The following is a 220,702-nucleotide window of genomic DNA, read 5'->3' as shown; positions in this document are numbered from 1 at the left end:
TATATGCTACACACATAGTATTTATTCTCTCTCTGTCTCACACACCTGTTCACCCGCGTGCTGTGATAGAGATTACAGACACGGTTTACAAATAAACGATGCATTAGTTACTCAAACATACACATACACATACATGCTCACAGTCGTACAAAAGCACACTGTATGTGCATACACTCACCCTGCACAGACTGGTAGAACAAGATTTCTCTGAATAAACAGTTTAATAATCCTTAAAGTGCCAGTCAGTAGATTCCAATCGAAGTGATTGTTGATTCTTTCTGAATAACTTTAAGCATGTGCATGTAACGGGTACTAAACTGAAAATCAAAATATATTTTTCGATGCATTAGACGCCCTTATGTTGACATCCATGGAAAAACGAGAGATCAACAAGTTATGGACTCGTCTAACCAGCTGGACTGCACACCAAGCCACCCCATTAAAATATGTCAACAGAGTTTAATTTTGTCTCACTTAATCAAACAATCTCAATTAATCAAGCAATCAAGAAAAGTGACTGTATTATCCTGTGAATAATTTGCTTAACTTACCAGATAAGCAACGTGATGAAGTTCAGAAATGAGTCTTTTCGATATTTTAATGGTCAAGTATGTGATCTTTAAAGTACAACGAAGATTTAAAATGTTACATTACCTTCGTGTCTGTTCAAAAATTAGTACATTTTAACAACATTCGAAAGTGTTTTCTCACTTGTTAAAGTGTTCTAACGCTCGCTAAAGTCTCAGGTGTCTCACGATTGAGCAAAACTAAGGTCTCGTCAACTCATAAAAAATAAACTTATTTCTTACTCCGGGAAAAACATTCTATAAATCATTAAGGTACTAACAACAATACAGAAAGGCGCCGCATGATGACAGCTCTGTCAACGACGAACATCACTGTACAGCAGAAAAAAAAACAAGCTAGATAAATATTGACATATAAATAAGCACTCAGGGAATGTTTTAGCAGAATATAGCAGTCAACAGCCACATGTGTCGAAGTTGATGTAACAGTAAGAATTAGAAGAAAACCCGATTTTTAAGGCAATTTTTATCACAGGATTTCGTCCGCTCCGGTTGGACAGCAAGGCTAAACTTTGCAGGCACAGAACAACTCTCTGCTTGTAAGGCTACAAGACATTACAACAATCTTTGGTGTCTTTAGAGTTTAACGAACAGTAACCTCTGTTTCTGACTACGGTCTGAGTTATCTCCACAAAAAAATTATCTCAAATTTTTTCAAGATGGCATATATCTAAACAGTTCTTGAGCACTGAAGACGGTATAGCCTATAGCTACAGGCAGTTTGACTCACTGGTACGCATGATGTTTACCGTTTTTCAAATAATTATAAAAAAAAATAACTAAAAGAGGTAGAAGAATAACTCAAACTCATAATGATAGATCAAACTGTGTAAAATAGGAATAATCTACCTGAAACTTGCTTGAGAGCTCACTTTTACTATTGTAATCCATACAGAATCGGGTAGATGAAGTGGAGGGTTTTTTTTTTTCTAGCACGTGTTTACGCAGGTTGTCATCTAACAGAAGTTAGACTTTAGGAACAGAGTTTGATGTTTGAAAACCAAAAAGAAATGCACACACATTGTTCTTGTCCATAGAAATTCACAAATGATGCCAGAATTCTGAAAATCCGAGGAACTAGCCGCACATTTCTAGTTTATCGTCTCGTCATTTTTTCCTAGTGGAAAAGAACGGCTACTCTGGGATATTGACAATATTTCGGTCAAATCAGAGTACCCTCCCTTCGAAAGGGAAGTAGCTGTGTTCACAAATGCGCAAACTATCGTAACTAATCAATTTCTTTACTAAAAAAAAAGCGCTGTAAACGTCTAAAAAAAAAAAAAAACAAACAAACAAACAAACAAAAAACAAAAAAAAAAACACGACGGTTATGTACACCCCACGTGAAAGTTGTTTGTGAGCGCGGGCGGGTTTAAACAGCCGTCACGTGGCTGAATTAAACGGATGTGGCTGGTCTCTCTGGCAACTGCACTTGGATTTGCTGGTCAGCAGTCCATTAACACTGCACTTCGTGGCGCCAGCCATCTGCCATTAAATTAGCAACGTGAGATGAACCTGACCTCAGTCACGTGATATCCTTACCATGATTATTCATCCTTAGCTAGCCTCATTATCTGGGATAAATCTTATTTATTCTTTTCCTATTCGTTGTCCCCGTCGACCGTAGACCGCGGACTGTAGCTTTTGCAGTTGCAGGAGTGGAAACTTTCTTGACACTCTTAACACTCGGAGAAGAGTTTACAACAGAAGCATCAGAATTATGAGAAGTACATGGAGTGCTGTTAGAGAGACTGGATTCTTCTTCGCTGGTTGCCAGTGGCGACAAAGTTTCGAACGGCGTGATCGGCGTCGGGAAAGATGGCGGCGCAGCACACGGGGGAGTGGAGATGTGACGAAGCTGGTGAGGCGGGGAAATGGCGTCTACACTTCGATCATGGCTGGAAGTCGCCTCCCTTCTGGTGGAGGGGAGCCGTCAGGAAGCTGCGATGACTGACCAAACGAGATCTCATGCTGGTGAGAGTTCAAGAGATGTAGGGAGCTATTCTCGTTCGACCTGTTTGGGCGAAGATCGTTGTCCAGAGACGCTGCAGAGGAGGGAGAAGGAGCAGGAGGAGGAAGAGAGGAAAGTGGAAGAGAAAAAGCTCGTGCTGAATGCTGGGATTGGCCAGAAAACTGAGTCGGTGTTGAGTCTTGGCTGGACCGCAGATAAGTAAACTGATACTCCTGCACAACCTTCGAATCGTGATCCACGGGGTAATCGGAGTTAGGAGAATGTGAATCGGGCAGGATATGTCCTGGGAGGCCACGGCTCTGGGCTCCTGTTGATCGTGCTCAGACGAAGACTGGTACGAGGCTGGTTGTGTCTGGAAGTTTTCTTTGGACACCATGGCTGAAGGTTGAAGGTGCTGTCCCTCATGAGGTTGCTTGTAACGAGGACTAAGGTCGATTACATGTTGCTGGCTTGTTGCTTGTTGTTGCGTTTCGTTGTACTCAAGTTGTTGTTGTGGCGTTTCGTTGTTTTCTCGTTGCCGTTGCTGATTTTGCTGTGTAAACAACACAGGACTGTGGTCTAATGTTGAAGAACATTTCTTTCTCACCTGTTCCACGTTTCGAGACTTTGTAGCTCGTGGGAGGAAGAGACCGAGGGTTGGTGGGCTTCTTCTTCCTCTCTAATGTCACTAAGGAGTCGCTGCTGTCGCTGATGAGTAGGAGCCACTGGTGGTCGGACATCTTGGTTTGACTATTATGGGATGCGTGCCGCTCGCGTGAAGCCCACCGACTTGTCTGCTGCAAAGTTACAGATTCACTTTCCTCTGTGAAGATCGCAAACGTTGGATCTGCGTCACCATTCTCAGAGCCACGAGAATCAGGACGAGAATTTTCGAGACTAACTCCTGAGTCTGTAGAATGGTCCGAAGGAGCTGAAATGGCAGTTTTGGCGACACGAGGTTTTAACCAGTAGGATTCAATTTCCATTCCCTGAAAAGAGATGAAAAATTAAATTAATGTAGAAAAAAATATTTTATTTCATTATTAAATAAATTTATCAAAATTTGACAAAGCACCTCCTGACTTTACTCTCGGAAAGTACATTTAGTCTGCGATGTAAGTCACGTTTGTGGTCTGGTCTTTACTAAAGATAAATATTCTTCATAGCAACTATATTAAGAAAGTTTGTTCTGACCTTTATCTTCGACGAGAAGTGTTTAATAGGTTAAATTAAGAAGCGAAAGTTTTTGCTTTTAAAGCAGCAAGCGGAGGATTAAAACAAGGAAGGGGCTCAGCTAAGTGCTTCTTTATAAGTGTGCATTGCAAATAATATTGGAATAAGTGTGAGGTCTAAACAATAAAATTTTAGAAGATAAACGTTCCTCACCGCGCAGATGACCCAGCCGGCCTCCTCAGACACAAAATCTAGATTCTTTCGAGGTGCGAGAAGACATTTTTGGACACTCTGACCCTGCCAGGTTCCGAGCACGTGACCAATGCCTTGGCGACCTCCACGCCTTCTCCAAGGAACACGAACTTGGGGAAGTGCCCCCTATCATCCCTGTCACCACCTGCCCAACGTGTGCCCCAACTCGAACACTGAGGATGGTCTCGGCGGTTCGGAACGCACAGGTTTGGCCTTAAAGGCAGCATCCACCATTTCAAAGGCAAGGCCGGCCACTCCAGCGCAGCGCTGGTCCATGAAAGTAATCTCCCCTTCCAGACCTAGCAGCGCGGCGTGGAGATCAGATCTTATGACAGTCTGAAAGGCGCCGCGCTTCTTGACGACGGCCTCCAGGTAGCGGCACACGTCGTGGAGAACCGCGAGGACATCCTTTGGAGGCGCATGCGCGAGAGCGGAAGACAGGCCCACGATCTCGGTCACCACGATGCCCAGGCTGGAGTAAGGTCTGAGGCTGCAGGCTTCCGCCAGAGGCCAAGCGTGACACCAGGTGGCGGGGTACGAGGTCGGCGAGGAGGGTCTCCAGGTTGTGCTTGGCTACCCCCGCCTCCGCTGACCGCTCGGCCACCCGCTCTTCCAGGTGAAGGGTGTACTCCTCCATGGCTTCCATCATGCTGTCCAGCACCGACTTGCGGGTGGAGCGGCTCTGGCGCAGCATCTTGACGATCTGGACAGCATCCCAACCGATTAGAAACACATCGCAAGATCCTTTACATTCGTGAAATAAAATATAAAGTAGATGGAAAGTGGTAATCTCACTTTCATGAGCGGTACTCACCTGGTCGAAGTTGGGTCTGGCGGCGGGGTTTTCTGTCCACGCGATCTCCATGATCTGCCGGACACGGACGGGGGTGTCATCAGTAGGCGCGGGGCGGAGGTGGTTGAAGCACACGGCACGGATGACCTCCTCTGAGGTCATGGTGTCGGCCAGCTCTGCATACGGGTCCTCGCGCGTGTAGACCTCCTGTAGGATGATGCTGAAGCTGTACACGTCGGATGCGAAGGTCGGGTCCTAGAGACGCAGATGTCACATGACAGCAAACTTGTGATGATTGATGACCAGTAAGACGTCTGTGCACACACGCACCCAGGCACATTTTTCATTCTTCATTCTTTTGTTTTTCTTTCTTTCCTTTCTTGTATGCATCTTACCAGGTAGCAGTACAAAGGGATATGAAAAAAACGACATAAAAATATGAAATGACAGACAGACAGACAGATAGACGGACGGACGATGTAAAACCAACACAACTCACCCAAAATCATGTAAACAAAAGCCGAGCACAACAAATAACGACAAAATATAACCCATGTGCTGCTGAAGCAGGGGAGGGAACTCACCGTCATGAAGTCCGCACGCAGCAGTTCCGGCGCCACCCAGAAGTCGCGGAGGGGATTGGCGTGGTTGTCGTCGTCCTTGCTGCGCAGCAGTTGCAGCGTGCGCTTGGTGGGCACCGCGGCCGTCAGCATCTTGACGAACTCCCAGTCACCAACCTTGACCGTCCAGCGCGCGTCGATCATGCAGCAGGCCGAGCACAGCAGCCCGTGCACCACGCCGCTAGCGTGCAGGAAGGCCATGCCACTGGCGATGTCCGTCGACAGCGACAACTTGAAGTCGTTGTTGAAGTTGTACCTGAAGAAAGAAAAATATTCTGTTATTTTTTTTTTTATTATGTTCTTTCTTTTTTACATTCTTTCTGTCTTTTGTTTTGGGGCTTTTTTGTTCTTAATTTTTGTTGTTTTTTTGTTTTGGTTTGGTTTTTTTTCGTTGTTTTATTAAATATTTAATTAGAATTTTTTATTGTGTTTTGGGTTTTTTTGTAATTGGTTATTTTTTTTTATTTATTATTATTTATTTATTTGCTTTACATTTCATCGTTAGGTTTGTTTTTATTTGTCTTGCATACTTTCTCATTTTTTTTTCTTTCTTTCACACATGCATGCTGCACACGGCTCTTGCCTTCCCTACTTATCGCTGTGCAGGATGTCCACCATGGAGCCCTTGGCGCAGTACTCGCCGATGACGTAGCGGTCCAGCTCCACCTCCGTCAGGCCGTAGAAGCGCACGACGTTGGGGTGCAGCACGGTGTCGCGCAGCCACAGCATGCACTTCTTCAGCTCGCGGTTGACCGAGCGCAGCTCACTCACCTCCAGCAGCCGCACGCCCACCTGGTGGGCCTTCCACTTGCCGGGCCACTGGAGGATCTGCAGCAGCAGCTGCACAGACAAGATGCAAGTCAAGGGGAGATCATCACAGTCTCTTCGCACCATACTGAACATACGTAAAACATACACATTCAAATGCAGAAACATTTACTCATGAGAGGTCATAGAAACTTTATTGGAAGAATTGAGCCGGTGTGTCTGTTTGCCTGTGTGTCTGTCCGCCTGTCTTTGTACCTCGTCTCCGTCCTCGATTTCGTTGATGGAGACAAAACTCTTGAGGGACCTGAAAGCTGTGCATCTGGGACTTGCCGCTGGACGTGCCCTGTCTGTCCTCGTAGAAGACGATCTCCTCGATGGGAATGTCCCATTCGTCGTTCTCGATCATTCTTCAGCCACGACAACAAACAGGCAGACACTTGAATACTAAATACGAGAAGCAGACATTCTCAATCATTGTTTCTACCTGTGTTTATGGCCGTCTGTCTTTCTCTCTCTCTCTCACACACACACACACGCCGCGTGTACTCCTGTAAAGAGAGAGGGAAGCAAAAGGAGTGCCAGAGAGGCAAGCCAGACATGAAGACAATTGTGACCGGTCCATGCTCCACTAAAGTCATGTTTGATGTGTCTCTGTATGCCGACAGCATTGTGATAGTTACATAAAGCAAAACAATATTCAGCTTGGTCAGGAATTCTGTACAATGGCGGCTGCACGGACTGCACCTGACAAATCAATCCGATCTGTTGACTCAGGTGTTTAATCTGTGATATCCGGCAACGAGTGACCATTACTCAGGTTGAAAGGGAACTTGAGTGCATTAGTTATGGTCTGTGGAAACTGCACTCCGCAACACAAACTGACAAGTACATATCTTTCAAAATTAACTTACTATTTACAGTAAGGCAAATGAGCAGATGTAAAATCATGGAATTCATCGAAAAATAAAACAAGAAAAAGAAAGCAATAGATTATTATATTACAATGGGTTTTGCCATTCCTGCTGTGTCGTGTTATCACTGCAGTTTTAGATGACTCGCACACGCACATACACACACCCATAGCATGTAGAAAACTGAAGTAACTATAATAAACCACCGACAGTCAGCCCTGTAAAAGGATTTTACAGAGAGAGAGAGAGATGGGGGGTATGTCGGAGCCGAGATACGAACCTACAACAACCGATTCTTACAAGTCGTGGTTAAAGACGCTTCTGTCATTGCGCCACCAATCTCCCCAATAAAGACAATGAATAGATGGTAACAAATGTTTATAATTGGTTAATGTCATTAGAAACACAAATAACTGAAATTTGATGTAAATACTGGTGAAGAGGGGAGTGAGCTGTATGAGAATCATGTTGATGGCAGACAAAAGCGATTTTTCAGAAAAGGTCGCAACTAATGGAAAATCTCGTAGCTGTTCCAGGGTTCATGCGGACAACAATAAGCTGGATGAGAAATTCTACAAAACGTATTGACGAAGGAGTATGGCTGAACACAACAATCAATAAAACATCGCTTGTACATAAGAAAGCTTCATAACAATCCAGGAATAAACAGTCGCTGTCTGGGATGTCTCTCCTCCTTCCCACAGCATCGCCAGTGTCAACAGATGAATCATTTCTGATGATCTCTCATTTCTAACTTGATGCACGCGCGGGTTCTCAGAAAATATAAGTTGTTTGTTCCTTTGAATCTTTGTCCGATACACAAAACATAATACTTGGAAAATTCCTTTTATGCGCCGAAGAAACTTGGTCTTAGACAAATATTTTGTTAGTGTTATTCCGTAGACATGAAAAGGAGATGAGGAAGACATTAGTGTGCCGAGCGGAGGAAGACAAAATGATTTACTCTCCACGTGTAATGTCTATTATTATGTTTCCACTTGTGCATCCAAAGTTTTTGTTTATTTGAATGAGTGTAATATGAGTTCTTCTCACTTTCCACCTAAATGTCTCATTTCTTTGTTTCCACTTAAATAAACTAATTTCTTCATTGCTTCCAGGTGTGACCTTAATCTTGTAATATTGTTCTGACATATAATCGCAATAACTCTGTGTGAGCACACAAGTAACATCGTCTTCAGATGAGACTATTCCAGTCGCTGATGACACCAGGGGAGTAAACAGGAGTGTCAAGAACGGGAGTGAAAATAGTTCGCTGTAATCTCTGTTGGCACACACGTCATCCCAATTTTCTTTTCCCATAATAGTCTCTGTTATTCTAATAGCACTTCAATCTCAAACCACCAAAATCCCGGCTTTGCAGTGACATCATGAAAGTCGGCTAGAACCAGAAACAGGATGGCAAGACAAACAAGACACCCGGGACTAATTTGGAGTAATTATCCTGGGATCAAATCCTAATATTAGGAAATTGTGTCTGGCAGATTCTGCAGAGCAGGGAATCCAAGAGGTTTATGGGAAGGTATTTTGGAGAGCACTCGATGTGTAATAAGACAGAAGCAAACAGTGAAACAGAGACAAGATTGAACAAATCTGTCTCAGCTGAGCACAAATGACCAGCCAATACCATAGATGGAATGAAAGTGAAAATTGATGGAAAGTTAAAAAACGGAGAATGATGATGATGATGATTGATGATTGATGATGATGAGAAACAAAATATATGATTTATAAAGCGCATGATCACGCTCACTAGATAAAGCTCCAGGTACAAAGTTCGAGAACATGGTTTACCGTGTCTAGGGTTAGGTGTGTCTAGGTGTGTGCTTGGAAGATAGGAAGATAGGAATTGTCATTAGAAGATGAATGGGTAGATGAAAATGGTCTCAGCACTTTTGCGTCACCCATATTGATTTTTCTTGTAACGAAGTACACCCAGTCATGCGAAAAATATGTTTACACCCGGGGCTAAGATGGTAGTACGAGAGATAGTGAACAGTGCTCACCTGACGAGCTTGTACCTCTGCCACGCGATGTAGCCCAGGAGGGTCAGCACGATGGCGGCGAAGATGGGGAGGGAGATGGCGACTGGGAGGATCCAGGTTTTCTTGGCGGCGTTCTCCGCCTCCATGTCGGCCTGCATCTCGTTCCACGTGCTGCGGCCCTGGCAGCGCACCGTCTGCAGCACCTCCTGCTGCACCCGCTGAGCCACTTTGTCCGACAGCGGCACCATCTCCTTGGCCTCGCAGTCGCGCTGGGCGGACGGAGTCGTCAGAACCACAGCACGTACCTGAAAGCAGGATCCCGACACGTAGACGATAGAGACACGCAAAGGTTGGACCCACATCTCGTGTGGATCTCGTCCCACCCCACTCTAATAGTTGCTAGTCCACACACCCGATAATAATACTACATCCGACAACAATGTTACATGTCTGCCAGCAATGCTACACATCCGACAACAATGACAGACACCTGACAAGCTCTTTGGCTGAATCACATTGCGTCATCTTTGTCCGGTACATGATGAGGTAGCTGTAGCTGGCGATGGGGTAGGCTCCTGGCAGGTGTCCATCTGCTAGTCGCCGAGTTAGGTTCGAGTCTGTGGCCCAAGAGTCCATGGCGGCCTGTAAAACAAAACGTGGACAACAAACTAATGTACACAAGAGCACGCGAGCCTTGTGTGATTTTGTAAATAGCATTTTTGGTGCATAATTGTTATTTTCTGTATATCTGTTGTGCTAGGGTCAGACTGTTCCAGGATGCACCATGACATTGACGTCCCAGACGGCATGCCACGTCACTTTAAAGTAGCTGGGCCTCGAACCAGGAACCCTCAGGACACAAAGCCCCCCAAACACGCATGCCGGCTCATACGCCGTTTTCTAGACACAGTGAACCACTTACAACGTTGTTTGTATGAGATTCCTAGTTACCTGTACAGACTCCTTGGTCGGCTGGGTGAACTCGCCGTGTTGGTTCTGGATGTAGGCGAAGGAGAGTGAGTGGTCTCTGGCCGTGCTGGTCGACATGTAGCCGATGGAATAGCGCACAGACTTGACTAGTCCCAGCATCCCAAAGTTGCCGTCTGCCAGCATGTGGATGATGCTGCTGTCCCACACCTGGGGGCTGAACACCAATGGAGACTGTGTGACTGGAGACCGAGGCATGTAGACCGAGGCATGTAGACTGTGTGTTTGTATGTGTGAGATTACAAGAACCTTTGAATTATGTTCACACCACAACAGATTGCGTTGTTCTTAAGATCTTCATAAGGTTCGATAACCGTGTTTGGTTTCCCCACAGGTTTACTCAGGGTGTGCACGTGCAGCGGATACCCGGTTGCTTTGACGTTTCAGCGTCTTTGTCTGTTCTATTTTTTTAAAAGCTTAATAGGTGTTAGATGAAAAGTTTCTGCATTCACTTCAGTCGACTTTGCTCTACCATTATGGGACTGCCAAGATGGGGTTTAATCTCAAAACTGTTTGCACAGCCAAGAAACCAGTCGAAAGTGATCCATAAATAGCACTCTTTGTCGTGCAAAATAAACAGATTTTTTTTTTTTTTTGTCTGTGACAAAATCAAACATTTAATATAGCGACATTTGCCAAAATCAGAGCCGATCACGTGCTACTCAAATTATCTTTAGTTGAAGGACCGGATGTAGAACCTGTTGTGAATGTTCATGTGGTTCGTGTTAGTTCCGTCGACTGCGGAGTTGAGGGCCATTAAAACTGTTGACATTTGTAAAGGATGCTTCATAATGTCTGCTAGAAGTTTCCATCCAATTAGCGGGACTGGGCGCACGGTGCTTAGCAACAAGGTTCATCTGACAGCGAGAAGAGGGCTGACAGAAATAAAACAGCATCTCTGACATCGGACTAGAAGATATTTTCGTCCCCTGGCACCCTACTGTCGATTTGTCGATGACTGCCAGCAACCATAAAACTTCTGAACTGTCGCATTTTAAAATCCTTACCTGTCTTACCTTAAAAGCCTTACCTGTCTGTGACAACTTACGTAGTCAGCAAGAACTTGTAGTAAGAAATAATCACGAAAACAAAACAACTGAGACTGAACTTTACCTAAATAATATAAATTATTTACTTCTTCCCTAAAACAGTTTTGACTTAATAAGGCATAAATATTCAGAATGTAGACACCAATGTCAGGTAGATAACATTTGAGTAGACAGGTGAGAATCCACAGTGCTGCTTACCTGTCGGTGGTCCTGTTGACGCCGGCAGAAAACACGCCGAAGGTGACATTCCACTCGTAGCTAAAGGAACTGAGCGCCTCGGTGAACATGCTGGTGGTTCCAGAATCGTCGCTGCGGGCGATGACAAGAATTTCATGACTGGGCAGCTTGCAGTTGGGGTTGATGGCTTGCATCGTACTTTCGTTCCAGTACCTGTTGTTTACAGGAAATAGGAAGAGTCCGCCATTATACAAGAAATAAATCTTGTGTGTGTGTTTGTGATGATGATGAAATGTTAACGTGGATAGGGTTATAAACTTGTCTTCAAACACCTGTACGAGTTCGTAATTGAAGTTTCACGCACCTGTAAGTGCCGTTATAAATACCGACGACGTGGTGTCTGGTGAGGTTGAGGCTGTCACTGCTGCTACATTCTCGTAGATTATAGGCGAGTACTGTGCCCCTGAAAAACACGCCTCTCACATATAATGAACAGTAATCGTAAGACAAAGCTTTGAAATAAGACAGGACTCAACAACAACAACAACAACAACAACAACAACAACAGCAGCATCACGACAAGAACGGTAGCTACAGGTCCTCCTACCCTGCCATCGTTGGCATCATGACCAGATCCGGGCTTCTGGCCATTTCCTCGTCAGTCAAGGGAAAGTCGGAGCCTGCGTACTCGATGTTCCGGTTGTTCTCTAGGATCTGTTTGATGCCCTCGCCACTGCCGTCGGCGCTGTAGGACATGTCCAGCTCCACAACATGTTGTCTGGAAGCCTTGTAAGAAGGGATCCACGTCTGGTAGACGTCGTTCGGGAAGCTGGCGCCGACCCCACGCACTCTCACCGGATCTGATGCTTCCGCTTCCGGTAAGGAAGACAACCCAGTGATGCTGTACACTACGTAGAGGTACGCAAGAGAGATTCTCATGTTTGGGTCGTCTTCAATGAGAAGATTTTGCAGCAGCGGGCTGATGAAGATATCTGGAACATGCCTGGTCTTTTAGAAACATATTTTAAAATGAGATTGAGGAGTAAAACAGGCTAGACAACATCTTGGGAGCTTCTACATGATATGTCCACAGAATATCTTGACAAGATAGTTTACGTGCGCCCGTCCATGTCTGCTGTCGTGTCTCTAGTCACCATGTGATGCTTTGCACGCCTACAGTCCACCCCACCGTCTGCTTACCTCCCTTCTGCTAGAAGTCACTCGCAAGCTTCATCTGATGTCCTCCTCAAGCTTTTGCCGGCCCGACTTCTGCATGATGCTGCATCCCTACGATGTGGGCGGCCATTTTATCTGCTGCTGTTGCACAGTCAGAAATTACCTTTTTATAGAGCCTGCAACCGTCGGATATTTCAGTGTCTGGGTTCCCTGGGCACAAGATATCAAGCTTTCTTTATGTTTTAGGCATTGAGGTCATCATCATCATCATCATCATCATCATCATCATCATCATCATCATGTTTACACTAGGCAGTGAGCTCCCTACGCCTAAACACCACCACAAAATGGTGATCACAGATTGCACCTAATGGGGGAAAATGTGATTTTAAAGTACCTAGGACACAAAGTGATTACAAGTTGAATGCTTGTAGGAAATCGTCGACCGAGCTTGCAGAAGAAAAGGAACCACAGAGAGGAAAAAGGGGAGAAAGAGAGAAAGATAAAGAGGAAAACGAGAAAGAGAAAGGGAAAAAAAGAGTATCAGAAATGTTTTATAAAAAGGCAAAGTACAGCGTAACTCCTAATACACTTGAAATGAGCTATAGTTACTATAATGCTTTGTGTCATGACAGATGGCTGATAATTACTCACCTAGAATTAGATTATATTAACAGACACACAAAGAGAGAACAAGAAAAAATACACACACATATATATGTACAATAGATAATAGTCAAATACAAACAATCACTTACCAGATTGGACGCACAGTTAGTTTTCTTTTAACTCCAACTCTGGCACTGACACTTCTGTTCACTCACACGCTCTCGCCGACATTTCTGTTGCTGTGGAGGCTGTGATAGAACCTACTCCGGTGGTCTGTCTACCCGTGTGGCTTACGTTCGGAAGTAAGAACGCTACCCGTACAAACTACACGTCTGTGTGTCTGTCACCGCGCCCTCCGTGCGGGCTCCATGGTAACAGCGGGTGGCAGCCTGGCTACGCAGCAGGAACACCGGACTGCACGTGCTGACACTTTGCGACTATGGATGTAACTCCGACAGAGACGACAGCTGCGACTTTTATTCTGAGAGCCTCCCTTCGTTTTGATATAAATAACATCATCAAAATAATGGACGCACGCAAAGTAGGATTGTAAAAAAAAAAAAAAAAAAATGACAAGCACGAAACTTGAAATCCTTCCAGAACAGATAGCGACCTTAAAAAAAAAAACATAAATAAATAAAAGCACCCAACCTCCCCTGTGAGATGCGCGCGCATCCTGCTGTGTGACGTGGCGCTGTTCAAATCCAACGCTCGCCACTGGCATTGCGGCTCACAAAGATTTAGTCAAATATCAGCGACTGAATCGATGTCATTTGGATTATCACCAAACATGTGGATCAAACGATTCGCTGGTTTCGCCCTCCTCCCCGGCACCGATGGAGGATCAATTGTGGAGACGAAGCGCTTGACAAAGGAAGGGCAGATAACCGAGCGCATCGCCGACAAAATTAAACCGTGATGACAGACTGCGAGCTGCATGAGTGATGCATTCATTGTAGTTATGGGGAATCTACTAAACTCATTTGTTGACGATAGCAGCCGATAAATAGAAAGATGGATGACAGAGGGAGAGAGAGAGATTGTGAGTGTGTAATAGAAAAAAAAAAGGAATGAGAGAGAGAGAGTGTTGTGTGTATGCTCATGTATGCTAGAGAGACAAGGGAGAAAGAAAAGAAAGACCTCGTGGTGTAGTAAGTAAAGAAAGAAAGAAGGAAAAAAACGATGAAAGGTATCGATAGTGGGTGCTGAGGCAGTGGTAGGAAAAAAAAAAACGAAAAAGGAGCTGACGAGGAGGACAGAGACGGAGAACCTATCAAAAAAAAATAATAATAATAAAAAGCATTCTGTTATTAAAGTGGACAAGACGGACAGGTCAACATGTGACGTCAGAGAATATCCGGTAAATAAATGTAACCAAGTAAACATGCTTCCCCATCTCCCCCTGACGCGAGCAAGCATACCGACACGACAGTTAAGTATAACCACTCAAAATGTCAGAAGATTACGAGCAATAAATAAATACTTGGATTCCCTCACAAAACATCAGGTGTTGAAGGTTAGAAACTTGTAACAAAGATATTAAATCAGTGACATGGCGCTGGTTTTAGTAAGACACGAGATAGGTGATATAAGATGCAAGGTATAAGAAAACAAAGGCTGGAGAGTTGAGGTGAGAAATACAAAATACAGAATTTCAGACGGAAGCTGTACTTAAAGTCTCTGCAAAATAAATATTGATATTACTTCATTAACACTACTGGCCCTTGTTTCATAGTTTGTTACATAGTATATCGAGGCTGTATATCAGGGTGAGGTTGGGAAGACAGTAGATGTTGTACATAGACGTCAAATACAGATTACAAGTGGCGGAGACGGGATCTGAACCGACACACATGTTCTGGCAGGGTGGATGCATTAAGGGATGTAAAGGTAAAAAAAAATGTGTGTTTAATGATGTGTAGATGAGATCCACTCATAAAACATCTCTCTCTCTCTCTCACACACACTCAGCAGGATGGATGTGAACACACAGATCTGCCACACAGCTCTCATCGATGACAATCGCGGCAACCTGACACGACGACTCGACAAACAAAAGCCAGTAGCCTCGATGACGATGGCGATATCCCGAGACCATCGAGGACATTCTCATCCTTCACCACAGATGAGTCAGACCTGAGGAAAGTAAAGTAAGCTGAGGGTGGAGAACTTGTTAGGACTGGGTACATGATAATCCAGTCATACCTACTGAAGACAGATCCCGTTACACTCAGGAATCGTCCTGGTACACCTGTCCTGACGATGCCAAGCAGAACATTCTATTGATTCATGTGGAGAGGTGTGGGATTGGGAAAGCATATTCAAATATATCGAATAATAATCAGATCATAGTGTGCTCGGGGCTTTTTTCAAAATGATCGGACCTGGACAAGCAATCAGCAAATGAATATCAGTAATATTTTTACTGAAGTATTCCCGTCGCGAGGCCACAACACGAGCGCACGAGATAGAAAAAAATGAAAGATAAGTATCCTAACATTTAGTGTACGGACAGACAATGAGTGTCAGTGGATGACCGGGTCTCAGACTGTGGGAGACTGTGGTGTAAGCGGTATTCACACTAATGGATGGACTTGTTTTAGTAAACACAATAATAATCGAATCGCATTACTACGTATGGTAATGGCGAAATACTCTCATTATTTTACTTGTTTCAATTACATCTGGTTATTTCTCTTTTTTCTTCCTTCTTTTTCAGTCGACTAATTTTTTTTCAGGGGGTCTTGTCCGGTGCTTGGTGCTCCACGAAGCAGCCTGGACAGTGTAGTCACGATCACGAATATTAACACAAGTACAGTTACAATATCGAGCTGCTTAATTAGAAACGTCTGTATGCGTGAACACTTTATCATGGCGGTATTGACATGGAGAGGTAACGACAGACACCACTCTCCATCCAGAGGTCCGCCAAGTGCATGCGGCACAATGACAGCAAGGCCGGTAAGCGCGGTGTGGGTTCGCTCCCCTTGAGAACTCTCGTGTGGCTGCTGGCTTAGCTGCAGGTACCATTAAAGCAAAAGAGAACGGTATAATTGAAAAAAAAAAAAACCTTGTCAGACTCAAGCACAGGACGAATGAGAGAGCTACACCTTGAAAACGAAAAATCTCTGTCCGATTTCTTTTAAAACTTGAATGTCATGACATGTCTGGGTAGACAGAATGAGAGGATTGAAAACAGGTTAATGTTCTGACATCACGACAACCTCTACCACAGAGTTTTTAACGTGTGCTGCCATAGCAACCAATTCTATTGCTGTATGTCATTCGTTTTCAGGTTGTCATTCCATACTCTTGCCTCCACTACAAAAATACTACTCGGTTGGTCTCTTCCGGTAAGTGCACAATCACAGAGCTAAAAAATTGTTGCTAAATTGGTTTCTTCTTCTAGATCAAACACCTCAATTACAACGACAAGCAAGCAAACAAACAAAGCAAAAAGAGACAGCAAATAAACATACAGAATGAAGCCCTATAAAGATGCAATTTTCGTGAAGACGCCAAGCAAGATTTTCTAAGTTAACATCGTGAGCTCTGGACAGTTGTCGGGGTAATTAACCGTGCAAAATAGTTCAATTATTTTCCACTTCAATCAATAAAAACCCTGTTCCTTATAGATTTCTCTGTCTCGACTTTTTTTCTGGACTAAATCGACTTCCTCAATGATGACCATCGACATGTTTGGTTGAAATATTCCTAGAAGTTTGCTTGCGTGCGTGAAACATTTCAACCATTTGTCAAGTACTGGCCAAGCCACAAAGGGAAGCTCCACAGGACGTGCAGGGTCTTCTTAATTAATTGATTTCAACGATCTTCCAAACGGTAAAACCCAGGAAATCTTTCCCCTTCGCTGGGTTTTATGTTGGCCTTTCACGAAAACTGAGATTTATCTTCCTTTACATTCAGAGAAACTTTATCAGTTGCTGTCAGATCCTTTCTGATTATTTCCATCACAAATGTCATTAGACTTGCTCTCTTTAGCTCGTGTTAGTTCCTACTGTCATCAGATTGAAACTATCAAAAAAAAATTTTTTTAAATAACAAAATACAAAAGAAAGACCCCAGCTTGACTTACTTTAAAAAATGTCTCAACATGTTTTGGTATAAAAAAAAAATGGTAAAGATGTTCTCAACCGACTCTGATCGTTGGGGCAGCAAAGTAAAGTTCGGAAGGCCTCGGTATAGGCGACACTAACACTAACATGTGTGGTGATACTTTTATCTGCATTCATATGTTGTCAAGTGAATATAGAAAGTAGAACTAAACCTGTCCTTAAAATCATATACCTATTTCTGCTTTGGTGAGGGGAAGAGCGTGAGGTGAAGCCTCGAACCATCGACCCTTCGTTTAATATTGCCTAACAGTTGAGCCGCCATTGTATTGCACATTGCGACATATGTTAGCACTGATCGAATTGCAAATATTAAATATATTTAAGGTAATAACTGAACTATTGCCGTTGGGAAAACATTCAAATATTCGTGTAGCACGCGCAGCACTTGTGCGTCCTGCCCCAGACCGTGGGGCAAATCGACAGCTTGATGAGGCTAGACAATACTTCACTGATGGTTTGGTGGAGATAAACAGGGGACCCTAGAGTACGAGATAGGGGGAGGTAAGGAAGGGGGCTAAGAAAGGAAAAACCTAGAAGTGACAGTGTGTGTGGGAGGGAGGGAGAGAGAGAACGACCAAACGAACAAACCTTACTGAGTAAGCTTTCAGCCCATTTCAAGGGGTGAATGGTTTATAAGTATATGAAGAGATAACTCTTAGATCATAAATACCTAAGAAGCATAACAAGTGTTAACAATTATATTAACGGCTCTGTGTAACAATCCAGTCATACAATACTCCCCTTCAAGAAATATCCTTAGGAATTTGAAATGCCTTAAAAACGTATAGCAATAGGCTGGACAAGAGGGCAGTTAAGATTCATAGCAACGGGGCTAAGCGAAAGCCCATAGAGCTCGTAAACATTCGCAGAGAACAGATTTCAACTCTTTTACGATGTGGAGAGAGAGAGAGTGGGACAGGGGATTGGTGTTTTACGCCAAGCCAGCAGAGAAGGTTGTATCACAGTAGGGCAGCCAGACGTGTAAACATATGCCAAATGCAGAAAAAAAAACATTGTGCCGAGACGAGATATGAACCCAGAACAACCAACTCTCACTGTATTGGTGACAAGCGCTGCCCTTGCGCCACCGAGCGTCTTACAAAGTGCCTGACTGCGTGTGTGCGTGCTCATGAGTCTGTTTCATATTCTCTAGATCCATTCCACTGATCTTCTCTTTCACTAGAAATACAAAATAACCATTATTTTTATTGATGCCTTTGACAAAAACATTTTCAATCAAGTTTTTTTCAATCTTCTAATACCCACAATAAATTAAATGGAAGATATTTGACAATCTTCATCTTAGGCAATCAGCATCAAGCTGAAAGGAATATATGTCCTATCATTTACCTAAAGAAATCCATTTTGTGCTGACGATGTTAAAAATAGAAAAATTATCTCTCATTCAGAGGTTTCAGGTCTGAAATTGAGATAGTACACCAATCCACCCAGTTCTTTTCACAACCGCATGAATGCGGTAACCGCCCTTGTTTGGAAATCCATTGATTGCCGCCAGGGGTTTGTAAGCTTGAGTAATGAGAGTGATGTTCTGTGGGAGAACACCTTTATTTCAGTGTTGACAAGCGTCTACCAGGGGATTATATAACTGCTGAACTTTCTTAGCAAGCTTCACTGAGCAGGTCGAACACAGAATCACCATAGTCTTCTGATTGCCGACATCAACACTAGTGTTTGACCAAGCGATGGTGAAGACGGAGGACGGTTTGGCTGGCTACTAATGATGTGTTGAGTCAATATTTTCAGCTCCACTTTGGTCCTGATTTTATGTACTCAGGAAACAGTGTGTGTCTAGTAAAACCTATTGCTACCAATCAGCATCCTATGTCCTTGAGTAGGGGACAATAAAATAAAATTGAGCTTTAAATCATTTTAGCTGTCAATATGGTGACTAAACTAATCCTGTGACTCTTACCACAATATGAAGATTCGATGATTGAGGTATATCTTGTTAGGATATGTTTAATGACAGAATGATACAAGCAGCAAACATCTCACATTATTACACGTATCCCTACTGGCTGATGATAAGTACCATCGAATAGCCAGATACCTACTACTGAATGACCGAGTACATAGCAGGTCTGTACACACATACAGACCCAGACCAGTGAATGACCAGGGTTCAAAGTTATGAAGCAAGGGTGAGTGGTTGCATCTTGGGTAATTTGGGAAAATCAAAGAGAGGAGTCTTGTCTTCTATGTTACAACACGGTGTCCAGACTCCGCGAATGTTGCTTTGCCCAAGGGATGGTAGTTAGAAAAACTGGCAAAGAGGCCCTGGGGGTAAAATAATATAAAGTAATATCAGCAGGCTTGATAATTACGAAGACGTCTACCCTGGATGTTCCAACATTCCCTGTCCCAACCCGCTTGTGAACTACTTTTCCGGACAACAAAGAATGAAGGTAACCAGGGTCGTGACTGTGTCCACGTGTCCACCCTGGGTGCAGTCTGTAGCGTGTTTTACACACTTCACTTGTGAACCAAAGGACAGGAGGAGGTAAGGGTAGGATGGGGTTTGTTTGCCGCCTTGTTTGTATTCTTCCCGAGATCTCACGAGGCTTGCACGCTCAACACTTGTGATCCGTGGGACCGCAAGATAAGCCTCGTCTGCTGCTGGTGGTTGCACGGACCTTGTGCCAAGTAACATGGATCCTCTTTTAAGTACACATGCACGCATGGTTTTTTTTTTAAATCCCATCCATTGCTTTAAAGCCAGTTCGTAACGAAATTCTTTTTTACTAGGATGGTAGAATAAGCGATTCGGTGGGTTTTTTTTAGGAGATAGGAGAAATTATGCCAACCATAACTGCAAGAATCATAATCATGAGGGTGCGTGCGAGGCTGTTATTAAACCTAATATTTACAGTTCGTCTCAATCTTTTCTTTAATAACTGGATCTTTGAATATTATGTTATTTTTTAGCAAGGTAAAGGACCCCCATCAGTTTGTTTTAATATGCTTCTGTTGAGCAATTCACAGTTTATGTAAGCTACGTTTTTTTATTGCGTCCATCGAATAGAACAACTAAACAAAACTTCGGTCGGCAACAATTATTTCAGGTCAGCATAGACACTTTTTTGTGATTTACATAAAATGAAAGACACACCTTTGTATCACAACCTCTGAAGAATCCCCATCTTGTAAAGCTCGAAATGTTCGCAAAGTCCGGCAAAGTTTGAAAGTTTGAAAAGAAACTTGCACAACACTTTCAATGGCGCTTCATGATATGAGTTTGGCTGCACTTCATCTGTTTACATATGCTTCCTCTGTGCACACAGGTAGATTGATGCCAGAGCAGCACTAGGCGCACCTTCGCAAGGTCTGTCACTCCAACAGACTGTGTGTGTTTGTCATGTACTTCACAGCACGAGCACTCGCACCTTGTACGTGCCACCATCGTTTACACGTGCGTGTTTTAAAGGGGAGGAAACTCACTGGTAACTTCCTCCCCCTTCCATACTGTATCTTCACGAAAGAAGTAAATGTTTGCTACAGACAAGACTCACGAGCTCCCTGCTCCAAACTGTACATGCACATGACTCTAGTAATCGCCGCTTATAACAAATACAAATATCAAACAACGAAACATACAAGTAAAACAGGCTTACATCCACATACACACATACACACATACACACATACACACATACACACATACACACATACACACATACACACATACACACATACACACATACACGCATGCGTTGTGTTTGGTCCTGCTCATGCCACTGACTGATGTCTTTACAGATCTGCTGCATCCTGCTCCCTGGCTCCCTGGCTCCCTGTGAGTGCATGCGGCCTCCAAGAAGTGCCATGCCCGGGCCGACAGTATATCTCATCTTTCATCCCAAACGCAAACACCATCGACCAGTGTTCCAAAATAACTCCAATAAATTTTAATGGACATTTTTTTTGTACATTGTGTCCAGCATAACAAACCTGATGGTGTTGTTTCGCTAGATCCTGTCCAGCCTGACCATTGCTGTTGTCGCCGATATGGTCCTGTGCTGGTTTGATGAGGGTAACTCCCAACAGCTGTTCCCTTCCTGGAGCTGTACTCCATTTATTTCAATCTATTCTTTGCCGGTGTTGTTGATGTTAACTATCACTTTGTTCTTGTCAGCGCTGATTTCAATTCCACATTCATTTGCACTCTGTGTCAGTCTGTTGGCAAATTCTTGCAGTTGGCTGCTGGTGCCTGCTGTCAAATCAATGACGTGTGCAAATCGAAGGTTACACAGGAAATTGAGTTACACTGATGAAAATGGAGCGCCGATGGTCATGAAAGGTTTCTGGCACGATGTTCTTCAAAAAAATATTGAACGGTATAGTCCCTTGACGAACTGTGTGAGGGAAACCTTTCATAATCTAGTAACACCCTGCTAATTGAGCCCTTGTACACCGCTTTGATGACTTGAACAAGGCCTTGTACCGAAGTGTGTGAAATGCTCTGACAAAGACGTGTCCTTGGTTCCCTCCTGTCGTTTGAACTGCCAAGATGGCCTTCGGAGTTTGTTTAGCGGACAATTATTCTGGAGTACGTAGCTTTGTTTGGCAAAATTTCAAACGAAGATAACAAAACATTTTGCAAAGTGTGTCTAATTTAAGTAAATCATAAGTCGTGACTCGGCTGATGGTTTGGTTCTGGCACTGAGTGTCATTAAGGACATGGGTACAGGCAATTGGCTCCGTAAGCTAGAGTTAGGTTTACTACAATCATAAATTAATTTATATTTATAGATATTTTTAAAATTTACATCATTACTAGCGGATAACTAAAACTTTCTGTTCTTTTTCTAGAATGTAGTAATTGACAAATAACAGATTTTAAGGGGAGGTGGAATCTGAGAAGCTGTATCAGATAAATCGACTGCGCTCAGGTAAAACTATATTTTGTGCAAATTTCAGGTCGGTGTGGATGAGGACAGTACGTGATGTGCCTGGTGCTGGACCATCAGTCAGTGTTTGCGATGATTTATGAAAGCAAATCTGATGAGGCTAGTGATATTTTGCGAGTTGTCTCGACTGTGTTGAACCACACCGAACAAAGAATGGTTTTAACAAACATTAGCAAAGACAAAAAAGTAAATGAATGAGGGAAGTGGAGAAATTAGAAATGTAGAAGAAAGCAGTATTTCTGTGAAATTTGAATAAAAATATTTTCAAATCTCAAAATTTAACAGAAATTATCCAACATTTCTGCGCTCTCGCTCTAAATATATATTTTAAAAAAAACATTATTTGCTTCCATCCAAGTTCACTTTTTTGACCATCTTAGAATACAGAAGGAAAAGTTTATAACCCATACTTGCTAAGTGGAGTAAGTACAATCAAAATTTGAAACTTTGATATTTTAAGTTTCAGAACTGTCACGTTTGCATCTGATAAACACGCTTGTTTGGTGATAGTTTATTTCCAGATGTAGAGTGTAAGGTCAGGAAGAGGAAAGTAAATTTAAAGTTAGCAGACACGTGACCAGCAACTAGAATCTACAGATAGATGAGCGTGATATAGTTTTTTGTTTGTTTGTTTTTTTGTTTTTTGTTGTTGTTTTTTTGTTTTAGTCAGCTGGTCAGTGAGGGAGAACTAGTCGTTTAGATTATACGGGTAGACATATCCAGAAACACGTTTTTGTTAAGTTTGCAGGAACATGAGTGGCAACAGTGTCTGCAGGTACATGAGCGTTTCTTCGTGGATGAAGGGACACAGAGAACAGAAGTAAAGAAAAAAAGAATAAAGCAAAATATATTTTCTTCTCTTTAATGTCAATGAAATATAGCAGGGAAAGGCGTGCATTAGTAAGATAACATTCACGCCAGGAACATGTTTCATATAAATTAAGGCGATTACTTTCATAGAAAAATATATTATTCTTCGTAATTTGCATCCGACATGTGCAATAGCTGCCAAGTAATAAACTATATAACACAGAGGAAACGTGTTTCACAGGCTGTGAAAAATTTGTTCAAAAACTGTCCTTAAAGAAAGTCATGTAGTTCACACCCACTCGTATACTTACAGCCACTCTAAACATATATATATATACATGGCACCACTCACACACACACCCACCAGTCACACCCACATCACAGCCGCAGCTTGTTCTGTCCTTAAGGAGTATCAACACTCATTAAAATATTTTCAATAATATATCACAACGTCTGTACCTTTCCGTTCATATTTTCAGATAAACTTTTGACTATAACGGACTACAAAGTCTTCATCTACACGTCCTTCTTTACTGAGTCCCGTTGACTGCCGATCGAGTCCCGTGGATGTCAACGGCTAGGTTTCAAATTCTTTGTGGTAATCGTTCTCTCCTTGGTGACGTTCAGCACACCCTTGCTGAGAGCACATTTTCGAGAACTGCTTTGATCTCATTCAAGATACCTCTCCATCCCCGATGACAAGCCTGAGGGTCGGACGTGCACGAGTCGCGGTCAGTGAAGCGGCCATCTGTCAGTAGAACAAGTTGGCGTCCAGGTCGAGGCGGGGGTCACTCTGGCTGCTGTTGTAGATCTCCTTGCGCAGTTTGGTGGAGCTGACCCCGGGGGTGTAGGGCAGAAAGGTTACGGGCATCAGTTGTTCGCACAGCTCGCGGGCCGGGAAGTCAGGCATGTCGTCCCCTCTGACGTAAAGACTGGTTTCCTGGCGCCCGGCAAAAGCGCAGGCCAGGAAGGTGGACGGGTCGGTGCCGGCGATGCAAAACACCTGGCGACAAACCCCCAGGGCCGTTGATATTAAAAATAAATATCGTTACCGCAGGGATAGCAAAGGATCATTGAGGGATTGGGAAAAGGAACAGACTAAGAGGTCAGCTGATAATCTTTATCTTTGTCCTTGTACAAAGTTACAACGAGGGCGTGTTGAAGAAGTTATTGAGCAGAGGTGCAGCAAACCCGAGATAGGAATGCACATCTAGTTCATCACCTTGACCCTAGAGAGAAACTTTTAACAGCTCTCCTTTGTTAGATAGTTCTGTGTGCACACCTTATTCTTGCAGTACATTTGAGATGATACCAATAAGGATGCTATACAAGGACCGATGTTACTTTTCCATGCTCTGTTTCTTTGGGAAAAAAATTGTTAGTCCTAGTAACTGTACAAGAGCCTATATCTGTCTCACAATAACATCCGGGTAACTTCCTGCAATGCCAGTATTGCCGGTTTTGTTATCTCAAGAGACATCTACTCACCACATCAGCATACTGCTTGACATTCAACATTCGCTTCTCTGTGCTGTCGACTGGAACTCGCTTTTTCAGCATGTAAATGCTGCGGCTGTCATGCACACCTACAATCACCTGCAAAAGACAAACCTTGCAAACAAGTGCGGCATGCTGTGACAACAAATGCAAGCAGGCAGAACGGGAAGGGAGAGTTGAGAGCGACCTAGCAACCTGTCCAACACTGTTCGTCACTTATCTGCCCCTAACTTGTTCTAAGCCATGAATTATTTACAGAACACGACAAGAGCATCACAGAGGTTTTCGATCGTCAGCTGACGAGATGCAGAAGAAAGGAATCAATGTATTATGCAATAACCTGCTCGTTGGTAGATAGCAGAACTGTGCGACTGACCTGTTTACCAATAGAGCGCATGCGCTGTAAGAGGCGGATGTGACCTTTGTGGAAGAGGTCGAAGCACCCGACAGTGTAGACTTTGTCCACCAAGCCTTCCACCCCAGTCGGCACGGACATGCTGCGTGTGAAGGGAGCTAGGTCATCTTTGATGTACTTGTCTGGTGACGATCTGGGCAGAAAAGAAAATTCTTCTTTATTTTTTTATTTTTCCTCGCCTTTATTTCATTTTATTTATTTATTTATTGCAGATTCAGAAATAGGATGATGACCACACAGAAAGGAGCTAGTTATTGCATTGAAACAGCAAACAGCCGATTGATTCAATGTCCATTGTTTCGAAACCCTATTGTGTCGCTTCAAGAGTTTTTCTCGAAAACGACTGTGTCTATCATTCCTCCTACAGTGATTTTACTGAAAACTGTTAAAAACTCTCTCCGTAAAAGGCAGACTCAAAAGATAAGACTGGACATTTTTGTATTGAAGACTGCACACAGAATACCCAATATAATGTCTGTACTCTTTGTGGTGTAACAGAAACCGATTCCATTCAATCTCACCAAACATTCAAGATATATTTCAGGACGTTGCATCCATCTCAGTTCTTATGAGGCTATGGTCTGTTTGTTGTACAAGTACTTTACAGTAACTTTTATCGGCAATATTGCTTGTTGGGGTGGACAGGTCATTATTTTACATAATTTCTATACAGCAGCAAACAAACCGATAGAAGAACGAAGAAAAGAAAGAAATAAAGAAATAAAGAGCGAACAAAAAAAAAAGAAGAAAAACAAGAAAATGTCAAGAAATGAAAAAGAAAAGGTAAAATTAATCTTTAATCTTGACAGTCTCATGACAGGAAATGAAGCTGATAAAGTTGGGAATTAGTGCTAAACTTGTGTGTTTTTAATTAATTCAGAAAAAGCAAGCAGTCGGGTGAGCAAGCGAGCGAATGAACGAGGTACCCAGTGACTAAATGTCCTCCAAATCCCTTTTTTTTCGGCATCCGCCCTAACAGACCACGGGAAGAATAGTCAAGTCCTTCATACCCAGCAAAGCGTTAACGTGATATCAACCGTGCAAGCTACCCCGGCACTGCGAAATCCCGTTTCTCTCAGCTGTTACGAGGCCGTGAAACCCCTGACTGGGGTAAACTAGGGTGGAGGAGATCAATGACAATTTTCATGTTCCTACCTGACACACTTATCTACCCACTTCCACTCAGTCGATACTCCTCTCTCACGGAGCACGGACATTTGCTATAAAAACTCCGTTCTCCCCAAAACGCTTTCAGGCTGAATACACACCTCCTTCCATCCGTGACAAGGGCGAAGCGTGATGTTTTGAAACAATGCTTTAATGATCAGCAACATTCAGAGCGCGATCGTACCAACACCTACTGTTTCTTGAAGCCAATGAACTCCTTGTCGACGGGCGGGAGGTCCACTTGCACACCTGTCGTGCGTCGTGTCTAGAGACAGTTAAATAAGACGTGACACAAAATCACCACTGACCATATTTTAATATTGCTAAAATGTATTTGTGGTTGGTGTGGGATAACTGTTTATCAGTGTCTTTATTTCTTATTTCCTTGTTCTCTTCTTTGCTTCTTTCTCTTGTACTTTTTCTGTGTTTTTAAACTGACTTCAAAAATTAAACCTACCCTTAAGTGGTGCAAACAGCTGCCGACGGTGGAGCCACTTGATTGTCTGATTGGTTTCCGTTGTTTTCGCGCCGACAATTTCCGGGCCAGACTGGCATGCGCGAGTCGCACTGAGAGGATAAGGCATGCGATTCCTGCTACCCCAGCTTCAACACAATCAATCAACCAACGAACACTTTATTTGACTTGCATGCACAGGAAACGCGCACCCACGCCTTCAAAATAAATCACAAAGTTGGAGTTCGTATTGTAAGTCGAACACATTCAGAGCTTGGTGGTGGTCAGTCGGATGTGCGAGAAGAAAGAGTATAAGAAGATTGTGTAATGGAGTCTGAGTACAATCGTACAATTGATATTGCCAATTGATATCACGTATTGTTAGCTTAGATGGAATGAGCAAGATTTGACTCACAAACACTTCTCATGATTACTGGCGTCCCCTGGGCAAGGCAGAGAAATGCGAGGCCCATGGACTCGAGCTTCTCCTTCAGCTTGCCCTCCATGACTGCTGCCGTGGACTCAGAGCTGGCACCATCGTCATTCTGTTTAAACTCCCTGACAGACAGACATTACCAGGTCCTGTCATCATTAACGACAGACGTAACCAGCCTTGTCACCATTACTGACAGACAAACATCACCAAGCTCTGTAACCATTATTAGGTCTCTGTTATATCATTACGAAATTTGATGTATTTAAGCGTTGGATCCAATCTGAATCTCAAATTGAAACTCAAACTTCAGATCCACTGAACACCTTGGCAGCTACTGTCAAAATAGGAATGTGGCGTATAATATTGAACTTAACATTACAAAAGTTTTGTAATGAACTTCTCCTGTTACATGACCGAGTGCTGTGTTGTCATATTATATTTATTATCGTCCTACAATTTTTATTTGCATGCCTTAACTTCTCCTTAAAAATGTAGGTTTAGTAGGAAGAATAAAAATTAAAAGCTCAAAAAAGAATAAGAGACACGAAGAATCGTACCGATAGATCACCTGAATTAGACAATGAATAAATTCAGTTGAGAGAAACAAACCAAAACAAACAAAAAAGACAAAACAAAAGGTGGTTATACCGCATGTAGTAAGAGTAGAAATAATCCTGAACGCGAACTACTCCCAGGGTAAACTCATATCCTATGATGACGGCACATGGTGTGACGTAGAGAAACAAATGAGGCCAGGTCATGTGACTGAAGTCCGTCACCATCAGCACACTCCACAAGGTCAGCACATTCACGATCTGCAGACAAAGAAGGGCAGTAGATGTAATTAAAAGTATATTTGTTGTAATTTGGTTTTTCAAATGAGTAGGTTGATCTCGATACGAACTGCGATTTTATAAACTCTGGAGATAATATTTCTCCGCTCTCGATTTACATATACAGTATACCTACAAACATCGCCTTCCACAGAACAAACTCTAACCCACAAGACAGATTTGTGTACGAATTCTTTTTCCTGTATTGCTCTCGTGCTCTGCAATTGTAACTAAATATATGTTTGAAACGTTTTGACCGTCACCACAGCCTTATCACAAGACTTGAGTATCCCTTTAATTAAAGACAAACATTAAAGCGTCACTCCCATTTCGTTGCTTTTCGATTTACATTTATTCCTCATGAGCTCATCTTTCTTGCACAAATTAACACTTAAAGGAATTTTTCTAATCTCTTATCCAGGATCTTTACTTTTTACGCGATCTCTACTATCTGCACACCACCATCTGCCATTTCACACAGTCAGGAAAGGTTGTTACAAAAATGGTGTGTACACAAAGAACAACCGACATTTTTTGCTGAAACGAATTCAGGGCGCACGAGAATCATGGCATCCTCGAACCTGGATAGAGATTTATTATCATTGACACTGGGATTTTATATTTTGCACACTTCCCACTGCCTTTCTGTGTCTAAAAACGAGTCTCTCCCCACAGAGGTGCTGAGTGGGCGCTGTTACACTTTTCGTCAAGTTTCTAAACCTATTTAATTTTCTTTCTCTGCACAGATCGACTTTTTGAAAGTCGATAATTTGTTACCTGTTAAGTTTGCAGAAGCAAGACACTTATCACTTTCAGCAAGGTTGGAAATATCACGTGACCTATCATGCCTCCGACGGGTGAGGACGTGAAGAAGATAGACATTGGCATGCACTCATTTGAACGTTCCATTAATCTCCATGAAGATGTTATTATCGTATTATCTTTTAGCATTATCTTCCTTAATACTCCCGTTCGACCCATTAAACTGGGCACATGACTACTGTGGACTTAGGAAGCGGGTAGTCGGTCATTTCGTTATCTGTATCGTCCATATCTCTTTCATGTGATGTCATGTGCAAGTTGGAAGGTCATTTTGTTCTCAGAATGGCCACTATCGTCTATTTTACTCTAATAATTCAATAAAAACAAGACCCGGAGTAGAATTTTGTAATCTTCCGACAGATCAGTCAAATCAATGACTTGTACTCTACATACCGCTAAGATGTTGCGCCATTGACCTTTCCATCTTAATTGGGGGCTGCACTAGATTCAGGACGATCGGCGACAACGCAAATACCGACTTCGTTCTTAACTAGGGAGAACATAGATCGAGAACATAGCTTCAAAGTGGAAACGATTCCCACAACGTCCAATGAAAACTGTTTAGTATGTTTGTCGATCCTTACAGATGATTAGCTGAGGGCTTGTATCAAAAGAAACGAAAAGAAGAAAAGAAAACGATGTCGAAAGAAGCCCAAAACATCTCTATGCAGCAAAAACCCAAACAGCACTTACAAAACGTACCCCCTGTGGTAGTTTAGTAAACAGATATAGAGTAAACATAAACGTTAAAAATATCAGGCGACTGTAACTTCAATACTAAACCTATGTAACCTAAATACTACACCCACCTTGTCACAAAAGGCATCCATGAATCCACCCAGCAGAGGATCGTCAACGTTGCCATGAACACGCCGGTGAACCTTGGCAACGATGCCGTCCACGTGATCCAGAAAGTCGTGCAGGACGATAAGTAGACAGCCCGTCCAGTGGAGCTGATACCTGATTAAAATAATAACCTTGACATTACAAAATAATAATACGGGATAATTTGTTTAACTGCCTTTAAATACCACTTGAGACAAATACATTTACACGGTATTGTGTTGTACACGCGCCGTGTGTGAGAAATGTCAAAACTTCTTTGATTTAATAAACCGTCATGTACCCTACCATGTGAAAATATTTACAGTTTTCTTTCATTTCAGTCTCAGCCAAACAATCAAGCTTTTTGTTGCAGGGTCTGTAAACATTTGAAAGCTCTAATGAAACGGGAGTCTAGTCAAACGTTTCATCGAGGGCCTCGTAATACAAAACAAAATCGATCTGAAGAACAAGTTTCAAAAGGCGTTGCGATGTTTACCTTTCTCTTTTCTTCAGATAAATAGAATTGTTTGAAATTAATACTGGGAAACCTAGCACTTCCAAACTAAGCATAGAAAGGACAGCAAAAAAAAAAAAAAGTTTAATTAGCAACATTTAATTGGATAGACACCACAGAGACTAACACCTGTTTGAGAAAGTGTAGTGAAGGGTTATAGGTCAACAGGTAGGACACCGTGTGATCTTAGTTATCTTTGTCATGAATGTTGTTATCACGTAAATGATCATCAGTGATGGAACGAAGTGTCATGTCGGTAGAGTGGGAAGGACAGAAACACGTGCTCGCTGACTGACCAACAAGCAGACAGAAAGACTGGAAAAAAAGGACTAACAGAACAGAAGGAAAGCAAGAGTAAGTGTGTGTGTGTGTTTGTGTGCGCGTGCGTGCATTACTTGCTTGAGTGCGCAGGCTATTGGTATCACCAGTCCTGTCCTCGCCCAGGATACGATGTTGGCCGTGAAAACAGTGACCATTCTGTCCCCGAGCTTGACCTCTCGAGGCACGCGCTGGACCAAGGGCGACAGCCACGCTTGCAGCGGCGAGTACACGTAATCGTCATAGCAGCTCACCTGTAGGGTGGCGGGGGATGGAGGTAACAGATGGCAAACCGATGTGATTAATACCAATAAAAATAAACCGCAGTATGCATAGTAAATCAGTGTCACTATAAACAGTAACTGCAAGTTAGAACTTGTGTGAAAGGTCAGGTCATCAAGAACAATAACTACTGTCTACACCTTGTGTCGCAGTTTCCTCCCTTTTACGTGCTCTGCATGCTCTACATGCACCGGAAACGCTTGTTTATGCACATGTATACACGCAAAATACCAATCGCGCGAACAAACACACTCAAACAAATGAAAATGTACACAAATAGATACACACACTTTTCGAACACTTCCATGTTTTCTAGCACTGGCTATCATAGAAAGTACAGCATCCCAACTCAATTTAATATTACCTGTTTAAACAGTTCTGACTTAAATGAGCCGTTCTTTGGGAAAATATAAATTATATCTGCAGCTTTTACAGACTCACGAAACAGCCATTCATTCGTCCACCCTTTCCCCTTTTAGTTTAGTTTATTCTTTAAAAAAATCTCTCATGTCCTCTCTCCGTATGATCAAATAAAAAACTATAAAATAAATTAGTAAGCAAGCTTAAGCTACAGCTAACTTTACAACTCGTATAATAAACAACCAAACAAAAACACGTGGTGGGTTAGTCTGCACAAACCACGACGGAAAGACCCAGTAACGGGACGGAGATTCACAGTTCTGTATTCGTTCAAATAAGATGGAAACATACCAACAAAAAAAGTACTGGCTCCACCAGCCGGACCAGCAGGCCGGCCAGATAGAGAAGCAGGTCGAGCACTGACCAGATGACCATCTCGCTGACCGCCTGTCCCCGACCCTCCAGCAGCAGCAGCAACAAGCTGCGCTCCGAACCACAGCCTCGCGACACCACGGCTTCCGTCAGCTGTGCAAACGTCATGTGCCCCTCGCTGATCTTGACCTTTGACACGTGACGGTCCAAAGGTGGGCGCTTGATAATTAGTTCTCGAGTTACAATCATGTTGTTATCAACGGCGATATAGATGGAGATGGTGGGACGAAGGACAGGAAGAAACTGGAACACGCACGCGCACACCCACACACATGAACGTGGATGCTGGGCCGCCGAGACCCAGCTCGGGCCCCGGGACAGACGACCTCTCTCGGCCCCTTGTAATTGTAATAGTAACTTATTTTCCCACTATACAATAATATGTTTACAATTTGATTGTCAATATCTACATTTCATTCAGTAACAATATAGAATGCAAACATTCGAACAAGTACACTAGGATCTACACCACTGTTTGAACATAGAGTTGTTTACACGTGAGTGGTTTGTAAATAAGGAAAAATAACGGTAAGGGATCAAACTTGTAATAAACCATAGAAAAAAGTTCCAGACTGAGGAATGCTCCGTCAACGTTTCCTTAAAACAAAAGAAGGAAAAATCCTATGACCAAGGCATACCAGACCCCCTCCCCCCTTTCCTCCCTTCCCACTCTCGTCAGGCCTGACTGGTTTCAACAGAATCATTAAAAGTTATAGATATTAATAATAATAAAAATTAATTTATATAGCACTTTATTCCACCAACAAAGAAAAACGGAAGAATGAAAGAAGAAATTAAAATAGTCTCCAAGTTGTTTTTAACAGAAGAAAGACCAACTCTTTACTTTGTTTTTCAAATTTAAAAGAAAGAACTGACAAAGATGGCTGTATGTATGTGTGTGTGTGGTGCACGTGAGCTGTAGTAGACAATGCTTCAGGAGCTGAATGTTTGTTTATTGTCTGAGGTGTTCTTTTACAGGAAAAGATGAAAAGATGAAAAGAAAAGGCGTTGGGAAAGCATGCTACCTTACTTCATACAGCCACAAAAAGGAAAGACATTAATCGACATCAATGTGGTTTGCGGAATCCGATCTCCGGCGATCTCCAGCCACCGAAACTTTAGGCGTCAAGTTACTTTTAAGATGAACATTTTGCTCCGACACGAGAAGACAGAACGAGCAGCCGCCATCACGATATTCCTACGTACCTATGACGTCAAATATAATACGTGACGAGATTCTAGTATGACGTCATTATTTATGACGCTGCTGCATGTTGCTGAAAGTATTTCATGCTATTTTTAGCATCCTTTAATAAATATTAATAAATGCACAATATAAATAGCATGTAATTACTAAAACTCCTAATGATGATGAATGATGATGAATGATGATGGATACTCACCGGGCACCAAACACACAAACATCCGCATGCAAAATAATTTAATCCGTAACTATTTTTCAAAAAAGATAAGCTTTAGAGTGTTTTAAAATGTTGTTTGTCTTGGTGAGTACCTGAAGAAGTCAGTTTTGATGGAATTAATTTGCAAGTCAATCAGACCTAAAAGAGCTTTGCCTACTCCGCAGGGAAATCATACAGAAAATATACCTGAAATGCCAAATATGTCTTCACAGTCAGCGCTTCAGTGATTTTCATGGCGTTCAGTAGAGCGTGACAGAGACAAACCAAACTCTGAAACTCAATGAAAGCATTCCAGCATACACGATCGAATGAATGCATGTGCTTTTTTTTATTAAAATGTTTCTGTGAACTTTTCAGCCGGTGACCACATTCAATAAAACAAAATGTTTGTAGTGGCACTAGAGGTTTGTGAATTTTTGTCTTTATGAAATGGGATTTTATTAAAATCTGTTCTCTCAATTTCCTGTAAAGTTGGTATAGTTTTGAGGACCTTTTCTCTCGATTTTTTCGTATACCAGCATGAGTACGACTATGCAAAACACAATTGGCGATGTCTATGCAATATGGATTCATCATAAAAGCCTACAAAACAATTCACCATGGTGGATATGATCTTTGTTTGGCGGTGCATTTCAGTTGCTGGTAGCTTCGAGTGTGATGATATCCTAGACACGGAGGCTAAGGCCAGTATGCCTTAAATTCCTGTACAGTCAGCTTTGTTATGACTTTGACAATGATCATGATCATGACGATGATGATGGTGACGACGAGGATGACGATGACGACGATGATGATATAGGAAGTGGTGGTGAGGTGAAGTGATAAGAAGCTCTGCTCGATGAAAGTGTACTTGAACATTTTTAAACGAGTTGTGTGCCAGGCGCACGAAACAACAGGAAGCGCCTCAGCTTGGGGCAAAGTGCACGTCCTCTGAACTTTGTTCCCCGCCTTCTCGCGTGGATCTTGAACTCAAGACTCGCGCCGCTTCCCTTCGAGCCCATCTCACTGCACTGAAGATGTTCCGGCCTTATAGCAGATGCTCACTGTCAAATTCAGTTTTTAGACATGTTCACGTGCTTGTGCATTCCTATTGAGAAAGAGAGAGAGAGAAAAAAAAAGAGAGAAAAAGAAACAGAGAGAGTGGTGGGAAAAATGAAATATTTTCTACGTTTATCCTTACTCTGGGAAAATGTATTGTTAAAGTCATTTTATGTCTGTTTCTTCTTCTCTCTTCTTCAGTGTTATTGTTTACCAGTGTGGCCAATAGTTATGAGGCAGAGGTTACATTTCCCCAGGTTAACTGCAGCTGTACGAGTCGTGTGGTCCTATACCGGGTGCAGCAGATGTGGGAGGTCGGTTGCTAAGTTAGGAGCCCTAATCTACACCTCGCTAGGATTGTAGGTACTGAGCGGAGGTAACGCAAACCCGGGGGTTAGTAAGTATCTCTGTTTCATCACTACGGTTACGACGCGTGGAGGAAATGCAGTAAGCACCGTGTGACCTGCTACTGCTGTTGTCCTAAGTCCTACCCCAATGTGCATGCTGCTTAGCACTAAGGTTTGTCCATGCACGCGGGCTCCAGACCAACTGTATCTATTGGACAGTCGTCGGTGAAAACATTCTTTTACTTTCTGAGGTGGGGGAGGGGAAGAGGGGGAGCGGTCCGGTGTCACTAACACAATGGGGATTGGCTTTCCTGGTTTCAGATCTCGTCTGAAGTAGAGCAGTCACTGGAAATGGTCAAGCAAAGTCTTATTTGTTCTTTTCACCTTCCATCTACCCATTAGAGACTAGTTCTGGACTTGTCTCACAAAACTGCTCAAAACTTTCAGCAATGCAATTGTCTCCTCGTTAACCATCAAGTTACATGTATGATCACTCGTCTTAGCCCCTGTCTTCGCGGTGTTCACACCTTCTGGCTAGCGAGCAAGCGCCGTTAGTGGGTTCTGTCGCCACAGGGGCAGTCATCTGGGTACTGGCAATCTGGCTACACCTGATGTTCTCACAGTACGGGTCTTGAAACTTTCTAACAAAGAGGACGATTTGTAAGTGACAGCAGAGAATAAAGACCGCAGTCATACCGACAGAAAAAAGGGAGAAAGTTCTTTCAATACAAGGTGACAGTTGGTTGGGCAGAGTGCGAAACGAGTCAATGATTCTTTGACAGGGTGTCTTCAGTATGCGTCCGCATTTCCAAGGCCTGTATTCGCGGTTAACACAAAGAACAGTGTTACTGTCTTGAATCTGTAAGCATTCCCCAAAAGCAAGTTAAATAATAATCTTCACTGTTTTGCTACTAGAGGGATTTTTAACCTCCTTGCCAAACTTGAATCGTTTGGTGGACGACGAGAGGCTTTGATCTGGTAATACCTTGACACAAGAAGATTACCATTACTTATAATTATCCGGTCAGATGTTAGAAGGACCAATGCGAGGTAAGGGACATTGTCCTTTATTTCGAGTGTTGTCGGACTTTGAAGAAGTCTGAAGTCACAACCACCATGAAGCAGACGACATTTCTATGGAGGAAGACCTTTCAGTCTGTCAACGTCATTTGCAAGACGTTTGGAAGTTTTGAACCGTCTTCGATAGACAGCGATCTTCGACTGCTGGAACAAACATGGTCATATCAAGATTCTTTCACTGGGGATTGTATTGAGAAAAACAATTACTGTCCTAGAAACAACAACAGCAGCTCACTGAGGATAAAGATGATTGAACAACAGCAACAATCATGTCGAAGGTCTCAGATGTGACAGTCGGTATCCAAGGGAGTAATTTTGGAGTGACAGCACATGACCAGAACAATGACCTCTGTGACTCTACCTTACGTCACCGTCAGCCTCGCTTCGACTTTGGCATCAGCACAGAGTGAGTCGATGCATCTTCAGTTATCTCCTTTCTTTTTTTTCAAACTTTGTTGTCTTTCTTTCCCATTCCAATCACTCTTTCTTGTTGTCTATTCCTTTTATCAGCAATCATCCTGCCTTTCTTGGGTGGGGGCGGGGATTGTTATTTGTTACAGCTACACTTATGCAGATTGTGTTCATAGTTCCCACACCTTTGGGTGCTTATATAAAATGAATATGTCAGAAACTTAGAAAAAGATGTTCAACTAAAGCACCTCCACTCTCCCACCCACAACAACGACCAGCTGGCAAATATTCTCCCGAAGCAGTCTCGATTTAGTGATAATATCAAAGTTTCTCTCATGTAGCTCAAAGCAAATGAAGATGTCGCTAGTGTCGCAAAACAAACAGAGAAGGTATGTAGTAGTTTGAGAAAAGACTGGGCCATTGTACACTTGCCAAAGTGCAGTTTGTCAAAGGTAAAGGTCAGGCTGTGGTGTGTCGCACCTTTGTGCTTGTTGTCAAGGGCTGTCGCGTCCTATGACTACAAGCACGTGACTACAAGCACCTGTGCGTTCTGGTTCACTGATTCCCTGCACCTGACAACAGGCTTTCGTGCGGGTGGCGTGTGCACTTTCGTTTTCTCTAATTAGCTGAAAGTAACGTTTGTCTCAAAGACTTACAGATACACACAGACATGCACGCAGGCACACACACACACATGAATGTAAACACGCATTCATTTAAGTTGATGGTAAATACACTCAGAGTTTATGATTAAATCTTTATTCTACTATTATTACACAAAATGACAGCTTAACCATTCCTCGATCTGGAAAAAGTTTGTTCTTTCCTGAAATTTGCAGGCTGTGCTTCCTTGGAAAAATAAACTTGGTCGTTTCACCTTCTGTCCATTTATACAGACACCCTATTTGTCGCACCTGTGTGGGGTGGGCGGGTAGGTTATAAATGCAATGCCAATAGTGCATGGAAACTGTGGTAGACAATGCTTCCGAGGACGAACTCGTTTAATATTTTCTTCCCATACCCCGGGCTTGTTTGTCCTCAATATGAACTTAGCACCTCATTGATTCTGGTTTGCCGTACGAGAATATCTTCTCTTCATGAGACGTGAAACTATAAAAATGTTAACCAGTTCTCTCCCTGTTTAAAACAAATTGAGAATTAGAATAATGTGTTTTAACAGAAAATAATGTTTAGAGGCACTAAAATAATTTTCTATATACTAAAGTTGAGAAATAAGGTTTTATATAAACTAAAGAATTGCATTCCAAATTCAACAGACAAATTTTAGTAGTTTTCAAAGTTTGAGCTGTACTGCAATGCGTTCAAAGGCGTGAGTTAAAAGGCATTATTTGATTTGACACCCACAAATCTCAGGGTACATGGATACCCGAGCGGCGTTTAACAGTCCCGTCTGGTAAATCGTGCTTTTGGATAGTGTTGACTCATGAATAGCTGCCAGATCGTAAAACCATTCTTTTTGTCACGTGCATGGCATTTCTCGTCCTGCTTGTGACACGTTGTGGCGGCTTTGTTCAGCGCTTGAAAGACTCAAAGTAAAGACTACAATGATCAATGCCATCAGACACGTCTGGGCTTTGGTGGGCCCGTTGTATTACTCAGACCCAACTATCACTTGGAGAAAGCATAAAACTTCTCTTCCATCTGGTAACATCCCTATTCGTGTGTGTGTGTGTGTTCACCTTTCAGGTATGATTGCGCGAGGTCCAATGAATGATGATTCACCACGTGGCCCCTTAAAGAACAACAATCCAACAAGTCTGTTCAAACAATAAGCTTATTTAAGATATTATTTTTATTCTAAAAAATGTGGGGAGATGGAGGTGCTACGGTGTGAATGTAGTCCCAATAGTGCTTGTGAACTGTGGCAGACAATGCTTCCGTGGACGAACTCTTGTCAAATGTTTGGTTTCCATACTCCAGGCTTGTTTGTCCTCAGTACGAACTTAGCGACTCTTATTGATTGCGTGGAAGGTTTGTAGGTGTTGCGAGGTTCTGTCAATTCAACTGTAGAAAGAAAGAGAGAAAATTAAGCGAGATAATACTTAGGCTGATTATCCCCCCATTTATATTACACTGATTACCTCCCATTCACGTTTCGCACAGACTCATCAAGCACCAACACAGATAACGGCTACCAGAAGGTGCTCATCACCGTAGGCGTCATGGTCGGCGCCGTCGCCATCGCTTTCATCATTGCCAAGATCGTCGACTACTGCTACGACCACACTATCGCCACTCGAGACGACGCCAGCGACATCAGCGAGCACACGCGCAACCTAATCAGAGCGCGCCTAGTCGTTGCCCAGCTACAGAAGAAAGTCCAAAAGAACGAAGACAACGACCTGGAGCGCCATAGAAAGGTTCTATCGAGATGTCGTTATATTCTATTTGTTCTTATCTGTGTGTCTGTCATTTTTTAAGTGTTATTTTCTTTACTGATCGTCCATCGCACTATATCCCTAAAGAATAATGACCTCTCAACACGTTTATTTATATGAACGTCTCTGCTTAAGCTTGTCTAACTCGATTCTCCGTCTTTTCCACTTTGTCTTCCCAGTCCGCTTTTCCATTTGTCTTTGGCTGTTCCTCCCTTTGTTCTTTCTGTCACTGTCTTGTCTTCATCCTTGAGTTTGTGTGCATCTCCTTGTCTGTCTCATCCTAGATTTCTTTCTTCTTCTTCTTCCAAGGTGTTGCGCGTGTGGTCGGAGAAGGGAAAACTGTCGCGCAAGATTGCAGACCAGCGTCGAAGCGAGGAGCAGAAGAAGGAGACGGCCAAGCGCCATGAGCTGATGGTCAACCTGGACGGCGCCATGGACGACAGCAAGCTGAAGGCCAGTCTGGAACACGCTGCCGCTAGCCTGCTCGTCGTGTCCGAGGCTGACTCGGTCAAGCGATCCCCAGGTGTAAGAAGACTGAGACGAACTGTCCTCGGTCTTGGCCCCGAGGCGCCAGAGCAGGCAGGCAGCAGGACTCGGACTCCGAAAGTCAGCATTGTCGTGACGGAAGCTCCGGACGATGGGCTTCAATCCGTCGATTCTCGCGAAGGCTCGACGCCAAACAGCTCTGAGAGCGAACCTGTGCCGGAAATGCATCGACCTCAAGTTGAACCTGAGAAGGCTGATGGCGTTCCTGTACAAACAGAAGGTGACACGACTTCAGTAGCTTCTGAGGGCAAAAATCTTCCCGCAGAGAAAGCCGAAGCTCAAATCCCGCCCGTAGAGAATATTCTCATTTCAGAGGAAACTTTCATAGATCAAAGTTGTGACCGTACTGCGGTTCCACTGACCACAGAGAATCACCAAATTCCGATAACGGATGAAGCCGAGAAAAACGTGAAAGAGTTACAAACATCCCGAGATCAACCCTCCGCGACATCCGACATAATCCAGGTGACTGCTGCCAAGATCGAGGAAACCAAAACCGGTGCTGACGCAAACAAATCCGTGAAGAAAAGAGACACGGGTACAAGCAGACCTGCTAGTCGTCCAGTGACTCCCATTTCTAGACAGGGCCTCCCGATGGTCCTCCCAACTGGTGTGACGTCACGTACCGACGACCGCTTCCGTCGCGCGCACTCGGCCAAGAACGCGACTGTGAACCAGACAGAGTTCAACCGCAGTGCCACCGCCCACGCGCGCGACAAACCTCGACCGAAGTCGCAACAAGGCGTTCCCAAGACCACCTCATTTAAAACACTAGCAGCAGTGTACAGAAACACCACAGGGCTACAAGTGCACAGACCTGTCACCGCCAAGAAAATGTCGAACAACGATAGTGATGACATAGCCCGACCATCACAGAGCAGTGAAAAAACAAACCAGCGACTCTCAGATAGAGGGAAAAGTGCGAAGTCGAGATGATGTTTCTAAAAAAATACATGAAAATCGATTCAGTGTGGAAGGCAATATTTAATAAAAGTTTCTAGGAGACCATCACGCCAAAGAGTCACACAGCAAGGATGCGGGGGAGGGAGTGGGAGATAAAACGTGGAGGTGAGTGCAAGGAGGTGACCGTTGCTACCGACGATCGGATTGGTCGATGGACACTACAATGTTGATGCTTTGGACAACAACGGAGAGTCTCGTCATGACATAAGCATGAGTGATGTATAAACATCAAGTCTGTAATGGCATATGTGCGACTTGTGCTATGGTTTCACAGTGTATCGCTACAAATATATGTGAACATTAGTAGTCAGGCATTTGAATGAGGAGTGAGGCACACAAAATGTAAGGAAATATTACAGAATAAGTTTGAGATATAGTTTATTGGCGGAGAGGAGAGTAATTATGGGTAAGGGAATTGGAAACATCGGTACCCAGAGAAACCGTCCTGAAGTCAGACTAGAAGTGCCATACTGTGTCTGCTGTGATGCCATGAAGATGACAGGCAAGATGAAGTATGTTATGTCTGCTGTGATCCTATAAAGACTAGAAGTGGCATGCTATGTCTGCTGTGATGCCATGAAGATGACAGGCTAGATGAAGTATGTTATGTCTGCTGTGATCCTATAAAGACTAGAAGTGGCATGCTATGTCTGCTGTGATGCCATGAAGACTGAAGACTTGAAGTGATAGACTGGTTGTACACATTGTGTGATGACAAAACTTCTACAAGCCAGCATGCATATGATAAAGTTCTTTTTAACATTCTTACTAATTTCATGTTAAAGTCCAAAAAGACGTGATCCTGTAAGGGGGACCAAAAAAAGGCTCAAAACACAGGAAGAGTTAAAGAGTGTGCATGAGAGAGAAAGAAAGAGAACACACTCTTTTCAATTTATTTATATATATTTTTGATGTCAGATATAGTGAACATCTCACTTCTCACCAACATACCTCCAACTGAGGTCACACAATGCCATGTTTAATGTGTGACATGTAATGTCACAAAATACTCCATTTCGGTTTTTTTAACATAATGCACCATTGTGATCCTTAAACAAGTTTATTCGTCTGAAAGTTTTGTTTAGGTCAATAATATGGAAATAACCACATACATGAATATAAACACCATCTTTTTATTCCTGGTTTTCTCAGATGTGTGTGTTCTCGGATCTACTTATGTTTGAGTACTGTTTCGTTAGTGTCGTGAAGGAATGAGCTTTCCGCTCGTCAAGTTTCATACAAAGTAAAATTAATTTTTTTCAAAATGTCAAAACTTTCAGGCAGCACAACCTTGAAACAATATTTTATGATGATAGTACGTAGAGCACAGTGCATAAATTGACTGCATATAAAGCACAAACAGGTAACAAGCACACCCTGCCATAGCTTCATTCACAAAATCGATGGACGGAGCTTTTCAATTCTGCAGAGAAGCATGAAATGACAGTATGAACAAAAATAAGCCAGATTAAACACTGAAAGTCAGGTCCCCACGACAGATAACTAGGTCCTGCCTTGCTGGTTGGTTGGGAGGGAAAGTGCTTCGACTAGAAGAGATCTCACACTCTGAGAAGTATGTAAAGTTAAAAACTGTTCTTACATCATTGTAAGAACATGCACACTGCAACACTTTAAAATCACCTCATCAGAAATTTGGAAAGAAGTAAGCTGAGGCTGACCTGAATGACCTCACATCTGTAATCAACATGCAGTAAGTTACCTACTCCAATTGAATTGATGTGTTTGTCAAGGGGAGAGCAGCACATCCCTCTTGACAGATCTGGCTGTAACAGGCACAAAATGACATCTGCAGGGTGAAGAGACTTCTTTGGAGTTGGACACAGCCTGGAACATGCACATGGTAACTCCTTATAATACTGATGGTGTAGCAATGGCAGCAGGCATTACAACATGCGTAGTTGTTTCAGCAACACCTGAGACAAAGGATCATGTGACTTCCTGACCACTTTATTCTTGTCTATTGCTGCCTCTGTGCCTTCACAGACTGGAGAGACCGATGACATGAAACACTCATTGATGTTGACATGCACATGAAATACTGATATTTCAGGACAAATGAGCCTCAAATTCAAATTTCTAAATTTAATAATCACTGAAAAATAATTCCTCAGCATTGTTATAAATAAGACAAAGATCACGAAGGTGGGACCATAATATGACCAGATTGCTTATAGTTCTCTGATATTTAACACTTTACCAATGAACTTTTCATTAAGTCACAACTGAAATATGATCAAACTTCACAACCTCAGAAAATAACCTCAGAATACAAAATAAACCCTGTACCCTGCAATCTGTGCAACTTGTGTTTCTACATGCTCTCTACATGTGACTGTGCTATGTCAGTAAATTATTTAAAATGACTTGACAGCCATAGAGTAAATAACAAGAAAATTTCAACAATTCCCCCACCCCCCAAAAAAAACCCCACTTCATACTACCCAAATAGTGTACAGTCTTCTATATGAGGGTGTCAAAGTCCATTTCTCTTTCACATGGCACGCTGCTTCACAGTCTCAATTTGCTCCTCAATCTCTTCACATTCATTGTCATCATCATCCTCTGGATCATGGGCAGGTGGTAATGGTGCGCGGCTCAAGGCAGGCAAGGCTCCTCCCCTGGTACTTGACCCATGTGTCAAGGGTGCCAGCCCACCTCTGGTTACACTTCTCTTCATGGGCATGGCATAGAGGGCATCTGGTGCAGTTTCCTCTACTGTGGGAGAGGCCAGAATTTCGGGGTCAAGGCCAGTTGTTGTAGCCATTCTAGTGAGTGGGGCTGGTGATGAAGGCAGGCCCAAAGGAGTCCGCAGTTGGCTGCGGTCTAGATTCTCAAAACCTTGGAGTGGCAGCTGGCTGAGATTGTCTGCTCCTGTCTGAGAGCTGTCATCTGCTTCAGAGCTAGCAAGGTTGTGGTTGTTGTTCAAGTCATTCCTGGTTCCTTCTCTACTAGGCACAGCATAGGCACCCTGGCGCTCAGCATCGTTGCTGATGTTGTCAACAGAAGGTGGCACTGGTGTTGGTGTTGGTGTCTCGCCGACTGGGGGCCCAGAGGGCTGGGCTGGTTGTTTCCACACCAAATTTTCTCCAACCTGTAGTACGGGGCCCAGCTTGGATGCCAAATCCAGCACCTGTGAGGTTACAAAGAAAAGTGATTAGAAAGCTCTGTAAGGATGCTCTGCCACCGGATAATTTTCAGCTGGCTGTTGATTTTTTGGCCAACCAGTCACTTGCAACCATATTTCCCTTTCATTTTACCTATATCAAGCTTGTCTGTGTGACATACCATGGGGTTGGTCAATAAGGAATCTGTCAAATATAATGCTTATAAAATGTGATGGTGTACTTGCATGGTTTGGTTTCGTGACTTGAACTGAGAAAAGACTGCTGCATAATAAGCTCTCACAAGCAGGCTGTCTACAACAACTGTCAATACTACAAACCTAAGCATTTGGAAATCATGACATATGGAAGGAAAGTCCAATGAAAAATATGAGCCATCTCGCACCCTCATCATCAAGCGATGTACTAAAGATACAACAGAAACTGAACACAATCATCATTAAGGCATGCCTACAGCTTGGTCTACAGGTTGCTGGCTTTGTTTGGGGGCCCTCAGAAGTTGCTCAAAAGTGGAGAACTGCTTGGCTGCCTGCTTTCGCTGTCCGCTGTTGTACAGAAACACGCAGTAGTTGAGGGGAATGGTTGGGTCGGTTCTGGAGACAAATAAAGCACCCCTTTGAAAGCAAAGAAGCTGAAATAGTTACACTATATCTTATGAATCAATCAAAAAAGAATATGGATTTTGGGGAGTTTTTGAAATCAGAAAATATTTGCCTAACAGACAACTAAAATCACCACATAACGATGTCTTCTCTTTTCATCATACAAATAGCGCACTATTACAGTATGAATGATTTTAATGCTTATCCATTCCTCAGCATTTCTCATCATATCCAATATATGCCGATTGCCTCCAGTGGTTCAGTCCAGAAATTCTTGATCAAAAGAATCTGAGTGGATACATTACTAAATCTGGCATTTACAGTATGGGCATCTTGGCCTGCGAGCTGGCCAATGGACAAGCACACCTTATAAACATGCCTTTTACTCAGATGCTGCTTGATAAAATCAATGGAACAAAGCCTAAGCTAGCTTATTTTACCATCATGGGAGAGTTCCTCATACTTCCTCAATTCCAGAATTGACAACTGTATAGCATTTATCATGTATGTGTGGTGTTCTTTGTGTAAAGTCCTTTGAGTTCACCTTAATGGTGGAGAAAGGTGCTATAGAAATCATCATCAATATAATACCATATCTAACAAAAATTAAAGAAAAAATATATTTACGGGTCCAGCTTCACAGCCTGTTCATAGGACTGAAGAGCATTGTCCATATCTTCTAGATGAGTTAAAGCAACTGAGGAAGAAATCATGATTTAGAAAAACGGGAGACTGTACTTCTTAAAAAATAAGGTTTCATCCCAACAATAAGAAAAATATTACACAACGGATGCCAAAATATCTATCAGTGAAAAGCTTGCCAGGGCAACAAGAACCTAAACAACATAATAACTTACAATAATATCTAAAACAAACTCTCAAGCCATGAGATGTCCTTTGCTTTATTCAACTGTATTCTTGTTGTGCATTTTGATAAATTTCACAGTTTTACTTGAGTGCATTTTTTATGCATGTTCAGAAAGTTTACAGATAAATAAGGCCCTGGTTATGTATGCTGTACCCTCTGAGAATTGTATCAACCTTGTTACTTACCAGCCAGCAACATGTAAAGGTGAGCCATTTTGGGACGCAGGTTGATGGATGCAGACAAAAAGTGGAAGGCTGAGGCATACTGCTGCATGGTCAGATGCACCAAGCCCAGATTGTAGAGAATTTTCCAGTCAAACGGTGCAAGGTAGTTAGCTCGCTTTAGGCAACTGATTGCCTGCAATTAAGCAGCACATTTGAAATCAACTCTATGTGTGTGTATATGTGTTTGTGAGTGTGTACGCATGTATATGTAACTGTATGGTTGCACGCAGGTATTTCATAGGTATAAAACACAACAAGAAATATATAATATGCTAATTTGGAATTTCTATTTATACTGTAGTTTTATCTTTCTAGACAAAGCATATACAAGCTAAGCAACACAAAAACTTTATTTAAAACAAAAACAAACACATACTTAAGCATACTTTCAGTGAGAAAAAAAAAAAAAAAACAAACTCACTGCAACATATTTTTTCTTGCCAAAGAAGCACATGCCCACATTGTTCCACAGTGGGGGACTCTCTGGTGTGTTGACACCGAGGATGCGATATTTTGTCAAAGCTACATCAAAATCATTGTGACTCTGCATCATGCTGCCTGCAGCCATAATGGCTTTAGTGTGTGTTGGGTCAAATGTCAGAGCATTTCCCAAACTCTCAAATGCCTTCTGATACTGCCCAACCTGCCATATCAGCAAAGAAAACCTGAATATAACAACAGCACTAGATTTCCCAATGTTACACTAAAAAGACTAAATAGAATAAAAAAGGAAACAAACATCTCGACCTGCTGAAGAAAGTAAAATTAACAACATGGCTATTAAGCAGATATTTTCATCACATAATAATCTGCACTTTTTATCAGGTAACATAGCATTCACAAATAACCATTTGACATCCGTGTCATTTAATGTATATGCTAGCAGCATAATGCGTATTCAAAATATCTTTCAATCCTATTAAAAAAAAATAGTACAAAAATACTTTTTATTTTTCAAGTGTGCATCACACGTTCAAGCAATCAGCACACAGCCACATACATCAACACAGAAACATGCACAGATAAGTGAACTTGCAAATGTGAGTAAACTCTCAGCTTTAACTTTTTTCCCTCCCCTTGGTTCCAGAGGCTGTTTACTGAACCTGCATGTAAAGAAGCCCTAGAGTGGTCAACAGATCTGGATTCTCTGGCGAATGTCTGAAACAGATAATATCTTTTTTTATTATGCCACTATTAGTGGAGTAAAAATACACATTGAGAATGAAATATGATTTTTTAGATTTCTTTACAGACTCTGCCTTAATACTTATGTTCATGTTTTCATTTTTTTGATGTTAGTAGAAGAGGAATAATATCCAAAACATTTACCTGCATATGGGGCAGAATTTTAAATCAGAGTTTCTTTCTAGAAAAAACAAATTAATGGATGAAAAAGGCTGCATCTAAGCTCCTGTTCTGTCAGAGTAAATTAAATGTTAATAAATGGCAACATATTTCCCTAAATGAGAATATTTGTCATCAACATGTGTATGACTTGGCCTAATGTTCATTAAAAAAATTACAATCATTTTATATGATTATTTTTATTTGTACACAAACAGAAGCTTACTCCACAGCTGCTCGATAGACATCGATGGCATGTTTGATGTCTCCCTCCATCAAGAATATTTTGCCTAACATCACATAGGTCACTTCATGACGGCGATATTCCAGGGCATGATGCAGACACTGTTTAGCCTAGAAGAATCACAGGTCAAGGGGCACCAAAAAATAGCAAAATGCCTCAACACTATTGCATAAATCTAATTTTCTCAGTCTCTATTTGTCAGTTTTCTCTAACAAATGCACACACACACACATATCCATGAGCCTTTAGCTAACCAATCCAATGCTAGAAATGATTTAAAAGCACTCTAACCTTCTCAAAATCCCTCAGGTACATATAACAGACACCTTGGTTATGGGCCACTTCCTAGGAATAAAAACAAAAAGCCCACTTGATTAAGCATTTGTTTCATAAAAACACTCAACTCTAAGATGATGAAAGAAAACACTTTTCTTTGATTTCTAAAAGGAGTAAACTGCTTACAGTATTTTATTAAAACTGTATACTTTAATAACAATAAAAATAAAGCAAACATTTTAAAAGAATAAGACAAATATATATGTTTATTATGTAAATATGTATACTGACAAATTTGTGTACGGAGTAGATCGTCCTGCTCTCAAAGGAAGATTCACAAAACAAATACATTACCATCACTCAGCCATACATAAATAAAATGACAGCTCACACATATACCTGTTTTACAAATACACGTACATATATTAAACCAGTCAAGTTCATAACCATATGCACACACACACTAACAGACTACTTCATATTTTGGACTGGCAGAGGGAATAAAGCCGGCCATTATTGTACCTTTTTACATTAACAAGAGGGTTTTAAAGCATCTAGATAAGGGTAGGGAAAGTACTGAGTAAGGAACATCTAGATAAGGGTAGGGAAAGTACTAAGTAAGGAACTGCCCATCATCTTGGAGGATTTTTCTACTATGAGCTATAGTGCAATTACTGAAAATGTTATTAGACTGTTCAAAGGTGCACTGATCACTTTGTGTGACAGCTGGACAACCCTGTTTAACTGGCCATGATCTTTCATTCACAGGTTCCCAGACTTTCAAAAAAACAGTTGTTGAGATTGACAAAAAAGTCAATACTCACCCAGTCCCGCTCACTTAGTTTGGCTGCTTCATTGTAGACATCAATAGCTGCTTTGTGTCTGGCAAGGAGGAAACTGATGGAAAATTCCCAAGAACAGTTTGTAACATGCTTGAGTTGCCAAAAGAAATCCATTTATTTTTTTGGAATTATAAATAATCAATTGATATACATAATACTCATAAGGTGCACAGTTTTAAGTATATGCACATACACAGCAGTTACAAAATGTTACCATTGTTAAGGATCAGCTAATAAGTCTCTAACTAACAAAACAATACTTGACAACTATATTAGGAAAAGGAGAGGACTTTTAGTGTTTGATGAAGAACTTACAGAGATCGGGCCACTTGCTTGAGATTATCAGCACTATGGGGATTAAGAAGAGCGCATGTCTGAAAGAGTTCTAAAGACTCTTGAATCTTTCCTTCCTGTCTCAGAATCAGTGCTGTGACAAACATTCATGAAACACCAATCACAATATATCCATATTTTAAAAAAAAAATCTATTTTACTATTTCATATAGCTGAAACTGTCACTCAAATGATCTTGTGACAATTAGTCTAAATGGTAGAACAGGTAGATGAACAACTATATTTGAAAATGTTTCCTCTACCACAATGCTCCAGTATAATTACATTTAAAGATTAAAACTTCTTTACAATAGCAAAGAAGAAACAAAATAAACTGCAAAACAAAAAGTAACTGCAGCCCAGCAAGAAAACTGTGAAGCGTACCTTGTACATATACTGCATATTCACACATGCCGCTGCTCTCTCCCAGGACTTCTCGGATAAGGACTTTACATTTCTCAAATTCCCGTTGTACATAATGTAGGTGAATCAGCCAATTTTTTCTCTCAAAAAGGGGGATATCCGGAACTGTGAATAGCCAATGCAGATGATTGATATGTACAAGCATTGTTAATTTTAGATCGCATGTAAGTTACTGCATGGTGTTATTACTTTGTAATAAATACATACATACTCAAACACACACCATATCAAGTAAAATATAATAAAACAAACATTTCCTTGGTCGTGACTTTGATGGATCACTATGAACATTTGGCACATGGACTTCAGCAGTTGGAATCTTTGTTGTTTTAAGATCCTGGTCACGGTCATGCTGCAAAGTAAATATCAACATTGTCAAATTAGCACAGAAATGTTATCCAGTCCTGCATCTGTGCAGATACTTCGGAGTTCTTTGAAAAAATTAAAATAACATAATTATTATTCTACCTCTCGACAAATGCTTTCAAGAAATGCCGATTATTTATTTGTAACCAATTCAATCTACAGTTTTAGTTCTCTACATTTTCCTATAGCTATCGTAGTTTGCGATTAAGTCAACCCTAGTCTTATTGTCCGTATGCAAATTTATTTTATTGTTGATAAATTGATATAATTATTAATTATTTTAAACGTCTAGACAGTTTTTGCATAGATCGGCATACCACAAAGCACAATAAAACCCTACCGTTGTTAAGGCCGCCGCCTCTACGTTTACAGTCTCGTCAGCCATGTTGAAAATATGTGACGGCTCGCACTGAATGAAAGTAAAGTAAAAGTAAAGCGAGAAGGACTGAAATTGATCGATGTAGCAAGAACACAATACGTAAAGGAAATATATAGAGAAATATTTTATTTATAAAAGACTGTAAATATTGATCGATGACAATTTTACTAACTAGGACTGAGAGAAGAGTGTTTCCCCTTTGTTGAGTTCTTCTGTTGCTGAAGTACATAAAAAGTATAAAAGTAATGTTACTTCAAGTGTTCACGGAGATGTGTGGGTTGGACAAACGGAAGATATTTTTCCTTCAGTTCTAAAAGTTAATTTTTTTAAATGTAGATCAAATTTTCTTAGATGTCAGATACAACAATAAACATTGGCTGATCAATTGCTAGGCAACAATAAGAGGACATATGCCCTCTGGCTATGTAAATGACCAGAAATAAAGAAATTCCGTTTTAATTTTCTCTCTCAAGCAGGCTCGCGCGCACACACACACACATTTCATTTCTGTCACACTTGTCTGAGTGTGGGTTCTAGTTTTTTTTCCATACTTTGAAGGTGCGCGTATGTGTGTTCTAAAGACTGAGTAAAATTAAGTGCAAGATATTATCTTTCCATGATGTTGGTCTAGCTTGCCAGATTCAACTCGGATCCATCTAGTAGTTGAGCACGTGCGCGTCATCATCCTCGTCGTTAGCCTTATTGTCCTCACTTATCAATGATTCATATTATCAACAACAGCAACAGCACCTTCAGCATTACCAGTGTTCCAGCACTAGATCATGTGCGAAAGAATCAATGACCAGCATCCTCAATTAGTGAGGAAAACAGACGTTGGTAAGGTCACAGCTGGGCTTATCTCTTAACATTTTAATTTGTAACACGAAATGAATCATTTTTTTTAAAATTTGTAATAATATATTGCTTCATGACTTCCTGTCATGCATTCTCTGTAATACCTCACTTGATCATCCGCGCGGCGCCTGCGGAATTTCAGTAACTAAAGACACGAACAGACCTGGGGTCAGCGTCACAGACGGCTTTTTATCATCCTCCGATTATTGGTGGATCCAGGTTTAAAACACCTGCAAAAAGTTGCGGTACCTGGAAATCAGACACAGGGAGACAGGGAAGAGTTTATGAAGCCCTAACCTGTGCACTCTGAACATAAGAAAACTTTTACTTCAGTAGACGCATCGCGAAACTTTCATTCCGAGATGCAAAACTCGACAGAACCCTCAAACCCGGTCGTCTCCACTGATACATTTTTGTACTATTTTCAGGTAATCTTCAATGTGGGATTTCTGTTTCCAGTCTTAACCTTCAGCAACGGCCTCATAGTGTTGGCTGTGATCACGACGCCGCACTTTCGAAGCTTGACTTACCTGCACATCTGCAATGTCGCGGTGGCAGATTTTGGTGTAGGCCTCGGCGCCCTCCTTTCAGGAGCATGGCCGATGTGCAGCATGGACGGGGCCGCATCTGCGTATTACATCGCAAACACTACATGCAGCTACTCGGCGGCCATGGCTTCTCTACTGTGTCTGCTGCTGTTAGCCATAGACAGGCTTGTCTACATCGTTTATCCTTTCGTCTACATCAAGCCACGAACAGCCAAGCTGCTGAAGTTTGCCATGGCCGCAGCCTGGGGATTGTCCATTTTTTCAGGAACAATGCCTTTGCTGTTGTGGGGCTCTTCCACTGGAAAGTGCATCATTGGAAGCGTCGACCTGGATTATTACCACTCTGCATTCCCCGGCATCTTCCTCCCCGTCTCTGTCATCTCCACCGCATGCTACTTGAAGATTATCGCCGTCTCCCGCGACCAGCAGAGGCGGGTGGCTCAGTCCTGGACAGTGGCCGGCCACAAGGTGATTCTTCCATCGAAGGCCAAGTCTATCACAGTTTTCTTTCTCATCAACACCGTCTTCGTCTTGTGTTGGATTCCGTTTACACTGGACACTATAATTTCCACCTGTGAATACAGGTCTTTGCAGCGCCGTGAACTTCTGTTCTGTATTGGAAACTTCAGCTCCGTTCTGAACGTTCTTTTGTACTCCTGGAAGAGCAAAGAGATGCGAAAAATTTACAGACGATTGTTGTGCTGTGGTCAGAAACAAGAAACTAACTGTCCTGGCAATTTCTCGTAAGACTGACATCACTGTTATCGTTTGATTCCTTGTCTATCGCTGTGCAGGCTTTGGGGTCAACCTGAGAGAACTCTGACCTCAAGCAGAACTCGAAGCGAAAGAAAATAAGACCTGAATCGGTCTCTCAAGCTCAGAGACTTCCCATCTCGGCGCCATAAAGAGTCTAGGGAATTCTTTACATGATTTTATCTAAATTTAGGATAGCTTATTAGAATGCTTTGTGTTTGGAGTCCATTGTATTTATCACGTCAATAGATATGATGTTTTGAAATGAATGTGTTATCACAGATATATGGATTGAATCTTTATTAAAGCAAATCCTGACTTAGAGATTTTGAATAAACTATTCGTTTCTAACACATGGAGAGAAACGAGGATTATTTTAGACCATATTTAATGATTTTAACAATCTTGTCATCAATATTTGTATTTTGTGAACCCTTGAATGCAGAATGTATCAGTTTGTTAATACCTCATGAGAGTAAAAAGAATAGAGAAACTATTAAAAAAAAGGCTGTACATATTACATATTACACATCAAAAGAACTTTGGAATCTTATTCAAAGCTAACCCTAGTGTAAAATTACTTTTAAAACTCTGGGTTTCATTCATTCGCATAATTTGATGATCTGGGCAAATAAAACCATTCAGATCCTTGTGAAATTCAAACTGTTGACAGTATTTTGCTCTGCTTTGACTAGAGCTCTATGGCAACACCACATCTGTAAAATAAGCGCCCTGCTCGTGGGCGGCTAAACAAGATCGTCCAGCTATCAGGCAAAGTGATCGGCACACAATTGCACAATCTAGATAACAGTATCTGTCATTGCTCTACCCCGCTAGTAACCTCGCCTCACGCTCCGTCCAGCGGAGTCACGTGGTACCACATGGGTCAACCTTGTCCACCAAGTCTTTTGTTCCTGCCATGCAGCTTTGACAATAATTTGTATTCAGATAAGACAATGCATTGATTGCAAGGCTGTGTAATAAATTAAAGATATTAAACGGTTTGTTAGTAACAATACAGTGTGCTTCTATTGCACGTGATTCCAGGACGAGGCTGGCTCTCCGCGCTTTACATTAAACTGTTTTGATTGAAAATTTAACTAAGTGTTCTGAATGATGCTGACCTAAACGATGCTTGAATACAATATAATGATTACATACTGCATCAAATGTTTTTAAATGATGGGGATGAAAAATAGTAATTTGTGGTGATGCTAATTGATCTTTCACTCATCTGTAATCATACTTCCTTACAGGGTCGCGAGCTCGACGTACATCACAAAAAACATTAAAAGGGAGAATTGTGATATGACAGTCGTGTGAAGTGGAAGTAGAACGGATGCACAGAGTCTGGTGGTGTTTTTCACAGTTCAAGATGTCAGATTTAAATAGATCCCTACTCCATAAAAGCAATGATATCATCAGGAAACAATAATTATTACAAATTTACTTTTGCATTTAGCGGATTTATAACTCCAAGCCAAAAGACAGAAACGTGTTTATATTCTGTAGAATGTGTAGTCCTCACACATAAACCAGACAGAAAGAAACCACAGAAAATGCAGACTTCACACACACATCCCCCTATGGTCAAAAAGAAGCCTGCGGATCCCCGTCGGTTACACGGATGTCCCAAGCCACAGAGATGTAACACACATCCACATCAAAACGATGTCAAGTGACAAAACAAGACCATCAGGCGAGGCAAAAGACAGAGAGCAGTCACCTCAAGTTGTTACTCTTCTGTTCTCAGGTATTTCAGAGAACCTTGAATCTGACTTGCACAAACCCTAGCTGCTTCCATCTTTTTAACCACCATTGTCTAGTTGAACTCAATAAACCTACACGTATCGCTGCTGGACACGTTCTTTGTACAAAGTCAGGAAAAACAACTTTTTCTGCGAAAATGTCTCCCACGGGTTATTTGGTTTGGTCGGTCTCTTTGGAGATAAAGTGCTCTCATACAAACTTCTATGATCTGTAAGTCTGTGTGCTTCCACCTCCAGGTGATTTCGCAACCCTCGGATTACTCAATGTCGCGATGACATTAGTCATGGAGTCACTATAGAAAGTGGAGTGATTAGCAGTTACTAGCCCTCGTCCTTCTTGACATAATAGTCTTAACTGTATTATTTCTACAAATCAGTGTATCAAAAGCGAAACAATTGCTAATGAGCCTTACACGATATCATTTGCTAGCTTTCTGCAAGTAAAGATTTCCTCCCATCACCAAGCCCAGGGAGGTGTTTAGACAGTTCTAACTGCCTTATCAGTCATCAAAATCGCTGACTGCGGCAGAGATTATAAAATGTTTAGACAAGAGGTATTCTAAGCAACGGTCTGTTTGTCCTCGATGAACAGCAGATCAAACAGATGTCATTATTCCACTAATCGGCTTTTTTAGTGACGAATGCCCAAAAAAAACTTCATGTGCGTGCACGCGCGTGATGTCAGAGGATATGAAACGTTTTAGAGCCCTGAATAAATCACACATCAAATCGAATCTGAATCTTCGAAACGCAAAAATGCTCCCACGCGCTTCAGTTGTTGTCAGAGATAGTGCAATGTGACTCCTCCCACCCCTACCCCACCCCACCCCAAAAAAAGAAACAAACTTAAGAACCTGATCAGATTCATATCGATGTTAGCTTTAATGGACGATGGGCAACTAATTGGGAAAATGTGAGGTCTTCGTTAAAAGGAGATAAAAAGAGAATCAGGTGAGAACAAGAACTTGTTAGATGGTCTCTACCTTGCAGAACAGCCGCGGAAGGTGACAGGCATCTGTCTTCATGAGCTGGAAAAAGTCATTCGTGGTTCTTCCACTGATGACTGCAAAGGAACCAGGAGCAATCTGCTGCATGTGTGGCTGAGAGCTGTGAGGTCTCAACCTGTGTGTGGAGAGAGTATCACGGGTACACCACTGGGTGATGAACACCAGAAAAACTACGTTAAACCAAGTGGGAAAGCTCACGTCGCCATCCATCCAAGATGGACTTAACTCAGTGACCGCGACATGTGACACTGACAAAAATTCCAAAATATTTTAATTAGACAACCTTCGAAAGTGTAAAATGGAAAGTATGACAACACTCAGCTCAACCACTGAGCAGCAATGTGAACAAGATGATATGACTGTTGACTACATCGTCTTTTCAGCCAGCATCGCAGTTTTGCTTCCATTTTTAACTTTCGGCAATGTGCTGACGATTCTTGCTGTCCTCGTCACACCACAGTTTCGCACTCTCACGTACCTTCACGTCGCCAACATTGCGGTTGCTGACTTCTTGGTGGGTGTGGGCTGCGCCTTGGCCGGCGCCAGATCGTTGACATCGCTTCTGTGCCTCATCCCCGACAGAGTCTTCATCATCGTCGCTCTCTCCTACAACTATTTTGCAGCCACGGAGTCGCTCCTCGGTTTGTTGCTCCTGGCCCTGGAGAGGCTTGTGTACATAGTGTATCCCTTCCTCTACATCAAACCCGCGACCGGAAGGGTCTTCAAATGCGGCATCGTCCTCTCCTGGGTCTTGTCATTAACGATGGGAGCCCTGACCGGATACTTCGAGCAGGATTTCTCTGGCAATTGTGTCGATGAGGAGGACTTAGGAAGAGATCACTACCACATAGCAATGCCAGGCGTGTTTTTGTCCGCTTCAGTGGTGTCCTCCCTTTGCTACATAAAGATCGTTCTTGTCTCCCGCCAACAGCAACGACGAGTCGCTGAACAGACGACACGTCCGTTGTCACACGTGAACTTCAAGTCGGTCGGTGTGTTCTTCGTCATCAACACCATATTTATCGTGTGCTGGCTGCCGTATGTTGTGGTAGTTGTGCTTTGGGGATGTGAGAATTCGACACTCCAGACAAGAGCCTTCCTGTTCATGTTGGGGTCCAGCACCTCCGTCTGTAATGTTGTCATCTATTCCTGGAAGATCAAAGCGTTTCGGAAAGTCTGTGTGCGTTTACTGCGCTGTCAATGTCAACATCGATGACTGTACGGTTTGCCCCGTGTATGAAGACGATTGTACACACACACACCTGACAGGTTATTATGTGACTTCTCGTCTCTCTACGTTTATTATTATTCATTATAAAAGTGTAAAATTTTTATGAAATTGCGTTATGTATAAATTTAATTTATGATTGTTGTTATTATTTATTTAAAATAACAATATCGATCTTCAATAACAGCAATTAATACTTTAAAACACATATGCAAAGGTCAATATTATATTTTAATCAGAACTTTGACAAAGTTCACACACACGCACACACATACGCTCGCTAGCTCCCGTACAAGCATAACATTTCTAATACTGTCGAGAATTCATCTTAATGAAACACATATGAGATATTTGCACAGCTCTTACATGAATTACAGCATGAAAATCTCTAATATTTTAATTATAATTTAATCGTTTTCTGATTGTTTGAGACTGGCACTGATTGCCAGAAAACCGGTCTCTGACCACATCACCATCTCATTTTGAGATCTTTCATTCTGTATAAATCTTAATTCAGAACTTTCATCTCTGTTTCCCTCGGCTGTTTCTGACTTCCGGTGTAGCGAGGACTGAATTAATATCTTGTGGATCCCTGAAGCTGTACCTTCGTATTTGAGGATCTGGGTTTGGGTCTTGCTACTTTGTTCCACAAGGAACGGAGTCTTCAGCTGCAATCATTCCATAGCAGTTCAACGTCCTCCCTCTCTCGCCATGAACCGTGTTTAAAGAATCTTTGTTCGAAAACTGTCACCAGAGTTTTGTGTTTGAAAATTGCAAAGTTTTAATTAAGTCATCTGGAGCAATATGAGCATTCAGTAAAATTTGCACAACTGGATCAATGAGTTTCTTCCCTTGGGATCACTCAGCGCTCGGTACGAGTTCCATGAGAAGCTGAAGGAGGACAGTGATATGATCTGAAACAGAACATACACAAAGCATCATTCTTTAGTGCAAATCATTAGAAAATAGCGGGACATGTAAAAATATTGTACGTGAATACAGTCATAATTCGATGACATTTTGGTGTCACGCTGGGAAGATCACATCTAATTAACATATTTTCATGTCAGTCAAGCTGGTTGACACAAACATTCGCGATGGCACATTTCCATTTTATTTCCTTTCGTCCTTTTTGGATCTTTTACCTCTGTTACTGGCTAGTTCTCTTACATTTCTTTCTTTGCTATTTTTCTGCATCTTTTCTGTACTTACCATTGACCTTTATTTTGAGCTTGAAGTAGACCAGAGGGAAGTAGAAGAGCAGGCCGCCCACCACGAAAAGAGCCGCATACAGGAACTCTATTCTTGGCTCATCCACAATTGGCGCCACGATTAGGTAGACTGACACCAGGACCATGATCACCGGTATGACGATGGGGGCCTGCAATAAGAGTAGTAATAATAATAACAACTATCACCAGCGTCACCACCACCTTTTGTTTCTTCTCCGCCGCTAAGCATTCATTGTGATGACGACAAGAGGGGCTTGTATCTCAAATTCTGTTTATTGAACGTGTATACATGAGCGGTTACTCTGCCGATGAGCAAGAAGCTCTGAACTGTAAGGAGCAGTCCAGCAGTCCGTGATTAAAAACAAAAATAACGGGTCAAGTTCAGCAAGGGTTAATTACCAAAATCTGAGTAAACATCCCCCTCCACCCACTCTGAAGACACAGGCCTACAAAGATCACCAAGCACAAAACAAGGTCACAAACCTCACACCGTGAATCTACCTGCATACTTTTATGTTCTCAATGATATAACTACTGGAAAATATGGGTCGTCATGTTTATGAGTCTTATCAACGAGCTTTATGAAAAAAGATGTTTAGGGTTGTAGTAAATAATTATTATTATTATTATTTTATTTATTTTATTTTTTTTATTTATTTATTTATTTTTTTTTTTTTGTAGTTCGTGAGTGGAGTGGACTTATGATTTTGGGAAGCAGTATATTGCGTTCATCTCAACCCGTTTATTAGAAACAAATGTGCGCAGTCATGTAGGTCTGTACCACCCTCTCATACAAACACACCGGACAGGTGTCGTGCCGCAGGTTACCTTGTAAGCTCGGTGTGCATGGCGCCAGGGCGTGCGGAAACGAAAAATGATGAGAGTCGTGAAGGTGAGACCGTAGAACAACCAGGCGGTGAAGCTGAAAAAGTCGACGAGGCTGCCAATGTCGCCTGGAATGATCATCAACAGAGCTAGGAAGATCTGGGACAAAAGAGCAAGTAACTTCATGGCATCAACACATGTAAACAACACTGAAATAAACACATTCTCTAAAATATTTTAACAAACACCGTTCATACTACGTTTGTTTCGTTATTATTATGTGTGTGTGTTTTCCTTTTCTTTCTCTCTTTTCTTATTAGTATGCGCTTTGAGCCCGCCTTTAATGGTGGGAATAAAGCGTTATAAAAATTCAACATTATTACTATATTATCATTACAGTAGTAGTAGTAGTAGTAGTAGTAGTAGTAGTAGTAGTAGTAGTAGTAGTAGTAGTAGTAGTAGTAGTAGTAGTAGTAGTTGTTGTAGTTGTTGTTGTTGTTGTTGTGTTGTTAAAATGGCAAGACATCAGACATATCTTCAATACCACATTTGGTCAGGCTGAGCTGGAAAAAGGTAACTATAAATCTTTTGATGAATCTCGATCGTACCTAGAATGAGTAGAAAAATAAAAATAGGGGAGAAGTTATGTTAAGAATAAGTTAAAAGTTACCATGAAAAGAGGGAGGATGACACAGACATCTTAGTTATTCTTGTTTTGAAGAACATGATAAATCTGTTGATCAAAAGGTTTACATGATATCTGCTTTTAATCTTGAACGCAAGCAGATCCCATTAATAGCAACTGTCCTGCTTTGAAGGCTTATATAAGGCTAATGAGCTGGAAATCAACAAACCGTGAATAAAAGTGAGGGCACTGGTGTTCGTCTCTTGTAGTGAACAAAAGACATCACTTCCGGCAGGTTTCCGTGGCGTGCGGCTGCAAACAGGACTCTTCAGAACAAAGGTAAAGAAAGTTTCAGATAATTTTTGACATAATTCATTGCTTTCACAAAAATATTACTTCCACGAGTTTGACATTTCCCTTACTTCTTCTTTTCATTATTATAATATTTACAATTATTATCATTTACGAAAACTACCAAAACGAAAACCAGTATTGGCCATCTATTACTTCAGGGGTAACAACAAGATTATTGTAGCTTAATGAATCTGTTGATGTCTGTTGACTTGGACACACCTACCTGCCCCCGCTGAAGGCCGTACCATTGGCCGCCCCAAACGTAGATGCCATCACCGATAACGGGATGATGATAGTTGCTCCGGCCAGCACACGGTCTGCCCATGTCTGTGATTGGTCATTTGAACAGTATGAACTTTGCTTCTCAGAGTCACTGTCTTCGTGTGACAGTATTTGGGAAATTTAATATACTAAATATATATAAGCAAATATGTAAGTAAAATTGTGTTTTAGCTACTTTTCACTAGACTACCAGTTCAATTTCACCATAGTCATTGGAGTCTGAACAGAAAGGCTTGGACATTAAATGGACACCAGTTCACTTGTACCTGTGTCTGTATGTTGAGCTGAACCTATGTGGAGCAATGAAGATATTCAGTTTGATTGTAGCTTTGGTTTTGTAGGAGTGTATAAGAATATTCGTGTACAACACTGTGTCCTCTCTGTGAAAGGGGTGTTAAGAAGCGAGTATCTTGAGAACAAAAGCGAGATATCCACCAACATTTGGAGAAATAGTATCCTGCAATAATCTTTTCCAGTCATTAGAGGGAAAATGCACATTGTCATCTCCACTCCGATAAGATTTTACACCTTCTCTTTATTATCTCTCCCCCATAAACCAGGGAGCAAACCCGGGTGAGTTTTTATTTTACACCCTCTCTCCCCTCCCCGAGCTCCGCACTCGAAAGCTCTTCCCGTGATGCTTCAGCTGTACCTTGGAACTCTTAAGCACAGTGTGAACGCCCTGTTCACTAGACCTCTTGTAACAGTTGCCCCTGTCCATAAAGAAGAGCTTGGTATGCAAGAGCAGCACCAGGGCTGCGGGCAAATATCTCACGAGTGTTGACAGTAGACTCAGGTTGCAAGCAGTCTGTGTATGTGTGAGAGGGGAGGGGTAAGTACATAAAGGTCTTGCTTGTTCTCTGTGCAAACAGCTGTAGACATGACTGGACGTGTCTCGTTTGTGTGTATGTAGGTGTGAGAGAGAGAGAACACTGACAACTGTTCCGCCCACCGACATCGTAAACTTCTAGTATCTCTTTCTCGTTGTTCCAGCCTGTATTTTCTCACAGTGATCTCATCACTGACACTGTCCAAAGATCCTCTATGATGTTAAAGTGGCAAGCTGTGAACAACTGATGGCTCGTCAGAGGTCAAGGTGCACTTGGACACTTTCAGTGACTTGTCTGCACACGATGTCAAGCTAGCTGCACAAGGAACTGGGTCATGACCTCATTAGGCGACAGCTCGCACCACAAGCCAAGATGGAAAGGTTAAATGGAAAGACCTGGGTGCCCTACAGAACTGGTAGTCTCTCCATGTATAATAGACTGTTGAAATCACGGCTGTTATCAAAGTCTAATGACCTGTCTCAAAATCTTGATTTTCAGAACGGTAGCTAACAAAAAAGTATTTCTTGAGCAAATTACTTCAATGAAACCTCACGCAATATACTTAAGACGGAAGAAAAAAAAACTATGGAAACTAATATGGGACAAATTTCTCCTACATTTCATCTTTGCCCCACTGTTCTTATTCTGTCCTTGGGTTGAGTTTTCACAAACCTACGGGGGTGCAAATTTGTAAATGCTCGGGTACAGCTCATTGGCAATTTTCCCCCTTTGTGTGAATACTCTCCTTCCGTCCTTGCGATACAAGCCTAAAAACATCCCTTTTCACAGAAAAAAGCCATTAACAAAAACCTTAACTGTATCTGGACACGTCCACTTGATAAAGACCTAAGCCAATGGAAGAGGTGGGATTATAGGTTAATTAGGTGTTTCTGTGTACAACCGTGACGTCACCAGTTTGACCCTCTTTCTGTGCAACGGCTATCACGTGGAAGGGAGACAATCGGTGATGCCACTCACCACAGCTACAGCTTGCAGGCCTAGCAGCTCCGTAGTGCTGAGGACGGTGAGGTAGGACACGTTGGTGAGGACGTAAACAGCCGTAACCAAGATGGAGGCCAGGATGTTGGCGCGAGGCAGATTCCTGAAAACATGGCGAAGGACTCTATTTACCGCACAGGTATCATTGATTTTAGCAAGTACATTATAAATCATCGTCCTGGGACAATTTCTCCAAAGTGTGTGTATATAAATATATACACAAATGTACCCAATATTTCCTAAAAAAAAAAGGCTTTGATTTCTGAATGTTGAAAACTGCTAAATATTTTGGTTTGTTCTAATACTTTCACGTCAGGGTTAAAATTCTTAAATAAATAAGTCTTACAAGGGCAAACCATACTCCCAGATGAAAGTCTCGCTCGGTAGTGTGTACATACGTTTTACTTTGTATTTGTGTGAGGGTCAGACAGTGGTAACAGACTTGGATTTCGTGTATGAATATGTAAAACGTACAAAGAACACAGAACTGCTAGACTTGAATAAAACTGTGATACAAAACTCAACTCACTTTCCAGGGTCATCAAGCTCCTCGACAACATAGTTCAAGTTGTTCCTGCAAGGCGGAGAAAACAATTTGCAAAATAGTTTCCACTTGTCTTTGAGAACAGTCTTATATTCCTCTCGCAGAGAGGATAGCAATTGTATTTTGAACAAATGCATGAACAATGCGCTTTTACCTACATTATGGGATATACCGTGTTTAATTCCATATAAAGTAAAGGCAAAGTTCATCCCCCTAATATTTTCTAGGTCGTTGGGGACTGAGGTGTTAGAAACCTCACTTTTCTAGGGACCAGCTTTTGTGGGGGGCTGTGCCCATCTCCTCTCCCTTCTTTACCTTCCCCCGTGTGCTGAAATGTCAGTAAACAAGTAGTATTTCAGCAAATTTCCGTTGCAAATTCACTAATTTGTTTCATGCATGCCCTAAATAATCAAGTGCGTGTGTGCGCGCGCACGTTTGGGTTTGTTTATTCATACAATTAGTTGAGAAACAAGACAGGGTTAATCTAAAGTTGAATAGCTTTGGCTTGATTGAGATGTGAGCGGAGCGGAATGTTGTGCGTGTGTGTGGATGAATTATTTATTGTATATATATATATGTGTGTGTGCATCAGCACATGCCGTGCCGAGCGCGCGTATGTCATTGGTGACTGTCGAATATTTCATTGGTAACCGTCGAGTATGTCATTGGTGATTGTCGAGAACGTTCTGGACATCATACGGACATGTTCCTCGTGATCTGAGGGTGGGTTGTTTTGTTTTTTTTAGGACGATTAATGTCAGGGAAAAATATCCTAAAGGCATCTCGACTGCGAGAAAGCTTTGCACTACTTGTACACTGACTTCACTCCAGTTTCTCAGTGTCGCCAGCATCTGCAAGGGTGCAGGTGTGCCATCCTACAGGCAAGGAAACTGATAACCAGAACATACACATTAATTGTTGAAGGTGTTATAATAGGGGTTTGTTTGTGTTTGTTGTTGTTGTTGTTGTTGTTGTTGTTGTTGTTGTTGTTTGATTTTCCTATGGAGGGTAGGGTCAAAGGGAGAGCGCGCAGCATCTGTCGTTCGCCCTGAGCTCAACATGGCCTAACATCGGCTCAGAACTAAAATATCGGAAATAAATTCTTTACTTTTCTCATAAAAGGATGTAAGTAGTCTCGCTTACCACCCGTCGTAGGCCCAGAGGGCGCTGTAGAAGGCAAGGGAAACAGTGGCCGGGTTGTCTATGGTATTCTCGAAACCCGTCGCTAGTACAGTCGTGTATCCTGTTCACAGATGACACCCAGTATTTGGACATCAGGGCTTTTGTTGTTCACACACTTGCAAATATTTCCACGATAATTTCTGCAGACTCTTACAGAAATTATAAAAGGGTTTGAAACAGTTCCTATATGTAACGCAAACATAATGATGATATAGATAAAAGTATTAACTGTTTGAAGGTCTATGTCAAATATTTGAATTGGGAGGACAAATGTTGACACCCGGAATACATTTTGAAGACTTGAGTCGCAAAGATTGCGCACCTACGTACTTCTGCCTCAAGACACAAAACTACCTATGTACAGTAAGTGACGGATCAAAAGGCCTTCTTAACCAGACACATTCTGTGGAATATGTGAATGTGGAAGGGATTCTAACAAAATTTTGCTGAACTCCTTTAAACTATGTTTAGTTTGTATATTTCGTGCTAGAATATCTTTATTGTAATAACTGCTACTTTTATAAGATGTCACTGGCGGAACACATTTTCACATCGTCATTATTTTAGAAAATAAGTGAGCGAGCGAGACAGAGACTGAAGAATGAGAGAGTAAGAAAGTTTGAGAGTGTGAGACAGATGCTAATCCAGCACCACTTTCTTGTAACCAATGCTTCACTATTTTGCACACTGATATCATCTACTGCTGAATTTAACAAGCTTGGTGAACATTAATTTGTAGATCCTAAAATTTGTAATAAAACTACAGCTAGAAGAGTTCACGGAAGAAATCCATCCCGAACACACCCTGGTCTCTTCAGGGTACTCACTCTCATCGCCACCCGCTTAACAATGCTCGACAAAAAGACAATTTTCATTTCTGCAGTAAGCGCTACACATGTTACAATTTTGGAAGGAATTTTTCTGGTTGTAGGTCTCAAAGATGAGGGGTGAGATGTCGGGTGGGGAGGAAGAGAAAGTGCACAGACCGAAAAAACAATTCGTGTCATCGCCTAGAATCAACAATACACTCCCAGGGAACATACGATGGGGTTAGAACCATATACAAGTCACTGCGCACATAAAATTAAGAGGAATGGGCTGAGAGGTCTACTCGAGGCGGTATGGAATGTTTTAAGCCTGATCCCTCGACCTCTGACCTTGCCCGAGCTTGACGAAGCCCCGATAATGATGACGCAGAGCGCTGCAAGCTTGGCCGCCGTGAACAGCACCTGCACCCGGGCAGCGAGGGTGACACTGGCGCAGTTGACCACAGCCACGGTCACTGGACACAGATACACGTAGCAACAGGGGTGAACACGTGCACCAACGTACATAGTGTCACACGCACGCATGCACACACATATGCGCGCACATACACAGGTGGAAATAGTTACAACGTAGTTACAACGTATTTACAACGTACACCAATACAAATTAACACGCGTGCAGACTCATACACTCAAAAGGAGAGGCTATAGCCCTTTACTTCTAGAGGAGCGAGATGTCCTTATGTAGCAATATGGTATATGATATATGGTGCATAAATTTAAGAGAGAAAGAATGATGCACTCTTTACAACAGTGTAGACAGTCTATAAACACTTGGTGTGACCGCTTGAACTCAATGCAGGTAATAAAGGGGCTGCTTGCAATTTTTTTAAAAGTTAACAGTACAGACTGACTCACTCACTCACTCACTCACTCACTCACTCACTCACGCACGCACGCACGCACGCACGCACGCACGCACGCACGCACTCACTCACTCACTCACTCACTCACTCACTCACTCACTCACTCACTCACTCACTCACTCACTCACTCACTCACGCAATGCCGCCGCTGCCGTCAGTTTGACGGGTGCTACGGGTGAGCCGCACAAGTTGAAGAGGGTGTTGGTGTACTCCGCGAAGGTGAGGGAGATGACGGCGAGACTTGAAGGACGTAGCACGGCCACGGACGTCCAGGCGTACAGGTAGGCCGCTGCGTTGCCAAACGCCTCCCGGAAGTACTGGTACTCTCCGCCTGACTTGGACATCAGGGTGCCGAGCTCCGAATAACAAAGTGCTCCTAATTCACACACAACACTCATTTTCAATATATGTTTATGATTATTGTATTTCCAGGTTTCTCATTTTCAAACACATTTTTAACAGTTTTTCCTCAAATGTGATCAATATCAGTTACGATGATCTTACAAAGTGAGCAACAATTATGTTATCAAAATGAGGTTCGAGTGATGTGTCTGGCAAGTCAATCATGTCCCAGAGGACAGTCATCGAGAAAGCGGGGAGCTAACCCATGAGAGCGATAACGCCGGCGAGGGCCCATACGACGAGGCTGAGACCAACGGAACCAGTGCTGGCCAGGACTCCTTTGGGCGACACGAAGATCCCAGAACCTGCACACATTGTCTTCAAATGTTGCAACGATGGTAATCACTAATTAAATCGCTTACCTCATCCAATTTTATTTACATACACACACACGAACGCACAAACTAATCACATGCACACGTAACTACCAGCACGGACAGGCATCCATGCACACATGAATACACGGAAAGGCTGTAAGACGACCTTATATCCTTTACATTCTTAAAACAAGGTCACAATTAGGTTAAAAAAAATAAAAGCTTTGGGAATTTTCTTCCAAACTTGCAAGATTTTCAGTCTGCATCAACCAAGAAGAGCAGCGGAGTTTAGCGAAGCACGTCCTCGGCGTTTCCGTCTTCTGTTCACTTACCGATGATCGTCCCCACGATGATAGACGTGCCGCTGATGAGACCCAGCGACCTCGACAGTGTCACGCCTGACTTGGCTTTTGGATCGTCGGAATCTGCATCAGGACTGGCCGTGCTTTCTTCACGCTCGCAACGTTTTCGAACGCCCTCCTCCATTTGTTCAGTCATCTGCAGAGAAAGAAGACTCGTGAAAGCTCAGAAAATATTCTTGAAGCGCGCTCAGCATTGTAAAGTAGTCGGTCACAGCTGGATTTTTTTTTCTTCTTCTTCTGCACAGTCAAGCAGAGAAATCGTGGGAAGAAGGCGACCGGTTAGCCAAGTTTGCTTAAAATTTTGAGGTGGAAAAAAAGTTCAAAGGCACGATTGGCCGTGTAGTGCAGCTCAGTTCTTTAAAGCAGAGATAGGAGAGCGAGGATGACACACTTTTATCCAAAGCTAACATGGCAGAAACAGGTCACATTTGTTATTAAATACCTGCGATTTACAAACCAGAAACAGTGGACCCAAGTTATCAATAAGCACAAATGTAAGTTTGGTCTAAAAAGAAAGCTGTGCTGCCCCAGTATGAAAGAAACTTAGTCATGGAGGAAAACGAAAAAAAATATTAATGCAAACCTATGTAAGGAGGACAACAAGATGTTTTCAGTGAAGTGAAGAGATCATATTTCCTGAATATGCGTTACTCGATTCGTACCCACCCGTAAATCGTAATTGTTCAGAAAAAAGTCGATTTCGTGGACAGGTTCTATACAAATGACATTGAGATTGTTTTGGGGTTTTTGTTGTTGTTGTTGTTGTTGTTGTTGTTGTTGTTGTTGTTGTTGTTGTTGTTGTTGTTGGGTTATCATCCGGATTCCATGTTAAACTGAGTCTTGGCGTCTTGAGGTCGCATTACTCCAACAGGAAACACACAGCCGCAAAAAAATAACTAAACATGGTTTCCTTGAAATGTTTTACCCCTTCCTCTCACCCAGTACCACTTTGCAATCTCTCTTCAGTCTCTCTCTCTCTTTTTGATCCACTTTCGCTACCTTTTACCTCAACTGCCATGGATACAAGTCATCACAATAGCAACAAGGACAGAATACTGTGGTGACACATTTTTTTCTGTTCAAATGAGGTCATCATCTTTTGAATATGGACTGGCAGTGACTGGGTGTTTACTCCACATTTGCACAAAAGGTTTGGCTGGTGGGGAGAGGAGCGTGTCATATTCCGCCCGCCATTCACACACCCAATCCACTAATTGTGTTCCCGCCACAATCTTCTTGGTTATTTCGATGATTGTTCAGCTTTCTTCGAAATTCCACGGTACATTGTAACGAAATCCCTTTCCACAGGCAATGACTAATTTATCGAAAAGCTTAAAAGATTATAGTGGGATGCAATTTTTTTTTCTAATGAAGGGAGAAAGTTCAGTGCAAAATAATATCTCCCTCAAATCTTTGTGAATACCCTTCTTCCGTTCTCGAGATATGGACACCGGCAACCATCACGGTGCATAGAAAGGTCAAACTCGTGGGGTCATGGCTGCTCATAAGATCCCAGCTGTCTCGTTGACTTTTTTCTGCTCATGATGATGTTTGTCGGTGTGTATCTCGAGAGTTGAAGTAGAGGGTGTTATCAAATTTTGGAAAATATTATCTTGCGATGACCTTTACCCAATGATTAGAAATTTTTTTGTGGGTCTGCTAGTCCTTTTGCAATAACGGACATCGAGTGTAACGACTGCGTACTATTTTTTTTTTTTTTTAATCTTCGAGACCCTATTCAGGGGAACAAATTTCGTCGAATGTCTAACCAAATTTGGCAAATCTCTGTGCGAAGGTCACAGAAAACTATTGGTTTAGGGCGACCGTTTGGAACACTGGAACTTTGGACAACATGCCGAGCTAAGTCCAAATATCTTTGCTCATCCATTCCCAATACATTTTCCAATACAATTGGACTTTGGAGGTTCGACGCTTTGACTCTTGGCCCAGTTAAGAACGGAATTTAAAAAAGACACATATTGACATATGCAAGGTTGGAAGAAGCTCTGTACACCAATGCTTGTCATTACAAATCCTATAAGCTGTCAGAAGAGGTTTGTGTCCTTATACATTTATGAGTATCTGTTACTTCTAGTGTACTTGATGTTCTTCAACAATACTTCAGACTACTCTATCGTTCTCTAGGCCAGGTCGGCCCGTTCAAAAAAAGTTATTAGCTCTGTCATGGCAACCCCTTTCCTACTGGCTATAATTTTGGGGTAGGTTATAGCCTGACCTGCAATTGTGCCTCTTGTAAATTCTTTATGGCACTTTAGTTAATATGCAAATACAGTTGTAGGTTTTTTTTTCATGGGCTGTTAGCTAAATCAAACTAGATAACATTTTCTTAGCAAGGTCCAGCAAAGTCATACAAAGAAAGCAAAACAGCATAATTTGACATAAATTGTAATTAACGTACATACCCTATATATCATGGTATTATTCATATATATATTTCTCCGTTCTTCTATTTCCTATTAACATACATATTAACTGTATACGTAATAACGGGCTTTTTATGTTCATGGTTTTATGTATACAGTAAATTTAACTATGACCATATATAACACCATGATATATAGGGTTAATGATGCTTAATTAGTCACTTCTTTTAGCAATGTTTGAAGCTTTCTTTCCTTCATTGATAGACGTCAAAGAGAAAAGTAAGAGTAAAAGAAATTTCAGATGGTTATCGAGCTAGAACGTGTGTGAGTGGTTTGTGGGGTGAGGGGAGAAAGGGTACAGGTGGGAATCCGAGTTTACATGTAATTGATTCTTGTTTATATGTCCATGTGTTTTTGTTAGTAATGTAGCCTCGACAGCTTCAGGCTTTGACATCACAATGAATAAAATCATTGTAGTATAATGCCTGTGGGATCATAAGATCAGCCTCGTGTTCGTTAACGTAGGAGCGTTGGAAAAAAAGAAAGAAAGAAAAAACTGGAAATAACTCACCGTATGGAAGTGACCCTGTCCTCAATGTCTGTATACAAAACAGCGAAGATCGTGACAGAATCCGACTAGTACAGTTTGTCTCTCCTGCAATCCACCTTCGACTGTACCCGGGTGTCCAGTCACTGACCCAGGACCGTGTCGCCCATTCGTCGCTGGTGTCTCCGCGCACGTCAGCAGCGCATGTACATCAGATGGCGTCCCGACACGTACGTCAGAGCGGAACTCCGACATTCAGCTTTACACACCACACCTCCAGGTTTGCTTAAAGACATACCCGACTGCAATATTTATTTAAACCCAAATAACCGGGTTTCGTTCTTTCAAAGTACTGTCCCCAAGTTGTCAGTGAACTACTCCTCCCTTCTGATCGCCTTTCAGTGCAGAAAACTTCGGTGAAAACACTACTGTGACACCTCATTAGCACACACTTTCATCTTGCCCACTGGATGTATGTAGGAGTGTACCTCTATCCCAACACGAAGTAGTAAATTTGAGCTTCTAGCATGTCAGTGTTGGAAGGTTTGAATCTCGTCAATCAAACATTACTATTTGTTCCGATTTAAGCAGTTATTGTCTTGTCATGAAGTAAACCTACTAGTTTGAAAGATTTGTTTACCTGCACAGTGGGTCTTTAAAAGTTGACGGCTGAATCTTCCTCGGCAAGCGTAGGACTGCGTGAACTAACAGAGGAAAGGGGTGGCACGGGTACTGATGCACCCGGGTGATAGGACAGGGTTAGGGCACCCAGTTCTCTTTACAAACCTAGCTACTGGTCAGTTCAGTCAAGAAAACGGATGAGAAATCCGAGATCTTTCTGTTACACCTCTTTGGGTGCATTTAAAAACAAATTAGCACGTGAAAAGAAACCATGCACACATTTTTATACTCTCCTTTCTTCATTTCTAGTTAACCATGTGTGATCTTAGCCTCTCACATCCTGTTTACAACTCGCCGACTTCGTCACACACAGTTGATCATCTATGGCAGCCTTTTTTTTTTAAAACCCGTGCTCACGTAAGCGAGATGAATTTTTATTTTTATTTATTGGTTGCCCAAGTCGTTGACCGTCACACTCCCATAAACAGTTTCTTCCCCGACTGAAATGTCTGTCTGTGAAAGGTGCAAAGAAATTGTAGTCAGCATGCAGAAGATTGTCACGTTCAGTCCTATTCACGATTTACTCTTGGTGAAAACTCACAAACACGAGAAAGATAATGTCTACAGGATGCTTAGCCAGCTACACTCAAGGTGTTGTGTATACATCATATGAAGGATGTGGAAAATTACTTCGATATATTCGCAAAATCTCTCTCTTTCTCTCTCTCACACACACAGAGATATGAAAAATATTAATAGAATGGTCATCTTTGGTTTCAACAAACCTCTAGCCATCGTTTCTCGACATATCTATGTGCGTGCACTCTAACTCAAAGACACACTCGAGTGGAATTTCGTTGTCAGCTGAGGCAGAGGTTGAAGAATTTATTCAAAGTCACGTATACATAAGCAAATCACCGCCCACTGTTCACTAGAAAAAACCTTTCCGACATGGCTCCTGTCCACCGTGTCATGTTTATGGATCGAGTTTTGTTGTTAGCCGTCTCATGTTCCTCCGTGAGGTCATGCAGTGCAACTGTTCGTTCACACGGTTGAGAATGTCGATGTTTAAAGCCTTGTATCTTCAGAACAAAAAGGAGCGACTCATTCCTATTTTGTGGAATATAATTTGAAATTCACTCCCAACATTTGGGGAAAAACATTGCACCAGAATGGTTCTTTTGAAAAAATGTCCTGCGCTCCAACCAAGGACCATCCTACTCTTCTCAGTAGGAACTTGCTATTACACCAGGGTGCAGCGTCTACATCAACTAAACCAATAGTTAAATATTGTATAGGAAATGCTTTTCACTGAGCAGTGCAGATCAGCAAAGGACGAGCTGCCTGGTTGTTTTTGGATATTAAATTTCTCATAAACATCGGCGGGAGGTACCCGGACATTGCATGACGACAACCGTGCACCTGTTGGTGTAGCCGGCGTCTCCCCCATCTCTCACACCCATCCCCGGCAGGTAACAATTAAAGCACATCAGGATGCTCAGTTTTTCAGATGCTGTATGCTGCAGGACATGTTTATTTTTTGTCACGCATGTTTCAGGAAATAACAGTTGTAAATCATAGGATGGACCTCGACAACAGAAACTTTAAAGAGCATCTGACTAGGAAGTAAAGTTAGTCTGAACTATGTTAAGCTGATCGTCAGACTGATTTAAGCTATCGTCAGCGAAGGATTCCGTCTCCCAACTTGTTGACAAACAAAGTATAGGGACTCATTTTAACTTTGTGTACGATCTGATGATATGGCCCTTGTCGATTCTGAAAGCAATTCTTCATGACTAGTAAACCTAGTTTCAGATAATACTGTTTATTTTAAACTTTATTCCTCCGGGTCATTGGAGGATGTCATCGCTTCCTGAAATCCACGAAACATCTTTAATCTTTCCCTCTCTCGTCACTCACGCCATGTTAGTTTGGTTCATGACTACGAGACCACAGGCTGAGGTGGCTGAGGGCTGAGGTGGCTGAGGGCTGAGGTGGCTGAAGCACACACGCATGCTTTTGCAGTCAACCTTCTGGTCTCACTATAGACAATAGGTGATGCAGGCGTGGACAGGATGGTCACAGAATGTTTGCAAAGAAAAAAAAAATAAAGAACGAAGAAGGAAAGAAATTGAGTGAATCACTCTCTTTTTCAGTCCCACTAATATGTTTCCTTTTCTGGGTTCTTATATTCTTATATTATGTTCTTTCCGTTCGCCGTACGCCTCCACTTCTTTCTCGGCGTATCTCTTTGTCATTCATAACTCGACGTCTGTCCTCTAGCGAGCTCAAGATGTTTCTGACACATCGGGTTTATGGCGGAGCTAACTCGACCTCTGTTCAATCTCGTCGATCGTTGGTCCAAACTACTGAAAGCGGACTTAGCATCATGGTCCTCTCTATGTACTAATCTTCTGTCGTGGGCTTCTGCCGTGATGAACAAATGTTTCTTTTTGTTCAGCAGTGCTTTTAGGCCCTTCATACACTGCTTTGATGGACTGGTGCAATCTATTTTACTCCTCACTTTTACTTCTAACTGCAAAGACAAATTTCTGCCCTGGGTCTCCTGGGCATAAAGTCTGTTTTGATTTGATCAAAGCTTTCCGTCCTTTTCATCTTTGAGCAAGAACTGATAGGCCTATCATTTCACTCTAATTAAGTCTGGTTATCCACAGCTTCTCTGGGAAACGTTAAGGGTCATAAACTCTGCCTTTGTAGGTGAGCGCCACTTTATTCACCAGCAGACGGCAGGTGAGGCGACCACTGGTACAACACCTCGATCGCCAGAAGCTCCGCGCGTGCTGGGGAACATTAATGATGCTTGAGAGATTGTTGTCTGCATGACCGTTGTGTACATGTGTACACCGCTTGCCTTCGCTCACAGACATACACGAGTGTGCGATATTCAACAGTTAATGGCAGAGGAGGTTAAAAAACCTTTCACCGGGCGCCGGTCGAATGACCAATGCAAGGTTGACTTGCATAGATTACCGACTATACTGCCAATATAGCCAATTAATTCTTCCACTGCCTATAACTGATTCCAATCATCATCAACAATTATCAATCACCATCATCATGCGACCATTCAACCACAAAATAAAGAAATTTTGATGCAGTCTCATGGTCGTTGGCTGATCAGCGAAATTTGAGCTCTTTTTTCCCATGTGTTTGTGTGTGTGTGTGTGCGATTGAGTAGAATACCAAAAACGCCAGTATTCAGTGGGGACAGTTGTTCGAATCCATGCTCATAGGAGGGTAAGATTAAGTATAAAGTAGGTTTATTTCCTGTAACCGAACCCCAATGGTTCAGTGGTAGGTCCCTCTGCAATAAGTGCACCGTCCAGGTTAGGACCTTTACTTGTAGGTAACCGTGGGAGGAATATATATATAAGTGCTAAGGAGTAGACCTCTTCAGTGACAGCGATGTCATCGCAGGACCAACTGGGGCCAACCAACTATAAAAGTGGTACGTGGGAAACCCACACGTCTCACCAGTACCGCAAGGTGAATTCACGAGCTATACAGGCTGAACATGGTGGAGACAACAACGAAACTTCACAGGTTCTGGTATAGTGGGGTCAATGCCCTCCTAGTTCCCATCCTATTGTATGAAACGTGGGACACACACTCGGCTTGAGATGAATTCAAGCATTCGAGAACAAGTGCTTGAAGAAGATGCTCTTTACATATCCTCATAATTCGTACAATTTAACCAGTTATAGTTACTCTGTACAGAGCCCTGTTGCCCGATGAAAGTATACAACAAGCATGTCATGATGTTGACGAGGAATATATCTTAGAAGCGGTACACATGCAGTGCTAAAATTACTAATCTGCCAATATAGCAGCAGCAATTAAATTGAAAAATAGCATAGTGTATTGGTGACATTTTTCCTCTGTAAGCTGACCAGAAAATAACAAAATTATACACGACGTTTATGTTTGTCTTTCACAGAAAATTATAACACAATTAAATACACTTTTAGTATCAATATCTATAAACATTCTTTGTAAAATGCTTACAAAATGACCACAATCACTTTAACCATATAAATTATAATGTGGCAACCTCTAATACCGTAATGTGACAGAACAAGAAGAGAACACACTGAAGTAGCTGATGACCTTTAAAAAAGAGGACAACTTGCATGTTTATCATCAGCAACTTCAATTTTCCGCTGGTTCTGTGACTGGGCTCAGTGACTGTGGTATAAGTAATTATTCAGTTTTGTTCATGTTGTCATCATCATTATCAGTCCTTATCTTTGACTCCATTCTTCTAAAATTTCCAGGGGAAATCGTAAATTTAATGCTCACAAAATCAACATATTCCATGAAGAAAATACATAGCCGGAGCTGCTGACAGGTTTCATAATACTGCTTTCAACACTCTTGTGGTACTGCTCTGTAATGCACCAATAACTAATCTGCACAGCTACTGGCCTTGCCTGAACAGTTCTGACTGAATAAATGAAAAGTCTGAAGAAATTCATCTTGCTATGGCTCTCATGATTGTGGAACACTGCTGAACAAAGGGTCAGATGAATATATTTTGCCTTCAAATGTTCCACTGTGCCTATCACTTTTTGTACTTGCCCTTTTTTGTCCATCTTATTTGGATGTCATAGAAATCCTGATCATGATGCTTTTTCCCATAAACATCAGGTTTTCAAAAGGTGTTTTTAGTCTGGAAAGTGAGTTATAGCTGCATAGGAAATCTCATTGCATCTTGCCAGTCTGTGTAATATTTCCATGGTGCAATCTTTCCAGTAACTTTGACAGTTCCACAGGCTCAGCATCCTCAACCTTATCACCAGTAACCTTGAATCCCCATCGGACAAAGGCATCCATTCTCTGTGAATCAATCTCCGGGTCAACAAGGCTCAAGGAACGCTTGAAGTCTTCAATTGTGACTGAGCTGTAGTACAAAATTGCGATTATCAATAAATCTTGAATCTAAAGTTAATCACAAATTCACATTAATGGTATGATTGGAAACCATGACAGGGATTGAAGTTGGAGGAAGAGACAATCTAGGCAGACAGATGGAGCAGGGAAGACAAAACCTCTAGAAGCATAACAGGCTCAAAATGGCCAACCACAACAGAACCTCTAGAAACACATGAAGAGACTAAGAATGGCAAACATTGGAAGTCATAAATAAAAACAAGAACTGTCAAGGTTAATTAAAATTTCCAAAAAATAAGCATTAGGTTTCTGCACAAATCCACCTTGCTATCATCTCTTACACACACTTTTTAAAAATTAAAATATATCTTTAAATTATAGATACACACACAAATCTTTTTAGACAGTTCCTGCCACCTACCCAACAAGTGATAAAAGAGCAAGGTAAACACATAACTCTCACCTGGTATCTTGTAACGCTTCTTTAATTTCTTTGATGTATGCTGCTTTTTGTGCCTCCATCCATTTCTTTACTTCTGTCAGGAATGGGCCAGTTTTACCTTCATCATCCTATCCACACACACAAACATGCATACATCAAAATATTTTTTTTTTTCATCAAGACAAATCAAAAGACACAACTGATATGGTACAATATATACTCTCCATTTGTTAAAATAAAAATGTCATACTTTGTCTTAATGCTGCTGGTCAAAGGAAGCAGCTCTAGTATACAAAGAGAACACTAAGATGTAAAACTCTCTCTGGGGCCTGTTACTACGGAGACTATGATTCACAAAAACAAGAAAACAGTTCTATATTTCACTGTGCCTAAGACACAGACAGGTTGTACCTCAGTAAAGAAGCTCTTGTAGTCCACCTCTTGTGTCTCTTTATCGTCCCCATCTGTATCCACTGCTTTCATGATAATGGCCAAGGCTTCTTCATCGATCCCTGGAAGTGCATTCTGCAGCGTGCTCAGGAACAACCCATAGCTGAGGTTGCCTATGTTGCCATGCTGCATGTCTGCCTTGGTGAGCTTAGTGAGCAACGTGTGGATGAAATAGAGCTGCTGATGGTAAATCTCTTCATCTGCCTGTTGTGGGGAAGTGATCATGAAGTTATTGCATTTTATTCGAATACAAAACAGCAGAAGTCTTGCCTAGATATTCTGGGAATGTTAAATTTTTATATTTTTATAAGCAGATCGAGTTTAGTGATGTAACAGGTGCTAACTGAAGAGGGGTGGGATAAAGATTTGTTTTTCATGGATTATGTCGAGGTACTTACTAAGTATACAACTGAATTTTGATCCCTGAAGTAAAATAATGTTTACGACAATTATATTTATTAAATTATTTTGTTTACATAGTAATCCAATATATTTGTGCAGTTTTATTTTTTCTTTTAAATGTACTACTCTATTATTCATGAGTCATTGTCTAAAGTCCAAAGTAACTGGTGATTGAAATAAGGTCTTTTGCCATCTGGCATCTAAAGCTCCCCCAGTTTCTCGATCTTTAACTGACATTTTATATACACCTACTCAATTCTGTTTTCTTAAAGTTTGTACCAGGTTGACATCTTTAACCTCCTCAACCCTGCAATGTTCCTATAAACAAGCAGGAAGCAAAACATTGATAAGAAACTTTTGTATCTGACCTCCTCATTGAGGATACGCCAAAACAGACCAATGTTTTCATCATGAGCATAACGCTGGCAAGCATCATACAGATTGTAGCCCCACTCCACCACAAGCTGATCCAAGGAAAAGCGATTCTTCAAGTACCTATGCAGGAACTCTCCCAAGTTCTCTCGCGTGCCGTCTGTCTCTGGAGAAGGTATAATGAGTAGAATTTATACAAGAGAACAGAGCTGTACAGCTGAGCACTTCTCAGGTTGTTGAGATACCATTACTTTGAAAGGACTTGACCTACTGTGTGATTTTTATCTTGTATCTCTTTTAAGACTATCAAATCATAATGTCTTGACCTTTCAGACTATGAATCTAATGATAAAAGCACTAAAGTATTTCTAAACCTTTTCCAAAGTGATAACTTTGATATTTTATTCTTTTTCGGTGTTCTCTAAGGAATAGATTTAAAAAAGCAAATCATCATTTTGTTTTCATCACTGACCTCCGCATCAGCTGCAGATTTCTCTCGCCAGATGTCCCGTATGATAAGAGCTGCATCGCGCTTTCCAAGTCGCCGGTTGCGAACAGGACCCTCATACTGCAGATACTTAGGAATGGAGGGCCCTGTACCCTGCAAGTTTGGAAAGTGGAAAATTACTTAAACTAAAGGGCCTGCATTATTCATGCTCTCATTATAAGTGAAAGTATGTACAAAAAAACCAAGCAGCTTCATCTCATGCTTGGTTAAATAGTTTGTTGATTGATTCCTTCATTCCTGTTACATCTTGGCATATAGGGCTGAAACAAAGGTCTCCCATTTTTGTCTGTGTTTGGCTGTCTTATTTCAGCTGCCCTGCATTGTGATCAATTTGTTCATCTCTGGCTCAGATGTCAAGCATGAAAATTGTTTCTCTACTTCTCTTCGTTTTTGGCTCCAGGTGTCCAGAACAGTGTTGTTTTTACTGTGGGCCTTTCCTCTCAGCTAAGCACATGCATGACTGACCTACATCCACCTTTCAACCATTACAGTCATAGCTATGATAGACTCTTTGATTGGAGCATGCAAATTCTTCATCGGCTATCTTTTAGGTCCATAATATTCACAGGACTCTTCTCAGTATGAAATGGTGATAGTTTTGTCATATCACTTTCTTTCAATCCCCAACATTCTGAATCAAATGTTGAAATGCAGATCTGATATAATTTGATTTCCATATTTTGTTCATTCTCTGGAAAACATTCCTTGTTTAACTGAGTCTGTTTTGTATATTATTTCCAGTCCATCACGTGTTCACAATGCTGCCAGGTGAAGTCATCTGTTGGTGGTGATTCATTGTAATCTATTTTAAATGGAACAGGATTTTTATGTTAAGTGCTATCATCTGTGTTAACTTCTTGCTGATTATCAACTGAACTAACACCTATTCTTAGATTTATTCTTCCATGTTATGGTGAACATGAGACAACGGTACAATATGTCTGTATCGTTCAAGTCTTTCCAATCTTGATATAAGGGTTCACCTTATACCTCCTGGCATTTTGCTGGCCGTATTCTTAGACCTGTCTGACTTGTGAGGCTCTGCCAGGAGCTGACCTGCCATCAACATAGCTCTTCATTGAAAGCATACCAGCTCTCTAACTGCATCAAGCCAGCCTGCTAATTTTAAGAAAATGAAAAGCCCTTGCCAAGGAGTTATACATAGTCTGTTCCATGCCAGTCCTTCAAATCACATATACCTTTTAGATATTCCTTTTCCTTTGATATTTTGATGAGACTGCTCTTTTAGTCTAGACTTAGGAACCATTCCCAGTATGGGGGGGGGAAAATACCATCTGCCTTCCTGTCTGTCTGACTGTTCACCCATCCATTTGTCAATCTTTCTGTTTGTCTGCTATTCAATCAGTCTGCTAAAGTATTTACAACATACAATTTGTTTATGTAACACTTTTTTCCCAGTTTAAACTGCATCTAAAATTTTCTCCCTAATTATACAATACCTTTTTGCTTGACAGTTTACAGCTAATAAGTTATGACATTAAATGATGTACTAACTGGTATCTTAGCAGCTTACAGCAGATGCCTATCAGAGCACTAAGTCATTAATATTATACTATTATATCAAAGCCCTTGGATGTTTGTTTATCTGTAGTAGGCAGTAATAGTACTGTTTATGGGTATGAGCAAAGGCCTATAACTGTGCATTTTTACATGTTCCCACATGGTTTTGTATAGATTAATTACCTGCCCATCAAAGAATTCAGCTCCACCACCACCCACAGTCTCCCCTGTCCCCACTTCCTGCAGCAACAGGTTTACCAGCTCATTGCTACTCTTGCCCTCGGATATTTCCTTCCATCGCACCATTCCTCCTTGGATGAAGTCCGCACATTTGTCCCAGTCAGGTCTAAAAAATGAAGACACTATTACTTTAAAAACACATTAATCTGCACATTTTTAAATGTTAAGTATGTAAAAAGTTATGCATCATTTTGAATATCTAGATACAAAATGCTTAACTTAAGAACTGTCATTTCAGATGTAAGAAATACAATTTAAAATTCCTCTAAAGAAAAACATATTCACATTTTGAAGCCTTATAAGGAAATCAGCTATTGATGCCTATAAAATAGTATTGCCGTGAATATTATACAGCATCTTCAAATGAAAAATGCTACTTGTTTCACTCTTTTGAAAGTTTCCTTCACATTTCTGAAATAAGATTTGAAAAGATTGTGATTTGCAGTGGTTCTCCAGTCTTCAGTTAATTCCATGTGGCACTTATAAAACAAGTTTAAATAAATTTTGATTCCTTAGAAGGTAATGATTACAGGAATACAACAGATGTGCTTTTAAAACATTGTGACTGTTGGCCTCTAACACACCTGGGTGTTGCACTACGCTTCATCGTCTCCAGTTCCAGGTAAAACTGATCACGCTGGCTTGTCAACTGTTTTTGCACATCAAGCAGGGCTCTAAAAACAAGCATGAAAAATACATAATAAACACGACTGCAAAACAAATGCCTTCTAACACTCTGGTATTGAAATTTCTTATCTTGATTTCAATTCCTACATATTTCTTCAATTGTAATACCACTGCTAATGGAAGACTAAATAAATTCTCTCTCCGTAACACACACACATGTACATAAAGAGATGAAATGCATATAACAACATGAATAATAATAATACTAACAACTGATACATAATAGAAAAGAATGTAAAATTTCTATATGAATGTTCATTTCATCCTTACTCATATTCTGCTTGTATTTTCTTGAATTCAGAAGAGACGGTTTCAAACTTTTCTGCTATGACCTATAAAAAGAAGTAAGTGTGGAAATATCACTGCCATGACTGATTTTTTAATAAGCATTTTTTTCCCAAGCAACCCAGATGACTTTGAAAGCTAGAATACTGAACATACTAAATTGTTTTAATTAAAAAAAACTTGAAAATGCATCGTCCTGCTTAAAAAAGGTTTCATATAATTTGGAATTGCATATACTGTACACTGCCCATCACAATGTTGTCTAACATTTTCCATTAATACCTTGTAGTTTTTCTCCAATGCCTCAAAATCCCGCAGTGGAATAACATTCCCATAGTCAGCAATTATCTGATTCAGGCGGACAGATGCTGTTTTCTCATTTTCTCTAGCCTTCCTGAAAACAGAATTGTTAAAAAAATGTTAAAAGTCTCCATTTATCTCCACCATCATTACCAGCAGCAGTTATTACTGTTCATCCTACAACTGTTGCATCAAAGGGCAAAACATGCTCCTTTAGGTTACGCTGGGATAATCTTAGAAGAAGTCTAAATAATATATTTAGGGTTTCTTTGCATCTTTTTCAGCATTACCTCAAAACCTTTGTGCCCCCTTTCCTAACAAAAAATAAATTATATCATTTGATTGACTCAGTGCAGCTACTAACCTGAGAGCTACCTTTAGCAAGACAGGGTCTTCTGCTTTCTCCTCCCCATTATCAGAAGTGGGCTGTTTGGAAGCCAGGTAGTCTTCCTGCTGATATCGCAGCTCATTGATGTCAGAAATCAGCAGCTTGCGGGCATCACACTCATCTCGGTACTTCAGGTATTCTTCATGTAGTTTTTCTTGCAAGCGAGCAACCTATCAGAAGAAAGGAATAGAATGACCAACAGATTAAATAAAATTTTCCTAAGTGGCATATATTGCTCAACTTTTTTTTTTTCTAGTGCCTCATTTTTATCCCATTAATTATGATTTCTATCAAATACTTTCCATCATTAAGATGTAGAATTTGTACTCAGTATGGAATAGGACCTGACACATGCATGAACACAATCATAGAGAAAAAAACACGCACACACAGGCACAAAGGCGAGAGTACACACACAGGCACATGCTGGGTGAAGCAGGGTACACGTAGTGGGGGACCCTGTGGCAGTGATAAAGAGTGGCCAGGAGAGCCATTTTCATTGGTAGTCAAGGTGGATGGAGAGAAATTTAGTGAGTCAGTGAGATGGGGGTTGTTTCTAGAGAATTTAGTTGGGGTTGGGCGGTGGCAGAGTTCGGAGAATAAGAGGGTTAGGTGGGAGGGAACAAGAGGTCAATTGTAGAGGAAGCACAAAGGTGGCAGGGAATAAGAGGTCAGTTGCAGAAAAAGCATAGAACTGGCAGCAATGTCCTCTCCTGTCAGTGAGACATGCTTCACAACACTTAATGATAAAGTACATTACATTGCCAGCTTATTTTACCTGCTCCTGTAAATCTTTCTGCTCATCTAACATCACAGATATTTGGACTCGAAGGTCACGGTTCTCAGCTTTCAAGTCTATGACCTCTGAAAGAAAAAATAATAAGAGCTTATATTAGTCAATGATGCCTTCTAATCCAGTCTCATGTCCCAGATGTCATGCAGGTACTGCAATACATTTTGGCATGGATCACAGTCCCAACAGACTATAAGGCCATGAAAAATCCCTTCGCCTGCTACCTCTGTTTTCTTAATTTACAGCCTATCTCTTGTTATCTTATTATGTTTCAATCTTACTCTCCTTTTATTTATTTTTTTTTAACCTTTCTGTTATGACAAATGAAAAGCATTCCTTCCAGGGATATCTAAACAGCAATTCATCCCACAAAATACTCAGCAACAAAAGTGATGATGTTTGATGACGATGAACCATGAACTCAATCTTGATTCCAATTGCAGACCATATGACTGCAGACACTGTATACATGCATGCACTTTCTTTTTTGAATAGCTTGAAATAGGCACAGTTTTTTTTTTATCTCCTTTAGTCTTTAAAAAAATTGGCAACCATATGAAAAGTAAAAAGAATGTATAACTCTTTCCTAGGTCAGACAGGATGTACAGCATCATTTATACTCTAAGGAGATATATTTTTGCTGATCAAATATCCAGCTACACTCTAAGGGGGTATTCTTGCTTATCAAACACCCCGTTATACTCTTACTTATCAGATACCCATTTTGTCTCTGCTTTTAGATCCAATTTAGGTTAAGCTGCCATAAATTCCCTACTCAGCAATTAAGATATGGCATGATGTACCTAAATAAAGAACATATTCATTATGTAATAAGGTAGGTGATGAATTTCATTATATATTTCTGTTTGCTCACCGGCCCTTTGTTAACTGTTTCTCAGAAAGTGCTGCTTCCTGTATATTTTGTGTGTCATCCAAGCATGTTTAAATTTCCCCATCTGATAAAAATTTAATCTAAAAGTGTACTAATTAATTTAAGCAAATTTATTTGAACTGCATTATCATTAATTTCCATGGATATAAATTTAGTATCATGTATCCATCTACATCTTTTGCTATATTGTCACCATTTGCTGTACATATGAGATTGTTATTATGTTTTATATATCTTATCTAATGTTATGGCTAAAAGTGCCATCTGGGGTTATATAGCCAATAAAATAAAATGAATGAAAATGAAAATGCTTATCAAAAACCCAGTTATGCACTAAGGGGATATTCTTATCAAACACCCATGCAGTTATAATATAAGGGGGTACTCGATCTTGCCTATCAAATATCAAGTTCAAGAACTTTCTATTGTGTATAAAAGGATGATGATAGCCTCAGATGGTTTTACCTTGACGCTCTTCCTCTCGCATATTCAGTATTTTCTGGTCACACTGTTCCGACACTGTCACCAGCATTTGCTGAAAAAGATAACAAAAGCTTGAAAAACCATGCTACATAAGCTGATCGACTTTTTTTCATTAAAAAAAGGCCAAGAATCTTGATTCTAAATTATAGTTGGTGTAATCTTGGACAAATTTAAAGAACTAGGGAGATGCAAATTTTTTTTTCTTGCTTTCAAAATAGGGTAAAGTTCAATGCTTTATAATATTTCCCCAAACTTGGGTCGATGCCCATCATCTATTCTAGAGATAAAAACCTACAAACATCACTATGTACAGAAAATAAGTCATAACACAACATAACATCATGATATGTTTAATTAATGTGTTCCCAACTTTCCTTAACAATGTAAACATAATATCCAAATATATATTTTCCTGCATTATCCTGACGTCTGTGTTTCTGATCTCTTCTTGTGCATGGTAGTGTGCATGTATCTTGAGAACAGAATGGAGGTAATCACTCATATTTGTGGAAAGAGTATCTTGTATAAACCTTTACCCAGTCTTAGAAAAAAAATGTAACCTTTTATAGTCCTTTAAGAGAAAAAACAGACTTTTACATTTCAAAAGTTACCAGAAGGTATGTAAAACACATTCAGAATAAAGCTGCTTGCTGTTAATCAGTATAAATAACAGAAATAGTCTTTTTATATTCTACTTTATGAATTATGTTCAGAATACCAAGTTTAATTTCTCATAGCAATAACAAACATTATTAATCAGTCTTGCAACAACTTAAAAGTAACAGCCTCACTTTCAGGGGCTCCAGCTGTCGAATCTGCTGCCGCTGAAATGCCAGCATCATTTCATACTCATTCTTTATTGCTGACAGCAGTGGTCTGTAGGTTTTAAAGTCTTCAATCAGGTACTCAAACACTTCTCGATGTGCCTGCACATGTAGACACATGGCTTTAACATGAAACTACTTTAGGCCAAGCTACTATTGATGAGACACAAAGATCTATTCTAATCAATTTAACACTGGTCTTGTCTTGATATTTATGTCAAACTCTTTAATGGCATAAAAACTAGTTACATCACAACCATTTTGACATTGGTCTTTGATTGATGCAGCCGAAACAAAATAGTAGAAAGTTTATTATTTCCAGCTTGCCTTATTACCTGCAGACGTAAATCACTTGGTGTGACCTCTGTGACGCCAAGAACAACCAACTCCTTCTTCAGAAAGTTCTCTAGTTGCTGAAGAAATCGAGGTTTTGGAATCAAGGGTGCCATTCCACTCTCTCTTTCTCTTGCCACAATAAAAGACTTGTCCTTGGATAGCATTGCAGCAGCTGAAGACAGTATAAGACCACTGGCATGGGCTGGCCATGTGTCAAGCTCACCAGACCTTGTGTCAACCATTGGCTAAGAGGATATATGTGAACAAACATTCCTTAAGATTTTATACCTGGGAAACTTTGCTTGCACAGCAGAAGACATCTACTTTATCATTATTTAATTTTCATCAATTATTACATTTTTTATTCTTCTTGCTGTTCATTAGTTTTCAGACACTGATTTTGGCTACTTTTTACCAACTTGATACTCAGGGGTAGTGGCCATTGGCATGTAAACATTAGCAGAGGAAGGGGCGCAGCTCAAAATTTGGAATCATGGAAGTATTGCAAGAAATAATGTTAACTACATGTACGGTATTTGTATGTCCAAATGTTTGTAACTCAAATGTTTAAAAGTGGGACCATGGCATATGTATATATATATAAGTACTGAAAATTTTAGAAAGCTTCAAGTGAAAGTGAACTAAATAACCTTGAATAATGACTCATCCAATGTCTAGTCTAATAGTTCTGTAAAACAATTTTTAAAAAATAAACCAGGAAATCGGAAGTGATGTAAAACTACTCCAATCTCCCCCAACATATATTCACCTCTGGCCCCTGAAGTGCAACTGGTATATCGATAGTAAAATATATCTATATACTCTTCTTTGGAACAGTAAAAATAAAAACAAATTTCGAGACTTGTCAACTCACGCGTAAAACTTTTGGATTTGGGAGATAGTGGTGACGATTTCCCAGCTGGTACGAGTGATCATTCACAAGTCCGTCATTTTGCTCTCTAGGAGATGCAGGGGCGTGTACTCTTCAAGCAAAAAATCATAATATTAACAACTGTTTTTTTCATGAAACATAAGAACAATATAATGCTCTAGAAAGATGTTTTATGCACGTAGAACAATAATTATTGGTTCACATACTTATATTAAGTTTCTTATATTATGGTGTACGGCGACGCGCAAATATAGATGCGTCAGAATGTCTTGAAAATTAAAGAATTCGCTTTTTAATAATCCAAATTCTTATTGTGTGTTGTGTGCCCTTTTGGATACTTAAGCATTTATGCTAGTAAGTGGATGGATGTAAAACTTAAAACTGTCAATGATGTCGATCGATCTGTTCGGACCACGATCGACAGTTCGACAAATGTACCGAACTGTGAAGCTCAACAAACCTAACTTCTTTATTGTACATCCCTTACCCGCTAAGTGGAGGTAGCCTCGCCACTGCAAGCCTCTCGTCCGCCATACTGTCTTTAGAACTTGTCTTTACAGCTATCAGATTTCTACATCAAAATAAAAGACGGGTCACCAACAGTCTCCCGGTGACGCCATGTTGTTAGCTCTATGGTAACCAAACATTTTACGACAAACATGCTAAAGCAATGGGATATTAACTAATTATCTAAAGAAATAAGTAGATTGTAAGCTAAATGTGTGCTAGCCCTAGTCTATGTTTTTCCATTGATCGCTGGTTACCCATGGCCCCTGTTTCCCCAATAAATTTATATATATAATATATAAAAAAAAAAAAAGATTGCCGCTGTGCTTTACTTCAGAACCACAATAATAAAATCGTCGTCAGTAGAATTAACCTTAATATTGATTATAAATTTCTTTTAACTGAAGCTATGGTGCATTATATCTGTACAAATCCTTATATTTTTATAACGATTTCTGCGTAAACACATACTGCACGCATAATGATATAACAGCATGTATGATTACTCCACGATGGTTATAGCATATATATATGTGTGTTTGCCTATGATATATATATAATAGTTCGTCGCGGACGCGCGGTTTTAATGCCTGCGGAACTTCAAAGTGGTCGTGCCAATAACGACTTAAATAGAAGTTTTTCTTTATCTACTGTATGTGGTGTCACAACCACGACCACACGTACATATATATAGAAGGACGCGCGCAGCACTGATCGAAAGAGTTAATATACATGTATATCACCATGCGGTTGAGTCGGTAGACATGCATGCAGTTACCCCGGGCCACCACCCCACTCTCGATCACTAAACAAATTTGGCACACCTTTTTAATTGTTCTTGGTACCTTAATTAATCATTGTCAGGCCTCCATTAATGTCTGAGATTGTTGATCGACATGTACGTGCCTATATATATGGACCGTCATATATATATTGCTTCTCTTCTCAAACGAACCTCGATCTACAGTCGTATATCTGCTCTAATAAAAGGTGACCAGACGTCCCGCTTTTGACCTATCGGGCGGAACGTCCAATGTCTTTCTGGTTCTGGCAAGTCCATTAAATGTCCGGTAAAAATCACTTTTCGACGTTCTTTGACTATATATATATCGATCAGTGTTTCTGAAGTAGACGGCGAGACTTAAGAAATACAGATCGAACAATTCGTGCGTGGAGTCACAACTATAGCTGATCGAGCTAACAGAGATGCACATTAATTCATTGCTCCGGAGAGTTTATAACGATGGTACCATATGCACCTGCGCAACGTTTAGGAGCGCTGATTGGAGATGTGTACCTGCGCTTCGATCACCACACAGCATTAAAGAATTAAGATAAACTTTTGATCACAACTATATATACATACACGAGGATAACAGAAAACATACGCTATATATAACTTTTTTCCTTCCGTAAAATTGCGTTAATTTTTTTTTTCAAGAAATATACATGCATGCTGATGTCAAAATTCTTATAATTTTATCTGCGTAAATTTAAGGCCACCAAACAAACAAAAACGCTGAAAACGACGATCGATCGAGACTATATATATATATAACTTGCAGCTGGCTACATCTATATAGGCTCTGAAAACCCATGGAGATATAACCTTGATACTCGATCAGAATTCAACCTTTCCATCTCCCTCCAACCACAACGTATACTAGCTCTTTGCCCATTTCCCTCATGTACTTCGATCAGCATACGTGCACGTGGTCAGTTAACACGTACAGCGGGCCCGGCGTACGTGGCTGTATTTACAGTTTTGAGCGTGCTTAATAGCTTAGAGACGGGCAGATAATTTACGTTAACGCAATATGCTACATAAGTTGTTTACTCCACGGATCTAAGATTACATGGTCTCGAAAAAGGAAACATTTTTTCTGGGGCGTGGGAGGGAGAACGAGTTATAGTACAATTCGAGTGATGCTTTACTTCACAATACGGAGTGTTGTATGATAAGTAGTGAATGTTTGCCTCCATGGCCTTTTGCGTTGGACGTTTTGATTAGCTAGTAGAATTGCATTGTCCAATCAAATACAGCTGAGCTCAAAATAGCTTCATCTGCAGCTATCGTCACATCCGGGTTTTGTTTCATCGGAGAGCACAGACGAAAAAAATGGCGACGGGCACCAGTACGTCTCCGACAGAAAGTAAAAATTCTGCTACAACAGATCCAGCAGATCCTTTAAAACGTTTATATCCAGCTGTAAATGAAGATGATAATCCACTTCCTCGCTCTTGGAGCCCGAAGGATAAATTTAATTACATTGGACTATCTCAGAGCAATTTGCGCGTTCACTACAAAGGTACGTAGATTTTTGATGTTGCAACTAGCAAAACAATGAATCAACGATTATGCGCATGTCAGTCAAACTCGGTGCCAGTCCAAGTAATGCCTGATTAAAATTGCTATGTGAGTTATGTTTTCTATAGTTTTTTTCATACTAGAATAATTAATTTGATAGATCTTTCACTTCTCTTCTTATTGACACCTGTTTAACGGCGATTTTTTTTCCCCTCTCCCTCCTAACCAATTACCTAGCTCAGCTGTACAGTGACCTATTGGCACGAACGCAGTGTAGCACAACTGATGCAAGTCTTGCACGCAGGACTCGCTTCGTGTTGTTTGTCAGCTGGTTATGCATGTAAATTATTCTGAATATAATTTAGTCAGTGGAAGGGAGCAGACGATGTATCGTTCGCTTATTCAGACACTGCTGTCATACGAAGGAAAGCACGTAAAAGTAATCCGCAATATCACTGAAACGATCGTAAGCATGAATGTTTGTGTCCAATTCCCCTCTCCTCGCTACCTTTTGTATATTTATAAGCAAGCTTAAGAGTTGAAAACAACTAATTGCTGATGCCGTAATACTAATTTATATTGTTGTAACTAAAATTAGAAAAATAATCATTTGTGACCAGCGTAGTTCTTAAATGCTTCATGGAAACTATGAGTAAATATTTAACTTGGGATTACTCACAGCATCATGATTTGCTGAGTCATACTGAGTAAAAAGTTAAAGTAAAAGGCAAAAATCTAAAAGCGTTAAATATTTTCGTTCAGTTGATGCATGGCATGTTTATGTTCAGTTGTTAAGGATCATCTATCTTTAATACTGATATTCGGAAATCCCTATTGCCATATATGCACATGCATGCATGATGTGCACATGCGTGAGAGAGTGACTGCTTTTTATTGATAGAAGAGAACGTTTGCCAGAGATCTAAAATAATGATTCTGATAATGATTAATAGGTTTCTGAATGTTAATGAAAATCTGTGTTAGATAAAAGAGTATGTCTCATAGTCCTTGAGCTAAAACTTATCACATCAGTTATTCTTTTTAAAAAGTAAAGTATGCTTTTGGATATAAATTAAGAGTAAACTTTGAGTTGGTATTTTGTTTTTTGGCAATAACAATTTCTGATATTTTATAGAAAATAAATTGAGGATAGCATCTGTTTAAAAGTCAAAAGAAACATTATTGGTGATAAACAGTAACAGAGTGGTGTGTAGATAGAAGGTTTGACATCTGTAAACAGAGTGAAACTACATTAAGTCATTGGTGTCAACACTTCTACAGCACAAGTTGATTACAAATGCACTTTTTAAGTTGATTACAAGTGCACTTTTTTCCACTGTCATTTCTTTAATGAGAGTCTTATTACAGTTTTTGTCATTTCCTGCTTCCACAATCTCATAAGAAATAGAAACATTGTATATGTTCCCAGATTACTGGAAATAAATAGAAGGATTTAGATTCTTTATGTATTAGATTCTCAGAAATCCCTTTCAGATGCTCAGCATTTTGAATCGTATGGTATGTTTTTCCTCTCTGTTACCACAGATGCAATTCACTTACTAAGACCTGTTGCCACCATAGTTCATCAGTTCCACATTAGCAACTCTTGTGGCTTTGTTTATTGTGTCAACAGTAAACAGATTTTGTTATCTGTATTCATTGTTAAGTTTTTCTGACATCAGGCTGCATTCTTGTTACCCAGGAAATGTTACCACTGTAATTGCCTGGTTGATAAAGCTATTCTTCTTGGTTTTTATGTTACAGAAAGTCTAAATGGAAATGAAAGTCTAAATTTACCTACCCCCTCCAGTAATAAAAGCAATATGAACTCCACCAGCTGCTGTCTAAAAGAGCATAGTTTTATAGCTGTAGTTGGAAGGGAGTAACCTTGTAGTTTAGGCTTGATCATATGCATCAAATAGCACATCTTGTGTTGCCAAATCCCTGATAGCTCAGACTTTTATTGTGTGGGCTTTTAGGGTAATTGCATCTAGTTACAGGATTTCTTTCTAGTTCTGCTGTTAGCATTTCATTGCTACTTTTGTGCAGGTGTGGGTAAAACTCACAAAGATGCAGCTAGTGTGCGAGCCACCCATCCCATACCAGCTGCTTGTGGCATCTATTACTTTGAAGTAAAAATTATCAGCAAAGGCAGGGATGGGTGAGTATTTTCTTTGTATACATATAATTAGAGAGATATCCCACTCACAACCTTCTGCCAATGTTTACTTCTGTCCAGTATGGTGATTAATATTTTGCTGAAATAAGTGGAACATTGTTTTCTAAGACCTACAATACAAAAATGCAAAGCAGCATAAAACCTCATTAAGACCCTCCATATTGCTCTGCAAACAGTATTGACTCTTCTACTAGATAATAAAGGTGTGAAAGTCATTCTGCTAGCGTTTGCCCATAATTAGACTGGTCATAAATGACGACATTTTCTAACAAGCAACTAAACAACTTTTTAAATGTGAAGCCCATTTTAGACATGAATTTTTTCAGATGTATTTTGTTGTATAATCATCTCTACGACTGTGCTCTATTTACGACTTTTTTGCAGGAGTCACATGTCAAAAGTATTAAGTAGCTTTTAAAACAGACAGCTTCTGGCAGACCATTTGCCATTTATTAAGACTTCTTCTGGAATAACGTAAAATAAGTAATTCTTGAAAGAGACTGCCTTTTGTAGATGCTGCATTTATATTATTCTTCTGACTGTGTTTTATTACAACTTTTTGCAGAAATCCCATTCAAAATATATAAATAGTGCATTTTAGTGATACAGTTATTATTATTTGTTATTATTTGCCATGTTGTTTCTTAGGACTTGTTTCTTTTTAGTTGTTGAGCGGTCCGGTGGCGCAACGGTTAGCGCCTGTCACCAATACAGTGAAGGTTGGCTGCCCTGAGTTCATTTCTCGTCTCGGGCACGCTGTTCTTTCTCTGCACGTGGCATCTGTTTACAGGGCTGGCTGCTTGACGTAATATAGCCTCAGTTGCTGACACCGCGTAAAACATCATTCCCCCCCCCCCCCTTTTTTTTTTTTTTTTTTAGTGTTGACTCTTGAGTCCTATCATGCTGGCACTCTTACTAAGTTTTCGATCTTTTGTTGGGAGTCTTGGTGCTTATGGGATAATAGTCTAGATCCTCCAAGACTGTGGTTATGGTCCACTGTAGGCCCTGTTGACTTCCCCGAGTGACATGGTGCATGAGTCAGTGGCCAGTGAGAATAGTATTGGTGACAGGATGCACCCCTGCTTGATGCCTTTGTCCACTCTAATTGGGTTCTGTCAGCTTGCTGTGTGTATGATTATGTGCAGCTACATTAACATTTCATGCTGTGAGGCAGATAAATAGAAGATTGTTGAAGAGCAATTGCGTTACATTTTATTTGTGGCTATAAATGTCCTTTTGACATCTATATGTGAGTTCAAGCCCCAAGAAACTTGTCTTTTAGTTTTTTTCAGGTGTTATCTTCTTGCATTATATCTAGAAAGATGTGTTTATGTTAAATAAAAAATTTTACTTGTATTACAGCTTTCTTTAATACAGAAGGATTCTTAACATTTTCATCCATGAAGGTTGTTTAGTTGCTTTGTTTAAAAAATACAATCTTTGATGAGTAATTTAATTACAGGCAGAGAGATTGACTTTCACACACAAACCCCTTCACCATCTAATAGAAAAAGAGTTAACAGTGTTTGCAGAGCATGACTGGGCAGTACAGGAAGTTCCCTCTTTAGTTTAATCATGTTTGCTGAGTCTGTAAATCACAGCTTGTCTACCTGCTGTCCCCAGGGTCTGATAAGTTTACAGTGGAGAGATTCAAAACAGATTGCAAAACAGTGCTAATAATGGAAACTTCCTTGTGGCTTTTATTCCATCTCACATAAAAGACATAAATATGTAACACAAAAAACTAGTAAAATTATATTTTTATTACAGCATTATTTTGCTTAAAGATTGGGGTCTTCAGTTATGCCAGTTTTGAAGCCTATAGACACAGAAAGAGGTCAAAATCATGGTATCAACATGTGTTATTAATATATTACCAATTTCCCTGTTCACAGTGTTAACCAATGGATACACAATCCTGATATATTATTGATTTTTTTTTTCTGTGCATGTGATGTTTGTTGTGATCTATCTCCAGGATAGGATGGGGATATTGGCCTAGATTTGGGAAAATAGTATCTTGCCAAAGAGCTTGATCCAATTAAATGCCCTGCTAGTCCTTAAGGATGGGATGTTGGACTTGTGCAGATGCATGTAGAAGTGCCTTTGTGATGTAGCAGTTGGAAGCAGAGGAATCTCAGACTGCTAGATTCCTTCCATATTTAACTATACCTCACTGATTACGTTTCTGATCAGCATTTTATGTTACAGATCACTTTATTATGCATGAACACAAATAGGCGACAAATATGCTTTAGAGGTTAATGAGTCACGTTATTACACATATTGATATCTTACCTAGGGTTTTTTTTTTCTCCAGATTTGTGTGTGCTGTTTCATCTGAAAAATAGGATTTTTATGTACCTTTTTATATACACTTGAATCAGTATTTAGAAGCTTGCTATAAATGATGATTAAATGACTTGTTGAATCACTGACCTATAATAAAGTCTTGTTTCCAGGTACATGGGTATTGGACTTTCTGCACAAGGTGTCAACATGAATAGACTTCCAGGTACCCAGCACAGCTGAAGTAATGTTAAGAGAGAACACTTTCTAATCGTTTGTTTTACCCCTTGCCCCCAAAACTCCCTTTGTTTTAAAAGTTCACCTTCTGTCCTGGGAGTGACACCAACCTGTATGTTATAAAGAGTAATAATAAATTTATAGAGTACATTTCCCCATGAGGTGAGCTTGGTGCACCATGCACAAAAGACCAAAAATGTAGCGGCAATCAACCATACAATAAAGAAACACATGCAGTAGCAAATTTATCATATGGTGATAAAGCTCGTGGATGAAGATGACAAACTGAGGAATTAATGGAAGAGATTGCTTGATTATGAAACCTGTTTCTTAAAGAGGTGGCTTTTGAGGCCAGACTTGAATGCATGGAATATAGACAAAATTTGAAATAAAAAGGGCAGAGAAGAATAGTTGATCCTGATGAAAGACCTCAGTTTAGAAATCCACTTACCTGCAATATATGCCATTTTACAATGAAAACTTCGAAAAAGGAATGGAAGAATCTTGGCCAATACCTTAATTTAGAAGATCCTCCGTAGGATAATAATAACGATGATGATTTCTGTAGCACCTTTTTTCCACCATTAAGGTGAAATCAAAGTGCTTTATACTAACAATATCACACATACATGATAAATGATAACAGCATATAGTTATCAGTTCTGGAATCAAGGAAGTATGAGGAACTGTCCCACGGTGGTGGAGTACGCTAGCATAGGTTTTGCTTCATTGATCTTATCTTGCAGCATCTGAGTAATAAGCTTGTCTATAAAATGTGCTTGTCCATTGGCCAGCTCACAGATCAAGATGCCAACACTTAAATCTCAGATTTAGCATTGTATCAAGCCAGATTCTTTTGTTCAAGAATTTACAGATGGAACCGGCAGTCATATTTGAAAAAGATTGCAGGTTGAATATGTGAACATTTCCCAAACATTTTACAATAGCTGTAGTAACTAATTAGCAAAATTTCTTGGACATTTGGCAGATGAATAATGTGATGGAGTGGGGAAGGAAAGGGATGTTCCTGCTGTATCTTGAGGTTTACCAATTTACTATTATTATAAGCTGCCTTCAACTTTTTACATACACACTAATTTGTTTCACATGTCTGCGTGCTTTCATACACCTGATCATATATGTAATGCTGCAAATGGCAGATGGGAGGACCCAGTGGTTGGACAGATACTGTGAGCACAAGAGACCGTAGCACAGAGCCTTGAAACATCCTGTACCTGGGTGCAGTCATTCTGGTTGATCTGTAACCAGTTTAAAACAGCAGCAGAGAGCAAAAGTAACAAGAAGGAACTGAGGCAGTGCCCCCGATTGAGTGAAATGGTTAAAACAGATCATGGCTGATACAGGAGCTACTTTAGACAGAAAATGGAGATGAGAAACAGTAGTTTAAGAGGTCATTAGAGTCAAGACTGGATTTCTTTAGAAGCAGAGTTGCTACCACGAATAATCCAGTCGAAGTAATCACGAAGGTGGGTCAGAATTGGGTTGAAAGAGCAACATTTCTTTAGTGACTTCATCTGATGCTCTTTTGGACCTAGGACTTAATGACAAGCACCAAGTTCATTAAAGACATTCTGAAGGGAAGAAAAAAAACATGCATAACAAAATTAGGGTAGTGAGACTTTTAGTTCAGTGCTGTCCTAAAAAGTTGTAATTTTTGTTATATGATTGCTGTTTGTAAGTTTGTGTGTGAGAGAGAGAGAAGAAATGTAAAACTATTATTCACAGATACAAAGAGATATTCAAAATTATTTTTTGTTTTTAGGTTGGGACAAAAATTCCTATGGTTATCATGGAGATGATGGGAACTCATTTTGTTCATCTGGAACTGGTGTGCCATATGGTCCTACATTCACTACTGGAGATGTTGTAGGTTGCTGTGTCAACCTTATTGACAACACATGTTTTTACACTAAGAATGGTGTTAATTTAGGTAAGCATATATAACATTACTCAATGGGTTTTTTCGCACTGCATTGTGCTAGTGAAACAATTTTTCAAAACTGATTTGGAATCTACACATTCTCGAGTTTTCTTTCTTTCTTTTTTTTTTTTTTTTTAAAACCACTGGAAGCACGAAAGTGTTAACCTAAATGAGGTCTACTTTCAGGCACGTTTTCACTTTTCTCTTTTTTTCAATTTTACATCTTTAGAAACTTAAATTTTGGAAGGTATGCTGCTTGATGCCTGTTGTAATTATTCTGCTGACATGGATGATGGTTCTTCTGCACAAAATTTCAACAATTATCCTAAGGAGAGCCTGGTTATATGTGCATAAGATAATGAAGCTCGCTTTCTTTCTCTGTATTCTCCTGCATAGACTGTTAGATAGCTCATACTTGCACGGACACTTTCATCTGCATGGTTTTAAAAAAAATCTTACTCTCTGCCTCTGGTCTTTTGCCAAAAAAAATATAGCTGTGCGTCTTACCTGATGTTAGTGTTAGATCTCTTTGCTGTAAAGTTTATACCACGCTGCTTAAATTTTTTTCTTACAAGTAGTCAAAGATATTGTGCTTTTATCTCAACCTTTTGTAAGCACATCTCTTGTACCTGAAGTTATTTTTCAGAAAAAAATTGTATGTCTTGTTCAGATTCTTTAAAAGATTTTTCAACTGCTTAATTTTATTGTGCTAAAATAAATAAGCTGTATAACCTATTCACTTTCCCTGTTTTCTTTTAGGCATTGCCTTTACAGATCTTCCGGTAAGAAAACCATACTGTTTACATATTATGAAGAAAGCTAACAGAAAATTATCAATAAAAACACTAAGAATGTCTGTCTTGTTAGCATTTACTGGTATTCCAGCTTATATACATGCCTGTGTTTCTGATAAAGCATAATTCAAACCTGTTGCAGATATTAAATTTGCATAAAAATAACTAAATGTTTTTTCCTTTATTCTGGTAGCAAGTTTTCAGTTTATGCTGAAATGGTACATAGTTCAAAATTATTTTTTGCAGGCCAACTTATATCCAACAGTAGGTCTTCAAACTCCTGGAGAAGTTGTGGAGGCAAATTTTGGGCAGACACCTTTTGTTTTCGATATAGAAGATTACATGAAGGAATGGCACATGAAAACCAAGATGACCATCGAGCGTTTCCCTGTTGCTGATCGTCGTGGGGAGTGGCAGACAGCCTTGCAAAGGTTTGTGTGACTGCAATACATCCTAGTGTAAAAAGGTTTCATTACAAGCTATCTGATGTCATGTGCATTTATGTGTACATTGTTTCTCATAAAAGTGCATTAAGCAAGATCTTATAACTATTAAAAGCTTATGTCTACAGGATTGTCTCCACATACCTGGTTCACCATGGCTACTGCTCCACTGCCGAAGCTTTTGCCAGAGCAACTACTCAGCAAATCACAGAAGATATTAGTTCAATCAAAAACAGGCAGCGTAAGTATTTCTTGACGTTAGCAAAGGTATAGGGATGGGGAGTTATTTCTATATAATCAGTTTGTATTCTTTAGATGAGAACATTTTTCTTGTGGTCCTTTTGCTTTTGTTAAAAAAAATCTAGTGATGCTGCAATTAACAAACATCCCTCTCTTCTACAACATCCTTGTCTCATTTCCTAATTCTTATTTGTGAACAAGAGGATATAATTTTCAGGTATACAGAAGCTAGTGCTGGCCGGGAGAATGGGTGAAGCTATTGAAACAACGCAACAGCTCTACCCAGGTCTTCTTGAGCGCAATCCCAATCTGCTGTTCATGCTGAAGTGCCGTCAGTTTGTGGAAATGGTCAACGGCACAGACAGTGAGGTTCGAGGCTCGGCATCCAAATCCCCTCGTTCACACCACAGTAGTGGCAGTGGGAGCAACCGCTCCTCCCCCAACATGTCTCCAGCCCACAACATCAGTAGCAATGCTTCTGGCACGTCACACCTGCTTCACCATCACTTCATGCAGCAACAGCAGAGTCGGATAGGGAGTGGAGGGTCTGACAGCAACAGTCCCAGTCGCCTGGGCAAGAAGTCTCATGGCCCGTGCACCTCCTCTCCTGCCACTTCCACACACTTTCAGCAGCAGTCAGGAAGCCAGATGGACAATGTACACTTTTCTAGTGAAGAGATCAAGAATGTTGCAAACTCCTTGCCCCCAGCAGTGTCTGAGCGCTTTGTCAATGGCTCTAGTTCTCTGTACATTGAAGGTGATGACATGGAACTCTGTGATGGAGGTGTGGAGGATGGTCTGATTTCCAATGGTTCTTGCAGCAACGCTGCATCAGCAGCCATCTGCATGAATGGCAATTCTCATCCCTCTCATCCTGAGGACAATGAAATGGAAGAAATGGGTAGGTGATCATAAGGGTTTGAAGGCATGTGCTTGCTTACCTGGGTGTCCCGCTGTATCTGGACGTGTGAATGAGGATGCAAGTAAAATACAACCCCTCTGTAAAGTGGTTTTATGTCTTTGGTACATCTTAGGTCTGCATATAGGATTGTAGCATTCATTTTTACCAACCCATAAAAAAAGAAATTAACAATTGATATTCACATTTTTATTTCTTGCGGATTAGTTGCTGTTGTGACTCAAAATGGTGGTGATGGTGTTCTGAGTAACAGAGGAGTTAAGATTTTAACTTGTTGTGGTTTTAAACTTAACACGATGCATGTGTCTTGAGCATTATTTTTACTCGGTCAGTTTGGATGTGCTGTTTAAAAGGTACTAGTACACCTGAAAGATTTATAGAAAGATATGGCAAATAGGGTTGCTGGTAAATATGTCCATTTATTTTCATTGGTAACTAGAAAGTCTGATTATCACAGTGGCAGCTATACAGGCAGTTGTATATTTGTCAAGGCAGACAAATTAGATATGCCAGAGCCATTTCATTATCTATTTGTGCATCATCGTACTTAGTTGTATTTTCATTTAACTCACTGTCTTGCTTCTACGGCACAGGCCTTTCTTTCTAGATACATGAATTTTCTTCTTCAAAAAAATTATTTAAAGAAATAACTGTTTAAGGCACAACTATGGTTGTTGGGTTTTTCCCCTCTCTATATATGTATGTGTAAATTTTAGTTGAATTCAAATTTTTCTACCTGAATTTGCTTCAAAGCATTTTTGCTTCTTTTTTTTAAAGGGGATATAGTTAATACAAATCTTGCCAAAATTCCAGTATCTATAAAATAACACAAGATAATCTACAAGAAATCTAGAACCAGGCCTATAAACTACCATACTCAGCATCTTATGGTCTCTCTGTTTTCTCCACATGTAGTTGTATAAGACACTTTTTTGTTCAGTATCTCAAGCTATATAGACATGGAATATAAATTTATTGAATATATTTCATCAAATTATCCTGCAAAGTGATCTGTCTTGGGTGTGCTTTTATGATATGTGAAGTGACTTCAATCAGTAAAGTCTGCTGATGCACCATATTTAAGGTGATTGATAAATAGCAGAAACTTTTATAAATATAAGCAAAGTAAACTTGCCTACTATATAAGCAAAATCTTCTTTTAAGATAATTTTTTTGTGTAGTTAACTTGGCAAAGATTGTCATCTTTTGTCCCTGCATTACTATTCAAAGTAGCAGTTTGCTAATGGCGTTGATGAGTTAGCAGGCAAGAAGTGAGAACTTTCCTTGACCTTGGGGGGAGGGGGGGAGAGCTATTATGCCATGAAAGTCAGTGTTGGAAACATTAAATTGATGGCCAGCAACACTAACATTTGCATAGACATAGTAAAGGATGAAAATTTAGAGAAGTCAACAGCGTCAAATACTAGGTCAGGTGTCTTAGTTGAAGGCTTAAAGCCAAAGACACTTTCCACGGTACCATAGATAACAGCAGCAGTGCTGACTCAACTAAATGGGCTGACAGAAAGATTGGGATGGTGTTCACAAATTAATCACATTCATTTACGAAAATGGCAGGGGTTAGTGGTGAATATGTATATATGCATGGATGTAAGCTCAATGGAATTATTTTGTAGATTATAAATAGAACTTTTTTATATGGGGTATTTTGAACAATTGTATTTTTATTTGAATAGAAAATACGGTTTTCCGTGATAATGTTATTTACAGAAATGGTAAGTATATTAAAGTACTATTTTTAATTGCACTGCTGGCTGAAGGTGATGCACTTTTTCTGCCGTGTGGGATGCTAGTTCATAATTTTTTTTCCAGCTGTCAAAGACTTGTTCCAACATTGCAAAAAAGGAAAACAGATTTTTTTTTTAAACACCCAATCCCCCAATTAAAAAAATCCATTTTCTTGAACCAAACACTTTGCTTAATTCCGTTAAGCATCATGCAGATGCATCATCAATATAATGCAATTTTGCTATTAATGTTTCTAATAAGCAGCATGTATGCTTAGTTTGCATTTTGGGTTTATTGTCTTGCAGGTTGTTTTATCTCTCTCTTTCCCAATTCTTATTTCTTATAAGCAGCATATATTTTTTTCTATTTTGGGTTTGTTGTCCTGAAGGTTGTTTTTCTCAATCTTCCCCCAACTCCCGCTCCTTTCATTTGTGTGTACTCATCCAGGCTTCGAAAATGTGGTAACCTCTGACAAGGGGACACCTGTCAGCTTTTAGTTGAAGGGTGTATCTAGACCTGTTTATTCTTAAGGGTTTACTGTAACTCTTGCAAAAATCCTTAGTATTATAGGAATTGTGGCTAATTTCCTGTCACGTGTTTACAGTGTCTCTTTTTCTGTATTTGCACATATAGTATAGCATCCCCAACTAAAGTGACTTTTGATATCTATTCCATGACATTTTTAAAAACTTAGCATTAACTTCACCCTATTTGTAAAAAATTGAAATACCCAGTTGTATGAGTCAAGCTGACTTTCCCTCTTTCTTTTGTGCCTTTTTAGAGGTGGATGGATCAAGTAGACATCCGTGTCCAACCAGCAGGTCAACGATAGAAAAGATACTTCAGTTTGGTCGAGAACTGCAGGCCATGAGTCAGCACCTGAAACAAGAATTCGGACACAGTGAAGCAAACAAGCAGGCTTTACGGGTCAGATTTTGTTTTTTATCCATCTCCCTCCCGCAGCCACCTCAATGCTTTTGTCTTTTGGATGTCTGAATGCTGACCTAGTGACTGTTGTGCTTTATAAAATGATAACGCTCTGTATGCAAGTTATTAGAAGGGATAGTAGCTTTATTGAAGTTTCATCTTTCTGAAATTTAATTGTAATGAGAAAGTCTTCTGGCTGCATAAATATCTTTGTAAATACACATGTAAATATATAAATGCATATAATAATCAGGGATGTCTCCTTCCTTCTTAGGAAGCTTTCAGTCTTCTAGCATATCCAGACCCATGGAACAGTCCTGTTGGTCACCAGCTTCATCCAGTCCAGAGAGAACCTGTGTGTGCTGCTCTTAATAGTGCTATTCTTGGTAAGAGACAATAATTTTATTATGTGATAGATTTACTGCCCTTCAGGAGGCACCACATAGTATAAATATATTACTGTGTATGGAAAATGGCTATTTTAAGCCCAGCTTGAGGTGATTTGGTAGACAAAAGAGTGAAGGTTGATTTCTTCTTTTTGAGGGCTCCCACTTTATCATCATTGAGTTTAAGTTTGTTACCATCCAGTCTTTGACATCCCTTATACAGGCCCCTATAGTGCTGGTAACAGAATGAGATAGCATTTTTATATGCAAATATACACATATTATAAATGACTGTTAAAAAATACAAGTCAGGAGGGTTTGGTGGGGGGGGGGTAGTATCCAGTTTGGTAGACTGGAAAGTGCTTGTCATGTTCACTGATTTCAGAAGTCTAGTCTTGTTAAAATTTTTGGTCAAATAGTTTAAGTTTTCAAATAGTTTCTCTCTCCGCTAAATAAGATTGCAACAGGATAGCATACACACAATTTAGCTTTTTTCTATAAGAAAAAAACATGCATATGGATCTTAGCAAAGTGCAGTTTATATGCCACAGGCAATCAACATTGCAGACATTTCAAGCATAGTGATTATTTGGATTTTAGGTGTATGCTTTTCTAGTTTTAAAAAATAATAGATATTCCTTAGAGTGAGTTAGTGATCAGGATAAAAGTAAAAGGGCTGACCTTTTCTGTTGCATGAGAGCCTTTGCAAGAAGAAGTAGCTATTTAAAGGATAAGGGATGCATAAAATCTGCCCATGAATTTTTCTTTGTTTAAAAATGCTGCACGTGAGAATTATTGATAAGTTAGTTTTCCTTTTTTGAGCATTGCCATACTTGTCCATGTCACTGTACAATAGAACCTATTCTGCACGAAGACTTATGTCAGAGTTGCATAATCCTTTTTGTTACACTGAGGAAGGTCTAGACAACAAATCACACTTACCTGTACTGTGTCTGCAGAGTCACAGGGTCTGCCTAAGCAACCACCGCTGGAGCTGGCGATTGCGCAGGCCACACAGTGCATGAAGCTCATGGCAAAAGCTGGGATTGGATCTTGTGCATTTGCCAGTGTCATGGACTACCTTCATTGACGCCAGGCCAGGGCCCTATGCACTTCCCTATAGGGCTCTTGTATTTGTTTGGGATGCAGACTCTGTTTTTGGTAGCATTTTGCTGCCTTTTGTTGATACTATTTTTTTCTGGCGTGAACTAAATGCAGCCACACAAGGAGTCAGTCACAAGGTTTTCCCAGCTTTGTAAGATGGTTGACTATTAGTGTGCTAAAGAGCCAGGAACTCTGGGACACACTTAATTAAATACTGTTCTGATGCACTCTGGGACAAAAAGGAAAATGGAGAGGATTGTTTGCTTTGTTCCTCTCTATTCTTGTTCATATTAACCTTTAGTTAGACCTTAATATTATTTATTTCATGTCCAAGATAACAAGCAGATGCTCAAAGTAGTTGAGAATTGTTATGAATGCAACTTTTTTTTTTTTTTTTAATCATCAGCTGCTGTAAAATGCAGTAACTAGCTATTGAATATATTGACAACGTTACACGTTAGGAAAAGATATGGGGAAAATGTAGAGTTTTATTGATCAAGTAAACTAAACTTGAAGAAATTACTAGAACTATTGCTTAAAATAGAAGCCAGGCAACACACGTGCTTCTGTGTTTGAAACAACAATCTCCAGCACTGTGGTGGCCATTTGTTCACCTGCTTCCAGACATGTGCCATCAGGACTGGGAAGATGTTTAATATATCAGTAAATATCAGTAATCACTTTTATCATAACATGACCAAGTACAACATGCTGTGGTATTGGATATGTTTGCCTGCAGTTTCGTGTCTCCATTTAGGAAATCACACTAGACTTGGCATTGTATAACTTTTCTTCCCATTGATTTCTGTATTCTTGTGAACTGGACAGCAAGTGCACAGTTTCACTTACAAATTAAGGCAGTCTCTACAATGATCCTTACTTTCACATCACACCACCTTTACGATGGCGATCAATCTTATTTTTGAAGGTAGGATTAGGAAAAATAAGAAGAATAATTTGTGTTAGTATATAAGTATGGGGACTTATCCTATTTGGCTGGAAAAAATGTGTCTTGCTATGGGGCTTGTTTCACACAGAATTGAAAGCATTTTCAAGATTGCCACTTAATGGACTGTTTTATCAGATAGTCCATGAGCATCCCCAGAAAACAAGGTATTAAAATGATGCATAAAAGTTGCTGAGCCTGAAGTCTGCTGTTACATATGATTGATCGCCTTCATTCCTCCTCCATCTTCATTCAGCTTGACGTAACCTTTGCTGCATCAAACGCCAATAACCTGCCCTTCCCCTACCTTTATTCAGCTCGACATAACCTTTGTTGTATCAAACTCTATTAACCTGCCCTTGCCTTTTTTTTCAAAAATGATAAAAAGGAGGGATTGGAGTAGTGGTAGATTGAATTCTTAACTACAAAAAAGTAGGATACACAGACTTGACAAACAGAAAAATTTAGCCCAGAGAAGCTTTTTACTGTGAGTTTCATTATTGAGCTCTGGTTTATTTCCATTTCTGAGTACTGCAATGTGTGTAGTCTTAATAATTCTTAACTGCAATCCAGCTCCTTTAGGCTAGACCCTGTAATCAGCTATTAAGGGAAATTTGCAATAATTCTTCAATTTTGGGAAGTTGCAAGAAGCCATCTAGCTGCAGACAATGCAAATTATTTCAGATATATATATAAATTCAGTAAATACCACCAAGATGCCATGTGGTGTCTTGATTGTGTAAGAAATCTCTTATTCAGAAAGGATTGTTGACTTAGTAAAAGTAATTTAAAACAAAGCATGTACATTTTGTAAACTTACGGTGGAAAGAGTGAGAAAGAGAGATTATTTGTTCATATGCTTGTGGGTGCATTTGCCATATTGGCCTTCTTGCATACTTGTGGAAATGTACATTGGATTCTATACAATGTCAGGTGAGGATATTGTTCTGTGCTCATTCTGCAAGATGGTTTTATCAGCAAGACATTTTTGTTTGGTCAGAAGAGAGTGCATACACACTAAGAAAATATTATGATGAATTATTTACACAAAGTACTTTACCACTGTGTTAGACTTCAGGTGAACCATGTGACGTATTCATTCGAAAGCTTAGAACATCATTGATGTATATTATGCGAATTTCCAATCATCTTCATTGTTCAGTACTATCTCCACATGTCAGAGTGGCTTGGAAGTTGCTTTTTAAAATGAAACATTCAAATAAATAAAACATTTAGCCATTTTTATGTTGACTGCTGTGGTGAGCTTCAGTCACGTGTGGTGGGTGCTAGTTTGCTTGGTTTTTAATTACCTGTAGAGTCTATTACCTGTGTAATATGAAAAGCAAACTACTTTTCTTAAGTGAATAAAAGACCCAAAAGTTTGTAAGCACGTCTTTTGATCATGAGATGTCTTTCCTAATTAAAGTGTGTGTTGACAGTTTTTGTTTAAGCAGCATAATCTTTGTGGTTGAAGTGTCTGGCTGGGTGACCAAGCTGGCCCACTCCTTATTCTTTTCTTTTCTTCATACCTTACCTGGCCCTTTCATCTATATTCTAATCAAATATCTCCCTGTCATACTACAGTTTTTATCATTCCTGTCTTCTGTCTGGTCTTTCTTCTGCCTTCTTGTTTCTCATCATGCTTTCTTTCGATGTCATTTTTCTCTCTGTGGCCTTCTTTAGGCCCCCTGCGTTTGCCGTGCAGGGTGACCCTGTCAGTAGGATGGGATCCTGGAGGTTGAGGTCCATGATGGGTTTTGGCCCATCATACCTACAAACATAAACTGCTTCAACTGTCAGCGTTATGATCATGGGGCTAGCCTCAGCAAGTCCCAAGCCCGCTGCGGCGGTACAGGCCATGCTGCGGCTGATTGTTTTTCAAACGCCAAATGTGCAAACTGTGACGGATCTCATGTTGCTTCTTCTAGAGCAGACCTGGGCAAAGGCCTTCCATGGGAAGTTGCATCTCTGTGGTGATTGCAGCTGCTTGTAAAGCTCTCAGCACCACCATGCAGATGCTCAAGCTTTACCATGGCCACTACACGCCTTTACTTATACCAAATTTACTAATTCTGTGGAGGAGCACTCACTGAAAGAAACGAAAAAATCAGTGATTGCTTTTATGTGCAGTTAGCGTAGCACGATATTAGCGTACATGCTAGACGCCAAAAGGCTTGCTTTCAAGTACAGCACCCTGGCCGCATGCCATTTCGAACATCCACAGCCCAAGACAATTGTAGACACCATCCTGCCAAGCCAATCAATCAATTAATCAATGTTAAGAATAAAATCTCCAATAGGTCACATTAGCATTTCTGGTGTGCCCATGGGCAAAAGCAATTTTGCCTCACGTGCATCAAAGTAAGATACCTCTGTATACTATTAATAGACCTCAAATTGAAACGTTGCTTGAATGAGATCACCGTTAAGCTCAATGTAAAGGGAAATAAACGCTGATGAGAGAAACGTCTTTTGTGTTGCGATTCTTCCCCCTGGACTTATTCTATGTTTGTTCCAAAATATCTTGAAAATAGGTTTGGTTCTGCGAGAATCGACTATTTTGGCTGTATCTGTATTTGACAAATAGATAGTAAAGGAGATTAGGCTAATAGAAAGTGTACAAACTTTATATTTTTTATGCCTGGTGTAATGTAAATAGTTTTTATTAGTCACTGGAAGAGCGGGAGAGATGTGCACAAGTTGGGTGTCTACATCTCTCGTACCACTCAACAGTGACTCATTACAAAGCAAGAATTATGCGCAGATAGAGTAAAAATAAATGTTTTGTTTTTCTTAGTAATATTGAAAGACCATTTTTCATTCCAGAATTTGGATTTCCAATATTACGTGTACATTTATATTTTCACGCGTTGTTCGACTGAGGATTGTAATTAGTAAAACCGTGGGATTGACAGGTGAAATGTTATCACAGCAGCTCAAAAATTAGTTATATTTGTTGCACTGATTAGCTGTACAGAAAATGTTCAAGTTGGATAAGCTTGGTGAAACGGAAAGCCAAGTTAGCGGTGCATTCATGCAGTTTTGTATTTAGGTGTTTGTGTAGAGAGAGAGAACTACATCTAGAGACAGACTGAGAGAAAAAAGAAACATGAATTCAGATATTGGGACTGGAACACATACACATCCAACTGTAATCTCAAAACGATGTAAAGACTAAAAGCTGTCACTGTTTTCAGATTCTTTACTCTTTTCTCTGTGTTGGAATTTGAATTAATTAAAACATTCAGAAGTTCTGAGTTTAAAGAAAAAGTGACTACGAGTAGCACTTTGGGTCTTTAAATTCTTGGGGAGAAACTTTGAATGTGAGGAGAAATCCGTACTGTCTCTCGACATCAGCAGATATGAAGATTGGACTGATTGCAACCTGCGAAAGAACTCATATATATTAAATGAATTTTCAATATTAACTTCACTGCTAGTGTAAAATAAAATCAAAAATTTATTAAAGCAGATTAAATTTTTGTACCTGAAGGCTAAAAACGTGTCAAGTCTTAAATCTCAATTTTGCATTTGTATATTTTGGCTGAGGGCATAAGCTAGATATTTTCTACAAAAACGAGGCAGGTGAAAGGTTCGAGCCTCTGGCTTCTGTATATAACAGTAAGTGGACTTTTATTAGCTGTTTGTAGGAGTCAAATTTTAGTGAGATAACACTATACATTTCTAAGCAGATAATCTTTTTCTCCTTTAAACACCTTTTCTATAGAAAATATTGCAATATTTACATGCAAAACAAGCTCTTTTTTCCAAAAATGCATAAAATGATAGTAAACGTTGCTAAAAGTCAACGCCATCCTCCTCCTAAATGTATTTGAGCAAAAGTAGCTGCATTACTGGGGTATTTTTTATGCTAACATCTGTTTCCAAACACATTTGTTTTTATTTTCTTTGCTGATGTAATTATTGCGCATTTTTAAGCTAGCTGTAGATAAACGTTTGAAGCGAAGCCTATAAATAATTATTTGTTATTTGTGTGCACATGTGTTCGCTTGTGTGTGAGTGTGATACATGCTTTGCACTCGCGCGCTGTGTTCATGGGATTGTTTATCAAGAGAGTGTGAACTGTCATCATTATTTACGTTATACGGAATATAAAGCGCACTGACACACCTCAGTTTTACATTCTCATCCAAAGCCATTAAATACAAACCTGTTTAACACAGCTTCAGTCCTTCGCTTTGACTCCGTCCACAACACCTCCTGCAGCAGATTCCGCCGCCTCACCCAGGTTCTGAAGGGCTTCTTCCAGGCTGTCAGAAGTAACCGCTTGACCAACATTTTCGACTTCTCCCCCGAAACCACCTACAACTGATTGACCTGCGTTACCAAGATTTTTGACTCCTGACTCTACGCCACCTACAACATCTTTAGCAAGATTATTGGCTCCTGACTCTACGCCATCTACAACATCTTTAGCAAGATTTTTGACTCCTGATTCTACGTCATCTAAAACAACTTCAACATCTTTAGCAAGATTTTTGACTCCTGACTCTACGCCATCTACAACAGCTTTAGCAAGATTTTTGACTCCTGACTCTACGCCATCTAAAACATCTACAACATCTTTAGAAAGATGTTTGGCTCCTGACTCTACGCCATCTACAACATCTACAACATCTTTAGCAAGATTTTTGACTCCTGACTCTACGCCATCTAAAACATCTACAACATCTTTAGCAATATTATTGGCTCCTGACCCTACGCCATCTACAACATCTTTAGCAAGATTTTTGACTAATGACTCTACGCCATCTAAAACATCTTCAACATCTTTAGCAAGATTTTTGACTCCTGACTTTACGCCATCTAAAACATCTTCAACATCTTTAGCAAGATGTTTGCCTTCTGACTCTACGCCATCTACAACAGCTTCAACATCTTTAGCAAGATTTTTGGCTCCTGACTCTACGCCATCTACAACAGCTTTAGCTGTATCAGCAAAATCATTGGCCACTGACTCTGCGCCATCTACAAAAGTATCAGCCATTTCATTAAATATATTGTTTGCTGACACTGCGGAATATGCATCAGTAACCTCTTCTTTACTAAGATTATTGGCTGCTGACTGTATGGCATCTACAACAGTATCCTCTACTTTACGAAGATCATTGGCCACTGAATCTACGCCACCTACAACACCATCAGCTGCTTTGCCCACCACGTCGGCTGTTGACTTAGCAGCCTGACCGACTGCAGAACCAGTTTCTTGAACAACTGAACGAACAACGTTGTATACACCACCAAAACTCAAACGCTTGTCCACATGATGCGCTCCAGTCTGCTTCGCCAACAAAGCCGTCAATTCTGGATCTGCAAATGATTGACGGTTACATGTTTAGCATATGTTCAACACATAGATAGATAGAAAGATTCTTCTTCTCCTGAACTGCCACCTGAGGTAACAGTCGTACGAGAGACACGCTGAGACATAGCAAAGGGGAACACAAAACAGCGAGGTACCCGTGTGAGAAGTTCCTCCAGTCTGTCCACTCCTTCACGTTAGTCAACCAACATTTCTTCAACCACCTTCAACGTGTACTTCAAGGACTGTAGCATCGTTGGCAGCAGTAAGGAGAGGCTTCTGGAGACTCGTTTCACAGGTGACTAGTCTGCAACCGAAGTCGTTTATTTTTTGCCCTCTATAGGAGGTCCGGAAGAGCCTCTTAAAGAACGTCAATCCAAACGCCTTGGCTCCGTCCCTCCGATTCCGTGAGCAGGTCCATGTCTGGCAGCCGTACAGCTGATGGTTCAACGAGAGACTTGTAAAGCCTGAATTTGGTGCGGAAGCTGACACTTTGCCTTTCCCAACTTTTGTTGAGCCTGGACATCGCCGCTGTTGTTGATGTCCTCCTGAGACGTTTGTTTGAAATGGTGGCGCCCAGCTATCTGAAGGCCCCCACCTCGTACTGCTGTACCCTGTTTATCCCGATGTCCTCTATGCTACATCTGGTTGGTGTTTACAATGACTAAACCCTGTCTGTGCTCATCCACATCCCGTATTCACTGGCGGTGAGTTTGTTTGTGAAGCTCAGTAACTCGCTGTTGGTGTTCGCCATCAAGTCGATTTCTATGGTGTGATGGTCATGAAGTATGATCAAGAATAATGTCCCCAGGTAGATGTTAAGCGGCACTAGTGCCAGAAGTCATACCTTACCACCCACCGTCGTAGAAAAAAGCTTACCATCTAAGTTGACGAAAGGTACTCAGCTCCTGGAACTGTCATACAGCGCCATGATGATGTACAAGGTCTTCTTCTCCGTTGAATGTCAGCAGCACATTCCATAGCCCCTAGTGCTATACTCCATTATTCAAGTCTATAAATTTATGGTAGAGATCCTGACCATACAGCAAGTGCTTTTCAGTGAGGACTAAGCTGTTAAAAATGTGTTCATCTTTTGCGGGCCTGGAATCCCGGCCTGCTCCTCTGCCGAAGGTGTGAGACAGTTCTGTGCCACCTTCGACTAGCCTTACCTGGATGACTAATCAGGCTTATAGTTCGATGGTTCTGGGACTTCCTCAGGTTTACTTTCTTCAGTAGAGGCATGAGCAGAAACTGCTAACAGTCTTGTGACTACTGCTTGGTTGAACAGACCGTCCAACAGAGAGTGCTCTTTATTTCCCCACCTTTATATCTCCCATTGTATTTCTCTCTTCGTGTGTGTGAAGGAGAAGGTTGAGGGGGACAAAGGGATTTAGGGTCTGTGCGCATTAAAGTGTCGAATGCATTGGCATCGAAGTGTATCGGTAACTTATTGGTCAATATGTTAACAACTTTCTTATGTCTTGGATGTTTACCCTTCACACACACACACACAACTTCGTCAAAACCAGTCAAACGTTCGCAAACATCTGGAGGGTTAACAGTGGACTCAAGAATCGTCTTACATCCGCTAGATACTCACAGTCGTGCAGCTGTTCTTTGGTAACACCGGGGTTAGGGGCGGCAGACACAACTGCGCAAGCGCAAAGGATGTAAAATATTTTCATGGTGAAATCTGCAATAAAAGACACAATCACAACATAAACATTTTGTATGAAAGCGACTTTTGTTACTATAGATATTACCAGTTTATTTTTGTTTTTCTTTCAATCAATAAAAAAAGAAAACAAACAATTGTTTCCGAAGTACGATGTGTGATCACAAGTAAGAAAAGTACATGGTACATTTCTATGATTTAGTAGGCAATCTTCGACTTAATCAAGGTGCTAGTGGTGGTAAGACAGTTTTTACCTGTTCTGGTGACAGGTGTTCGATTGTCCACGGACGGACCAGACCGGACCTCGAGAAGAGAATAAAATACAAATGGACTAGTAGGCTTTTTTATACATCTTTGCCGCTGTCACTTTATGTAATTGCTTCTATTATAGGTATTTTTATAATTACAGCAGACTCTCACCTTTGGGTGAGACTATTGTATTACATCACGCTTCGTTTTAATGTCAGTTGTTAGGAACTCTGATAATGAACATCCTTGATTCAGTAACTGGTATAAGTCGCAATGGTGGACGATATATGGAGAATGTCGGCAAGTACAGACGTGTACTAGTAGTGAGAACGACCTCTGATTAAAGTAAGTAAACTGAGACAACTGCCGCCAGCCCCTCCACGTGTATGAAACCGAATACCAACGACAGCTGGTGTATGTGGATGCGTCCATTGGTGTTGTCCCTGACTGATGAGGCAAGAGTAGCTTGAAGGACTTAATTAGGAAATAAACAAACTGAACTGGTCATTTAGCACAAAGTAGTTTTATTCGATCTGTACTAGTGGTCCTGGGGATGGAGGGACGGTAATAGACCGAGGTGTCAGCTGACAGAAATCCTCTCTGGACAATGGTCTTTACTGAACAACAGCTTTTTGAGAAACAGTCTACCACCTTATGAAAAATGTGCTTGTCAGCTCTTCGTCTGTCGACAGGGTATAAAAATATTATTGGGTGCATAAGTTCACCCTTCATGACTGAGTTTAGGATTCATGTACACGTATATTGAGAGAGACTACAACTGTCGTTGGAAATTAATAAATAATTCCTGCAATCAGCAACGGTAGCGTTTTCCATACAGGTGAGAGTTTGTATCTTCGATGTAAGAGTCCGTTTCATTAAGGGTGAGGGGGTTAATTACAATTATTAATTGCTGACTTAGTGCTGTGAACGGAATTGCTTGATCTTGATATTCATAGGCGTATAATCAATTATTTATGTGTTTTGTGATGTAATGTTTTATGTATTTTAGGAGTGCCTGAATGCAGACCTGCCATATTAGGCAAAAGTTGTAAATCAAAAGTTGTATCTGTATTTGACAGAGATTAGATAGTAAACGAGATTAGGCTAATATATAAAGTGTGTAAACTCTGCATTTCATTTCATGCCGCGTGTAATGTAGTTTTTATTTATAATGTATTTTATTTATTTAGTTATAGCATGGACGTGTATTGATGGACCGCTGTCTCTATGCCGAGACTCACTCTTGGCCTCGTGCGAAGTGATCAACATACTTTATTCAACTGCCTTTCAGGAACACAAAGCACTGTAATGTCTAGTTAGAAACGGCGAGATTTCTGTGACATGAAGTCTGTGCAAGAAATTGGAAATAGGACTTGGAACTCTTCCCGGTAAGGAAAAAAAAACTCGGTGCAAGGGAAGTAACTCTCACCTTGTAGCAGACGACAACAATAGATTAGACTACGATGTCAGACACTACACTTGCCCAATTTTGTATCTGTTCTTCGCCCAAATTTGAAGGGGTCCCCTGGGACCCCATTGACGAAAATTGAAGGGGTCCTCCGAACTTTTAATGCGTACTGTACGCAATTTTTTGCGTAAGCAGAAGCCATGATTTAATATTACTAAAAAGAATTTTGAGGGACAAGCAAGGAACGTCCTTTACGGGATAGACAGGACACATATCCATACGGGTACATGACGGAACAGACGGGTATGCATTGAAAAATCGGATGTGTGAACGATTTTGGAGAAATGTTCATGGAGGTAGCCTTCACCCCAAGCCGAGGATTGATGTGATAATTACACACTAGCTAACAAGTGTCGGAAGAAAAACAAAGTAGCCACTATTTTATTGTGCCACACATCAGCCACCCTTATTACTGGCAGACATTCTGTAAGCCTTGTTGTCTTTCAGTTGGCTTGGTAGTCTGGGGGGAACTGTATGTTCACATTTGCTGGACAGTTAGGCACGGAGCAGCACTTGCCTGCGGGTGGAGGCGACATGGAGCATACAGATGGCAGATGGAACTGATAACACCTGTCGACAGAGAAAGGGTCTCGGTCTCAACTTGAGTCTTTGCAGTTTGTTTCCACTGAAAATGTCAGAGGTCAGGGAAATGAATAGCAGTACCATTGAATGGATATATCCATTTTCGCTGATACGTACATTTAAGAGTGGTTTTCAATGTTTAGGTGAACATAAAATTATATGTCTGAGGTCAGAGTTCGTGTTCGTTTTCTTCCTTTTCATTTCTCAGCGCGCGCTGTCACTAGTCGTTTTTGGATGGAGATGAAATACACGATAATAGGTAATGATGTGTGTGAGAGAGGGGAGATGGATGAACACTAAACGACACAGTATCACGCCCATGACACTCTATAGATGGACAGCAAATATTTGCGCTAATTATAACTATTCCTTTGCTTATGAACGCTATCTGTGATTGCAGTTATGCACATCAATGTTCAACAAGAGCCCAAACAAACAAACTGTCGGTACATCGTAAGACTAAGAAGCCAAGAAGAGGAGTGAGAGCCTCACATGTCAGTGCAGTGGTACTCCCCGGAAGAGGCGTTGGTACACGTGCACTTGTAGGTGCACCCGTCATTGAAAGTTTGACCTTGTTGGTATACCTGTCCCTTGTAGACGCACCCGACACCTGTGTAGCACGCATACAAATCAACCATCACACACACACACACACACACGTATGTATGCAAACATAACTACAAATATACACATAAACATGGATTGTAATAACTTTGCAAGGATGCATTTTTTAAATTTTAAGCTTTTTTATTTGTACCCACTGTTTCAACCATGTACAATTTTATTTATTTCAATTGACGCAACCAAGAGAGTAATATTGTGATTTCTCGATTTCCTGGTGGATTTTATTATATTTGCCCAACTTGAAAAATAATAAATAAAAAACTTGTGAAATTGGTTCAAACAATCGTGCACAAGCGTTGCTGCTCACTACTGTTCAAATGAGGCTTAATCTCTAGATGGTTCTTTACTTACTTGTGCCAGTCAAGGTGCCACCTGATCCCGTTCCAGTTCCAGTTCCGGTTCCGGTTCCGGTTCCAGTTCCAGTTCCGGTTCCAGTTCCAGCTTTGAGACAAAGTGGAACAATATAACGTGCATATATTCCGACCATCCAGCCAGCCAACCGTAAATTAAACCTACCAACTAAAAGCTATCAAGTACAATTAGAATAACTGTCTGGCAGCACTCTGGCTCAGTAAATGCTCTGCAAGACTCAAACAGCCGTGCGCAGGTTGTTACACACCAGTTGGAGAAATAAAGGTTACGGCTGTAAGTCAACTGCAGTTCTTGAGAGATATACAACAGTTTACGGATGCTAGTTACTTACAGCACTCGAGGGAGATATTAACAGTTTACGGATGCTGGTTACTTACAGCACTTGTTGCAGAAGTGCGCGCAGTTGTCTCGTGCCCACGCATCGTACTGGGTGTCTGTGCAAACATTCTGTCCGTAGCTGTTACAGTTGGCCAGCTTGTCGCTACACGTGCCGCCACCTACACACACACACAATACGTCAGTGCACGTGCACGCTCACGACTCACGCACAGACTGATGACAGTAGAAACACACACACTGCAGTACACTTACTTTCCTTAGAGTCAGACACACATTATCAGGTTTGAAGTGTGGAAAGGCAATTTTGATGACGAGGTGCACTGAGAATCGGAAAACCGACACACAGTCGGAGGCCATGCGTAAGTGCGTGAGCACGCGCACACACACACAAAGTCAAATGAATGTAGCGGATGGGGGGCGAATACAGCCCGGGGTCCGCTACGTTTCATTATGTTAAGCTCTTGAAATGCCATTAGACAATACATTCTAAATAATTATCTTAAAGTATTTCTCATATTTCTCTTTTCCGAAGGTGTTTTCCTCTTGTAATACGTTGTATGTGATGTGAAACATGGAGTAATAGTTCTTATACTGTCATGATTTTTTTTTAATGAAAGGCTTTCTAAATAATACCAGTGATGATTGTGCCAGTTCCTGTTCCAGTTCCAGTGCCGGTTCCAGTCCCAGTTCCGGTTCCAGTCCCAGTACCAGTGCCAGTTCCGGTCCCTGTCCCACTTCCTATTTAAAAATATGCAACCTTTTGTCACTAGATGGTAGCTGCTATCAAAAGGCAAAGCTTTATAAGACTATGTATAAACTATCTTACACGTGGAGTGGGGCAGTTATGTAAATCTATAAAACAAACAAGCACAGAAAAAAAAGGAAGCAATCATAGGAACTTTGTGAAACTGCTTGACTGGCGCTGCTTTTGAAAAGATCCAGAGCCAAGATATGACTACAAACATCTTAACAACAGTTGGGAGCAGCGACCACCAAACATTCCTGGCTGCACATCTAGAGGTGAGGTGGGCTGAAAAGTACTCACCACACTTGTTGCAGTGGTGTGCGCAGTTCTCTCTAACCCAGACATCGTACTGGGGATCAGTACAAACGGTTTGACTGTAGCCGGCACAGTTGGTGTTCTTGTCCACGCACGGCCCAGTGACTGTTAATGCAAGTCGTCAGTTAGCAGGACAGACTATTTTGTTTAGAAAGACTGATGACAGTCACGCTATTTCAAACTGTAGCAGCTGTTAACAGCAATTACTTGTTAGTCTAAAACACACACACACAGATAACAGCATTAAAAGCAATATGTTGGAAGGGAAGCAAATTCACTCGAGGAGCACCTTATGTCCCTCCTCCAAGTCTCTGAAATTATGAAATTACATCTTTTTTCCGAGGGGATGTGCACGTACGCCTGTGGAGTTCGAGAACTGTGTTCTAAGCTATGCAGCGCATTTTTTTCTTGAATGGCAAAATTACAGCAAAACAGTTTCCGTTTTTTTGTTTGGTTGTTTTTTTTTGTTTTGTTTTTTTGTTTGTTTGTTTGTTTTTTTTTTTGTTTTGTTTTGTTTTGTTTTTTTGTTTTGTCAGTTGTTGTTTTTTTGTTTTTTGTTTGATTTTTGTTTGTTTGTTTTTTTGCATTTCAATCAGGATGAAGTGAGCTGTGCTCATCACTACTCTACGTTTATGCACTGAAATCAACATATAAAGTAGACATAAGTACCACCAGATTATACTTTAAAGGGTTCGCAACTGGTTGTTCACTGTTTAAAACAAAGACATTATTTCTGTCGTCACACAAAATGGAAAATGCAAAAGAACCAATTTTATTTTACATAAGATACCTGTTCCAATGGGTGTTCCAGATCCTGTGCCTGTTCCAGTTCCTGTGCCTGTTCCTGTGCCTGTTCCAGTTCCTGTTCCAGTTCCTGTAAAATGAAGATGTTGAGTTGCATCTGTAGTTTAAAAATAGTGTAACGTCTTTATTGCTACTGAAAGTATCAATCTAATAGGTTTTAATACATACTTAGAAAAGAGGTCTTTTCCTTTTACTCCAATTCATTGAAATCAGTGTTAAAACGTTACCTATAAATATAAATAAATCTATTACCTGTGTTCAATAAAAAAAAAATAACAAAATAACACCCGGATATGAGGTGGGGGAAACAGTAGGAAAATTACAAACGAGTGAAACAAAAACGAATTAATGAACTACTTAATGATATAATAAAATTAAGTGTAACCCAGCAAAACTTAAGGGATTTCTTCATAACAAAGAAACATGTGCAGTTAACGGAAAAGCATCAGTTGTGGTACAACGCATCGTGAAGTCATATTTGCAAACATTCAAAATAATTATCTCACCACAAAGTCCGCAAGTGTGAGCGCAGTTGGCGCGAGCCCAGTCTCTGTACTGCTGGTCAGTGCAGGCAGCTTGACCAAAGGCAGCACAGTTGTTGATAGCATCCGCGCACATACCTGTGGAAAAAAATATCAAAAACATTTGTCAACAGTATCCTGAAATTTCTGGAAAATTGGGCTTAAACATTCCAATGTGACTGAAGTACAGATGTTTAAATACTAAAATACTTGCTGTAAACATCTTCCACAAAATTTGGTTTGATTGTGAAAGAAACTTTTATTTCCCTTCGGATAAAACTTTGATTTATCTCAAGAAAACGTTGATCAAGTCTTCGTTGCAAGAAACTTTTTTCATAGTATATCTCCCCACTATTTCAGTTCTCTGAAGAAAAATTGCGGGGAAGTTTTTTCAACCTATACTGAATCCCATATATATATATATTGATAGATGGGCAGATTACTTCGTGACCTGCCTCGCTCAGGTTTGTTGAACCGTGAGACATTTGCTTAATACCGACACGAGCAGCAGCGTTAGTATCAAAATACACCTCATTAATTATGCAAAAATCTAATTTACTTTCTTGTTGGACTATCAAGCTGCTTTTTCCAATTTAGAAATGCAACCACAAAAGCAGGAAAGTTTGACTGAATCCAAACAACTCTTTTATCTCTGTTTGGCGATGCACAGAACCATTGACGAGTGTGGCTAATAAAGACTGGGGTGTAGGGTGGACGGAAACAAGGTTAAACCAACTTGAAGCAATTATTTCAATAAAATTAACTATGTGTTGAAATCTGAGAACAGTTAATACGAGGCGCATCTGACCAGTTCCAGTGATAGTTCCTGTTCCAGTCCCAGTGCCGGTTCCAGTTCCAGTCCCAGTTCCAGTCCCAGTGCCGGTTCCAGTGCCGGTTCCAGTACCTATTTCAAGAAGAAAGCATGACAGTTTTGACAAGATCAAGTTGCTAGCATGATAGTTTATTTCTTGTGGAAAGGAATAAAATTATAACTAATTTATTACCCAATCATAATTATGCATCTAACCAAGTATTTGGCGACTTGATTTAACTGTATACGTGTATGCGCTTGAAATGCAGGAAACATCGAGTGACACTAAATATTCTATGAGACAAAACTTGACCACATGTTTGCATTTGAAGACACATAAGAAAGGTCAAACAATTCTTGTTGTTCGTTCCTTACCACAAAGACCACAAGTGTGGGCACAGTTTGCACGAGCCCAGTCTCTGTACTGCTGGTCAGTGCAGGCAGCTTGGCCATAAGCAGCACAATTGTTTATTGCATCGGAACATGCGCCTGTTAAAAACAATATTCACCTTATTTTTGCAAAAGTTACCAAAAAGTTTTTTTTATTATCTGCTGTATATACCGTGTACACATTCTGTGCAGATTTTGTACAACCTGAAAGATACTCGAGCTCATTTGAAACACGTTAGAGAAATGATACAAAGTACAAGCAGATTGGTTGACTAACCTCCTGTTCCAATGATTGTTCCCGTTCCAGTGCCGGTTCCTGTTCCAGTGATTGTTCCCGTTCCAGTACCGGTTCCTGTTCCAGTGCCTGTTCCTGTTCCAGTGATTGTTCCCGTTCCGGTACCGGTTCCAGTTCCAGTGATTGTTCCCGTTCCAGTGCCGGTCCCAGTTCCTGTTATCGTTCCGGTTCCGGTTCCAGTTCCTGCTCCGGCAATAAATACTAAGCTAAAATCAGCATATTTTACTAGATAAAATAGACAAATAATTCATCAGATTTGTCTGAATTAAGATTGTTCAGACTAGCCTGTCACTTCATGCAATTCAAAATGAAGTTATACCCACAGTTTGAACGAAGATTACGAAAGGTCGTTAATAAGCGTCTCCATCTACTACAGTACACGTTTGGATCAGTAGTGCACCAGGGTAGCAGTGATACTTTCCGATTGTTACAGTTTGACTGGGGTTCGTTTATTCTTATTTCTTTGCTATGTCAGAAATGACCTTTTAAAAAAAATACAAAGTATAAATCGTTTGACTATTGACAAACTGGTTTACCTTACGTTTAAAACGGACAGAAAGAGAGAACAAAGGGGAGCAACTCTAATCCGGTAGGGGAAAAATCTTTTTGGCAAACCGAGATTTGTTTCCCTTAGACCACCAGTCGCATGATCTATGGCTGCTCCGATACTTTGTACGCTTTGTGCACTTTTTCTACGTTTAGGAAAGCGGAGTGATCAGCATGTCAAGCTAAGCTCTAGAAGTGCAATCTCAAACAAGATACAATGATAAACTAGACATCAATAAATGTCTTCAGTGCTTGAGTTCTTCTACAAGATCCACTTACACAAGTTTATATGGGAATACAGCGCTCACGTCGCTTACATCATTAAGCGATGAGTTGAAATAAAGAATCATATTTTCATTATTTTGAATCATATTGTAAATTGTATACTTGTTTTTACTCGTCGTCGATAGCAATCATTCATATCTGTATAAACAATAATCATTGTAGTGCATTTTATGCTAGAGTGGATCATGCTGTCGTCGCGCTGTGTTAAATGATTTTTTTGAAAACCCTATAGCAGATAGTCTCCCTTTCTCAGTGATTAAAATTATAGAAAATAATCAGGCTACATTCAGGTAAAAAAAAAAATCAAAATCTGCCAGTTTTTTAAAAAGGATTTCACATTATAGTTTTCCTGTTATTATTTTTAAAGAGTAGAGATTGATTGATATTTAACTGTAACCGCAAATTGAGCTGTTGTGGCAGTGTACACCTACCACACAAGTTGCAAGTTTTCAGACAGTTGGTTCGAACCCAGGTTGAGTACTGTGGGTCGGTGCACACACTTGTGCCATAAGTTGCGCAGTTGTTGATGGCATCCGCACACATGACTGCAAGAAACCCAGTTAACTGACTCACTGACTCACTGAATCACTGACTCACTGACTCGCTCGTTCACTCTATGGCTGGATGCTGGCTTGTCAGCTTGTTAAATTGATCTGTTACTTGTTTTTTAATATATAAACGGCTTACAGACAATGAAACACGTTTGAGAATTATACAAGTATCACAAACAAAATACATGAAATATTTCTGACGAACGTAATAAATGATTACACAGTAATACTCTATTTACAACTATAAAGAATCGTGATGAACCATTAAAAAAGAATGATGTTCAGAAACAAATGTTAAGTGCAGCAGATGAAACTGATCGGTGCATAGCGATCGAAAATTCACGAGTTGCTCGGTTTTTATCAATTAGTTTTAAAGAACAACTAATAATTCAAAATCTGTATTTTAAACAGAAATATGTAATACAGATACAGGCAAAACAAAAAAAAAAAAATAGCGAAGCAAAATTGCAAGTATACAGGCGCAGGGCAGGTGAGTACTATACACACACACAACTCCGAACAAGATACAAGGAAAGCAAGCACGAAATCAAACTGCATTAAATAAAAATTTCCATTCAATTCAACCACTGACAAGGTTTAGTTAATCGTCAAGCATTCATGTGAGAAGCAGTACAGTGCGAGGAGGCAAAGAGCACATGTGATTGTCTTCTGGCGGCTCAGTCGTCCGAGGAGAGACCCTCGACCTGTTCTGTGAAAACTGAGATCGAGACACAAGCGCTACGCAAAATGTCAAGGTATGTAGCTGATAGCAGGTAACTAACGGTTGGTCACCACTAAGGTCCACAACAACTTTATGTACAGCATTGTTTTTGTTTTTGTTTTTGTTTTGGTTTTTTTGTAAAAGCTGTCGTCGTTGCAACTTGTACCATCTTTGCTGATCTTGTCGTTGGTCCGCTGTTGTCGCTACCTCTTAAACCGTTATTTTAAAGATTTACTAGTGACGTTGCAAAGTACAATGTTTCGTTTTTGCGCCTGGAGTGGTCTTTAAGGGCAAGTACCTTTTCTCCCTCTTGGGTTAAGGCTAGGGTTAGGACCATGGGAAACAAGTGAAGGTTCTGCAAGTCAACTTGTGCTTGCATCAGAAGCAGGAAGAACGAAACTGTCTTCAGAAGGAAGGGAAAAAAGCATTTTGTATTTGCAGCAATGCAGAGTGGGTAGAAGGCAATATATAAAGCAGCTTAATTTTTAAGATCAAACCTGAGTTATCTCTTCTCTATTATTTTCTTTTAAATATAAGCAGCAAGCAAGTTTTGCACAAGTAGCGTGAAATTCCTTATTATCACAATCACCAGTGCCGGTTCCTGTTCCTGTTCCAGTATTTAGAGGAGGCACTACGTAACCTGTTCCAGTGCCAGTGCCAGTACCAGTACCAGTGCCAGTGCCAGTGCCAGTGTTGAGAGGGGGCACCACATAGCCAGTTCCGGTTCCAGTACCTAGGCAATCAGCGCTTTTTTTACTAAATGCAGGCACTTTTAAATTGTATCATAAATGTGTCATCAATATGAAAATCATTTTGTGCAATACTATTACATAATAGGAAGTAACAATTTATATTACACTTCATAACTCCTACCTGTTCCAGTACCAGTTCCGGTTCCTGTTCCAGTAATTGTCCCTGTTCCGGTGCCAGTTCCGGTACCGGTTCCTGTCCAGTTCCGGTTCCTGTTCCAGTCACAGTTCCAGTGCCTGTTCCAGCGATATCCTCATATAGTAAGTGACCCCCACAATTATCTTTTGAACTCTATACTACAGTATGTGACAGTCACAGTGTACGTGAAAGTCAATCGCAGTGTCACAGTATGCAGAGTGTCACAGTATGCACTGGTATTGTGACAGTCATAAGTTGGACAAGTGTAGTGACTATGCAGACTTAGTGACAGTACACAAGCCCCCCACACACGTTTTCGTTAGTCTGGTCAGGTGGCAAGCCATGAACTCTGACACCTACCGCACAGATTGCAGGTCTTCAAGCAGTTGCTTCTGACCCAGGCGGCGTACTGACTGTCGGTGCACACGTTCTGCCCGTATGATGCGCAGTTGTTGATGGCGTCCGTGCACGTGCCTGCAAGTAAAGCCGGTAAGTGTAAATGTGAGTGAGTGAGGGAGTGAGTGAGTAAAGGAGAATGTGTGTCAGAGAATTTTTAAAATGCGTTATCTAGTTTCATTGCTCATTCTTTTTTACTTGGACATCTGCCTCCAGCTTCTTCGGATACATCAACATTTAGTTTCTCTCTCTCTCCCACACACACACATAGAAAAACAGGTAAATAAAAACAAAAAAATCATGGAAGAAGCAAGTGAAAAATCAACAAACAAGCAAATGAAGGCAACAGAAATAAAACTGTGGGAGGCGGTAAAGAGTTGCTTGTGCTTTTGGATTTTTGGATGCAGCTTGCAGTAATTACTTGTTCCAGTGACTGTTGTCCCATTTCCGAATCCAATAATTATTCCGGTTCCAGTTCCTGTCCCTCCAGTTCCTGCAACGTATCCATTATTAGAGAGATCCTATAATAGTCCAAATGCAGCGCAAAGTGCAAAAGTACCCGACTTTTGAATTCAATGCCTGGGTTGTTTTTTTTTTTCAGTTCTATATCATTTATCCAATTTGTACCAAACTCGTTTCTCGTCTCTTTTGTACAACAAGGCTGTATTCTGTTTTTGGAGGATTTCTAGAGTTAAAGATCTCCATGTTACATTAGTTAATATTTCAGGATATATCCTGCCGTTGTCATTTCTGCTTTTTTTTGTCGCTGATGTCTTCCTGTTATGAAAGCCACTACTGCACTAGCTGTTGTTTATGTTCTTACTATTTACTGACTGTGGTGATGATAGCAGCACCAGTAATGCTATTGCGTATACTACCGTTAAACAGACAGAAATACAGAGGGAAGGAGGGGGAAACGTGAAAGAAAGGAATAAATAAATAAATTAGTGTACTTTGATAATTTTTTAGGTCGTACTGTTGATTGAACTAGAACTGAAGAACAAAGACGCTCAGAAACATGCATCATGAATTCAAACCTGTTCCGGTGCCAGTAATTGTTCCAGTTCCGGTTCCGGTTCCAGTTCCAGTACCAGTTCCTGTTCCTGTTCCTATTACCGTGCCAGTGCCACCTGTTTTAATTCATAAAGTAGATCTTTTAGCCATTCATATGCTGCTCAGTAGACATTCTATCTCTTAAGTTAAAAATACCGATATGGCCTTCTCCTCTCCGTTGCGATAAGGACACCAGGAAGCTTGGAAAGATCATCACAGTTCTCAGTGTGCCTAAAGTACTTAATGTACACGATCGTGTGTGATGAACGGCCCTGTGTGTGAGTGTGGGCGTTTGTTCGTGCCACACGCAGGAAAAAAAAAGAAAGGTAAGCGTTTGTGAATAGGTGATTGAACAGATAAATGAAGAGATGGGTGACTACACGAACGGAGGGATTGGTGCAGACAGAAGAACTCACAGAAATTACAGAAGGCCATGCAGTTGTCGCGAGCCCACTGTCCGTAAGCGGAGGAAGTGCAGATGGCGATGCCGAGGTTCACACATTCAGGCGTGGTGTCCTTGCAGACCTCTACAACAGACACACGTCATCAAGCCAACATCCACCCAAAGTCTTGCCCTCGCCTGAAACACTCGTCTCTTACTTTCGCCTTATAATTGCGGCGAACTCTCAAGTCTTCGCCATCATCTGTCTTTGGTACCTCTGCGTGGAGCTGTAATGTCTTTCTTTGTCTTCGTCTGGAACCTTTCGCTTGTCTTTTGCTTTATATTATTTATTGTTGACGCAACATTTGCTTTGTTAACAGAGTGTGGCTTCAAACTCGCCAACAAAATTCAACCGTCGATGATGATGATGGTTATGATGATAAATAACAAGGAAGAAATGAACATAAGTGAACAAAGAAAAGGAAATGCTATTTTTTTTTTAAACCAGCAACTTACTGTACAAGGAAATTTTGTATGAAAAGACATAAACGAATTTAAAAAATAATGACAGAAAATAAACCACACTTACGCATTCCACCTGTACCTGCGTGACAGAAAATGACAAGAACAAATAAAAGGTGGTCAGTAAGTATAAACTCATTTGAGACCTCCAGAACACTTTATTTCATCAACTTTTTTTAAGTAACAGTAAAAGAATTGCTAATAAAAGAGAAGTCCACAATGCAAGAACTGTCTTCGCTAGGCACAGACTAGAACAACAGTCGGAGCAGCAAAGACATCGAGATACGGGTACATGACATATACACAAGCTGTTAGGAGGCACTGACACGGTTCCTGCACTCGGCTCTTCATCCACAGTTCGCCGCAGAGTCAGGACAGAGGCGAGTCTCACAGAGGTCAAGCTAGGTAGTGACGTCACAGGCGCTATACTCGACTAATGGAGACCTTGCGTCACGACCTAGCGACCTAGCATGCTTCAGTCTTCGGAATATTTTAAGTACCTGGTGACCTTTTGTTGTCGTACTTTGAACTCCTTGTGTGCATGGGTGTCTGCTTTTGTGTGCGCGCGTACCCGTGTGTGCTGTTGTACGTATGTGTGTTTTATTTTATTATTATTATTATTATTATTATTATTATTATTATTATTGTTATTGTTATTATCATCAACAATGTAATGAGGTTCTTGCCTATGACTGGCTGTGAAGTCACAGTCGGGAAGTTGCACGAAAGCTTGGGACAACATTCGCCGGGTTGCGGGTGGAGCTGACAGCCTGACGGTATGTTATTGTAGGTGGGGCATCTAAACAGGAAATAAATAAATAAGAAAAATTTTTGGTCCGATAGTAATTCTGAAATTTCTTTACGCTTCTGATTTAAATCAGGTTTGGTCACTCTTTTCATGGTGTAATACAATATCTAGAACTCATTCTTACTGCTGTTGCAATCTATATTTCGAGATATTCTTGAGCTTGGAGATAAGACTACCCTGCTTCCACCTTTTTCATAATTCTGGAACATTGCCCTATAATGGTGGAACCTCATCCTCTATCTAATCGGACTTAGAAACGTGCCTGTTTCAAATGTACTGTATGAGACTGTGGCCCAGTTTGATATCGGTTTGTTTGAATGAATATGTAATGATTGTCATGACTGGAAGATAGTGTTTTCTGAATGGTGCACATGACTGAATGACTGCGGGTAGTGCCTTTATAAATGCTTATTAATAATAATAATATTCATTTAGTAGTGTTGATAGGTTGTGTTAACTATTTTACTTACATTTCTGTGCACGTGTAATGGCCGGTCGAAGCATCGTCGCACACACACTGGAGCTGACATTCTTTTGTCCACTTCTCTCCTTGTTGGTAGGTGTGGCCCTCATACACACAGGCAGCTGCACGTGCGCGCGCACACACACACACACACACAGATATACTAATAGTCGCATACAGTAAGTAGACAAGAAATTAGTCCAGTTTGTCATCAGTTTGTCTGTCCACCTGTTTTTCTTTCCGTCTATTAATTGATCAGATGTCTTATCGAGCTTTCGATTGATCCATCAGTCTAGTTTCCACCTTCAGTTATAAAAGTGTTTGTTCTGGTTACAATACTAGCAGCACCACTTGGTTTTGTGCTTGGACACGTGCCGATGAAGTAAAGAATATTTTTGAATACGTGGACATTACGCCTGAGAGGAATATAAAAGGTAGCTTTATACCTTCTTCATAAATACATCCACTGTGTATATCTACACACACACATTGGAGTTATTGCGCATATGTGTGCTTGCAAAAGATATTTTCTGAAAATGTAAAGTGTCATTCTTAAAATTACTCAAGAGCCCATTTCTAGAGCTTTCGAAAACAAAGTAATGGACGTAGCATGTAACCGTATCTTAGTATTAATCCACGTACAAAACGTCCATGACGTCATTGTCTTAACAAAGGCCCTGCGTTACGGCAACGACAACTGACAACTGACAATTGACAATGACAATTACAATGACAATAACAATTTACAATGACAATGACAATTCTTTATTAACGAGAGGTAAAATAAGCAAGAAGATTTTTTTTTCCATTTTATCTTCGCCCTTTCCGGAGAAAAAATAAACTAATCACTATAAGAATAATTAGCAGTAAACATAAGGTAAGATATCAAAGTAGAATGGAAAGTGAATATTTACAAAAGTGGTGGTTAAGAAAAACAGATATTTACAAGGGTCCTGGAGTTGGTAAGTGTATCTAGAGGTCTCATCTAATTTTCTTGCATGTACTTGGGTAAATGGCGTCGAAAGCAGTTCAGGAGGTCAATTAGAAAGAGAGAGCGTGGCCGAGACACCATCCTCCAATGGCCAGTGTCGGAGGCATGAGGAACAAAAGTCTTTTCCAGAAAATACGTGTGGTCTATAGAACAAACTCATTTCTCTGTCTCTCCACTAATGCATATGTCTCTGTCTCTGCTTCTATTTTTCTCCGTCACTTGTTGCTCTGTGCACTTTTGTAGGTTTTTTTTTTCTTTTTTAACGGTGTCCTTCTGTAAAAGGTGTGTGTGTATATATATATAAACTGTACAGCGGTAATTTAACAACAAAATGAACACTCATATATATATAGATAAATAAAGAGACAGAAGGAAAAGAAAATATACATCACTAGCCAGCCAGCCTGTGGCGTGTCTCTAAAATATCGAAGCACACAACCACCACCTTCTCCCATACCTTTGTCAGGATGTTAATAATTATTATTGAAAAAAAAAATTAAAAACGCATGTACGGTGTACACGTGTACTGGTTTGTACTTCCAACGACTACAAGAGCCGTGTCCTACCTGAGCTGTCGCGCACGACCACGACGACCAAGAGCCCGAGCGCAGCCCACAGCTTCCTGCCGTCGTCCCCAGCCATTGCGTCTGACAGCGGCACAGACGCGTCTTCCTGTCCACCGCGCATTTTAAAGCCCGGGCCTGTCCCATATGTCTTCTCTGGCTTAGATGCAGAGTACAGTCCATTGCGAAGCAGAGGTAGGACACGCTAGCCAATCAGTTGCTACCTTGTAAAAAAATTTAATTAAAAACCACTTTTTTCTGAGTGTGAATCGACCAGACAGACCTGATCATTTCTTGCTTGATAAACTATTGTGGAAGTCAGCCATATGCTTGCAGCCAAGAGAATCATCCCCAAGGACTTGCAACAATGTTATAGATTGTATACCCTTCCCCAAACACTTTTTAGTTATTATGTACAGTCACAATGCCCTATATATAATCACAGTGTTTTAAGTACAGTCACAGTGCCTTGGCACATTTCCCATCATTCTCTGGTAGCTTAAAACTTTTTATACCGACACAGTTAACAAGGCTTTAAAAACACGAGAAAATTCTTTTCCTCAAACTCTAAAACTTTTTTCAGTCTTCTTCAGCTATTACAAGATAAGCTTTTCATAAAAGTTTGACAGATAAAGGGAGATAATCTTTTAATAACTAGCTTATCTCGGGTTCCAACCTGGATCTGTGAACAGCCATTCGACCTCATGTGAACTTGTCCCCCTTTTGCCAGAGGATTTCTAATAGGGTTGAGGGCTTAACAGGACCTAGAAACGTGTCACTCGCGTCTTAAGATCCTTGTCAAGGGCTCTGTGGATTTGATGCTGCCAGGGAAAGATGCTGTACAAGGTGACTCTACGGCTGCTGGGCGCCATCATGGTTCTCAACACCTGCACTGGTAGGTACCAGCCAAATTATTTGGTAGAATTATTTCAAATATTTTAGTATATTATTTCTCTCGATTTTTTTTCTGCCGTTGATGCCTGTCTTCTTGGTTCAGTTTTTGTTTATCTCGCGTTGTCATCATCATCATCGTCGTCGTCGTCGTCATCGTCGTCGTCATCGTCATCGTCGTCACAATGGGATTAATATGTATTGCCTTTCTCCACTATCAAGCCGAGCTCAATACGCTTTACACAAAAACAAGCTACAATAACTGCTAAGGACACAGGGTCATCAATTCTGGAACTGATGAAGTATGAATTATTATGAAGGAGACGAAAAAAATCCACGGAGCAAGAAGCAGAATAAATACATTTCTCAGCAGGAGTGTATAGTCCTCGTCCTGTACACGCACAGATCCCAAGTCCATACACGTAGCGGAAAATGTAGGACCAGAAGATGTGAAAATGTGCAGTTTGTCTTCTGGATCGCAATATTGGACATTACTATTCTAAATTCAACCAAGAAAACAATCAGCAAATAGTACTCTACATTCATTTTCAAATACTTTTAATAGTGCCCGAGATCCCGTATTTCGAAAAAAAAGAAAACCGCTCATTACTATTAATACGATCTTCCCATTCCTGCCATCTACACAAAACCTGTCGTTCTTTTAATTTGCTTATCAATAACCGTACATTTTGTACCCCCTGATTCATCCACAGAAAGCCAAACCCAAGAGAAAATAGCTTCAGTTTAATGTTTGATACCCAGTATTTTTTACCCTTTACATATAAATAAAAGAAGTATTCTGTAAACTTTATGAGGAAACCTATCATCATTCATTCAACCAGTAACGAACACATCTAATCACTATATTATGACTATTGAGTATCTATGTAATTCACCATAATCCAGGTCATTTGGAGTGCGCTCATCTAACCCCAAGAAAAGTTTTAAGGCAAAAATGTGAACTTCTTCACAATATTGATATGCGTTATCTAATCCCCATAGTTCTGCGCCATATTGTAACAGGGTGAACTTGAAGATAAAAAAGTTAAAAAATTAAATCTAAATTCGTATTATTATAAAATATAAGTGTTATCATGATTAAAAATAAATCTTTCTTTCCTTTGTTTGCCAAGTCCTAATGTGCAGCTGTAAAACTAAGCTTAGTAGAAAACAACAATACTAGGTGTTTCTAAACATTAACAACAGGCATTACAACACTACTGTAGGCAAGCATTTTCTTACTTCTAAAAACCCACCATTAAGAAAGACTACACTAATAATTGTAAGTAAATTTACTATAAAGTCCAAGGTAAATGAATCTATACTTAAATTATTTAGCTGAGTTTGAGAAAAAACCACCTATTCAGATATCAAGACTTCATCTACAAATAATACAATGAACAATTATAAGTAAGCTATAAATAATGCGGCTCCATGCTCTTCATTTAATATCTTAATTAAGTATCTTAATTGCCAAGTCATTGATAAAAAGAGAAAATGATACCAGACTACACCAATCACCTTGCTTTACCCCCTTAGTACAATTTATATAATCAGTTAACTGTGCTCCACACCTAGTTCTTACTTTTAAATTATTATACATGGCTTTGATGGATCTGTATAAACTACCTGTAGCTCCATTTGTTAACAAAGTATGCCATCATAAGTTTCTATTAATTGAATCAAATGCCTTTTCAAATCTATAAATACCACATATAGGCTATGATTCAAAGCAAGCTTTTTTTGAATCAAACCCAATAAGATAAACAGACAGACAGAAAGAAAGAGAGAGAGGAAAAAGAGACTAGGGTTGAAGATAAAGACTAGTTTTTAAGACACTGTTTAAAGAAAGAGCGGGTAGGTTTCCGACGAATATGTATTGCATTTCACTCCAGGTAAGTGGACCAGAGAAAGAAAAGGAATGCAGACCTCTGAGCCAGTGGAATTCAAGAGAGGGCTGGTGTGATTACTTTTTATTCTTATGTAACGTGAAACGTGGAGCATTGTTTTGAACTTGCTGGAAAATATGAATGGTAAAGCCAAGAAGGCCAGACAGAAAATTATTTTAGTCTTGATTGTAATGTAGTTTTGAATGTATCACCGATTCTCATTGCACATTTGAATGTAGGAGCTCGAATTTGAATTCACTCAAGATAAATTGTTAAAACCTTTCTGTTGATTGATACTTATAAAGTATTTTGCATTTCTGTGAACAGGTGACTGAGAAAAGGTAAAGGTTAAGGTCGTCCCTTAACCCTTATTGGTCGTTAAGGAGTGTGGTGTTCGAGACCCCACTTTTCTCGGGGAAAGCATTTTCTAAGGGAATGCCTATCTCCTCCCCCCGGGGAACGTTTGTGGCCCTCTATTCAAACGTCAATGATCTAATCACGGGACTACCTGCGTCCTTGTGTCTTCCAAACTAGTCTGGAAAGGCACTTGCGGTCTTATCTTCGCAGTGTATTCGAGAACCAAATATCTAACCCACGCAGTAAAGTTCCACTGGACTATCAAATATATACAATGTACTGGGGGAAGAAAGACACAGGCAGTTATGAATGTGGGTTATCCATTTCCTTTCGGGTCCCACGTTTTTATGTAAAATTCCCAAATAACGGAAAGACACGAATGACACGTTTCTAGGTCCAGTTGTCAAAGTTGCGCGATACTAAGACAAACCAAACTATAAGTCTATGTATGTATAACTAGTGCCCACAATGTACCTGACTTAGTATAATTTGTTTATAGTATGCATTTATATTGTGTGCATCTATAGATGTATAGTATGTTTAGTTTTTGTTATGTAAGTACTTGTAGATAAATTTATCATGAATGAATGTGGATATACAGATGAATTTAGCACAATCAAAAGTTAAGTACTTGTTCCCAAGGCAATAGCCAGCACACATTCATTTTCTTTTTGTTCTGCGTTGGTTTCTACCGTCAGTCAGCCTATTATGGAAGAAGATATTTCTGGCTATGTACTTTGTCTAACTCGTCTAATCATTGACCTGACTATTCGTGACCTCCAGTGTCCTGAAGCATGTACCAATGAAACTAAGCTGTAGTATATGGCTAAGCAGGCTGTAATGGCATGCAGTCTAAATACCATGTGGGGATTAAATAAAACTTTTTTAAGCTAGTATCAGACACTATACAATGCTACGCGTTGAAATGCAAATACAGAAAGCCCATGAACTAACCGAGATTTTCATAAGAAGGCTGAAAAAATGCTGTGATATAATTATAGTAGTATTATAGTTTTAATAGTATTTTAGATAAACTTAACAATTCTTTTGTTATTGGTATTTTTATCCTTTTTTTTAATCCCTCACCAGCACAACTATGCTAAAGTATTATTTTGGACGAGGTGTTATTTTTACCTGTGAGAAACCACGATGATATAGGCTTTGACATCATCTGAATAATTTACCAGTTTGGTTTTGACACTTTTACTTTCATTTGTTGTTGTTTGTTTGTTTGTTTGTTTGTTTGTTTGTTTGTTGCTTCGATCTTGAAATGAAGACAACTTTGTTGTTGCTCCGATCTTGATAACATCTTTTTTTCTGTAACACCGTGAGTAGAGCTTTCTCGTTTAGTTCTCCACAAAGTTCATATGCAGCATGTGCCTCATCGGTAAATTGGTCCTCAAACGATTCCGATGAGAAATGAAGAGCACTAATTCCTACTGAACAGTGCTGGAAAGTTTCTCCTCGTCTCGACACAGTTAATCTAAGCGCTTTGCATATTTAATGTCTTTCTTTAGAAATCTGAGTGTTGGTATACCCGTCTTGTTATATGAGTTACACAATCAAAAATATTTTTTGCTCATCTCTTTGCAGACGATAAACACCATTTGCATTAAAAAAAAAAAATCGGGTATTGACTATGGTAGGTCACCGACACAGTTTTTTTTTTTTTTTTTTTTTTTTTTTATTGCTCTCGATTCGTTACCATCGTGTATTCCTTTTATCTTTTGTTAACGTTTATAAAAAAAATTATTTCGTAAGGCTGATGTTGTGCATCGTTATTTTATTTTATTCTCTCTGCACTATTAAAATATACTTCACTTTAGTGATTTGAGTCCCACTGTAATCTCGCTACTACAATGGGCATATGAAGTCTGTTAGCAGGAAATACGTTATCATCATTGACCTCTCCCCTATTCTTATCGATACAAGACCCCGACTTTCACCTCCCTCACGTGCGTCAGTAAAGGTGCGCGCAGAAAACTGGGAAATTATTTTATCGTAGAGATAATGAAGGATCTGTCTAAAAAAGCTACATTTGGGTTTAAGGTCTGTTTATGTTTCTCCTTTGTATCTGTTTCTACGCCCACTCCCCCCACTTTCTCTTCTCTTTCGGGTGTGATAGCGAGAAACAGGTGTCTCAGGTTCCAATCTTGTCTCGGGAAAGTTCTTTTTTCTGCATGTTGCACCTGTTTAAGGTGAAAAGGTACAGACACATTTCGAGAACATCTCGACTTGCAAAGGCGATCCTGAGGAAACAGCAAAGGGAGTTAAACATGAAAAGAAAAGTAAGAAAGGGGGAGATAACACTCAAGAGGGGTCTGTCCACTCATTCAGAGCATCCCAGAAAATGGCGGCGAACGGAGACACGAGATCTGGTGCTAGTATCGTCACGTGCTCATACAATCAATTAAGGTTACAGTACCGACGATGATCGATGATAAGGATGATGTTTTCCAGATTCGTATGAAACATTGTCAAGCGATGCCAGCGTGTGTCATATGTGATGTTGTCTCTCCATCTGATTTGTCAACAGGAAGTGACGGTGTACCGGAGAAAAGGCAGGCATGCGCTGACAGCATCAGCAACTGCGAAAACTACGGGCGAGCTGCCTGCACCAGCTACCAGGCCTGGGCACAACACAACTGCCCCAAATTCTGCGGCTTCTGTTGTGAGTAGCTAAAAGTACTACAGATGCTTCAGAAGGACTGTACACTCATATTTACCGAACTAAAAATAATAAAGGAAGTATTTAATTAATGCAGGACTTATTTTATATCACTTTTTTTCCAACCACCGAAGGTGAGCTCAAAGAGCATGAACACTCACAAAAACTCAAGGATGCACAAATACACACGGTAAGCGATAATAACTCGATCTGCATATTTTTTCAAACACTAATTAACAATCTCATGACCGACTAAAGCGAGGAGGCTTGAGACTGACTGTAGCTAGAGAGGCGATGAATAATTCAAATAACAAACTGTTAATTCAACCTGCCTGTTGTCTTACAGCAGGAGGCGGCCAGACTCCGACTGACACCTGTGTGGACACCCTGGACAACTGTGCGGCTCTGGGTGCGAATGTGTGCAAAGACTACGTGGAGTTCTCAAACATTAACTGCCAGAGAACCTGCAATTTCTGTGAGTGTCGAGTGTTTTGTTAATATCGTCACGTGACAACTTAAACAGTACATGTAGACTATAAACCTATAATATTTAGAATATTTTGAATTTCAGTTTAAGAAAAATATAGAATATATAAAATGTCAGCTTTAGATATTAAAAATGGTAGAATAAATGTAGGCTTATATTTGAAATGGGGGGAGAGGGAGGGGAGAGGGATACTCTTCGAAGGTGGGCGTGGCAGAGGGTACATCCGGGTGGCCGCGGCTTCACTTACCCGCTAAGTGGTGGCTCTTGGTATCCTCTTCGCTCCGATTGACAAAAATCATTTGGCTGTAATTTTGGTTTTAGTAAAACTGCTTTGATTGCTCGCCTCTGAACACTTGCTATTCTCAAGGAAGCTCCACTAGCGGAGTCCCAGAAGATGGAGGCGTAGTCAAGGGTTGACTAGGAGATGGATATTTTAGGGGAAGGAGTTTTTTGCAAATGTTAAAATTAGGCATTGACCTTGTAAACATGAAGTTCCGCCCAGTTTTGGTGAAGCCTTTTAAGTGAATGGAACGTCAATCGCTGGTCCCTACTAAATCAGAATCGTTCTTATGTGTGCAATAGCGGCTTATTGCTGATATTTTCAATGCGTTTTAGTTTGACTAATAGTCACTCGGTAAGCTCTGACATCAGAGAAGCTGAGATTGGGATACATCTATATATATATCTATATAAAAGCAAGGAAGGATAGAGAGAAAACAAAGATAATGATTCTGAATAAATGATATGGGATTGTACTGTTGATGTAATTCTCAATATTTCTCTTGGGGGACGGGGAGGGGGGAGGGGCGAAAAGAATAATTTGAATATTGAAGGTTGATTGCAGGTGGCACGAGCAGTCCCAGTGCTAGTGGCGGCGCCTGTGTGGACAAGCTGACGAACTGCGCAGACTATGACAGCTCCTCGTGTACTGGCCAATATCGGCCGTGGGCGCAGGACAACTGTGCGAAGACCTGTAACCTCTGCAGTGAGTGTGCATTCGTGAATACATCACAGCAGTATATAATGTGGACGGGGAAGTGCGAAATCGCCTTCAGGTGGAAGCCCTTTCCCTTCTAAAATAAACAAAATAAACAACAGCAACAAAAGGACAGTCACTAGAGGATCCCGATAGCGCAGTGGGTAAAAGCACTCGCGTGTCACTCCTGCAATGAGAACTAAAAATAGTTCTGGATTCAGAATTTGTCCTGGACACTCTGCATGTGACATCTGTTCGCAAGACTGGGCTTTGGGGGATTTTCTCCGTCTACTCTAGTACTCTCCATTAAATCATTTCTGATGGTGCGAATCACCACTCGGGTGGGAAAGGAAAGGGAGAGAGAAAGAAAGGGAGAGATGGGCAACACACATGCGCATACATGCAAAGACACGCTCAGTGGCAATGACACAAAACATATTCAGTAACCACGGGTCTTTTCTTGCCCTCTTTCGGTTTGCCAGGTAACACCGGTAGTGTGACCCCACACCCGGGGACGACAGGAACCTGCGCGGACAAGCTGACCAACTGCGCATCGTTCGATGTCTCCACGTCGTGTCACGGCCAGTACGAGGCCTGGGCACGTGACAACTGCGCCAAGACGTGCAACCTGTGCAGCAGCACCGGTGAGTGCACCACAGGTCATCACTGCATCATCATCATCAATCATCATCATCATCAGTCCTTTAACTTTCGTTCCTGCTATTGAGAAAATTGACGACATTGCCTTTCGACGATCGTCTCGGCTTCGATACAAATTAAGCTGAGGCTAAACGCAGTTAGACACTGTCAATATATTTTTTTTTTAAATTGACTGTCCAAGAGAAATACTTTACAATATCACAAAGTAACTCACAAATATACAGCAAACACAACATGTTATATTCAGCACACTTTTTAGAGGGAAGATACAGCTTCGACTTCTTCAGCGTTCTCCACCTGTATAACTTGTGGATTTAAGGGGATTGAAAGCTTGTCAGGTGGTAGAAATATATACGGACAGCTGCCTTTCTATAATGTTCTAGACCTTTTTTTGCAAAATTTAATAACGGAAAACTGGGTCTTTCGCTCAATCTGTCTTCGCACGTGTGGCCTGATGTCCGTAACCTAAACAGGTATGCACAGATGAAGCTTAAAAAAAAAGTAGTCACCTGTCTGTGATGAATCAAATCAGACTGCACTTTGTCGTTGAATGAAGAAAAATGAAAAGGTAAAAATAAAGTTATAAGGATTGATTAGTGGACGCAAACTGTCCCTTACCTCCAACCTCCCAAGCCTTTGTTTTAAAGTCTAGACAAGTTATTAAGAACGAAGTTTTGGTCAAGTCTCCATTATGTATGCTCTCTCTCTCAAAATTGAAAAGTTTGACTTTTGTCTCGCAGGCACACAGGGAGGAACACAAACCCCAGGCAGTGAGTTTTCTTGGTATTTGTTTTACACCACAAACTCTGAAAGCAGATTAATTGAATTTGAGTAAAATTACTCTTATTCCTTTCAGTAAATGTTTAAATAATTGGGATATATATGTATAAAACAGGAAGTTGACCTTCACTGATCTTTTCTTGTGAACATTAGATAATAGGTGATTTTAATGCATTTAGTTTCTTTGTGAACATTAGATAATAGGTGATTTTATTGCATTTACTTTCTTTGTGAATATTAGATGATTTGTGGTCTTTTATGTTTGGTTACAGCTCAGACTTTCTACTGTAAGTACTTGGCTTTTTCTTCTTCTTTACACACCTTTAAGTTTTAATTATAAATGACAGGTAAACCATGTAATGTCAGAGTCGTTTTTCATTAAAACCTCGTGCGTTGATATTAATCGTGGCTACCCATGTCTAACCGGTTAATCGTATTCTCGCATCACGCAATTGAAAGCGGATAATAATGAAGAAATGAAGAAATAAGTTAGAGATATTTCTATATATATACTGTAATCAGGCGGAGAATAAAGGGAAGATAGTAAGGTAAGTTATTAAAATGCTCTCCCACCCACACACACACAGTCACATAAAGTAAACTCATGTGTAATAAATAATGTGTTTTTCCTACGTTACGTCGTGGCCCCGTTATTTTGCCTGATGTTATGTTTTGTCCCTCTGTATTATTATTATAGTAGTATGTCCTCACCCTGTGTTCCCTTGTTACGGCCTGCCTACGTCTCTGTGATCTCCACTGATATTAAGTTCTGGTCCTGAACGGTAGCCTTGCTGCTTGTTACGTTCTTGGCTTGTCGTTGTAATAACGCCTGGCGTTGCGTGTTGTGTTGTCGGGTACGTGACTGCGACGTACAGCGGACGTATGCTACTACAAGGGGCAGTCGTACAAAGAGGGGCAGCAGTGGAAAGATGGATGCGAGAAGAACTGCACCTGCGTAGACCAGCGACGAGGTTACTACTTGTGTCAAGATCTGTAAGTTCCTCTTCCCCCTGTCAACAACTTTATTTCCCTATCATGCTCTGTAAGATTTTATTTCCCCCATCAGTCCCCGCCCCCATATTTCTAAATTTAAGCATTTTCTACCAAGGGGTCCCATTAAAAAGTTTCTACGTGTACGACTGTTTATTAAAATGGGTAGACAATAATAGAGTGATGGGCATATTGTGAGTGTGCGCGCGCGTGCTTGTATTATGAGAGTGAGCATAAGAGTATTTTACGCACACATCGCTTTTGACACTTCTCATTCGAGGTGCCCCACGTTCTCCAACGTCCCTCCTCAGTGTCAAATGGTCAAGAATCCCGGGGAATGCTGCAGCACACTGACCAACTGCCCACCGACCAGTACGTATCGTTTCTGTGTATACAGGTATCATCGTTTCAACAAGGTGAATATATTGCTCTTGCTATGTGGTAGGCTTGCAGTACAAATGTACACTGACAGCTGTGTTGCAAGGTTAATGCAGTTGTTACATATAACGTGTAAACACAGATTTTTTTGCCGTAGGTTAAATATTAGAGATTTCATAACTTCTTACACAGTTGTGTCCTAAGTTGAAGAAATTGCTTGGCTGCTTTTCAGCCGGTTGTGAGTACAAAGGAGAAGTCCACCAGCAAGGCCAGGAGTGGATTGATGGCTGCACCTACAGGTGCACCTGCAAAGATGGCACTACTGGTTATTATGAATGCCAGGCATTGTAAGTCGCTTCCCTCCTAACTTAGAAGAAAAAATATATGATACTCATTCCCTGCTGGGATAAATGTACGCTGTACTATGACCAGTATATGTCCTGATAGGTACCCAGACCTCACTGGATAGAAAGTTCAGCTTCATATAGTTTAAAAGTTTTCTTTTATCCCATCTGCATATTTAATGATCTGATATCATTATGCAGATTAAAATAAAGTTACTGCCCTAATGCAAGCAAGTTATCCATTGATGTATTCACACTGTCTGCAAAAAGTGCATGCTAAAAATGAATGTCATGCAGAGATCAGAAGCCGCATGCAGTTTGCACACTTTGCTTGACATCTTGAAACACGTACATCTTATTTTAGAAGCACAAAGGAAATAAACAGTAACTGGTTAAGACTGTTGTGTTTTCCCTTGATGCCTACTTTTCTGGCATGGGTCATCATCTGGTCATTTCTGTCGCAGGTGTGTCCAGTGGAACCTGCTCCCCTCTTGCACTTTGAATGATCCAGCGCCTGGCAAATGCTGCTCAACTCCAAACTGTCCTGCCAATGTTGTTATCAATTATCCAGAAGGATACACTCCTATGTAACACCTTCTCTTAAAAGCCACCAGCTTGTTAGATATTGCAAACACTTTTTAAGGGTTTCTAAATGCACTATCACACTCCTTTTCCAAATCCCCCACCTATCTTTATTTCATACCCAAAAAGGCACAGGTGTGTTTCATCAGCATCATCCAACAGAAAGATGTGCTGAAGAGATAGTTACACAGGGACAAAGATACTTTAGGCTGGGAAACTATTAGTTAACCAACTTCTTTTAGACAAATGAAATATTAAAGACTAACATGAACTTCAGTACTGCATCATAAATTACTAACACTTTCTCACCTTCTATTGTTTTTATACAGCATACTCTATATTACTTTAGCATGTAGAAGAATTTTTATTTTATTTACTTTATCCAAAGAATACCTCAAAACATTTGATCTCCATAAAAGGAAAGCTGTATGCCAACAATTATGAGAAAAGCGGATTGAATCAAATGAAATAAAGGATGATCTGCAGTTATAAGATCTTCTGAGTGTGTTTCATCTGGGTGTTTTAATATTTTTGATGTTCAAATGTGACATTTAAAATGATGCATGCAACATTTTTTTTTAAATGTAGTGGTACAAATTTTTTTTCTCCATATACAGTTTTTTCAAACTTGCATTCACTCCCTGAACATGCCTTCACTCATTCAGAATCTTTTCTTTCTCCTGATGAATATGACTTCCCTCACAGGAAAATACACAATGCTTGCATTTATTAATATCTGTATTCCAACAGTCAACATCATCTGGGAAAGTATGCCAGAATGGCCCAAACAACTGTCAAAGTTAACAGTGCCAATGTTAAGCAGCCCCATGCCACTGATACTTCAACAAAAGTTAACAAACTCTTTTTTCACTCAGTCAAGAGGACATCATCTGTAGGTGTCCTCATTGGACAGAACTTGTATTTTTTTCTGCAATGTCTGCTTAGGAAACAAAAAGTTTCTAGCCATTGTGTCTAGCTGGACGAGTGCCATATTGGCGTGAAGCCTAACAGTTTTATCAGGATCTCTCTCGTGTAGCTTCTTCAGCAAATGGTACAAATCTTTTAGTATACAGTCCAGTACCTGCAATACACACCATACAGAACGAATGCTTGAACACACTGTTGAATTGGAACAAAAAAGCACACCAACTACACTATATGTAACACCTTATTAATATTTGCAAAATTTGTTTTCTATGTTTGAATATTCAGATATTTCATAAATGTTTAGTAAAAATGGAAACAAGACTAACAATAACTTTATCCTTTATTTTTTTAACTCATTTGTTTAAACATGGCCATGGGTCTTGGATGTAAAGCTGGGCATGATAACATAGGGAGAGGATGTGGCATCCTTCGCATTCCACCAAAATTAACTATGCTCTATAGTTTAACGCCTATTGTAAGAGATAGTGGGAGGTCTAAGACTGACCATGTGAAGCTCCTTTGGTCATGTTATTTGATCAAGTCGAGAAAGAATAGGTTCTTGGGAGAGGTACTTACTGTGAGGGCATCTTTATCCAGGCCTTCCAAAATCTTTGTCAGGGTCATACAGGCTGCTCTCCTTACTAAGTCTTGCTCATTGACAAGGAAGCAGCTACAGCAATTAAACACCTGCAACCAAAAGAAACATACGTAGATCTCAATATGAGTGATTATAAATTCAAAATTCACAAGACATCTACTACAGATAACATCCTCCCAAGCAGTGCAGACAATGACCTGATAACTACATCTGTATATAAAGTCTGTAAGAAGTTTAAGACAAAGTGAAAAGACAGCTTCTCGATAGTGCCAACACAGGAATATTTAAATCCCTGGGTGGTTTTAATTTCCATATTTATAATGTTGGCCAGCAAAAAAACTAATAAACTAGCATTATCAAATGATTTTTTTTCACTAAGGTTAAGATTCTTTCTTTGGAGAATGCTGAATAATAATACAAAAAATTACTAATTTACTTGACAGCTGTTCCTCATTTCGTCTGTTGGGTATTCTGTCACTTCAAGCTGTTTGTGGCAGCTTCTCTTACTTATCTTTCTGCTTAGAGTGGCCAAGATGCTTTATGCATTTAATAAAACGAAAGCAAATTATACTTTTCTTCCCTTTAGTCTTAATAGTTTTATGACAACCATACTTCATGAATTCAACATTTTTGTGAGATCACCCAACTGACCTCATGGAGAACTGGTCCAAGAGAAAAACGAAGAAGACGACAAAGTTCAGCAAGATTGGACAAGCTGCTGGCTTTCACAATGGGATCTTCATCATGCGTACCAGTCATCACAGCTGCAAGCAGCACCTCACGATACTTGGGCACCAGCTCCCCTGAAATCCAAGTCAGAACAAAATGAGAAACTGTTTAAAGAACAGTCTGCATTTTTTAAAGCCTGCCAGAATAACTCCAACATAATTTTTTTTCCTTGTCCAGAAGGGCCTTTAATGCTTTAACCCTACATAGTTCTGTACCTCAAATGTTTAGAAACTGTATCTAGAATGTCTTACTTAAAATTCTACGACAACATTTGTTACTTTTCATTTTTGAAGGCTTTAAAATAATGTCTTAAATTCTATGAAAAATAAGCTACAATCTCTAAAACGCCATTCACAGCTTTTCATGGATATGGCTACCTTTGTGCCTAGCTTATCATGTAAATCTGTTCCAGTTATGAACTTGAGAACATCTCTCACCTAGATTTCTTGTTGCCTTCATGAGGGCCTCACCAAGTTTTAACCTGTGCTCCGATGTCAGCATGTTCTGGCCTGCACTGGGATTAGACTTTTGTCGATTAAACCCAGCAAATTCTGCAGCTAGAACTGGCACCACTGATTCTGAGAATCTGTCTGCTAAGGCACTCATTCCATTGATTGCTGTTAAGTATAGGTAAGAATCTCCGTGTTGCATATTCTCATAAAATATTTTCTGCACAACATCTTTCTTTGACAAAGTTTCTGGGTCTCTGGCTTCCACAAGTTTTGTAAGAGTAATCAAAGCATGACCTCTTACTGGCAACAGTGGATCACACAACTGTTCAAAGGCCTCTGCAAGTTTTGATCTTGCTGACTGGCCACTGACTGTGTTTGAATTTTGAACACTAGATGATTTATGAGAGGCTGCTTGAAATGAATCTACAGCAGGAATCACTGAAGGAGGATCTGGTAGCTCTTCAATTAGTGTTTTGGTGAAGGAGGTTGGATGTTGCATCTTTGTCGTGAGTTTTACACTATCCTCCATAACTAGCTGCAAAATATAATAATGATGATGATAATGTCTCATTATTGCAGCTGTTTCTAGCTAGAAACTACAAACTGCACACATAAACACACGCATACACATGCAAACACAAGGGAATCAATCAGTATTTTTGAAAAAGATGAAGTTTAAGGTATTTTTGAAAGTTCCATGTATCCATGTGAGTGTGGGTGGGAAAAAACTGCAAAATAGTTCTTGCCAAAGGTGAACTTTAGAATTTTGTGTGGGTTGGGTTAATAGGTGTGTATCATTGCAAAGTTGCATACTTTTTATTTAAAGACAAAATATGCAGCTACCTGATGTTTACTTATTTCCTGTTCTTTTTGCTTCTTTTCTTCGAGGGTTGGCCAGACAGCACCTCTTGTTGCAATAGCTATCCGTAGATCTCCAGCCATTTCTCGGATAGATTCATCAGGATGACCTTGACCTATAATGCTCAACTGTGGCATCATTTCATCTAGGAGATTTCTCTCGGTTTCACCTATCTGCAGAAACAGCAAAAAGTCTTATAACATGAAAAAATGAGGACAGTTTATAAAAATACAAAACATTCTGTTAAATTTTTTTTTTTTGCCTTCTGATCTCTTATATGCACTTCCTGATTGGTACAATAGGTCAAAATAATCTAAACACAAACTACACCTATGGTCAAAAACAAATTTTACAAAAGCAGTCATAACCATAAGAAGTCTTACCAGCACTGCACCTGCCAAGATCGCTGTTAGAAGCCCAAGAGCCATGGACATAGTCTCTGACTCAAAAATGGCCATCTCCCGCTCCGATATGCCTTGACAAATGGTTACTGCCCTTTCCAGAGAGGCCTAACATGATATGAAATATCGATGAAAACTTGTGAAATGAGCTTATTAACACATTTACAGTGCCACATAAAAACCTGTGCACTCCCCTCAACAATTGTATGAAGTGATGCACAATATTCAATATTGCTAGCACAATTGCTACAATAGCAAAAAGTGATGGAATTCATTTAATTAGAGGAATCATTTTTAATAGGGTTGCATCAACTTTCTAAATTTTTCACTAATTTCTAAAATTTCTGGATGTCCCCTCTTTATGAAAAAAAGATGGCAATATAATGGCACATATCCAGTATCAACATCTGTAACTTCAAAGGCTGTAAAAATCTTGAATCCTCTGACTAGTCTGAAGAATGCTAAAATTTCAGAATCTTTTTAAATGGCATCCAGGTAACAGGCAATCCAAGCTCTTTACCTTAACAAAAAGAAGGATCTGAGATGGTTTCACCAGACATTCAGAGCCAAATGTCTCACAGATGGATGCCAGCAGGTGTAGAAGGGTCACTTTCTTCCTCAGCTCCTTTTCTTTCTCAACCTTAACTTCTAACCTTTCAACTCTGGCAGGCAACACCACCCCTGCCTGCTGCGTCTCCCTGGATACTATCTCTGTAAGTTCCTGAAAAGAAACAGATTTTTCAATCCTGGATCTCAAAATGAACTCAAAATGAGCCAGATAATATAGTAGTTTGTTTAGAGCAGACTAGATGATGGTAACTATGATGATGATAACAGTCATAACAGATAAGAGAGAAAATATAAAAAAAAAAACCAGACAGTGCAGTTAAGTAATCTCTTCATACAAAAGTTTCATGATAAAGAAAATGTATCATGTTACTTATATTGATAAATAATTAGCATTCTAAAACAATTATATTAAAGGGTGATATGGCTGACCAGCACCACCTTTAACTGTTACTTTGTTTTTAAAATTTGAATTAAATATAAAACAAAAAATACCTTTAGTAGAGACACCAGCAGTTCACCTGCCACTCCATCTGTTTTCATGTCCTTCAAAATGTCTATGACAGCATTTATTTGGCTGTCTTCACCTAACTTTAAAATCCTAGGATGTAAGCCAAAAATGAAAATTAGAAAATAATTCATGTCAATTCAATAAAAAGTTATTAATCTTGATTTTGTAAGATTTTGTATAAAATACTTGAATAAATATTATTATTTTTAATCTGAATATTACTCAGTAAATAAATCTGTAAATTATTAACAGACAATAGTGTGTATGTGTGTATTTGTGTGTACTTCCTAAGACAGATCTCTGGCTAAATATCAAATATTTCTTATGATCCAAGATGATTTCACATTGCAGCACACATGTACCTTTCACCATTTGTCCTAACAGCTTTTATGCCACCGTGGCTGCCATGAACAAAGATGACTGACAGAGCAACAGAAGGAAAGTTTCCTTCAGTGGCTCCTACAGTATGGCTGATAGAGAAATGCTGTAGAAGCACTGCTGCTTGGTCACAGCTGAGGTTTTTGAGGAACTTTATAATAAGCTCCCGAACAATGCGCCTGTAATGGAGAAAAGCATTAAGAATTGTGCATGTGTGTTACTTTTGGGTTCGGAAAGCATGCCTGCATGTGCACACGTGTGAAAGCTTTCACAAACCATAACACAAGTTTATATTTTGCCATAAAGAAAATGTTTTTGCAATCGCTACTTTCTAAAACACTTGTTGATATTTTAATCTAAATTCTGTACCAAAAAATGTATCAAATAATTATAGATCATTGTAATATAGTCACAACTCATACAACTTATTCTTTATGTGTAAATACTTTACTCCACTCACTTTCCTAGACACAAACCCCCTCTGCTCTTTGACAGACTAATCCTTTTCCCAGTCCCTTGCGAGTGGTCAAGTGGCGCAACGGTTAGCCATACAGTAAAGGTTGGCTGTCCTGGGTTCAGCTTTCATCTTGGGCATGCTGTTCTTTCTCTGCATGTGGCATCTGTTTACAGGGCTGGCTGCCTTGCCATGATATAGCTATAGCTGTTGGCTCAGTGTAAAACACCAACTGCCCCACCGTCCCTTGCTTCTTTCCTAATCTTCTTTGTCTCCCTCATCACCCCTAGCAATTGTGCATTTCTGACAAGGCCATAGGTTACTGTCCTCACTCTCTGGGTCGCTGGCATCTTGGACTACTATAGAGTCAAATAACCTCGAAACATAGTCTTCCTAAGTAGGTCACTCCTCTGATAGGACATCCATGGCTCTACTATTAAAATATTTAAAATATGTCTGGCAAAGTCTCTAATGGAAATAATGAAAACGTACCTTACACTGGAGACACCATCTTGAGTAAAACAAAATAACGCCCACAAAGCACCCATCACTGGCTGCAAGGTGGACAGGATGCTTGCTTGAGGCTGCTGACCATTCACATACACCTGAGTGACACAGAGATGAAAGTCTCTCTAAACTATAGTGATTCAGGTGATTCTACAGACCACACAAATTTTTTGAAACAGTGTCTGCCAAACTCTTGGCTCAGACACATATCTTACAATAAAAAAAAAAAAACCTGTGTATTCCTCAGAGTGAATTGTTCTAATACAGTGGCAAATTCAAAGTTCAAATTATGTCTGCAAAATTCTGTGCTCCTGCAGTCTCCTAGACTATAAACTGAAATGGTACATCAACTGTACATTGTAAAGTGAGGAACAAACAACAAAAGTTAAATCCTATCTTTCTGCGTTTTCTCTGACTTGGTCTAGAAATCCATGGAGCAAATACTTGCAAAACATTTGTCAACAGTTCATCAGAAAATGTTAAGCAATATTGAGTATCCCTAACAAATCTCAGAATCTGACAAGGGGAAAAGACTGAAAGAGTGAATGCTGTCTCTTGCCACCTTACCTTCTGCATATCCTCCAAGCATGTGCTCAGTTCCTCTTCTCTGACAATCACATGGTCCTTGCCCTCAACAGCACTGTCATCAAGACACTTATACAAAGGCCCTAGCAGAGGCCGTAGAAAGAAGAGTTCGATATGCTGCCTATGGACCATCATCATCTCATTCACAATGGAACCAATCAGCTGGGACACTTGGAGCTTGCTAGCTCCTTCATTAGCATGAAGGATCTCAAACAGCTTAAAAAATAACCACAAACATAACCATTAAAGATCTGGTATCTTACTGCTTTTGCTGATTTCTGGAAGCAAACTAATCCTGTTCTCACTCACGTCATTCTTGTTCTGTTCATTACCAGAAGGCTTTTAAAATACTATTCATTTTCATTGGGTCTGAATTTAGAAATTTCAAAATTTGCAGGCCAGTGGCTCAAAAGAATGAGAATGCAAAGTGAAAGTAGGATCACCCAGCTAAGAGACCAAAATAAATTGATAACAGACCCAATGGAACTTCTCATCTTACCTGTTGAGAAATGGAATGAACATATTGTTCTACTTGTTGACGTGGTAGAGGGAGTCGTGCTGCAAGTCTGGCAAGAGTCTGGCAATGCTGCCAATGTGAAGGAGAGCTTGGATCCACACCTATAAAATTTATATTTTTATCACAAGTGTTATATGCATACATCTTGTTTTGATTTACTATATGTGAGAGTATGTCCCCTTGCAGAAGAGGAAAGAATTTTGACTTTCAGTAACACCCAGGTACTGGGCAAAATGTGTTAGTCAAATGACACCTCTTACCTGCCATCATAGCAGCATACAAATGTTGAATTCCCTTTGGACCACTTAAAATTTTAACCAAGTACTTTACGCATGCTCTTTTCAACCAGGCAGGTGGTTGGTTTGGTGCTCCTGGCAGGTCCTAAACATTCCAAATTTAGATAAATGTTTTTGTACAAAACTAAAAGGAATCTAGATGGTTCAAGTACATCACTGAGCTGAGAAACTGAGCAACAGGAAGTGGAAAAGTTTGTCACACTGAAAATGTCATCATTAAAACAGAAGTATCTGCATATTCATGAGTGTGCAGTAGGCATATTCATAATTTTATGTTGAATTCAGCTAAAGTAATGGGACTAATGTAGCATATACATACACACACATTTACTTTTATATGCACAATTTCTCCACCCACTCCACAATCTGCATTATGAAAAGATATAACTAAATGAAAACACAAAAACCCAGAATCAAAATTGTAACAAATAAAGGATTGAATAAGTGAAAGCACTGCATATAATCCAGAACATGTCGTTCTAAAGCATTGTGGTCACTATAAAAAGAGGCAGCACAGAATTAGGTATTAAACTTATTTAAAACTTTAAATCTCATGGGCTGTCATACAAAGCAGAATCATCCACCACAAAGGCAGATAAGGCAGGGCAAGAAAGTAACAAAGAAATTAACAAGGAATAGCAATGAAAGGAAACCATTAACCTAAGCAGCAAACAGGTGAGAACATGTGGACAACAGTGCAAAGGACATGTAACACTCAACAAGGCAGAATAATGCAAGAATCGCAGGGTACACATCGAAACAGGACTATGTTATAACATCTTTTACACTGTACCTTTAAATTTTGAGGAATCCCATTCTGAATGACCAGAAGTTCTCTAACAACTTGATCAGGATTAGCAATGGCCAAAACTTTTTCCAAAGCCTCTCTGCACTTAGAAACATTCCATGTGATACATCTGTCTTGTCTGAGCTCATCCTTAACAGAAGTCTGCAATCCAGAGGTCTGTCCATCAAAGCACCTGTCTACTGCAAGCAAAGCAAGCACAGATGACTATCTGCATGACACCATATTTATTTATTTGATCATGAAATGCAGAATCTGCTCTCTGTTTAAAAATGATTATAGTAAACCAAAAAAAAAAAGTAAAAGGCATTAATTTTCAGTTTAGTTTGTGCAGATCAGTGTTTAAAATACTAGAGAATAACAATGTTTGTTCTTTTATGTTTCTCGTTATCTCTTGGCATGTATGTATTTGTAAAACTATAAGACATAGGACAATAATTCTAAAGAATGATAAATCACAGTTGTGAATTTTGCATTCTTGTTATAGCATCATTTATCAAAGCTTTCTATGATACTATGCTCTAAATCTCCCCATACCTAACATAAAAAGTAAATGGTATATTTATATACCTTTGTTTTTCTCTTCATAGCTGAAGGCAGAGACAGGACACATACAATGGTCTTCAGAAGAACCCTCACTTTCAATCCCTGAAGGCTGAGTGTCTGTAGATTCCATGTCTGAATAACCAAACGAAAGCTGTAGTAAGGCTGCAAGCACATCATTCACATGGCCAACCATAATCAACCCACGCAGCTCTGGTACCTCCAACATTGTGATTAATGTGGAGGTGCAAAGCCAGAGCTTTGCCCTCTTTGATTCCATGCTCTCCTCTCTACAGTTCACATCATCTGGAGTAGTTGAAAAAAGGATGGTGGCCTTGCTTCGCAACTGCACCGGTATGCCCACGCCTGCTAAAAAGTGAGGGCACATACCTAGAAAAGTCACAAACTGCAATGCTGATCTTATTGTGTTTGTCTGCTGGATGCTCAACGTAGTTTTAGCCAGAGGAGGTGCATACTTAGGATGATCTGGCCCTCTTACTTTGCTCCTCACTTCTTCAGAACTTTCTGGGGTAATCTGGGCTGCTTCCTTCTGCAGGTGTAGCAATAATAAACATGCCACTCTCAGAAGCTCCAATACTTTGAAAACAAATACCCATTCTACACTTTGGCTTGCCTTAAAGTGTCTGTGGATCACTGTTTCTTCACTAAGTAATACTTGCAAAGGCTGCTGATTGCTTTCTGAAAGATGAATTTCGAGGTTTTGAATGTTTCTCTGAAGTTTCTGCAACACTGTGTCTCTTGTTCCAGTAACTTTATCTGTTGATAAACAACATATTTTCTCTTATTCTTCAGAGAATCTGTGGATTTTCTTGAACCTGCATCCGTACACTCATGCTTGCACAGACATGCACATATACATCATAGGTATATATAATATATTATATGAAATCACCAAACCTACCAGCACTACATCATCTCACTAAGTTTTCACACAAATCAAGAATTTCATGAAAGTGTAACCGGACTGACCGGCACCCTATCTCTAACTAACACCCTAGCGCCAAATCAGTCCGTTCCTCTTTTGTCGGTCCAGGGAAGAGGACGGGAGTTACCTAGGAGAATTTTCTTCTCTACTAAAATTCTGGCTCTCGTTAGTCGGGTGCGTCGCCTAGTTCTAACCTGCCTCGCGTTGTGTTCTTTATCTTTTCCTTCTAAACCTATTTCTGCACGCACCCGAGCTACAGCCGACCTAGGAGCCCACAAAAGACCCTGCTTTACTAACTGCACGTAAAGTGTCCTTTCGGTTGGTGTGTCAGCTTCGCCGGACCTTCTCGTGTGTTCTCTGCTGCTGTGTCACGCCTTGCTTAAACAGGGACAGTACACGCACTAGCACTCGCTGACACTATCACTCACACAAGTACTAAAGTTTAAAACATAGATTTATTTACAAAATACACATCTAACAGCAAAACAACTACCAAACTTAAACTAGCCCACCTACCTATTGAGAACCTAACACCTAGCTCAACACCCAAGGGAGGGAAAAGGAAAGAGACTGAGCGTCGCGAGCCGCTTTTACCAGCGGACCAGATGCATGTTTCAGCGCCTTGGTACTTCTCGCTAACTCAAGTCCCCAACCAACCGTTCTAACTGCCATGCCGGCAGGACCAATTCTCGTCTCTAGAGAAAAGGCGCGGACGCTGCTGTACGCCCGCATTTTGTACAGGGCAGCTTGGGTACTACGTCACCCGCAGTTGCTGCCCTGTCCCGCGCTGCGCGCCGCTCGCGCGGCCAAGCGTGGGGTGGAAGGGATGTGGGGTGGAGGGACTAGGCGCTGTCAGCAGTACCGCTGACCGAAACTAGCGCTCCCGCTACACTCCCCCGTCCTCAGACCTAATGTACTCACTAGCAAGTACATTAGTCCAAACAAATCTAATAATTTCTACACATTTCAAAACATTTCTAAAAGTAAAAAAAAAACATGTTAAAACATTTCAATCATAAAACAGTTGCTCGAGTCCAAATGCACAAGTAAGTCATTTCACAGTCTTTCACTTTTCTTGTGCAGTTCATAAATCTCTTGACAAAGTTCGTCTCAACTTTGGCATTTGGCGAAGCATCTTCAGCACTGTAGACTCTTCTCCAGCGTCCATAGAAAACTTGCGCTACTTACGGCTGGCCACCCGGTGGTCACCGTCGCGTTCAGAAGCCGTGCAGCACGCGCCTCGCCTTAGGTCTCAGCAACTTCGCAGCCTGGCGCGTGGTGGCGTCCTTGGCAACCTCGCAGGACACTGTGAGGTTGGTGGCGGCTTCGCGTTCCACTCGTGGTTGGTTCTGCGTTCACCAACACCTGACTGCCCAGCCCTTCGAACAGGCTTGACACACTTTTCCCTTCTGTGAAGTGAAGTGATTAGGTGGGGGGAAGGGTGACATACATTAGGGGTGTTGCTATAGCCTTGTCCACACTGTTCCTCTATCACACAGGAACTACACACTGGCACACCAGGAACACATAAAGAACTACCCTCGCTAACTACCTCGTTAGCTTCAGCCTCCTTCTGTTCACACTGTTCCTCCATCTCTCTACCCTCTAGAGACGTGCCAGACATGTTATCCTCCATGCTACCCTTGGGCCGGTCAGCGGAGGTACCATCACTCGCGGGTGCTGCCCGCTCGCTTTGCGTGACCTCGCTGCCACCTTTCCTGCTCGCCGCGTCTCTCGGACCGTCACCGTCAGGCACAACACGCGTCACCTCCCTAGGACACAGCCCTAGGTCAGAGTTCCTCTGCATGTCGCTAGCTGTAACCTGATCGGTCAAACCCTGTCCACGCGCACGAGTCAGTACCCTGCTTCGCTTCTCACAACACTGCATACTCTCTTCCCTTTTGCAACACATTCTGGGTTTTCTGGACAACCCATCTTCCTTCCTCCCTACCTCAACATCAGCAGACCAAGCACTGCCGCTAGCTTCTGCTTCTACTTCTTTAACGTTTGTAACAGGGACGAACAAATCTTTTCCCTCTACCTCAACCAGACATCTAGGGACTTGTATCCCTTCCTCTTTCTTGCTTTCGAACACATTCCTCTGGTCAGTATCTGCAAGTTTCAAGCCGACACTTGTCCCTCCTCCACGGGTCAAGGTCGGGACTCTACTCTTAACCCTTCCTAGTTTTCCGAAATACCTCGCGCGCTTCCATTGTGAGCCAGGGTCGCCGGGTCTGGACAATGCCGCGAAATGTGACCCTCCTTGCCACACCTATAACAGGTCACAGGACCACTCCTATCCTTTCCTCTATTCTTCTTATCTACCACCTTCTCTGACAACTGCTCCAACGTGCTACACACTAGCTTGCTAAGGTTTTGGAATGCCTTAAGAAGTTCGTGTTCTGATGTGTCTTTACCAATGCTCCTGACAGCTTCTTCGTTCTCAGGTTTTCTACTCTCGAACTTCTCGTCAAACGACTCGAATTCGCTAGCCAGGGCCACAGCTTCGTGGATGGACGAGGGGTGGTTAAACTGAACATGCCTCCTCAAGTCCTTGGATGGAAGTCCACTTACAAACTGGTCAATAACTATGGTCTCTCTAGCTTCTAATGGCATGTTGGGGTACGCACTAGCAGCAAGACGATTCAACACGAAACCATACTCTGTGACACTCTCACCTTTCTTTTTAGACCTAGACCTGAACTCGACACGCTTTAGACTTTCTCTCTCTGCAGGGTCGAACCTGCGCTCTAAAGCTGTCTTTATAGCATCAAAGTCCTCTAGTTCTCCTACACTCAGCTCTCCTAGAACCTGTTGGGCATTACCTCGCAGGCACATGGCTAAGTTCACTCCCTTCTCTGCGTAATCCCAATCGTTCCATCTAGCGACTGTTTCAAAATGGCGGAGCCAATCCTTAAAATCACCTTTAGTGCCTGTGAACACTTCTGGAATTCTCTCCTTTCTACTACCTGGGAAAGTACGATTAAGAAATGTGCTGTTAGCAACACTTCTGTTCCTACTCCTGGAACTAGAGCACTGGCTATAGCAACTGCTGAACGAACCTTCGTCACTACTGCTGCTATTTCCACGTGCACTAGGCCTGGGGGACCTTTGACTCCTAATCCTATGTTTCTCTTTCCTGCTCTTAGCCATTTTCCGAGGAAACCAGCTTTCCTTCCTAATCACAAAGATACCTATAAACGCACCTAGCGCAAACACAAGCGCACACAAAATAGCCGTTAACAACATGATAAAAAGAAAACTCCTACCTCTACAGGAATGTGACACAGCAGCCCGCTGTCCAGCGAACACAGAGAAGACCGGGGCTGACACACTCGATTGAAAAGGATCCGGGTCACGGCACCATAAATTTGTAACCGGACTGACCGGCACCCTATCTCTAACTAACACCCTAGCGCCAAATCAGTCCGTTCCTCTTTTGTCGGTCCAGGGAAGAGGACGGGAGTTACCTAGGAGAATTTTCTTCTCTACTAAAATTCTGGCTCTCGTTAGTCGGGTGCGTCGCCTAGTTCTAACCTGCCTCGCGTTGTGTTCTTTATCTTTTCCTTCTAAACCTATTTCTGCACGCACCCGAGCTACAGCCGACCTAGGAGCCCACAAAAGACCCTGCTTTACTAACTGCACGTAAAGTGTCCTTTCGGTTGGTGTGTCAGCTTCGCCGGACCTTCTCGTGTGTTCTCTGCTGCTGTGTCACGCCTTGCTTAAACAGGGACAGTACACGCACTAGCACTCGCTGACACTATCACTCACACAAGTACTAAAGTTTAAAACATAGATTTATTTACAAAATACACATCTAACAGCAAAACAACTACCAAACTTAAACTAGCCCACCTACCTATTGAGAACCTAACACCTAGCTCAACACCCAAGGGAGGGAAAAGGAAAGAGACTGAGCGTCGCGAGCCGCTTTTACCAGCGGACCAGATGCATGTTTCAGCGCCTTGGTACTTCTCGCTAACTCAAGTCCCCAACCAACCGTTCTAACTGCCATGCCGGCAGGACCAATTCTCGTCTCTAGAGAAAAGGCGCGGACGCTGCTGTACGCCCGCATTTTGTACAGGGCAGCTTGGGTACTACGTCACCCGCAGTTGCTGCCCTGTCCCGCGCTGCGCGCCGCTCGCGCGGCCAAGCGTGGGGTGGAAGGGATGTGGGGTGGAGGGACTAGGCGCTGTCAGCAGTACCGCTGACCGAAACTAGCGCTCCCGCTACACTAGCAAATCAACATACAACAAATTCAATAAACAAAAAGCTAGAAAATAGAGCAGCAAACGTGACTTTTCTATAACGGCTTAATGTACGCAGTATTCAATGAGTAAATATCTATTGCAGCTATATAAATGATGCCTCGATCTCAAGAAAATCTGCCACTGAAGTCAACTGCGCAGTAGTTGTCAGCTTATTGTAGTTTTTTGTGGTAACAGGAGTGGTAATGCTAATATTAGCAGTTATAGTAGAAGTAATAAAGATAATGACATGAACAGCAACATCAACATCAACTGCTTTTCCCTATCCCGCTCTTCCCACCAACCGTACACTAAGGAAGAATGGAGGGTCGGCACTGAACTCAGTAGACTGCCGCTTGATGTTTCGGCATCGACCGCGGTACCAATTTTTAAAAGTAAAAAAGTAAATCATACCTGACTGGCTTCCCTTGTCTAGATCTGGGCTTAAGAGAATGTGAAGGGCTCCTATAACCTGTTCGAGCTTCACATCAGCAACAGTATTGTGTGACATCTTGCCTCAGCTGTAGTTTCTTGGCGAACGCTCTGCCATCTTGTACTTGGAGTGGTCTCCCCATTATTCTTCGGAATTAACTCCCTTCGAAGCGTCGACAAAGTTTGGAGAATGCCATCATCGATTGCTCGTTTGCAACGTTTGTTGAAGTATGCATGTGTGACACAAGCTGTCTGTCATTCTGCAACTCATTTCACATTGAGATTGATAAATTACACGTCCCTTTTTTAACTTTAGAAGTCCATGTCATGGTTTCATTTATAACAGACAGTGGTAAACATGCGAGGTGACTTTCTTGCGACTGCACTGACGAGTAAGGACAAGAGTTCAGACTCAAACAACTAATAGAATCTGGGCATGAGTGTTGAACGACTATTTCTAAAAACTTGTACAGTAAAGTTCAGCCGAGTGTCGTATGGGAAACTCATTTTGTTTTCGAAACATATTTCTCGTTCCGCATTACAATTTTACTTATGCTGCTGATTCGTTACAGTTGCACATGCGTATTACGTGCACATTTACTGATTAAACTTTGGCACAGCTGAGGAGCTGAAAGAGGATTCATTCAGAATCTTTGCGTCATTTGTAAAGAAAGATCGAATTCTAACGTGTGCTTACCGTTTCACATAAGATGCTAATGTGCAATTAGGGTTTTGCATTCTTAGTTAATTTCAGCCTAAGGCAGTTCGTACAAATTAATAAATAAGCGCAGTTTGAATATCTTTTACTGAGTCTTGACAGAGTGAACCTGTTATCTACATGCAATGTTTGGAACAGCAAAGACAGTTTCTGGTGATGTAATGATGTTATAGAGAAAGGAGGATTTGTCCATGGTATTTTTTAAAATGGAAGAAAATATTAGAATATGTATTGTCAGGCCAAGAAACTGAAAAGATCAGCCCATAACTCTGAGAAATTGACTCAGTTGGAGTAATTCTTACCAGGCTGGCCACTAGTAACGGGGATCGTAAGCAACAACATTTTTATGCTGTTGTTCATCATTAAATTAGTACACATTATGCTGAAACCTAGTAGACAGGTGACTGGACCCAAAACATCATCTGAAATCCAACTCTAATGGTGGCAGCAAAGTGTTTTTTCCTTAGTATCCAGTAAGATAATGCTTTTAAAATAAAAAAAACATCCCTTTACTGGCAGCCAGCTTCTAGAAAGAAATCAATATTGTTATTGTGCATTTATTTAACTGTTAACTTATTAACACTGTTTTTCAAGTGCTTGTCTAATTAACTTGTAATATAATGGCTTTTTTAAATGTTTGTGCAGTTTAGTGCTAACCACAACCTAATTAGTAGTAAAACCTTCATTTTTTATGTTTTTCTTTCTTTTATTTTGTTATTGTTGCTTTTCCCAGACCATACTTCTCTTGCCAAAAAAAATTTAATAACGTAGCATAGTCTACCCTTAACTCCTCAGAATTTAAGAAGTAGGTTTTGTTTCAATTTTGTGTCAGGGCCTACCCTTCACTTAACCTCAGGATAGATGTGGATCAAAACCATCATCAGGCACACATCAACTTACCAGGATTGCGTTTTGATGACATCGACCACACAGGTTACTGCAAAATCCTACAGCTAGGATATGTTATTTTTATAGTTGCAATTTATGTTTGTGGTACATTAACTAGTGGATTGACCCAGAGTTTAAAGGCCACCCTTCCTTTCTTGAGATGCACACATACAAATATTACCATGCACAAAAACAGGGCTATAAACGATGATGTAAATTTGAGTCGTTGATACGTAACTTAAACCCTTAATAAAAGTGAAGTAAATAGAAGTAAAAAGAGTTTTATGTGTCATTTAATTTTAGTTTGGGTTCCTTTTTTTAAAAAAAAATACCTTCAGTAATTTCATCCAGAGACTTTAATGATTGTTCTTGTCTCTCTGTGTAGTCGGATATTTTCTTGCACTAGTAGGCAATTTTATTTCATTTGTGCTTGTAGTGAGAATTTTTCTAGAATCCTTTATCTTTCAGAACCATTACACGTTTCTACAAAATGTTGTTCCCCAATTCATTTTTTTGTCATTTTTCATGAAATGGTGAAATGCAGATTTGGTGTCCAGGACAGCCAAGCATGTGGCGACTGCTGAACACTTTTGGCAGCACAGAACATGCAGCCTACTATGATCCCAACTCGTTCTTGAGCTATAACAAACTACAGAAACAGGGCATCAAGACGTTTAGTCAGTCTGTCACCATGGAGGTAAGGTAATATTGAGTGGGTAATAATCAAAAGATATTCTTTTGCATCTACCTGTTTATTTTTCATGGTAGCATGTTATGCTGATTAGACCATAAAGTCTACAAAGTTGGCATGTGAAAAAGATTCATCTTCTTTGACCTTATTCACTCGTCTGGGTTTTGGACAGAGAACAGTAATTTTAAAATTGAAAACATAAATACTGTGGTCATGAAAAATATATCTTCTTGCATACGGTTTCCATTTTAGCTGATAGCCTTGAAAGTGAAAATACAAACTTCAGAGGTGGCTAAAGATCGTGGTAATTTATTGCTGATGTTTTACAGGTGGCCCAATCATTTTATGAGGTGACAACCCCCAAATCTCCCGTACAGGTAAAACTTAATTGCACTGGCATAGCAGATTCCACCTTTACCACAAACATCTGTGTGATGTTTGGTGGGCGACTCAAGCCTTCCATCATCATCAAAAGCCTGAATTCCTTGATACACAAAGAGAGTGGGTTATCCGAGCAGGTTCCTCAGTGGTGGCGCACCCATTTTTCTATGTTTCTCCCAACATTTCCAGAAAAGCCTCAGATTCCTAACCCCCCTGAAAACATTCAAAAAACATTCACACACCATCTGACAGTACCTCTTAGTGACACAGACACCAGTGGCTTCACACGCCACCCCATGTATGTTCGCTACTTTTTCGACAACATGTCCATAGCTTCCAACAGAGGCTTCTACAAAAAGTTTCTGGGTCATCTCCATCAGTATCAGGTCAAAAGACTGTCAATGACCTCACATGGAGCAACCAGGTGGGGAGATGCATTGACAGTAGAAACTTGTGAAGACCCGGAAGAGGAAGGGTTGAAAATCCATTGTTTCACTGGTAAAAATGGACATGTCAAATGGTATGCATGTGCTGAATTTTTTCCTGCGACAGACACATGACCTCTGAAACAATAACATTGGTATGCCATTGTGTCTTACGCTGACAGCAAGACTGCTTGCATTTAATACACAGAGAAGAAAGTGAAGCTTATCTTATGGTCACTAGGCAAAGGACAACATATCTTCATTTTGATATTGATTGCTTCTACTTGCTTATCAAATCCTACTGAAGTTTTGTTGTTTTGAGAATGATCCTGCTCTTACATCTTGCTTTTTTAGCAAAATTTCCTTACCTTTTTAACACAGGTTCATGGTTCACCTTATGTGTTGAAATTGATAACTCCATGCTCTTTGATTTAGAGTTTTTCTTCCATTTTCCACAGAAGAAGGCACGGACAAAGAGGCAAGCATAATATCAGCAAAAGCAGATAAAGTCTTAGCAATGTTGCTTCACAGCCTGGGGCTGGGTAGCAGTTTAGCTAACTGCTATGTGTTATATTCAGCTAGTAGCTCTTTGTGCACCTGGCCCCAGGTTTTTCCAAGTTTGTAATGCTTTCAGTTTTACAGTTGGGTGATAACCTTAAAATGTTACAGGATTTTCATTGCAGTTAATGTTTTGTTGTCTTTGCTGAGTTTATTTGAGTCATTCAAACCTACAAATTGTCAAATATGTTTAAACTTTTACATTTACTTGGATATGAGTAGTCAAAGAACCACATCCCTAGATGGAGGAGCATAAAGCTCTGAACTGTAAAGAGTTGATATTTATATGTAAGGAACTGTCCAAATGGTGTAGTGTTAAATAGAAATAGAGTTGATATTAACAGAAATTGCATTTTATGGCCTAACAAAAGGATAACACATGACCAAGGACAAATAAGATTCTGTGCTACTGGGGAAGCTGGTATTGACATTTGCATCATACTTTAACATGAGGATAGCACCTGATAAATACATATATTTTTAAAAAAAAATTACCTCAGTGAAATTGATATTAACAGGGGTGAATTGTCTTCAAGTTTAACCCACATGCTCTTTGTTTGGTTTAATTTATTATGAGATAACAATTGTCTCAAAACCTGATAAAATAACCATATTATTTTTGGCAGATACAAGCCTTTGAATACTACAAGTTTTAGCCATATTTTAAAAAGAAATCAAGACCTTATTTTCTATGACTTCACAAAATAGCCTTTTATAGCCCTGCTTTATTAGGATGGGCTTGAATCTGTCGCCTTGACTGCAGCCTTCAGTCACAATGATTGGAATTCATGTTTATTCATGAGTGCTTTTCTCAAAAATAATAAAACAATGCAGTTTTGTGAAATACTAATTACAGGCATATGTTTTGTAAACTGTCAGCAACTTAGGATATCATTTCATATTTGACTCTGGGTGTAAGTACAGGATTGACACATAACTAAAGATAATGATAATCCTGTGATCTAAATGTGAACCATTATGACATTTGCTTGCAGTTGTTGCAGGACTTCATCTTTGCATATGAAGATTTAGGATGTAGAAAAATAAGAAATAGGTTATTCAATCCAGTAATTGGGCATAATGATTCTGTTCAGCATAGGATATGAAGTGGGGAACGACAAACGATAATTGACCAATTTAATAAATTCCAATGAGCAAATGTAACTTGGGAAGTTGGCTTAGTTACAAAAATGCCTGATTTCTTTGTGTGATTCTGGGATACAGGTCCCACTTAAATATCGAAACCTCACCTGCTTCATTGTTGTATTTATGTTCTGTTCATATTATTCATTATTTCCATACCTTACAGTAACTGTTGCAGTTTGTTTTGATCGTCATCATTAAAGACGTTTCAAATGATATTATGCTCTACTAATTGTTTGATAATACTATTTTTTTTTAAAGTAATTTCGGAGAGTTATATGAATTACTATGTTAAAAGGCGTCAAACTTGGTATTTCATTGAGAGTGCTATGACTAAATTTGTGCAAAATTCGACAGAAAAACATTCTGGTTTTACTTTCATAAAATTTAATGTATCTGTTTTCATAGAAATTTGTCTTTTTTTCACTTTATTTTGTGATAAAGAAGTTGATAAAGATATGACACCAGTTTGTAAAGGATCTACCTCATTTTGTCTTGGTTGTCTGCTTGTGGTAGAATGGCATTTAATTGAAACACACTCCCAACTTTGTAGTGTTCGAGTCTATAACCTTAAATGCTCATGATATAAGCTCAATGCCTGCAGCAGCTGTCAAGTGGCCAGTTGGTGGCACAAATTAGAATTCAATAAATAAATGAAGTTAGGCAGCCAAAAAAAGCCCAAAAGAGATTTTCATACAGGCAAATATGATCAGTTGTTTTTATAGTCATTGAATCAAAAGTATCCTGAAGTGGGTTTGTGATAAGGGCAATTACTATAATTTTTCTTGATTGGGAGACAAATGAAGGATTGCACACATCTTTTGCTGAGTTGGTGAATATTAAGGTTATGCATGCCAATTTTTTGCAATATTTTTTTAAGCATGGTTTTGAGCTGTCACAGATAATGGGTTCTTTTACAAAGTAACAGAATTTCAACATTTAGACTGTGTTAATACTAAATACCAATTCATATACAAAATATATGTAGTCTGTATATAAATATGTTGTGTGTGTGTATATATATATCTTGCAGTTTCAGTCATCCCTTGACCAGTTTGTCTTTGGGAGCACATGGACAGAAATGGTAGCTGACAGGGCTTGCATATTTTGGGTGATAGTGAGCAGATCCTGTACAGTTTACTTCAAAACAAAATAATAAATAACTTCAGCAGAATTTGCCTAAATTAGGGTTAAACTTTGTGAAGAGCTTAAGAAGGAATATTAAGCCATACATGTCAAATGAAATAAGTAATTATTGCAGTGATGTTAAAAATTAGCTAATAAAATTACATTTGTTCGTTATTTAAACATGTTTCAGGAAAGAGTGGGTAAGGAAAAGAAGCGGCTCATTCAGAAATTCCTTTTTTTTGTAAACTGTATACATGTATTTGATTCGTGTGCAATTTTTCTTTGTCAAGAGCAGACCAAGAAAAATGTAAGATTTCAAGAATTTTTTTTTCTCTACATTTATGTGCATACATTTTTTTTCTACAGGAACTGTACTAAGAAAATGTGCATTGCAATGTAATGTAAAAAATTATCAAGGAAAACATTAAAGGGATTTACAAATTCACATTTGTTCAAGCACTAATCAATGAAAGGATGAAAAACAGTTTTTTCTTCAAAGTATTTTATTTCACCTAACAACAAAACCACAATTTTGCATAACAGATGCTCACAATTTAAAGAGCATATAGCAGCATGCATGAAAATCTTTTCGTTCATGCATACCAATATCGACCCAGGTACTCATCCATGCTGCCCTTACACCCAAAGGTAAATGGGCGTTCCATGCACCTAATCAATTAGTTCTCTGGAATTCTTGAAGTGCCCATCTTTTGTTGTCCATTTCTGCCTTCAACTTTCCATATTCCTCCACAAGCTCATCAAAGCCAGAACCAATGGCAGCATAGGCATTCAGAGCAAGGGCAATTCTATGAAGATCCCTCTCCTTCTCTTCAGTGGCTTCACTCAAGTGCTGTCTGTTAGGAAATAAAACAAATGAATGGCAGTCTGAATTTAAATGAGAATATATAAAAAGATGAACAGAAGTGGATTCCTTGTGAAGTTTATGAATAAAAGGGGGGAGGGGGATATATGCAAACTGCATACACTTTATTAAACACCTTTACAAGTTAATGTTTAAAGCTAAAGTTAAAATAGAAAATCAATGCCTTTCCATTTTGAATAGCTTTAATAATAGAAGAAATGTTTTAAAAAGATTTGTAAAAAATAGGTCTTTAATGGAAGTCTATGTATCCATTTTCATACATGTCAGTGTTCTGCTTCTGAGCATTCAAATGACTTCATTACCAAAATCTTGTAAATGTATGTACATACTTGACTTTTCTGAGAGCATTTACTGCCTCTGCACTGTATGTGTCACATAACACTTGAAGTTCCACATATCTGGAAGAAATTTTATATACATCAAACATGTATTTACATATATGCACGTATTAAGTATTGCAATAAGTAAAACACTATAGTCATGCAGAAAAACATTTTAAATTGACTTCGATACAAGGTCAATTGCATGTTTATCCAAGCATTTAAAAATAAACATTCACATGAATCATAAACTCTATCTGATGTGGCACTATATACACAGCAACTCCGAAGATAGTGGATTCATGGTCTACTTGAAACTTTAATGATCATCTCATTGGTATCACATCCTCAATAATCAACCACCCGAATTTGGACCAAAAATTGTGCAAAATAAATTTTGCTGGTAAAACTTAAAGGTCCACACTTAATAACTTACTTTATCTTAAAACACATAGCATCACAACGTGCTGCCAGCCAGTCTGCTGTGATAGAGGTGTACTGGGATTGCTTGCCTAAGCGATATGTGTTTACCATTTTGTCCAAAATGCTCAGCGACTCTAACAGGGTCTGTGAAACAAAACATGACCTTATTTAAGCTCAAAATCATGACATTGAAAATATATAAATATCTACAATCATTAAACAGGGAAGGGTCTCAAGAAAACTGCTCAGTTCAAGAAAATGAAATGTGTTCACTGACATGGAAATAACGCCAGAATTGTTTTTCTCTCATGCTGCGTATCTGCTTCAGCTGTTTTCGATTTTCATCCAGTAAGGCCTGTGACCTCTCAACTAAAGCAGGAAGCTGTGTGGACTTTGCCATTGTCAGAGTGCTGCTTTCTGCTGCTGAAACAAAAAGTGTTTGGTCTACATCCACGTCTCAGCATGAATGGGAAGCAAAAGTAACTATTAGCTTTAAGTTGCCTCCACTGTGACCAATTAACGATTTCTTTAAATAACAATGATTAGAAGATCTATAATAACTTTCAACCAGAATAAGTTAACCCCTCCAAAAGAAACTCAATAGCTGATGGTGAATATGCCTCCATTGGGAGGCAATTAACTTGTGGAACTTATTTTCTTACTTGGCAGTCAGCTCAATGAAACATTACAAAGATTCTTCAATTTAACTGCTAGACATTTACACATGTTTATGCCTGTCTACTTATCTATATAAGCAAGTTTTAGGGGGATGAGAAGCACTTGGAGATCTATAACAATAAATGAATAGCTGGGTTCACTACTTAGGTTAAACGAACCTCTGAGATAAGAAGAGCAGAAAACACCAACGAGATTCTCACAACGTTGCCGAAGTCTGTTTTCTAGGTCAGGTATCAACTTTTGTTGTAATGATGGAAGATGCTAACAAGAGAGGGAGAGAAAAAAAAAGACTATGCATGATTCCAGTGATGTGCAACTCTTGTAAACTTTGGATGAGGAGACAACTGTGAAATGAGAGCATATGGTAGATACCAAATTAAATGCAAGACAAATTTTTGTTGTATAGCAGAAGCGGCAAAGAAAATTGAAAGAGTATAGACAGTAAAAGTGTACTAAAAACATGGAAAAAGCAAACAGACAAAATATTGACCCACACAATTAATATTATATAAGATCCAAATCAAAGGATACAAACTTCAAAACCTCTGTCTTCATAAATGAATCAGTTCTCAGGCCAGCAAGATTAGATAAAGTTCACTGTTACTTCTAAAATCATGGAAAGAATACTGCATCCATGCAAGCTGAAAGGGTTATTACCATCACCACATATGGACAATGCGATTGGATCTTACATATGATGCATTTAAACAGTCAAAGCATTCTAGGCCCATAACTTTTACTTGAAATTTGAACAAATGATCACTACGAATAAAAGTCATTAACAGTTAGAAAAGATCCAGGGTTTTAATATGCTTTTTTCCTGTTTTAAGATAAGAAACTAAGACATGCCTATTTAGATATCTTTATCGGGATCCCTTAAAATGATTATCAGTAAAAGATTGTGGGACAAGAGTATTAATTCAGACCATGTACTTTAACTCTCACCATATGGCATCCTTGATTTCAAAAATACATTATCAAATGTCGCCTCCTTTATAATAACACTCAATAAAACTTTATTTTAAAAGTTATTTTTTTAGTTTAGAAGTACTTAAAAAAATTATTAAAAAATTGAAATAATGGTAATAAAGTAACATTTTTAAAAAAATAATATATGAATAAAACAAAGAGGATGATGATACAAAGGACCACAAGGTTTCCATATTTTTGCTCTCACGGTACGAACATGTTGGTTGTGAGTGGCTCTTTGACTTTATTTCAGATCTAGACTAAAATGTCCGATTCTGCTGCTGAATCTGAAAGATTTTATTCAGAGGATGGATCTGGTAAAGAGAATGTGGAAGAAGATAAAGAAAATGGTTCAATTTCTCTAAGCAATGCAACCATTGTTTGTGACAAAAACATGCAAGTAGAATTATTGTTTACTATTTAAAGCCACTAGCAGTTATTAATAACATCTCAAATAAGGCACCTTGCATTAATTTGTATAAAAAAGAAAGTTCACTGTGGCTGCATTTATAAAACCTACACCATTTTTGTCATCATTTTGCACTTGGAAGGAAAGATTTTGTGTGATAACCCAAAGTAAACCAGTGGAGGCAAGCAAAACAACATACACATTTAAACAGTAATATCTTAGGCAAATGTAATTAGAATGTACTAAAACTGTAGTATTCTAAGCAGAATTGAATGTACATTAAGATTTTTATATCTAAAATATGTTGTCTCAAGGCCCAAAAAAAAATCTCTCTTTGTAATGTTGACCACTGGCATATAGCAGACCACACTAGCAATTATTATTCATAATTATTTAAAAATTTCATTTTCTTTGATTCCTTTGGCTTTTTCTTTTTGATACAGTCGGACATCGATAAGTCGAACTCAAAGGGACCCGAAAAAAAATTTGACTTACGGAGTTTTCGAGTTAGGGAAAATGGCGTAATAGGTGCAGGTATTTGGCCGGGAACTAACAATTAATTCAATATAGGGAGGTTTTCGACTTAGGGAAGGACTACTTATCGAGGTCTGACTGTATCATGTTTATTCATTTTTCATTAGTTAGGTTTACAACAACTCTACTTTTGCAACATATTTGCATTTGATAAGCAAGTTTTTGCAACACAACCCAAAACAACGTAGCAGAGTGGCCAAAATCTCAAATACAGTAAGTTACACATCTTTTACTTGACAATCCACTCAAGAGTATGATGTCCAAAAAACTTGGTAACAATGACCGTTTCGGCTCCATTAACTATATAATTTGAAATAGCATTAGCAAACCATAATGCCACAAGAATCTATGCCAGTGAAGTATTCTTCAACATCTTTTAATCACCAATATTTTATAGCTGAATGTATTGTTAAGTTTTCTTCAGTAGCCAAGAAAAAAAGCTTCTTACCATATTGTATGGATTGTGACTTTCAATGTCTTCTGGAGAAAGACCTAGCAATGTGACCTGTGAGCTGGGATCAGGGTTGAAAAGGAGATAATCAAATGTCTCAGCATAGGTCAAGCTCTGTTCCAAGATCTCTTTGAACTTGCAGAAAGAAAATGTAAAATCAATAATAACTGCACTTTATTCCTTGAGTAGCTGAACCAAACTTTGTGAAACAAGGATTTACTAAGTAACAAATAATAGTATGTGGATTGAAATTTTTTTTCAGCTTAAAAAGAAATTAAAATTTTGCTGTCTTTGCTTAAAAAATGTACTGAATTGCTGTGTAACCTTTAAGACATACCTGAATGCAAACTTTGTTGGGTTCCCCCACCCCTAAATTACTTGGTGAAGTTTGTTATAAGATAGTAAAACCACACCCACCCACCACTTTACATATTCAACTCTGTTTTTGTTTTGTTTTTTTTTTATACAGAAGGGGACATCATAAACAATATTAATACATTTTAAAAATTGCTCATGGTGCTTCACAGACACATGCTAAAAATATAGACACAAAATTTATATAGTTAGATTACTGCAACTCTATGCCGTCAAGTGGACAAACTTCAAAGGGGTGCCGTCTTCCATAGACCATGTAAAACCCCTTCTCCATGACCTGCAATGTTTTGCCAGCTCAAGTTTGCTCCGATTATAAAACTGCTGGACTGAAGAACTGAGGTCTTCATGACTTTGTTTCAACATACTTGTCAGACATATTGACATACTATACAAAGATATAGATACCTCTTTGTCAGCAGTGGATAAAGCTGTATCATGGGCCTGGAGTTCATAGTCCAGAATTATCTCCTGAAGTTCTCTATGCAGGATGTGTGACTGAAGCCATTCATGTTTCTCATATTGCAGTTTTTCTTCTGCCTGTGCCAGGATGGTAAATGGCATTTATTTTTCTAGTACCTTATTACAGAATGGCTATAAAAAAAGTTATACTAAGTAATTAAGTTCGTAATAATGGATTTGAAGTATTTCTGTTTAAAGACATATGCATGAGCAGATATATGCCACATCTGCACTTGACAAGGTTGATATTCTATTAATTCTAGAGAGTTACAATGTGTGTACAGCTTGCATTATTACAGACTTGTACACATATTTTTGACAACCCTTATTCATGTTATTTAAGACTATCAAAAATAGCAAAGTTATTATGCTGTGTTGAAGTGAGGGCTATAACTGATGAAGGATATCAGTGGAGTTTTATTCACAAAGCAAATGTTTAAACTCTTTTTTCTTAAAATGAACCCAAAACTTCGGGCTTGTTGGGTCTTCTCACATCACATCACTTCTCGCAGCAAAGTCATTGTAAAGGAGCAATATTTGTTTCACACAACTAAACCTGATGCAGATCCCGAAGAATATCACAAGAACGTCCTTCTGGTGTCAGAATATGCGTCAATGCCTGCAGAAGGTTTGCGAATTTCGGATTGTTCTCAACATCTTTTGCTGTTAGATGAAGTTGGAGTTCATCATTCACTGAAATCAAAAGAAATATGACTGTTGATTTGAGATCATATTTCCTTGAAAATGTAAGCAACAGTCGCAAAGAAAGTAAATTACCTGTTGTGTACCAACAGCAATAAGTAGGGTGTTTTGTTTTATGACATTATTATTACAGATATGAGTAAACAACATCTGAGCAAACCGCGATCTACAGTAAATGTTGATTAAAAACACTATAGCAACGACAAATAGTCCATGTTACTCAGAACAGTTTTTCTCATATCTTTCAATTCAGTACTAATATTCGAAAATAATTTTTTTGTACATGTGTCCTGATCTACGACAAGAGGTCGACTGGCTGAGACTGAAGGCGAAGTCGTCATTTTAATGCAACATTTTCAGACGGACAAACGCGGTTTGCAGTCCTACTAGCTTTTGTTTTCGTCTTTGTTCCCGCTTAGATATGGCTATCCCGCATTAAGAACTCCCCAACCAAATTCAATGTTCCCGACAATGATGATCTCTGTGCATGCCAGTTTGTTTTTTTTGTTGTTGTTGTTTTTTTTTTAACAACCTTAGTTTATTCCAATTTGTTAAGGTCGTAAACTGGAAGGAAAGTATAAGACTGCAGAAAGTTTGCTTCACATTCTTCTCCCTCCCTAGTCTTCTATTTTGACCAATCAGCGCAGACACCGCGGATTTTACGCGGGACTACTGTACACAATGGCGGCTGTCTTGAATGGAGTACTGGAAAAGGGTCTTTCCGAGCAAGTGAAAAACAGTAACATTTTGGTTGTAGGTGCTGGTGGCATAGGCTGTGAGCTTTTGAAAAATTTAGTGCTGACTGGTTTCAAAACAATCGAAGTGGTAATTCAGTGTTTTTAATTCAAAGTTTGTTTTCATCAAGCTGTTCTTATTGTCTGAAGTCAGATCCTAAAACTTCCACGAAAGGGCGGAAAGCACATACGACACAGTACTACCAGACACATATGATGTAACAGTTAAAATTCTCAAATGCACACGATGCTTGCCTCACAGAAATTAGTTGTACGCTGTAATATTAACCATGGACTTGTATAGTCATATATACAGCCCCACAAATAAGATTGAAATCGTTGTCGCATGAAGATATAGTTTGATGAAGAACAACAATTAAAAAGTCATCTAAACATCTTAGACACCTACAGATCAAATGACAACAGATCCTGATATAACAGATTTAAATAGACTGCCATGGTATTGTGGAATGTAGAACAATTACAATTATCAATTAAAACAAGCATTTACGATCTTGAATGACAATATCTTGGATTGTTTTAATAAATACGAAGACATTATATGTGAACCTCTGTAGAAGGAGATTAATTACCCCTTTCCTCCAAACCAATAGGTAGACTTGGAGGAAAGTACTAAGCATTAAACAAAAAAGTTTATTAGTCATGGAGTTTAGATAGAAACCAGGAAATGTTGCATTTTACATTTAGAAGGAGAAACAGTATCACAATAGGACCATTTTCTCTGTAATTGGATCTTCTCTGTAATTAGCGAAAATTGATCAAAACAAGTTGAAAACTACTTAAAAATTTTTAATTACAGAGATACTAACATTTCATTGTTTTGTGCTTTATTCTAAATCATCTAGATTTTTTAGGTATTTTGCAATTAAAGAGGGATGTGGTAGAAAGCCTTCTTTTGTTTTGTCTGACTCAGATTGACCTGGACACAATAGATGTCAGCAATTTAAACAGACAATTTCTCTTCCGAAAAGAACATGTGGGAAGATCCAAAGCACAGGTACCTTCTTTTTTTTTTATAGGCAGTTACTTTTGATTTGTTCCAATTGCTTTTCACTTGCAGTGTATATTTGGCATCAATATGTTCAGATTGTGTGAATCTATTATTCCTTAGACCAACAAACAGAATGTAAAGGGCATGCTAAAATATGCATGACAATTTTAATTCATTGACCTCACCTTTTGCATATGTGTGGGCTAGTTTCTAGGTATTGTGATAAAGAATTAACAAGGACATTTAAAATGCTATGCTTCTCTAAAAAATTTCTTCAAGTAAACTGCAAGTATGATTTTACAGGTTGCTAAAGAAAGTGTTCTTAATTTCAACCCAAATGTCAGCATCACTGCTTACCATGACAGTGTAATGAGGTAAAGGCATACATCTCGTTTTATATTAATCAAGGCATATTTAAAAAAATGATGATAATATAAAAATTTTTAGTTACTGTTTTAAATGCTTTTTATTGGAAGAGCTCAGATCATTTGGCAATATGATATGCATGTGTGCATGCACACATCTATGTGTGTATGTGCCTGCCCATGTGTACACTTGATATAGTAGTATAGATTTAGTTCTAAAGCTTTTTTACTTGCAGTTGCATTCTGAAAAATATGAAGTTTAACCTTCATGATATTAATCAAGATTTTAAAATCATTGCAGTCCTGATTATGATGTCAACTTCTTCAAGAAATTTACATTGGTTATGAATGCTTTAGACAATAAAGGTTAGTAATAAAGCATTTGCTACTTTGTTTTACCAAAGTTGGAGAGGCTTCAGCATATTCTTCTTTAGCAGCTTTTTTTTTTCAAAAGGTCTTAAATAATCTAAAAAGACTAGTAGGGTGCAATTTTTTTCAAAAGTTCAGCTCACCACTAAATGCTATTTACCAAAATCTGAGTGAATAACTCTCCTTTAATCTCATGATACAAGTCTGCAACCATCACCAAATACAGAAAGAGGTCAAAAGCATACAGAAATACACATATGAACATTGTCAAGTTTTAAAGTTGTATTTTTAAAATCTGTCAGCAGTAACCTCATGCTTTGTTACCTTTTATTGTGCACTGTCTGAACTAGAATCACAAAATTTCTTGCCATTTCCCACATTATTTTCCATCAGCTGCTAGGAACCATGTGAATCGGATGTGTCTGGCAGCAGATGTTCCCCTCGTAGAGAGTGGATCAGCAGGTTACTTGGGACAGGTGACAGTTATCAAAAAGGTGTTTATTTCATTGGATTATATTTGACTCCTTTCCTTTAAACATCAGTTAGCTTCTTTTTTTCAGGGTAAGAGAGGACTATGAGTGATGTTACTAGAGCTTTTTTCCTTAATGAGAGACTTTTCCCCTATCAGAGCAGACAGATATTTTTATATGAAATAATATACCTTGTTATGTCATGAACTTTGCCTTCTGGCACGCTTTGTGGCATAACAGAAGTCCCTTAAAGTTACCCCTTTGCGGATTATATGTCTTCTTCATGTTGCAACCCTTGCCTACTGTCCAACATCTTGTGTTGAATGGATGGTGGTGAGATAATATGTCAGGAATGTATAACTGTGTTAAAGACCCACCAAGAGTAGATAAGAAAGTAATCAAATTTTCATGAGAACCTCAGGCTGTGCCTTGCAAAAAAATATAAACACAGGCCAATTATCTTTGAAACTGAATAAGTGGGATTTTGCTTATACACATGCTGAGGGTAGATGCATATGAAGCATACACAGACGAGAGTAACATTTACACTGATTTAAATTTTCTGCCATTTGTTGATTAGATCTTTATGCCACATTAAATTTGTTTTGATTATTTTCTGTTAGGGTCAGACAGAATGCTATGAATGCCGACCTAAACCAGTACAGAAAACATTTCCAGGATGTACAATAAGAAACACACCATCAGAACCCATCCATTGTGTGGTGTGGGCCAAACATCTTTTTAAGTAAGTGGTAGTTTACAAACTCTTCTGATCAGTTTATGACCATGGATAGTTGAAGTTTGTGGGGGAAAAAACCAGGCTACATCTTTCCATTCAATTTTATACACCATCTTGGAAATAGAATGTTGTAAGCAGGGTGAATAAGTAACATATAAAAGTAATCCATGCAGGAAGCAGCTTCACATTGAATAGATTGAGTAAACTCATTTTGTGTGTGTGTGAACACAATTTACAGTCAGCTGTTTGGAGAGCTTGATCCAGATCAGGATGTTTCTCCTGACACAGAAGATCCAGAACTGACAGGTGAGTTAACTCTTTGCCTTTCAGTTGAACATGGATAGCCAAAATGCTATGTTTAAATGGCAGATGAGCAAAAAATTCCAGAAAGTAGAGTTAACCTCCTTGAGGTTAATCTTAATTATTACTTGTTCTCAGAATTCTAAACAATTCTAAAAAAAAAAAACAGTTAACCTTGGATGGTACTGATAATGCTGCAACAGAGGTTAGCTCTTTTTGAATAAAATTTTGATTTCAGTTGATGCTATGGGTTAACAACATGGAGGGTACGGTACTTATGACTTTTAAAAATTCTTTCGATATACACACATATACATATATGCACACACTTCATCATCAGAAGTGATTATTGATTAAGCAGCATTATATAGAGAACTGTTTTACACCCTTCTGCATACAGTTAAATAATTCTTTTCCTTGGTTGTCTCCAGCGGAAGCAGGACAGACAGCTCTGCTGTCAGAAGCCAAGATAGATGAGATAGGTGGCCTCCATCGAAAATCAACTCGAGCATGGGCTCAAGAAGTAGGATACAATCCAGAGAAACTGTTCAATAAGGTAAAGTAGGTGTGTAGCTTTACTTATGACCCTTCTATATTGAAGGAGGTTACTTTCACTTGCCTGAGATTATTAAAGTAAGGATTGGGTGGGTTCTTTGTGTTTTATGGTCTATAAACACATCAGTTTTTTTTAATTCCATTGAAATTTCAGTGCTTGCATTTTAACACACCAGTAATGACTTTGTATTGCATTTTTATAATTGACTTCTATTTTATAACTAATATTACAATTGATGATGAGGTTATTATTTTTGTTATTATTACAATTAAAGCCAATCTAATTAAGCAGGTAAAGAGCATATCACTTTTTTGTAAAATTTCATTAAATATTAAAATTTTTTTTAAATTGACAGTTCTTTCGGGACGACATCAAATACCTCCTGTCCATGAAGACTCTGTGGAAGAAACGTGTACCACCTACACCCTTGGATATGAGTGGTCTTCCTGAAAATCCAGACATGAGTAGGTTCATTCCAGTTATCTCCTCCCTGATGCAACTTCTAGATTAACAGTCCCAGCAGTTTTAATGGGATTCATTAAAATAGCTTGTCTTTAATGTTTCTTACTCTAATTTATTTGTATGGCATAATATTCACGAGTCTGTTTTGTTTGCTTCCACTTTCAAATTCATATTTATGCATATCCCTTAGTCATTAAGTCTAGCCACAATATATGAAGTATTATCTCTTATTAACTAGTAATACGACTCATGTAAAAGTTGTATGGGTGTTACTATAATGTATCTAGACAATATTTTTGGCTTGATACTCATGTTGATTTTTTTTTCTTCCACAGCTTCAAACTCTGGAGTCTTACGAGATCAGAAGCTGTGGGGAATAAAAGAATGTGCAGATGTCTTTGCAGAGTGCTTAGAGTCCCTTAAGAAAGATCTGGCAACACAAGGGGATGGGGGTGTTCTAGTGTGGGATAAGGTGAAAAAGTCATTATTCTTAATCTTATTTAATAAAACCCCAAGAAAGGAAGGATGAAAAGAATGTGATAAGAGTCATCCAGAAGCAAGATGTTTTGAGGTGCGTAATGCAGTGCAAAGATGAGGAGTCTTTTAATAATGATTTTTGAAACAGCACTCAAGATTTTAGTGACAAAAAGGCCTGATATATTTTCTGGAACAAAAATAAAAACCACCAGAAATTTGAAAATGTCTTTTTTCTGTTTGTGCAGGATGATACAGTTTCCATGGATTTTGTTACAAGTGTAGCAAATATACGTGCTTACATTTTTGGCATACCTATGAAGACCAGATTTCAAATTAAATGTAAGTGATCTAGTATAATATCTGTAATGTTCCTTTCTTTGTGTGTGTAATTGTATGTAGTGTTGACAGTTGTGAAACATAGTTCTAAAAATTGGCCCATGGAAGTTCTTACCTTGGATACCACTTAAATTCTGCTCATAGGAACCAATTTTAGCAGGTAAATACAAGATTTCTTACAGCAGGATGTAGTTAAAAGTATGGTTCCCAATCAGATACCATTGAACAATAGCCTTTACCTTAAAGTCAATACATCTGCTACACTGGGGTCTGCATTGCTATTAGAGAAATAGAATTGAAGGATGCTTAAAATGCTTTGTACTTTATTCAAGATGGCATTAGTGAATTGTTTCATGGCTTGTCAATAAATGTTTCAGTCTTATTTTTTACTGTGGAAGAAGATAAAATGGATTTTATCATCTTGCTTGGCTGATAGTATAAATTTTGCCTTCTCAGCTATGGCAGGAAACATTATCCCAGCTATTGCAACCACTAACGCTGTTATTGCTGGTCTTATTATCATGGAGGCCTTTAAAATCCTTGGAAACAGACTGCATTCCTGTAAAGAAGTGAGTGAAGCTTAGTCTCCATTGTCTGCCTGTCCATTCAATTCATAGATGAGTGCATGGTCATAAGAATAGAGATAGGGAGTTGTCATTCTGTGGTGCAGCCAAACAAAATTGTTATGAATAATCTTAGTAGATTGGGTGCTTGAAGTAAAGAGTTGAAGATCAAAAACATGTAGACTGGGCGAGATCATGGGATACTTTGCCATTGCTTTTAGAAACATTTAAAGGCAGTTGCTATTTTATGTCTGATTGTCTGGCTCCTACTCATGTTGATGGAGTTGTCTGCAATTTTTTTTTTTTAATTATTTTTTGTTTTGTGCATGTGCAGATCTACCTCAATCGAGTTCCAAATGACAGAAATCGACTGCTGATTCCCTGCTGCCTGAATTCACCCAATCCTAAGTGCTATGTCTGTGCGCCTAAACCTGAGGTCACTGTTGTGCTTAACACCACCACCTTCAAGGTTGGGGCATTGCAGGACAAGGTTAGTTGTTCTCAGAACTGTTATGTACATGGCGTTCACTTATTAGCAGATAGAAGAGTTTTAGAATTATCATCTTAAATTTAGATGATCTAATGGCAATGCAGAAGATTGCTTTTTTTTTTTTTTTTATAAACTGTTTGCATACTGGGTTTTCAGGTATTGAAGTCACACCTTGGTATGGTTGCACCAGATGTAGAAATTGATGACATGAAAGGTAACCATTCTATGCTGCATAACATTTTTAGTTTTGTTGGATCAGTACATAGCTCTGTCAGAAGTTATCTGTTTGTAGCTTTATAAAACTGGAGTGAAATCATGCCACATATAAGACTGTACAAAAGAGATGAGCAAATCTATGATTAGAAATTTAGGTGTTGGATGAAGGTTAGATTTCTTCTGTGTGTAGTTTATAGCAAAGTTTACTGTGGCTGCCACTCACTTATACAATGTCCCAGAAGCTGACCTTTTTTTTTTCTCCTCCAATTCGCAGGCACTATATTGATTTCCAGTGAGGAGGGCGAGACTGAAGGTGAGAGAAACATTCTCTGTTGATGGCCAGTCAATGGATCGGTGACAGTTTTTTTAGTCTCTGCAATATGAATTACATCTCATCTTGAAATGGCTAAAATATTGGTTCTAACAGTCTTTCTTGCTGTAAAACAGGCATGTCAAACTGAGGGTCCCCCGAGGGCTTTATGGGTCTCGTTTGTCCTTTGTGTGGGCCACAGGTGTGCTTGCAAAGGGCCACATACTTTCTCCCACACTGTTCTGTATTTCTCTTCAAACTGCAAACTTAATTTGGCTTGCACCTAGCACCTTGCTAGGAATGGACAAAAGCGTAATCCCACGCCAATTGCTGCACTGTGTCAGGTCGCCTTTCTTTGGTAGTTTTACTAGATAGTCAAGCTTCCTGTCTGCTGGAACTTGCTCCTGTTCCCAAATTTTCTGCAGCAGGGGGTGTAGCATCTCTGCTGTGGCTGTTGGGTCTGCCTTGAGTGCCTCTGGAGAAATGCCATCTGGGCCTGCCTTCTTGTCAGTATTCAAGGACTTGATGGTTTTGATGATTTCTGCCTTGGTTGGTGGGTTGGTGTTTACTTGGAGCTGTTTGGCAGCTAGGGCAATGTTTAAAGTGGTTGTTGGTGGTAGCCGGTTCAGTATTTTATCAAAGTGTACCACCCAGTGAGATCTTTGTTCTGTATCCCCAGTAATGACACTGCCATTCTTATTCTTTACTGGCCTGCACACATTGGTGTTTTACCTTCCTGGCAGAAATCTTGTAATTTCGTATAGTCTCTTTGTGTTATTTTACCCAGCTGCTAGTTCTGCCTCTTCTGCCATCCTGTGTATCAACTGTCTCTTCACTCGTCTTCACTTCTCAGTTTATCTCCCAGTGCTTTGCTCATATCTCTTCTTTTTCCTGCTGGTCTTGACAGTGGTTGATCTTCTGCTTCAGCTCTTTCCTTTCCTCTGTCTTTTGCCAGGTCCCTAAAGTCAGTCATTCCTTGTGTTGTTTTCCTTTTTTTCCCAGAACACGCCTGAATAGGCAGTCTTCCACATCTCTTGTAATCCTTTCCAGTGGTTGGCCACTGCTGCTTCCAGGAGTCCTTCTTTAGTTGCGTTGGTAGGTGCTTAGCACTCGATGATGGTGACCTTTCTTCTTTGGAGTTAAACCTGGCTGCCATGAGTTGTGGGGAAGCTTGTTCCCATGATATTAGTGCTCTTGCAGCCTCCGGTGTCATCAGTACTACTACTCCTTGTGTGTGGTCAAAGTCATTGTCTTCATGTCCAGAGTAGATGATAGTCTTCCCTGACGAAAGTCTGATCTGACCATTGCCATTCCACCTGGTCTCGCACAGGCCAAGGAGCTTAATATCATAGTTCTTAATTTCTGGGGCTACCTTGCGAAGGGCCACATGCGGCCCCTGCAGGCCGTATTGTTTGACATGCCTGCTGTAAAATGAAATAAAATTTGATACTTAAGAAAAGTTATTTAAGCACCCACTTAGAATTTTCAGCATACCTCTCACATGCCTTGTCAGCAGCTGTAGGCGGAGAAAATTCGGAAAATTCTAAAAATTCAGAGCCACACAGGTTCCTGAAAACAGATATTGCGGACATGCTATTAAGAGCCACATTTTTTTTTCTGTAGTTTCCTTAAGGATTTTAAAATCTTGTTTCACACACTAGTGAATAATGACAGTTCTTATCATTACTATGTGCAGAGAACAATGATAAATTCTTATCTGACTTTGGAGTTCGAAGTGGAACACGGCTTAAGTGTGATGACTTCTTGCAAGTTTACTCACTAAACATCATTGTGGCACATGTGTAAGTTGCTGGTTGAGTTCAACAAATTGTCAGTTAAAGATGCAGTGATTCATCAGGTTTTACACAATGTTGCTTGTGTAGTGTTACCTGGATCACTGTTTCATCCCATGTTGGATTTATTTTTTTCCCCCATGAATTTTTGGGAACATCTTAAACCTAGTCTTGGTATGATTTAAACATGTACGTTAGTTCCACAATGGTAGAATGCACTTCTGTTTGTTTGAATATTGAACTTCTTAAAAATGTGATCAGAATTGATGTTGTAAGTTTCCAGTGTTATGCTTAAATGCTTGCTTCTTACAATATGTGAAGGAAGGAAAGGCATAAAGCAAACAGTACAGATACCATGACTGGAGCCATACTCAAAGTGATTTTTTTTAAATATGGATGTGCCTATATTTGAGTTTATTTTTTGTTGCAAGTGCCCAGAAGTGCTCACTGATTGTGTTTGTCAGTGTGTACACATGTGTACATTTGTGCGTACAGAGAGAAACTGGAAGGTGAAAAGGATTTTGAGGTAGTTGGGGACCTTTCTGAACTGCAGCCACAGCAAGAAAAGCAAAAGACAAATGGACAGCAGGAACTAGCTGACAAAGCACTGGCAGGCAAGTCTTATTTCACACAAGATGCAATATTTGTCTGATGTTAACTGAATCTTTATATACATTTCTTCACTAAAGAATAAATGATGAGGGATATATTTTAAAAAAATGATTTTATTTATGTGCTGTTGTGAAATTTTTGTTTTTGTATTTGACTGTGGCCATTTTATTAAAAGTGGCTGAACTTGTTGGTAATATTCGACAATAGCATGTCAGTGGTTGATTTGACTTTTTGATGTGAGGATGATGTAGCCTTAATGGAATGACATGGTCATGGTGCAAGAGGATGATCATTATGGCTGGAGTGATATGGTTTGGGGTCAAAATGACAAGTGACCTAATGAAGGAGCAGTCTTTTTTTTTTCTAAATTGTACTTTATTTTACCTCATTTCTGCAGAAAGTTGTAATGTAGATCAACTCTAGTGTTAACTTCTGCAATATATATATTGTAATTAAGCAAAATCTGTCAAAAGTTGCACGGGGAAGGTAGTTGTAATAGAGATGATGTTTATGTAGTAAAATGTCTTTGAAAATGTTTTGGGTCATATCCAAGAAGGGTTGTAATCTTGAAGGAGCTTTTACTGTATTAGCTTTAGATGGCTTAGATTTTCCAGAAGAATTAACACACTCTGAATGCAAAGATTTATGTAATTTAGATATAAAGATATTGATCACAGTTTTTCACAAACATCTTTGCATAGTACTGTTCATCCTCTATTTCATCTCACAATTCAAAGGTGCGCATCTAGTCAAAACCTGGAATAAGTTCAATTTATGTGACTCATCATATATAATTTGAATGATTAGTCATCAATTCTCACTCAATGAGCTTTTCACAAGGCTGTTTTATGGAAGTGTTCATAAAATTTACATCCAGCATTAATGACATTTTTCACCTTTTCGAGACCTATTTCATCATCATACAGGAATAGACAGCCCGATGATTACATAGTTTGTATAGCCATGTTCAAAAAACTTTTTTTGTAAATTTCCATTTATTTGAATTACTTTGCACTTGAATTATAATTTTGTATTTCTATTTTATGTTGTTAAACATTCTTGAAATTAATACCCAGAGACGCACTAAGGTGTAACAATGGGCAGTCTTTGATTTTCTGCTTTCATGTATTTCAGCAGCCAATGATGAGGATGATCTAATGATCATAGACAGCATTGATGATCTGCAAGAGCAATCTTTGGAAATGAAGGGGCACTTGTTGCGGAAGCGAAAGGTGGATGATGAAGTGGAAGAATCGCCTAAGCGACGTAGATTGGATTCAAATGAGGACAGTGGAGTGATTGAAATTTCATGATTTTGATCAAAAGAGTGGGTTCCCTTGTAAAGGAAATGGAAAACAATAACGCTGATAGTCAGAATTTTGCCTGGACATTTTTCTACTTTCACAAATTGTAAGACTTGTTCAGATGGCACGTAGGGGAAAGATCAGAGAAATTTCAAATTTAACCCATTCAGGGACAAACAAAATTCAGTGTGCGGCATCTTAATGTGTGGAAAAAAACATTTTTCAGTAAACATGTTGGCTGGACAGTTGTTTGACTGCAGGTGGTAAGCCTTTGTTTTACTGTTGGGAGTTGAAGTATCCAAACAGATCTCCATGCATCTAGATATGCATAGATCTTATTTTTAATTTGTTTAAAAAGAAAGAAAAAAATGAGTTAAATGTTATTAGAATATTAAAAATTATATTTGAATTTTGTTTTTTTGGTGCATACCATTTCTGATGCACACAATCTCGTGCAAAATAAAGTGCAAAAAGTTTTACTATGGACATTTGTCACTTTTTAATTTCTTCGTTGCATCCCCTACAAACTGTAGAAATGATGGAACCAAGCCTGTTAGCATTCTCTTCCACGGACCTCACCTTTATTCTACGGCTGCCTTTCGTGTACTCAAACAATCCATACTTTCATGTTATATTTGTCTTTAATAAAAAAGTTTATGCACCACAACTGAACTTCATGAAAAGATCCAAAACCATTACATTTTTATGTACAATCAAAAAATGTATGGCACATAATACAGATGCAAAAATAACTTGTACATTACTATAAACAGTCTACCACTTGCAGACTAATGCAAAACAAAATATTAAAATGTATGTTCTGGCTGTCTCAGGGAGTGGATTGATGACATAAGCTCACTGCATGCCACTGCAATAAAATCTGATTCAGTATGCTGATATTTGAAGAAAAAAAGAGGGGAGTAGGGTAATAATGCCTTTGAAACATTTAGCATCCACCACTAAATAAAGTGCTGCGATCATACACCAGTCTCACTGCAAAACAACTGGTCTACCTAATGAGTAATTACTTAGCTCCTTTATGTTCTACTTTGCTGACTGAAGCGACCAAACTGCAACCAAAGATTGATCCTCATTGCTGCTACTGTCAGAAGTTCTGCCAAAAGATGAAAAATTGAGCAAAAAGGTTGTGTGTTAATGCCCATAAAACACTGCTTAGAGTTGTAAAAGACATAATTTGCAGAAGCTTGGTGACTGACCATTTCTAGCTATTTACAAGAATAAATGTTGGCACATAAAATATTGATTTACAAATTTATCACATCAGAAAATGGGGGTACTCATTTATCACATCAAAAATAGAAAGGTACTACAAAATTCCAAAAAGAAAAAAAAAAACCCTTGAACTTCTCTGCTACATGAACCCACCAACAAAGAAAAGGAACTGAACTGTCACAATTGCATTTTATTAGGAGTGACTGCATTATTGCCTCTAATTTCAAAGCTGCCCACTGTCAAACTAAATGAATCTCATTAACACATTTTATTACTTTCCTGTTTTGACCTTAACTCCATTCTGTTAGACACTTCAAATGAGAAAAGTCCCTGGCTTTAAAAAAATTGCCTCTTCAATTTTAGCAAAGATAAAAATTTAAATCCCACATAATTTCTAATCTTCAAATTTTAACACATTGCTTTTAAGGAAAAAAAAAACAACCCTTGGCACATGTAAAAATGACAGGTATATCATGGTGAGGTTTAGTATAGTACATTTGGCTTATGGTGATAGGTTTTGCCAATACCTTTGCAATATGGCAGAAATATGTATTTTTTGGTTCAGCAAAAATAAAAAAAAAAAAAAACCTTAAAAAGGTCGTTTCTATCACCCATATACATGCACTCCCTAATACAAACTAAAAGTTATTTTAACAAATCATTTTGGTACTAGAGCTAGTTCAAATGAAACAGTTTACCTCCAGATGCCATCTTGCAATATTTTGCAAATGTCTATGAAGCATTATTAAAGCTAGTAAAATAACTTACTTGAAAGTAGTGATTGAAAATATATTAAGGCACAAGTACAGAACAAATCAGAGTTCGCAAAGAAAGTCCAATATTTTAATCTCTATGGCTGGGTTTAAAAGCCCTAAATTTAGATACCACTGATCGGGGAAAAAAAAAAAAAGTTGAAAGACTTTGCCACATTCCAGCAAGGTGATTCAGTACATCCCATGCCAGTTGGCATTCAAAAGAATGGCATCAATCATGAGATCAGGACAGGATAGTTACATATTGATTTTATGCAAATAATAGCAAGGCTTTATACAAATGAAATACAGTGGACAAATGGCATGAGGATACTGTAATAAATGACAGCCATATTGGGGATCAACAAAAAAATCCAATCACATAGGGAATACTTCTACAAATATAAACAAATAAAAATATACTTTGATATACCTTAATAAAAACTCAAAAATCTGTTCTTTTGTTTTGGTAATGGTAAATATTAAAACAAAATTAACAATACACAAAAGTGGAAAATAAGCACAAGAGCTTCACTGGCTTTGTTGGTTGTTAGCATCCGTATACCCTTCTAAGCTACTTAGAGACTTCCACTCTGATACCTGCAGATCTACTGCAAGACCTGGGTTTGAGTTAGCAGTGTTACTGGTTTGCAAAAAATATTCAGGAACATACTGTATCTTGAATATGATCTAGTTCACTCTTGTGAACCAAAACAAATCACATTGGTGATGTAAGTGCACCATCGGGACACAACATCAAATAAAGTTAGCAGCATAATTCCCATTCATGCCTTTTTTTTCATGTACCATGCCAGACTCCAAAATTAATTGGCACATACACATTGCTGGTTGTCATTACTCTGTATTAGTACCATTATCCTAGATATCTGTATGTGATCTTTCCAAGTCATCTAAGATGTAATGTGGGTTGAAAAACCTAATTCCTATTTCATTTTTCTTTCACATACATATCCCTATCTTGTGCAGACTGTATCCAGCTTTGTGGCATAATTCTTCTTCCTATACCATATATTAAAGAATAACCAATTCTACATTATGAGTAATGACAACCAAGCAGCCATAACAATCTGATTTTCTGACACTTTACAGATGTGGTAAGTGCAATGAATGCTGAAACTTAATGAGAACAGCAGAGTAGCAATGATTTTCAAACATTCAGATAGTTCTGAATATACTGCAATAGGCTGCCCACTGCTAAAGTACCAAGTCTAGTCTGACCACTCTAGTTCCTAAGATGCTAACACCACAGCTGTGCATATTTTTGATCATTTTTAAGGCAACAACTAGTCTATCTATAGTAACTACAGTACTTATCAATCTGAGGTAAACGAGTGCATTGAGAACATAAAAAAATGCATCCACCAACAGTTTTGCTGAAAAAATGCAAACCACAAAACACATCCAAATCAAACCTCTTCTGCAATCACATTCTCCCCTCATACACACACCTGCATGCACATACACCTAAGCTCACTTATAAAGCTACGGACAAGGCCATTCACTTTTGCCGACATCTTTTGTTTCCACTTTCTTAAACCATCCATTTTTCTCCCTTCCTTCCCGGAAACCCCATCTTAAGGAAAAACAAAAGCTTCTCAGATTTATTAATTTTCATATCTAGTATTAGGGACTGAATACAGAAATCATAATCTTTAGTTTTAGAAGAAATAAAGTCAACTATTGCTATGGAGGGGTGGGGAGGGAGCTTGGAGTACAGGATGAAAAACGTGAGCTGCATTCACTGTTATTTGTTGCACTGCTAGTGCTGAAGTAATAGTTATCTCTTCATGCTGTGGCTCTGGCACCACCAGTGACTGTCATGATGTAGTAGTCATGGACGTATGCAAAGATGGCGATGGGCTGGCCCAATATCAACGAAAACCACACAATGATGTTACCCCATTTTCCACGAAAGAACATACTGGAAATATAAGCCAGTGGCATCTGCACAGTACAAAAGTTACTGAGAATCTTTGCACAGCTGTCTACTATTTCAACAAACCCTGACTGAATGAGCTACACTTGTATGTTGCACAGACACCTAGATGGATGTACACATGTTTGTCTTTTATTACTTGTTAGCCTAGTTGTTTTTCCTTCCATCCTTCACATTCTGTCCATGTCTCCTACTTGTCTGAAATGCTGAGAGCATGCTCCTTTGTGTGATTGCGAGCTACATAAATCAAACTATTATTATTATTACTACACATGCATGCATAAAAATGCAATTGTGCTCACTGTTGAGATCTTCATTTCTGGTTTTGTTTTTAAGAGGCTTGGGGACTAAAGCACATTCCTAGGGTAAATATGAACTAGCAATAAAAATACAAAATTGAACAGTACTACTTTGTTTATCAGCAACCAGGATGCCCTTACACACTTACCTGCATCACCATCCCCATGAAGGCCCACACCTTAAACATGCGCAAAGGAATGCTCACAAGGTACTGTAAACAAGAGAGGACATAAAATGAAAACAAAAATGCTTTTAAAAATCAATGTAATGTACATGCATATGCCTATTTAGCATCAACCCAACATTTTAAACTGACAAGTATTCAGAATGATAAATGTAAAGCAAAGTTAGAAATAATTTGTGTTCTCAGTCTAGACCACTTGAAAACAGTCCCACAGATTCTGATCTTTCTTCTATTACAAACTTAAGTTGTGGAATTCTCCGCCTTCCAATATAAGACACTCTTCTTTCCCAGCCTTCAAGTCTTGCATGAAAACCCATTCAGAAAGTATTACACCCTACTTGTAATGTGCCTGAATATTGATCTTTATTAGACTTGATTAGAAACAATAGTTCAAAGGTTGTAAGGAAGGATCAAGAAGACACAAAGAAATAAATAAAACAATAAAATGGAGGTCAACAATGAAAACAATTACCTCATGAAAAAATGCTGAGAGAACAAAAACTGCTAGGGAGGCCACCATCTTGGAGGTACCTCTTCTTAAAAGGGGCTTGTAGACATGCCTATAAAAAAAAGGTACTAGGTAGAACAATTTTAATGGTCTAAAGAAATAATTCCATGGCTTCACAACTCTGTACATCTTTGCTGTCTTATCTGAGAAACCTATACATATTTTGCTGCAAGGCACTTATTTATTTTTAAAAAAAACACACACACAAAAAAAAAAAGATGTGAAAAATGTATTGCATTCCAAAGAGGAAACACTCATATATCACTCACTTAATGCTGACCTGTCCATGCTCACCCACCCACCAAACCCATGTACATCTGAACAATTTGTCTCACTCACACACGTGTGTTTACATAATAGTGTTATGGACTAAGGAATGAAGCTCCTCTTTGCCTTTCAATTTCACCAAAGATGTGATAATTATTTGACACCAGGTCAAGGCTGTAAAGATGTGAAAGACATTCAAAACTAAGCTCATATCTAAATGAGCAGCTGACTGACATACTGTTATCTGTCAGTCTTCTCTGCTTGAGGTATCGGCCCTGTCGATGTGCTCTTGCATGTGCCTATATTGATATGCCATGTTGATGTGTGAACAGAATTGGTTTCATCTGCTCTCCCTGCTTTAAACCTTTCTACCTGCTCACAAACCTTTCATTGATTCATGGTGCTAAGTCCACACTAAGCCAACATTTGACAGCGAATTTCCACAAGTTCTACTCCCTCTGCCCAAAGAATGCCCACTACACCATAATGTTCTTCAATGGCACTATCTGGCAACATGGGTCTCATAGCTGCCACTCGACTAAAGGCTGAGCACTGTATTGCATGTAGTCGAACTCTTCAACAGACAAGGTGCTGCATATCACTAGCTTTTCTTTGGTCTGGTAATCATGCAATTTAAAAATTATCTTTACTTTTTGATTCTCCCTCACACAAAAGTTAATCTATCCCAGATCACGAGCAAATGTAATAAATGTATTTATCCAATATCCAAATAACAAAATGCCCACCTGTCTGATGGTATGGATGCACATGCATGCACACAGATACACACAGTATAACACTAAACCAATGAAGCTTACCTATATCCCTTAGAAAAAATATATAAAAAATGTTTAATAACATTACCTTAATGCCCATCTGTGAACAGGAATGTTCCAATTCTGCCAAAACTCTGATACATTTTCTGCATTCCTGAGCATAGAAAAACAAATATTCTGCAGCTGTGTTCATAATCACCAATCACTATCTTTGCTTTTCTTTGGTGATAGTCATTAATGTGCAAGCTAGAATGGTTGTAAACAAGTCTACATAAGTTTGTAGCAATAATATTCCACCACATTTCAATGACAATTTCTTATGTAGAAGACAATTACTAATAAATAACACACAGATATGTACATGCACTCTCTCAACATCTTTAAGATAACTAAAGCACAGAACAGTTATCATACCACCAGTCCTTGTAAAACTCCCTGTCCCCAAATCTAAGCAGCTCAGCTGACACATTCAGCATGGAGTGAAACATACAGTAGAAGAAAATGAGCCAGATGAAATGGTTTGGCACCTAAACAAGAAAGAAAACAATGCATAGTTGAATGAACACCATAAGCTATTAAATCACAGGCAAAGTCATTTTCACTATTTCATGCTGTTTCTACGTTTCTGAAAATGTATTAAACTTTTTCTTTTAAGATTTATTAAAGAATTATTCCCACACAGCAATCTACATGGGATGGAGCTGATTATGATGCTTACTAATAATCAGCAGCCATACATACACATGCAAACCCCTAATATCTGCACACAAATACATACACATCCACAATAAAACCAAAAAAAAAAAATGACATACAGCAAGTTTAAGAAGACGCTCCATGACTCTGAAAAAATCCATCTCACTAAGTGGCTTCAAGGAGTTGTTGACAGTTGGTACAATCCACTAAAGACAGATACAGTACGTTGTGTAAAAATCTTATGAGCAAACAATGAAAGCTTTAAAGTGGTTGCACAGCATGTATCAGACAAACTGCAAGTTGCATAACCATCTGAACCTACATTAAAAAATTAAACAGAAATAATGGAGAAATCATATTGCTGAAATACGATTCACTGTAATTTTTTAAAACTATTACCCAGAAATGATGAACAAAATGTAACAAAATTATGTGTATGCTCCTGTTCTGAGAACAGTTTGTTTGCTGGTACAGAAAAGCCAAAATATTCACATTTCAGGAATGAGTCAAAATGACAGAGAAGCTTATGCTTCCCTATGTCCTAAAAGATAATATTAGACAGCTTCCAAGAACCTAGGTACTAAGAGGCCAATCAGCTTACCTGTTGCACTAACCCCAGCATTAAGGAGGTCAAAAAGAGCTGCAAAGGGGAAAAAGACAGATATAAAACATGAAGCATAAAGAAGAAATCCTAAAGATAAAACCATACTAACAAAGAGCAGGTGGATATCAAAACAGAAATATTGAGAAAACATTCTCATCAACAGTTGAGCATGGGTATGCATGCTAAAACACAAAGACTACACTCATATGCATGTGAATAACCTAATAAGATGTGGAGTAATAGTATCTTTCATTGAGCTTCCCCCAGTCATTAAAAAGATACCCCATTAGATGAATTAAGGATGGGCTGAAACTGAAAAGAATTATACACTTTCACACATGTGAATGCACACATACCCACAGTAAAAGAAGGATAAGGAGTAGACAGAATTTCAGTCAGCCATTCACAGGTTTCACTTTCACAGACTTGACTGTTTGCAGGTTTGTCATCAATAATCACATGGGAATTTAAGTTTTGTGATTCGCTGTGGAAAATTGAGATGATGCACGAAGACTAAAAATATGTAAAGAAAACTGGATTTCTCTTCTTTTTTTAAACAAGCTTCTGGCAATTATCGTAGCTACCAATTAAGAATTCAGAGAATGAGCAGAAGAAAAATATATATTAATATCACATGCCATTTCTAGCATTCTTTTGGCAAGAAATCTCTTTCGGATTCTGGCTGATCGAGGGAAATTCAGTTCATAGCACAGAGTTGGTGCGCACAAGAAGTAGCACAAATCTGCAACATCATTTTAAAAACTTTCTGGTTATATCAAGAATCAAGTGCCACAAGATACTGAGTAAGCATTATTTCATAAGAATTTCAACATACAAAGTAGGCTACATTCACTAAAACAGATTTTACCTAGCTCTTTGTCACAGCAGGGTGACATAAGATTAACTGGTTAGCATGGGTGGCTGAGCCGCACCTGTTGCACAATAGCTGGGGTTTTTTTTTCAGACAGTCTGGGATAGAATAGAGGAAACACCATAATTAACCATTACTGCCCAGCACTTCACTTCTCAAATAGACACAGCAAGTAGGTGAATACTACGTGTAGGGGAGAGGAGGCTGCATCTTCCAAAACAGGTGAGGTGTTCATATTTTTTTTTTTGTAGTTCAGATTTTTTGTATGTTGAATTTTTATCTCTTTTCTTTAAAAGATATAGATATGAATAAGTAATGATGTTCTTTTGTAACTGTTATAGGCACAGTTATTTTCATCTTGGAGTTATTTTTATCCTGGAGTATTTGGCTCATGAAAGTTGGTGTTGTTTGTTCCCCAAGAGGCAGTGCCAAGTTGTCTGTATAATGACTGTGGGAGGCGGCATCTATGAAAAAAGAGAGTTTGGTGGTTGCTTGTCCCCAAGAGGCAGCACAGATTTCTTTTAACATATGTCCCCTAGTGGAGGCATCAGTGATTTTTGTTGTTGTTGATAATATGTAATATAGACATATATTTTTCTTGGATCAGTGTAACATTAGGCTCCAGTGACTAAAGAACATTATCAACTGTGAAGGGTAAAAAAGTGACCTTGTGCTGAACTATAAACTCTAGTATTCTTTTGTTAACAGTCAACCTGAGAAAAGAAACTTTCAGGCCAGTTTACAATTACCATTTTGTTAAGATAATTAAATGCATACAGGACCTGCAAAGAGACAGATTTAGTTGTCTTGTTTTGTGGAGTAAAAGAACACGCAAAATGTCCAAGCGTCTACATGAATGCGAGTTTCTGTGACACGGTGTGAAGTCATTAACTAGCTTCTGATCATGACTCAGCATGTGATGGTTAACTCAATTTCTCACCTTTTATGGAAGAAAAATAATGTACAACCTTTTCCATTTTAATTTATGGCTGTTGTTTCAACAACAAAAGATTTTCAACAAGAAACCCAGACAGACATCCGAGACAGAGGGGTCAAGTGTGGTGATAGAGAGAGAGAGAACAAGAATTAAATACTTTTAAAATGAAAGATGAAATTAATTACCACACAAGATTTACTAACTCACCACTCAAAGTTAGGTTTTTAGGATAAACTATTACACTGCCCAGATTCTTTTCTTCAATTGTCTTCTCTGAATCAGAATCTGAAAAATAAGCACTGAAATAATAAGATATTCTTTAACTCAATCGTGACATCACATAAGAAATTAAATTCAAGATAAACATGTAGAAAATTTATTATATTTTTGATTGCAACAGTTCCTTTCATAAAGCAATAGTTCATGGGTATAAAGTTTTCAAAAATAAATACAAACACGGCTGTTGGTCAGGCTCTACTAAAATGGCATTTTAGTACATCAGGAATAAAGTAACCCTTTAAAAAGATGCTCAGCTGTTATGCGTTATGAACATTTTCTCCTCCCAGACCTCTTCTTTTGTACCCCAGACTATCATTTCTTGTGGTTGGAAAAAAACATCAACCGCCAGAGTACTCACGCGTGTCATTAGTTGCACTAACAGTTTTGCGTCGACGGCTAAGCCTGTTGCCACCATTTCGAAGGTGAAGGCGGCACCAGTAGTTGACATGACCATAAGAAATCATCTTTAAAAACACTATGGTGACAATGCCAAGAGTGAAAGCTGAGAAAACTGCAACAGAAGTAGTGACAGTTGTCTACCAAATATGTTTTTGATAAAGTCATTTTAAAAGCAAGTGTTATTTGTTAAATGTTATCTATTTTGGTACTGTTAAAAAGTCTAAAAGATTTCTTAGCAATCCAACTTTCGAGTTTACAACACAAATACCATGCTTACACATAGTTACCCATATTCTTTGCTGACAACTTCTTCACTCACTTCTCAACATCTGATGATAAGCAGCTTTAAACATAGTTCATAAAATGAAGGACACCTATTTATTCCAATTTATCAGAATTTACAATATATCAGTAAAACATTAAAACTAACAAGTGATGCTGACGCTCACCTGGATTGGGATGCTTGATGTAGATAATTACAGCTGGGTATACCAGCAATACTGTATTGTTGATGGTATGCAGAAAGAATCCAGTCTTGTCTGATATCCAGTCCTAGGAAAACAAAATATCTTCTTAAATCAAGGGTAATCATGACTTCTGTTTATTCCAAGCTCAGCTGACTCAACAACAAGAAAGTCAAGTTATTAGCATGTCTCTGTGTGTGCTTCTCTCTCTTATACATATCTGTGCACACACACACCAACACAACTGGAAATAACCATTTACTACAGCTTATGTCATTAGAATATTTTCATAAAAAGTCAGTTAATCGAGGGTTTTTTGGTCAATTTCTCTTTGTCCAATGTGCATCATCTCAAACGCAGATTAAGTTTAGTTTAGGACTCTGCGTGTGTGAGATAGTGCGAGTGAGACGGAAAGAATGAGATGGATTATCATGTGTAGGGGCAGAATTCATTAAAACACTTCTGGTGTCTCTGGGATCTAATAAATGTGCATCTAGCTCTTATTTTCTGTTTTGTGACAGAACTTCTGTTATGTATGAATTTACATAAGTCTTTAAATAATCTATAACTACAAAGCCATCAATCTCCTCAACCCTATGTTATGCATAGACTTTAGTTTGAAGGTGTGCATTGTGGTCTATATTTCAGTAACTGTATCTAGTGTGTGAATGATATGTAAGCTATCTCTGCTGAACTCTAACAACAGCAGGTTTCCTGAAAGCCCATGGAACACAGCATGTAAGGCACACATCTAACCTCATTCCAAATAAAGGCAGACACCAAGTTCATGTTTCCTTCCAGTTATTCACTTTATAATGACTTATGGAACAATGCTGACGCCCTTAAGTTCCTGTACTGCTTCCGACACCTATTCTCCATTTTTGCTCTTACTGTAAACAGCATCATTTAAACATTTTTTTTTTAAAAACCCACAGGCAACACACTAGCAAGGATATACAGATTCTATATAATCATTTTAGTTGCAATATTTTAGACAATTTGCTTTTACAAATGTCTAGGCCTACTCCCTACTCACTTGTCTTCCCAGAAAGTTACTAGTCAACAAATTTCTTATAAATCTGCCAAGAGTGCTATTTTCCCTACTGAAAACACAGTGCATTTATCCTCTTGTTACAAGATGTATGTTGTCAGCTCAAGGATGCCTGTGTCAAGGCTGTCCTGTTTTCAGGCCACGATAAGCCACAAAATGTGATTTTTCCTAGACCCCTTAGTTTCAAAATTTTTAAATGTCACCATGACCTCAGCCCATTACACTTTAGAAATTAGCAACAAGCACATTCGTAGTTGTAAACTTTGAAGAGCCCAAAAGGCTTTTGTACTTGCACATCTGTTACACACACATACAAACACGGCAATCACAGTATCACAGTCAAGTGCATTTCACTTTTCCCATATTATGCAAAAAGAAAGATTCACAATGCCACTTTAAAAAAAGGAAAATCACACTAAGGCATCAACTAAACTCTAAAAATCCCACACCTTCCCAGTCTCTCTGCCTCACACACACCACACACGTTTACACAATCTCTTCTTCCTACCACTTACCCGCCCCCCACCCACCCACAGCACTTCGGCTTTTCCATGGGTCAAGGCTGCATAATCCAAACACAAGACAAGCAGCTACAACCTGATAAAACAGGTCAAGGCCTCAGTTTGTTTACAAGATAAACACTAGCTAACAGGAGGTACAAACAAGATGCATCATTACCTGATTTCAAGAATGGGAAGATCTGCAGGTATATAACTGCAGTCTCTACTATGTCCTAATCTAAGAAGCTTAATTTAATGTATGACATTTGACAGTACCTACTATTTGAATTCTTGAGCTGTATACCTGCTGCATTTCTATTTTTATTGCCCATGAAATTAAACCCATATTTAAAAAAAAAGATGAGATGAAAATAACTGTTTATGTAAATAAAGCAATCATTTAACTCATAGGCGAAATTAAGACAAGACTAAAATAAACAAATAAACTTAAATGGTAGTTTATGAAGGATTTGGGAGTTGGAGACTGAAAACAAAGGTCCCTCTCTCAACATTAGAAAAGTGCTGACAAAATGTTTGTGCACTAAACTTCATGACAAGTGTCGGCTAGACAGCCCTTACTGATAAGAGTCCTGTTTTGGGAGCAGTGATACACAGGTCACCCTGTTTATGGACAATATTTAGGAATATTTACCAGTGGGTAAAACCATGCTGGTGAATTGTGATAATAATGAATAAGACAGGCATATCTGACAAGGAAGATCATGACATTTATAAAGGTAAAAACAATAAACCCCTACATACTGCTGTCTGAATCATGTCATATATTCCAGCCTTGTAGCACTGGCATTTACGCATTCACCACCTCTAAACACTCTAAGAAACTTATAACCCATCACAACCAGTCAAGCATAACAATGAGTTGCTGTTGGGCCTGGTATACTTATTTCTATAGATAGGATTTTAATGAAAAAGTGTGCAGTCTCTAAATGTTAGAGAGGTTGAATGTTTCAGATGGAGATGCAAAATGCTGAGTGGTTAGAGCACTGGCAACCAAACCGAGAGGTTGGTTTAATACCCAAGTAGCACATAAAAATTCCCCCAGTTTACTCAGCTGGGGAAATGGGTACCCAAGTTCATAGAGGGTTGTAAAAGGTAAGAAAGTGAGGTAGATGAAAAGGGCACTGCCCCTCATGTAAAGCTGGTTGAGAAAAATGAGGTCTTTAACACCTCAGTCCCCAGTGACCTGAAAAGGTTAGGGGACCACCTTTACCTGTTTCAGATTACAGGCCTAAGATAAGGGGTGCTGTCTAAATTTTCTTGGTACAACAATCACCAAAATTTAAGAATCAGATAAAAAGTGCAGAGATAGGAACATTGAAAATGGATACAAACAAACATTTCAAACTGATGGCTGAAATATTGATTGAGTTAGGATAAATGTTGATGACAAACCAGTTGAAATGTGTACCTAGTCAAGAATACTGACATCAAACCAACTCCTGCCTTGGTGGGTAAATGTTGTCTAAGCATAATTAAAGTGTAGGCTGATGGCTCTACTTGATATAGCCTGTAGTGCACTATACAGTTAAGAGACAAAAAGGACACCCATTGTATAGTTTTTTTGTTCTTGCTAAATGCTTGATGAAGTATCAGCATCATGGCACAAAACCAAGGTAGAGAAGTTAAAGACAGCTCCAAGATTTAAATACTTCAACATCAACCATTTTGTAAGAAAGCTCAAAGTGTGATGTAATCTCAAGATGAGGATGTAGGTAGTGCTCAATGAACTGAAACCCGATGTAGAATGAGAACAAAATTTATCTCCTCTCCAAAATCAGACTAAGTATTCTCTGGTGACCTCTATTTCCACTATACACAGACACCTGCAAAACACAGGGCACAAAGTTTAAATGCACAAGATACTTCTACTCATTGAGCCCAAGGCTTTGCAGATGCTATGTTCTGGTGACACAACACTGTGATATGAGACAGAACTTTGTTTATAACATCATGACATGATCCTCACAACTACACTATTTAACTGTTCCTAATCTACATCTATTTCCTACTCTTCATAGTTAAAAAAAGAAAGTAGATTCTTTGAAAAAGAGTATATGAAGTGTACTCCGTCTGCAAGTAGGAAGAAAAGGGTTTCAGTATGTGTTGAACGCTAATGGAACTTTCTGCCCATTCACTTTGCACTTAACACAAGTAACATATGTAAGAAAGATATGTTGTCTGGCATTCTCCTTGTCTTCTAAGTAACTAAATGAAAGTCTTCTTTCTGCATCCACAAGTGAAGCTTCAGCCAATAGTGCTTATCTGAGCCAATCTAATGCTTAATGCTCATTCACACTCATATTGTAAACCAAATTTTACCATCACAAAGGACTGGACTCACCTTGGCAAGGGCACACTCAATCCCAAAAGAAATGCATGGAAAAACTGACACTGCTGCAAAAGAACACAAATATTCAACATCAAACAACAGCAACTGGCAGTGCTGCCAAAAAGATAACAACCATGTAACTTATAAGAAAGTTAAGCAAGATGTAAACATATAAAATGACACCTATCAGGATATGACACTACACCAATAAATATGTGACTGTGGACAACAAAAGAACTTACATAATGTCAGCAGCACATTAGGCCAGTTGTAAGGCTCATCGATGAACCATTCCATATAAACAAAAGGGTTAATTAGTATCCCATACCTGAAAAGTCATCCCCAAAATTTTGTGTTAACAACACGAATGCCTTGTAACATTAAAAGGAAAATGATTCGTTAAATGCCACAGCCAGTCATGTTGGTATAAAACACATGGATTGTTCGCAATAATTTGCTAAAATTGTTTTATTTACTTTATAATATTTATTTAAATCCTAAAATATATCTTATTAAACGCAAATACATTATTATTCCTTATTTTCTCTTAATAACAACAAAAAACCAACCCATGATCATACAAATTTTGTTATTTCTTCTTAACAAAAACACTCAACCTTTCTCTTCCTCTCACATAAACACATTTGTAAACAAAGTAAATAAATATCAGACATTTAGAGCTTTTCAACACCATCTGTACATGTTAAAATACAACCTGTACATGCTAAAATTAATGTCCTATAAAATAAAAATTGCATCATTATATTTCACATATTAGCCAACATGTAATAATTAAGTTGTACACACTGCCTACATCAGACACAATAATTTTGCTTACTCACATATATGTGCTTATGTATGCAGCATTACAGATGTATATGCAAACATTACATAAATTTCATCACCTACATTGATTTTTGCTAACAAATTTTATACACTTACTTGATAAGGTTTTCAAGGAATAGCCGAGTGTTGGAGAGAACCTGAAAGTACAGATAAACAAACTTGTTTGTTCTTGTTTATTACAGTTAAAAGAAGTTAATATTTTATGTAAATATACAGAAATCACTAGTGTATCCAATACGACTTGGTAGTTTTGGGGACTGGCTGCAAGCATTCCAGTTAAATCCAACATAGGGTGTTCATTAGGGTCACCTGGTCCATGTACTGTACTCTAAAAATGCTATCTAGACGTAACATTTTTATTTAAATTTGTGGGTTATCATGTGAGATTTCCGCTAGCTCTGTTCAAATAAAGAGCAGACCATGTGACAATTCAATTCAATTCAACTTTATTATCTCAACGAGGAGAAATTGCGAGGCGTAGTGAAACAACCGGCTTATAATAAAACTTAATTCCAATCAAAACAATAAACTATCGTCTCACACAAACACCTACAATATATATAACTAACCCAACTAAATAAGACAAAAACATCACTAAAACAATATTTACAAAATCACACACCCACACCCACACACTCACAGGTCCCTGCAACACTTGTTAAGCAAGACAACAGACTTATTTATAAAACTATTCCTGGCACGGGCAGTGGACACTCTTGGAACATTATAACGTCTCTTGGACGGAAGAAGATTATAATACTGTGCTAACACGTGTACTATCTTTCATAATCACTCTTGCTTTCCATACTACTCGTCTTTCATACAACTTACTCAGACACTCCTGCTTCTCCCCAATCACCCTCCCACTCACACTCACAACTCTATCTAACACATTCCTATTACTAGCCCTCAATCCTCCATACCAACATAAAAATCCAAATGTCAACACAGACTCGAGAAAACATTTATAAAAAGAACAAAAAAACCTGTTTGTTGACATTCAGGGAACGGAGTTTTTATAAACAGTACAATCTAGATTGACATTTCTTGTGAATGACCTCTGTATTGGTGTTAAAAGTGAGTTTGTCGTCAATCACAGTTCCTAGATATTTGTACTGATCTACCCGTTCAACCTTGGCACCATCAATGAATAGGTCAGGGATAACAGTGCTCTTGCGTCTGAAATCAATCACCAGCTCTTTTGTTTTCTTTACATTTAAATCAAGATAGTTTTTTTTGCACCAATTATTAAATTTATCTACTACATCAACATAGGCAGAGTGTGAGTTTGAAAGGTCTAGGAGAGCAGTGTCATCAGAGTATTTTATCAAGAGAGATGAATCAGTGCCACGACAGTCATGGGTATAGAGGGTGAAGATTACAGGCGAGAGACATCTACCCTGAGGGCTCCCAACCGATGTAACTCTGGAAGAGGAGAATGCATGCTGGAAACAGACTGTCTGGGAACGTTTTACCAAAAAGTTAACAATCCAGAGGATGAGTTTGGGGCTTACATCAAGTTTAAGAAGTTTCAGAGCTAACAGGTGGGGCTGTATAGTATTAAATGCAGAAGAAAAATCAATAAAAAGAGACCACAACTCTACAGTTCTGGCCAGCAGCGTCTGCTGCTCTTGTCCCCATGAACAAAACATGAAAATGAACATAAACTTTTCTTTTAGAAACTACAAAAGGGCGAATTTGGCTGGAGTTTTAAAAAAATGAAGCGTCTGGCCAGTTTAATACACTGCAAATGGTACTTTTTTGTTACATGTTGAGCATGTTACAAAATTCATATAAGCATGTATGTGAATTTACTATGTAAGAAACTACGTGTGGCAAACCCCCGCCTCGGGAAAAATTGAAGCTCTGTGCTTTACCCATGTGGGTGTCTGAGGTTGTCTTAAAACTACGTGTAAATAGGCATGTGTATGCGTATGAGGCACTATCAGGCTTAGTCCAGCTGGGACGAAATTCTTGTTTTGTAGAGATCTCGTCGGCTACTGTGCTGGTGTAATAACGACCTCGAATACCAGAAGCTGCAAGAAGTCTTGTGCTCGACATGACGCAGATAAAGCAAGTACCCGTACACAAGCAGGCACACGTACAGTGAACTACGCGATAAGCACCCAGCGCCACTACCACTCTCTGTCCACGCTGCTCACTACGCTCCATCACAGCTCTACCGTGCTGTTACCGCCCCACGATCACATTAATGTCACGTAGATCCCACGGCAGATAAGAAAATTCAACTTTCTTCCTCTGTCCACTCTGCACACCGCAAGTCAATTTTGTTTTTAAATGTGCTCACTCATAAAATGTTATCAATATGCTTTTATGTAACACGGCCCATCCATCCCCGAATATAAAATTAACGGAGAATGAAACGTATCATAGCAGCGATGATTATAGACTAAGAATTAGAAGATGTGCATAAAAACAAGTACTTGGCTAAAAGACGAACTTTCTTTCTCGCGATGATGCTGATGTTAGCATGAGACATTGTGGAACTTGATGTATCGGCAGCATTTTAATGGTAACATACTTAATAAACAGTACAGTTACATATTGCTGCATGATGCTGGAAGATTAAGAGCAGAGGCAGAAATACTTTTTTTAATTATTATTGTTCAACATTGCTCGACACCGACTGTCTGCTGAGACGATAAATGCAGGAAATTCCTGTCTGACGTTCAAAGGTCAGGGTCAGGTAATGGCGAGCTGTCATACCTAAGGAAGGTGAAGGCCAGACTATGCAACGATATCGAGTTACCCTTGACCCAAGACTTGTATGAACTGACATGAGATAACCTGTCTGGCTTAGACTGCTCAAGTACATGTTTACTCTCTCTCTTCCCTTCAACGCACACACAGATTCCACAATGACACATAGCTACTGGCAGCAATCGGCACAGATGATCACTAACAATAAAGAGTAACTCATAATTAATCAAATCCTGTAACTAAACGATGAATAAATAAGATTGTCAATCATTCTGAGATACAAATGATATGTGACTGTAACTCTGGAATTGTTGTGAGAATTGTAATGACTGTGAATTTTAGGAGGGTTTTTATTAAAAGAAAAAAGACATTCATGTGTTAACTTTTTTCCTACAACAAAATGCAAGCAGTTTTCCCAACACCATTAGAAAAGTATATAAAATTAATTCCACAAGACTTGTCAACCCCCCAGAAGACCTCTTCTGTTAAAATCCAATGGATGTCAATGATCCATTCTGACACATGAACAAGTTTAAATCAAGTCTCCCACCCCTTCTTTCCAAAAAAGTTTTAAAAAATTAAAGAAACAAAAGCCAACAACAAAATAACCAAGCATGAACAGGAGGCTTAAGAAAAATTTCCAAGAATCAAAATGTAGCATTAGAACCAAACTGCACTGCAAAAAGAAGCAATATAATCCAAACTTTAGTATTTCAGGCCCTACCTCCTGTTGTCAAACACCGCATGGTAGTCACCTTCATGCTGATGGGGTCACAACAGACAGGGTCATAAATAAAGAGTGAAAGTGAGAACGAGAGAGAAGCAGCTTCTAAAAACTAAAAACCATAACTTATTACATAAATAATGAACATGCTAAACACACTAATTGGCTTGAAACATCTACTCTGCCCAGAAGAAAGAAGAAAAGTAAATGAAATAATCACTTAATGAAACAGCACACACTAGGCAACAAGAATAATTAGAGCTCTTCCATTCTCTCTTTTTGAGTGCCCCTACAGGCCTCATTCACAAAATAGATCTGTTAGATGCACATAAGAAAAAAAACTAGCATTAAGTGAAATCGTGTCAAAGTCACTGTTTTAAACATTAACAGTCATGCTACAGACTATTATCTTGACTGGGTCAGCTAAGAAATGACAAAACTGGTAAAAAGATACTAATGGCTTACCAGAAGAATAAGAGCCAAGTTCAACAATCCTCGATAGTTCGTGAATCCACTTGAAGTACTAAATAAAGAATCTGTATGTCTGTGAATTCTGAAATGGAAGAAATACTTTGAGCTCAAGATTCTAGAACATGTTCTATCATATGAAATGAAATCTAGGACTACTGGACTACATTTAGAAGAAAGGCAAATTCATCTATGCCCATAGCATTTTAAAAAAAATTACAAATGAATTAAAAGGACTTTCAGAAGACAAAAGTGTTTAAGTTCACAACTCTAACAACTCTACACTATTTGTTACCTATCGAAAGTTGGAGATACAACAAAATCAGCAAAATCAAATAGTTGTGCTGCTGGATAAATAACAGTTCTTAGATATTTTGCCAATTAATGGAAAATACTCTGCACAAAACCTGCACATACTTATTGGGCACTAGCGATCAGATTGATCAGAAACACTTCTAACTGCCAAACAAAACAAAACAAAACTAATTATGTTAAAATCAATATAAAAATATTGTCCTTTGAATAACTCAACTGAGAAATTTTATAACCACCTTGTACTTTGTTAATAGTATTGTTAGGGACCAGCTATTGTGAGATGACCCCATTTTTCGTTGTGTGAAAGGCAGAAGACCTTCATTTATTCATCAAATTTATAGAAACCATTTACAAATTTTGGAAACAAATCCAAAAGATTTTTTTAAATGTGCAAATTTAATATTAGTAGGAAGTGCATTCCCTAACTGAGCAAAAGCAAGATGCACAAAATGAACACTTACGCATCTTGGTCTGTCTTCGGTTTACCATGCATCATATATTCTGGTTCAAACAGCCAGCTAGGCAAAAGTTTACGGAAATAGTTTAAGTAAGGACTGGGGTGTCTGCCTTCATAGGAGGCCTGATAGTGTCCAAGCATAGAACAGGCCTGACACATGTCGTTTCCTCTGTCTAACGTGCTGACTGCACAGACTGAACAGTAATTATGTTCACTTCTGTTCAAATCGGACTGAACTGATGCTGCCTTTAATTCAGCACAAACATGCGTCGGGCTCTCTCCTGAGCCGAGTATGGTTGCAGTCTTCTCCGATGTCTTTGTAGATTTCTGTCTGTTCCGAATTCTGGCCATTGTGTCGTTAACATCGTTAGTGCGATAAAACGATTCCGAGGAGGAGGAGGAGGAGGCAGTGTGGGCTCTTTCACATAAATGTCCGTTAACTACGTCTTCATTTTGGCGGATGACTGCTGCGGCTGCTGCTTGGTTAACCGCCAACTGTTCACCAGCAGGTGAGTGAGCTCTGCTCGCCGACCCGTTCAAATATGCGACACCGTTAGCATAAGCCATAGCAAGTGCTCCAGGATTTTTTCTTTGTAAACTTCAATACCACACACAAGTAAATCTCAAGTCAGCTGTATCCTGTAAACTAAAACTAAGAAGCATCGACGAGTCCTTCGCAGATTCAGTGTCAACAGTCTTTGTTTACGCCGCACCGTCTTCCACGAAGCGCTACGGGCGATTGTCTTCCCTCACGAGGGAACAGAAAGAGCGCTTCGTAGTGACATCTATTTTAAGACCAAAGTCCACGTGCTCTGGGCGTGCGTCAACGTTAGGCCAGGCACGAGCGCTCACATATGTAAACAACGAAGAGCTCTCTTGCGTCTGGAGACGCTATATCTGTGGTCAGGCATAAACATTATCACCCGGAAGAAGAATCTGATTATGTCTGAAAGTACTTGGTCGAAAACAAAGTAATTTACTTACGGCTTATCCGGCATCCATACACGTGCCTTTTTTTCCTCTCTTGCCATTTCTTCTACTTTATTTACGCTAGATGTTCGGTGAAGAGCACGCTTCGTAGCCATTTTCATTAGCGGAAGTCGACCAAAGGCCAATTGGAACCTCTTAAATCATCAAAAAAAAAGATTATTTTAACGCAGTCTGATTAAACTTTGCTGTCTTTCTTTATGTAGTATTTTCACTAAGCAGATAATAATTATTCTTTGCATTTATTCAGCGTTGACAATGATTGACGCTAACGCATTACGCTTTTAAGTGATGTAGGCGTTGCTCGCTGTCTGCTGTTGTACTCGGTAAATTAGCAAAACCATTTAAACTTCAGTATGTGCGAAACAGTTTTTATATGACAAAGTAATACCAAAAGAGCAACCTTAGACTATTTCTTCGTGTATAATGCTTGATATTAATATTAAAATGAATGGTTTTTGAGTGGCCATGCCAAATATTTTATATGTCGTGTATGGCAACGTGGGATTGGGAAGATAACAAGGATTTGACTTTTATCCCTAAGACGTTTCATTTGATAAAAGGTACATATTTTTATATTTAGTCTTGTGATATGTTTTATAATAGTTTCCTCTTTTGACTTTTATAACCATTTAGGAATTTTTGTTTGCATCGTTTTTACGGCAGTAAAAGAAATGCGATCTTCAAGTTCTGTGCGTGTTTGGATAAACGTGCAGTTTCACAGACGCGGAGTTGACCACGATATATAAAAGGCATTTGGTTACAATGGATAGAAAACTTGATTCAGTCTTTGATAGAAAACATAACAATTAGTAGCTCAGGGAGGTAAAGAAAGGGTAATATCACTATGACGTTTGTCACTATCACTTGTGTACGGATTTCACAAAACATGTAACATTTATTATTATACCCGATACATATTAATAGTATTTAAGCAGAACTGTTATATTTTTTACTAGGTGGTTTGAAACCGTTGTGATACAGCGTAGTTTCCCTAGCTGATCCAGCTGTGGGGTGCTAGACTGACTTGGTAGAAGGCTGGGGAAGGTAAGGCAGCAAAGGAGAGATGGGCACCACCCTCACAAAAAAAAACAAAAAACTGGTCCCTAGATAAGTGGGGTCTTTTTTCACACCCGAACAGCTACAATTTCAGAGGACTTTACTTTCTTTTTTTTCTGTTTTTTTTTTTTTGTTTTGACTCAGAGCTAAGTGTTTCAATATTTTACTTTCCAATGTTTTTTTGAATTAAAAAAAAGTAAAGTATTATATGGATGGATTGTGGTATGTAATAAAATTATATTTTTCATTTTTCCTGAATATTCTTTCAGATCATTATCAATGCACAACAGGAAGAAACGAGTGCCTTAGGAGTTAACAATTTTGTGACAATAAAATAATGAGTGATGAAGAACCATCTTCTGATTTTGACCAAGAGCACTCAGAGGGTGCAGGTGATCAGCCAGAGAATGCCAGAATCAGTTTACAGGAACAGGAATATTCTCCAAAAGTCAATGGAAGACTGCAAAGACAACACAGAGGTAGGAGGAAGTGTTAACTCCTTAACAACTGCAAGATGAGGTGGACCTAGTTACAACAGAATGCACAAAAATACTCTTTTTTTCTAAGAAGTATTTCAAAATAAGCTGAAAGAAACATGAATATCCTCTTCTCCACTTTCTTCTTTTAAAACATTAGGAACCTGTCTCTTATTTCTATCCTTTGTAAAATCATGACAGTCATGGTGACAAAAGAAAGTATTCAGCTTATTGTAATCCTTGTTCTCTGTTTTATTATCTGATTTACCACCCTGTTTACCCTGGTGCCTACTCTTTAGCTTAATCCCCTCCCAGACTTTCTTTATATTGTGCTTTTAAAAATGTTCCTGTACCTTCTGTTTATATTTTTCCTTTCTCACCTTAATGGCCCTCTTGAGTTTTTTCTGCACTGCTTTTAGTGTCTCCCTATCCCCACCTCTGAAAGCCTGCTTCTTTTTGTTTAATACCTCCTTGATTGTCTTTGTTACCTAGGGCTTGTTGGGATAAACTGTGATGGTTTTCTTTTTCACAACCACGTTTTCATAGAAATTGATATAGTCTATTACTCAGTCAGCCAGTTTGGTTATTATTATTATTGTTATTACTTTTTTAAAATGTTTTAATGATCACATGGCTGATATTGGAGTAAAAATTCAACTATGATTTTCTGTTAGTGTTTTACCAGAGAAAAGCCAAGAAAATAGAACAGATTTTGAGTAAAGATCCAGTGGATATAGCTGAGCTCCGGCAGCAGTCAATCAGTCGGGGTGGTCTTCTAACAGATGATCTGCGACGCAGAGCTTGGCCCATACTTCTCAATGTTAACGTCAAAAACATCACACCCAAACCTGGTTAGTAGACGTTTTTATTGCCTATTGTATTCCCTTCGCAGATCTCACTATCTGAAAAAGCTGCAGGTTTCATTACAATGGGCTTTAGTTCGCCATGGGGGATGTCTATGTGACATTTTTTTTCTGTTTAGTGTATTAAGTGTTGCTTTCTCTGTAATTTTACCTTGGTAACACCTTTACCCTTTTATTCTTTTCTGTCTACCATTCAGTGCTTGCTCGAATACACTTTGCTTCTACTTGTTTGTGAAAACTTTTGAATTGTTCAAAAGAAAAAAAATACGATTTCCAGAGGCAGCCGTCTTGCAAGGTCACAGAGATTACAGACAAGTAGTGTTGGATGTAGAGAGATCGCTGAGACGTTTTCCACCTGGTAAGCCAGCATGTTTCAAACTCTGAGACGAGTTTTACCTTGTTATTTATAATCTGTATAAAATTTTAGATGTTGCAGTACCTAAAAAAAGGCACCGTCACTTCAAAACAATAAGAATTTGAACTGCATTGTGGGAATGGGCATGAGTGCATCTGTTTTTATGCTAACCCTAACCCTGTGGGATTTTTAAGTAAATCATTTGCTTAAATACAAACAAGTTATTACCTAGGTTACTTTTTATGTTTTACACTTCATTGATTTCAGTTTGATTTGGAAAAGGCATACGACACCATTTGGAAGCAAGGTATTCTGTTGGACCTTCACGCCCTTGGCTTCCAGGGTGGTATGCCATTCTTCATCAAAAATTTTCTTTTGCTACCCTTTTTTTCAGGTTCATGTAGGGTCTATCCTGTCTGGTTCTTAGGATACAGGGTGTCCCTCAGGGCAGCATTTTTTCACCAACTCTTTTCAACCTCAAAATATATTCAGTCTTAAAATCTGTCTGTCCAGGTTTGGCAGCCTCATTATATGTAGATGACTTTGCTCTCTGTATTCGAGGCTGATCCCTACCATGCCTCAAACGCCAGCTTCAACTGTTTGTAACAGGCAGAGTTGATGTGCAAAGGTGGGTGACAGAAAATGGTTTCAAATTTTCTCTTACAAAGACAGTTTGCATTCACTTGTATAAACTGCGAGGCATGTTTCCAAACCCTTCTATTTCTGTCAGTGGTGAGGTACCCTAAGTGGTCCGGGAAGAAAAATTCCTTGGAGTCATCTTTAACTGTAAAGTCTTTTCTTTCTCACATTAAAGCTCTACGCCTTTTTATGTCAGAAATCCTAGGGCATTCTTCAAGCAGTTGGCCATGTCAGTTGGGGGGAGGGGGGAGCAGACCTCACGATCCTGCGTCATCTGCATTGCCTCAAAGTTCTGGATCCTATTCACCACCAAGGGCTCCGCATCTGTTTGTTACTCCTTTACAAACTTTGTACATAGAAGCTAGTTAGCCCCTACATTCTCTCCACGTTTGAACCTTATGCTATCCTATGTCTGTCACTTGAAAGCTCACCCTGGAAGCCCTGCGTACTGTGCTGTTTTTGGGCCGTAGCATGCTGCCCTGTATGCCATTCGTACCAAGGAGGAGAAACCATTATCACTCCATGTTGCACTTCACCTACAACCTTCCAGAGTAGATACTGCATTCAGCAGGTAGAACCTCTCCCTCTACTTTTACCTCCTCTTTGGACTCTTGTCTCAATCTTACATCCTTCAGAAAAGGTGATACCAATGACCTCATCTTCCTTCATTGCTTCCAGGAACTTCTCTCTATCTTGTATTCTGTTCCATCTTCACACATAGCTCTCTAAGTTCCAAACAGTGGGCCTGTAGCTGTGGCAGCAGTTCTGGACTGCCATCCGCAGCAGGTTTCTTCAGCCTGACTTGAGGAAGTCTGCTCCATCTTCTGCAGAACTTCACGTCATCTTGCTTGTCTTGCAGCACATTTACCACTCTTTGGAGCACAACTTTTTGATTATTTCAGACTTCCTTTCTGCCCTCCAAGCTCTTCTTCCCAATCGTTTTGACCACCCTCTCGTGGTCCAGATTCATACTATTCATGCAGCTCTTCTCTGATAGAAAAAAGACATTGTTTTTATTTGGGCTTCTGGCCTTGCTGGTAGTGTTCGAGCGGTTCAGGCTGCCAAAGCTGCATGCCACTCTCCTGGTAAATTACACTCCCTAGTGCCATGAGACCGTAATTCTATCTTCTCAGCCTATGTTCAGTCCCTGTGGTAATGCCACTGAGACACTCTGGGTCAAAATAAATTATATGCCACTCTTCCGTCTTTCCGACTGCTTTCTTTCATACTGCCCTGTGCGGTGGGAAGACGTAGTCCTTACCAGACTAAGGATAGGACACACCTATGCCACGCAATCACACCTCTTTTGTGGTGAACTACCACCAGTTTGTCATTGGTATCGAGGAATTTTTAGTGTGGTACATGTTTTAATTACTTGTCCTGAACTCAAGAGTATCCAGCAGTTTTTTTACAGCAGACTCTTTGTTTTCCTTGTTTAAGTGCATCCTATCAGCAGCTACTTTTATATTGTTAAGGATAGAGCTCTATCATAAAACGTAAGCTTTTTATGTCCTGATAGTTTTTGATTTGGGGTTTTTGATTTGTTTGGTATTTGATTTTTTTGGACAATAACACTCTTTTTTACACTTTACCCACTTTTTTACATTATTCTTGCTTCCTATGTTGGCTTTTATTGATTAAGATTTTGTGGTTATACCACTTGGAGGATTTGCCCCTAAACATTTTAAGGTAAGATAACTTTATATCGCTGTGATATAGCCTTAGTTGCTGGCACGGCATGAAACACAACCACCAACGATCATTAATTTCAGTAATTACCTAATTTTAGTGATGACGTGCTGCATGCTGTGTCTCTGTCTTCAGGTATGGAGGAGCAGCATCGTCTGTCTCTTCAAGACAGTTTGGTGGATGTCATCATGAGGGTATTAGTTAAGCATCCTGAGCTGTATTACTATCAAGTAAGTGTGTCAATCTCATTTATTTTTGTTTGTGTATGTGTGTGAGGGATATATATATATACACATGAATATTTATGCAAAGAACTACTTCTAAAATATAAGGTTTTACTTGATACACTTCATGTGATTTCATGTTATCCTAGGGTTTTCATGACATTTGTGTGACTTTCTTGCTGGTCGTGGATGAAGATATGGCATTTGCTTTGGTGGAGAAACTGTCACTTGGTCATCTGAGGTAAGCTAAGTTTTTCTTTTGAGAGGAAGGGGGATTTACTCATATGTAGAAGTGCACACACACATATGCCTGCATACACACATACACACAAGATTGTTAGTTAATAATGTAGTTGGCTATAGAGCATCTTGTGGTGTGAGAAAGGGGAGGTGAAGAATGACTGTTTAGGAGGAGAAGGGACTGTTTTCACCATTCACATTATGAAACTTCCTTTTTAGATACAACCAAAGAAATTTTCACCAGCATATTTTGCTACCTAAATGTCATCTCTTGTACAACTATCTCTCTAGCATGACTTGCAATGGACAGTTTGTGTTCTATTACAACTTTTTTTGGGCAGAAGTGGCATGTTGAAAAACTTAAATATTTTTTTAAAATAGACTGCTCAGGCTGACCATTTGCCCTTTAGTATTAATTTCTGCAGAAATAATGTAAAATAAATGAAATCCATTTTGAAGGAGACAGCTTGTTCACTGTTGTCTCTTTGTTTAACATAAATCTTCAGTCAAGTGCAACAAGGGTGAAATAAGTATGACCAAGCAAGAACAACAAAGTAAAACACTATGATATGGTTCTAAGAGCTTTTATTTGAACATTTAAATAAATGACATGAATTTACAAGTGTGGGTTTGTGGAATAAAAGCAATTTAGATCAATTTCATTACTTAGACCCCTTTTAGTTCCAACCTGAATTTGGTGCATTTTAGCAAATCTTCAGAGGGAGGGAGGATCTATTGTATAAGCATATGTGTATGCATGTGTATGTGTGTGTGTATATATATATACTCTTACATCAGTCAACATAGCTGTCAACAGCTGTGTCTTTTGTGTTTGTCTTTTATTGCTTGTCTTTATAGTTGTTTCTTAATCGGTCCTTTATATTCTGTCCACATTTCTTACTCGTCTTAAGCACTGAGAGCATGTTCCTTTGTGAATGTGACTGTGCTATATAAATCACACATTTATTATCATGATTATTATTAATAATGCACATGCTGGATTATCTATAATATGATCCAATATATAGTCAATATTGATTTGTATTATGCTATTGCATAGGCAGATTTTAGGTAAGTCATAACCATGTGGCTATTTGCTCAGTCACTGACCTAAATAATGGGGAAGAATGTGGAAGATCTCTTTTTGATTGCTGCAGAGATTACATGGAAGCTACTATGGAAAGAACAACACAGGTTCTGAACTACCTACAACCATTGCTCAAAAAGGCTAATCCAGAACTTTATGACTATCTTGAAGGGTGGGCAACACTTGTATTTTTCTTTCATTTTTTTTGTAGTTTTATGTGAGTTATGTAAATAAAGGTAAATATAAGTGTACTCATTAATGTAGAATGGAGTAGGGATCAGTATGGTTATTAAAAGAAGTGATGTCAACCTGTGGTATGTATTCAGAATGTTTTCTCTCCCATTCTTTCTTTGGTAGTGTCTGTTAGAAAAGCTATGACTGACTAAATTGTTGCTAGTGCCGGTAAACATTTGGATGCAGCCTTTATCAGCTTACATAATCTATTTTTCTGCAGCTTGAGTGAAGTATGTTTATGTTGGGGTTTTTTTTTTTCTTGCTTTTGTTTTTTCAGAGCTGAACTGGGAAATATTTTCTGTCTGAGCTGGATAATAACATGGTTTGGCCATGTACTCAACGATATCAAATCCATTCTTCGTATATATGATTTCTTCATTGCCTGCCACGCACTAATGCCCATCTACCTTACTGCAGCTGTGAGTAAATCTCTTCTGACAATGGTTCAAATCTATTGTGGTTTTAAAACAAATTGGCAGCACTTTATTGCAGTATTTTATTGAAGATCTAATTTAACAGACAGCACAGACCTAAATTTGAGACCCAATAGAGTAATTAAATTATTTGCATTTTGAAACATTTTGCCAGCTTCTTTTAATTTAGCCAGCCATTAAAATATCCCTTAACGCGATACATACATTAGGTTTTGTTGATTTTCTTCCTAAACCATTAATGCATGTTTCTATTAGGTCGTTTTGTACAGAGAGAAGGAGATTTTTGAAACAGAGCAGGAAATGCCATTTCTTCATGCCCTCTTGTCCAAAGTCCCAGACAACCTACCCTTTGAACAGCTGCTTAGCAATGCAGGGGATTTGTACATTCTGTATCCACCTGTGGAGCTAGCAAATGAAGCACTCAAGAGGTTCCGTCGGTAAGGATATCTGCATCTTATGCTTCTATCCACCTCCTCCATTATATTCCTCCCTTCCCTGCCCCATCTGGCTCATAGGGAAATTTGAAAGTTTTATGTAAATTTGTGCTGGTTAAAGCAATGACGGTGATGAGGAAAGCAATGCAGTAGATTGTTTCAGCAGTGTTTGGCATAATGAATTTAAGCATTAGTTATTCTATATATTCTTGTAAGTGACAGTGTTTATTTTAATATCTTTGCATATGTACACAAAAAGGTATGCATACATGTATCTTAATATTTTAATGAATCTACAATGTTTTGGGTTTTATGTATATAATACATATGTGCATATTGAAAATAGTGTTTTTCTCCTATGTTTTCTGAAATGTGCATAAGCACCTGCAGGCTTAATATTATCATATTTCTTTATTTCAGGGCACAAGCACAGGCCGCAGCAAGAAAACAACTGGCACTACAGAAGAATGCACAGAGGAAGTCTATTTTACCAGATGGAAATGTGACATTTGCAAAAGTGACTTGGTGGATGCTAGGTGCCGTAGCTAGTGTAGCTGTGTATGCACTGTACTCTTCTATGGATTGGGACTGGTCTTCATGGATTTCACATGGGTCATAAGGGATCATATACTCCTTATTTTCTAGATGGTAGGTAGTGATTTGTGTCCTGCAGGAAGTACAACTGTTTACATATTCTCCATGAAGGTTTAGAAGTATCAAACCATGCAGTGTCTTTCATTTTTAAGTTATGTGAATGCATGTTGATGTCAAAAGTTCTTAGTCCTTATATACAACAATTTTTTTTTTAAAGGTTCAGTAAAACTGTTATGTGCACTCAACATATGTGAACCATTACTAATAAGGGTACAGGTGTCTCCTGTAAGAGATTTTTAAAATGATCCTTTGTGAACTCAGAGGGACAAAATCTATACAATAACCTTACTATTACAGCAACCACTTTTATTCCTTTTTTTCCCTTCTTCATTGTTGTCCTTATAGTACTATGGTAATCTGGTGCCACAGTGTAATGTGAAGGCCATGGGTAATGGGTTCAGGTCTCACTTTCAAAACAACCTCTTTCTGAATATTGTGCCTGTACAGGGATTGGCTAAGTATCTGGGATGAAACCTCAGCTACTTATTCTGTTTAAAACACCAACCTACCACTCACTTTGTATTTTTGATTATTTGATTTTATTTGTTTCCTTTTTGAGTTAATAATAGAGCTGTGCGTGATAAAATTTTAGTGTACAGGGGAAAGTTTTTAAAGATTGTTGGTGTTTGGATTTGAAAACTTCTCCATTAGCTGCATTGGTGGATAGGGTGCTAAAAAATATTTTGAAATTTAGCTTGTTGCAAGTTACACCTTGCTGAACAATTCACTTTACACATTTTCACAGTAGTTAATTGAAATCGGATTTTATACCCATCAGCACCAATATAAAATGCAGCTCTTCAAAGATTCTATAAATTTAACCTTGTCAAAAGGTTTACAACATAATTGATATTGAAGTATTTTCTTGGACCCTTTCTTTTCAAACTACCTTGAAATCTCGCCTCACAGACCATATCTTTAAGAAACGTCTTGCATAATCAAGCAAACTGTTCTGTTCCTTATTCTTCATTTTCATATATGCATGTTTATGTTTATTTTAGTATTGACTGAATTTTTTGTGTATGCAACACAAGCTGGTACCCACACAGGGAAATGTTCTTTACAAATGTATTATTATTGTGAATCTACCATGAGTGGAGGTGTAGGCTATTTAGAGTTATAGAACTGAATGATTGTCAGGTTGTGAAGTATATATATATATAGAAATGTATGTACAGTATTAGTGTTGAATTTGAAGATGGCATAAGTGTTTAAATATTTACAAACATTTGCCTGCAGAGACTGAATGGGCAATGCCTTTTGAAGGTGGGACGACTGATAGATGAGAAAACCTTGCCTTGGTTTGGTCTGTTCTGACTGGATTGTTGTAGGCGAGACAATTTTGGCTGATGTTAGACTGTGAATACTGAATGATAAATTGTATAACTGGTAAAAGTTTTGAAATGTGTGATTTTTGAAATTTTTATGATCATTTCCTAACTTGATCTGCCCTTGTATCCTTTGAGGATACTGAGTACCTTTCTGGATGGATCTAGTCATTAGTTATGATTAGCTATCAGTTTGGATTCCATTATGTTTGATTCAAATTATGGCGAAGAGTTCCTCATTCCAGATTCTGTTTGTAAAATTAATGTAGTGCAGAGAGTGATGCATAATATTGAATGTTTGGTTTAAGTAACTAAGAGAATAATGCTCACCTGAGTATCTTTAGTGAAGCATTTTTTTTATGCTGGGTGAGGAGGGTGGGGAATTGGTGTTTTACACTGAGCCAGCAACTAAGGTTATAGCACAGGAAGGCAGTCAGCCCTGTAAACATATTCCACATGCAGTGTGCCTGAGACGAGAGCTAAACCAGGATAGCCAACCTTCACAATATTGGTGACATGCGCTAACTATTGTGCCACTGGGCAGTCCTTTTTATATTGGAAGAAGGAATATTCAGTACACATGCCACAACTTTTGAAAGGGAAAAAAATGAGGTCTTCATTCTATAAATGAAGAGTTTGATGAAGGTGTTATGATTACATTTATTGTTCATTGGTGTGTCAGTTATTTTGGAAGAACATACTCAGCTGTTTTCAAGGTATTGTTTCACTCCAGTGCTTTGTTATCCACCTTAAAAAATGCACATGTACATATCCTTATGTGACCAAAATGTAAAGACCAAACTTGACCTGATTGCCTTTCTTTTTTTAAGTAAAACTGTGGCTAAGTAGTTTGTAATTGCCATGTAATGTGCAGTGTATTGATAAAGCAGAGGACATGACCATCGATCATAAGTTGACCATGAAATCAATGATAGCACATTCAGAGATGCTAGTCTTACAAACCTCACAAGGTGCATGCTATAGCCTCATGATTATGCGCTTGTTCAGTGCAGAAGATTGTCAGATCATGGTTTGCTAAGGCCTGTACCTGGAAAATTACTTTTGCACACCCATCAGATGAATACCTGATGCACTGGAGATGGTCAAAGGCAGCTGGCTGAGCTCCACCACCAAGAAGTCACACTATAGATTAGGTGAATTTAGAGTTTACTGCCAATAATTTATGGAAACCTTTTTCTTACAGTCTAGTTAGTGCTATCAACTGCTGATGCCATTTTTCTGCATGAAAATTTCACCAGTAACAGCTGTATGCCTGGTATGCATGGCAGAAAGTGTTCCATTGATGCAGTGCACTTTTTGTTATTATTCTGTGAAGATTGTCAATCCTGATGAATGAAATCTATGAGACACTGCAAGGGTTCAAAGATGTTCTGACAAACCAATAGCCAACTCCCTGCCAGCAGTAGGGATTTCCAAGATGAGTAGATAAATGAGTGATAAACCAGCCAGAGTGTGAATGGGTGAGGGCAATGGTTTGACGGGGAGGGGATGCTGTATTCTCACCAACAAGGGCAGACAACAGAACTGGCAGTTTTAGTACTTCCTGAGTGAATATAAAGCACAGTTGTAGGATGTAGGAAATTTATGGAGATATCTCATGGCCAGGGTTTTAAAAAGTTACAGTATAGTGTTTTTAAAAAAAAAGGACAGGCTTTTGGTGCTGAACATAACAGCATTATTCTCGAAGCCATGGACGTAGATAGGTTCATGTCGAAGCTGTAATTCAATTACTGAAATTACTTATCTGTTTTTTTAAAAGTCAAATGGAGCTTACCTGGTTTGTCAATGGGTGGTTCTTTAAAATGATGTCGTAGGTGGCTGGAGATCTGTACTAAAGAAATACTCTTATTTTGAACTTGCTGCCTAGCTCTAATCAAACATGGTGTTAATCTTTTGAACCAAGCTAATTGAAAGCCTGGTACTATTTTCCTGGCTGTTGGAAAATCTATCCTTCCATACTACTGAAGATATTTAAGACATCTCCCAATTTTTGAACATGTTCAAACTGATTATTTCACCCTTACAATGGTATGGATGCTTTTGGGACATTGCAAGTTGGGGTGAAAATCAGTTTTGTGTCAGCATGAAACGAAAAATGTTTTAGAATGCAAGTCACATTTTTCATCTTCTCATCCCGTAAGTGGTACCTGAGGTAGCAGACAATGTGGAAATAATGTGATGCATCAGAGATGAACTCATGCCAGTGGAGCCAGTCTTCTGCCTGCATGAGTAGGTCTTCCAGTGGACAAAACCTTTTACTCCTTCAGTGATGAGTCACATTATTACACACACAGATGTCATAGATTTTGATCGTTTTATACAGTAATAAAGATTTGTGTCTAATATCAATGTCACACAAAAAAATCAATTGCACTGTTCACACAGAGATGTCATTTCCCCTTTATTTTTATTGAGTGTTGATGAGCCTTCAGAGTTGTTTTAGTGTGGTGTACTACTTAAGAGTTGGTGTAAAGTGAAGATGTAGATACTATAAAGTGATGTTGGCTTGAAACCATCCACAAATAGATTCAAGTAGTTGTTAATTTGTTTGGGGTACCTGCGAATGAAAGTTTGTTTTGTCACGATAATCTGCACCACACTAAATCTCAAGTATCTTCTTTCATCCAATGTAAACCTTTTATGTAATGAGGAAAATGTACAAAATCACTAGTTAAGCAATATATTTATTTCTTGAATTTCCTTTCTCTTAAGCCATTAACTATACCAAATGATTTTATCCAATTTTTCCTCTTGCTTGCTTTCATTTTTTTCTTCTCTCTATTCTTTGTGTGTGTGTGTTGCTTATACTAAGCATCTTGGACATGTATGCATAAAGCATTGTCACCTGCCTGGCTGGCCATCAATAATCTCTTCTGTTCATTGTAAAATGATGCAAACTTTGGCTGTGCAAACCAGCACAACATTAAAACCATCCCCCAATGAACTGTTAAGAGACGCTGATGACAAGGCTGACAGAAGATGAACTTGCTAGCAATCATATAAGTTATAGACTGAACTTTTCATGTTGGATCTGCTTCTCAGCAAAGACCGCTTTGAAGAATTTTGTCTGCTGCTGCCTGTACCAAGTAAACCCAGTGAAGATCCAATGTCAAGGGACTAAACTTATAATAAGTAGTCTTTAGTATTTGGTTCCAAACCAGTCATTGACAGCAGACAAAGCCAGTGACAGTTCCAGGTGCCGGACAAACATCCTGCCATCATGCAGCTTGAAGAAAGTAAGACAGTTCTACATTTTTTTTTTTTGCTGTTGATTTAAATTGTAATGATTAGCTGCTTTATCTATTGTAAACATTTAAAAATCAACAAAGGCTGTGATTTTGTTACTTTTCATAATTTTGTTAGAAAACCTAAAGAAATTTTATTTTCATATACATATTTTTGACTTAATCAAATGAAAAGCTAGAAAAACACTGTAACAATGAAAAAAATTTCAGTAAACATGATGCCGTAAGTTTGGTTTTTTTTTTAGAAGAATAAATGTGGAAAACAAAATTACTGCAAACTTTGTCAGACATGTTAAATGCTGATTCATTTTGGAGATCATAATCTGGAATCTTTGTGAATATACCTGGCCCAGCTGCATGTTCATTGTTGTCCTGTCACTGCTATGTCTGATGGTTAGTTGATGATCCTCTCCATATTCAAAGTCTGGCCCTGACAAGTTATCAAGAAAAGTTTTTGTGAGAACAATTGTTAATATGGCTGCAGTTTTTGTGTCATTCAAATTTTGATTTATGCTGGAACAAACTGCACATTTCTGGAAAGTGTTTTGCAGTCTGTGGTATGCAACCAATGAAGATGGAGGAGAAATAAGTTTTTGTGAGAACAATATGGTTGCAGTTTTTTGTGTCATTCAAATTTTGATTTATGCTAGAACAAACTGCACATTTCTGGAAAGTGTTTTTAAATATGTGTGTGTGTGGAGGTATTAGGTCACATGATTGTTGGATGTAATTTCTTGTTACTGTCGTGCTTTGCTTCAGGGCTTGAGAGAAGTGCTTAACATATGGGGTTGACATGGAAGTGTGCGCATACTGTGTTGTATGACTTGTTTTTTGACTGTGCCTTGTGCGTTTGTGGTTGTATTTTTCCTACGATGTTAAATATTGTATATTTATTTGTATCTGTTTGGTGTATTTAAGTATTATGAAATAAAATCATCAAAAAAAAAAAAAAAAAAAAAAAAAAAAAGTTATCAAGAAAATGTACAGTAAAATACAGCACAATTTGAATCAGGCACCATAAAGAGAAAGCCAGTGATGTAAAATCAACTCAAAATTTGTTCAAAATAATACTTTCATCTATATTAAAATAAGCTTTCCTGAAAATACTTTGAATTTACCTTTTATTGATGATTTCTGAACACAAACAGGTGAACTGCAAATAGAAATAAAATTAAAAGATCACCATGTAGAAACAATTTATATTAATTGTAAACACAGGATATGAAAAGATGCATGTAATGACTTAAAATATGTACCAATTGGTAAAAGAAACAAGTTCTAACTATAAAAGTGACCTGTATCAGTGAAATATGTTACCAGTGTCAGAAATTTAAGCAGGAAGGAACCATAGGAAGGCTAAACTACTTAATTTACAGCTCTTTGCATGGATTTCTGTTGTGTTGTGTGTTAATAGTCATGTAAAGGTGCATTTGATGCCTTTCCTCAAAAAGTTCCTGTTTGCTTTGGTGTTTGAGATAAAGTGCTATATGCTATATATGGGCTGTAACTGTCACCTAGGGTATGTTAGAGTACAGACAAGTATTCAAAGGGATCATGGATACATATTGAAGTATTTCCATTCCTAAGACTGCGTGCAGAGAAAGTATTAGTATTATAATGTAAAAGAAATGAATAACAAAATATAAAAACAAAGATCTCATCATCAATTGCAATGAAAATAAAATCATCTAAAAATGTGAAATAATACTGATTCCAGATCACAGCAACTTATCACCTGAACACATCAAAGACATCTCCTCTTTCATCAAGCACTGTCAAATCCAGCCAAGCTACCATCTAAGAGATAAAAATTTAAGCCATTATTCACAGATTAATAAATCATAATTCTACTCATAAATGTTTCAACTAGCCACATGACTTTAAGTAATAAAATAATAGCTAACTTTGAAGTATATGCAGTTTTAACATTTCAGGAAGCTAAACACTGAATGTCAATAGACATTGTTCTAATTTCCATTAAGTTAAAGCCCTGCTGTTCTACTTTGTAAACAGGAAGTGGCATGGATTTGGTGGTGAACTATGAAATCTGATGCAGCCCTGAACATGGTACCTGGAGATATCACTAGCAGTAAGAAGTTAAAAAGAGCTGGTGGCAGATGTGGGAGCTAAACTGAAGTCAGGAGCTGCTTGATGCCAAGATTACTGTGATAAATCCCCAACTAAACAAAATCAAAGCATATGTGTTACCTTCACTCTTCCCTTAAACAGCTCTGTGCGCCAAGGCAAAGCAATTTTCCCGTAAAGGGGTGTGTGATCTGTTGTACAGTCATGACGTACAAGAGTAAATATGACTCTGTCAATCACTCCATCTTCCAAGTGACCATGAAGATTGCGAAACTGCTGTGACCATAGTGACTGTTGTGTGTTGTGCAACTCCAGGGTAACTTGATAACCATGGAGTCCTGCAGTATAAATCTATTTTTTTAAATCTTGTGAGACAAGATCTATCTTTCATCAGACTATGACGCCAAACAGAAAAGTGGCCGAGCAGACCCCTCCATGCCCATTCTGGACAAAGTTTTACAAGGGGGAATCAATGTTTTGCATTGTGCTAATACTTAATGGTAGGGCTTGCTAGAAAATTTTTTTAAATCTTCCTGTACTTAAAATCAACCAAATAGGAAAGTCTAAGGAATGAATGAACAACTTTTTTTCTGTGCCATCAGTTGTAAATAAATCATAACTGATACAGAATTAAAAAATAACAAGCCAACAGGTAGGCAAGAAAGAAAAATGTTTCCATGAAAAAGTCAACTAAAAACAAAATGTTGCCATTAAATCTATTTGATCTCTTTATTTTCTTAGCTTGACTAGATGAGCTAAGTGCTATAGAAATAAAAATGAATATTCCTGAAAAAATGTGGAAATCTCTGAAAAGAACTTAATAAATGTAATGTGAAGCAAAAATACATCAACTGATTACACTTACCATATGTGGGATCCACATCATCAGGGACTGGTTTGTGCTTCTTCCCTTTGTAACATGCTAAGGCTGTGCCAAGCAAACTTCTGTGAAGCAGTTTGTCATAGTGAAGGCCCACCATTAGGAATGCTATTTCACTATCTGCCTAAGGTGTACACAGTAATCATTTATCCACATAGTCTTTGCCTAATCTGTCCAAGTAATCTAACTTAAAAATACATAAGCAAATGCATCCATTAAATGAAACCCACCCTACAAAAAAAAAAACCCTCCAAAAAATGATAGTAAAACTATGCTTTCACATTAGCTAAACATTGTAATGCTGTCAAAATCACGACTCAGATACAATGTAAAGGTAAAAGTGCCATAATGACTATGGAGAAGTAGCTGACTGTAGTGAGGACATACAGAAAATTAACAACAGAACCAGCCTTCTGCGTTCACCATTTCGTATCTTCCCATCAGGTATCAGTCACAGCAGATGGATGTCACTGGCCCAAACAGGCCTCAAACTACAACTTCTCCAATATCAAGCACACTAATGACAAGCTTATCAGTTCCTCAAGATATATATACATGTAATGTTAAAACACTTTCCGTGGAATTAACATCATTAAATGTTCACAAAACTAACAGCATTTTCCCATCTATAATACTCTGCAGAAAAACTTAAATGAGCCCTAAAAATCACCAATTTTCTAGTACTGTTCTAGACACAAGTCATAGCACCCTCTACAAAAAAAAAAAAAAGGCCTCAGCACCTTCCATGTGCCCAGTAACAGGTTACCAGGTAACCAGTAGAGATTGATGAGATCATCAGAAGCCCAGACTTGGTTTTCTTTTATATACCGTGACAGGTGCAAGTTTTCCTCCCACACTAAAGAGCAATGGTAAGGGCTGTAATTAGATATATTATTTGCCATTTTGACAAAAGAAATGACAGTAGAGCAGTTTAAAAATACCTATGGAAATTTTGCAGCCAACTTATCTGGTAACCTCCACATGCATGTTCATATAACAGCATACATACCAGTGCACAAACATCCTTATTTACAAGTGCAAATACATAATATGTACACATGCAAATGCACACACATAAAAAATCCTCGAGATTACTTTGTCACCACTAACCTCCCATCAGCACCAAAAATCAGGGGGCTGCTGGCTAGTAGACGGATGCAATGAACTTTTTGCACTGGCAGAAAGTCAAGGCGACACCAACATACACAGGTTGCCATTTGGTGCCAATACATATCACTTGCCTCAGAAATGTGTTCTGCGTTCATTTTATCCACAAGACATAACTTGTACATAATCCTGCCTTGTCTGAAAAAGAAACAGCTGTGTTACCAAACTAGCACAAGCATAGAATCTGATAAATAACAATGAGCCAAAGTTAATGGAAAAAAATTGTGTACACTATTTTTATCCGACAAAACGGGTACATGTACGTGAGTACATTCATACACTCTGTTGAAGAATTAGTTCTACCTGACTGCTGCCTCTGTTTGAGAAGGAAGTCCTGTGTAAGGATTCAGTTTCTTGAGTTTACCAAATGTAATTTTATTTCGTCGTTCACAGCACCTGCAGAAATGACAGTATTTACATCAACAGCTTTGATTAGCCCCTTTATGCTTTATTTCACTAATCTTCTTTCCCTCCTTACAATTTGTTTAACTTTATTGTGTGGCAGCATGAAAAAATAGTCCCTTAATATTCTTGCAAGATAGGATCATACAAAACCATTCACAGTATGTTAGGGAAGGAAGCAGTTATAAAGCTTAGTTTTAAAAATATGTCAAGATTCTTAGCAAGTAAAATAATTTTCCATCTTCAGTTTAAAGTACATTTCCTCTGGTCATATACCATATGCATGAGAAGTAAAAATAGCTGGACAGATGAAAAATACTCAGAAGTGCTATTTTCATTTCAACATTCTTCATCATCTTGGTAATTTTCAGTAACTTTTGATATTTTGTTTTTTCTTTTGTGCACTTAGCTCATGAATGAAAAATGAGCTATGAGCTGACATACTAATCTTAAATCTGAACATACCTGGTCATACATATATTTTTCCAGTAGGAAGCTGAAAGTTTCTGTGGGCTTTCTGACTGGACAGCAGGCTTGCTATTGTGTTCACTGTGGCTTATGTACCTCTTATATATATCCTGCCACAACAAACTGACAGAGGCATATTTACCGTTATATAGGGGTTTTCTAATTTAAAAGGCACAGTCCTAACAATCAGAGGTTAATGTCAGTTATCAGATGCCCTTTACTAAATCTTACCTACTTAGGAAACATTTCTTACTTACAAAGATAATAATAAGTTTTTATGTTGCATATATATGTAAATAAACATATGAAGTTAAAATTAAAAGCACGAAAAGAACACCTCCACGTGAGAAAATGAGAATCACAGCTGGGATAAAAACTGTGGGTGATGATGTCATTATACAGCTAATGTATGGGCTGTAAGCACATACTTATAAGCAACAACCATTGCAACTACAATACTACAATAATGTCATAGCTTTAACTTGCATAGAGCAGGCAAGAATGCATGTTTGTAATATGCATATATAATGCCACTCAGATTTTAAGCTAAAACATGTGTCATGTAAAAAATGTCTGTACATAAATTGTTGCAAAGCAAACCATCTATCCCCTTACTGGACTTACTTGTCTGAGGCTACAGCAGACCACTGTTTGTTGACACATGATGCGTTCATCAAACTCTGCACATCCAGGTAGGTAAAGATCTTCAGCACTGTTTCCTGTGGTAGGCTGAATCAGTCAAGGCAATCAAAATATAATTAATCACTTGATATTATTTCAGAAACCCCCAAAAAAACAGGTGAACAGGAATTACTAATCAAGTTTGATGATTCACTTTCTTGTAAAATCTGAAGAGTACAAAACATATAAATGTGGGAGATGAACATAGTGTGTGAGCCAATTGCCCAGTTGCTAATCCAAAGGATAATCTACATAATCAATTTTTCTCTGTCAAGTTTGCCTATTGAACTGTAACTTTAAACATCTTTCTTCTGCAAGCCAATGATGGTGGATTCACAATCAAAAAGAAAAGTTATCTACCTATATGCTATTTAATTGTGATGGTTCTGTCTGCTTTTGACAACTTATAGTCTTTATCCTCACGATGACAAAGAACATGTAAGGTAACCATGTAGAGGAATATTGGCTAGAAATACTCATTTTACTCTTCAAAGGTCGCTCTACTTCTATAGTAGAGTCTGAAAGGGATGGTAGATGTCTTCTTAGTCGTGGCCTTTGACTTGCTGGCAGAAGATAATGATGATGAAGAATTGTTCAATACTGCCGCCTCTTTGACAAGTGCCTCGCGTTTTGATGTGGTGTTCCCTTTGAGGAACGTACCCTTCAAATGGGTTTGCCTTCCATGTTGCAGTCTGCAGTATAAACAGTATTGAGATGAATAAAATTGACTTAATGAAAAAAAGTTTAAAGTATGTCGTTCAATGTCCCTGTAGATTTTGTCATGGCTTTTTATTGTCACACATTTCACTCACAAGCTTTTAAAGTATCTTTCTTGCTCTCATACCCACAGATGTGTAATACATGTTCGTGAAGTTACTGAATGATCACAACACATTCTCTTTTCGAAAAAAATAAAAGAAATAAAACGCAAGAACCGCCACTCAAATGCATTTTATACATAATTACTGTAATATTGACCAGATTAGAGGCTTACGACAGACTATGTGCAGTATTCCTATGCTTATCTAAGTAATTTCTAAGTTGTTGCTTGTGTCGCTCGCTGTCCATGTTTACCTAAGTTACGAATCAATGAAAATTAGCTCCCTTTACAAGTTTTCTATTTACGTAGCATATATGTTTCTTGAATTGTTTTCATAAACTATTTCATAATGAAATTAAGTTTTCAACTGAAAATTTGGCTTTGCTACAAATATTTTTTCAAATTATCGCAGTAATAAATTAGTCGAAGGATAATTTACTATTATAGTGTTGTAGATTTAGCTTTTCTCTTATATGGGGATGTAGCTCAGTGGTAGAGCGTTCGCTTTGCATGTGAAAGGCCCCGGGTTCGATCCCCGGCATCTCCATAAGCTTTTTGGCAACAAGTTTAGGACCACCTTAAGGAGTCTTTTCAGTTTGAGTTACTCAAAGCTCTATTTCTTGTTATTTGGTTTCTCTTTGTGTTTTCTGTATTTAATTTGATTCTTCTTTTAGTATGATTGTCTATTCTTTTATAGTTCATAAGTTATTGTTTTCATGTCCCTCGTATGCTGTCCATGTTTCGTACTAAGAGCATGTTCCTTAGGAGCAGGGCCGTGCTTAGGGGCAGGCGGACGAGGCATCTGCCTAGGGCCCCGCGCTTCAAGGGGCCCCGCGCTTTTGATTGATATGGTAACTAGGCATATGGAAGTGTAGTCAGCCGTATCACATTCTCGCTGGACGCGCTTGGAGACAGAAGGCTGCTGGACACCGAGGATTTATCGCTCATGAACGTTCGTGCATTGAGCTATTGCTGGATTTATGTGAGGGCCCCGCACATGCCCTTTGCCTCGGGCCCCGCGGGGGCTAAGAATGGGCCTGCTTAGGAGTGTGAGTATGCACTTTACAAATTTTGCATTTATTATTATTTCTCTACTGCGTCTTTTACAATTTTTTTTTTAGCAGAGGGTTTTGCATGTGTTTATTATACTCACATGCGCACACTCACTGCAATTCTCCCCACCACCTCTACCACCCTTTTTTCTTTCTTTCAAGAAAACATTATACGGCATATACGAGAACCCCAAACCTGAGACAGAACTGGAGTGACACAGTTTTCCTGTCATCGTTACCAGACATGATGCTTTTGTCCTGGACACTTTATTATCTACCAGATCGCTGACCTTGACATTTTTTTTTTTTTAATTTAAAAAGACACTTGTGCCAGGCCTGGAATTACTCCCTTTCGTCCTACGAGAGATGAGGGTGTTCTTCAGTCACCACTAGAGTAGCCTTATTCTACACTTATCATCTGGGTAATAAAGGGTTTATTGCCACTCATATTTACCATGCAGGACGAGCGGAGATGGGCTCACTGACCTCGGGACAAAGGACAGTCTCTGAACTGAATGAGTTTAGGAAGAGGTAAGTGCCAGAGCTGATCTAACCTCCACACATTGATCAGCAGTGAAGCGCACATGAAAAAATTGTGTGTGGCGAGGGAGGGGATGGCTGTCCGGGGTGGCTTGCATAGTCTGTCGTCAGGGAGTGGGGGTGACTATCTTTCCTGCTATGATGCAAAAGACTGCTCTGCGGTTTAATAAAGATTTCTTTAAAAAACCAAAGTGCACACACACACACACTGATTTCGGGACAAGGGATGACAGGAAAAAAACAGACCACCCCGCGGAGCTGGACACGACTCCCAACGGCCAGACTAGTGTTTGGTTAACGAACTTCATTCTCAGAGAAGATAGGTTTACTGGAAACGAGATCCATCGCCCTCACTCTGACATTTAGCGCCTTACCAATGCGCCCCTCGTGACCAAGATATCCCAGTGTTCACTTAAGTAGCTACCTCCTGGTGCATCAGACACACTGATTTCTTTTACATTTACAAACCTGAAACACCCAAGACGACTGTCAGAAGCCTGAGCGCCATCTTATGGTAACTGAAAGATCCGTAGTGGTAGTGGTTGTGTATGGTGAGCGAGCTGGACCGTGGAGCAGGAAGGCTGCATTCGAGCCCCTCTTGAACTAATGACTAAAAAAATTCCTGTCCACCCAGCAGAAAGCAAAAATGATTCATAATGTTGTTATAGTGCTCACAACCTGCTAGCCATCTCTATAATCATGTTCATAGACGATTGATCGACTGATTAATTTTAGGTTAAATTAGGAGGTTACATATTTGAGCTGTCTTTGAGAAGTGTCGATCCGAGGCATGCATCAGTGCTTAAATGGTTGGTGCCAGGAGACAAGTAGCACGAAGTTCATCGACACATACCGATGTCATTAATCCTGGCAGACTCGTCAATCGTCGTTAACCTCATTGACATCGTTAATTATTTACACCATGTATTCCAGAAAGCTCCACACAATTTCACGCTTCCAGACATTTTTTCAAAGAAAGACAATCACGTGTGAAAAATGGGGACAGGAATGAAAGGAAAGCGAGAACAAGCAACGAAATGAAGTGAAGATAATGATACAGCACACGACTTTCACAAATGTCTATACCGTCATCTACTCGTTTGTCTTCTGTCTATCCCGTAATGGGCGTTCTTTGTTTGTCCCTGTTATGCAGAAGACATATAACCTTATTTTTTTATTTACCTTAATCCTCGTAACCACAGGATTGTTACACCAGCGGTCTAGTCTCTGCTTCAAGACTAAGGCCACAGGATTGCGCTATACAAGCGATCTCCACATGATATAGTGCCCACAAATCTCATGAGGTCAAACGGATCTTAATGTCCCTTTTATGTATATAGCTATGAATTGACGAAACTCGTAACAACCAAGTCCTTGCCACACAGATGAAATATTCATACCCACGATCAGATTAATGTAATGGAGCGCTGGAGGTCAGAACAACTGTTTTTTGAAGACATTCTACATTGAAGGCCAAGCACTTTGCTTACTTGCATGTTTTGCCCAGATCCCGATTTGAAAAGGTCGTTGACTGCGTCTGTTGGTCACATTGTCATCCTCTGCTCCTCGGCGAACAGTCGTAAAATAGCGTAGACCGGAGGTAGCTGACACATGGATCGGTGGTAGACGAGAATATAGACTGTGGTAGGTAGGTAGGAGTAACCAGGAAAAAACTGATGCATGATTCTTCACAAAATTCAGAAAGGTAGGGAAGACGAGAGAAAGAGAGAGATATGGAGTGGAGATTGTATAGTGTAAATTCTTTCCTGGCTTTAGCTGAGGGACCTTCCCATCATGGTTCGTGGTAGACTGTCTCCTTTCTTTGCCTTTTATTCTCTTGCTCATCCCGGATGCTTATAAATCCCAGCTTTTATTCTCTCTCTGTATATTTATATCTCAACAATCACACTTCTTCCTATCACTAGTTTACTAAAGACTGGATCAAATGACTCCTCCACCACTAATATCTCGGTGGTTTTTGATTCTCTCCCTACCTCAAAAATGTACTTTTGTTCTCTTCACGATGTGCAGTGAACAGCTGGTGTTATGTGGTTAGCTTGTTACATGTTACATGCACACTCTCACACAAACTGTTGCCTAACACCTTATTGTTCAGCGGGGTTCTGTCTAAACCTGTCTGTATGTTTGTGTGTACTTTGTAGTGTAGGTGCTCTTTCTCTCTCTCTCTTCTGTTGTACCCTCTGAGTCTCTTCTTATTTTCTCGGCGTTCTCGGGGGAGCATAGAACCCATCCTGTATGATAAGGCGGTTGCTGGTGAACAGGTGACTAAGTGGGAACTTTGTCAATATCCTAAAATATCTGAGAGGTTTTACCTTTCGATCGCCATTGTTAGGTGTGACATGCCGATACTTCTTAACTTTGCTGCTCGTCAGACCCCACTCCTCCCCTTCCCTTCCACAGTCCATGACAGGGGTGAATCCAAACATCAATGAGCTGGTAGAAATGTCGCGATATATTTGTTCCGGAAAGTCCTGAGAACTGCTGAAACAATACAATATTTGTCTTGAACATACATCATACATTATTACACGGGTATAATTTAAATGTATAATTATTTTGTAGACGTATTCTTTTCTGTTATGTTCTCTTCGGATGTATTCTGCTTCGGACACAGAGTGTGGTTACATCAAGTCACAGCTCGTGTCGTCGATGTGAAACATGCATTTCGAAAATGATTTACACCCACTGCAACTTGACATAAACAAAGGCCACGAAATACCACGAGTCACTGAACGGGTATTGCAAGCGTCTATTGTGCCAGGCTACGCCCCCTCCTCTCCCAACCCACAACGGCGAGTAACTGTCAGAATTGTTTGAAAAAGGCGAGCTACGACTGCGTGCACCGAGAACTGTCTGATGTAAGCACACTTACCTGCCACCTTAACACTCCTCAAAAACGAGGGCGCAAAAAAATCTCAACGATTATCGGGAGATAGCATGTGACAAAATGTTTAACAAAAACTCTGATAAGCAGCTTTGGATTAAAAAAAAAAATTATCGAGGCGATGATATGAGTCACGTGTTTGAGCTGGGAGAGTCACATGTGGCAGATTTCTGACTTGTCCTTGTGCAGGCTTTTTCTATTTCCGTGTTACACCTGTACCTGTGTCTTCGTCGCTCATTCTGTCCATCTCTTTTACTATTATTCATCTGTGTATGTTTGTGCGAGAGAGAGAGAGAATAAGAGAGATTTGGCAACCAGAAAAAGACGATAGAAATTCTTTAGCATAACAATAATATAAAAAATATATATAAAAATGCATGGCAACGTACGAGAGTATATTACCGTATGTAAATGACTATTTTAAAATAACGAATATTCAAAGAGTCTCCAGCAACAAAAAATTATTATTAAAAAACGTGGAGCTTCTGTCAATGCGATCTCTTCTGGAAATATCAGCTTAAAATGAAAATCGCTGAGGCATCGTCGCTGGACTTCATCGTGGCATCTCTTGTTTGCTTGGGAACCTCGAGTTTCCTCTTGAGCTGATTGCAATGCCTGGGGTCGTCGTTGTTGGCCAACTTCGAACAGCTGCGACCTGTTTAAAAAGAGGAAACCACTTTACAAACGTTTTGTTCCTGTAATGCATTTAAATGACGAGGTGGCGATGTTTGTACACAAGTTTCTAAATTCTTTAAATAGTTTTTAGGCTTAGAAACATGACTAGAAAACACTGGCTACAGAAATAGCATGGGCAAAATAGCAAAGGACAGCCTCAACCTGATGGCCAGGTAAGCGGCCCGACGAGAGCTGACGGATCTCTCCGTATAGGACATGGCCTATTATCCCGCAGAATTATGGTGAGTTTTGACAATGTCTGTCATATCCTGAAGGTCTCATGGGCCGTTACAATAATCTTTGAGCTAGTGTGTACAACTCAGTTCAAAATGTTCTAGCTCTTGACTGGTAAAGTTGTAACAAACGGACGATAGACATTACACTCTCTGTATAAGATTTGCCGCGCCGCTGGAGAAATCTGAGAAAGTGACTTCAGTTTTCGGAGAAGGAAGACCGGTTATTGAGTCTTCTCCATAGCCTTAGTTTTATTATCCTAGCGAAGTCTCCTGCCGAAGATGGTGCGCAGCTCAGATACATACTAATGTGTCGAGAATGTCCACTCGACATGGTGGATGACAGTTATGACGCTGGGTGGAGAATTCCGACGGAAATATCAAAGATTGTCTCTTTGGTTTTACCTAAATTTAGTTTTAATAAATTAACTCAACGCTGTGCTATGGGTGTCTACATTCCACTGGCTCAAGAGGAAACAAACAAACAAACAAACAAACAAACAAACAAACAAACAAATAGCTACATAAACAGATAAAAAAAAGTAGGTACAAAACAGCTTTGGGTTGAGCCGGTGTACGTTGTGATGAAGTCGGAAAAAGATGTCATTGAAAATACTATCTGCCTGTTAATTAGAAATTTAATAATTCCTATTAATTTTTCTGCAGCCTTCTACTTGATGCAATTTTCTGTCAAGGTCGCCAGACCCTCGCCTCGGTCTGGTGCCACCACGCCCTGCTGCCTTGAGGTAAACCACAACCTCTCCTGTCTCAATCAATAATACAGAAGTTGGACTTACACAAAGGGCAGTCATACACAGCATCACTCAGAAGACCGGGAGATATTGTTTGCTAGGACTCGTCCCATGCACTAAGGTAGGGAACGCACGAAGCCGAGTCTTGAGCACACCACCGTCTCCCCGCACCAAAGCTTTCTCCCTCACTGCCGGTCCGATCCCCGGCCTTCAATAATTAGTCCCCGTGTAAACTCGGGGAGAAGAAATCTAGATACTAGGGGCCACGCCCCCATGTCCCGTCAAGGCCAGCAACAAAAGGTCCTACCAGGTGTGCCCCTGAGGCTGGTCTCTTACCTCCTGACCAGTCCCAGCGGAGCGATGCGCGACTCGTCGGCCCTTCTCGATCCTGACCGGACTAAACACCTGCCCCGGGCGCCTCTGGCTGGGTGCTCACATCATCCTCTTTGGTTTTTATATTGAATGGGGATAATCCCCGATGTAATGTACGCAAGGTACATTCTTTCAACTTACAGAATAACTGTCTCCTTGCCGAGATAGTGACGATATTATGTCCGTTAGGACAACTAAAGATGATCAGCACATGTCCATCCATATTTTGAAACTTCACTTCGCCTTGTCGTACTCACCAACAGACAAACATGGACCGTGGGGCCGCTATTGTAGATGGTAAATGGACTCTGTGTTACAGGTGTGAATTGTTGCCCGTTTGTAAAGGTACGAACATTGCACCCAACACAGATGTACTTTTTGTCAGTCACCAGGGGAATAAACTGAAAATATTGAATATTATCATCCTTGTGAGTAAAGAAAGATATAGATATCTATAGAAAGATAAACGAAAACAACAAAATTAAAGTTTTAAAATTTAGTTGTCTTCATGTTTGTGTCATTTCCGCTGTTCATTGTTTTCTCTTATTTTCTCTATTTTATGGAGAATATATTCAATTGTCGGTCCTAACCCTGACAGTATGTTCAGCTGTAAACCGTTCCACTTCAGCTTTCTAACCGCCAACAGCAAGTACTCGGCTGAGAAACATTTTATTGCTGGGGTTATGTGATCTCCACCCTGCCGCAGGGCCAGGGTAGCAATTAGGCAAAACTGACCACTTGTAAAAGTCAGCACCACGTGTACTCCTACCTTCCCTCCATGGGCGAAACCATTTTTTTAAAAAACCGCCCACAAGAAGTTCCGATTTGCCATCTTCTGTCGTTTTCAAGCAAAGCTGACTCACGAGGTTACAGGAGCATCCTTACACTTACATAGCGTTCGCCAAGCCACCAACTTCTGGACAGACAGGTGCTCTACAGACTGAAAAATCTATAACCACCCTTCCCTTGGCCACGGGCCCCATTGACGGAACACAGGCTGAAATTTTAGGGACCTTTTCTCGAATCTTAGAATCTGCTGTCGCCGTCTCCACACCAGCCATGCCGAGTCTGAGGTATCATGGCATCCGTATTTTGTGTCGCGGGCTGCCTTCCTTAGAGGTAAGAAATTTCTGTGTTTACACATATTTAAGCTTACCTCCTTTTATTTTAAGGTGTAGAGGGCCAAGGTCGGGTTATGTGCACCGAAGAACATTGTAATTTTGAAATTGGTTGGTCTGTTCTACTTTATTTATACATCCTGTAAACATTTCACTCTGCGTGGCTTTAATGTATGGACTCGTCTGCAGTATATTAAAATCTTTAATTAATATTACATGCTTTAAAAAAAATGCAACCGATTGCATAGGTAGGCATGTGACCGCGTGAGGCTCGCCTCGGTCTGGGGCCACCACGCCCTGCTTGCCTTGAGGTCAACCACAACCTCTCCTGTCTCAATCAATAATGTCAGGACGTTGGACTCACACAAAGAACTTAACTCCGTGTCTGAGGACAGTCCTACATGGAAATCCGAGTATCAGTTGAACATTACACTCCCACCTTTATATCTCCAGGATCAAACGAATGACAGGCTGGCCAAGACATAGGTTTACTGACTGTTGTGAAGCTGCTGATGGTAGTCACTAGATGTTATCATACATCTGTAATATTAGTGCGAGCACACACTGCGTTCGGAGGTACATAACACCTTAGTTTCCATCTTCAACCCAGACATTGTTGTTAAATAGAACGAATGAGTCTATATACAAACATTGTGCCTCCCTGGTTAATGCTACTTATCTGATCATAGTCTACTTTTTTAATAAGGCAAAACCAATGCGTTCTTTTAGCAGGGGACTGGGGAGTGATATGAACTCCACCACCATACCAACCTACTTACCCCTCCCATATACAAATTTTTATTGCCCAGAAATACAAATTTGTGAACAGCGATAATATTAAACGAACATACACCATCTGTTTATCTGTAGCTTTTTAACATCTCACATGGTTGTTTTCGAAATCTTTGCGTCTGCTTATGATCAATTAGCAGAACACTATAACTATGCATCCTCATTAACGCTTCTCGGTTATTCCTCCAAATATTGCCATGCTATGGTCCTGGTACTATGGAGACAAGGAGGCGGACAAGGCTGTCAGCAGCTAATGGCGGTCATTCAAAGGTTTCATTGTTTACCGGAAGCTTTTTCCCGTAGCTCGAGGATTAGACTCACGTGTCCTGGGCTAAATACAATTGTTCTCGGAGAAAGTGATGTCCAACACAACATGTTTCTAACATGTTTAGTGTGACGATGATGCGGCAAAACATCCTGCACGCTGTTTAGTGCCTTGTAACGGCCACAAAATGTAATGTGAAATACTCACGAACTATTTTTTTTTAAATTCCTTTACTCCATGAGTGGCTGCTTAAAGATCATCTACTCTCCATCAGGAAATTATAGTCACTCAGGTTTATATCTGTCTGTCCCGTGCACTCAATAATTATATAAGCGCAGAAATCTCTCGAACTTTGATAACAGGTGGACTTCGTCAGGCCGAGCAAGAAGCGGAGCAGACGATTTCTGTTCGAATTCGTTACAGATATGACGTCAGCTGGCGAGCGAGAGAAAGTAGAGCATTTTCACGTAAACGAGAATTGAAGTGTGTTACTCGCCAGCTGCTGGATAGCAATACTTGAAAACACGGAGGCGATTCTTTACACATCCATTTCAGCCAAGTATACACGAATCGTCTGACAGTTCCAGAAAGTTCTATTCTGCCGTT

General features: G+C 39.4%; 19 protein-coding genes and 1 non-coding gene across 40 annotated transcripts; 9 read left to right on the top strand and 11 right to left on the bottom strand.

Annotated features, from left to right (window-relative positions):
• Window positions 1-1,899: 1,899 nt before the first annotated feature.
• LOC112577337 lies at window positions 1,900-14,732 on the bottom strand. Its single transcript, XM_025260392.1, has 13 exons — window positions 12,472-14,732; window positions 11,879-12,263; window positions 11,636-11,734; window positions 11,293-11,484; window positions 10,010-10,202; window positions 9,554-9,700; window positions 9,080-9,363; window positions 6,400-6,541; window positions 5,969-6,216; window positions 5,341-5,632; window positions 4,778-5,011; window positions 3,925-4,666; window positions 1,900-3,527 (listed from the first exon to the last, which is right to left on the bottom strand). The coding sequence occupies exons 2-12, from the start codon at window positions 12,208-12,210 to the stop codon at window positions 4,283-4,285; spliced, it is 2,547 nt and encodes an 848-aa protein (XP_025116177.1). The 5' UTR covers window positions 12,211-12,263; window positions 12,472-14,732; the 3' UTR covers window positions 1,900-3,527; window positions 3,925-4,282.
• Window positions 14,733-22,946: 8,214 nt separating this feature from the next.
• On the bottom strand, window positions 22,947-32,477 carry LOC112553248. 5 transcript variants are annotated; one of them, XM_025220346.1, is made up of 11 exons: window positions 32,305-32,477; window positions 31,199-31,522; window positions 30,287-30,459; window positions 29,358-29,508; window positions 27,542-27,708; window positions 26,873-27,015; window positions 26,461-26,606; window positions 26,198-26,268; window positions 24,798-24,969; window positions 24,413-24,520; window positions 22,947-23,927 (listed from the first exon to the last, which is right to left on the bottom strand). In XM_025220346.1, the coding sequence occupies exons 2-11, from the start codon at window positions 31,466-31,468 to the stop codon at window positions 23,676-23,678; spliced, it is 1,653 nt and encodes a 550-aa protein (XP_025076131.1). In that variant the 5' UTR covers window positions 31,469-31,522; window positions 32,305-32,477; the 3' UTR covers window positions 22,947-23,675. The 5 variants fall into 5 exon arrangements, with proteins under 5 accessions (XP_025076131.1, XP_025076134.1, XP_025076130.1 ...); XM_025220349.1 differs by having other exon boundaries at window positions 31,199-31,408; XM_025220345.1 differs by having other exon boundaries at window positions 32,310-32,477.
• Window positions 32,478-34,689: 2,212 nt separating this feature from the next.
• LOC112577280 lies at window positions 34,690-41,888 on the top strand. Its single transcript, XM_025260332.1, has 3 exons — window positions 34,690-35,571; window positions 37,701-37,957; window positions 38,285-41,888. The coding sequence occupies exons 1-3, from the start codon at window positions 35,496-35,498 to the stop codon at window positions 39,455-39,457; spliced, it is 1,506 nt and encodes a 501-aa protein (XP_025116117.1). The 5' UTR covers window positions 34,690-35,495; the 3' UTR covers window positions 39,458-41,888.
• LOC112577279 (Bardet-Biedl syndrome 4 protein-like) lies at window positions 40,526-48,724 on the bottom strand. The gene is made up of 14 exons (XM_025260331.1): window positions 48,701-48,724; window positions 48,490-48,558; window positions 48,036-48,135; window positions 47,745-47,888; window positions 47,343-47,454; window positions 47,010-47,082; window positions 46,201-46,254; window positions 45,892-46,019; window positions 45,425-45,479; window positions 44,743-44,964; window positions 44,283-44,454; window positions 43,857-43,926; window positions 43,082-43,220; window positions 40,526-42,635 (listed from the first exon to the last, which is right to left on the bottom strand). Exons 2-14 carry the CDS (start codon window positions 48,532-48,534, stop codon window positions 41,997-41,999), a joined length of 1,953 nt encoding a protein of 650 aa, XP_025116116.1. The 5' UTR covers window positions 48,535-48,558; window positions 48,701-48,724; the 3' UTR covers window positions 40,526-41,996.
• Window positions 48,725-48,771: 47 nt separating this feature from the next.
• On the top strand, window positions 48,772-51,789 carry LOC112577281 (G-protein coupled receptor 12-like). The gene is made up of 2 exons (XM_025260333.1): window positions 48,772-49,365; window positions 49,843-51,789. The coding sequence occupies exons 1-2, from the start codon at window positions 49,311-49,313 to the stop codon at window positions 50,676-50,678; spliced, it is 891 nt and encodes a 296-aa protein (XP_025116118.1). The 5' UTR covers window positions 48,772-49,310; the 3' UTR covers window positions 50,679-51,789.
• Window positions 51,790-53,400: 1,611 nt separating this feature from the next.
• On the top strand, window positions 53,401-55,008 carry LOC112577233 (alpha-1B adrenergic receptor-like). The gene has a single exon (XM_025260263.1). It carries the CDS (start codon window positions 53,759-53,761, stop codon window positions 54,674-54,676), a length of 918 nt encoding a protein of 305 aa, XP_025116048.1. The 5' UTR covers window positions 53,401-53,758; the 3' UTR covers window positions 54,677-55,008.
• A 96-nt stretch (window positions 55,009-55,104) lies between these two features.
• LOC112577232 (b(0,+)-type amino acid transporter 1-like) lies at window positions 55,105-68,052 on the bottom strand. 2 transcript variants are annotated; one of them, XM_025260261.1, is made up of 14 exons: window positions 67,907-68,052; window positions 67,291-67,551; window positions 64,306-64,471; window positions 63,860-63,961; window positions 63,387-63,630; window positions 62,719-62,843; window positions 61,523-61,622; window positions 60,365-60,409; window positions 59,815-59,938; window positions 57,948-58,051; window positions 57,600-57,696; window positions 56,749-56,904; window positions 55,901-56,069; window positions 55,105-55,602 (listed from the first exon to the last, which is right to left on the bottom strand). In XM_025260261.1, exons 3-14 carry the CDS (start codon window positions 64,469-64,471, stop codon window positions 55,547-55,549), a joined length of 1,488 nt encoding a protein of 495 aa, XP_025116046.1. In that variant the 5' UTR covers window positions 67,291-67,551; window positions 67,907-68,052; the 3' UTR covers window positions 55,105-55,546. The 2 variants fall into 2 exon arrangements, with proteins under 2 accessions (XP_025116046.1, XP_025116047.1); XM_025260262.1 differs by lacking the exons at window positions 67,291-67,551; window positions 67,907-68,052 and having other exon boundaries at window positions 63,391-63,630; window positions 64,306-64,447.
• A 3,692-nt stretch (window positions 68,053-71,744) lies between these two features.
• LOC112553183 (translin-associated factor X-interacting protein 1-like) lies at window positions 71,745-83,275 on the bottom strand. The gene is made up of 16 exons (XM_025220237.1): window positions 83,101-83,275; window positions 82,596-82,704; window positions 81,721-81,966; window positions 81,353-81,487; window positions 80,544-80,613; window positions 79,172-79,257; window positions 78,370-78,563; window positions 77,988-78,099; window positions 77,691-77,752; window positions 77,318-77,407; window positions 76,677-76,839; window positions 74,933-75,065; window positions 74,461-74,630; window positions 73,652-73,894; window positions 73,262-73,368; window positions 71,745-72,808 (listed from the first exon to the last, which is right to left on the bottom strand). Exons 1-16 carry the CDS (start codon window positions 83,145-83,147, stop codon window positions 72,610-72,612), a joined length of 2,166 nt encoding a protein of 721 aa, XP_025076022.1. The 5' UTR covers window positions 83,148-83,275; the 3' UTR covers window positions 71,745-72,609.
• Window positions 83,276-85,217: 1,942 nt separating this feature from the next.
• On the top strand, window positions 85,218-101,024 carry LOC112576938 (ran-binding protein 9-like). Its single transcript, XM_025259819.1, has 11 exons — window positions 85,218-85,429; window positions 87,478-87,589; window positions 90,070-90,122; window positions 91,917-92,084; window positions 92,835-92,857; window positions 93,116-93,300; window positions 93,441-93,553; window positions 93,770-94,453; window positions 96,999-97,144; window positions 97,419-97,530; window positions 98,490-101,024. Exons 1-11 carry the CDS (start codon window positions 85,240-85,242, stop codon window positions 98,618-98,620), a joined length of 1,917 nt encoding a protein of 638 aa, XP_025115604.1. The 5' UTR covers window positions 85,218-85,239; the 3' UTR covers window positions 98,621-101,024.
• Window positions 101,025-102,767: 1,743 nt separating this feature from the next.
• Window positions 102,768-107,237, bottom strand: LOC112553457 (suprabasin-like). The gene is made up of 4 exons (XM_025220676.1): window positions 106,833-107,237; window positions 106,504-106,596; window positions 103,752-104,911; window positions 102,768-102,965 (listed from the first exon to the last, which is right to left on the bottom strand). Exons 2-3 carry the CDS (start codon window positions 106,586-106,588, stop codon window positions 103,767-103,769), a joined length of 1,230 nt encoding a protein of 409 aa, XP_025076461.1. The 5' UTR covers window positions 106,589-106,596; window positions 106,833-107,237; the 3' UTR covers window positions 102,768-102,965; window positions 103,752-103,766.
• Window positions 107,238-108,661: 1,424 nt separating this feature from the next.
• LOC112577336 (putative per-hexamer repeat protein 5) lies at window positions 108,662-122,341 on the bottom strand. Its single transcript, XM_025260391.1, has 17 exons — window positions 122,266-122,341; window positions 118,950-119,060; window positions 118,518-118,610; window positions 117,445-117,558; window positions 116,786-116,929; window positions 115,356-115,469; window positions 114,076-114,276; window positions 113,784-113,897; window positions 113,406-113,501; window positions 112,583-112,696; window positions 112,063-112,146; window positions 111,258-111,377; window positions 110,846-110,950; window positions 110,251-110,370; window positions 109,853-109,942; window positions 109,370-109,487; window positions 108,662-108,865 (listed from the first exon to the last, which is right to left on the bottom strand). The coding sequence occupies exons 1-17, from the start codon at window positions 122,339-122,341 to the stop codon at window positions 108,739-108,741; spliced, it is 1,941 nt and encodes a 646-aa protein (XP_025116176.1). The 3' UTR covers window positions 108,662-108,738.
• A 613-nt stretch (window positions 122,342-122,954) lies between these two features.
• LOC112553388 (kielin/chordin-like protein) lies at window positions 122,955-133,753 on the top strand. Its single transcript, XM_025220573.1, has 11 exons — window positions 122,955-123,157; window positions 127,936-128,070; window positions 128,414-128,542; window positions 129,399-129,539; window positions 130,013-130,174; window positions 130,931-130,960; window positions 131,243-131,257; window positions 131,846-131,963; window positions 132,241-132,332; window positions 132,571-132,685; window positions 133,147-133,753. Exons 1-11 carry the CDS (start codon window positions 123,097-123,099, stop codon window positions 133,271-133,273), a joined length of 1,125 nt encoding a protein of 374 aa, XP_025076358.1. The 5' UTR covers window positions 122,955-123,096; the 3' UTR covers window positions 133,274-133,753.
• A 221-nt stretch (window positions 133,754-133,974) lies between these two features.
• Window positions 133,975-148,162, bottom strand: LOC112553382 (transport and Golgi organization protein 6 homolog). 2 transcript variants are annotated; one of them, XM_025220556.1, is made up of 16 exons: window positions 148,001-148,162; window positions 142,421-143,170; window positions 141,839-142,029; window positions 141,010-141,130; window positions 140,732-140,850; window positions 140,215-140,448; window positions 139,633-139,745; window positions 138,671-138,865; window positions 138,293-138,398; window positions 137,751-137,951; window positions 137,213-137,338; window positions 136,814-137,002; window positions 135,956-136,505; window positions 135,441-135,592; window positions 134,768-134,878; window positions 133,975-134,345 (listed from the first exon to the last, which is right to left on the bottom strand). In XM_025220556.1, the coding sequence occupies exons 1-16, from the start codon at window positions 148,095-148,097 to the stop codon at window positions 134,151-134,153; spliced, it is 3,450 nt and encodes a 1,149-aa protein (XP_025076341.1). In that variant the 5' UTR covers window positions 148,098-148,162; the 3' UTR covers window positions 133,975-134,150. The 2 variants fall into 2 exon arrangements, with proteins under 2 accessions (XP_025076341.1, XP_025076340.1); XM_025220555.1 differs by having other exon boundaries at window positions 141,839-142,032; window positions 148,001-148,161.
• On the top strand, window positions 148,127-153,023 carry LOC112553391. 2 transcript variants are annotated; one of them, XM_025220580.1, is made up of 4 exons: window positions 148,127-148,246; window positions 149,569-149,669; window positions 150,169-150,321; window positions 150,645-153,023. In XM_025220580.1, the coding sequence occupies exons 2-4, from the start codon at window positions 149,598-149,600 to the stop codon at window positions 151,254-151,256; spliced, it is 837 nt and encodes a 278-aa protein (XP_025076365.1). In that variant the 5' UTR covers window positions 148,127-148,246; window positions 149,569-149,597; the 3' UTR covers window positions 151,257-153,023. The 2 variants fall into 2 exon arrangements, with proteins under 2 accessions (XP_025076365.1, XP_025076364.1); XM_025220579.1 differs by having other exon boundaries at window positions 148,133-148,246; window positions 150,182-150,321.
• A 1,412-nt stretch (window positions 153,024-154,435) lies between these two features.
• On the bottom strand, window positions 154,436-160,616 carry LOC112553389 (HAUS augmin-like complex subunit 4). 2 transcript variants are annotated; one of them, XM_025220574.1, is made up of 9 exons: window positions 160,437-160,616; window positions 160,008-160,144; window positions 159,398-159,529; window positions 158,615-158,752; window positions 156,413-156,515; window positions 155,854-155,999; window positions 155,590-155,720; window positions 155,163-155,231; window positions 154,436-154,804 (listed from the first exon to the last, which is right to left on the bottom strand). In XM_025220574.1, exons 1-9 carry the CDS (start codon window positions 160,492-160,494, stop codon window positions 154,624-154,626), a joined length of 1,095 nt encoding a protein of 364 aa, XP_025076359.1. In that variant the 5' UTR covers window positions 160,495-160,616; the 3' UTR covers window positions 154,436-154,623. The 2 variants fall into 2 exon arrangements, with proteins under 2 accessions (XP_025076359.1, XP_025076361.1); XM_025220576.1 differs by having other exon boundaries at window positions 155,854-155,996.
• A 190-nt stretch (window positions 160,617-160,806) lies between these two features.
• Window positions 160,807-171,740, top strand: LOC112553383 (SUMO-activating enzyme subunit 2-like). Of its 2 annotated transcripts, none has more exons than XM_025220559.1 (18): window positions 160,807-160,978; window positions 161,822-161,905; window positions 162,203-162,273; window positions 162,566-162,630; window positions 163,027-163,127; window positions 163,727-163,848; window positions 164,081-164,148; window positions 164,574-164,698; window positions 165,054-165,162; window positions 165,496-165,632; window positions 165,883-165,976; window positions 166,430-166,542; window positions 166,871-167,026; window positions 167,183-167,240; window positions 167,517-167,555; window positions 169,249-169,354; window positions 169,841-169,959; window positions 171,095-171,740. In XM_025220559.1, exons 1-18 carry the CDS (start codon window positions 160,835-160,837, stop codon window positions 171,268-171,270), a joined length of 1,887 nt encoding a protein of 628 aa, XP_025076344.1. In that variant the 5' UTR covers window positions 160,807-160,834; the 3' UTR covers window positions 171,271-171,740. The 2 variants fall into 2 exon arrangements, with proteins under 2 accessions (XP_025076344.1, XP_025076343.1); XM_025220558.1 differs by having other exon boundaries at window positions 171,092-171,740.
• On the bottom strand, window positions 167,287-192,146 carry LOC112553384 (diacylglycerol O-acyltransferase 1-like). 4 transcript variants are annotated; one of them, XR_003097038.1, is made up of 17 exons: window positions 190,925-191,522; window positions 190,146-190,233; window positions 186,332-186,372; window positions 185,632-185,717; window positions 185,402-185,454; window positions 181,474-181,576; window positions 180,984-181,136; window positions 180,554-180,631; window positions 179,177-179,280; window positions 178,536-178,574; window positions 178,054-178,140; window positions 177,653-177,765; window positions 177,327-177,392; window positions 176,160-176,247; window positions 175,652-175,714; window positions 169,047-169,121; window positions 167,287-167,615 (listed from the first exon to the last, which is right to left on the bottom strand). XR_003097038.1 is itself a non-coding variant. In XM_025220562.1 (16 exons), the coding sequence occupies exons 1-16, from the start codon at window positions 192,009-192,011 to the stop codon at window positions 175,053-175,055; spliced, it is 1,428 nt and encodes a 475-aa protein (XP_025076347.1). In that variant the 5' UTR covers window positions 192,012-192,146; the 3' UTR covers window positions 171,884-175,052. The 4 variants fall into 4 exon arrangements, 3 of the variants coding, with proteins under 3 accessions (XP_025076347.1, XP_025076345.1, XP_025076346.1); XM_025220562.1 differs by lacking the exons at window positions 167,287-167,615; window positions 169,047-169,121; window positions 190,925-191,522 and adding exons at window positions 171,884-175,211; window positions 191,905-192,146; XM_025220560.1 differs by lacking the exons at window positions 167,287-167,615; window positions 169,047-169,121 and adding an exon at window positions 171,884-175,211.
• On the top strand, window positions 191,782-204,171 carry LOC112553386 (TBC1 domain family member 20-like). 6 transcript variants are annotated; one of them, XM_025220570.1, is made up of 11 exons: window positions 191,794-191,891; window positions 192,867-192,954; window positions 193,236-193,445; window positions 194,117-194,293; window positions 194,583-194,663; window positions 197,124-197,218; window positions 197,362-197,453; window positions 198,610-198,711; window positions 199,051-199,192; window positions 199,463-199,644; window positions 200,062-204,171. In XM_025220570.1, the coding sequence occupies exons 3-11, from the start codon at window positions 193,304-193,306 to the stop codon at window positions 200,258-200,260; spliced, it is 1,212 nt and encodes a 403-aa protein (XP_025076355.1). In that variant the 5' UTR covers window positions 191,794-191,891; window positions 192,867-192,954; window positions 193,236-193,303; the 3' UTR covers window positions 200,261-204,171. The 6 variants fall into 6 exon arrangements, with proteins under 6 accessions (XP_025076356.1, XP_025076357.1, XP_025076355.1 ...); XM_025220568.1 differs by lacking the exon at window positions 191,794-191,891 and adding an exon at window positions 192,201-192,233; XM_025220567.1 differs by lacking the exon at window positions 191,794-191,891 and adding an exon at window positions 192,215-192,470.
• A 141-nt stretch (window positions 204,172-204,312) lies between these two features.
• LOC112553385 (F-box only protein 15-like) lies at window positions 204,313-214,669 on the bottom strand. 4 transcript variants are annotated; one of them, XM_025220565.1, is made up of 13 exons: window positions 214,475-214,669; window positions 213,453-213,606; window positions 211,058-211,264; window positions 210,516-210,620; window positions 209,889-210,014; window positions 209,325-209,417; window positions 208,965-209,159; window positions 208,595-208,730; window positions 207,840-207,978; window positions 207,098-207,312; window positions 206,625-206,686; window positions 206,008-206,042; window positions 204,313-205,319 (listed from the first exon to the last, which is right to left on the bottom strand). In XM_025220565.1, the coding sequence occupies exons 4-13, from the start codon at window positions 210,563-210,565 to the stop codon at window positions 205,096-205,098; spliced, it is 1,275 nt and encodes a 424-aa protein (XP_025076350.1). In that variant the 5' UTR covers window positions 210,566-210,620; window positions 211,058-211,264; window positions 213,453-213,606; window positions 214,475-214,669; the 3' UTR covers window positions 204,313-205,095. The 4 variants fall into 4 exon arrangements, with proteins under 4 accessions (XP_025076350.1, XP_025076349.1, XP_025076351.1 ...); XM_025220564.1 differs by lacking the exons at window positions 213,453-213,606; window positions 214,475-214,669 and adding an exon at window positions 211,567-211,663 and having other exon boundaries at window positions 204,313-204,870; window positions 205,234-205,319; XM_025220566.1 differs by having other exon boundaries at window positions 210,933-211,264; window positions 213,453-214,669.
• Trnaa-ugc lies at window positions 211,868-211,939 on the top strand. Its single transcript has one exon. It is a non-coding gene; the product is annotated as a tRNA-Ala (tRNA).
• Window positions 214,670-220,702: the final 6,033 nt, after the last annotated feature.

Source organism: Pomacea canaliculata, linkage group LG12 (assembly GCF_003073045.1).
Source record: "Pomacea canaliculata isolate SZHN2017 linkage group LG12, ASM307304v1, whole genome shotgun sequence".
In the NCBI taxonomy this organism is placed as follows: domain Eukaryota; kingdom Metazoa; phylum Mollusca; class Gastropoda; order Architaenioglossa; family Ampullariidae; genus Pomacea; species Pomacea canaliculata.
Note: the sequence above shows the minus strand (reverse complement) of the source record. Positions and strands in the feature narration are given on the sequence as shown.

What these genes read in the sequence shown, in the direction of transcription:
- LOC112577337 (XM_025260392.1), bottom strand. Translation starts at nt 12,210, where the DNA reads ATGAGAATCTCTCTTGCGTACCTCTACGTAGTGTACAGCATCACTGGG. An exon ending in ATGATGCCAACGATGGCAGG is followed by an intron (nt 11,735 to 11,878) that starts GTAGGAGGACCT and finishes CGTGTTTTTCAG; the next exon opens with GGGCACAGTACTCGCCTATA. An exon ending in ATTTATAACGGCACTTACAG is followed by an intron (nt 11,485 to 11,635) that starts GTGCGTGAAACT and finishes TGTAAACAACAG; the next exon opens with GTACTGGAACGAAAGTACGA.
- LOC112553248 (XM_025220346.1), bottom strand. Translation starts at nt 31,468, where the DNA reads ATGATTGTAACTCGAGAACTAATTATCAAGCGCCCACCTTTGGACCGT. An exon ending in TGGATGCCTTTTGTGACAAG is followed by an intron (nt 27,709 to 29,357) that starts GTGGGTGTAGTA and finishes CTTTGTCTGCAG; the next exon opens with ATCGTGAATGTGCTGACCTT. An exon ending in GCTGTTTGCACCACTTAAGG is followed by an intron (nt 26,269 to 26,460) that starts GTAGGTTTAATT and finishes AACTGTCTCTAG; the next exon opens with ACACGACGCACGACAGGTGT.
- LOC112577280 (XM_025260332.1), top strand. Translation starts at nt 35,496, where the DNA reads ATGACCAGAACAATGACCTCTGTGACTCTACCTTACGTCACCGTCAGC. An exon ending in GACTTTGGCATCAGCACAGA is followed by an intron (nt 35,572 to 37,700) that starts GTGAGTCGATGC and finishes CGTTTCGCACAG; the next exon opens with ACTCATCAAGCACCAACACA. An exon ending in ACCTGGAGCGCCATAGAAAG is followed by an intron (nt 37,958 to 38,284) that starts GTTCTATCGAGA and finishes TCTTCTTCCAAG; the next exon opens with GTGTTGCGCGTGTGGTCGGA.
- LOC112577279 (XM_025260331.1), bottom strand. Translation starts at nt 48,534, where the DNA reads ATGGCTGACGAGACTGTAAACGTAGAGGCGGCGGCCTTAACAACG. An exon ending in ACCTGAGGGATTTTGAGAAG is followed by an intron (nt 46,020 to 46,200) that starts GTTAGAGTGCTT and finishes TGATTCTTCTAG; the next exon opens with GCTAAACAGTGTCTGCATCA. An exon ending in GTCTATCGAGCAGCTGTGGA is followed by an intron (nt 45,480 to 45,891) that starts GTAAGCTTCTGT and finishes TATCTGTTTCAG; the next exon opens with ACATTCGCCAGAGAATCCAG.
- LOC112577281 (XM_025260333.1), top strand. Translation starts at nt 49,311, where the DNA reads ATGTGCGAAAGAATCAATGACCAGCATCCTCAATTAGTGAGGAAAACA. An exon ending in AGTGAGGAAAACAGACGTTG is followed by an intron (nt 49,366 to 49,842) that starts GTAAGGTCACAG and finishes TTCTGTTTCCAG; the next exon opens with TCTTAACCTTCAGCAACGGC.
- LOC112577233 (XM_025260263.1), top strand. Translation starts at nt 53,759, where the DNA reads ATGGAAAGTATGACAACACTCAGCTCAACCACTGAGCAGCAATGTGAA.
- LOC112577232 (XM_025260261.1), bottom strand. Translation starts at nt 64,471, where the DNA reads ATGACTGAACAAATGGAGGAGGGCGTTCGAAAACGTTGCGAGCGTGAA. An exon ending in CTTCGTCAAGCTCGGGCAAG is followed by an intron (nt 61,623 to 62,718) that starts GTCAGAGGTCGA and finishes ATCTGTGAACAG; the next exon opens with GATACACGACTGTACTAGCG. An exon ending in ATGCACACCGAGCTTACAAG is followed by an intron (nt 56,070 to 56,748) that starts GTAACCTGCGGC and finishes CTCTTATTGCAG; the next exon opens with GCCCCCATCGTCATACCGGT.
- LOC112553183 (XM_025220237.1), bottom strand. Translation starts at nt 83,147, where the DNA reads ATGGCGGACGAGAGGCTTGCAGTGGCGAGGCTACCTCCACTTAGCGG. An exon ending in ACAAGAGCTTCTTTACTGAG is followed by an intron (nt 73,369 to 73,651) that starts GTACAACCTGTC and finishes GTGTGTGGATAG; the next exon opens with GATGATGAAGGTAAAACTGG. An exon ending in GAAGCGTTACAAGATACCAG is followed by an intron (nt 72,809 to 73,261) that starts GTGAGAGTTATG and finishes TTTGTACTACAG; the next exon opens with CTCAGTCACAATTGAAGACT.
- LOC112576938 (XM_025259819.1), top strand. Translation starts at nt 85,240, where the DNA reads ATGGCGACGGGCACCAGTACGTCTCCGACAGAAAGTAAAAATTCTGCT. An exon ending in ATCAGCAAAGGCAGGGATGG is followed by an intron (nt 87,590 to 90,069) that starts GTGAGTATTTTC and finishes TCTTGTTTCCAG; the next exon opens with GTACATGGGTATTGGACTTT. An exon ending in TTGCCTTTACAGATCTTCCG is followed by an intron (nt 92,858 to 93,115) that starts GTAAGAAAACCA and finishes TATTTTTTGCAG; the next exon opens with GCCAACTTATATCCAACAGT.
- LOC112553457 (XM_025220676.1), bottom strand. Translation starts at nt 106,588, where the DNA reads ATGAAAATATTTTACATCCTTTGCGCTTGCGCAGTTGTGTCTGCCGCC. An exon ending in CAAAGAACAGCTGCACGACT is followed by an intron (nt 104,912 to 106,503) that starts GTGAGTATCTAG and finishes AATCATTTGCAG; the next exon opens with ATCCAGAATTGACGGCTTTG.
- LOC112577336 (XM_025260391.1), bottom strand. Translation starts at nt 122,341, where the DNA reads ATGGCTGGGGACGACGGCAGGAAGCTGTGGGCTGCGCTCGGGCTCTTG. An exon ending in GAAGACCTGCAATCTGTGCG is followed by an intron (nt 116,930 to 117,444) that starts GTAGGTGTCAGA and finishes CTGATTGCCTAG; the next exon opens with GTACTGGAACCGGAACTGGC. An exon ending in TGGCACCTTGACTGGCACAA is followed by an intron (nt 109,488 to 109,852) that starts GTAAGTAAAGAA and finishes CGTGCTACACAG; the next exon opens with GTGTCGGGTGCGTCTACAAG.
- LOC112553388 (XM_025220573.1), top strand. Translation starts at nt 123,097, where the DNA reads ATGCTGTACAAGGTGACTCTACGGCTGCTGGGCGCCATCATGGTTCTC. An exon ending in GAAGACCTGTAACCTCTGCA is followed by an intron (nt 129,540 to 130,012) that starts GTGAGTGTGCAT and finishes TCGGTTTGCCAG; the next exon opens with GTAACACCGGTAGTGTGACC. An exon ending in GACCAACTGCCCACCGACCA is followed by an intron (nt 132,333 to 132,570) that starts GTACGTATCGTT and finishes GCTGCTTTTCAG; the next exon opens with CCGGTTGTGAGTACAAAGGA.
- LOC112553382 (XM_025220555.1), bottom strand. Translation starts at nt 148,097, where the DNA reads ATGTCACACAATACTGTTGCTGATGTGAAGCTCGAACAGGTTATAGGA. An exon ending in GGATTCCTCAAAATTTAAAG is followed by an intron (nt 141,131 to 141,838) that starts GTACAGTGTAAA and finishes TGGAATGTTTAG; the next exon opens with GACCTGCCAGGAGCACCAAA. An exon ending in TTGGACCAGTTCTCCATGAG is followed by an intron (nt 134,879 to 135,440) that starts GTCAGTTGGGTG and finishes TTTTGGTTGCAG; the next exon opens with GTGTTTAATTGCTGTAGCTG.
- LOC112553391 (XM_025220579.1), top strand. Translation starts at nt 148,209, where the DNA reads ATGCCATCATCGATTGCTCGTTTGCAACGTTTGTTGAA. An exon ending in TGATGACATCGACCACACAG is followed by an intron (nt 149,670 to 150,181) that starts GTTACTGCAAAA and finishes TTTGGTGTCCAG; the next exon opens with GACAGCCAAGCATGTGGCGA. An exon ending in GTCAGTCTGTCACCATGGAG is followed by an intron (nt 150,322 to 150,644) that starts GTAAGGTAATAT and finishes GATGTTTTACAG; the next exon opens with GTGGCCCAATCATTTTATGA.
- LOC112553389 (XM_025220574.1), bottom strand. Translation starts at nt 160,494, where the DNA reads ATGACGACTTCGCCTTCAGTCTCAGCCAGTCGACCTCTTGTCGTAGAT. An exon ending in TGTCGTAGATCAGGACACAT is followed by an intron (nt 160,145 to 160,436) that starts GTACAAAAAAAT and finishes TTTTGATTTCAG; the next exon opens with TGAATGATGAACTCCAACTT. An exon ending in TTCTTCGGGATCTGCATCAG is followed by an intron (nt 159,530 to 160,007) that starts GTTTAGTTGTGT and finishes ATCCTGGCACAG; the next exon opens with GCAGAAGAAAAACTGCAATA.
- LOC112553383 (XM_025220558.1), top strand. Translation starts at nt 160,835, where the DNA reads ATGGCGGCTGTCTTGAATGGAGTACTGGAAAAGGGTCTTTCCGAGCAA. An exon ending in AGGTGACAGTTATCAAAAAG is followed by an intron (nt 163,128 to 163,726) that starts GTGTTTATTTCA and finishes ATTTTCTGTTAG; the next exon opens with GGTCAGACAGAATGCTATGA. An exon ending in GACTGCATTCCTGTAAAGAA is followed by an intron (nt 166,543 to 166,870) that starts GTGAGTGAAGCT and finishes GTGCATGTGCAG; the next exon opens with ATCTACCTCAATCGAGTTCC.
- LOC112553384 (XM_025220560.1), bottom strand. Translation starts at nt 191,487, where the DNA reads ATGGCTTATGCTAACGGTGTCGCATATTTGAACGGGTCGGCGAGCAGA. An exon ending in CCGAAGACAGACCAAGATGC is followed by an intron (nt 190,234 to 190,924) that starts GTAAGTGTTCAT and finishes CTTCCATTTCAG; the next exon opens with AATTCACAGACATACAGATT. An exon ending in AGCGTCTTCTTAAACTTGCT is followed by an intron (nt 177,766 to 178,053) that starts GTATGTCATTTT and finishes TTTCTTGTTTAG; the next exon opens with GTGCCAAACCATTTCATCTG.
- LOC112553386 (XM_025220571.1), top strand. Translation starts at nt 193,304, where the DNA reads ATGAGTGATGAAGAACCATCTTCTGATTTTGACCAAGAGCACTCAGAG. An exon ending in ACTGCAAAGACAACACAGAG is followed by an intron (nt 193,446 to 194,116) that starts GTAGGAGGAAGT and finishes ATTTTCTGTTAG; the next exon opens with TGTTTTACCAGAGAAAAGCC. An exon ending in CTTTATGACTATCTTGAAGG is followed by an intron (nt 198,712 to 199,050) that starts GTGGGCAACACT and finishes TTGTTTTTTCAG; the next exon opens with AGCTGAACTGGGAAATATTT.
- LOC112553385 (XM_025220563.1), bottom strand. Translation starts at nt 211,640, where the DNA reads ATGGACAGCGAGCGACACAAGCAACAACTTAGAAATTACTTAGATAAG. An exon ending in ATTTTTGGTGCTGATGGGAG is followed by an intron (nt 208,731 to 208,964) that starts GTTAGTGGTGAC and finishes ATCTAATTACAG; the next exon opens with CCCTTACCATTGCTCTTTAG. An exon ending in GATGTCTTTGATGTGTTCAG is followed by an intron (nt 206,043 to 206,624) that starts GTGATAAGTTGC and finishes TTCTATTTGCAG; the next exon opens with TTCACCTGTTTGTGTTCAGA.